The 288358-nt window shown below is 44.1% G+C and overlaps 9 protein-coding genes, 3 long non-coding RNA genes and 3 pseudogenes across 13 annotated transcripts; 10 read left to right on the top strand and 5 right to left on the bottom strand.

Moving 5' to 3' along the window:
• Nucleotides 1-610: 610 nt before the first annotated feature.
• LOC117976330 (forkhead box protein D4-like 1) lies at nt 611-2750 on the top strand. Its single transcript, XM_063597857.1, is given in 2 exon segments — nt 611-1670; nt 1673-2750. Coding segments are annotated over 2 exon segments (1158 nt in total). The 5' UTR covers nt 611-799; the 3' UTR covers nt 1960-2750.
• A 135-nt stretch (nt 2751-2885) lies between these two features.
• LOC129398364 (uncharacterized) lies at nt 2886-24758 on the top strand. Of its 2 annotated transcripts, none has more exons than XR_010110338.1 (4): nt 2886-4363; nt 10155-10306; nt 23181-23404; nt 24406-24758. It is a non-coding gene; the product is annotated as an uncharacterized LOC129398364 (long non-coding RNA). The 2 variants fall into 2 exon arrangements; XR_010110337.1 differs by lacking the exon at nt 2886-4363 and adding an exon at nt 7120-8065.
• An 808-nt stretch (nt 24759-25566) lies between these two features.
• LOC134729327 (uncharacterized) lies at nt 25567-29610 on the top strand. Its single transcript, XR_010110336.1, has 3 exons — nt 25567-26337; nt 27040-27263; nt 28265-29610. It is a non-coding gene; the product is annotated as an uncharacterized LOC134729327 (long non-coding RNA).
• A 716-nt stretch (nt 29611-30326) lies between these two features.
• On the top strand, nt 30327-33333 carry LOC129394127 (uncharacterized). Its single transcript, XR_008621308.2, has 3 exons — nt 30327-31070; nt 31773-31996; nt 32998-33333. It is a non-coding gene; the product is annotated as an uncharacterized LOC129394127 (long non-coding RNA).
• An 828-nt stretch (nt 33334-34161) lies between these two features.
• LOC117976329 (mitogen-activated protein kinase-binding protein 1-like) lies at nt 34162-50482 on the top strand. The gene is made up of 17 exons (XM_055099339.2): nt 34162-34929; nt 35632-35855; nt 36857-38422; nt 39266-39376; nt 39576-39644; nt 40813-41578; nt 41867-42000; nt 42216-42271; nt 43453-43689; nt 44205-44371; nt 44586-44731; nt 44846-45043; nt 45214-45238; nt 45558-45841; nt 46066-46680; nt 47103-47188; nt 47828-50482. Exons 6-17 carry the CDS (start codon nt 41475-41477, stop codon nt 48053-48055), a joined length of 2280 nt encoding a protein of 759 aa, XP_054955314.1. The 5' UTR covers nt 34162-34929; nt 35632-35855; nt 36857-38422; nt 39266-39376; nt 39576-39644; nt 40813-41474; the 3' UTR covers nt 48056-50482.
• A 687-nt stretch (nt 50483-51169) lies between these two features.
• On the top strand, nt 51170-59966 carry LOC117976332 (bifunctional peptidase and (3S)-lysyl hydroxylase JMJD7-like). The gene is made up of 8 exons (XM_034940931.3): nt 51170-51248; nt 57501-57654; nt 57731-57984; nt 58349-58405; nt 58909-59004; nt 59236-59312; nt 59542-59701; nt 59829-59966. Exons 1-8 carry the CDS (start codon nt 51185-51187, stop codon nt 59915-59917), a joined length of 951 nt encoding a protein of 316 aa, XP_034796822.1. The 5' UTR covers nt 51170-51184; the 3' UTR covers nt 59918-59966.
• Nucleotides 59967-60672: 706 nt separating this feature from the next.
• LOC117976171 (cytosolic phospholipase A2 beta-like) lies at nt 60673-70839 on the top strand (annotated as a pseudogene).
• A 2-nt stretch (nt 70840-70841) lies between these two features.
• Nucleotides 70842-98176, bottom strand: LOC117976173 (spectrin beta chain, non-erythrocytic 5-like). Its single transcript, XM_063598101.1, is given in 48 exon segments — nt 70842-71297; nt 72534-72624; nt 73519-73604; nt 73726-73817; nt 73950-74036; nt 74445-74516; nt 74848-74982; nt 75291-75392; nt 75478-75654; nt 75912-76113; nt 76248-76453; nt 76716-76871; nt 77448-77642; nt 77890-78094; nt 78215-78411; nt 79050-79262; nt 79518-79704; nt 79903-80159; nt 80238-80375; nt 81273-81419; nt 81561-81651; nt 83334-83506; nt 84167-84244; nt 84482-84670; nt 84877-85039; nt 85286-85407; nt 85547-85660; nt 86460-86574; nt 86665-86780; nt 88813-88908; nt 89043-89234; nt 89349-89446; nt 89449-89482; nt 89948-90115; nt 90527-90631; nt 91060-91209; nt 91389-91592; nt 92830-93009; nt 93232-93342; nt 93435-93549; nt 94364-94509; nt 94771-94906; nt 95291-95448; nt 96481-96597; nt 96834-97034; nt 97281-97467; nt 97831-97985; nt 98165-98176. Coding segments are annotated over 48 exon segments (6684 nt in total). The 3' UTR covers nt 70842-71284.
• Nucleotides 98177-104780: 6604 nt separating this feature from the next.
• On the top strand, nt 104781-111039 carry LOC134729325 (putative uncharacterized protein FLJ44672). Its single transcript, XM_063597858.1, has 4 exons — nt 104781-105063; nt 107903-108093; nt 110157-110214; nt 110308-111039. Exon 4 carries the CDS (start codon nt 110384-110386, stop codon nt 111005-111007), a length of 624 nt encoding a protein of 207 aa, XP_063453928.1. The 5' UTR covers nt 104781-105063; nt 107903-108093; nt 110157-110214; nt 110308-110383; the 3' UTR covers nt 111008-111039.
• A 515-nt stretch (nt 111040-111554) lies between these two features.
• Nucleotides 111555-112580, top strand: LOC134729326 (putative uncharacterized protein FLJ44672). The gene has a single exon (XM_063597859.1). The coding sequence runs from the start codon at nt 111622-111624 to the stop codon at nt 112366-112368; it is 747 nt and encodes a 248-aa protein (XP_063453929.1). The 5' UTR covers nt 111555-111621; the 3' UTR covers nt 112369-112580.
• A 2557-nt stretch (nt 112581-115137) lies between these two features.
• LOC134729388 (protein capicua homolog) lies at nt 115138-117958 on the bottom strand (annotated as a pseudogene).
• Nucleotides 117959-152688: 34730 nt separating this feature from the next.
• Nucleotides 152689-153623, top strand: LOC117976745 (olfactory receptor 4F3/4F16/4F29-like; annotated as a pseudogene).
• A 50810-nt stretch (nt 153624-204433) lies between these two features.
• Nucleotides 204434-206320, bottom strand: LOC129393265 (olfactory receptor 4F4). The gene has a single exon (XM_055093556.1). It carries the CDS (start codon nt 205349-205351, stop codon nt 204434-204436), a length of 918 nt encoding a protein of 305 aa, XP_054949531.1. The 5' UTR covers nt 205352-206320.
• A 6130-nt stretch (nt 206321-212450) lies between these two features.
• LOC129398697 (olfactory receptor 4F6-like) lies at nt 212451-214739 on the bottom strand. The gene has a single exon (XM_055117328.2). The coding sequence runs from the start codon at nt 213387-213389 to the stop codon at nt 212451-212453; it is 939 nt and encodes a 312-aa protein (XP_054973303.1). The 5' UTR covers nt 213390-214739.
• A 57401-nt stretch (nt 214740-272140) lies between these two features.
• Nucleotides 272141-273079, bottom strand: LOC134729389 (olfactory receptor 4K15-like). Its single transcript, XM_063598102.1, has one exon. It carries the CDS (start codon nt 273077-273079, stop codon nt 272141-272143), a length of 939 nt encoding a protein of 312 aa, XP_063454172.1.
• Nucleotides 273080-288358: the final 15279 nt, after the last annotated feature.

Genomic DNA, 288358 nt, shown 5'->3' on the forward strand with positions numbered 1-288358 from the left:
TAGTGCTGGGACATTTGAACCTTTTCTGAAAATTTGGGTCAGGGAGAGCATCTTGGGGAGGTGGGAAGGAAGGTAGAAGGAGCAAAGCAACACCCCCCTGAAGCCTGGGAATATTGTCAGAACCTTAAATATAATTCAGCTCACCATTCTGGGTAAGGACAGACTCTACCAATGAAAATGGGTGATTACCAGCTGTGAAACACAAAAACATACTTTTACGGTTACACATTCCTTTACAAACAACCGTGTACATTTCAGCCTCCTGCCCCACCATTTCTTTTCTCCAGGAGGGAAGGCTGCATGTCGAGGTGGTCATAGCATGTTGAGTATCATACTTCCCTACCTCGCTTTTATTTGCGCGGGTTTAAATACGCCTTAACAGAACCCGTGCAAAGGCTTGCCAACTGTCTGGCTGCACCGGATGAGTAGAGCATCTTCCTTGGTGGCAGGTGGGTGCGAGGAGGAGGGGGCTGGGCTTTTCTCCGGACGGGTGTTTGCCCAGAAGACCATCATCCCTGGACTACGTTAGGAGGAAGTGGCACCGCTCCGAGGTAGGGGAAGAAGGGTTATAAAGGGGGGAGTCCACCACACATGGTCTTGAAGAAGCTTTTATAAAAGGCAAAGGCATCTTTGCCGGACGTTGTTGCAAAGGAGTAGAAACAAGCAGACGAAAACACCCCAAAGGGTAACCACTAGCGTTCCTGCTTCTTGCAACATTCAGCCCAGGCTTCCAGCTCAGCCCGCCCCAGGCCAGGTGATCGGCCGCCACATCCCCTGCGACTGAAGCACCTGCTCCGCCATGAACTTGCCAAGAGCTGAGCGCCTTCGCTCCACACCGCAGCGCAGCCTCCGGGACTCCGATGCGGAAGACGGTAAAATCGATGTCCTGGGAGAGGAGGAAGATGAAGACGAGGTGGAAGACGAGGAGGAGGAGGCGAGCCAGCAGTTCCTAGAGCAGTGGCTCCAGCCGGGGCTGCAGGTGGCCCGGTGGGGCGGGGTTGCGCTTCCCCGAGAGCACATCGAGGGCGGCGGCGGCCCGAGCGACCCCTCAGAGTTTGGCACCAAGTTCAGGGCACCCCCAAGGTCTGCGGCGGCCTCTGAAGATGCCCGGCAGCCGGCAAAGCCTCCCTACTCGTACATCGCGCTCATCACCATGGCCATCCTGCAAAGCCCGCACAAGCGCCTCACGCTCAGCGGCATCTGCGCCTTCATTAGCGGCCGCTTCCCCTACTACCGCCGCAAGTTCCCCGCCTGGCAGAACAGCATCCGCCACAACCTCTCGCTGAACGACTGCTTCGTCAAGATCCCCCGCGAGCCGGGCCACCCAGGCAAGGGCAACTACTGGAGCCTGGACCCCGCCTCGCAGGACATGTTCGACAATGGCAGCTTTCTCCGGCGTAGGAAGCGTTTCAAGCGCCACCAACTGACCCCGGGAGCCCACCTGCCCCACCCCTTCCCTCTACCTGCCGCACACGCCGCCCTGCACAACCCCCGCCCAGGCCCTCTGCTTGGGGCCCCTGCCCCGCCGCAGCCAGTCCCGGGGGCCTACCCCAACACCGCCCCCGGGAGACGCCCTTACGCTCTGCTGCACCCGCATCCTCTTCGCTACCTACTGCTCTCGGCCCCCGCCTATGCCGGGGCACCGAAGAAAGCAGAAGGCGCGGACCTGGCGACCCCGGCACCCTTCCCGTGCTGCAGCCCTCACTTGGTCCTCAGCCTTGGGAGGAGGGCAAGGGTCTGGCGTCGCCACCGGGAGGCGGATGCATCTCTTTCAGCATTGAGAGTATTATGCAAGGGGTCAGGGGAGCGGGTACAGGGGCTGCGCAGAGTTTGTCCCCGACCGCGTGGAGCTACTGCCACCTGCTCCGGCGACCATCAAGCCTGTTGCATCCCCAGGCCGCTGCCCCTTTGCTGCAAGTGTCCGCCGCCGCCGCTGCTCGGACAATTTTGCAGCAATAGCAGCAGCATCAGGAGGAGGACTGCGCCAACGGCTGCGCTCCCACCAAGGGCGCGGTGCTGGGCGGGCACCTGTCGGCCGCGTCGGCGCTGCTGAGGTATCAGGCAGTGGCAGAGGGCTCTAGGCTGACATCGCTGGCTGCCCCTTTGGGCGGAGAGGGGACCTCACCAGTTTTTTTAGTATCGCCCACGCCCAGTTCCCTGGCCAACTCCGCAGGGCCCTCCTAGAGCCAGGTGGGAGTGGGGAGCGACCCGCAGCTGCTCACTCCACTTTGCGCGGCCCATACTGGGCGTGTGCATCTGAATCCCGCTGGAGAGCAAACACGAACTTCTGTTCGCTGCAAAATGGTTAGAAAGAAACAGCTGGATTACGTTCCTCTAAAAACCACCTGAACGTAACCTTCGCAGGGTGTCAAGTCATCTTTTCTTGCCTTCGGTTGTGGCTTCTATGGCTTTCCCGATTTGCACATTTCCTGGGGTACTATGAACGTGAGTGGGGTATTTTGTTCTGGCATTAAAAGAAAAACAAGCAAGCAAACAAAAACACAGCCTCCGATGCCAAACATGTTCCCCCTTCTTCACTTCCTTGGAACTGGAAGTATTATTCCTAAGTCTAGTGCAAAATGCTTCTACTCTCTGTGTCTTCCTGATAGGGATGTTTAATGTAAGTAGGATATTAATTTCAGAACATTGATTTCTTATCTGTGTGTCTGACGTGCCATCTTTAATGTTAAAATTAAGGTGTTAAAATTAAGCCTAGTTATATAGACGAAATAAAATGCTAAGTCACTACACTACATCGTTTATTTTCTATTACGCCTCATTCTTCCCTTTCTAAATGGAACTTTTTAAAACCTACATTATTTTCCCTCAAACAATTTATTTTCACAATTCATATTTATTATAGATAGCAGAAGTAATCCATTTTAATATGGCCTTTAAAAATTCCAAATATTTGAGGTTGAAAATGTCCTGGCTTTTAAAATAGGAAATTTACTATTTATGAGACTTCTAAAAGAAAAGAATAGGAGGGCATGTAAATATATTCTCCATTTATTTTTCATCACCCCCCAACAAGCTGGAAAACCATTTGAGATCAATTTGGAATGTAGTGGCCAACATGTACTCAGGGAAAATAAAAGGCTATAAATATACATATATATATACATTTTTTAAGCACTAGAATTTTCAAAACTTATTTCTTAAAAAAAACAACAACTCTGAAAAGACTTTGCAACTAGAAACGTTTAAGTGTTACTCGGCGTCAGGGGACGGAGTGGGGGGAAACCAGACAAGAACGCCCATCATGAATTGCTCCCTACAAAGAAAACAAATTTCTAGGAACTTGGCCGTTTTCCCCTGTCCTGAGTGGGGTTCCCGATTCCGTGCCGCTTTGAGGGAAGCTGCTCTGTGAATGTGAGAAAGTTTTTCCCCCAGCCCCCATCTACTCCCCACCCCCAGCTATGAATTTCTTATTTCAGGAGGGAGGACAAACATGGAGACACACATTTTTACAGTAGTCTAATTGGCCGATTTTTCTCCGGCTTCTCTTCTCCGTCCCGTCTCTTGGAATTTCTTGGCATGCCCTACCTGAGATGCCCTACGGGAGATTTCCTCTTGGCTCCTGCGGTTCTGAGGACGTTCTGAAAAGTTCCCAAGCCCCACCTTTGGTAGCTGCCCAGACCCCAGCTTCCAATTCTTCCCTCTTCTTTGCACGGGTAGCCGTCAGCCCCATAGCACCACCAGCGTCCAAAATAGACCACTTTTAGCAAATCCGGCAGGGCTGGGGCAGTCTAAGAGTTTGGAAACAAACTGAGAATAGAGGGGTCCTATTTCATGCCAGGTTCTCCCTGGTTTACGTTCCAACTCTCCTCTGTCCGTTGTGCGAAAACGTCTCCAGGCCGACCTTCCTTCATTTATTGTCAACAAACGTCCTGGGAGAGCGGCTACGGCCGCTGAACCCAGAAGGGACTTTCTCTAGGCTTTCTTGGCACCCTCCCAATTATCTTCCTTCTCTTGCCCGAGGGCAGACCAACACAGCTACGAACATGGGTGACCGAGGGTCAGACCCCTTCCCGGAACTGCCTCCAAGCTCCTAATTTTTGCCTAATGTTAAACCATATCCAAAGATGAATATTTAAACCATCAATTCAGTGGCGGAGTAAATTAAACGTTATTCTCCGATCAAACAGGAGCTTCGGGTCCACCTGTTCGGAAGCACCCAGGCGGCTTGGAGAGGTCCGGCCTTCGGGTGCGACCCGCAGGGGTTGCCTTGCCCGGCTCGCGGAACGGACGTTTACGTGTCGCAGCTACGAACCCACCAACGACACCAAGCACTTGCCGGGCAGACCAGGCGTCGTGGAGGCGCCCCAGCCCCCCCACCGCCCCGCAACGACGCGTCCCAGAGGTGCGTAGTGCTTGGCGCGGTGACCAGACCTGGCCGCCTTCCTGACTGCACAGAGCGAGAGGCCACACTCTGGATCCCAGGCCGGGTCCCTGCGGTTCTGGGAGGGAGGTCCCGGACGCCTCCCAGATCTCGGGCTTCCGTAACCCTGAGGCTGGGTTTTAAAATCACGGCTCTTCCAAGTTACACGAAGAGTCCATGGTCAAGGGTCAGGGGTGGTCTTCGACCCTCGGGATCGTCTTCTTGAGAAATGGCTGAGAGCTAAGCCTAGAGCTGCCCAGGGAAGGAAGCCAAAGAGCTGGAGCCGAGCGCGAAGGGCTGGGAGGCGCGGGGAGGCCCCTTACCCCCGACCCCCCACCACACACACTGTCCTGCCCGCTAATAACGCTGATAATAGTAACAGTATCGGCCAACTCTTTCCCCCCTGCTCCTGGTCTGCCAGGCACCGGATCCTCCTTCAGCACTCCCAGCACTCCCTGAAGAAGACACTATGGAATTCTCCGTTTTCCAGACTAGAAATAAGGAACTCGGGGAAATGAAGAAACTCGCCCGACGACCCTCAGGCAGTAGCACCTGGCCAGGTTTGCTTTCTGAACCACTAACTCCACTCGCGCGCGCCACCTTTCCTGCCTGGGCCTCTTGCGGGTCACAGGGGTGGAAGCCTGACCTGGGCCAGGGCCCGGATTTCTTCCTCCTGGCCTCTGTGCCACCGCCCCCGGTGCCAGGAAGCGCTTTTCTCTCGCCGAGACCCAGACGCGCCGAAAGACTCGCGCGGTCAGTTCCCCGCCCCACGCCCTGGGCTGTGCGTTTTCTTGTCGCGCGGTCCGTTCCCCGCCCCACGCCCTGGGCTGTGCGTTTTCTTGTCGCGCGGTCCGTTCCCCGCCCCACGCCCTGGGCTGTGCGTGTTCTCGTCGCGCGGTCAGTTCCTCGCCCCACGCCCTGGGCTGTGCGTTTTCTTGTCGCGCGGTCCGTTCTCCGCCCCACGCCCTGGGCTGTGCGTTTTCTCGTCGCGCGGTCAGTTCCCCGCCCCACGCCCTGGGCTGTGCGTGTTCTCGTCGCGCGGTCAGTTCCCCGCCCCACGCCCTGGGCTGTGCGTGTTCTTGTCGCGCGGTCAGTTCCCCGCCCCACGCCCTGGGCTGTGCGTTTTCTTGTCGTGCGGTCCGTTCCCCGCCCCACGCCCCGGGCTGTGCGTGTTCTTGTCGCGCGGTCAGTTCCCCGCCCCACGCCCTGGGCTGTGCGTGTTCTCGTCGCGCGGTCAGTTCCCCGCCCCACGCCCTGGGCTGTGCGTTTTCTTGTCGTGCGGTCCGTTCCCCGCCCCACGCCCTGGGCTGTGCGTGTTCTTCTCGCGCGGTCCGTTCCCCGCCCCACGCCCTGGGCTGTGCGTGTTCTTGTCGCGCGGTCCGTTCCCCGCCCCACGCCCTGGGCTGTGCGTTTCTTGCCAGCCTCTGCCGCGTGCGGGCAACGGCGCCGCCAGACTCCCCCAGACCGCGCTCCGGCCCACGCCCGACCAGAGCACCTGCTCCACAGGGGAGCGTTCCGCGCGTCCTTCCTCCCCGGTGTGATTTTCGTTCTTTTTCCTCTCGTGGTCCCCAGGAACCCAGGCACCCCTCGACGTCGGTGCCGGCGGTACCGGGAATCCCTCCCCCGGACTCCCTGCGGGCCCGAAGCCACCTTCTAATCCCAGCCGCCTTCCCCGGGCGGCGGAGGTGGGCAGCTCCGGGCTCCGCGCCGCCCCGCGAAGCCGGAATCTCTCTTCGGAGTCTCGCTGCAGCTCTCCACTTCGTCGCCCCGCACTGGATCCTGGTAGCGTGAACCTTGCCCGGGACGCGGGCTGCGCTGGCCTGGGGGGAAGGTCCAAGAGACGAGGGGGCCGGGACGCGGGGCCGTCGCAACGACTGGCCCTCTGCGAACCCTCGGGCCGGCAGGTTCGGGACTAGCGGGGTGGGAGTGGAGGCGGTGGCCGCTGGAGAGTAGAGAGAACGTCCAGGAACCGGTGGACTAGGGGTCCCCGGCGGCCGGCCGAGGGTCGCAAGCAGAGGGGACTGTCGGTTGCCAGCAAGTCCCGAGCAGGTGCCTTCTGGCAGGGCAGTCACATCCTACAGTGCCGATTCTGTGGACATTGAGTATCCAGAATGAATAAAGTCTGTTTATACATTGGAAGGTAGCTTATGATTCCAAAATCTCATCTCCAGGCTGCCTAGATCACACGGCCCCGTTTCATTCATTTTTACTTAAGAACGGTCGTTAGACAATGTAGAGAAACAGCAGAAACCACGAGAAAAATAATGGAATCCAACGGCGGTAAGGACCGACAAGGCCGGCGGGGAGATTTAGCAAATGGTGGCTTCTGAGAGTTTGCACCAGTCCTTCACCACGTTTTATTGGAAGTGTGGAGAGTCATGATTCTCATTCCTCCCCAGCCTTCCGGAAAAACGCTCAGAAATTTCTTTCCACACTGACGCCTGATTACAGTCTAAATAGTAACCTTATTCTGATTGTTAATGTAACCTTCTCGTAATCTCTACAAAAATACTTTAGTTTTTCTAGCTGCGTTTTCATGTAATCACTGAAATTATTTTTAATTGGTTTGAAGCATTCATTGATTCCATATACACCACCTGCAAAAAAGTTACATAGGTGATCGCTAACAATACTAGAATTCGCCCCATCCAAAGGAAACATTAGAGTAGAAAAAGAAAAAGGATTTGAGAATCCAGTATGAAATTCAGTTAATCATTACTTCCCTGTTACTCAACTACCTTAACATTGTCAGGTTTACCTGAACATAAACTTCATTTTCTTAATTGTTCTTAGAACGAAGGGATATGTTTATTGAAATCAGTAATTAAGAATATTTTGGGACAGTTATGATTTACTTAGCCAGTGAAGCAGTTTCTATTCCCAAATCCAGGCAAAGAGAACAATAAGATTAAACGTAGCCTAAGAGATTTCCTTTTTGTCAAATAATGTGATTTTGCTATGTATAGAGGAGATGTCTATATGTAAGGGCATATTTATGACCAGTAGTTCCTAAAATTAAGGGGACTATTATTGTGTTACTCAAGGTATCAGTTGTATAGGATACATTATGTCATATTTCAAACAATGTTTATAAAGAGATTAGTATAATTAACCTGTATGTACTTCTCCTCTGGGCCAACCTTGTGTCTTCTTTATCTGCTGACAGTCCCCTCCCCGCTGAATTATTTTGAATCAAATCCCAGATAGTCTATCATTGTATTGTATTTTTGAATATTTCTCTAAAAGATAATAATTCCATCAATGAGACTGGGTGCAGTGGCTCCTCCCTGTAATCCCAGCTCTTTGGGAGGCAGAGGTTGGAGGATCACTTTAGGCCAGGAGTTCAAGACCACCCTGAGCAACATAGCAAGACCCCATTTATAAAAAAGAAGATTCCCATCAATGTAACCACAATACCATTATCACACCTAAATAATCCATTAATAGCATCGGTTTATCCAGGCAATATTTAAATATCTTCAATTGTGTAAAAACTTTTTGTTTAGTTGATCGGTTTGAATTAGAATGCTAATAAGGGTTACGTATTGTGTTTGGTTGATATGGGCTATTATATCTCTTTTAGATTTCCTCAATCCTCTTTTTTTTGTTTCCCTTGCATTTTTTATGGGAGAAGCTGAACTGTTTGTTCTGAAGAAGTTGACATTCTGGACTTTGTAGCTGCAGGTAATAGTTTTTTGGCAAGATATTCCCAGGGATAAGGTCGTTTATTCAGACTTTTGAATATTGGCAAATAATAATATTGTTTGTAGAGGGAGAAGGATTAGTCAAGATATTTTGAAGAATCAACTATTGAAAAAACAAATTTTTATCAGAGTAAGCATGGATCTGGTAAAGATTATGTGAAATTTTCCTAAATGCAAATACAATCTAAAATTGTAATGTCTTACAATTAAAAAATAGATTATTTTCCATATATTTATAGAAATATAAATGATCAATCAACTATTTCATTGACAATTTTAAATCTAGTTTTATCTTGAGGAGAATAAAGTTTTTTATATCTTTAGTATTTTAGTTGAAGATCCAAAGACATTTTATGTTAAAACTTTAGGTTTTATATTGTTTTGTGTTTTAAAACATAAAATCTAAAATGTGGTAATATCCATGAGGTGCAGATAGAGTAATAGCACAAATTCTGTGTTCATGAAAATTCATTTTAGGATAACTTAATTAAAAGGACTCAGGATTTGAATGATATTAGATTAGACAGAAAAAAGTTCACTTGAGTGTAAGACATAAGTAATAAAAACCAAAGGTAGCTAACTTTTTTTAGGCTTCTTCTTTCTTTAACGAGTATGCATATGAAATAAAATTTCCATGTCCATGTCCATTTTTCCATGGTACATAGGGCTTCTATAATTTCATCTATTTCATCCTGCAGTTATTTTCACGGGTTTCTGTGTCCACCACTATCTGGAATCTCTGAGATGGTGAAAACGAAATCTTATTCTTCTTTATATTTCAAACAATTCCTAGCACATTATCAAACATACCTGATAAAATTTATTGTGTCTGTAATACTGGTAAGCATGTAAAAGGGTGGTAAATATATAGGCTTTAAGTTTAGATAGATCTAAATATTATTAAAATTACCAAATTATTGTTTTTAAAAAGTATTAGTTTCCTAGGACAAATAGAGATTTTTAGATAAGGCTGGATTTGTAATACTTTAAGCAACAGGTCACAGTGCTTAAGTATTTAATGCCGATTTGGCAAGCAGCTGATGTTTTACATAATGCTGTCGGGTATTTTATATTTGCGTGTATTTTCTGATGCACTGGATCCAGCACTTCATGTCACGTCATATATCTGTTTATAATGTATACAAATGTATTTTCATATATATTTGATGTTTGATGGCTTTGAAACTTTAATCTTGAAATAGATTTTAAATTTTTATTAAAACTATTTAAATAATTACCGTAAGGAAAGAGCTCTTATTAGTTGAAAGAAAATGTAGATTCATGTTTCCTTGGAGACTAGTCTAGTTTCCAAGGATAGACGGCAGTGAGGAGTTGGGTATCTAGATGGAATTTCTGTTGGTTTGGATTCCAGCTCTGCTGCTTACCAGCTTTGTGACCTCAGGCAAACAACTTAACCTCTCCAAGCCTCAATTTCCCCATCTATCTAATGGTGATATTTATAAGTTTCGCCTTATAGGGCCATGGTGGGGATTCCATGAAATAGTGAATGTGAAGTGCTTAGCACAGTGCCTGGCACATACTCAATGCTCTATGCATGTCAGCTAGTACTTAATGATGCTAATAGACATGTTATGTTCCGAAGCACGGGCGGGATCTTGCCTGACGTCCTTCTCTCTGCGTCCTGGTCAGTCTTCACATGGTGGGCATCCTTTATTTCTGGTCACACAGGGGTGGTACACAGAGCATGCTGTTTCTTTCCTGCCAGAAGGTTCCTGCTGCAGCTCTCCTGCTAGTTTAGCTTAGCCTTCTGGTTTGAGGGATGAGTCACATGTACCATCACTTCCCAGGACCAACAGGACCTTTGAGGAAAGCTATCCCTGCTTACACAGAGAATTGCCCTTGCCTAACACTGAAGCCTGGCAGAGTAACATGAAGTAACCACAGCAATTCTAAAATTAGAATTAGCATGCCTAGAATAACAGGTAGAAGCTTCTCTTGTACTTTATCACTTGCTTCATTTCTGCTCAGCCTAATTTTCACTTGATGTGTAGATTTATTTTTTGTTCACCCATCCAGAAAATGTTGACTGAGGAATTACTCTGTGTTAGGTGCTGTTGTAGGAGCAAGGGATACAATGATGATCAAGGCAGATGCAGCCCTTACCTTCAGGTTGTGGAGTCCGGATACAGACTGGAGGCAGGCAGCTGTAAGATGTGTGACAAATGCTGCGCTGGATCAGCCCATGGTATTAGGAGAGCAGGTAAGGAAGGGTGGGGACGGGAGCGGACAACCTGGAGGAAGAGGCACCTAAGCAGAGTCCGGAAGGCTGAGGAGGAGTCAGCAAGTAAAAGAGAGGGGAATCATGACATGCCATCTCAACTGTAGGGCACGGCTAGCTGGCTGACTTAGCTGCTGTAACACCGGATTTTTGCAAGACTCCTTGAGTATTTCTCGTGGACTTGCGAACAAATCTGAGCAAGAAAACCACGTAATTTCTTTTATGCCCTGCCCAAGAAAGCCACCTGGAGGGGCAAGGGGACCTTAGCAGAAAGAAGCTGGAGGTGGGGGGAGAGCAGGGTGATATTACTCTCCATATGGTGGGGGGTGGACACCTCCCTGTCATATGGCTCATAATATCCAGCGGGGGAGAGGGGGTTGACTTTCCCCTACGTTATTGGTAATATCACCCCCCTCTCTCCTGCTAAATATTAAGTACAGTATCACAGGTGGGGTGTACACCCCCGGCAATGTGTGAAGTAATATCAACTTCTCCCCCTCTGGATGTTAGAAACAATATCACAGGGGGGTGTACACCCCCCTGCGATCCTGGGAGTAACATCATCCTCTTTCCCCCGGATATTAGGAACAATATCACAGAAGGTGTTTACAACTTTTGCAATGTTGGGAGTAATATCATCCTCTCTCACCCTAGATATTCAGAACAACATGACATGGGAATTGTACCCTTCTGTTTATTGAGAGTAATATCATCCTCTCCCTTTCTGTATATTAGAAACAATATCACAGAGGGCTGTGTACACCCCCAGGAATGTTTTGAGTAATATTATCCTCTCTCTGCCTGGATATTTGGAACAATATGATAGGAGTTGTGTACACCCACTGTGATATTCGGTTTAATATCAACTTCTATCCCCTGGATATTGGGAGTAATATCTATTTTTAGCCCCTGGATACTAGGGACAATATCACAGGAGGGGTGTATACACACGGCGCTATTGGGAGTAATATCATTTTCTCCACCCCTTGATATTAGGTACAATATAACAGTGGGGACGTGTACCCCCTGGGATATTGGGAGTAATATTAATCTCTTCCCCTGTGGATGTTAGGAACAATATCACAGAAGGGGTGTATACCCCCAGCGATATTGGGAGTAAGATCATCCTCTCCCAACTTGGATATTAGGAACAATATCACAGAAGGGGTGTATACCCCCAGCAGATATTGGGAGTAATATCATCCTCTCCCAAAATGGAGATTAGGAACAATATCACAGGAAAGGTGTAAACCTCTTCTGATATTTGTGGTAATATCATCTCCTCCCCTCATTGATATTAGGAACGATATCACAAGGTGTGTACAGCCCCTGCGATATTGGGAGTAATATTATTCTCTCTTCCCCTGGATATTAGAAATAATATCACAGGCGGAGTGTACAGCCAACCCCCTGTGATATTGGGGGTAATGTCATCCTCTTTTAATCTGGATATTAGGAACAATATCACAGGGGGCTTGGACACTTCTTTTGATACTGGGAGTAATATCATCCTCTCCACAAGTAAATAGTAGGAAAAATATCAAAGGTGTGTACACCGCTTGTGATATTGGGAGTAATATCATCCTACCTCACCTGGATATTAGAAAAAATATCGGGGGGCATTTACACCACCTGCGATATTGGGAATAATATAATTTTCTACCCCAGTGGATATTTAGAACAATATCACAGGGGCAGTGTACACCCTCTGAGATATTGCGAGTAATATCGTTCTCACCCCGCCGCCCCCACCCCAGATATTAGGAACAATATAACAGGCAGATTATACACCTGCTGCAACATTGAAAGTAATATCATCCTTTTCCCCCTGGATATTAGGAACAATATCTTATGGGGGGTTTACAGCCCATTCCATTTTGGGAGTAATATCAACTTCTTCATTGCTGGAAATAAGAAACAATATAGCAGTTCTGGTGTACACACCCTGTGATATGGGCAGTAATATCATAGACTCTCCCCCGGCATACTAGGAACAATATCAAAAAGGGGTGTATACCCACAGCGATTTTGGGATTAATATACTCTCCCCCCTGGATATTAGGAACCATATCAAAGAAGGAGTGTCTACCCCTTGCGATAGTGACAGTAATATCATCCTCTCCCTCCCTGGATATTAAGAACAATACCACAGAATTGGTGTACACCCACTACGATCATGGGAGTAACGTCATCCTCTAACCCCTGGATATGAAAAACAATATCACAGAGGAGGTGTACACCCCTCGCGATATGGCCGTAATATCATCGTCTCCTCCACTGCGTATTAGGAACAATATCAAAAGGGGTGTGTACACCTCCTGCGCTATTGGGAGTAATGTCATTCTCTTTTCCCCTGAATATGAGGAATAATATCACTGATGGGGTGTACAACTCCTACGATATAGGCAGTAATATCATCCTCTCCCAACCTGGATATTAGGAACAAAATAACAGGACATGTACACCCCCTGCGATACTGGGAATAATATCATCCTCTCTCCCACTTAATATTAGAAACCGTATCCCAGGAAGAGTGTAAACCCTCTGAGATATTGAGAGTAATATCATCCACTCCCTACCTAAATATTAAAAACAATGTCACGGGAGGGGTGTACACCCCTACAATATTGGGAGTAATATCATCCTCTCCCTCCCTAGTTATTAGAAACAATATAAAAGGGGTCACGTACACCCCCTGTGATATTGGGAGTAATATCATTCTAATCCCCCCTGGATATTAGGAAGAATATTATACAGGGGATGTACACCCCTTGACATATTGTGAGTCATATCATTTATCTTCCCTTGGACGTTAGGGACAACATCACGGGGCGGGGGGTGTCCCGTGTTATATTGAAATTATTATCATCCTCTCCCAAACTGAATATTAAAAACAACGTCACGGGGGTGTTGTGACCCCAGCAATATGGACAGTGCTATCATTGTCTCCCTCTCTAAATATTAAGAACAGTATCACAAGAGGGGTGTACACCCCCTGCGATATGGCCAGTAATATCATCGTCTCTACCTTTGGATACTAGGAACAACATCACAGAGGGTGTGTACACCCCCTGCGATATTGGGCATAATGTTAGCCTCTCTTCCCCTGGATATGAGGAACAATATCCCTGGTCGGGGGAGGTGGAGTACATTAAGAACAATATCTGAAGGAGGTGGGTGTACACCCCGTGAGATATTGGGTGTAGTATCATCCTCTCTTTCCTAGGATATTAAGAACAATATCACAGGAGGGGTGTACAGCCCCTGCGATATTGTGAATAATATCACCCTACCCCCCTCTCGATATAAGGAACAATATCCCGGGGTGGGTGTACATCCCCTGCGATATTGGGCGTAATGTCATCATCTCCCAACGTGGATATTGGGAATAATGTCACAGGGGGGTGTACACCTTCTTCGATATTGGGAGTAGTATCGTCCTCTCCCCTCGGGATTGTAGGCAAAATATGGAAGGGGTTTTACAACTCATGCGATATGGGCAGTAATATCATCCTCTCTCCACCTAGATATTAGGAACTATATCACAGGCGGCTGTACACTTGTTACGATATTGGGAGTAATATCATCCTCTCCCATCATGGATATTAAGAACAATATTCCAAAGGAGGTGTACACCCCCTGCGATACTGACAGTAATATTTGGCTCTCCCCTTCGGGATATTAGGAACAATATCGCAGGAGGTGTGTACAACCCCTGTGATATTGGGAGTAATATCGTCTTCTCCCCCTGAATATAAGGAACAATGTCACAGGAGGATGTACACCCCCTGGGATATTGGGAGTAATATCATTTTCTCCCCCTCGAGATATTCGGAACAATATCACAGTGGGTGTGTACAGCCGCTGCGACATTGCCACGGGTATCATCCTCTCCCTCACAGGATATAAGGAACAATGTCACAAGGGGTGTACACCCCCTGCGATATTGGGGGTAATATCTTCCCCTCCCCCGCTGGCTATTAGGAACAGTGTCACAGAAGGGGTGTCCACTCCCTGCTATATTGGGAGTGAGATCATCCTCTCTGTCCCCGGATATTAGGAACAATATCCCTAGGGAGTGTACACCTCCTGCAATATTGAGACTAACATCATCCTCTCGCCCCCTGGATATTAGGATCAGTATCACAGGGGTGGTGTACATCCCCTGCGAAACTGGAAGAAATATCATCCTCTCCACCTTTGGATGATAGGGACAATATCACGGGGGAAGTCTACGCCCCCTGCGATATTGGGAGTCATATCATCCTCTCCCACCCAGGATATTAGGAAAAAAGATGACCGAAGGGATGTATACCCACTGCGATATTTTTCATAATGTCATCCTCTACTCCCTGGCAATTAGGAATAACATCATAGAGGGGTGTACACTTTCTGTGATATTGGGAGTAACATCCTCTACCCCTAGGATATCGGGAACAATTATATTAAGTATTAATATTCATAAATATAACAATTAATAGAAATCATCGATATAAATAATTACTTTAAAGATAGTAAAAGTTAATACGGATTAAAAATATTAATGGTTACTATTAATAATTAATAGCAACCTCACAATAATAACATAATGATATCGGTAATTAATGTTACTTAATTAAATCAATACGTGATGTTGGTAATAAAACAATTAAGATTAATAACTAATATTGAAAAATGACAATACTAATAATTAATTTTAATCATGCATAAACATATTTAAAATAATCATTAATGATTAATAACGTTATACTATTAATTAATATTACCATTGATAATTATTAAGACATGTTTAACAATAATATTATTAAGATTGATGCTTAATAATTAATCGTATTATTTCTCCTAATACCGCAGGGGGTGTACACCTACCCGAGATATTGTTCCTAATGTCCAGGGATGGAGAGCATGATATTAGTTTTAATATCTCAGTAGGTGTACACTCACCCTGTGACACTGATCCTAATATCCAGGGAGTAGAGTATGACATGACTCCCAACATAGCAATGAATGTACAGCCACCCGGTGATATTGCTCCTAATATTCACGGAAGAAGCGTAGGATATTACTCCCAATATCGCAGGGAGTGTACACCTCTTCTGTGACATTGTTCCTGGTATCCCGCGGGGGAGAGGATGATGATAATTAAAGTATCGCAGGCTGTGTTCACTCACCCTGTGATATTGTTATAAATATCCTGAAAGGGAGAGGATGATATTACTCCCCGTAATAGATAGATATTACTCCCCATAACAGAGCAGGAGGTGTACACCCACCGTGTGATACTGTTCCTAATATTCAGAGGCAGAGAGGTCGATATTACTCTCAATATCGCAGGAAGTGTACACCCCCGTGTGAGATGGTTTAATAATATTCCAAGGCAGAGGGGTTGATATTACTACATTTATCGCAGAAAGTGTACACCCCCCCAGGGATGTTGTTCCCATGATCCTGGAGAGAAGAGGATGATATTAGTTTAAATATGACAGAAGGTGTACACGCCCTCACTGATATTGTTTCTAATTTCAGTGTGGGAGAGGAGGATATGACACCCAATATCACAGGGAGTAGAAACACAGCTGTGATACGGTTCTTAATATTCAGGGTGGAAGAGGATATTACTCCCAATACAGACGGGTGTACAACCTCTGCACACCGAGGGTGTACACCCATCTGTCAAACAGCACATAATTTCCAGAGGGGGAGATATTACCCCCAATATAGTAAACAGGCTGTGAGTCCACCGTGGATCGTAATAACTCGGGGGGGAGAGGAGGTGGCTCTTACTCCCCATATCGCGGGGGGTGCCTCACCCCACTGCGAGGTGGATCATAATAGCGAGGGGGGGGAGAAGGGGTGGCTGTTACTCCCCATATCGCGGAGGGTGCCTCACCCCCCTGACATGTGGATCGTAATAAATAGCCGGGGGGGGGAAAGGGGGTGGCTCTTACTCCCCATATCTCAGGGGGTGCCTCACACCCCTGCAATGTGGATCATAATAAATAGCTGGGGGGGAAAGGGGGTGGCCCTTACTCCCCATACCGCGGGAGGTGCCTCACCCCCTGCGATGTGACCTGTGTCCATTGTGAGCATTCTCTTTTTTCCTGCTATTAGGAACAACTTCACAGAGTGTGTGTACACAGCCTGCGATATGAAAACTAATATCCTCTGCACCTCCGCATGTACGGACCATATCACACACTGGGTGTACACTTTTTGCGGGATTTGGGGTCATGTCATCCTGTGTTTCCCTAAATAGTCGGGGAAATATCACAGGCCTATTCGGAGGCACATCCTACTTTTGCTACTGGAAATTAGGAGTAATGTCACAGATGGGGTGTAAAGCCGCTGTCATATTTGAAGTAATATCATGCTCTCCCCCACTAGTTGTGACTCACAGTATCACAGGGGGTATATACCTTCTGCGGTATTGGGAGTAATATCATCATCTCTTCCTTTACATGATAGGAACAACATCAGAGACGGGGTGTACACCCCGTGTGTTTTTGAAAGCAATGTCATTCACTCTTCTTCTAGATTTTACGATTCATATCACAGGCGGGGTGTGCACCCCTTCTTATATTGGGAGTCATCGGATCCTTTTTCAAGCTGTATATTTAGAACAATATCCCATGGGGCTGTACATGTCTTCGATACTGGTCGTAATATCATCTTGTCCTTTCCTGGATACAAGAAAAAATATCACAGACGAGGTGTACACCCCTTCTAATATTGGGAGTAATATCACCTCTCCCCATGTGGTTATTGAGGACAAAATCACAGGGTGGTGTACAGTTCCTACTTTATTGAGAGTAATATCATCCACTCACCCCCTGGATATCAGGAGCCACATCACAGAAGAGTTGTACACCCCTTCGATATTGTCAGCAATATCACCGTCTTCCCACCTAGATATTAGGAACAATACCCCGGGGGGCTTGGGGGTGTACACCCACTGCGAGATCCAGAGTAATATCAGCCTTTTCCCGCTGGATATTAGGAAGTATATCACAGGTGTGTGTGCACCTTCTGCGATATTGGGAGTAATATCAGCCTCTACCCCGCTGCATATTAGGAACAATATACGGGGGGCGTGGGGGTTACGCTCCCTGCGATATTGAGAGTAATGTTATTCTCTTCTCCCTGTACGTTAGGAACTGTATCACGGGGTCTCTACACCTTCTGCCATGTTGGGATTAATGTAATCCTCTCCCCCCATTGAATATCAAAAACAATATCACAGAAGGGCGTACACCCTCTGCGATATGGCCAGTAATATCATCGTCTCTACCTTTGGATACCAGGAACAACATCACAGAGGGTGTGTACACCCCCTGCGATATTGGGCATAATGTTAGCCTCTCTTCCCCTGGATATGAGGAACAATATCCCTGGTCGGGGGAGGTGGAGTACATTAAGAACAATATCTGAAGGAGGTGGGTGTACACCCCCTGAGATATTGGGTGTAGTATCACCCTCTCTTTCCTAGGATATTAAGAACAATATCACAGGAGGGGTGTACAGCCCCTGCGATATTGGGAGTAATATCATCCCCTCCCCCTCTCTATATAAGGAACAATATCCCCGGGTGGGTGTACATTCCCTGCGATACTGGGCATAATGTCATCATCTCCCAACGTGGATATTGGGAATAATGTCCCAGGGGGGTGTACACCTTCTTCGATATTGGGAGTAGTATCATCCTCTCCCCTCGGGATTGTAGGCAAAATATGGAAGGGGTTTTACAGCTCATGCGATGTGGGCAGTAATATCATCCTCTCTCCACCTAGATATTAGGAACTATATCACAGGCGGCTGTACACTTGTTACGATATTGGGAGTAATATCATCCTCTCCCATCATGGATATTAAGAACAATATTACCAAAGAGGTGTACACCCCCTGCGATATTGACAGTAATATTTGGCTCTCCCCTTCGGGTTATTAGGAACAATGTCGCAGGAGGTGTGCACAACCCCTGCGATATTGGGAGTCATATCATCTTCTCCCCCTGAATATAAGAAACAATATCACAGTGGGTGCGTACAGCCGCTGCGACGTTGCCACCAGTATCATCCTCTCCCTCCCAGGATATAAGGAACAATGTCACAAGGGGGCGCACACCCCCTGCGATATTGGGGGTAATATCTTCCTCTGCCCCGCTGGCTATTAGGAACAATGTCACAGAAGGGGTGTCCACTCCCTGCTATATTGGGAGTGAGATCTTCCTCTCCATCCCTGAATATTAGGAACAATATCCCTAGGGAGTGTACACCTCCTGCAATAGTGAGACTAAGATCATCCTCTCGCCCCCTGGATATTAGGATCAATATCATAGGGGTGGTGTACACCCCCTGCGAAATTGGAAGAAATATCATCCTCTCCACCTTTGGACGTTAGGGACAGTATCATGGGGGAGGTCTACGCCCCCTGCGATATTGGGAGTCATATCATCCGCTCCCACCCAGGACATTAGGAACAAGATGACTGAACGGAGGTACACCCGCAGCGATATTTTCAATCATGTCATCCTCTACGCCCTGGCAATTAGGAGAAACATCATAGAGGGGTGTACACTTTCAGCGACATCGGGAGTAATATCCTCTCCCCCACAGATATCGGGAACAGTTATATTAATTATTAATATTAATAAATATATTAATTAATAGTAATCATCGATATTAATTATTGCAATAGAGATAGTAAAAGTTAATACGGATTAAAAATATTAACAATTACTATTAATAATAACAATATCACTATTAATAATAAAATAATGATATTAATCAATGTTACATAAATCAGTCATAAGTGATGTTGGTAATAAAACAATATTAAGATTAATAACTAATATTGAAAAATGACATTAATACAGATAATTTTAATCATGCAATCGTACATTTAAAATAATCATTAATGATTAATAACGTTATACTATTAATTAATATTACCATTGATAATTATTAAGACTGATGTTTAACAATTAATATTATTAAGATTGATGCTTAATAATTAATCATATTATTTCTCCTAATACCGCAGGGGGTGTACACCTACCCGAGATATTGTTCCTAATATCCAGGGATGGAGAGCATGATATTAGTTTTAATATCTCAGTAGGTGTACACTCACCCTGTGACACTGATCCTAATATCCAGGGAGTAGAGTATGACATGACTCCCAACATAGCAATGAATGTACAGCCACCCGGTGATATTGCTCCTAATATTCACGGAAGAAGCGTAGGATATTACTTCCAAAATCGCAGGGAGTGTACACCTCTTCTGTGACATTGTTCCTGGTATCCCGAGGGGGAGAGGATGATAATAATTCCAGTATCGCAGGCTGTGATCACCCACCCTGTGATATTGTTATTAACATCCTGAAAGGGAGAGGATGATATTACTCCCCGTAATAGATAGATATTACTCCCCATAACAGAGCAGGAGGTGTACACCCACCCTGTGATATTGTTCCTAATATTCAGAGGCCGAGAGGTCGATATTACTCCCAATATGGCAGGAAGTGTACACCCCCGTGTGAGATGGTCCTTAATAATATTCCAAGGCGGAGGGGGAGATATTACTCCCAATATCGCAGAAAGTGTACCCCCCCAGGGATATTGTTCTCATGATCCTGGAGGGAAGAGGATGATGTCACTTTAAATATCACAGAAAATGTGCACGCCCCCACTGATATCGGTTCTAATTTCAGTGTGGGAGAGGAGGATGTGACGCCCAATCACACCTGCAGTAGAAACACAGCTATGATACTGTTCTTAATATTCAGGGAGGAAGACAATGATATTACTCCCAAAACAGACGGCTGTACACCCTCTGCACACCGAGGGTGTACCCCCATCTGTGAAATAGTTTATAATTTCCAGAGGGGGAGATGATATCACTCCGAATACCGTAAACAGGCTGTGAGTCCACCGCGGATCCTAAAAACCAGGGAGGGAAGAGGGGCTGGCAATTACTCCCCGCATCGTGGGGGGTGTCTCACCCCCTTGCGATGGGGGTCCTAAGAGCCAGTGGGGGATGAGGGGCTGGCTCTCAGTCACTGCCTTGCGGGTGGTCCTTCCCCCCGCTGCGATGGGGGTCCTAAGAGCCAGGGGGGGAAGAGGGGCTGGCTCTTACACCCTGCATCAAGGGGGGTCCCGGCGATGGGGGTCCTAAGAGCCACGGGGGAAGAGGGGCTGCCTCTCAGTCCCCGCCTTGTGGGGGGTGCCTCCTCCCCCTGCGATGGGGGTCCTAAGAGCCAGGGGGGGAAAGGAGCTGGCTGTCAGTCCCTGTCTCGCGGGGGTGCCTCCCCGCTCCGGGATGGGGGTCCTAAGAGCCAGTGGGGGATGAGGGGCTGGTTCTCAGTCCCAGCCTCGCGGGGGTGCCTTCCCCCCAGGCGATGGGGATCCAAAGAGCCAGGGGGGTAAGAGGGGCAGGCTCTCATTCCCCGCCTCGCGGGGCGTGGCTACCTCCCCTGCGATGGGGGTCCTTAGAGCAAGGAAGGGAAGAGGGGCTGGCTCTCAGTCCCCACCTCGCCAGGGGTGCCTCTCCCCCCCTGCGATAGGTGTCCTAATAGCCAGGGGGGGAAGAGGGGCTGGCTCTCAGTCCCCGGCTGGCGGGGGATGCCTCCCCGTGCTGCAATGGGGGTCCTAAAAGCCAGGGGGTGAAGAGGGGCTGGCTCTCAGTCCCTGCCTCACGGGTGGTCCTTACCCCCGCTGCGATGGGGGTCCTAAGAGCAAGGGGGGGAAGTGGGGCTGGCTCTCTGTCCCCGCCTCGCGGGGAGTGCCTCGCACCCTTGCGATGGGGGTCCTAAGAGCCAGGGGGGGAAGCGGGGCTGGCTCTCAGTCACCACAGCATGGGGGGCCTTTCTGTTCTGGTTTTGCCCAAGAGTAAGCTTATTTGCATCTGGTTCTAGCAGGGCAGTTGCTGCGAAGGCCCTCAAAAAGGGGGGCCATCCTTTAGAAACCCTGTCTAGCTGTTTAGAGAGGTAGGCCACCGGTCTCAGCCAGGGCCCCACAGTTTGGGTTTAAAGTCCAGCTGCCATCTTTTCTCTGACGCATACAGTGGAAAAGGCTTTGTGAGATCGGGTACCCCGTCGGCTGGGGCTTTCAGAAGTTTTTCCTTTAAGTCATGAAAGACTTGCTGTTGTTGGAATCCCCATTCCAAAAGTTCCCGGTCCCCGCCCCCTTTGTGACATCATACAAAGGCATGGCTAATACTGCAAAGTTGGGCTCCGCAGTCTACAAAACCCCACAGCTCCTAGGAATTCTCTCACCAGCCTTCTGCCCTTAGGCTCCGGAAGATTGCAAATGACCTGCTTTCTTTCGGATCCCGGGCTGCTTTCGGACACCTGTCGAATAGTAAATCCCAAGTAAGCTACCTGCGGTCGTCGGCAGATCTGAGTTTTCTTCTTGGACACCTAATACCCACAGCCCTCCAGGTCGGTCCTAAGGATCTTAGAATCCGCGATGGGGGTCCTAAGCCACGGGAGGAAGAGGGACTGGCTCTCAGTCCCCGCCTCGCAGGGTGTGCCTCCCCCGTGTGATGGGGATCCTCAGAGTTGGGCGAGGAAGAAGGGCTGGCTCTCAGTCACCGCCTCGCGGGGGGTGCCTCCTCCCCCTGCGACGGGGGTCCTAAAGGCCAGTGGGGGAAGAGGGGCTGGCTCTGAGACCACGCCTCACTGGGGGTGCCTCCCCCCACTGCGATGGGGGACCTAAGGGCCAGTGGGGGAAGAGGGGCTGGCTCTGAGACCCCGCCTCGCTGGGGGTGCCTCCTCTCCCTGCGATGGGGGTCCTAAGAGCCAGGGGGGGAAGAGGGGCTGGCTCTCAGTCCCCGCCTCGCGGGGGGTGCCTCCCCCCCTTTCGATGGGGGTCCTAAGAGCCAGGAGCGGAAGAGGGGCTGGCTTTCTGTACCCGCCTCGCGCGGGGTGCCTCCCTGCCCTGTGATGGGGGTCCTAAGAGCCAGAAGGCTTAGAGGGGCTGGCTCTCAGTCCCCGCCTCGCGGGGGGTGCCTTCCCCCCTGCGATGGGGGTCCTCACAGCCAGAGGGGGAAGAGGGGTTGGCTCTCAGTCCCCGCCTCGCCGGGGGTGCCTCCTCCCCCTGCGATGGGGGTCCTAAGGGCCCAGGAGGAAGAGGGGCTGTTTCTCAGTCCCCCGCTTGCGGGGGGTGCCTCCCCTCCCTGCGATGGGGCTCCTAAGAGCCAGGGGGGAAAGAGCGGCTGGCTCTCAGTCCCCTCCTCGCGGGGGGTGCCTCGCCCTCCTGCGATGGGGGTCCTGAGAGCCAGGGGCAAAAGAGCGGCTGGCTCTCAGTACACGCCTCGCGGGGGGTGCCTCCCCCTCCTGCGATGGGGGTCCTAAGAGTCTCCGGGGTAAGAGGGTCTGGATCTCAGTCCCCGCCTCGCGGGGAGAGCCATGCTACCCTGCGATGGGGGTCTTAAGAGCCAGGCAGGGAAGAGGAGTTGGCTCCCAGTCCCCGCCGCGCCGGGGGTGCCTCCCCCCCACAGCGATGGGGGTCCTAAGAGCCATGGGGGGAAGAGGGGCTGGCTTTCAGTCCGGGGTGCCTCCCCCCCCCGCGATACGGATCCTAAGAGCCGGGGGGGGAACAGGGGTTGGCTCAGTCCCCGCCTGGCGGGGGGTGGCTCGCTCCGCTGAGATGGGCATCCTAAGAGCCAGGGGAGGAAGAGGGGGAGAGGATGATGATAATTTCAGCATCGCAGGCTGTGTTCACCCAGCCTGTTAAATTGTTATTAGTATCCTGAAAGGGAGAGGATGATATTACTCCCCATAACAGACAGATATGACTCCCCATCGTAGAGCACGAGGTGTACACCCGCCCTGTGATTTTCTTCCTCATATTCAGAGACCGAGAGGTTGATGTCACTCCCAATATCGGAGGAAGTATACAGCCCCATGTGAGATGTTCCTTAATGATATTCCACGGCGGAGGGGGTGATATGACTACATACATGGCAGAAAGTGGAAACCCCCCAGGGATATTATTCCCACGATCCTGGAGGGAAGAAGATGATGTTACTTTCAATAAGACAGAAGGTGGATGAAGTGGTGGACTGCCCCTCCACACCTGTGAGTATTTCTAGTTGGGTGGGACGAGAGACTGAGAAAAGAAATAAGACACAGAGAGAAAGTGTAAAGATACAACAGTGGGTCCAGGGGACCGGCGCTCAGCACACCAAGGACCTGCACCGGCACCAGCCTCTGAGTTCCCTCAGTTGTTATTGATTATGATTTTCATGATTTTAGCAGAAAGGAATGTAGTCGGAGAGCAGGGTGATGATAAGGAGAGAGTCAGCAGAAGACATGTGAGCAAAAGAATCCATGTCATAATTAGGTTCAAGGGAAGGTACTATGACTGGACATGCACGTAAGCCAGATTTGTTTCTCTGCACCCAAACATCTCAGTGGAGTAAAGAAGAACAAGGCAGTGTTACTGCAAACATGTCTCGCCTCCCGCCACAGGGCAGCTTTTCTCCTATCTCAGAGTTGAACGAATGTACAATCGGGTTTTACACCGAGACATTCAGTTCCCAGGGGCAAGCAGGAGATAGTGGCCTTCCTCCATCTCAGCTGCAAGAGGCTTTCCTCTTTTACTAATCCACCTCAGCACAGACCCATTACGGGTGTCGGGCTGGGGGACAGTCAGGTCTTTCTCATCCCATGAGGCTATATTTCAGACTATCAGATGGGGAGAGAGCTTGGACCATACCCTGCTTTCAAGGGCAGAGGTCCCTGCGGCTTTCCACAGTGCATTGTGTCCCCGGTTTATTGAGACTAGAGAATGGCGATGACTTTTACCAAGTATACTGCTGGTAAACATTTTGTTAACAAGGCACGTCCTGCACAGCCCTACATCCCTTAAACTTTGATTTTATACGACACATGTTTTTGTGAGCTCCAGGTTGGGTCAAAGTGGCTGGGGCCAAGCGGCTAGGGCAAAGCTACAAATTAACAACATCTCAGCAAAGCAATTGTTTAAAGGACAGGTCTTTTTCAAAATGGAGTCTCTTATGTCTTTCCTTTCTACATGGACACAGTGACAGTCTGATCTCTCTTTCTTTTCCCTACAGGTGGACACGCCCCCACTGATATTCCTTCTAATTGCAACGTGGGAGAGGAGGATATGACACGCGATATCGCAGGGAGCAGAAACACCCCTGTGATACTGTTCTTCATATTCAGGGAGGAAGAGGATGATATTACTCCCAATACAGACGGGTGTACACCCTCTGTACACCGAGGGTGTACACCCGTCTGTAAAAGAGTTCGTAATCTCCAGAGGGGGAGATGATATTACTCACAATATGGTAAAGAGGCTGTGAGTCCACGGAGGATCCTCAGAGCCAGCGGGGGAAGAGGGGCTGGCTCTGAGACCCCGCCTCGCTGGGGGTGCCTCCCCCCCCTGCGATGGGGGTCCTAAGGGCCAGTGGGGGAAGAGGGGCTGGCTCTGAGACCCCGCCTCATGGGGAGTGCCTCCCCCCCCTGCGATGGGGGTCCTAAGGGCCAGTGGGGGAAGAGGGGCTGGCTCTGAGAACCTGCCTCACGGGGGGTGCCTCCCCCCCTGTGGTGGGGTTCCTAAGGGCCAGTGGGGGAAGAGGGGCTGGCTCTCTGTACCCGCCTTGCAGGGGGTGCCTCTCCCCCGTGATGGGGGTCCTAAGAGCCAGGAGCAGAAGAGGGGCTGGCTCTCTATACCCGCCTCGCGGGGGGTGCCTCCCCCCCCGTGATGGGGGTCCTAAGAGCCAGAAGGCTTAGAGGGGCTGGCTCTTTGTACCCGCCTCGCGGGGGGTGCCTCCCCACCCCGTGATGGGGGTCCTAAGAGCCAGAAGGCTTAGAGGGGCTGGCTCTCTGTACCCGCCTCGCGGGAGGTGCCTCCCACCCCCGTGATGGGGGTCCTAAGAGCCAGAAGGCTTAGAGGGGCTGGCTCTCTATACCCGCCTCGCGGGGGGTGCCTCCCCCCGCCGTGATGGGGGTCCTAAGAGCCAGAAGGCTTAGAGGGGCTGGCTCTCTGTACCCGCCTCGCGGGGGGTGCCTCCCCCCCCCGTGATGGGGGTCCTAAGAGCCAGAAGGCTTAGAGGGGCTGGCTCTCTGTACCCGCCTCGCGGGGGGTGCCTCCCCCACCCGTGATGGGGGTCCTAAGAGCCAGAAGGCTTAGAGGGGCTGGCTCTCAGTCTCCGCCTCGTGGGGGGTGCCTCCCCCCCTGCGATGGGGGTCCTAATGGCCAGTGGGGGAACAGGGGCTGGCTCTGAGACCCCGCCTCACTGGAGGTGCCTCCTCCCCCTGCGATGTGGGTCCTAAGAGCCAGGGGGGGATGAGGGGCTGGCTCTCAGTGCCCGCCTCTCGGGGAGTGCCTCCCCTTCCTGCGATGGGGGTCCTAAGAGCCAGGAGGGGAAGAGGGGCTGGCTTTCAGTCACCACAGCTTGGGGGGCCTTTATGTTCTGGTTTTTCCCAAGAGTCAGCTGATTTGCTTCTTGTACTAGCAGGGCAGTTGCTGCCAAGGCCCTCAAACAGGGGGGCCATCCTTTAGAAACCCTGTCTAGCTGTTTAGAGAGGTAGGCCACCGGCCTCAGCCAGGGCCCCACAGTTTGGGTTTAAAGTCCAGCTGCCATCTTTTCTCTGACGCATACAGTGGAAAAGGCTTTGTGAGATCCGCTAGCCCCTGGGCTGGGGCTTTCAGAAGTTTTTCCTTTAAGTCATGAAAGACTTGCTGTTGTTGGAATCCCCATTCCAAATGTTCCCGGTCCCCGCCCCCTTTGTGACGTCATACAAAGGCGTGGCTAATACTGCAAAGTTGGGCTCCGCAGTCTACAAAACCCCACAGCTCCTAGGAATTCTCTCACCAGCCTTCTGCCCTTAGGCTCCGGAAGATTGCAAATGACCTGCTTTCTTTCGGATCCCGGGCTGCTTTCGGACACCTGTCGAATAGTAAATCCCAAGTAAGCTACCTGCGGTCGTCGGCAGATCTGAGTTTTCTTCTTGGACACCTAATACCCACAGCCCTCCAGGTCGGTCCTAAGGGTCTTAGAATCCTCGATGGGGGTCATAAGCCAGGGGGGCAAGAGGGACTGGCTCTCAGTCCCCGCCTCGCGGGGTGTGCCTCCCCCGTGTGATGGGGATCCTCAGAGTTGGGCGAGGAAGAAGGGCTGGCTCTCAGTCACCGCCTCGCGGGGGGTGCCTCCCCTCCCTGCGATGGGGGTCCTAAGAGCCAGGGGGGAAAGAGCGGCTGGCCCTCAGTCCCCGCCTCGCGGGGGGTGCCTCCCCCCCTGCGATGGGGGTCCTAAGAGAAATGGAGGGAAGAGGGGCTGGCTCTCAGTCCCCGCCACGAGGGGGTGCCTCCCCCCCTGCGATGGGGGTCCCAAGAGCCAGGGGGGGAAGAGCGGCTGGCTCTAAGTCCGCGCCTCGCCAGGGGTGCATCCCCCCACTGCGATGGGGGTCCTAAGAGCCAGGGGGGAAGAGGGGCTGGCTCAGTCCCCGCCTCGCGGGGGGTGGCTCGCTCCGCTGAGATGGGCATCCTAAGAGCCAGGGGAGAAAGAGGGGGAGAGGATGATAATTTCAGCATCGCAGGCTGTGTTCACCCAGCCTGTTAAATTGTTATTAGTATCCTGAAAGGGAGAGGATGATATTACTCCCCATAACAGACAGATATGACTCCCCATCGTACAGCACGAGGTGTACACCCGCCCTGTGATTTTCTTCCTCATATTCAGAGACCGAGAGGTTGATGTCACTCCCAATATCGGAGGAAGTATACAGCCCCGTGTGAGATGTTCCTTAATGATATTCCACGGCGGAGGGGGTGATATGACTACATACATGGCAGAAAGTGGAAACCCCCCAGGGATATTATTCCCACGATCCTGGAGGGAAGAAGATGATGTTACTTTCAATATGACAGAAGGTGGATGAAGTGGTGGACTGCCCCTCCACACCTGTGAGTATTTCTAGTTGGGTGGGACGAGAGACTGAGAAAAGAAATAAGACACAGAGACAAAGTGTAAAGATACAACAGTGGGTCCAGGGGACCGGCGCTCAGCACACCAAGGACCTGCACCGGCACCAGCCTCTGAGTTCCCTCAGTTGTTATTGATTATGATTTTCATGATTTTAGCAGAAAGGAATGTAGTAGGAGAGCAGGGTGATGATAAGGAGAGAGTCAGCAGAAGCCATGTGAGCAAAAGAATCCATGTCATAATTAGGTTCAAGGGAAGGTACTATGACTGGACATGCACGTAAGCCAGATTTGTTTCTCTGCACCCAAACATCTCAGTGGAGTAAAGAAGAACAAGGCAGTGTTACTGCAAACATGTCTCGCCTCCCGCCACAGGGCAGCTTTTCTCCTATCTCAGAGTTGAACGAATGTACAATCGGGTTTTACACCGAGACATTCAGTTCCCAGGGGCAAGCAGGAGATAGTGGCCTTCCTCCATCTCAGCTGCAAGAGGCTTTCCTCTTTTACTAATCCACCTCAGCACAGACCCATTACGGGTGTCGGGCTGGGGGACAGTCAGGTCTTTCTCATCCCATGAGGCTATATTTCAGACTATCAGATGGGGAGAGAGCTTGGACAATACCCTGCTTTCAAGGGCAGAGGTCCCTGCGGCTTTCCACAGTGCATTGTGTCCCCGGTTTATTGAGACTAGAGAATGGCGATGACTTTTACCAAGTATACTGCTGGTAAACATTTTGTTAACAAGGCACGTCCTGCACAGCCCTACATCCCTTAAACTTTGATTTTATACGACACATGTTTTTGTGAGCTCCAGGTTGGGTCAAAGTGGCTGGGGCCAAGCGGCTAGGGCAAAGCTACAAATTAACAACATCTCAGCAAAGCAATTGTTTAAAGGACAGGTCTTTTTCAAAATGGAGTCTCTTATGTCTTTCCTTTCTACATGGACACAGTGACAGTCTGACCTCTCTCTCTTTTCCCTACAGGTGGACACGCCCCCACTGATATTCCTTCTAATTGCAACGTGGGAGAGGAGGATATGACACGCGATATCGCAGGGAGTAGAAACACCCCTGTGATACTGTTCTTCATATTCAGGGAGGAAGAGGATGATATTACTCCCAATACAGACGGGTGTACACCCTCTGTACACCGAGGGTGTACACCCGTCTGTGAAAGAGTTCGTAATCTCCAGAGGGGGAGATGATATTACTCACAATATGGTAAAGAGGCTGTGAGTCCACGGAGGATCCTCAGAGCCAGCGGGGGAAGAGGGGCTGGCTCTGAGACCCCGCCTCGCTGGGGGTGCCTCCCCCCACTGCGATGGGGGTCCTAAGAGCCAGTGGGGGAAGCGGGGCTGGCTCTGAGACCCCGCCTCGCTGGGGGTGCCTCCCCCCCTGCGATGGGGGTCCTAAGGGCCAGTGGCGGAAGAGGGGCTGGCTCTGAGACCCCGCCTCGTGGGGGGTGCCTCCCCCCCCTGCGATGGGGGTCCTAAGGGCCAGTGGGGGAAGAGGGGCTGGCTCTGAGAACCCGCCTCACGGGGGGTGCCTCCCCCCCTGTGATGGGGTTCCTAAGGGCCAGTGGGGGAAGAGGGGCTGGCTCTCTTTACCCGCCTTGCGGGGGGTGCCTCCCCCCCTGTGATGGGGGTCCTAAGAGCCAGGAGCAGAAGAGGGGCTGGCTCTCTATACCCGCCTCGCGGGGGGTGCCTCCCCCCCCCCGTGATGGGGGTCCTAAGAGCCAGAAGGCTTAGAGGGGCTGGCTCTCTGCACCCGCCTCGCGGGGGGTGCATCCCCCCCCGCGTGATGGGGGTCCTAAGAGCCAGAAGGCTTAGAGGGGCTGGCTCTCTGTACCCGCCTCGCGGGGGGTGCCTCCCCCCCCGTGATGGGGGTCCTAAGAGCCAGAAGGCTTAGAGGGGCTGGCTCTCTATACCCGCCTCGCGGGGGGTGCCTCCCCCCGCCGTGATGGGGGTCCTAAGGGCCAGAAGGCTTAGAGGGGCTGGCTCTCTGTACCCGCCTCGCGGGGGGTGCCTCCCCCCCCCCGTGATGGGGGTCCTAAGAGCCAGAAGGCTTAGAGGGGCTGGCTCTCAGTCTCCGCCTCGTGGGGGGTGCCTCCCCCCCTGCGATGGGGGTCCTAATGGCCAGTGGGGGAACAGGGGCTGGCTCTGAGACCCCGCCTCACTGGAGGTGCCTCCTCCCCCTGCGATGTGGGTCCTAAGAGCCAGGGGGGGATGAGGGGCTGGCTCTCAGTGCCCGCCTCTCGGGGAGTGCCTCCCCTTCCTGCGATGGGGGTCCTAAGGGCCAGTGGGGGAAGAGGGGCTGGCTCTCAGTCTCCGCCTCGTGGGGGGTGCCTCCCCCCCTGCGATGGGGGTCCTAAGGGCCAGTGGGGGAAGAGGGGCTGGCTCTGAGACCCCGCCTCACTGGGGGTGCCTCCCCCCCTGCGATGTGGGTCCTAAGAGCCAGGGGGGGATGAGGGGCTGGCTCTCAGTGCCCGCCTCTCGGGGAGTGCCTCCCCTTCCTGCGATGGGGGTCCTAAGGGCCAGTGGGGGAAGAGGGGCTGGCTCTGAGAACCTGCCTCACGGGGGGTGCCTCCCCCCCTGTGATGGGGTTCCTAAGGGCCAGTGGAGGAAGAGGGGCTGGCTCTCTGTACCCGCTTGGGGGGTGCCTCCCCCCCTGTGATGGGGGTCCTAAGAGCCAGGAGCAGAAGAGGGACTGGCTGTCTATACCCGCCTCGCGGGGGTGCCTCCCCCCCCGTGATGGGGGTCCTAAGAGCCAGAAGGCTTAGAGGGGCTGGCTCTCTGTACCCGCCTCGTGGGGGGTGCCTCCCCCCCCCCGTGATGGGGGTCCTAAGAGCCAGAAGGCTTAGAGGGGCTGGCTCTCTGTACCCGCCTCGCGGGGGGTGCCTCCCCCCCCCGTGATGGGGGTCCTAAGAGCCAGAAGGCTTAGAGGGGCTGGCTCTCAGTCTCCGCCTCGTGGGGGGTGCCTCCCCCCCTGCGATGGGGGTCCTAAGGGCCAGTGGGGGAAGATGGGCTGGCTCTGAGACCCCGCCTCACTGGAGGTGCCTCCTCCCCCTGCGATGTGGGTCCTAAGAGCCAGGGGGGGATGAGGGGCTGGCTCTCAGTGCCCGCCTCTCGGGGAGTGCCTCCCCTTCCTGCGATGGGGGTCCTAAGAGCCAGGAGGGGAAGAGGGGCTGGCTTTCAGTCACCACAGCTTGGGGGGCCTTTATGTTCTGGTTTTTCCCAAGAGTCAGCTGATTTGCTTCTTGTACTAGCAGGGCAGTTGCTGCCAAGGCCCTCAAACAGGGGGGCCATCCTTTAGAAACCCTGTCTAGCTGTTTAGAGAGGTAGGCCACCGGCCTCAGCCATGGCCCCACAGTTTGGGTTTAAAGTCCAGCTGCCATCTTTTCTCTGACGCATACAGTGGAAAAGGCTTTGTGAGATCCGCTAGCCCCTGGGCTGGGGCTTTCAGAAGTTTTTCCTTTAAGTCATGAAAGACTTGCTGTTGTTGGAATCCCCATTCCAAATGTTCCCGGTCCCCGCCCCCTTTGTGACGTCATACAAAGGCGTGGCTAATACTGCAAAGTTGGGCTCCGCAGTCTACAAAACCCCACAGCTCCTAGGAATTCTCTCACCAGCCTTCTGCCCTTAGGCTCCGGAAGATTGCAAATGACCTGCTTTCTTTCGGATCCCGGGCTGCTTTCGGACACCTGTCGAATAGTAAATCCCAAGTAAGCTACCTGCGGTCGTCGGCAGATCTGAGTTTTCTTCTTGGACACCTAATACCCACAGCCCTCCAGGTCGGTCCTAAGGGTCTTAGAATCCTCGATGGGGGTCATAAGCCAGGGGGGCAAGAGGGACTGGCTCTCAGTCCCCGCCTCGCGGGGTGTGCCTCCCCCGTGTGATGGGGATCCTCAGAGTTGGGCGAGGAAGAAGGGCTGGCTCTCAGTCACCGCCTCGCGGGGGGTGCCTCCCCTCCCTGCGATGGGGGTCCTAAGAGCCAGGGGGGAAAGAGCGGCTGGCCCTCAGTCCCCGCCTCGTGGGGGGTGCCTCCCCCCCTGCGATGGGGGTCCTAAGAGAAATGGAGGGAAGAGGGGCTGGCTCTCAGTCCCCGCCACGAGGGGGTGCCTCCCCCCCTGCGATGGGGGTCCCAAGAGCCAGGGGGGGAAGAGCGGCTGGCTCTAAGTCCGCGCCTCGCCAGGGGTGCATCCCCCCACTGCGATGGGGGTCCTAAGAGCCAGGGGGGAAGAGGGGCTGGCTCAGTCCCCGCCTCGCGGGGGGTGGCTCGCTCCGCTGAGATGGGCATCCTAAGAGCCAGGGGAGAAAGAGGGGGAGAGGATGATAATTTCAGCATCGCAGGCTGTGTTCACCCAGCCTGTTAAATTGTTATTAGTATCCTGAAAGGGAGAGGATGATATTACTCCCCATAACAGACAGATATGACTCCCCATCGTACAGCACGAGGTGTACACCCGCCCTGTGATTTTCTTCCTCATATTCAGAGACCGAGAGGTTGATGTCACTCCCAATATCGGAGGAAGTATACACCCCCGTGTGAGATGTTCCTTAATGATATTCCACGGCGGAGGGGGTGATATGACTACATACATGGCAGAAAGTGGAAACCCCCCAGGGATATTGTTCCCACGATCCTGGAGGGAAGAAGATGATGTTACTTTCAATATGACAGAAGGTGGATGAAGTGGTGGACTGCCCCTCCACACCTGTGAGTATTTCTAGTTGGGTGGGACGAGAGACTGAGAAAAGAAATAAGACACAGAGACAAAGTGTAAAGATACAACAGTGGGTCCAGGGGACCGGCGCTCAGCACACCAAGGACCTGCACCGGCACCAGCCTCTGAGTTCCCTCAGTTGTTATTGATTATGATTTTCATGATTTTAGCAGAAAGGAATGTAGTCGGAGAGCAGGGTGATGATAAGGAGAGAGTCAGCAGAAGACATGTGAGCAAAAGAATCCATGTCATAATTAGGTTCAAGGGAAGGTACTATGACTGGACATGCACGTAAGCCAGATTTGTTTCTCTGCACCCAAACATCTCAGTGGAGTAAAGAAGAACAAGGCAGTGTTACTGCAAACATGTCTCGCCTCCCGCCACAGGGCAGCTTTTCTCCTATCTCAGAGTTGAACGAATGTACAATCGGGTTTTACACCGAGACATTCAGTTCCCAGGGGCAAGCAGGAGACAGTGGCCTTCCTCCATCTCAGCTGCAAGAGGCTTTCCTCTTTTACTAATCCACCTCAGCACAGACCCATTACGGGTGTCGGGCTGGGGGACAGTCAGGTCTTTCTCATCCCATGAGGCTATATTTCAGACTATCAGATGGGGAGAGAGCTTGGACCATACCCTGCTTTCAAGGGCAGAGGTCCCTGGGGCTTTCCACAGTGCATTGTGTCCCCGGTTTATTGAGACTAGAGAATGGCGATGACTTTTACCAAGTATACTGCTGGTAAACATTTTGTTAACAAGGCACGTCCTGCACAGCCCTACATCCCTTAAACTTTGATTTTATACGACACATGTTTTTGTGAGCTCCAGGTTGGGTCAAAGTGGCTGGGGCCAAGCGGCTAGGGCAAAGCTACAAATTAACAACATCTCAGCAAAGCAATTGTTTAAAGGACAGGTCTTTTTCAAAATGGAGTCTCTTATGTCTTTCCTTTCTACATGGACACAGTGACAGTCTGATCTCTCTCTCTTTTCCCTACAGGTGGACACGCCCCCACTGATATTCCTTCTAATTGCAACGTGGGAGAGGAGGATATGACACGCGATATCGCAGGGAGCAGAAACACCCCTGTGATACTGTTCTTCATATTCAGGGAGGAAGAGGATGATATTACTCCCAATACAGACGGGTGTACACCCTCTGTACACCGAGGGTGTACACCCGTCTGTAAAAGAGTTCGTAATCTCCAGAGGGGGAGATGATATTACTCACAATATGGTAAAGAGGCTGTGAGTCCACGGAGGATCCTCAGAGCCAGCGGGGGAAGAGGGGCTGGCTCTGAGACCCCGCCTCGCTGGGGGTGCCTCCCCCCCCTGCGATGGGGGTCCTAAGGGCCAGTGGGGGAAGAGGGGCTGGCTCTGAGACCCCGCCTCATGGGGAGTGCCTCCCCCCCCTGCGATGGGGGTCCTAAGGGCCAGTGGGGGAAGAGGGGCTGGCTCTGAGAACCTGCCTCACGGGGGGTGCCTCCCCCCCTGTGGTGGGGTTCCTAAGGGCCAGTGGGGGAAGAGGGGCTGGCTCTCTGTACCCGCCTTGCAGGGGGTGCCTCTCCCCCGTGATGGGGGTCCTAAGAGCCAGGAGCAGAAGAGGGGCTGGCTCTCTATACCCGCCTCGCGGGGGGTGCCTCCCCCCCCGTGATGGGGGTCCTAAGAGCCAGAAGGCTTAGAGGGGCTGGCTCTTTGTACCCGCCTCGCGGGGGGTGCCTCCCCACCCCGTGATGGGGGTCCTAAGAGCCAGAAGGCTTAGAGGGGCTGGCTCTCTGTACCCGCCTCGCGGGAGGTGCCTCCCACCCCCGTGATGGGGGTCCTAAGAGCCAGAAGGCTTAGAGGGGCTGGCTCTCTATACCCGCCTCGCGGGGGGTGCCTCCCCCCGCCGTGATGGGGGTCCTAAGAGCCAGAAGGCTTAGAGGGGCTGGCTCTCTGTACCCGCCTCGCGGGGGGTGCCTCCCCCCCCCGTGATGGGGGTCCTAAGAGCCAGAAGGCTTAGAGGGGCTGGCTCTCTGTACCCGCCTCGCGGGGGGTGCCTCCCCCACCCGTGATGGGGGTCCTAAGAGCCAGAAGGCTTAGAGGGGCTGGCTCTCAGTCTCCGCCTCGTGGGGGGTGCCTCCCCCCCTGCGATGGGGGTCCTAATGGCCAGTGGGGGAACAGGGGCTGGCTCTGAGACCCCGCCTCACTGGAGGTGCCTCCTCCCCCTGCGATGTGGGTCCTAAGAGCCAGGGGGGGATGAGGGGCTGGCTCTCAGTGCCCGCCTCTCGGGGAGTGCCTCCCCTTCCTGCGATGGGGGTCCTAAGAGCCAGGAGGGGAAGAGGGGCTGGCTTTCAGTCACCACAGCTTGGGGGGCCTTTATGTTCTGGTTTTTCCCAAGAGTCAGCTGATTTGCTTCTTGTACTAGCAGGGCAGTTGCTGCCAAGGCCCTCAAACAGGGGGGCCATCCTTTAGAAACCCTGTCTAGCTGTTTAGAGAGGTAGGCCACCGGCCTCAGCCAGGGCCCCACAGTTTGGGTTTAAAGTCCAGCTGCCATCTTTTCTCTGACGCATACAGTGGAAAAGGCTTTGTGAGATCCGCTAGCCCCTGGGCTGGGGCTTTCAGAAGTTTTTCCTTTAAGTCATGAAAGACTTGCTGTTGTTGGAATCCCCATTCCAAATGTTCCCGGTCCCCGCCCCCTTTGTGACGTCATACAAAGGCGTGGCTAATACTGCAAAGTTGGGCTCCGCAGTCTACAAAACCCCACAGCTCCTAGGAATTCTCTCACCAGCCTTCTGCCCTTAGGCTCCGGAAGATTGCAAATGACCTGCTTTCTTTCGGATCCCGGGCTGCTTTCGGACACCTGTCGAATAGTAAATCCCAAGTAAGCTACCTGCGGTCGTCGGCAGATCTGAGTTTTCTTCTTGGACACCTAATACCCACAGCCCTCCAGGTCGGTCCTAAGGGTCTTAGAATCCTCGATGGGGGTCATAAGCCAGGGGGGCAAGAGGGACTGGCTCTCAGTCCCCGCCTCGCGGGGTGTGCCTCCCCCGTGTGATGGGGATCCTCAGAGTTGGGCGAGGAAGAAGGGCTGGCTCTCAGTCACCGCCTCGCGGGGGGTGCCTCCCCTCCCTGCGATGGGGGTCCTAAGAGCCAGGGGGGAAAGAGCGGCTGGCCCTCAGTCCCCGCCTCGCGGGGGGTGCCTCCCCCCCTGCGATGGGGGTCCTAAGAGAAATGGAGGGAAGAGGGGCTGGCTCTCAGTCCCCGCCACGAGGGGGTGCCTCCCCCCCTGCGATGGGGGTCCCAAGAGCCAGGGGGGGAAGAGCGGCTGGCTCTAAGTCCGCGCCTCGCCAGGGGTGCATCCCCCCACTGCGATGGGGGTCCTAAGAGCCAGGGGGGAAGAGGGGCTGGCTCAGTCCCCGCCTCGCGGGGGGTGGCTCGCTCCGCTGAGATGGGCATCCTAAGAGCCAGGGGAGAAAGAGGGGGAGAGGATGATAATTTCAGCATCGCAGGCTGTGTTCACCCAGCCTGTTAAATTGTTATTAGTATCCTGAAAGGGAGAGGATGATATTACTCCCCATAACAGACAGATATGACTCCCCATCGTACAGCACGAGGTGTACACCCGCCCTGTGATTTTCTTCCTCATATTCAGAGACCGAGAGGTTGATGTCACTCCCAATATCGGAGGAAGTATACAGCCCCGTGTGAGATGTTCCTTAATGATATTCCACGGCGGAGGGGGTGATATGACTACATACATGGCAGAAAGTGGAAACCCCCCAGGGATATTATTCCCACGATCCTGGAGGGAAGAAGATGATGTTACTTTCAATATGACAGAAGGTGGATGAAGTGGTGGACTGCCCCTCCACACCTGTGAGTATTTCTAGTTGGGTGGGACGAGAGACTGAGAAAAGAAATAAGACACAGAGACAAAGTGTAAAGATACAACAGTGGGTCCAGGGGACCGGCGCTCAGCACACCAAGGACCTGCACCGGCACCAGCCTCTGAGTTCCCTCAGTTGTTATTGATTATGATTTTCATGATTTTAGCAGAAAGGAATGTAGTAGGAGAGCAGGGTGATGATAAGGAGAGAGTCAGCAGAAGCCATGTGAGCAAAAGAATCCATGTCATAATTAGGTTCAAGGGAAGGTACTATGACTGGACATGCACGTAAGCCAGATTTGTTTCTCTGCACCCAAACATCTCAGTGGAGTAAAGAAGAACAAGGCAGTGTTACTGCAAACATGTCTCGCCTCCCGCCACAGGGCAGCTTTTCTCCTATCTCAGAGTTGAACGAATGTACAATCGGGTTTTACACCGAGACATTCAGTTCCCAGGGGCAAGCAGGAGATAGTGGCCTTCCTCCATCTCAGCTGCAAGAGGCTTTCCTCTTTTACTAATCCACCTCAGCACAGACCCATTACGGGTGTCGGGCTGGGGGACAGTCAGGTCTTTCTCATCCCATGAGGCTATATTTCAGACTATCAGATGGGGAGAGAGCTTGGACCATACCCTGCTTTCAAGGGCAGAGGTCCCTGCGGCTTTCCACAGTGCATTGTGTCCCCGGTTTATTGAGACTAGAGAATGGCGATGACTTTTACCAAGTATACTGCTGGTAAACATTTTGTTAACAAGGCACGTCCTGCACAGCCCTACATCCCTTAAACTTTGATTTTATACGACACATGTTTTTGTGAGCTCCAGGTTGGGTCAAAGTGGCTGGGGCCAAGCGGCTAGGGCAAAGCTACAAATTAACAACATCTCAGCAAAGCAATTGTTTAAAGGACAGGTCTTTTTCAAAATGGAGTCTCTTATGTCTTTCCTTTCTACATGGACACAGTGACAGTCTGACCTCTCTCTCTTTTCCCTACAGGTGGACACGCCCCCACTGATATTCCTTCTAATTGCAACGTGGGAGAGGAGGATATGACACGCGATATCGCAGGGAGTAGAAACACCCCTGTGATACTGTTCTTCATATTCAGGGAGGAAGAGGATGATATTACTCCCAATACAGACGGGTGTACACCCTCTGTACACCGAGGGTGTACACCCGTCTGTGAAAGAGTTCGTAATCTCCAGAGGGGGAGATGATATTACTCACAATATGGTAAAGAGGCTGTGAGTCCACGGAGGATCCTCAGAGCCAGCGGGGGAAGAGGGGCTGGCTCTGAGACCCCGCCTCGCTGGGGGTGCCTCCCCCCACTGCGATGGGGGTCCTAAGAGCCAGTGGGGGAAGCGGGGCTGGCTCTGAGACCCCGCCTCGCTGGGGGTGCCTCCCCCCCTGCGATGGGGGTCCTAAGGGCCAGTGGCGGAAGAGGGGCTGGCTCTGAGACCCCGCCTCGTGGGGGGTGCCTCCCCCCCCTGCGATGGGGGTCCTAAGGGCCAGTGGGGGAAGAGGGGCTGGCTCTGAGAACCCGCCTCACGGGGGGTGCCTCCCCCCCTGTGATGGGGTTCCTAAGGGCCAGTGGGGGAAGAGGGGCTGGCTCTCTTTACCCGCCTTGCGGGGGGTGCCTCCCCCCCTGTGATGGGGGTCCTAAGAGCCAGGAGCAGAAGAGGGGCTGGCTCTCTATACCCGCCTCGCGGGGGGTGCCTCCCCCCCCCCGTGATGGGGGTCCTAAGAGCCAGAAGGCTTAGAGGGGCTGGCTCTCTGTACCCGCCTCGCGGGGGGTGCCTCCCCCCCCGTGATGGGGGTCCTAAGAGCCAGAAGGCTTAGAGGGGCTGGCTCTCAGTCTCCGCCTCGTGGGGGGTGCCTCCCCCCCTGCGATGGGGGTCCTAAGGGCCAGTGGGGGAAGAGGGGCTGGCTCTGAGACCCCGCCTCGCGGGGGGTGCCTCCCCCCCTGCGATGGGGTTCCTAAGAGCCAGTGGGGGAAGAGGGGCTGGCTCCGAGACCCCGCCTCGCTGGGGGTGCCTCCGCCCCCTGCGATGGGGGTCCTAAGAGCCAGTGGAGGAAGAGGGGCTGGCTCTCAGTCTCCGCCTCACGAGGCGCCTCCCCACCTTCCGATCGGGGTCCCAAGAGCCAGGGGGGAAGAGGGGCTGGCTCTCTTTGTGGATGATTCTCTTTCCATTCTCAGGCAGTTTTCTTTTTTCTTTCTTTCTTTTTTTTTTGCGACTGAGTCTTGCTCTGTTGCCCATGCTTTGCTGGATCTCGGGTGACTGCAACCACTGCCTCCCAGGTTCAAGGGATTCTCCTGCCTCAGCCTCCTGAGTAGCTGGGACTAGAGGCGTGTGTCACCACACCCAGCTAATTTTTTTGTTTTTAGTAGGGATGGGGTTTCACCATGTTTTCCAGGATGGTCTCTATCTCCTGACCTTGTGATCCACCCACCTCAGCCTCCGAAAGTGCTGGGATTGCAGGTGCGAGCCACCGGGTCCAGGCTCTCAGGCGATTTTCATACCTGCATACTCTGATCACTACTCTGTTAAACAGTCAAGGAGGGTAAGTATTATCTTCAGATTTCCAGAGCTCTGTCTCTGTACAGCCCTCTCCTCCTCAATATTCTGCCCTATGAATTCTAGCCACATTGGCCTTCCCAGACTCACAGTTCTGTCCTCTCAACTCAGGAAGATCTCTGAGCTCCATCTGCATTCTTTCTTCCTGTGCTGTGGCCTGGAAAGTTTTCTAAGGTGTTTGGGAGGTCAATTGTGGGGCTAGCCTCATTTGTTTCTCATTTCTTGAGGATCACTGCCTTTTGATGCTTGATTCCAGTGATTGATTCCCTTTGTTGCTTGAGGGCCATAGTTTCATATATTTTGTCCAGTATTTTTGTTGTTTTAGGTCAGAAAGTAATTTTGGTCTCTGTTACTCCATCTTGGCCAGAAGTGTAAGACCTAAGCATTTACACATCAAAATACTGCACACATAATTTTAGTTTAAGCTACTTTTTAAAAAATCTCCTTCATTTTCCATTTAGCATTCTATTTAGGGTATTACATTGGTTTTTTTGAAATTCTGTTATTGGCAGTTTCTATTGCCTATCAATCCCATTTAAAGATAGTGCCTAGGGTATTCTAAAATAGCTGTTAAGCAAAGAGAAAATTGGGCCCGATAGGGTGAGAATCACAGCTCTAATACCTAGAGTGACCTTATAATGTATTGTCCAAAGGAGATATTTTTGACAGTGAAAGAGGGTGTTGTTAGTAATTATATCAGGACCATGGCCTAAACCAGGACTATCCCAGGCAGCCTGGGACATATTTGTACCCCATCTCTATTTAATGTCTTTATACAATTCTTTACTTAATTCTACCAGCCTTTATTGAGCCTGCTTTCTTTGTCTAGCTGAGTGCCACGTGCTGACATCACTAAGATCAATACAGCAAACTCTGAAAGATGGACAGAGAGACAGGAGATGGTCCTTTATAATGCAGTGTGATCTGTGCTGCAATAGAGGTGAGCACAAGGTCCTTACGAAGGCTCAGTGAAGAGCATGCTTGACTGCAGGGGAGGGTACTTAGGTTAGAAAAGATGAGTCGAAGTATGTTCATAGGGAGCATGGGAGGAGAGGTGGTGGGAAAGGCATTCCAGACAGTGTGTGTCAAGGCCAAAAGCCAGGGGAACACAGGTGGGGCTTCTCTTTTTTTCTTCTAAGATGGAAGAGTGTTCTGATCAGCTGGAAAACAATGCACATGGGAAGCTGTACAGAAATGAGTGGGGAAAGGTAATACTTAACAGCAACAGCAGTTAATATTTAGTGCCCACTTAGGACATGCTGGACACAGTTCCGGGTACTCGGAACATATTCGCTCATTTAATCTTTACAACAACCCTATGAGGTAGGTACTATTATTATCCCCATTTTCAGGTGAGGAATCTGAGGCACAGAGAGAGTAAGTATGTTGCCCAGGGCCATGCACCAAGTTTGTGGTAGGTCCTGGAGTTGAATGCAGAGCCCCTCCACTCTAAACTCCTGAAAGCCAGATGCTACAAGGCGTTGTTATTCCAAGTGGAGGAATGCTAAGGACAGCATCCTAAAGGTGACCAGGAAACCCTGAAGCATTCGAAGCAGGGGAATGGCTTAAAACAAGGTGGTATAAGAAAGTGCTCCCAGAGCAGCATGAAAGTGTGGTGTAGTGGAGGTCTCCGCTAGCCACAAGAGGTGGTAAGAGGCTGAGCTGAAGCAGCTGCAGCAGGGATGCAGAGGGTACATTCCCCAAACCCTTATGGGCAGAGTCCTTTGGCTTCAGTGACCATGGCCAAGGGTGCAGAGGAGAAGCCCAAGAAGATGCCAGGTGTCTGGCTTATGCCCCTGTGTGAACGTGAAGCCTCTCATTCACATGCAGGTTACAGGAGAAAAAGCAGGTTTATGTGGGAAGGAGGCTTCTAGACCATGACTTCCATTTTAGCCATGTAGTTTTTGAAGTGCTTGTACAAGTTCTAGGTGGAAATGTCCAGGAGGCAGTGGGGAACTCAAAGTAGATCTCAGGAGAGAGGCTTAGGCCAGAGGGCTTGGGGAATCATCAGCATGGGGGTGGGAGGAGAGCTGGTATTTGGATGAGATTGCGGTGGAGCATGAACAGAATGGGAAAAGGTGGTGATGAACCCAGGGACTCCAGTATGCGGTAGCTGGCTGTGAGATTAGGAAGCAATGAAAGAGGCCGAGAAGGATGTGGGGGAGAAGCATCAATAAGGAATAAATGAGTTGCACGTGCTCCAGAGAGGCCAAATAAAGACTGGATTTGGCTCTCGCAGGTCATACACGAAAGAATCTTGGAACCAAAAGGAAAACGGTGGTGGTTTAACGGGTATATTCAGTTTCTAGGTCTGCTGTCACAAAATACCAGAAACTGGGTGTCTTGTTAAAACAACAGAAATTTTTTCTCTCACAGTTTTGGAAGCTAGAAGTTCAAAACGAGGTGTTGGCAGCACCATGCTCTCTCTGAAGATGCTAGGAAGAATCTGCTCCATGCCTTTCCATTCGCTTCTGGGGTTTCCTGCAAGCCCTGACATTCCTTGGCTTGTAGATGCATCACCCCAGTTTCCGCCCCCATCATCACATGGCCTCCTCTCTGCGTGTGCCTCTGCATTCCCTCTATTCTTCTTCTAAGGACACCGACACCAGTCATAGTGGATTAAGGGTCCACTCCTAACTAATTACATCTGCAACAACCCTATTTCCAAATAAAGTCACATTCTAAGATTCCTAGGGAGAACATGAATTTTTGGGGGCGTGTGGATACTGTTCAACCTGGGACATGGAGTAAATAAATGGCAAGGAAGATTACAGATGACTTTAAGCTAAAGAGGGAGATAGGGTTAAATGTAGGACTTTTTTTTTCCAGGACGGGAGAGGTTTAAACATGTTACTACATTGAATAAATGAAATAACCATGAACATGGAGTGGCTAAAGATTCTGAACTAAGTGCAAGTAATTGATACACGTCCATGGATAAGGGGAAAGAATGGCGCTAGCCATTCTACCTGCCCCTCCTTCAGCCAACTGTGTGGCTTTACCCCAGCTGCATATTTGTGTGGCGCCTGAGCTCTGAGATGACCATCAGCATGAGGCAGCGTCTGGCTGAGTTGCGCCAGCGTCAGCGGGGCGGCAAGCAGCAAGGACCATCCTCTCCCCAAAGGGCTTCTGGACCCAACTGGTGAGAACAGAATGTGGGCAAGTGATGGGTGGGTGTGCAGATGGCTTGCTGGGACCTCACTGCACTTCCTCCATGCTTTGGGCCTGCCATTCAGCAACTCTGTCTCCCAAGACCTTACCTCTCACACAAGGATCCATGATGTCAGCCTCTTCCCCCTGTTGAGTCTCCTCTCCCCCTATTGAGTCTCCTCTTCCCCTCATTGAGTCTCCTCTTCCTTCTTCCCCCATTGAGCCTCCTCTCCCCCTATTGAGTCTCCTCTCCCCATGCCCTTCCTTGTCTCGGACTCAGGCACCAGGCCCCATCAATGCTGTCTCCTGGACCGGCTCTCTCATCAGACAGTGACAAGGAGGGAGAAGATGAGGGGACTGAAGAAGAACTTCCAGCACTGCCCGTCCTTGCCAAGAGTACCAAGAAGGCACTGGGTCTGTGGCAGTTGGGTGTGGGGGCAGACAGGTCCTAGTTGGTATGATGGCTAGATATGGTTTTTCTGAGACTGTGGGGTGAGAGCAGTGTGAGCTGAGGAAACTGAGGCATCATTGTGGCCACACAGGGTATGGGCTGATGGGTCCAGGGCTCCAGGGTTGGGTGGGGGTGGGGGAGCAGGAGACACTTCCTCTGACTGCCTGTTTCTGTCTAGCCTCGGTCCCCAGCCCAGCCTTGCCCCGAAGCCTGTCCCACTGGGAGATGAGTCGGGTGAGTCGCCATTGTTAAAATGTTCTTCCAAGGTTAGAGGAGGCAAAGGGAGCTGTGAGAACAGGGCTCTCTGGGCCTGGTAGGGTACTGGGGCATGGGGTCTGCCCACATGCTGCACTCCTGTGTCCAAGGAAGGCCTTGTCGGGGAAGTTGAAGCAGCTGGGCCGGTCCTGGGTGCGGGGTGAAGAAAGCCCAGGCATTTCCTTCCTGTGGACCAGTTGGGGTGGATGGAGCACAGGGTTAGTCAGCACTGGGGAGGTGGGGCACTTGTTCAGCTGCCTGGTGCCTGGAAGTAAATATCATCAGAGAAGAGCTCAAGGTGGAGAGGACAAAGGACCCCTAAGCCAGATAGTTAGAACTAAAATGCAGGAAATCAAGGATCCAAAGAGCGGAGATCCGGAGAAACAGTTCTAAAGACCCCGGTTAGGAGGTAAGCGGAGAACTTCCAGAATAGTTAGAGGGAAAAGGCCACGAGGGGACCCATAACTCAGCGACTGCCCTGGGGTGGCCAAAGGGGGATCAAGGTGTTCAGAGCAAGTTCCCAAGCACCAGTACCTTCCGTTGTCAGCAACAGTTTCACAGAGTGATGATGCTGTGGTGTCTCTGGAGCACCCTGACCGGGCCAGGGGTCTCAGGCCTGGGCTATAGGTTTGTCCTTGGTGCTGTAAAGGGACTTTGGGGCCCCCAGCTATTGGAGTGATTGGGGTAGAGAGGCAAAAGGAGTGGTTGGGGTAGACAGGCAGAAGTGGCCTTTGCCCTGGTCTGGGTTTCTTGGGGGACTCTTGGTAGTAAGTGGTTGCTGCTGGGGCTGCCCTCAGAGTGGGAGACTTTTAGAGACCCCCCAGCTCTGAGGCATCCACGATACCAGGTGAAGGCTGAGACTAGGGGTTCCTGTGCCAGAGGATGCGGAATGCAGCTAAGAGCGTGAACTCTGGAGCCAGACTAACCTGCAGGCCACTTACTGTCTGTGGGACGCAGACTGGTCACTTAAGCCCCCTGTGCTTCAGTCTCCTCATCTGTAAAACAAGGATGATACTAGTGCCCATTTCAAAAGGTTGCTGTGAGGATGAAGTAAGCTAGCATGTGTAGTGTGCCAGGCACATAGTAAGGGATATATGGATATTTGTTGATCTGACTGTGTGGTTGTTGTTACTCCTCCCCCACCCCCTACCTCCCACCAGGCACAGGAGTCCGTGGGGTTCCTGGACCCGGCTCCTGCAGCCAACCCGGGACCCAGAAGAAGAGGGCGCTGGGTTCAGCCAGGTGTGGAACTGAGCGTTAGATCCATGCTGGATCTGCGGCAGCTGGAAACACTGGCCCCAAGCCTGCAGGACCCTAGCCAGGACTCGCTGGCCATCATCCCATCTGGTCCCAGGAAGCATGGGCAGCAGGCCCTTGAGACTTCACTCACTAGCCAGGTGAGCCTGCTTTCTCCCAGCTCTCTAGAGAGTTCCAAGGGGCCTTAGGCAGCCTTTGCCACCAGCTGGGACCTGAGCACTGGTCCAGCTATGCTTGCTCTGCCCCTGTGGCACATGGGTAACCTGAACTGCAAAGCCAGGATGGGGGTGGCTGGGCTGTATGGTTTGGTCATCAGGATAGGCAGGGGAGGGGTTGGGGTAGAGAGGCAAAAGTGGCCTTTGCCCTGGGCTGGGTTTCTTGGAGGACTCTTGGTATTAAGTGGTAGCTGGAGGTTGGCAGCCCAGAGTGCTAATACAGTTCATCCAGAAGCTCACATCAGCAACTGGAGCCCAGCCTGGCTTCTCGATGTCTGTCCTTCAGCTTCCCCTTGAATGAGTGCACACCGCATCCTTACTCACCTCCACCTCTTCTCCAAGGGGAGGGTTGGCCCCCAGGATACTCAGGGCTGACCCCCCAGCTACCACTGCCTCATCTGTCACCTCTGCTCTGTTAACATCCCTTTGTGTGTTCCCAGAATGAAAAGCCCCCTCGGCCTCAGGCTTCCCAACCTTGTTCCTATCCCCATATTATCCGATTATTGTCACAAGAGGAAGGGGTCTTTGCCCAAGATCTGGAACCTGCACCCATTGAAGATGGTATTGTCTACCCGGAGCGGAGTGACAACCCCACCATGGATACCAGGCAAGGATCCTGCCCTAGCCAGACCTCGTGCCCCCGTCTTCCCCTCCCTATGAGTGTTCTTTAGTCGAGGGAGGGTTGGCCCCCAGGATACTCAGGGCTTTCCTTCCAGCTCACCACTGCCTCATCCCTCACCCTGATCACAGGCAGGAGTCCAGCGGGGCTGCTGCCTACCCCTGCTCACTGCCTTTTCTTCTCCCTGCTGGAATCCTGACAGTGAGTTCCAAGTGCAGGCTCCAGCCCGGGGAACTCTGGGAAGAGTGTACCCAGGCAGCAGGAGCTCAGAAAAGCACAGCCCTGACAGTGCCTGCTCTGTGGATTACAGCAGCAGCTGCCTTTCCAGCCCGGAGCACCCCACTGAAGGTGAGGCTGTAGCCTGGAGGGAGGGGCCATGGGGGGTGGGGCCTGGAGGTGGGTGGGGAGGCTCTGGCAACAGATGGGTGCAGTGCGATGCCTCTCTCCCCTCCCCACACCCAGACTCTGAGAGCACGGAGCCCCTCAGTGTGGATGGCATCTCCTCAGACCTTGAAGAGCCAGCTGAGGGCGATGAAGAAGAGGAAGAAGAGGAGGGAGGCATGGGCCCCTATGGGCTACAGGAGGGCAGCCCCCAGACTCCAGACCAGGAGCAGTTTCTAAAACAGCACTTTGAGACTCTGGCCAGTGGAGCTGCTCCAGGTGTGGTCAGAGGGCCAGCATTTAGTGCCTGCAATTTGCCCTTCTCCCCTCCTTGCCTACCTGAGAGGAGGGTCCCAGGGTATAGGCTGTGGCTGGGGGTCTCAAGGAGGCAAAATCTGGGGCAAGGGCTTGGTTTTTGCCCCAATTCATGATTTCTCTGACCTTGGTAGGGGCCCCAGTGCAGGTCCCAGAGAGGTCAGTCTCGGAGTATCTCTTCACGATTCCTGTTGCAAGTACAGACCCGCCCACTCAGGTACAGAGGCCCCCTACCCCCCAGCAGCAGCTCTGGCTCTCCTGGCCTCCCAGGGCTGCTGCCCTCTCCTCTCCAGTGTTCTGTCTCTCCATGCGCGGGGTGTTTTGCACTCCGGGTTTTGGGCTAACTGGCCTTTCCCCAGCCCTATCTGGCTTTGTGCTGGTTCTCTCCTAGTGCCCTGGTGCTATGAGTTTCTCACCATTTTGGCAGGGAGGAGCATTGAGCCTTCTCTGGGCCTTCTCCCACATTTCCTCCCTGTAGGGAACCATCCCCGTCCTCCTCAAGCCTGGCACTGATGTCGAGACCAGCCCAGGTGCCACAGGCATCTGGTGAGCAGCCGAGAGGCAATGGTGCCAATCCCCCTGGAGCACCCCCGGAGGTGGAACCGTCCTCTGGCAACCCCAGCCCCCAGCAGGCAGCCTCTGTGCTGTTGCCACGATGCCGTCTCAACCCTGACAGCAGCTGGGCTCCCAAGAGAGTGGCCACAGCCAGCCCCTTTTCTGGACTCCAGAAGGCCCAGTCTGTGCACAGTCTGGTGCCACAGGGTGAGGAGCCTGATGGGTTCAGTGCCAGGGTGCAGGGTGTATGGAACACATGTACATGCTGGAGGAGGGAGGGCCTGGTGTGGCCCTGATGTGCCACTGTGCTGGCCACTAGGTGTCCCTTAATGGGCATGTGGAGGGGAACAGCAGCTCTTCGGGATTGGGTGTTGGCACCTGGGATGCCTTCCTCAACACCTGACCTGTGTATACCTCTGTCTCCTTTGCAGAAAGACATGAGGCCAGTCTGCAGGCCCCTTCACCAGGCGCACTGCTGTCTCGGGAGATCGAAGCTCAGGATGGTCTGGGCTCCCTGCCCCCAGCTGATGGCCGTCCGTCTTGGCCTCACTCCTATCAGAACCCCACCACCAGTTCCATGGCCAAGATATCCCGCAGTATCTCTGTTGGGGAGAACCTGGGCCTGGTGGCTGAACCTCAAGCTCATGCCCCCATCCGAGTCTCACCACTCAGCAAGCTGGCCCTGCCCAGCTGGGCTCACCTGGTCCTGGACATCCCCAAACCACTGCCTGACCGTCCTACCCTGGCTGCATTCTCTCCCGTCACCAAAGGCCGGGCCCCTGGCGAGGCAGAAAAGCCTGGCTTCCCGGTGGGCCTAGGAAAAGCTCACAGTACAACTGAGAGATGGGCCTGTTTGGGGGAGGGCACCACTCCCAAGCCTAGGACAGAGTGCCAGGCTCATCCTGGGCCCAGCAGCCCCTGTGCCCAGCAACTGCCAGTCAGCAGCCTCTTCCAAGGCCCTGAAAACTTGCAGCCCCCACCCCCTGAGAAGACTCCCAACCCCATGGAATGCACCAAGCCAGGGGCAGCCCTGAGCCAGGACTCAGGTGTGCACAGCTCCCCAGCTCTCATCTCCTGCCCCATCCTTACTCTCCCCTCTCTGTTGGCCGCTGTCTGGCTCCATCCCATTTCTGTGGGTACAGCTTCTGGTGTTCCTTGTCCTGTCTGCTCCTGTCGCAGGTCCGTAAGTCACACCCCTGATGGTGAGACCCTCCTGCTAACCTTCATGATTTCCTTGTGACTCACTTGCCCATTCAGTGGCTTCTGAACTTGGGGCTGGCCGTCTCCTCTGGACCTTGTTTGTGTGGTGTTGGGGAGGCCGTTGGAAGAGAAGCCAAGAGGAAGGGACTGAGGGCAAGTGGGGGGTGCAATGCTGAGGGCTAGGTCTCTCCCGCTCTGAGTGTCTTGGGTGCGGAGGCCTGAAAGGGCTACATGCTGGGCCTCACTTAGCTGTATCCGTCTCTTTCAGAGCCAGCGGTGAGCCTGGAGCAGTGTGAGCAGCTGGTGGCAGAGCTCCGCGGCAGCGTGCGCCAGGCAGTGCGGCTCTACCACTCGGTGGGTGTTAGGTGCCCCCCGGCAGGAGGGCGGGCACGTCAGTAGTGCTGGGTGTTTTGGATAACCATGTCCAGAACAGTATGCTAAGGCTCTTGTGCTGACAGGATGGCACACTCAAGAACATCTTGGGCAGCATAGGTGAGGGGGTTAGAGGCCAGGCTAGCCTCTTGTACTGGGCACCTGCGGTCATTTCTGGTTAAGAGCTGGAGACTTCCCTCAGGAGGTGAGGCCTGAAGAGACCACACCTCCTAGTTGGCTCAGGACAATCCCAGTTTATGTCGTTGTCCCAGTGTAATTATTAATGGCATCCTTTTTCATATCCATGAATTATTTGGCCCCCTTAGACATAGGGGACAGTCCAAGAAGGCCCAAACTTTGAAAGAGAAAGCAGATTCTGCCGGAGTTGTCATAAGGAGTTCCTTATAAGATGTAGACGGTTCTGCAATCCAATGGGTTCCTCCTTGGGCGTCACCCCCAGAGTCTGCCTGCATCCCATGTTCCCTGGCCATACATGCTGATCTTGGTGGGTAGAGTTCCCAGCTAGTCCCTTCTGAGGCAGGCTGGACCCAGGTGGGGCCCCTCCCTTTTATATGTCTGTTGACAGGCTCCTCCACCTTGCTTCTGGGGGTGCTGTTTCAGGTGGCTGGCTGCAAGATGCCCTCAGCAGAGCAAAGTCGGATTGCCCAGCTCCTCAGAGACACCTTCTCTTCAGTGCGACAGGAGCTGGAAGCTGTGGCTGGGGCAGTGCTGTCCAGCCCAGGCAGCAGCCCTGGGGCTGTGGGAGCCGAGCAGACACAGGCCCTGCTGGAGCAATACTCAGAACTGTTGCTTCGAGCCGTGGAACGGCGTATGGAATGCAAACTCTGAGTTCTGGAAGCCTGTCCCAAGTGAATGAATGCCCCAGCGATTCCAAACTGCAGCCCCTCTGCCCCTCACCAAAACCTGCGGGGCTGCTTGGAGTGGAAAGCAGGGAGCAGTGTTCAGAGGCAAAGCAGCCTTCCCAGCCGCTCCTCGTGGGGGGCCTGTATTTATTAATTTATTTCCCTGACTGTTGCCTCACTTCCTTGGAACTCCTGCCTCCACAGCCCCTCCAGTGGCAGGGACAGGTCTTGGGTCTTTGTCATCTTGGTGGTGCGAGAGGTAGGAGGGCAGCCTGCCCCATCTAGGAATCTGGGAAGGGCTGGCCCTCTCTTAGAAGCCATTTGAAATTACTGCAGGGATTAGCTCCCTGTGGTGGAGCATACACAGGGTACTCTGGGGTCAAGGTGAGAGGTGATGTGGTATTCAGTGCCCGTCAGCCAACTGTGGGCCTTCACCTCTACCTGCACTTCCCCTCTCACACCAGCTGCACTCCCCTGGCTGCCAGAGCAGGGTGGTTTTCCCCAATACCTGGCAGCTCAGAAAGGCAGAGCCATCTGGCCCTCCAGGGTGTCCCCAGCCATCAGGAGACTTGAGTTGGTATTTGGACCTGAGCCCGCACATTCCACTCCCATTCTCCCTCCAAGAGGGGCCCAGCATTGTATTTCCCTGTGACCCCTTACTCTCCTGGCCAGAACTTGAGCCAGCTGTGGGACGTTGCTGCAGGACAGTAAGCCCTCACCTGGGCAAACATGAAGCTCTGGCCTCCTTTCCTCAGCCCCTTGTTCTTCCCTGTCCTCCACCCTGGACCCCAGCCGGCTGCTGGAGCCCAGAGGCCACCTTCTCCCTGCATCCTGAATGATGCTTAGTCAGAAGCCTGTGTTGGAACATCCCTCATTTACAGGGCGCTGGCCTACCTCCTGAGGACCTCGGCCACAGATGAGATCACACGCATGCACGTGCACACATGTACACACACACACCTACCTGCACAGCACGCCGTTGAGTGTTGGTTGCCAGAGTATCCGGCTGGCTGCTGTGTGCCTGGTTTCCTCACATCCTGCCTCAGCTTCACCACCCTGGCTTATGTGGAACACCTATCAGGGAGCAGAAAAGGGGTGCAGTACACTAAGTGAACCCAGATTCTGGATTCTTGGTGTCCACAGCCTAGCTGATATGAGATGGCCCATAGGACACCTGGTTTAGGTAGAAGGAGCCTCCTCAAAGGCAGTGCTGGGCACCCACGGGTGTGCTGGATACTGGAGTTTGAGAGGAGGGAGGTGCTGGGGCCAAAGGAGACACTAGAAAAGTGGTAGATGGGACAGGTAAGTGGCAGAGGTGAGGGGATAAGTTAGAATGTAAAAGGGCAGTAATTAGGGGTGAGGGAAAGGAGATAGGGGACCCTAGGAGGTAGAGTGGGACCATGTCGTGAGGCAGTTGAAGAGTTGAGGAAAGGTTTTTCTGGGCCCTACTGCTCCCCTCTGCTGCAGGTAAGTCAGAGCAGCTTTACCACAGCTTCAGGCCACGAGAGCCCCTTCACCCGCCCTGCTGCGCCATAGGCAGAGGCTTATAAAGAAATGAGTTCCGGGCCAGGTGTGGTGGCTCAAGCCTGTAATCGCAGCACTTTGGGAGGCCGAGGCGGGTGGATCACGAGGTCAGGTGATCGAGATCAGCCTGGCCAACATGGTGAAACCCTGTCTCTACTAAAAATAAAAAAATTAGCTGGGCGTGGTGGTGGGCGCCTGTAATCCCAGCTACTCGGGAGGTTTAGGCAGGAGAATCGCTTGAACCCTGGAGGTGGAGGTGGAGGTTGCAGTGAGCCGAGATCGCGCCATTGCACTCCAACCTAGGTGACAAAGCTACACGCCATCTCAAAAAAAAAAAAAAAGAAAGAAAAAGGGTTACAGAAGGTTCCCAGCTCCGGGGCATCAGCCTGAGTGCGCTTGAGCTGCTCCAAACCTGGCCCTTCCCCACTCCTCTAGCATCGCCACCCGCATGGCCCTGGAACTCCCGCGGCGCCGGGGGCCGGCCCGTGCCTGCTGTGCCCCGACTTCCCACACCAGCCGCGCCCACCGCAGGTGGGACTCAGGTTCGCCCTCTGGGCCAGGTCCTTCACGAGGAGGCAGCTACCCTTCGCCAGAAGTTTGTGAGAATGTGGCCGCCCTTTTCCTGCCCTCTGCCCCATGTGGGTGGGGGGCCTCGTGGCCCGGCCGGTGCCCCGTCCCCTTCTGCATGTCTGAGGCCACCGGCAACCGCCGCCCCACTCCAGGTTTGCCCCCGCCCTGTTTTGAAAGCCCCTTATTTATAACTTTTATACTTTGTGCAGGTCGCGGCGCTTCCCTCCTCATCCTCGGCTGCATGGGGCGGGGGGGCTGTTTTTAACGTGCCCGTTTGTACTGATGTATGAACTTGTCAATAAACACAATTGTTTGTTAACCCTGGGATGCCGGCCAGTGGGGCAGGCCGAAGCGGGCGCTGCCAGTCGCTCCACCGCTTCGGTGGCAGAACCCGGTGTGTGTCCAGGGGCAGGACGGGGCGGGGTGCTGGGGGTGTGGCCTGCGGCGGGTGCCTCTGGAAGGGCGGGGCGAGGGTCTGGGGGTGTGGCCTGCGGCGGGGACTCCGGGGAGGGCGGGGCGCGTGCTTGGGGTGTGGCCTGCGGCGGGTGCCTCTGGAAGGGCGGGGCGAGTGCTGGGGGTGTGGCCTGCGGCGGGGACTCCGGGGAGGGCGGGGCGAGTGCTGGGGGTGTGGCCTGCGGCGGGTGCCTCTGGAAGGGCGGGGCGAGGGTCTGGGGGTGTGGCCTGCGGCAGGGACTCCGGGGAGGGCGGGGCGAGTGCTGGGGGTGTGGCCTGCGGCGGGGACTCCGGGGAGGGCGGGGCGCGTGCTTGGGGTGTGGCCTGCGGCGGGTGCCTCTGGAAGGGCGGGGCGAGTGCTGGGGGTGTGGCCTGCGGCGGGTGCCTCTGGAAGGGCGGGGCGAGTGCTGGGGGTGTGGCCTGCGGCGGGGACTCCGGGGAGGGCGGGGCGAGTGCTGGGGGTGTGGCCTGCGGCGGGTGCCTCTGGAAGGGCGGGGCGAGTGCTGGGGGTGTGGCCTGCGGCGGGGCGTCGGGGAAAGGCGGGGTCTCGGCCGGCGCTGACGCAGCCATGGCGGAGGCGGCTTTGGAAGCCGTGCGGAGCGAGTTACGAGAATTCCCGGCCGCTGCGAGGGGTGAGTGGCTCTCCCACAGGCTGCGGCGATTTCCGAACACGGGAGGGGCCCTGGGATGCCGCTGACACCGGGGGCTCGGAACCTCGTGTGTGCGACTGCCCCGAGGCCCCGCTCGGGTTGCTCTTCTGTGGCAACCTGCTTCCCTTCTCCCGTGTTCGCGCGCTCCCGCGGCTTCCTGGGTGATTCTGTTCACGTTATTCCCAAGGCCCGGTGCCGTCTTGACCGTGGTCGCGGCGAAGCCCTGTGTTTCCTACAGTCTTGAGCAGCTTGCTGTTGCCCTTGTTGAAAGCTCATGGAAGGCACACAGGTGGTGGTCGGATTCCTCCCCCACGTGCCCCGCCTCCGACCTCAACTCCCGTGTCGCACTTTGGGTGGATTGCAGGCTGACCAGATGGTCCCTGGCTCTTCCCCTGCTTGGTTTTTATTCCTTTTCTTTCTTTCTCTCTTCCCTCCTTCCTTCTTTTTTCTATTTTTAAATGATTTCTTACCACTGAACAGCAACACAGGCTCATGTGTATGTGATGTAATATACAATGGTGCGCAATGTAAATGAAGCAAGTTTCCCTCCCAGCCCCAGTTTGCATTCTTACACAAAGATTGTTTATATCCGTGCACACACGACTTTTTACCCTTTTTTTGTACAAATAGTAGCCTGCTAAACACACTCTTCTGCACCGTGTATCTTGGAGATCATTTCACATTCCTCTACCTCAGTCTTTTTCACGTCTGTGTGTGCTAGTGCTGTATTCACTTAGTCATTTAGGTCATGTCCAATCCGTTGTTTTCAATAATGCTGCAACGAATACTTTGAGGATTGATTTAACAAATACTTATTCAGCATCTCTGTGTGCCGGGCTGTGTTCAGTGTGTTTGAGATACATCACTGAACAAAACAAATCTGTCTTTTACAGTCTATGTCCTGTTACATTCTAAGTGAGAAGGTGGACAATTAACCACAGGTGTACTGAATGAGTACATTGTAGAGTAGAAGAAGTAGGTTAGAAGGTAAGTGCAGGCAAAGCCCTCTGTGGGAGTGTGCCTGATGTGTTTAGGAAACAGTGAAGAAGCCAGTCTGCAGGAGCAGCGTCTTCTGCACATGTGTGAGTATGTTTGTTGGTTAAATTCTTTATATTTTTTGAGACAGGGTCTTACTGTGTCACACAGGCTGGAGTGCAGTGGCACGATCATACCTCGCTGCACCTCGACCTCCCAGGTTCAAGAGATCCTCCTGCTTCAGCACCTGGGAGTAGCTGAGACTACAGGCATGCGCCACCACGCCTGGCTGATTTTTTTGAATTTTAGTAGAGACAAGGCTGGTCTCAGATTCCTCAAACAATCCTTCCACCTCAGCATTCCAAAGTTTTGGAACGCCATGGAACACATAAGCCACTGCTCCCGGCCTTGTTAAATTCTTAGCAGAGTTATGGGGTCAAAGCAATTGTTTGGATCCCTTTTGAAATTTTCTCACTTGGAAGCCCCAGGAGAGGAAAGCAGCCATTCTCTAAAGGAAATGGTGAGCAAGTAAAACAAATCCCTAATTGTAGAAGTCCAAAGGGTGAAAAAATGGCAGTTTCCATGCATTTTCAGAATCCCAGGCTGTGTGCAGGACTCACGCCTGTAATCCTAGCACTTCAGGAGACCAAGGTGGGAGGCATCTCTTGAGGCCAGGAGTTCAAGACCAGCGTGGGCAACATAGTGAGACACCATCGTGTGGTGGCATGTGCCTGTAGTCCCACCTCCTGAGGCAAGAGGATTGTTTGAGTCCAGTAGTTTTGATGACAGTGGCGGGCAGTTTGAAGCAGATGCTGTCATCATGCTGGCTGCAGTGGGGAGGCACAAGTCGGGCAGCAGAAGCGGCTCTGGGAGCAGCAGTGGTGGTAGTGAGTCCCCTGTTCCCTGCATCCCCGAGGCAGCCGACTGCACCACCCCCACCCTCACATGGCTGGGCAGGACCTGCTCCTAAGCCCAGACCGTCTGCTGCAGCCTGAACCTCGCTCCCTGCCACATCCCAGAAGCCTGGGAGCACCCTGCCAAAGGTGCAACTGGGACTTGTAGGGACTTGTACTTGTGAGTACAAAAATACACATGTGCACAAAGACCCTGCTCCTGCAAACTGGCTTCTTCACTGTTTCTGGAACACAGGACTACTAGGCTCATTTGTTTGGGGTGGTCAGAGCTGCCATGCCATATGCACCTTGCCTGCCGCCGCTGTGGGGAAAATGCGAAGAGGAGAGGCAGCCGGGGCCACATGTTCCACAGAGCTGGCGGGAACTGGGGACAAGTGGGAGCCCCACCCCTTCCAAGTTGGTGGAGTGGGAGCTCCCTAGGTGCAATTACAGCCACCCAAGCCAGGACTGCAACTCAGGCCCCCCTGTGCTCTTGGGAGCCAGGAGCAGGCAGGAGCCCCACCCTCCTAGATGCAGCTGCAGCCTCCCAAGCTGCAGCTGTGGACCCAGGCATGTCTGCACTTTTGGGGACCCAGGAAGGTCCCTTCCTGCTGCCGCAGGCTTGGAAGTGCCTGATCCTGCTGTCTGGCTTCTCCCCACTGTCAGCACCTGATCAGATCATGGAGCAAAGTTGAGGCTGAGCCTGGGTGCTATTGCAGTGCTGACACACCAGCCCCCTGCCTCCTTGGCCCCCTCTGGCCTTTGGGTGCCAACGAGCATGGGAGGGAGGCCAAGAGGGGCTGAGGGCAGCTCAGTGCTGGCCTGCAGGCACCCCTTGGCACAAACAGCTTGGGTGCCGTGAATGGTGGCAAGAGGCAGACAGGTTCCTGGGTGGAAGGTGGCGGGTCCCGGTGAAGCCCGACCTTCAAGCCAGGGAAGGCCTGAAGCCTGGGGGCTGGGCTGCCGGTTCCATGGACCGGAATGGGAACTTTTGGTGCTTTTTCCGGCCCACCCGTGGCTGCCCATGGACCAATGGGCATGTACGTCCTCCCCTGTGAGACCCATAAAAAGCCCCTGACTCAGCCAGACCAGAAGAGACGATGGGACGACCAGCTGCGGGGAGCAGCTGCCCACTGTGGGTCTCCTCTGAGCTATTCTATGGCTCAGTAAAGCTCCTCTTTGTCTTGTTTACCCTCTGCTTGTCTGTGTGTACCTCATTCTTCCTGGATGCAGGACAAGAATTGGGACCTGCTGAGTGGCGGGGCGAAAAGAGCTGTAACATGAAGAGGGCTGAACCATGCATCTTGCTCGCCACATTGTGGGTGACCAGAAGGAAAGAAGAGCTGTGGTCCTTTGGGGAGTCCAGACCCAGGAGCTCCCCAAGCTGGGGTTCTGACACCCTCTTTAGGGCTCTGCGGTTCCTGGTATCTGCAAGCTTCCAGGCACCACCACCATGCTTCCCAGTGTCAGCTGTGGAAGCTGCTTATGGTACACCTGGTCTAGCTGCAGCCTTGCAGGAAACCAGCACCTGTGTTGGCACCTGAAGCTGCCTGCCCCACCGCAGCCCACACGCCTAGCTGTGCGCAGCGGCCAAACCCCACACTCATTCGCTCACACACTCCTCGCTGCCCCACTCGCCCTTGGCAGGTGTGGGATCCAGGCCGGTAGCATGAGCTGAGCACAGCCTGCAGGGCCGAGTGGGCCCAATGGGCCCGAGCAAAACAGGCAAAGGCATCACTGGCCACAGAGGTTTCCAGCCGGTAAAGCAACACCCCAAAGATCCCGTGACAGTTTATGGCTGCGGTGAGCTATTATTGCGTCACTGCACTTCAGCCTGGGCAACAGAGCAAGACCCTGTCTCTTAATCTCAGCGAGTACAACAGGAAGATGTACTGAGCCCCAGACCACCCCGTCTCTCAAGGTGACTGCTTGGATGGGCTGGCGTGACTGGGAAGGCCTTTGCCACTTTGCTGTCTCCTGGATTCCATATCTCCTGGATGGGTGCCATCTTGCCTCTAGCCAGGGAAGCAAGCAGGCACACTAACTCTTTCCTTTCCAGTTTTCCTGGGCCCAGTGGGGTCTTCTCACTCAGTTACAATATTTGATCTAAGAACATTCACTTTCCAACTGATCAGAAAGTAAAGGTGACTGGCATGGTGTTGCTGTGAGAGGTGCAGCGTAACCTCAGAGGTGAACATCAGTGCCGGGACCATTTGGAGCAGCATGTGGTAACCACCAAATGGGAACCACGGCCTTCTGGCTCGACCTAGAGCATGAATGTAGCAAAGCGAAGCCCTGTACACTTTATAACAACCAGCAGAAAGACACTCCAGTCTGAGTGAGCAGCTGTAACAAAGGTACCACCTGAATAGAGGATGTGTGGCAAGGGCAGGCACGAGACAGGAAATCAGACTGGAAGAGTAGGTTGGGCCTGGTCGTGCGTGCCAAGGCAGGTGGCATTCTCTAAGGAGCAGTGGTAAGCCATCGAGGCATTTGTTACTAGGGGTATGACAATATGAGATTGTATTTTCAGAAGATGACTGGGGCTATGATGGTGAATGCTTTGGGAGGGAGTGGAATTAAGCCAGAGAAACCAGCTAGTTCACTACTGCAACCATCCAGCCAGGATACTGGAGACTTTTATTCAACATTAGGCAAATACTTGCTGAGCACATGCTGTGTGCTAGGTACTGTTCTAGGTCCCAGGGGTGCATCAGTGAACAGACAAGTGTCTCTGCCTTTGTGGAGTTCACATTCTAGCAAGGGTGAAAGAATGATAAACAGTTTATGTAGGTGAAATATATATATGTATGTGTATATATATATATACGTGTATATATACACGTGTATATATATACGTATATATATACACGTGTATATATACACGTATATATATACGTATATATATACACATGTATATATACACGTATATATACACGTATATATATATATACGTATATATATATACGTATATATATATATATACACACATACATATAATTGCAAGGGTGAAAGAATGATAAACAGTTTATATAGGTGAAATATATATATATATATATTTTTTTGAGATAAAGTCTTGCTCTGTCACCCAGGCTGGAGTGCAGTGGCACGATGATAGCTCATTGCAGCCTCTACCTCTTGGACTCAAGTGATCCTCTGGCTTCAGCCTCTAGCGTAGCTAGGAGTATAGGTGCATGCCACCATGTCCAGTTAATTTTTAATTTTTTTGTAGAGATGGGGTCTCCCTACGTTGCCAAGGCTGGTCTTGACCTCCCAGCCTCAGCAATCCTCCTGCCTCTGCCTCCCAAAGTGCTGGGATTACAGACATGAGCCACCACGTCTAGCCCTAAAATATATAGCATGTCAGATGGTGATGAATGCTAACGAGAAAAAATACGGAAAGGGATATAAAGATTTGCGGCAGGGGGACAGATTATAAATTTAGAAAGTATAGTCGGAGAAGGAAGTCTTATCAATGTGATATTTGAGTGAGGACCCAAAGGAGGTAGCTGGAATGTGGATGCCAGCGGAGGAGAGGAGACGGTGGGTTTGAGAGACATAGGAGACAGAATCAACAGGACTCAGAGCCAACCAGTAGGATGACAGGAGTGAAGGAGAAAGCTGAGTCAAAAAGATTTTGATTAGAGGTGACACAGGGCCACTGTAGACCCCTGCGCAGGCGGCACACCACGCAGCCTGCCGAAGTGTACGTGGTGGCCCTGGGTGTCTGGAGATGGTGATGCTGTTCAGCAGGACCCAAACCATAGCCGAGCCCTTCCTTTTCCTCCATTGGTGTCATCTGGTAGTTTGTCTTCCCGGGTAAGAAGGTTGTAAATTTCTTAAGATGATGATTGTGTCATCCCTGATAGCCCCAGATTAGCCAAGCCAGGTGCTGAGCACATTCCTGGTGCTCAGTAAATGTCACTGTTAAAGGGGGCTTCCCAGAGCCACACAACACCCAGAATAGCCCGTGGCCATGGGGCCTCAGCCTTACTCATTCTGGAGCTCCCAATGCCACTTCCATGGTGGCCTTTCCTGGTAGATGCTAGGAGGCTGGCCTCTCCAGGGTGGGAAGGCATAGGGTCCACTGTGCAGACACAGCCCCACAGGGGATTTGGCTTATGGGCTGGGTAGCAGCCTCTGGCCCCGTGGACGGTCAGGGCCCATGCTGGTGTGTGTGCGTGATGCTTTCTGCTTTCATTTTTCCGTCCTCATCTTTCTATTACTGGTTGTCCAGGGTCCTTTGGTCACCAACGAGCATTTCCCAGTGACACAGCGCGGCCTTTCCAGGGAGGGCACCTCTTGGGCAGGGACTGGGTGCTGCAGACATCAGCCCTTCCATCCCCTCTCTTCTTCTTTCTCTCAGAGCTCTGCGTGCCTCTTGCTGTGCCCTACCTGGACAAACCCCCAACTCCGCTCCACTTCTACCGGGACTGGGTCTGCCCCAACAGGCCGTGCATCATCCGCAACGCTCTGCAGCACTGGCCGGCCCTCCAGAAGTGGTCCCTCCCCTACTTCAGGTGGGAGCTGCCCTGGGGTCTGGTGTGAGCAGTGATTACTGGCATCTGGGCATGGGCTGAGTGTCCATTCCTCTAGAGCCACAGTGGGCTCCACAGAGGTGAGTGTGGCCGTGACCCCGGATGGTTACGCGGATGCCGTGAGAGGGGATCACTTCATGATGCCAGCTGAGCGCCGCCTGCCCCTGAGCTTCGTGCTGGATGTGCGGGAGGGCCGGGCCCAGCACCCTGGAGTCCTCTATGTGCAGAAGCAGTGCTCCAACCTGCCCACCGAGCTGCCCCAGCTGCTGCCTGATCTGGAATCCCATGTGCCCTGGGCCTCCGAAGCCCTGGGTGAATGGAGGTGGGGTGGTCCTGGCCCTGGACAGGGAAGATATGGGAAGGAGGGGGGTCAGCCTGTTTGCCCTTAGGTGATGACCTGGCCTATGGGCTTGGTCCTGTCAGCATCTGGTGCAGCTCACTAAATACATTCCCAGGCCTTGACTTAATCATAGATGAACTGCCAAAGATTGTTGTCCTTCCTTCTGCCCCAGGGAGGGAGGACCCCTTCCCCAAGATTTCCCAACCTCTGCCTCTTCTCCCTGACCCCTTTCTTGGGATTCTCCTGTGCTCACCCAGGTTTTGGCTCTGGCATCACTGGATGGCAGCTTTCCCCAGCCTGGCCTTCCTAACTTGCTCTCTGCCTTCTGCCCTGCAGGAAAGATGCCCGATGCTGTGAACTTCTGGCTGGGGGAGGCGGCTGCGGTGACTTCTTGTAGGTGTAAGGGGAATACAAAGGTGGGGAAGGAGCAGGTTGGGGCAGAGGGAGGGAAGACGAGGCCAGGAGTGGAGGGATGGCCCTGGGTGGAGGTTGGGCTGTTCTCTAAGATTTCTTTTGGCTTCTAGGACTCGGTCACCACAGAGGGTTTCCCCTGACAGCTGAGGTCGGGGAGTGGACCCATGGCATTGGGGGCAGGTGCATTGTTTCTTCTAGACCCAAAGAAACCTCCCTGAAGGCCCGCTGGGCCAGGGGGTAAGTGTAGGAGAACTTCCCCTCTTGTTGAAGAGGAGTCCAGGGCCTGGTGAGCATCAGGTCCCTGGTAGGCAGAGTTCCAGAATGCCCATCAGAGCCCCTGGCATCTCCAGCCCACTGGCTCTGTGCGTGCTTCTCTTTTGTCATAGGCCGTCTTGGGGTGCAGGGCTCTCAGCATGATGGTTTGCCTCCTCCCGTGCCCCTGCCCTCCATACCCTGCCCCTGGGCCTTCTTTCTGTTGGCAGTGCACAAGGACCACTATGAGAACCTCTACTGCGTGGTCTCAGGAGAGAAGCATTTCCTGTTCCATCCGCCCAGCGACCGGCCCTTCATCCCCTATGGTAGGGGATGTGGCCTGCAGGGAGAGGCTGGGGAATAGCTGGCCCAAGGGGGAGGGAGGCAGCAAGAGCCTGGGAGGCCAGTTCCCAGGCCTGAGGTGTGGCTGTGGCATCCCCAGTGCACCAGGGCCCCTGATCCCCTTGCCCCTGCCCAGGGCTGGCTGGGGTGGAGGAGGGTCTGGCAAGTTCCAGGCTGTTTGCAATTCCCCCACACCCTTCTCCCTTGGGCTCCAGAGCTGTACACGCCGGCAACCTACCAGCTAACTGAAGAGGGCACCTTTAAGGTGGCGGATGAAGAGGCCATGGAGAAGGTGTCTGTCCTGTTCTTGGGCTCTAGGGAGGGAGAAGGGCAGAAGCCTAGCTCTGAAGAGCAGGCACAAAAGATCTGGGGAGGTGGCACCTTGCTCTGAAAAGTCCCTAAGTCTGAGGCCTTTCAGTGCTGAGCCAAGCAGGGCCTGTGCTGTTGACCTTTGGAAGGGACAGAGCCTGAAGTCCTGGGGGGTCTGGGGGGCTGCTCGCTGGCATCTGATGTGTTCCCATGTGCCCTGGATCCCACTGGACCCCTTGGCACCAGACCTAGCACGGTACCCTAGTTACAGTCAGGCCCAGGCCCTTCGCTGCACGGTGCGGGCCGGTGAGATGCTCTATCTGCTGGCTCTGTGGTTCCACCACGTCCAGCAGTCCCAGGGCTGCGTCGCAGGTGAGGAGTTGCCCAGGCCGCCTGGGGACAGGCCCTGCCAAGGTCCAGCAGGGCCTCTGTGGGGAGGCTTGGGAGGCTCTGGGTCAGAAGAGGGATCTTCATGCTCAGATCCCCATTCTTCCCACAGTGAATTTCTGGTATGACATGGAATACGACCTCAAGTATAGTTACTTCCAGCTGCTCGAGTCCCTCACCAAGGCTTCAGGCCTTGACTGATGGAGCGCTGGTGAACACGACCAAGCACGCCTTGGGGGACGGGGCCAGCCCCTCCCTGGCCGGGTCAATTCTCGAGAGAGCCTGGAGTGTGCATGCTGGCTGCTGGCCCCGGGTCCAGCATGGCTTGAGATCAGCTTTGGAGGATCTTGGAATGTGGTCATAAGGACTCAAGGTGCCAGGCAGGTCTGGGTGAGGGTTCTCGGGAAGTTGCCACACAGGTGAGCAGAGTGGGGATCAGGTGCAGCGGCACCTCTCCCCAGCGCTGTGATGTTGGGCGAGTCACTGCGTCTCAGGCATTGGTGTCCTGTCAGTAAAGAGATAATAATGGCTGTACCTCGCGGGGCTGTTGTGGGCTTGGAGATGATGTCTATGAGGACCAGTATGGAGCTGGCACACAGGACATGTGGAATAAAAGGTAGCTGTGAGTCGTATGTCCTTTTTTTTTTTTAAGATGGGGTCTCGCTCTGTCACCCAGGCTGGAGTGCAGTGGTGGGATGTCAGCTCACTGCAAGCTCTGCCTCTCAGGTTCACACTATTCTGCCTCAGCCTCCCAAGTAGCTGGGACTACAGGTGCATGCCACCATGCCCGGCTAATTTTTTTGTATTTTTAGGAGAGACGGGGTTTCACCGTGTTAGCCAGTATGGTCTTGATCTCCTGACCTCGTGATCCACCTGCCTTGGCCTCCCAAAAGTGCTGGGATTACAGGTGTGAGCCGCTGCGCCTGGCTTATGAGTCGTATGTTCTGATCCTCCCTCTTGAAGTTGCCTTCTGTGGTCTAAGGAGGGCCTGAAGGTTCAGGTAAAAACTTCAGGGTGACCTTCACCGGGGGTGAGGGCTGGATCCCAGCCTGGGCCCAAAGAGCCGTCCGCTGCCCAAGTCCCGCTGTCCATGAGAGCCACCGCAGCCCCTCCCTGGGACAAGCAAGCAGACCTGAGTCTTGTAGCTCTCTGGTCCGGACCTCTTTGGCCCAGGACCTTGAGAGCTATTCCTAGCTCTCCTCTGGTTACTGTCCTCCCCCAGTTCAGGGGCAGCAGGTGGGACCTGGTGCCCTGGGGATAACCCCTGTTTCTCCTATAACAGGCACAGGCAGGAAGGGACGGAAGCCCCCGCCTCTCCTGGGGCTGTCCCTCTGAGGAAAGAGTTGGTCTCCACACGCTGACCCCCCCACAAACCATGCCCTGGAGGCAGAAGAACCCCCTGCCCCTGAGTGCCAACCCACAGGCCTCATCCCTGGCCACTCAGCCCCTAGCTTTGAAGGGCTGTTTTATGTGACAGCCACTCCCCTGCCTGTCGTGAGGGGGCCCGGGTGTTCATCTCAGATTGATGGAGCCCTGCCATCAATACTGGGCATTCCTGTCCAACAGGTGCCAGAGTTGCAAAAGGCCTGTGACAGGGAACTCCACTCTTCCCTTGGCTGCTGTTCTGGGACTCACCCCTGCTTTCCTTCTGCTCAGCCCCTGGCAGCAAGCTCTCCAGGCTGGGATTGCAGGGCTGGGTGGGGCAGGCCCAGCTGGTAAAGGCTGGCGAGTGCCACAGAGGTATCAGGAGCTCTAGTATAGGCTTAGGGAGGCGGCGGGTAGGAGGGACTTGGGACCAATTGGGACATCACATCCCTGGCTCTGGGTTAGAAAGCTGACAGTCCTTGATCCTGTGGCCACTGCCCCATCATTCCTGCTCCTGAGGACTCAGTCTCATGGCTGTGGTAAGGCCTGGCAGGGCCCTGGGTCCCTACTGGGACCCCTGGTCTCTACCTGGGGCCTAGTTAATATGTTTCTTATGGGAGCTGTGGTCTTCTCCAGGGGTAGGGAGGGGAGTTTATTGACCACAAGACCAGGGTAGTGGGCAGAAGCCAGGGGAGAAGGAGGCTTGGGGATGAGGGATCCATCCTGAGTGTTTTCTGTCCTGGGAACGGGCTCCTGGCAGAGCTACCTGGCACCATAGATTTGGGCCCTGGAGACTCAGAGGCTCCCAGCTGCCGCCCTGAGGCCCTGGAAGCAAGTGGCTCCTCCATGCTCCTCTGACTCAGTTGCCTGGAGTGTGAGGGCCCTGGGCTGACCCTGGTGGATGAGGCCCTCCAGCACTGCCCTGGACCTGGTTGCTCCCTGGACTTGACCTGTTAGGGTCCTTGCGGAGGCAGGTGGAAGGCCGAAAGGAAGCAGTTGGCACAGGCTTCCCTGGTCCCGGTGCGCCTGCCAGGCTGCATTCCCAGAACCAGGGGCATGGGTTTGGAGGGAGCTACCGGGGGACCATCTTCAGCCTGACCTGGCAGGACCTGGAGGACATGACAGCCTGTGAGGGGTCTGAGCTAGGAGCCGCCTCCCCTGCCCAGGAGAGAGCCCATTTCCAGGATGCTCTTCTGACCGGGGTGGAGGGAGGGAGGGTATGAGAGCAGCTCAGCCTGGGGCCCAAGGCCCTGATGTGCTACTTCCCCTCCCTCGATAGCTTATGTCCCCTGCCACCCAAGACCAGCCGGAAAGCTGCTTAGCTGGGGTGTGGGCTGGGGATGTGGGGTGGAGAGCCTAAAGGATACTAGCCCGAGAAGGTGGAAGCAGGTCTGTGTGAGGCATAAATCTGGAGCCAGCCTGCCCGGGCTCCAACCCCAATTGTGGACCTCAGGCAAGTGACTGCTTCTCTGTGCCTCAGTTTCCTTGTGGAGTGGGCCATCGTAAATAGTATCTGTGCATAAGGTGGTTGTGCGATAAATGAGTTAATGTATGCAAAGCCCTTGGCCCAGAGCCGGCGCAGAGCATTGTGTAAGTGCTGGCAGGCGTCGTGATGGAGATATCATGTCTCCTCTTATTGATTCAGGATTCTGATGAGATGGAGGATGGGCCTGGGGTTCAGGATTAGGCCTTGAGGCACTGCTGCAGCCTCCTTTGTGGCCCCTGTCACCCTTGGCTTCATCAGCCCGTAGCAGGTCTCCCCTCTCCCACCTCTGCAGGCAGAGGTGTCCAGGACCTGCCTGCTCACGGTTCGTGTCCTGCAGGCCCATCGCCTACCCTCTAAGGACCTAGGTGAGTGCGCACCGCCCTGGCCCCTGTGCTGGGCTGAGGGAGGAGGAGGGTGCTGAGGAGGAGGGTGCTGTGGCTGGATTTGGTGAAGGCGGGTGGGCCGGTGGGCAGGGCCTAGAGGAGGGAGCTGAGAGGAGCTTCTGGGTGGAAGGTGGCAGCTGGGGCTCTGCCTCTGGCCCCCACTTCCCCCCACTTCCCCTCCCCCTCAGTCTTAACCCACATGGGGCTCTAGGTGATGGAAGGAAGTGGGTCTGGGCGGCTGGGAAGGGCTCTTGTCCACCGCTGGGCACTTGTTCCTTTCCGCAGTGACCCCCTCTGACTGCTACGTGACTCTCTGGCTGCCCACGGCCTGCAGCCACAGGCTCCAGACACGCACGGTCAAGAACAGTAGTAGCCCTGTCTGGAACCAGAGCTTTCACTTCAGGATCCACAGGCAGCTCAAGGTGGGCCAGGCATCAGCTCTGACTCTACCCACATCCTCGCCAGCCACTGCCACTGCCCTGCTCACCTTTCTGTCCCCTCCCTTCTGCAGCCCTGTCACTCGTTTCTCCTCCAGAATGTCATGGAACTGAAAGTCTTTGACCGGGACCTGGTGACTGGAGATGACCCTGTGTTGTCAGTACTGTTTGATGCGGGGACTCTGCGGGCTGGGGAGTTCCGGTGCGAGAGCTTCTCACTGAGCCCTCAGGCAAGGCGGTGTTTCCACGGCAGCCCTAGCTGGTGTCTGGGTTGAAATCTCCACGCGCACACATGCACACACACGCATGTCTCTCATACTCACTGACATATGTGCACTCCTTCTGACCCTTTCTAACTTACTTCTGGCTCTCTTCCCAGGGTGAGGGGCGCCTGGAAGTTGAATTCCGCCTGCAGAGTCTGTGAGTCAGGGGCCTGGGGCAGTTTGGGTGGGAGTGCCGTGTGGGAAGGACAGCACTAGTGCCTGGGGGATGCCCAGGTCTCTGTGGGGTGGGAACCTGGACTCCTGCTAAGGGGGCTCTGGGGGCTCTTTCCAGGGCTGACCGTGGCGAGTGGCTCGTCAGCAATGGCGTTCTGGTGGTGAGTGTGCCAGTGCTCTGGGAGGCGGTCTGGGGTCCCCGGGACTCCCTCATGCCGGCGACTTGAGGTACAGGCCCACCGCTGCCTCAGCCTGGGGACCCTGGGATTTCAGTTTGTTAAGGGAATACAATCTCAAGGGCCCAGGTAATGAAGTGCAGACCAGCAGCAGCCAGGGTGCTGCGAGGGTGGGGTCCCTGAATAGGGGGTGGGGTTAGTGTCTGAGGGGCTGTCTTCATGACTCAGGCCCGGGAGCTCTCCTGCTTGCACGTTCAACTGGAGGAGACAGGAGACCAGAAGTGTGAGTCCCCAACCCACTGGGACAGCCCCTGGCTCTCAGCTCTTGTCTTCCCCCTTTAAGCATTGGACAATTCTCCCTGGGGCCTGAGCTTTCCCCTTAGGCCTTCTCGGGGGACCGTGGTGGGGGATCCATCTCCACCAGACCATTTCAGCGGGGAGAGGGAGGTGCCCTCCAGGCCACGCAGCAAGATGGGTTCTGTGGGCAGAGATACCGTCCCCAGCCTCTCTGCTCTGGTTCCTGTTTCCAGCCTCAGAGCACAGAGTTCAGCTTGTGGTTCCTGGGTCCTGTGAGGGTTCGCAGGAGGCCTCTGTGGGCACTGGCACCTTCCGCTTCCACTGCCCAGCCTGCTGGGAGCAGGAGCTGAGTATTCACCTGCAGGTAGTGTGCCTCGCTCCCTCGAGGTGGGGCCCCCAGAACTTCCTCCCTCCCTCTGCACCTCCTCCCAGTCTGACCTCTGCTTCACCTGGCAGAGTGGGCACCCTGGCAGCATGTGTGGGCCCATGCTGGCCTCCCCTTCCCGTCCCTCCCATACCTCTATGGCTGCCGGCGGGAGTTTGGTGAGGTCTTTGCTAGGAGTGGAAGCGTAAAGATTCTTAGGTCTCCATTCTTTGTCCCCTGCAGGATGCCCCCGAGGAGCAACTAAAGGTGCCCCTGAGTGCCCTGCCCTCTGGTCAAGTGGTGAGGCTTGTCTTCCGCACGTCCCAGGTACTGGCCTCCCAGGGAAGGAAGCAAGGCGCCTGGATGGGGCTGGGACCCAGGCCACAAAGGGAGGGTCCTGCTTCCCGCTTATCTGTGGGTCACACCCTGAGCAGGTGCTGGGGCCAGGCTCTTTGGGGAGTGTCCTCTGAGCATCCCTGCTTCAGGCCTGGCGCCTGTGGAGACAGTGGCGGGGCGGGGGTGGTGCGCCGGGGATCAGGGTAAGAGGACCAGAGCTGGGTGGAGGTGGCCGACCTTTTGTGACTGGGGCCTTCACGGTTTTCAGGAGCCCCTGATGAGAGTGGAGCTGAAAAAAGAAGCAGGGTGAGAGGCCTGGCTGGGGACTGGGCAAGGCCCTGGAAAACAACCAGGGTGCGGGGCTGTAGGAGGCCTGGAGGAGTGAGGGGGAGAAACAGCCGCCCCTCATCCTCATGCTCTCTGAAGGGGCTCAGGCTTGCGCTCGGCGGGGCACGAAGTACTGGGAGGAGTACTGGGAGGAGTCTTAGCACCTATGGTCAGAGGGGTGAGTGACCGGCCCAGTGCCAGGCACCCGGGGAGCACTTGATAAATGTTTGGCTGGAAAACGCAGGGAGGCGAGGATGGAAAATGGTAACATGGTTTGGGGCGCGGAGAGGGCAGGAAAACCAAGGGAGAGAAGAGGGGAAATTGCGCCCTTTTGGGTGGAAGCTGTTATGGCTGGACCTTAAATGATCTTCGTAGAGTTGTCGCCCACCCTGGCCCTCTGTCTTGAGAGAGTGGCTTCTCACCTCACAGACACAGGATTATTGGTCCTTTTCTGCCCCGCCCCCTGCCCTTTTTTTTTTTTTTTTTTTTGAGATGGAGTCTCTCTGTGTCGCCCAGGCTGGAGTGCAATGGCGCGATCTTGGCTCACTGCAACCTCCGCCTCTGGGGTTCAAGCGATTCTCCTGCCTCAGCCTCCCGAGTAGCTGGGACTACAGGCTACCCACCACCACACCCAACTAATTTTTGTATTTTTAGTGGAGACGGGGTTTCCCCACATTGGCCAGGCTGGTCCTGGCCTCAAGTTATATGCCTGCCTCAGCCTCCCAAAGTGCGTTGAACTCCGTGGGTAAGGGACAGAACACGAGACTTGTGGGGGGGGATCTATGGTATGGGGCCTGCCTAGGGGCCTGTCTGCACCTGGGACCCCAAGCAGCCTCTTTCAGCCACGGCATTCTGGGTCCTGCCAGTCTGCTTTGCTGCATTCCCAAGCATGTCCACATGGACACACTCTCCCCAGGTGTCAAACTTCAGTCTTGTGACACGGGAGTGGCATTGAGGGTTGGGGAGAAGAGGGAGGGCAGTAGGTATTACAGGTGAGGCAGACCCAGCTTTCCATTCTCTGGGGAGGGTTGAGAGCTGTCTCACAGTCTCTTCCTTCCCCGGCCAGACTGAGGGAGCTGGCCGTGCGACTGGGCTTCGGGCCCTGTGCAGAGGAGCAGGCCTTCCTGAGCAGGAGGAAGCAGGTGGTGGCCGCGGCCTAGAGGCAGGCCCTGCAGCTGGACGGAGACCTACAGGAGGATGAGGTTTGGGGGCTGGGCTGGATGGGGTGTCCGCGGGCCTGCTTGGGCCTAGCTCCTGGTGCTGAACACTGGAGCTGCTTGTCCCCGATCTAGACCAGAGCTCGTAGCTGCCTGTCTCCACCCTGCTTCCTCTCACCTGGTGTTAGCAGGGACTTGGTACAGGCAGAGTGTTGCTTGAGGCACCTGGAGCCCGCATGGGAGCTACCTCATAGGGCTGGCTTTCCTACTCTGTTTCTTGGTTCTCAGCCTAGCCTGTCTGAGGAGGGAGACAGATATCTGGTATGAGGCCTGTTGGCCCAGGGCGCTTCAGGAGGTTCATATTAGCCTGGGCCATCTCCTGGGGGAGTGATGGCAATTTGGGAAAATTTTGAGGCGGGCCCTGGGGCTTCCAGAAAGTGAGCATCAGGCTCGGGGGCTGAGGGCAAGGAGATGAGGCTCAGAACTTGCCTGGGCCATTTTTTCCTGGAGCCCTTAGGACTGGAGGAGCTGGGCACTCAAAAGGCTGTTTCTGGCCCCCAGGGCTGACTCAGAACTGGTCCCAAGACCTGTGATCAGGCCTTAGGTGTGGGCTGGGTGGCCACTTGACCTGCTACCTCTTCTTCCTGTGACTTGGCCTTCCCCATACCTAGGGCCTCTACAGGCCTGGCTCTCTTCTTTTCCAGATCCCAGTGGTAGCTATTATGGCCACTGGTGGTGGGATCCAGGCAATGACTTCCCTGTATGGGCAGCTGGCTGGCCTGAAGGAGCTGGGCCTCTTGGATTTCGTCTCCTACATCACCGGGGCCTCGGGCTCCACCTGGTGAGCTGCGGGCAGGCTGATGCTGGACCCTGTGTGGCAGGGGGTGCTGGTGCCAGGGTTCTCCTAGGCCTCTGAGAAAACTAGAAGGGCTGGGAGAATGAATGTGCCAGGGAGAAACGTGCTCAAGGGGACCCTGGGAAGGTCCCTGCCAGGCCATTGTCCTAGAAAGCCCGGGGCACGTGGGGTCTAGACGGGGTCCTTCAGTGACAGCCCTCTGGCTTTGGCTTTTCCCAGGGCCTTGGCCAACCTTTCTGAGGACCCAGAGTGGTCTCAGAAGGACCTGGCAGGGCCCACTGAGTTGCTGAAGACCCAGGTGACCAAGAACAAGCTGGGTGTGCTGGCCCCCAGCCAGCTGCAGTGGTACCGGCAGGAGCTGGCCGAGCGTGCCCGCTTGGGCTACCCAAGCTGCTTCACCAACCTGTGGGCCCTCATCAACGAGGCGCTGCTGCATGATGAGGTGCGGGGGCTGCGGCCTGGGGGCAGAGCCAGGGCAAGGGCTGGAGCTGGGGCTCGGTGCTGGACAGCAGGGTGGGAAAGGCCCTGGGCACCCAGGCCGCTGTGGGTTTAGGTTCTACGCATCTTTCCCCAGCCCCATGATCACAAGCTCTCAGATCAACGGGAGGCCCTGAGTCATGGCCAGAACCCTCTGCCCATCTACTGTGCCCTCAACACCAAAGGGTAGAGCCTGACCACTTTTGAATTTGGGGGTGAGTGGCCCAAGAGCTGAGACCTGTGCCCTTGCAGTTGGTGGAATAAGGGGAGACGGGGCCTGTGTGCAGATTGCAGATGTCACACCCACCTCTCCTGAGCCAGGTCCCGTGCTTTCTGGAGATCGGCACCCTACCGGCGTCCCTCAGCCCTTTGGGAAGGAGGCAGGGGCCTTAGGTCCTATGCACAAAGCCCAGGCCACAAGGTCTCCTGGTCCTCAGCTGCCCTAAAGCAAAACCCTGGGTCGGGGTGGGGGTGTGGGTGCCTAAGGGCTCTGCACCACGAGGCTGAGGGGTGGACTCCTCACAGAGTGGTGCGAGTTCTCTCCCTACGAGGTCGGCTTCCCCAAGTACGGGGCCTTCATCCCCTCTGAGCTCTTTGGCTCCGAGTTCTTTATGGCGCAGCTGATGAAGAGGCTTCCTGAGTCCCGCATCTGCTTCTTAGAAGGTGAGGGGCACTGGCAGGCTGGGGAAGCTGGGCCGAGCAGGGAAAATGGGTCCTGCGTGAGAGGGCAGCCTCGGTCAGAAGAGTTTCCTGGGCCAGGACTGGCCATGGGGAAGGGTAGGGTTGGGACAAGAGTCGGGGGCCCTCTTCCCTCACGGCCGCTCTTTCAGGTATCTGGAGCAACCTGTATGCAGCCAACCTCCAGGACAGCTTATACTGGGCCTCAGAGCCCAGCCAGTTCTGGGACTGCTGGGTCAGGAACCAGGCCAACCTGGGTAAGTGCTCCGGCCCCTTCATAAGGGTGCCAAGGGGCAGCCAGCTGGGGCTGCACCAGGGGGCGGGGGGTTCACACCTCTTCCCCCTCCAGGGTCACCACCAAGGTGGGGATAAAGGTGCAGGAGTCCCCATTTCCCCACCTTGCCTGTGTAGACAAGGAGCAGGTCCCCCCCTTCTGAAGATAGAAGAACCGCCCTCAACAGCCGGCAGGATAGCTGAGTTTTTCACTGATCTTCTGACGTGGCATCCACTGGCCCAGGCCACACATAATTTCCTGCGTGGCCTCCATTTCCACAGAGACTACTTTCAGCATCCTCACTTCTCCACATGGAAAGGTACCTGCTTCTCTCCAAAGTCCTCCTGTGGCCACCTGAGCCTTGAGTCCCCAGTCCAGATACCCCTCACAGTCCACTCCCATTCTCCTGCTTTGAGCTTGATTGCCTGGACTACTTGGAACAGGGGTCTTTTTTCCTTGTCTTGGGGACCCAGGGCCCACCTGCAGGGCTGTGGGGGTGTTGGTTCAGCAGGGACCAGAGGCCAGAGTCTCTCCTTCCAGCAGGAATCTGGTACCCTTGGTATCTGTGACAATTGCTGCTCTCCCCAACCTTCCAGCTACCACTCTGGATGGGCTCCCCAACCAGCTGACACCCTTGGAGCCCCACCTGTGCCTGCTGGATGTTGGCTACCTCATCAATACCAGCTGCCTGCCCCTCCTGCAGCCCACTCGGGACGTGGACCTCATCCTGTCATTGGACTACAACCTCCACGGAGCCTTCCAGGTTGGGAAGGGTGGGCAGCCCACCAGGGAGGCGGTGGGTGGCCCCTGTCCCCTGAAGAGAGGGGCTTTGGAGTCCAGTGTCTGGTTCAGCTTCCTTTAGGAGCTGTGACTGGGACACTGGAATCTTAATTTGCCACCAGAGGAGCTCATTCTTTTCCGGAAGTTGGGAAGCTGGCGAGGTTCTCCTGGTATCTGGGTCCCCTTTACTGACCTGCGAGGTGTGGTCCTGGGCCTCTGGGCCCACCTGCTGAGTCTGCTTTGGCTCCCAGTGTCAGAACTGGAATGCTGGGAGTAACCCGGCTCCGTCTAGCCCCAGAGGAGCTGCCACCGAGGCCTGTCAGGCGTGGAGAGTTTTTTCCAACGACTGGCTTCATAGGCCCCACTGGAGAGCGTTTTGGCATTTGAGCCCCAGGTCCTGTGCATCTTACGTCAGCCCCAGTGTTGAGGATGCCAGGGGCCCTGTCCCTCTGAAGCCCCTTCTGCCTGCCCTGCAGCAGTTGCAGCTCCTGGGCCGGTTCTGCCAGGAGCAGGGGATCCCGTTCCCACCCATCTCGCCCAGCCCCGAAGAGCAGCTCCAGCCTCGGGAGTGCCACACCTTCTCCGACCCCACCTGCCCCGGAGCCCCTGCGGTGCTGCACTTTCCTCTGGTCAGCGACTCCTTCCGGGAGTACTTGGCCCCTGGTGAGCTGCTGTTCACCTCCCCATCCTGCTGCCCCAGTCCCCCACACCTCCTCCATCCCCTGTGCCTCTCCAAACCCGTCTTCCCCACAACGTGTTCCTCATGCCAGGCTGCACTCTCTCCCCAGGGGTCCGGCGGCCACCCGAGGAGGCGGCAGCTGGGGAGGTGAACCTGTCTTCATCGGACTCTCCCTACCACTACACGAAGGTGACCTACAGCCAGGAGGACGTGGACAAGCTGCTGCACCTGACACATTACAATGTCTGCAACAACCAGGAGCAGCTGCTGGAGGCTCTGCGCCAGGCAGTGCAGCGGAGGCGGCAGCGCAGGCCCCACTGATGGCCGGGGCCCCTGCCACCCCTAACTAACTCTCATTCATTCCCTGGCTGCTGAGTTGCAGGTGGGAACTGTCATCACGCAGTGCTTCAGAGCCTCGGGCTCAGGTGGCACTGTCCCAGGGTCCAGGCTGAGGGCTGGGAGCTCCCTTGCGCCTCAGCAGTTTGCAGTGGGGTAAGGAGGCCAAGCCCATTTGTGTAATCACCCAAAACCCCCCCGGCCTGTGCCTGTTTTCCCTTCTGCGCTACCTTGAGTAGTTGGAGCACTTGATACATTACAGACTCATACAAATGTGAGGCGCTGAGAAGGGCCATGTCATTCTAGGCTCTTGGCTGTACATGGCAAGGGCTGGTACAGAGCTCGCTCATCAGTGTTCTTCCTCCGAAGAGCACATTCTCTGCACACATCTGCGTCTACCTGTGCTCAGAGTCACCCCTTCCAGGCAAGGAGGAGGCCACATGGGCCTGGGGTAGCCCTGGCCTTGCCCACCTGCTCTGCCATAACACGTCTCCTCTTCATCCAGACAGCAATGCAGGGGGAGGCCAGGCAATGGCTGTTTCCTGCCACATGGTAGGACCCATCTAACCAGAAGGAACTGTCTATTCCAGAAGCTGGGCCTGGGGAACTGGGTTGAAGCAACCACGGGAAGGAGCCCTTTTGCCTGTAGCTGAGTCTCATTCTGGTCCCTTAGATGTGTCCTCGCTTGTGCCCCTGAAGTTTGGTGTTGCACTGGGGTTCACCTCAGGGATCAGACCTGTTGGGAAAACGGAATGAATTTAGTAGGGTATGGCCACCCCAGAATCTTCTCCAAACAAACAAACACTGGTGCCCCTGCCCTCCCCTGGACCAGCCAGCCTCCTAGAATAAGCGTGGGAGTGGATTCCAGAGCTGACAGGTGCTGCGGCAGCGACCACAGTGACGGGTGAGTGGGTGGGAATTGCCTCGACTTTCATAACCCAACTCGACGTCTGTCAGCTGGCCCAGCGGCCCCAGCCCTGGGTTAGAGACAGCAGAAAAAATGGCTGTCCTGGTAGCCTCAGGAGCCACTGTGTCCAGGACAAGGCCTGTCCCGTCAGCAACACATCATCTAAATCATATATTGGGCTCTGCAGGACTGGGAGCAGATGGTTACACTGGAGACCACAGCCGTGGCTGCCACCCCTCATGGTATGAGCCCTCCAGGCACACGGCTGTATATGCGTGTGCACGTCTAGGCACATCCTGGCATGGGGCCCATGCACGGAGGATTTGCCTGTCTCCAGTCCCTCCTCCACTTTCACCTAACCTCAGGTGTCCCCTCCCCCTGGAGAGCCTGAAGCCCTCTGGTTTGGAAGGGAAGGACATGTGGGTGAGGGGGGTTGAGCATCGAAATGATGCTGGGATCTACAAGGAGGGACTGAGGAGCCAGGTAAGAGCCTCCTGCCCCCGCACATCCACCTTCACATCTCCTCCCTGGCCTGCAGGCCGGGACGTGCTGGCCCTCTCCATTGCCATGGAGTGGGGATTGGGGAAAGCAGGGGAGGACCAGGTAGAGAACGGGTTGGAACAAGGGTGGGGCAGGGTCTGGCCGTCCTGCCAATGTGCTGTGCCTTGGAGAGGGGAGAGGAGGGAGGAAAGTGAGGAGTGCATGGGAAACAAACCCAGGCAGGCTCTCAGCACTGGGCAGAGGGAAACCTGGCTGCTCCTCCCACAAGCAGCTGAGCAGGAAGGGCACAGGGAGCCTGGGCAGCTTCGTCTACAGGGACCCCACACCAGAGCATGGAGTGAGCCCTGGGAGGGGACCACTGTCGAGTCTGTGGAAATCTGGGCTTTGGGGCCTGGATTCCTCTCAGCTGAGAGTGGGCAGGGGCAGCTGAGGGTTCCAATAGCATTTCCCTACAGCCCGACAGAGTAAGTCTGAGGCCCAGAACCTCAGGCTTCAGAGGACAGCGCCTGCCAGCCACTGAAGCCCAGGGCTCCCCGCCCTGCTTCCCCCACCCAGGTGTCCCACCTGAGTAGACATCCAGGCCGGGCATCCTTGGTCGTGCACTCATTCAGAGAGCTGACAGGTTTGGCTTTGAGTTCCGGGCTCAGACTCTGGGCTGCAGAGCAAGGGAATAACCACTGTTAGCCCGGCCCAGACCATCTGCAGGCGCCAGGTCTGGCTGCTCCTTCCTCCAGCTTCTGGAGGCTCAGCACAGCCTTAGGGAGCCTGGCCATGCCAGGCCCTTCCCACGTGGGGGTGTGGGGCGGGCTGAGCACTTGTGGGCAGGTTTTTCCCCCATGCGTCCTGCCTCTTAGGAAACTCCTCACAAGTGAGTTAAGAAAGGCTGAGCCTTTCTTAGGAGGTGGGGGATTCTGGAATGTCGAACAACTCAAGATCCCTTTGGGCTTCTGGGAAGACAGACTCCTGGGAGGAGAGTCCAGGGGAACCAGCGACAGAGCTAGGATCCCAGACACATTCCCTGAACACACTGTCCACACGGAGCCTCAGCAGAGCACGCTGACCACGGAAGAAAGTCCAAAGGGTTGTCTCTATATATTCCTCCAAGTAGAACCTGGCTTGCTTACTGTCTGCAAAACAACTCGAGGGTGGTGACATTCAAAGTTGTCTGAGGACTAGAAGGTTAGAGAAGCACCCAGATCAGACAGAACAGAGCCTGGAAAGCCCTTGGAGGAACACAGTCCATGAGGATTGTGGCAGGAAGGGCTTGGGGCAGTCTGAGTGGCAGATCTCAAAAGGGGCAGAACAGGACCAGGACACAGCTGGGGGTTCAAAACTGGCCCCATCTCTGCTAATTAGCTGTGTGATCTTGGGCAAGTTGCGTAACCTCTCCAGGACCTAAATTCTTTGAGAAAAAACAGTAAGTCCCACTTCTTGGAGGTTAGAGATGCTAACTGTGAAACCTCCCTAGGATGCATAAAACACTAGGGGCCCAGGAGCTTGGGGCCCAGGGAGTCAGCCGCCCTCCCCGCATCCTTCCCCTGAAGCCCACCTGCAGTGCTGCCCAGGGCTCGCCACCAGCTCTCAGCCTGCTCTTCGGACGGTGCTGCAGACAGGATCTCTGCCCCACTGGTCAGCCTGGCACCCACACAGTCACAGGTCAAACTCCACTGTCCCTTTGGGGACCCCCACGCCTCCAGCCCCCGCTGAGCCAGGTGGCTGCTGGGGGCGATGCCGGAGTCCATGTCTCTCCGCTCACCTTAAGGAGAATGTGTGTTTCCTGCCATGGCGGCCCCGCAGCCTCTCACACCGGGCTCCCGTGAGGTCAAGGAGGGCTATGGAAGCTACTTTCTGAGGAGAGATGAGAGGCAGGGGTCACTGCGGCCATCTCAGCTTTTCCCTGTGGGGTCCCTCTGTCCTGGGGCCCCTCTGCCTTGTTTCCCAGCACCCTGATGTCTGCATCTCCCCTACCCCACCTGCTACCTCCGCTGCCATCCTCTCATCCAGGAACAGGCTCAGAGAGCTGCCCTGCAAGGTCCCGCGGCAGCTGTCCCAGGAGCTCGAGCTAGGCTGTGGAGAGGAGGCGGGAAGGTCGCATGAGCCACATGCAGGAAGCCAGAGCTAGGGCCTGTCCACGCCTCACCGTGTGTGTGGAGCTTCCCAGGAAAAGCGGTGGATTGGACCAAAGTCCCAATGGGGAAAGGGAAGCCACAGAGGGGCTCTGATGGGAAACCAAGCAGAAGGGGAAGAGCAGGTGGGGAGGAGGAATCCCAGCACCTCCTGGGGGGGTGGGTAGGTGGGGGCGGTGGCAGAAGCTGGGAAGGGTCCCAAGGAGCCAAACTGCCTGGACAGCATGGTGGGGGGTGGCATCTGCCCAAGTTCACAGTACAAGGGTGCCAGGCCCAGATGGCTCTTCGAGCCACTCAAGTGCTGCTGCAAGTGGGGAGCTGCCTGGAGAAGGAATCTCCAGGCACTCACCTGCCTGCCGCCAGGCAGCAGGTGCTGCTTGAACTCCAAAGACCCCTCCATGGTGGGGGTACCCTTTGCATCCTGAAAATGCAAGATGGGGCCCAGAAATGTCAGGACCAGCACCCTCAGGAAGGTGGGCAAGACACCCACTGCCCCCGGCTCTCTCTATTCCTCCCATCCAAGTACTAACCAGGCCTGACCCTGCTTAGCTTCTAAGATCAGATGAGATCGGGCATGTTCAGGGTGGTATGGCTGTAGACAGCCATCTTTATTCCTAATGACCTTCAGCTCCTGTACCCGGGCTCCCAGCACTGGCTCCAGGGTGTGGGCCCTCACCCCCACAGCCCCAGCCCCACTGCATGCTCCAGGGAGACCACGGCGGGGGTGCCTGCAGCCCCATGGGGACACCTGCCTGGGGGTCCCTCGTCTCAGCTAGCTGTGCTCCTAGCCCCTGGTGTCCAGAAGGCCTCCACTGAAAGGATGTCAGCAAGCTGCCAGCTCTCCCGGGCTTCAGCTCCTGTGGCTGCAGCAGGAGCTCCTGTTCCATCTTGGGGAGTGGGCAAGGTGAGCCAGGTCAGGGAGACCAGCCACACCTCGGGTTCCCGTCTACCTCCCCTCCCCCAGCCCTCCCGGTCAGAGGGGGCCTGCCTCCCCATCACTAGCTCTTTCAGCTTTGGCTCTGGAGGCTCACACCCAGTCCACAATGGTGCCTCTCCCACCACCGCAGCCGGCCAGGGAAAGGAGCAGGTAAGGCAGGGCCGGGTGAGGGCTCAGTGCCCTGGGAGACACTGATTTGCAGGCTGAGAGGGACTGTTCCCCCACCAGCCCTCAGCCCCTAGCCGAGGCAGTCATCACCTCTGTCTTCTGCATTTGGGCAAACTTCTCTTCCTGGGCTGCCAGCAGCTTTTCTAAGTCCTGGTGTCTGTGCAGCAGCAACTCCACATCTGACACTGAGTGCTGGGGAGAAGCATGTTCAGGTGAGGCCCAGCTTAGGGGGGGCCCAGAGCCTGGTAGCCAGCTAAGGGGCAGGACCCCCACTCACCCCATAGTCGGGTTTCAGCAGGAGGCCCTCCCGGCAGGCCAGCCAGGCCTCAGCCTGCTCCAGCCTCTGCAGAAGCTTCTGCAGGCCCCAGCTCTCGGCACAGCATTGCCAGCGCAGGACCCAAGCCTCCTCCAGCTCCTGCAGCCGCCCTTCCAGCTCCTGCAGGCACTCTGTCACCTGGTGGGGAGGGGCTGCTATGGGTGACAGCTTGGGTAGGGCTCCCACCATGGGCAGGGCAGGGCTGGAGAGCCAAATGTTAATGGAAGTGCAGAGGGAAGGCTGTGAGACCCGCACCTGCCCCTTCCCAGCCTCTCTCCCTGCCTGCGCCCAGCCTTCCTTTCCCGCTGGTTTCCATGCCTGTGAGGGGCCCCGAGGCCCTGGGCAATCAGGCTGTATCCCCAGCCCAACCCCAGGCCCACACTCTGAGTTCACACCTCCGCAGACATGAAGTGGCTGTTGTCCACCAGCTGCTGTCCTTCCTGCCGCAGGTCCTGGGCTTGAAGGCGGCACTCCCTGATTTCTTGCCCCAGCTCTTCATGCTGCCCAAGGAGCTGCTCAGCCCCCGCCAAGTCCTCAGCCAGCTCCTCAGCCAGCTCCTCGGAGGACGCCAGCTCCTGCCTCTCCTGTGCCCATGCTCTGTGGGGCAGGGAAGGGAGCTGTTGTCAGGGCTGGCTGGGGAGCAGGGGAGGGAGGGTCCAGCTCCCCCAAGAGCCAAGATACCCCCACCCCACAGGGTAGAGCTGAGCCGGCAGCTGAGGTAGGACACCTACAGCAGTTCCTGGCAGCGCCCGAGGAAGGCATGGCCCTGTGCAGCCTGCGCCAGCCACTGGCCTCGCTCCTGGGCCTTCGCCTGCAGGGTGGCCCAGGCCTCCTGCACCTTGGCCAGGCCCCCCGGAGCTGCAGGATGTAGCTGGCCCAGTCGGCAGGCCTCCGTCTGTACCCGTGCCACCTCCTTCTCCATAGCTTCCAGCTCTCTCTGCAACCAGAGCATGAGATCAGGCCTCAGTCCCCCAACTGAGCCGACGCGTGCTCTGCATTCAGGAGCACCAGGCCTCTCTGAGGAACCACCTCCACTCTGCTGCACAAGCTGGGCCAAGTCCTAGGGCCCCTCGGGGAAGGATCTGGGTTTCTGGAGAAGAGGCTGAAGCAGGCTGGGGTGGGAGGGCTGAGATAGGTCCCCTCAGCCACCGCCTTCGGGCAGGGGCTCAGACAGGCAGGCTGCAGGGCGTGGGCCTCACCTCCAGGCGCCTGTGCTGTTGCTGCAGGGTCCGCACAGATGACAGGCTGTGGCCTCCGTCCTCTCCCTTCATCAGGGCCGTCTTCTCCTGCATCCTTCCCTGGAGCTCAGCTGCTGCCTGCTGAAAGCTGTGGACCTCATGGGCTGCAGCCAAGTTCTGGGAGAGGAGAAAGGACCTGCTCAGGGCTGTTCTCTGCTCCCAGGATTCCTTTCTCCCTGGAGACATGGCCTTCTGGGCCACCTCCTTTTGAACAAGGAGGACCATGGGGCTTGATGTGTCCCCAGGTACAGAAACCATCCTCCATGCTGCAGCCCTCAGTGAATGTGATGATATGAGTCTGCGGCAGGCCAGGGGGTGGGGAGGGCGGGGAGAGGAGAGGGCCTCGTGCATCTCAGGGAAAGGCAGACGCGAGGTGTTGGGTCCACGTGAGGGAGCAGGCCGGTTCTCGGGGATCTGGCTGGCCCTGGCAGTACCACCTGCAGTGCCTCTCATGGGGCTGGGGGACCGGGTCAGCTCAGGAGGCAGCCCCAGCCCAGGACCTACAGAGATGGAATGTCCTGGGCTGCAGCCAATTCCTGGAAGAAAGCTGAGCAGGTGAGGGAGAAGGCGCATTCACTTGAGGCCAGCAGGGTGTGTGTCTTGTTGGAACCAAAGCCTGTGGTAAGGAGAGCTTAGAGGGATTTTTTGAAGACTCTGACACCCCTTAGCTTGGCCCGGCCTGTGATCACCTACCTCTGTGCGGGCTTTTATTGCTTGGTCCAACCTCTCCCAAGCGGCCTCAATGCAGCTCCTCTGGGCTTGGATGTGGGGATAGCGCCTGGGTGCACCCCGCTCCAGGGTGCCTGCCAACTTCCTCAGGGCATACACCTTGGCCTGGCCCAGGCTCTGAACTTCCTTTCTGAAAGCATCAAACTTCTCTTCCAGCACCTGCAAAGGTATGAGGCCCAGCAGGGTCACTCAAGATGGTATCATGAGCTCTCAAAGCTCATGAAGAGCTCAGCAGACTCTGATGGCTCTGAAATCCCTCAGCCCAGGTTCTGGAACCATCGGGATCCTCCCTAGGACACCCTCTCCAGGCTCCTTTCTGCTGACTCCCCAGCAACCCTTTCATCCCAAGGCAGGCCTTCCTCAGCCTCTGCCCACTCCCCGTGAGGTTTGCTCAGGAGTAACTCACCTTGACACCCTCCAGGTCCTGCCCGTAGTCCTGGGACTCGGCGGTGGCCGCCTTGGTGGTCAGTCAGGCGTCGAGGAGCAGGGTCTCTCGCTCCAGCTGGTGTAGCTGCAGCTGCTCCTGCAGGCCATGCCCCCTGGCCTCCGCCCTCCGCAGCAGCTCTGCGTGGGCCTCCCGAACTGCCTGCAGCTGGGCTAGCACCTTGGGGCTGTGGGAAGAGAGCGACAGTCTGGACTGCAGCCCTTCCTTTCCAGGCTGGAGCAGTCTCCTGCCATCTCTGTAGGGGGCTTCTCTCTGCTCCTTCCTGGATGGTGTGGCTTCCGCCCACCTTTCTGGGTTCTTCCTGCTCTCCAGGAGTGCTGCTGTCTGCTGCAGCCGCTCGATGCGTGGGCTGAACGCTTCCAGGTCTCTCTTGGTGGCCTCCAGCCGCTGCAGAAGGGCCTGTGTGGCTTCAGCACTGTGGCCCATGTCCTCGCTGTCCAGGGCATGGCCCCGCTCAGCCAGCCAGGATCCCGCCTCCAGGAGCTGGGGGTGACAGAGTGGAGATCCGTTTTCCCGGGGCACCCTCCAGGGCTCAGGATTTACAGCCACGATTCTCAGCCTGGCTGCACAGGGGAATCACCTGGGAGCTGTCATGCTCCCTCGGCCTGGCCCCACTCCTAAGCAGCCTCATCTGGTCTGGAACACAGCCAGAGCGGCAGTGTTTTGTAAAGGGTCCAGGTGATTGTTTTTTTCCATGCAAAAGACATTTTATTCTTGGTTCATAGGCATAGATTTTGTCACTTAAAACCAAGTTTTAGCAAATATTCCTTGCAGTGTTTCTCCCTTTCATTTATTAGCCTATTTACTTCAGTTTTTCTTCCTTTACAATTGTATTCACCATTGTGAAGTAATTGAGGTATAATTGTCTGAGTGAAGGTTCCAGGTGATTCTCATGTAAAGCCCTGGTTGAGAACCACTGATCTAGAGGGAAAAAAGACAAAAGCCAACCCAGCCAGCAGCTGTGTTCTGGGAAACATGTGGAAGGAAGCCCCTGGGGGCAGGAGACCACTGAGTGGAGGAGACGAAAGGTGCCCAGGCCAGGAGCCCCGGAGTGACCTCCCGGCCGCACTCGCCCGGTGTTCCAGGCCTGCCTGCTGTGCCCTGCCCATCACTCCCCTCACCTCAGTCAGAAACTGCTGGGCCTCCTGAGCCTGCTGCAGCAGAAGCCGCCTCCGCGCCGCCTCTGCCCGCAGGTGGGCCATGGCCTTCTCCAGCTGCTGCACCCGGGCGGCCACCTCGTGGGCGGCAAAGTGCCCAGCCTGCACCAGCTTGTGCCCAGTGCCCAGCACCACCTGGGTCAGAGCCTCGTGGCTGCTCATCTCACTCTCCAGGTTCTGTGGGGGAGGAGGCAGGAGGATGCGGATGTCGCTGACCCTTGGGGGGACTCCCACAGTTGTGCTTGAAGTTTCACGGGACCCCACTAACTTGTCCCCAAGGAGTTCCCTGTCCCCATGACTCCCAAAGAATCCAGGGCATCCCAAAAGCCCCCAGAGGCAGAGAGTTCCTGGCTGGGCCACAGAGAGTGCCATTTCCTTGGCTGAGAAGCCCTGCTTACGTGCGAGGCCGGCCCTCCCCGGGTGGGCCCACACCTGGTGCTGCTCCTGCAGGTGCCGCACCGCACTCAGGCTCTGGCCATAGTCCTGGGCAGCGGCCAGAGGCAGCTTCTCCTGCACCCAGGCCATTTCCTCGTCGGCGTCCCTGAAGAACTTCAAGAGGAGGCTCCGGGCCTCCAGGGCCATCCTGCGCTCCTGCAGGGGCTCCCTCAGGCTCTTGAACCTGCAGCGGTGGAGGGTGGGACCAAGGGAGGCAGGGACCAGGGTGTCAGTATTAGGGATACCTGGTGACACAGATCACCCAGCTGTGGCCCTCACCATGGGCAAGGGGAGAAAGTGAGAAGACATCAGTTAAGAGGGCAGGGGTGGGGGTCCCTCCAGGAAGGCAGGGAAGAGAAGCTGAGGGCACGGGTGGATCTACCTCTGAAGCAGCCGCCGGGCCTGCTCTTCCACATCTTGGGTAAGGCAGTGGCCTTCCCTCACAAAGGCCTGGGCCTGGCCCAGCAGTGCCTCAGCCTGCCTGGCCTTCTTGTCCACTGCTGCCTCCAGCTCCCTCTGTGTGCCCAGGAGCTCGCCCACCCCAGGCAGGGCCTGGCCCACAGTGGGGGCTCTCAGCTCAACCTCGATGGGCTCCAGCCAGTTCTCCAGTTCCTCCATGCTCCGCCGCAGATGCAGGGCCTAGGGCAGAAAGTGAGGTAGGCAGGAGGGGAGTGGCCTGGAGCCTGGCCAGCCACCCCTCGGCCTGCACAACCTCACCTCACAGGCCTTCTGGAGCTTGGCCACCTTCTTCTGGGAGTTGTCTTGCAGCTCACCCCAGAGTGCTCCCAGCTCCGCCAGTCGCTCCTGGATGGCCTCCGAGGCTGGGTGGCCCCCCTGCAGCAGCCTCTGTCCCTCCTGCAGCCACAACATGAAACACACCTTGTGGACTCAGGACTGCCGGTACCAGGGCACTTGTGTTGACTCTGACCACCAGCACTAGAGCTTCAGAGTCCCTGTGGTCCAGCTGCATGATCTTGAGCAACTTTCTTTACCTAAGCCTCATTTTCCTCATCCGTATCATAGAGAAAATAATGGTTATTTTGTTTCAATGAGATAAGTCATATAAAATACTTAGCAGGGTGATTTATATCAGAGGGAGCCAGCCTGGGGTCAGGACCTGCCTTTGCAGGTGGAAAAGAGAATGTTTTAAAAAGTGCTATGCTGGGCACAGTGGCTCATTCCTGTAATCCCAGCACTTTGGGAGGCTGAGGCAGGTGGATCGCCTGAGCTCAGGAGTTTGACACCAGCCTGGACAACGTGGCAAAACCCCATCTCTACCAAAAATACAAAAAAGTAGCTGGATGTAGTGGTGTGGGCCTGTCATCCCAGCTACTTGGGAGGCTGAGCTGGGAAGATCACTTGAGCCTGGGAGGTGGAGGTTGCAGTGAGCTGAGATCTTGCCACTGCACTCCAGCTGGGTGACAGAGCAAGACCCTGTCTCAAAGTGGCTATGTTTTGACTCCTTCGCTCACAAGACTGGTGGCTATGTCCTGTTCACATCAAAATGTTATCTTTAAAATTACTGAAAAGGTGCCATTTTTGGAGAGGGTGCCCGCCCCCCCCCCGCACCGCTGGAAAGCAACTTCTTCTCACTACACTTCTGCCTAAACAACCGCTTAGCCAGGTGCCTGCACACAGAAAGTACTGGATAACGCTGGCCACCGTTACTGTGGTTGAGCACCAGCTCTGGGGCACTGTCCTGTGTTCTGCCTGGAGAGCTGTCCCACCACCCTCCTGCCTGCAGGGCCTCACCCGCTGCAGCTCCTGCTGTTGGTGCATGCTCACGTCCAGCTCCGCCTGGAAATTCTGCTGCTTCTGTAACTGTGCTGGCAGCATGGCTGTGTCCAGCAAACCCTCCTCCAAGACCACCAGGTTCTTCTCCCTCAGCCACGCAGCCACCTGGGCACGTGGGGAGGACAGGCCTGCTGTCCAGGGCTTTCCCCTTCCCCTGACCTCTGGGATACCCCAGAGGAAGGGTGGCCTTTCCCTGGGTCGACTCCTTCCCCACCATGACCGCCTCCCTCTCCAAGCAAGGCGAACCTCCTGGGAGTCCTGCAAGAAGGCCTGCAGCTGCCGGAGCTCCGCCAGGCGATGGCGGCGGGTCCCGGCTTGCCTGAAGAGCGCCTCCTTCCTGCCAGGAGGAGAGGCTCATGGGCCTGGAGCCACCCCCGGGGCCAGGTGGGGTGCCCGTCCAGCCTAGGCTTTCTCGGGTATGAATATACTCCGAGTCTGGAGTTTCCTTTGGAATAAAGGTACATTGCACTCCCCCTCTGTATTTGTGTCTGTTATGCGCCGGATTTTGTACCCCCAAGTTTGTTTTTGTTTTTGAGACAGAGTCTCACTCTGTCACCCAGGCTGGAGTGCAGTGGCACAATCTCGGCTCACTGCAACCTCCACCTCCCGGGTTGAAGCAATTCTTCTGCCTCAGCCTCCCGAGTAGCTAGGACTATAGGCTCACACCTCCAGGCCCAGCTAAATTTTGTATTTTTAGTAGAGGCAGGGTTTCCCCATGTTGGCCAGGCTGGTCTTGAACTCCTGACCTCAAATGATCCACCTACCTCGGCCTCCCAAAGTGCTGGGTTTACAGGCGTGAACTACTGCACCCAGCCTGTACCCCTGAGTTCTTATGTTGAACCTCGGCCTCCCAAAGTGCTGGGTTTACAGGCGTGAACTACTGCACCCAGCCTGTACCCCTGAGTTCTTATGTTGAAGGCCTAACTCCAGAAGTGTTTTTGGAGACAGCGTCTTTAAAAGAGGTAATTAAGTGAAAATGAGGTCATATGGGTGGGTCCTAATCCAGTGTGACCTTATGAGAGGATGCAACTGGGGCAGACACAAGCACAGGGGGATGATCTGCCTCCTGCAGGAGTGCAGAAGCCAGGGGCTAGAAGTCAGGGTGGCACTGTGCTGGGGGAAGCTGAGCCTGCCAGGAACCACCTAAGGTGACTGGGGGAGGGGGTGGTGACAGAGACCAGCAAAGCAAAGTTTGCATTCTGTTAATTCAAAGACCTCCACAGGTACCCAGGTGTGGTCCACCTGCAAGAATGGAGAGGGGGTGGCCCCGACCACTGCCAGGACACCAGCACAAGGAGCCATGGCATTTATGGGTGCTGGTTGGCTCTCTGATCAGCTCTCTGAGAAGGACAAAAGCCCCCACCAGTCTGGGATCTGGCTTTTGACCGTACCTGCCTTGATCTAAAAGTCTGAGGAGCTGCATGAAGCAGCCAAACCTGATGAGCTTTTACCGGGAAAAAAAACTGCAGAGCTGGGGTCTCATGGGCCATGCAGGTCACATGCATCCGTGTCTGAACGTCAGTTAGATGAGCTAAGACTTCTGCTAGCCTGCCTGTGGGGCCAGCACAGTGCTTTCGTCCTCATCACAGCCGTTAAAGCCCAGGATGTGAGGCTCAGCTGCCGTGAGGAGGAACTTGTCTGAGTCCTGCCATTAGTGGGCAGCACAGGGACTCAGGGCTGTGACCCTGGAAGGCCGATGCTTGACCTCTGTGCCCTGCGACCTTCCGTTTCGTGAGATGATTTCCTCTTGGTCTCCTAGCATAAGCCTCTCTTTAAACTCCCTTTGATCTCAACTGAATGAAGAAGGAAGTGGGATTTTCCACGTGGTGTTTGATGTCCATAACAGGCAGACACATTGCAGGGCCAGGGGTGGTGGGGACCCCCGGCATCTGACCTCAGTCCTTGGACAAGGCTGGTGAGCCTGGGCCAAGTAGTGGAAGGGTGGGAAGGGAAGAACCGGGATGCCAGATGCCTGTGCCAGCCTGCCCACAGCACCCCTCACCCCAGAGCCACCACTACCTCAGAAGCATGGCCTGGCACCTGCCCAGGGCACTATGGGCCTTGGGGTGCCCACCCTGGTGCAGGCCGCGGGCCGTGGCCTCCAGAGCACTGATCTTTCCCGCCTGCACCTCCAGGTCCCACTCCAGCATCTTGTGCTTCCACAGAAGGGGCTCCATGGGGGCCAAGGGGTCCTGGTGGGAGTGGGGAACCCAATACTGTCCATGAGCCTCCCCCTCCCATCCCAGGCTACCTGCCTTCCCACCTAGAACCATCCTACCAAATGCTCATCCACAGAGCGGCTGCTCCGCCCAAACACATCCCTCACATCCCTCAAGGCTGTTTCCAGCTTTAGGACAGTGATTCCCAGCCAGGGGAGGCATTTGGATTAGGGATCAAGAGCCAGAATCTCTGAGGCAAGCAGAGCTTTTTCATGTAAGGTGAAAGCTCCCTCCTCTGCACTCCCTGGAGGACCATGTTAGTCCCCAGTTATCCTCTGAGGTCTCCTATAAGTTACACTCGTCTGCTTCAGGGTTGGGGCAGTGGCGGGAAAAGCCAACCTCTAGGCATTTGGGAAGCGAGGAGGGCAGGGGTGAGGTGGCAAGAATGGGTCAGGCCCACACAGGCACTCTAGAAGCTCCTTGGTGTTCGCGGTGGGGCCTGCCCACAGCTGCATGGGAACTGCTCTAGATGATGGGTAAGTAACTGCCCAGTGACGGATGTGGCCCAGGGTGGGGAGATGGCCCAGAAGGGGAGGATCCCTGGCCTAGGGAGCTCAGGCAGCACTGGCTGGTTTGACCCCTAATGCTGCTCTTGTAATTCCCCCCTCCTGCCCATTCCTGCTGGGCACCTACCCATAAACCCTCACTGGCTAGGGAGTCTTCCTTGCTGCAAAGCCAACGTTCCATCTTCTCCACTGAGCTCAGAAACAGCTGAGAACAAAGGAAAAGGCAAGAGACAGTCGGTGGAGGGTCCAGCCACTGCAGTTGGAGTGACTGTTCCAGTGGCACAGGTTAGGGAACCAGGGTCCTGGAAGGCAAGAGTGCTGAGTGGTGGGGAAGTCCCTGGCACAGCAGCCCCTCCAGTCTTAGCCTTGACCAGAGGCTGTGGGGTCAGCGCAGGCCCTGTTCGGGGGGCAAGATGCAGGCTGGGGATGGGACTGTGCCTGCCTGTAGCTCCAGGGCCTGCTGCAGCTGTAGCTGATGCTCCTGCCAGGCCCCTTCCAGGCTGCTCAGCTCCTGTTCTAAGCCAGCCAGCACCTGGCAAATGTCAGAGCTGAAGGGGTGCCCCGCTGTGAGCAGTCGCTGCCCAGTGCTTCGGGCCAGGCTGATGCTGTCTGTCCAGGAGTCCAGCTCGGCCTGGAACAGGACTGGGCTCAGATCACTGGGGGCTGGAAGCAGCCCAGCAGGCAGGAGAGAGGTGGGGAAGCAGCTGAGGAGTGGGAGGCTGGAGGAGATAGGCAGGGCGGGACACTCAGGAGGCCCAAGAGCAAGGAGATGAGAGGAAGGGGAGGGCAGGGCGGAGCTGAGAGCCTGGGAAAGGCTTGGGCCAGCTGCCCATTCACCTTGCACTCCTGATGCTCTTCTAACATACGCCGGGCTTCCACAGGGCTGCGAGGAGCGGGGCTCGTGTCCATCTGAGCCCGCAGCCTCTGGGCGCTGACCAGCAATTCCTGCAGCGTTGCCTGGAGTTTCTGAGCTTGGTGCAAGGCATCCAGCGCCTCCCTCCTGCCCACAGCGCTCATCAGCTAGTCATCAGGCCTTCAAACCCCTCTCCCCCATGCCCACTGGTGTCTTCTGTCCCTCAATCCCCTCAACCACAGGAGGGCCCACGGGCTGGGAGTTACTGGGAGGACAGTACAGTTATTTGAAGGGTGGAGAAGGAATCCTAGGGGAACACAGGGGCTGAGGGGAGCTGTGGGGACTGAGATGCTGGAGGATGGGTCGGCGAGGGCAAGGCCTGCGGGTTCATACCGCTTCTGGGCCCTGCTCCGGAGCTGCCACCAGCTCTCAGCCACCTCCTGCTGCCTGTGCCTGAGGCCGTGGGCTGCCTCAGGGCTTCTTTGGCAGAGGCGGCCCACTTCACGCTCTAGGGACTGTGGGGGAAGCCGGGCTCAGAGGCTGGGGCAGGGGAGCTCTGGGCCACCCTGGCATCCCAAAGCCCCTCCTCCCCACTTGTGCCCAGGGTCCTACTGAGGAGATGCCCTGGGCCCAGCTCTACAGCCAGCTACGCACCTCCACCTGGGCCGGGATGGGGTGCACTTCCCACTCCAGCTCCTCGTGTTTCCGCAGCAGCCTCTGCACGCTCTCCAGATCCTTCCCACAGTCCAGGGCCTGGATCAGGGCTTCCTGGAGGAGGGGCACGGCCAGTTACCTGCTGGGCCTTTGCTTCGGCTCCTCCTTCCTGGCAAAGGGCCCAACCAGTGGCTTCTGTGTGCACAGCAAGTCCCCAGCGTGATTTCCTGGCCCCGACTTTGAGGGCCAGAGATCTCTTCCTTATGTGAGGGGGACGATTCTGAGGAGCAACTCTGGATTTGGAGTCTCCTCTGAGGGAAGAACCTCACGTGTGTGCTGCTTCCCTGTACAGTCTCACTCAACTCTCATCCCTTGAGGAGCGAGAAAGAAAATAGAGCAAGGTGGACAGACAGGCCTGTGCCGTCATTTGAGGGCAGAAGCCAGCGGAGGAAACAGCCAGGCATGCCCAGCACAGGCAGCAGCACCTGTTTCACACAAGGGCTTCCTAGACCGGGTTCTAACTCTGCCAGATTCCAGCCCGGGGCTCTGTGGTTATGTACACAGTCCCAGGGCAAACCTCACGAGGGTTTGGGCTTCCTCAGGGATGGGAGGAAACAGACAGTGTGTTTTCTGGCCTCTGGACCTGCCATGTATCTGGGGACCAGATCTGGGGGAGAAAGGAGACAGGGAATCCCCCACTGAGCTTGCAATGGGTGCTTCTATGGTCCTGAGTTGATCCCGAGGGCCAGCCCATCAGATGTCCCTGGTGCAGACTGCTGGGACCCACCTCCAAGTACCCAGCTGAACAGGAGAGGGCAGTGAGGGGGGAGACGCATGGGAGACTCTAGGCAGCGCCGCCTCCCCTGACTGCATTTGCTCACAGCCCCCACCGGGACCTCTTTCCGCCACGTACCTTCTCCTGAATCCTCTTGGTGACATTGTCCAGCTCTCGGGACAACACGTGTATCTCCAAGGCCCCTTTGAGCTGCTGCTGGTACCGGAGCAGGTTGCCATGGAAACTCGCCCACCTGGCCAAGGGGTGGTGGTGTCATGTGGAGCCTGAGGTGGCCTTCCACCCCTCTTCCCGGCCCTTTGGTTCTCCCCAGCCTGGGACTGGCCTGTTGTTGAGCTGGCTTCGCCGCTGGCAGATGATCTTGACTTCCTCAGGGTCCCGGTTCTTGAGCTGCAGTGACAAGTCACTGATGCTCCTGATGCAGGCATCACCCACTGTGTCCTGCAGGGGAGGTATGGGTGAGGGCATTGGCACCCCCCACGCAGAGCCCCTTCTTCCCACCTCAGCAGGCAGTGGAAGCATGCCTGGGCCCCGGAGCACGAGGAACTGCATATTTGGGCAGTGGGAAGAACTGCCTCCTGCCTCCTCTACTGCCGCAGGTCCCTGAGGTCACCCCGTCCAGGTGAAGTGAGCAAGATCAGCTTGGAGCCTGCAGCCCCAGAGTCATCTCTAAGGCCAGAAAATGGGATCCCTGCACTGGGTACCATGTAGGAGGGGGAGAGTGGGCACATGCTCACTAAAAGAGACTCTTGAGACGGAGTCTCCCTCTGTTGCCTAGTCTCCCTCTGTTGCACTGTTGTTGTAGTGGCACAATCTCAGCTCACCGCAACCTCCACCTCCCTGGTTCAAGCGATTCTCCTACCTCAGCCTCCCGAGTAGCTGGCACTACAGGTGCCTGCCACCAAGCCTGGCTAAGTTTTGTATTTTTCGTAGAGACGGGGTTTCACCATGTTGGCCAGGCTTGTCTCAAACTCCTGACCTCAAGTGATCTTCCCGCCTTGGCCTCCCAAACTGCTGGGATTACAAACATGAGCCACTGTGCCCAGCCACAGAAACTTTTAAAATGAAAATTCAGCTTCTTGGTTGAAGAGAAGCAAAGGGAGGTTGTGGAATGGAACAGTGAGCTCTGGCTTCCTGGGGTTTGGGTGTCCCCACCCCAGGACTCGTCTGAGCTGAGGCTGGTGCTGCTTGGACACTGGATGGGGTTTAAAGGTACACAGGGAGGGGGTTCACCGCAGGGTGTGGTTGCAGATCTCCTGCGTCTGGCATCTGTAGAGCTTGTTTAAATTTCCAAAGCACTTTCCTATGAAGTGCCTCATGCAAGGTAGGCAGGGAAGGACATTCCCCTCCTTTTATAGATGCCGGAGCAGAGCTCAGAGGCTAACCTGGCTCCTTTGCGGCAGAGCCAGGATTCAAGCCCAGCTCCTTTAGAGTCTAGCTCTCTTCCTACTGCAGCATCTGGCACAGCGTCTGTGAAATTCCACCATTAACAAGGGATGTCTTAGGTGTAAGCACTGCCGCCTCTTAAAAAGTAATACATACATGTACCGGGGGACAAGGTTAGCACATTTGGTCTTTAACACCTGATTGTCAATACATTTGCCATTTTTTTCCCCTGTGTACCACATAAGAGAAATAGATGTTTGGCGTGTGTATGTGTGAGGGGGCGGGTGTGGGGTGAGGAGAAGATGCTGAGACGCCGAAATAGTCACAGTGAAGGTGGGCGCTGATTATCTGCCACACACATAAGAGAAATAGATGTTTGGTGTGTGTATGTGTGAGGGGGCGGATGTGGGGTGAGGAGAAGACGCTGAAATAGTCACACTGAAGGTGGGCGCTGATTATCTGCCACACACATAAGAGAAATAGATGTTTGGTGTGTGTATGTGTGAGGGGGCGGGTGTGGGGTGAGGAGAAGACGCTGAGACGCTGAAATAGTCACACTGAAGGTGGGCGCTGATTATCTGCCACACCCAGGCATATGTCCTATCATTTTAAGATTTTTTGAAATAATTATAGATGCCCAGGAAATTGCCAAAGTCCTGCAGAGAGGTCCCTGTGCCCTTCCCCAGCTTCCCTTACAGCAGCATCCTATATAATGATAACATTAAAACCACAAAGCTGACGTTGGTGTAATACTACCAACTAGACCAGACCTCATTCAGATTTTATTAGTTTTTGCAAGTACGCATCTGTGCGGGGCAGTGGGGGATAGGTCTATGCAGTTTTATCACAGCTAGAGACTCACGTACCTGCCACCACACCCGTGCTCTCTTACCTCTGAGGTGGGTGCTACCCCCATTCTAAAGAGGAAGGAGTGAAGGCGGGTGAGAGGAGGGAGCCTGCCCGAGGGCATAGGAGGAGCAGGCATGGCGCCCACGCCCTGCTCTACAGCCCACACTCTTTCCCTGCTCTCAGTTGGATTTTCAGTGCGGGATGCATGGCCAACCTCTACCCAGCAGGGCCCCCTTACCCCGGCTGAGTTTCCTCGGAACACGCAGAGCCGCTGTCGGAGCTGCAGGCAGTGCTCCAGGTCCTGGCCCAGGTCACCAACATTCATCTTCACCTCCTGTGAAGGCCGAGGGTGGGGAGGGAGCGCTCTGAGCACCAGCCCAGGCTCCTGGCACCTGCTGCTGGGGATCCCTCCTGTCAAGGGAGGGCTCCTCCCCCCATCTCTCAGCCCCCACCCAGCTGGGGCTACACCTTCCCCTGGATCCAGGCCTCTGCAAGGTCCACTCTCTGCAGGAACTCCAGGAAGTTCCGCCTGTCCTCCAGCTCCTGGCCCCTGAGGGCCATTGCCTGCCTCAGGTCCTCCCAGTGCTTCCGCAGGCCCTGCAGCCGCTGGGAGACCTCTCCGGCTCGAGGGTGACTCTGTGCCAGGAGAGCCTCTCCCTTCTGGAGGGAGAGAGGGGACACAGGACATCTTGCCTGCTGCACTTCCTCCTAAGACTGACATGGCCCCTGGGCCACACTTTGGGGCAGGCATGGGGCTGAGGGCCCTGTTGTTACCTTGGCAACAGAGGTCATGACCTCCTCATGGGCCTGGACTTCAGCCTCAAAGGCCTGGTGTTTCAGCAGGGGCTTCAGCTTATCTCTCAGGTCTCCTTCAGCTGCTGGGCCCACGCCTGGATCCAGTCCTCAGCCTGGTGGGGGTGGGACATGAATGCTGCAATGTTCTGCAGCCTCAGGCCCCAGACGCCACAGGCCTAGCCCCCAGCCATTCCCAGGAGGCTGGCCTCAGGGGTTGGGGGGGCAGCACCTGGTAAATGAGCCCTGAAGGTTCCAGCTCCGGAAGGTTGCTGCAGGAGGCAGCCGGGCAGGGCCTTGGGTGGGCTCTCGTTTTGGAGGTGTGGCCCCTACTCCTGGGGCCCTGGGCTGCTCTGCTCCCTTCCCCACCTCTCTTGCCCTGGCGCTGCTAGAGCTCGGGACACTGGTGGGGTCTCCATGCGAAGGGGCTTAGATCCCATGTTCTGGGCTCCAGCACAGCCTCTGGGAAAGCCATCCACCCCCGAACCTGTTTCCGCCTCACAGTGTTGCGGTGTGAAGGCGGCTGAAAACTGTCGAGTGTGGTTCCAGTGGAAGGCCCTGGGCTGGGGGTGCCCTCTGACCTGGGTTGCGGCCTGGGTGAAGCTGGCCATCAGCAGGGAGGCATGCAGGGCGTGTCCCCGGCTCTCCGCCAGCTCCTTCACTCTCACCCGGCGCTGCAGCAGGATGGGAAGCCGGTCCCGCACCCGGGGGCGCCGGAGCGTCTTCAGCCGCTCACGCAGGGCTGCCTCCTGTGGGGCAGGGGCACAGCTGCTGCTCTCCCACCCTGGGCTGGGGCAGGGCCTGGCCTGCAGGGCTCACAGTCCTTTCTTTGAGGGCCCCGGAGCCCTTACCTCAGCCCCATATGGCTGAGGGGTGTCTGATCCTCCCAGCCACAAGCCAGACCAGTCTGCTCCCCAAGGACCACACGGTGTGGACAGAGCCGAATGCCCCGTGTGGGTCTCTGCAGTGTGGCCCATCTCCCCCTGGGCCCTCTTCTTGAGCCACACGTACAACTTGCTCAGTCAACCCCAACCAGGCCCCCAGCCTCGCAGGCTCATCAGCACTGCCTCCAGGAACGCACCAAGCGCCCCGTGACCCCCTTCAGGACTCTCTCCCAACCACCACATTCTGACCACGCCCAGGCCTCCTGACTCCATTACCTTCTTGTCCTGGGCAGTCAGAACCTTCAGGAAGACCTCGTGCTTGCCAATCAACTGCTCTACCTCTTCCACCGAGCTCCCCAAGGCACTGGTTTTCAGGGAGACCTGGATCCACAGAAAACTCAAAGAGGCCACCAAGCCTTCCAGCCAGCCAGCCCCTCCAGTTGCAGTCTGTGCCCATGGGCACTCTGGGTATGGCAGGGCCTTAGGAGTGCCCACTGAGCTTGGCATGGAGCTGTGAGGAGTGGGAGTCCAGGTTGGGAGGCTGCGACACCTCAACCTCTGCACCATGTGGGGAGCATGACCAGCCTCTGGCCAACTTCCTCGGGGCTCAGTCTGGGATAGGGGCTGGGGATGTCAGTGGACGCTCAGGGGCCTCAGCACTTCACCATGGCCACCTGGAAGGACTTGTGCACAGCTGCCTCATATTAGAGAAAAAGCCAGAGAGGCGGGAGGAAAGGGACTGAGCAGAGAGGGGAATGGAAAGGAGGAGCAGGAGGCTGAGCGGAGTGTGAGGGCGGGAGGGGACCTGCCTCCTGGGGCACGAGGATCTCCTCCAGGCGGCCGCACTCTCTGAGGAAGAGCTGCTCCTGCTGCTCGGCCTGCAGCCTCTCTTGCTTCCGTGCCCAGGCCTGATACACCTGGTCCCGCTGGTCCTGCAGGGCTTGAAGCTCTTCCTGGACCTGGGGATGGACACATGAGGAGCCTCAGCTGGGGAGGGTGGTGTGGGTGAGGTGAGGACTGGATCCTGAGGGAAGCTCCTGAGGAGAGGCCAGCATGGCACAGTAGGACGGGGCACCAGGTGGCCAGGCACAAGCTTGGTCAGCTAGGGTATGTGGGGGCACCAGGGGAGGGGGCCCACCTCCTTGGTGGGTGTCCCTGCAGCAAGTAGTGCCTGCTGGCCCAGCTGGGTGGCCTGCTGCCACAGCTTCTCCCGGGCCTCCAGCTCCGCCCGGAGCCACTGGTGGGCACTGAGCTTCAGCGGGCCGCTGCTAGGCTCTTGCGAACTCTCCTCCACCTGCAGGTCCTGGCGCATGCGGGCTGCCCAGGAGGCGTAGTCACGCACCTGATCCCGGGGACACGGAGGGAGAGCCGGGTGAGGGCTGGGCTGGGCAGCAGGAAACCAGGTGCTGAGGCAACTGCAGCCCACCTGAGTCCACTCACACAGCCCAAGCCGACCTGGGTCAGGGCCTCGGGTGAGGCACGTGTGGCCCTTTGTCACTTGGTTTCTCCGTTCTCATCCAACCCGATCCTCCCAGAACCACGAACCCCCTACATGAGCCAGACCCTCACCACGACACATCTCTGCCCTTTGTTCCTCCTGCCTTCCCGTCTCTACAGAGCTCACCTGGATGAGGCCATGAGAGGACTGGCGGCTAGCAAGATCAGCCCCATCAAGACTGCTTGATGGGGAAAGAAAGCTCACCTGCTCTTCAAAGGCCCCTTGGCCGCCTTTGCCTGGCAAAGCCTTCCCTGGTATTTGACATTGCACTGCTCTCCTTGTTCTCTGAATTACTAATTTAACCCTTATAGTCTTCTGCTGATTTGGGTACAACTATACAAGATAGGTGCTGGAGGGACTTCAGGCCCTTGTCCAAATATCTCATTGCATGGAGGAAGGAAGGGTAAATGGCACAAAGAGTCTTGTAAACTCTAAGTGCATGACAAACCCAGCGTTAAGTGCCTTGCTCAAGCTCACACTGCTAGCAAATCAGCAGTTAGGTCCCTAAACTCAAGCCTTTTTGCAGTGTCAGTTTGGGCCTCCTGGTCTGCCAGGTCCCAGGACAGTGGGATGCTGGGGACATCCCGTGGCCAGGACCTACTGTCCCAGTCTGATTCTCTGGGTTTCGGGCTCATCTCCCCACGAAGCAGGGCTCCATGAGGGCAGCAGTTCCACTGTCCATAGCTTCTATATTGCCCTCCTCTCTCCACCCGTGGCTTCAGCAGGGAGCTGAAGACAGACATTAAATAGATACTGACTGATCCAGAGGTCACTGTCTAACATCTGGGTCTCCAGTTATGAGCTTTCCTGGGCAGTTCTTACTCCCAGCCCTGGCTGGGACGCTGCATGACTGCCCTGCCACTCACCTTGCTGGCACTGACCCAGACCCTAAGGTGTCACTGCTACGCCCATGTGCTCAGCCCCTGACCAGACAGACTGACATCCCGTGTGCTCGTGCTCTCCCACCCGAGTCCATGCTTGTTCTCCCTCCGGAGCTGGAGGGCCTCATGCGTGCATGCCCATGCATGGTGCAGCACACACACATGCACACACACACCACCCAAGGGGCAGGAGCCCTCACCGCCGTGCAGAAGCGGGCCAGGAGGCGTGCCCGCTCCAGCTGGGCCCTGCGCTGCTCCATGCGTCGATGCAGCACTGCCCACGCCTGCGTCACAGCTTGCTGCCTCTGCTGCACCGCATGGGCCTGAGGCCCCGGACACAGCTTCTGCACCCTGCCTGCAGTCTCCAGCAGTTCCTGCAGCTGCGGGAGGGGCAGGGAACAGGGAGGCAACGGTCATGTCCTCCTGATTATCTCGCAAATGTATCCCTCGCCTGGGAACTCTGGCCCCCTTGGGCCACGTCCTGCCATGCACAGTAGGCCCATGGGAGGCTCTGAGGGAGAGTGGAAAATCTAGAGGAACAGGCGGGCCAGCCTGAGGGGACTGCAGGGGCCTGGGTCGGAGAGGCAGCCAGCTGGGCTCACCTGCCGCTCGGTGCCCACGAGTTCTCGCTCCAGCCCCTGGTGGCTTCTCAGCTGGGCCTCCAGCCCACGCAGGTCCCGTGCCACATTGTTGGGGAGGCTCGTGGCTTTCTCCTGAGGAAAGGAGAATGCCGAGGAGATGAGGGATAGAGGGTGAGCACTGAGCCTGGAGTGTATCCACTTCTAGCCACCCCTCCGGCTCACACCTGGACCTGGGTGAGGACTTCCAAGAGATCTCTGTGAACTCTGAGGGTGGTCTCGGTGTCTCGGAGCGCGTGGCCTCGGGCCTGGGTCAGCTCCCACAGCTCCAACCAGGCGGCCCTGCCCACGGCGTGTGGAAGACCAGCCGGGGATCAGCTGCCGGGCCGTCTCATTCCTCCCTCCCGCTAGGCCTGGTCAGCCCGCTCCTCTCTGAGTTGTATCGGGACTTGCCCAAAGCTCCTCCTTCTTAAAACCTCTCCCGCCTGTGGCCCTGCCTACGCACCTTCTTCCTGGGAGCCTGTCTTCTAGCTTTACCATGAATTCAGTGCTTTGCTGCTGTAATGCTCGGCACTGCATGGTATCTGTGCTGTGATACTCCTTACATCCTGTGCTTTGACTCATAGTGCGTCACCCAGGTTATGATCACAGACGCTTTGTGGGCAGAGGCCACATCTCTCCGTTCCTTGCTAACTCTGCAACTGGCTGAGCTCCTAAGGCTTCTGCCAGGCCAGGCTCTGGGCTAGGGGTTATGAGCAAGTCATGACCTTGCCTCAAAGCTCACAGGCTGGGAGTGGATCCAAATCAGCCAAGTGGACAGCTAGGAACCACACGAGGCATGGGCTGTCCCGAGTGAGCACAGGAGCTGGGATAGCTCAGGGGAAGGCCCTGATGTCTGGCCCCACCATCTTCCCACAGCTCCTGCTCTCAATCCTGGGAGCAGGACTCTGACCTGCACACCCAGCCTCACCTCCCTTCACAGACCAGAGCCTGTGGCGGGCTCAGCTTCTCTGCAGCTAGGCCCCCTGCAGAGCCCTGTGGGCAGCCAGGGCCAGCGTGGCCCTCACAGCATGCCATCCCCTCTTACCACTCTGGGCCCTGCCTGCCCAGCTCCTTCCCCCAAACCCCATGCTGGCCTGGCCCGCTGGGCACTCACTGCAGATCTTGCTGCCTCTGACGGACCATGGGGCCAGCACTGTGCCCATGCTCTAGCAGGCTCTCTGCCAGCAGCCGGCAGGCGGCCACCCGCTGGCTGCCCATCTCCACTTGGTGCTGAAACTTTGCAAACTTGGTGCAGAGGTGCTGAGAAGAGGGGAGTGGGTGACAGGGTAGCCCCCGGCTGGTTAGGCGTCAAGCAGCCTGGGAATTGAGGCACCTCAGTGCCCAACTGGGTGATGTGGGGTTGGACAGCCACGGCGTCTGCCCGCTCCACTCAGGAGGCCCCACCTCAGCCAGGGCTCACCGCTCTGCTGCCACCTTCTTCCTCCGCCCCGCCAGAGCCAGCTTCCCCACCCCATAGGCTCTTCCCCAGGGCACCCTCCTTGACCCTGGCCCTCTTCTCACCAGGGCGTGCTCGGGGTCCTCCCCCAGGCTCTCCCCTCCTTTGGCTGCCTGCTTCTGGCTTGCCAGCCAGCCCTGCAGGTCCTCGGCCTCCCTCAGGAACTCGTGCAGCCTCAGGGTCCCCTCCAGTTCCCGGTCCCTGTGTTGACAGTCCGTGGTTCCCCAGAAGTGAGTTGCCCACCCCCCTGGGGGCCAGTCGGGCCAGCCAGAGGGGCCAGTCTGAAAACTGGAGTTACTCATGGTCTCTGTCCAAGCCTGCGGCTCACGATTCAGGGAGTAGTAGACACAGCAGTGCAGGTGTAGGGGCAGAGGAGGGTGTGGACGTGGGGAGATGGACTGCAGGGAGTTGTGGGGCCTCACTGAAGAATTTATGGAAAGAGGTGAGCAACACACACCCTTCTCCCAATGCATCTCTACAGCCTGGGGTCATGGGTTCTGATTGACTTTGGGCCATGGCATGGGAACAGTCAGCTGTGGCTAGGCCTCCTGTACCCACTGATGAGAGGGGTTATGGTGTCCTCACCGTGTGGCCGCCAACTCCTGCAGTGCCCGCAGCTGCTCCCGGAGCCTCTCCCACACCACACGCGGCTGCTCAGGGACTTCGGGGCCAGTGAGGGTTTGGGCCGTCTGGTCAAGCTCCTCCATGGAGCTCCAGTAAATGGCTAGTTCCTCCTGTAGAGCCTATGATGCATGAGGACCCATGCCAGGCTCAGCCTGGGTGACTCATCCACCCACCTGTCCGTCCCCCACCCATCCAGTCACCAATCCCCATCCATTCACCCACCACTCACACGCCCATCCATCTACCTCAACTCATTCATCCACCCACCCAGCATCCATCTACCCATTACTGATGGAGTAAGTACTTATTGTTCCATAAAGTGAACACCTGGTCTGTGCCCACTGAGGGCTCATTATTTAGCAGGGAAAGGTGAATGCTGGCTAATCTGGGCCAAGGAAGGGAGGGCACAGGAGGCATTAGACTGGACCCCAACATCCATGTGTAAGAGAGAGGCAGAGTTAAACAAGCTGTCCAGTATAGCCGGGAGATGGGTGCTCCGTGAGGCCAAGGCTACAGGCCTTTAGAAAGACCTTCTCTGAAGGTCCTGTCGCAGAACACACTGGAACTGGGGCTGTGCAGGAAACATGCCCAGACAGGAGGACAGTTCAGTGACAGCAGGAACCGGGACTGCCGTGGGCTCCAGGCTTTGAAGCTTGTGTGGTTCTGGGAGTCCGAATTCAGGAGTGAGGAAGGGGACTTCGAGACCTCCCTCCCTTCAGCCAGGGGATGTTTGTGGGAGGAGGTCGGCTTCATGAAGGGCATTTGGTTAACTCGAAGGATGACAGGTAAAGCCTGGGAGGAAGACACCTGTGGGAGACGTGGAGCGGGCTGGGCAGGTGACCTTGACAGAGGAGAAAAGTGCCAGGGGTGGGGTAGAGAGGAAGCAAGAGGAGGCGGAGAAACCCCAGGGCCACAGGGAGAGGCAAGACTCGTAAGAAGATGAAGGGAGAAAGCGTGTACATCACAGTGCCCAGGTTGCCTTGGAAGAAGGGGCACTGTGGGATCTGGGTGGGCAGTGGGGATGGGGCTGTCTGCGTCTCCAGGAAGCAAGAGCAGGGCTCCGTGCCTCTGAGAGAGGGAGGGTGACAGCCCTCTCCCCGTGGTCCATCATCACCCAGACCACACTGCAGGGGAGGCTCAGGACGTGGTACCTGGTGCTTGTTAATGAGCCTGAGGGTGGCTGCCTCGTCTCTGCCATAGTCTCGACTGCTCACCAGCGGCCGCTTCTCCTCCACCCAGCCCTCCAGCTCTGACACATCCAGAAAGTACTGCCAAGAGTGGGGCCAACTCACCTGGAGGATCTCAGACAGGACCCTCCGTCAGCCCTGGAGACATCTGCCCCTGCTCTCCAGCCTCAAAGGGGCTTCTGTGCCCATAGGGGCACCCATCAGCTCCCAGCCCAGAGCCCCCACCACTGATCCGCCTCCCTGAGAGTCCCACAGGTGGCCCCTCAAGGAGCCCTGACTTCTGCCTCTTCCCCCAACACCACCTCTCTGCATCCTACCTGCTGGAAAGTGACAGCCTGCTGCAGACACTGGGCCCGCGCTTCACATGCCCTCTCCAGCTCTGCCCAGTGGCCTTCCAGCTCCTGGCACTGCTCCACGATGTGTTGGGCTTGGGGGTGCCCTGAGGTTGCTAGGATCTGCCCAGAACTCAGCACCCGTTGCACCTGCCCCTGGTGAGCTTTTACCTCCACCTGGAGCTCCTGCCACAGAGTGGCTTGAGAGGCTGCTGCTCTTAACCCAGGGGCGTCCGGAGCAGAGCCATGGATGTGGCTCCAGGCCCCAATCATGGCAAGACCCCCAGGGTCAAAATAGCTGGGGCAGAGATTTGGAAATTGGGATACCCAGGGGTGAGGGCTTAGAGGCCAGGACACCTGAGTAGGGGCAGAGGGTTTCTAAGGTCTGGGAAGCGGATGTCGGTAATCCTGTAGGAAGAAGAGGGCTATTACCTTGTGCTTGCGGTGAAGGCTCTGGGCACCATTCAAGCACTCGGTATAGCTGATAGGGCTGCCATGGGGCATGTGCTCGGCTACCCAAGAGAGCTCCATGTTGCTCAGGTGGCAGAACTGGTGCAGCTCCACTGAGGCCTGCAGCTGCAGGCCCCGGATGGCCAGATGCCCCTGCAGAAGCTCCAGCCTAGGAGGAGGAGGAAGAGATTGGAGAGGGTGGGAACAGAGTGAGCACAAGGCTCCTGGTTCTCTCCTTGGCCAAGCCAGGGCCCGTGAAGAACAAGACCAGGGAATAGAGCAAAGCCCCATCTGACAAAGGGAGGCAGTGGAAGGGCGCCAGGGCCCCACCTCATGGCCTAGATGACTCGCCTGACCGCACTGTGGGGGTCCTGCTAAGGAAGCATAATGGGGTCTCCGACCCTCCCATCCCAGAATGACTCTACTCATAAGGGAGGAGGTCTGGACACCCCGGTCCTGTGGGTGCCATCTTGTGGGACCTTAAATTCACATGGAGGAGTGACACACAGGTGGGTGAGAGGACAGACCCCACCTCTGGAGGTGCTTCTGGGTCTCTTCCAGGATGGCCGAGGAGGCGGCCACACCATGGGCCTTGGAGGCGAGGGCAGCCATCTTGGCAGCCAGGGTCCGGCTCTCACTCTCCAGCTGTTGGTGCCGTTTCTGCAGCCTCTGGCTGGAGCGCAGGTCCTGCACTCAGGGGGAAGTGGGCGAGACATGTGAGCATCCACCCATCATCCACTCTGAGCACTGATCACCCTGTCCCTCCTCTTTCCCTACACCTCATACCCCTCCTGTCCCCCGGCCGAGGCCCAGGCCTCGTGGCATCAGCCCTAACACTCCCTTCTTGCCAGCAGGAGTTCTGTTACGAGATCAAGCATGGGGACCTGGCCAAGAAGTCCCTGGAGGTCACCGTTTGGGATTACGACATTGGAAAATCCAACAATTTCATTGGTAAGGGGGCATAGTGGGAACACCGTCTCACTGTGTGCCTGTCCTGGATCAGGCCACAGCCCCTCTTTCCTGGTCCATGGGGAAAGCTGGAGCCACGGACCACCTGCCCCTAGGTCAGACCTTCTCCAGCCTGACCCTTGTGCCCCAGGAAGAGACAGGCCCAGAGACGGAAGGAGTTCTGGGAGGGTGACACAGCACTCTGTGGTGGAGCACAGACAAGACACAATGATGGGCAGTGCCTCGGGCTGGACTCTGAGCCCTAGAGGCCCCAAATTCCCAGTGGGCCTGGTGGCTGCGCATAGTGGGGCTGCCCGGCCCTTTCTCCCCTCTTCAGGCCCCCATTCCTTGACCCCTGATGCTGCCTCTGCACCCTGCCCCTATCCCTGCCCTGGTGGAAGAGAGACAGGATGGCTGGGCCCTGACGGGGCCAGAGTGTGGCATGGAGGTCAGGTCCTGTTCATGCTCAGAACCCAGTGGGCAGTGGGAGAGGCTGGCCTTCGAGCACAGAACCTGGGAGGGGGCATGGGCCCCACGCCTGGGAGTTGGGGGTCCCTGTGCCCCAGCTGCCCCTCCTGTCCTCCTGCAGGTGGTGTGGTTCTGGGCATCCACGCCAAGGGGGAGCGCCTGAAGCACTGGTTTGACTGCCTGAAGAACAAGGACAAGCGCATCGAGCGCTGGCACACGCTCACTAGCGAGCTCCCAGGGGCTGTGCTCAGCGACTGACGCCCACCCGCCACTGCTACCCCTGCCGCCACCTGCGCCCGGCACGGCCGGCCCCGGGCTTCCCCAGCAGCCACCAAGGCCTGTGGCCCCCACACTGGGGGAGATCCAGAACCCCTGCTTGGACACAGAGCCACTGCAGTCCCCGCTCGGAGGACGTGGAGGGCTCAGCCACTCTGGGACGGGGAGGGCAAGGAGCTGGGGTGGGGGGCTCTCAGCCCTCTGGGGCCCAAGAAGCCGGTGGTGGAAAGAGACCTCAGCACCTGCCCAGGGGAAGGGGACACGCCCATCTGGGAGCAAAGACCCTTCTAGAGGCCAGCCCTGGCTGAGAGGACAGGAGTGTGGGGGCGCCTTGGCGGACAGTGGGAACAGAGGAGGGAGGTGGTGAGCAGACAGACAGGTGGAGGATGGGACCTTGAAGACTGGCTGCTCCAGCCCAAGAAAGCCTGACTGCATCCCTCATCTCCTTCGCTGCTGGGTAGATGGAAGAAGTGGGCTTGCCGGCCGAAAGTCTGCCAGAGTTCCCGGAGGCTCCTGATGACGGGTAAATTGGCACATGCTTCACTCAATGATTCCACAAGCCCTGGGGGTGAATGAGACACAGGGCCTGCCCTCAGGGAGTTCCCATCTAGTCAGGAAGCCGGAACAAACCATTCCAACTGGGGTGAGAAATACCAAGACCAGCTTGACCAGTCTGCAAGTACCGTGGGCTCTGCTGACTCTGCCGGGAGGTCAGGGAAGGCTTCCTGGAGGAGGCGGTGCTTCCGTAAGGCCTTGGAGGGTGAGTGGGGGCTTCTAAAAGCAGTCCAGGCAGTGGGAGTGGTCTAAAACGGCCTGGAGAGAGAAAGCCAATGGGGCCGGGGTGCTGTGGACCCGGGGTCTCCTCTCCAGGGGAGGGTTTGTTAGGAAGGTGTGAGGCTCGAGGCAGGAGGTGGGGGACGTGATGGAAACACCATGGAGAAACTGGTGTAGGCTCAAGTTCAGACCTCAGACCCAAGTCTCCCACTCTGATCTCTTTCTACTCCTGAGGGACCTCAAGGACAGAGCCCGCCCCTCCTCCTTCCCGGCATAAGCATCAGGTCAGCTGCGGTGGAGAAAAGGGTCCCTTGTGCTTGGAAAAAAAGCAAGCATTCCTACACGTCCTGACTCTGCCCTTTCCCCTCCCCTCCACTCCCTGGCTCACACTGGGGGCCTCCGGGTGCTTACTCGTGGCATCTTGGTCCCGCTACCGCCACAGATGTCCCTTTTGGGAGTAATCAGTGGCAGTCCAGGGCCGTGTCTCTGGGGAGGCCTATGGGGCCAGCTCCACCCTCCAGGAGCTGAGCAAGAATCACCCTGGCTGGTGGGCCTGTCTGCTCCCCTGAGTCAGACTCCCCAGGAGGCTTGAGAGTATCTGAATCTTGGGGCCCATGCCTGAAGCCCACAAACTTTCTCTGCCTACCAAGGGCCCCTCAGGAACGCTGGGTGAACAAATGCAGAGCCAAGGAGTTGCACAGCCAGAGTCCCAGTGTGCTCAGCCCATCAGTGTGTGATGGAAACAGAGGCCCAGAGAGGTCAGGTGACCTGCCCAGGGCCTTCCAGCCCCACACATCAGGCCTTTCCCAGGTTGCAGGGAAAACAGGACCCCAGCCCCTACACAGTCCCTGGCTACCTGCTGCTCATGGAGACTTGTCTCCCCATCTTTAGGAAGGGTTTTTATGTGAAGGTTTTTGCATGCACTGGTCTGAACGCATGTTCACAGCCCTGCAAGGTGGGTTTGATTCTCATCCCCATCTTGCAGGTGAAACAGGTTCCCAGAGTCTGAGTAGTTTGCCAAGGCCACACAGCCAGGAAGGGGTGAACCAGGACTCAAACCCAGGTCCTCTGACTGCCACTTTCTCTCTCTGGGGGTCGGTACCCCCAGTCCCTTCCCTCCTGGTCTGTCAGAGACTCAGCAGAGACACCAGGTGAAGGCTCAGTAAGCTCAGGTGCATGATGGAGACCTGGGGTCTTGTCACTGTCCTGCCACCTCATCCGCTGGCTTTCAAACCATCCGTGCTACTTCAGGCTTCCCCAGAGGTGTCTAACCTGGCCCCCAAACTCAGCCACCCCACCCTAGCCTCTGGGGGCTGAGGCAAGGGCTCCTCTTTTCTCCACACAGAATGGGCACCCTCTGGGGGCCTAAGGTAAGAGGTGGTCTATTTCTAAAAGGCCTGGTGTCTAGTTAAGCTTTGGGTATCTTCTTAGCTTTGCTTTTTTGGGGGTCTCATTCAGAGAGGAGATTTGACAGCCTCTCTGAAGACACAGAAGTGAATGGCAAAGCGAGAAGAGGCTGTATCCCCCACCTACCATGACTTCCTTATTAGGCACATGGGGAATAAGGGGCCTGAAGGGGCACAGCTGGGACAAGAACCCAGAACTCCAGCCCCCTAGTCCAGGGCTCTCTACTGCCCAGGCTGTGCAAATGGGGCTGGGACCGAAAGATGGGGACAGTCAGGCTGGGAGGCAGGCTTACTGGCCAGCCAGCCCAGGGGCAGCACGGGCACTCGGGCAGGAACTCCCCAGGAAGTTTGGAAACCTTCCTTTCCTAGGATCTCAGCACCCTTCTAGATCCCGTGCAGATTGTCTTTCTGTTAAAGCGTTTTGAGGCCGGGCACGATGGCTCACGCCTGTAATCCCAGCACTTTGGGAGGCCGAGGCTGGCGGATCACCTGAGGTCGGGAGTTCGAAACCCGCCTGGCCAACAGGACGAAACCCCGTCTCTACTAAAAATACAAAAATTAGCCGGGCGTGGTGAAGCACGCCTGTAGTCCCAGCTACTCGGGGAGGCTGAGGCACGAGAATCGCTTGAACCCGGGAGGTGAAGGCTGCAGTGAGCCAAGATCGCGCCACTGCACTCCAGCCTGGGCGACAGAGCAAGACTCCGTCTCAGAAAAAACAAAAACAAAAAACGCTTTGAGAAGCTGCAGAAGCGGCTCTGCCTTTGACCCCGAATGGGCATCTTTACTCGGGTCCATCATCCCCACAAAGACAGGAAATCTGATGCCAAAAAAAAAAAAAAAAAAAAAAAAAGTCATTCCAGGTGTCAGTAACCAGGCGCTGCCTCCAGCCCCGCCCCGCCCGCCGCCCCGCCCGCCGCCCCGCCCGCCGCCTGCGCCAATCCCCGACGGGCCCGTCTTCCAGCCCCGAAGCGGTCACCTCCTGACCTCTAGTGGCGAGCGCGGGGAACTGCGCCCCGGCCCGTCCGCCCGCCGAGCCCGGGCCGTGCATGCCGTGCCCGTTGTTCCTTCGCAAACCGAGTGAACCTCCCGATGCATGGACTCTGGCTGTCGTCGACGCAGACTCTCGTGCACTGCTTAACCCCGTTTTGCTGCCATGTGACGGCTGCAGACACTGTCCTCAAACTGCAGTCCCACAGACAAGTTTTGTATTTTGGTCTGACCTACCCGAAGGTGTCCTTTTTAAGTCTTATTTGTTAATATTTATAATGACATATAATCCAAAGTAAATGGAAACGTCATATTGCGATCTCATTGCCTTGGCGAGACTCTCACCTTTTAATAGATTTGAAGGGGGTGGGGCAGTGGCTCACGCCTGTAAGTCCTAGCACTTTTGGAGGTCGAGGTGGGAGAACTGCTTGAGGCCTGGAGTTCGAGACCAGCCTGGTCAACATGGATAAACCACGCCTCTAAACACACACAATCACAATTAGCCTAGCGTGGTGGCACACACCTGTAGCCCCAGGTATTCAGCAGGCTGAGGTAGGAGGAGGAGGATCGCTTGAGCCTGGAAAGTGGGGATTGCAGTGAGCCGAGATTACGCCACTGCACTCCAGCCTGGGCAACAGAGGGAGACCCTGTCAAAAAAAAAAAAAAAAAGATTTGGAAGGGTAGGAGGGGAGGGTGGAAAGACGGAGGAAAAGGCAACTGAAACCTACTCCGGATATAGTCTTGTTACTCTTCACCAGGAACCCATTTGAGGTAGGCCCTCAAGTTACAGATGGGGAAACTAAGGCCCAGAGAGGTTAAAATACTTTTACAGAATCACACGGCTGGTCGATGGCAGAAGCAGGATTCAAACTGAGGCAGCCGAAGACTTTTTGCACCAGGACCTCTCGGCCATGCTGTTGTCCACTCATCCAACAAACAGCCGTGGAGTATTGACTAACGCCAGCCCGTCTGAGGCTCCAAGAGTCGTACATTTTAGAAGGTAATTTAAGACATGTACTGCTTAGGTTTGGAGGGAAAAAAATAAACCTTCCTAACCACAGATTAGTGTATTAGGACTAGTAGCAATCCCCACACTTTATATTTTCATTCCACCTTGTTAGAAAATGTTGATCAATGGTTGAATACAGTTTATTGTACATCATTCTTTAGGTCAGAAATTTCTCGAGATAAAAGCCTTTGCTTTCTAACATCGACTAACGAAGAAAATGTATGTCACTGAATGTGCAAACCTCTCAATCTCTTTCCTCTATGTCCCCCTTCAGGGTCAGGGTCAGGGTCCAGGTCCGGGTCAGCGTTTCGCATTTAGTCAGGGTTTGGTGTTCGGTTTTGGCCGGGTTAGGGTGGGTTAGGACTCGGGTCATAGTTTTGGGTTGGCGCGGTTGGCATCCGTGCTGGAATTTCCTTTCTGGCTGTCACCGTGACCGTAACCCGAATTCTGGTTCCACTGCTCTCCCCTGTCTAATTATCAGGGCTCTTTTCACCGCTGGCTCCATTCATTGCTTGCTCCTCCTGCTTATCTCTCCTGTCCAATCTGCAGAGCTCGCCACCTTCTTGTTCCGCCCTCTTCTCCCTAACATCCAATAGCAGCCTTCTCCGCAGTCCTTGCTCCGACCACTCCTGTCTCTTGCCCAATCAGCAGGCTCTACCAATGCTTACTCCGCCCACTTCTCTCGTCCAATTGGCAGGGTCTCCTCAGTGCTCGCCCCACCTACTTCATGCCCGTCCAATTGCAGGATCTCAGTGCTAGCCCCGCCCGCTTCTCGCTCCTATCCAACCAGTAGAGACTCTACCAGTGCCCACCCTGCCCACTTCTCTTTCTTATCCAATGACAGGATCTCCTAGTGCTCACTCCGCCCACTTCTCTCCCCCATCCAATCAGCGAGCTCTGCCAGTGCGTTGCGTTCCTGTCCTTGGGGGAGGGAGCCCGGGGTCTCTCGGGGAAACGGAAACGCAGGCTCAGATGTGCGGGTCCAGTTTCGAGGCGACGCGGCCGAAGCGCTCTTCCGCCACACAGTGGTTTTGTGGGGCAAAGGCCGCGCGATTCCGCAGGCCCTGACCCTGCAGGGACTCAGGATGGCCCTGGGCGCTTTGTCCGGGTGGAGCAAGGGCCCGCCCGGCGGGACGTGTGCGGGCGGCTGCGCAAATGGCCCCGCCGGCACCGCGCGGGCCTGGGGATGGGGGCAGCCTGGGGAGGCAGTGCCTGCGGGTGCCGCCCACGCCGAGCGCTCTCTGCCTCCCCGAGCACTCGCTCCGGACTCCAGGGCACCGTGCACCGAGTGCCATCCCCGCTGTCCGCACAGGGGCTCGGCTGGGCTCCCGCTCCCTCTCTCGGTGGAATGAGCTTTTGCAGAATGAGGGGACAGACTTCGAAGGAAACACATGCAGGCCTGACACCTAAAGAGAAAGCCAGCTGTCCCTGTGGTTTATTTCTAGTATTTTGTCTGATTGCTTTTCAGTGAGTCAGTGGTAGCCAACATCTTTAGTTCCTAGTACGTACCAGTGCTGTTTGAACACTCTCCCTGCGCTCTGTGCTCTTCCCATGATGAAGTGAAAACTTCATGTAAGGACAGAGAAAGTGTATCCTGGCCAGCTGTGGGGCTGGATCCACGTGGGGTCAGCCCATGGCATGTTTGGCCATCACACCGTGCTCACTGCTGCTCCTTCTTTTCTTTATACTGTTATGACATCAGCGTCTCTCCTGACACCACCTGTGCCTGCTCATATTTAGGCCTGATACTGCCCAGGTGTGTGACCCTAGGCATGTTCTCAAACCTCTCACCTGTAAAATGGGGATGGTGCTAGGACCTGCCATGGGGTGGTTGCAAAGGTTAAGCGGGGGTGGTTAACCAAAGCCTAGGAGCATCAAGGAGCACCATTGAGACACAGTGAGTATTTGTGGAATATTAATTCTTAATTCTTTAATAATTCTCTAATGAATTATTTACTTAATTCCTTTAGGATCAATCATCATTTATTCACTCAACTGTTAGGCTCATCATTTTCAGTTAGGTTAGGGATAGCATAGGGTTATGACTGTTAGGGTTAGGGTGGGGATTAGAATTCTATATGAGATTTGGGTGGGGAAACAGAGCCAAACGATATCATCAGTCCAATATTTTATATTAAGCGTTACAGAGATGTCGAACTCCTTACCAACTGATAACTATAGTGCCCACATTTTGCTCATGGGGAAACAGAATTAGAAAAATAAAATATCTTGCCTAGACTCCCAGCTAGCAAGTGACCTATGCCAGGCTTGAGTCTACCGACAGATCTGAGGTCTTGGACTTTTAATTACTATTCCTATTCAAGTCTATCATTTTGGATGTATTTCCTGGGTGACAGGGTGAGACCCTCTCTCAAACAAAAAAAGAAACCCAAAAAGTTTGTTTGTGAAGAAGAAGGAAAACTAGTTTTATGTGGTGTCATCAAGAAGTGAGAAAAGAAAATGTCTTGATCATAGAGCATGATCTGATACTTTAAAAGTTGCCGAGAGGTCAAATAATGAAGGCAGATGGGACCTTTTGAGCTTACTGGTGACCTTCATATGAGCAATTTCACTGTTGGAGATGAAGCCATGTTGGTGTTCAGTTACTCAACATTATTCAACATCCCTTCATGCTAAAAACTCTCCATAAACTAGGTATTGATGGAACGTATCTCAAAATAATAAGAGCTATTTATGACAAATCCACAGCCAATATCATACTGAATTTGGACCAAAGCTGGAAGCATTCCCTTTGAAAACTGGCACAAGACGAGGATGCCTTCTCTCACCACTCCTATTTAACATAGTACTGGAAGTTCTGGCAAGGGCAATCAGAGAAAGAAATAAAGCATATTCAAAGAGGAGGAGAGGAAGTCAAATTATCTCTGTTTGCAGATGACATGATTGTATATTTAGAAAACCCCATCGTCTCAGCCCAAAAACTCCTTAAGCTGATAAGCAACTTCAGCAAAGTCTCAGGATACAAAATCAATGTGCAAAAATCACAAGCATTCATATACACCAACAATAGACGAGAGCCAAGTCATGAGTGAACTCCCATTCACAACTGCTACAAAGAGAATAAAATACCTAGGAATACAACTTACAAGGGATGTGAAGGACCTCTTCAAGGAGAGCTACAAACCACTGTTCAAGGAAATAAGAGAGGACACAAAACAATGGAAAACCATTTCATACTCATGGGTAGGAAGAATCAATATATTGAAAATGGCCATACTGCGCAAACTAATTTATAGATTAAATGCTATTCCCATCAAACTTCCAGTGACTGTCTTCAAAGAATTAGAAAAAACTACTTTAAATTTCATATAGAACCAAAAAAAGAGCCCATATAGCCAAGACTACCCGAGGCCAAAAGAACAAAGCTGGAGGCATCACACTACTTCAAACTATACTACAAGGCTACAGTAACCAAAACAGCATGGTACTGGTACCAAAACAGAAATATAGAACAATGGAACAGAACAGAGGCCTCAGGAATAATACCACACATCTACAACCATATGATCTTTGACAAACCTGAGAAAAACAAGCAATGGGGAAAGGATTCCCTATTTAATAAATGGTGCTGGGAAAACTGGCTAGCCATATGCAGAAAACAGAAACTAGACCTCTTTCTCACACCTTATGCAAAAATTATGTCAAGATGGGTTAAAGACTTAAATGTAAAACCCAAAACCATAAAAACCCTAGAAGAAAACCAAGGCAATCGGGTTAGGGTTAGGGTCAGGGTCAGGGTTAGGGTCAGGGTTAGGGTCAGGGTCAGAGTTAGGGTCAGGGTCAGGGTTAGGGTTAGGTTAGGGTGAGGGCAAGGGTTAGGGTCAGGGTCAGGGTTAGGTTAGGGTGAGGGTCAGGGTCAGGGTTAGGGTCAGGGTCAGGGTAGGGTCAGAGTTCGGGTTAGGGGTTAGGGTGAAGGTTAGGGTGAGGGTTAGGGGTTAGGATGAGGGTGAGGGTTCGGGTCCGGGTCAGGGTAGGGTCAGGGTCAGGGTTCGGGTTCGGGTTCGGGTTAGGGGTTAGGGTTAGGGTAGGGTTAGGGTTAGGGTTAGGGTTAGGGTAGGGTTAGGGTTAGGGTCAGGGGTAGGGGTAGGGTCAGTGTTAGGGGTAGGGTCAGGGTCAGGGTTAGGGGTTAGGGGTTAGGGTTAGGGTTGGGTTAGGGTCAGGGTCAGGGTTAGGTTAGGGTCAGGGTCAGGGTCAGGGTCTAGGGTTAGGGTCAGGGTTAGGGTCGGGGTTGGGGTCGGGGTCAGGGTTAGGGTTAGGGTTAGTGTTAGGGTTAGGGTTTTAGGGTTAGGGTTAGTGTTGGGTTAGGGTTAGGGTTGGGGCTTAAGGGTTCGGGTTAGCGTTGGGGTTAAGGGTTAGGGTTATGGTTAATGGTTAGGGTTAGGGTTAGGGTTTGGTTTTGGGGTTCAGGTTGGGGTTGGGGTTTGCGATTACGGTTTGGGTTGGTGTTGGGGTTAGGGTTTGGGGTTAGGGTTAGGGGTTAGGGTTAGGGGTTAGGGGTAGGGTTCGAGTTCGGTTTGGTGTTGGGGTTTGGGGTTAGGGTTAGGGTTTGGGGTTTGGGTTAGGGGTTAGGGTAGGGGTTAGGAGTTAGGGGTTAGTGTTAGGGGTTAGGGTTGGGGTTAGGGTTAGTGTAGGGTTAGGGTTAAGGGGTTAGGGTTAGGGTTAGGGTTAGATTACAATTTCTAACCTGTTTTGTTCTGTTTTTTTTTCTGAGACAGGGTCTCCCTCTGTTGTCCAAGGCTGGATTGTAGTACTGCTATCACAGCTGACTGCAGCCTCAACCTTCCATGCTGAAGCGATCCTCTCACCTCAACCTCCCACGTGGCTGAGACTACAGGTGCTTGCCACTGTGCCCAACTAATATTTGGAATTTTCGTATACGTGGATTCCAGAGGGGTGACAGCGAAACGTGAGTAAGCTTGGATTTTGGTATATGCAGAGATGGGGGGCTGGAACTAATTCTGTATACTGAGGGACGACGACTGTATATGTTTTTACAATTACTCTGTAGGATACATACTGTTGCATAGCCTTGAAAATAATAATTTTTAATTGAGTGGAATAATAATAATATTGATAAAAGTAGCAGCTGGCCAGGTGTGGTGGCTCACACTGGTAATCGCAACACTTTGGGAGGCTGAGGCAGGAGGATGGCTTGAGGCCAAGAGTTTGCGATAGGCCTTGGAAACAAAGGGGGAGTCACCATCCCTACAGAAAAATACATGAATTAGCCTAGTGTGGTGGCGTGTTCCTGTAATCTCAGCTACTTGGAAGGCTGAGGTGGGAGGATCACTTGAGCCCAGGGAGGCTGAGACTGCAGTGAGTCATGATCAGGCCTCTGCACTCCAGCCTGGGTGACAGAGTGAGACCCTGTCTCAAAACAACAAAAAAGTAGCAGCTAACATCAACTGACCTTTTATACCAGGTGCCTATGGATACCATAGTTTAATTTCTTAGAACTGTTTCTTATTTCACTTACCAACTCTGTCTTCAGTTACTCCCAGATTTTTACTGTGTGTGTACAGATGACCTTTTGTTTAGATTGAATTGTCTCCCCAGAAGTAAGATTACTGTGAGTCATGGTGAATGGACATTCTCATTACCCTTGATGTAAATTGACAGGGTTTTGGGTGCCTCCCAGCTATAATCTTAGCACTTTGGGAGGCTAAGAGAGGAGGATTGCTTGAGGCCAAGAGTTGGAGGAGGCAGTATGGCAGTATGGTGAGACCCTGTCTCCATTATTTTAAAAAATTGACAGGCTTTACCCTGGAAGGCTTATACACAATTTAAACACCCCTCATAGTATAAGAAAGTGCCCATTTCACTGCACCTTTGCCAGCACAGGGTATTATAATTTAGTAAGTCATTTTTTGTTTGATTATTTTACATAGACAAAAGACCTCATATTACTTTACTTGTCACATTTCAACATCTTTCCTCAGCTTATTAGCTCTATTTCTTTTCTGTCTGTAAATGGTTGTTGTTGTTTTGTTCTTTGAGACAGGGTCTTGCTCTGTCACCAGGCTGGACTGTAGTGGCATAATCATGCCTCACTGCAGCCTTGACCTCCCAGGCTCAAACTTCAGCATTCCGAGTAGCTGGGACTACAAGTGTGCACCACCACTCCCAGCTAACTTTTTTCTTCTTTTGGATAGAGACAGGGTCTCACTGTGTTGTCCAGACCGGTCTCTAGCTCCTGGCCTTAAGCAATCCTCCTGCATTAGCTTCTCAAATTGCTGGAATTTCAGGCATGAGCCACCATGCCCGGCCTGGGCTAGTCCCATATTCTCTAGAGTTCTCTTTACTTTGTGCTAGCCAATCTCTCATTATGCTGTTCACCTGTTATAATGAATAATTCTCTGTATTAAATTTTACCACTTTAAACTTTTGAGTGGTTTATGCTTCCTGATTGGACTCTAACTAATATGTTAGGAAGGGTCCCAGGAGGTAAACCCACACAGATGGGATTTGGGCATAGGTTTGGTTTCCCAGGAGGCAGTGCTGAGCTCTTTGCCAGTGGGAAATGGGATGCTGGTGATTTCCAGTAGGTGACCTCACAGTGACTCAAGCTACCACTTACTGTTGATTGTGACGAAATGCCAGCTGAGGCACATGCCTTGGGAGCTAAGTGGTTGCTGCCCTTGACCGCTGTGAAGACTGGTGTGGGAAGGGTCGCTTTGGATGCACTTGAGCAGGGGTCCCCAACCCCTGAGCCATGGAGCCGCAAGGAGCCACACAGCAGGAGGTGAGCGGTGTCGAGTGAGGGAGTGAGGGAAGCTTCATCTGTATTTACAGCCACTCCCCTTTGCTCACATTCCCGCCTGAGCTCCACCTTCTCAGATGAGCAGCAGCATTAGATTCTCATAGGAGAACGCACCCTGTTGTGAACCGTGCATGTGAGGGATCTAGGTTGCGCTGTCCTTATGAGAATCTAATACCTATTGATCTGTCACTTTCTCCCATCACGCTCAGGTGGGAACATCCAGTTGCAGGAAAACAAGCTTAACACGCCCACTGATTCTACATTATGGTGAGTTCTATAATTATTTTATTATATATTACAGTGTAAGAATGGAAATAAAGTGCCTAATAAATGCAAATGTGCTTACATGTTTTGGCCCAGCTCCTACCTCCCGGCAGCCTCTCCAGGCCCAGAACTTTCTCCAGTCAGCCTCTACAGACCAAGCTCATGACTCACCATGGCCTATTTAGGCCCATACCCTACCTCACGGCAGTCTCCGCAGATGAGGCTACTGCCTCACAACAGCCTCCACAGGCACAGCTCCATCATTACAATAGCCTCTTTAGACCCAGCTCCTGCCTCCCAGCCTTCTCTCCAGGCCCTGAACTTTCTCAAGTCGACCTCACCAGGCCCAGCTCATGCTTCTTTGCAGCCTCTCCAGGCCCAGCTCCTGCATCTTGGTGGCCCCTCCAGGCCCACCCTCTACCTCCCATCAGCCTCTACAGTCCCAACATCTGCCTCACAGCAGATTCTTCACGCCCAGCATCTGCCTCACTGTGGACCCCCCAAGCCAAGCTCCCAACCTTTCAGCAGCTTCTACACACCCAGCTCCTGCCACCCAGTGGCCTCTTTAGGCCAAGCTCATGCTTCACAAGGGCCTTTCCAGGCCCAACTTTTGTCTCATGGCAACCTTCCCTGGCCAGATTCCTGCCTGTCTCCCAGCAGCCTAGACAGGCCCAGGTCTTGCCTCACACTGGCCTCTCTACATCCAGCTTATGCCTCATGGTGGCCTCTCCAGGCCCAACTCCTGTCCCAGGACATCATCTCCGGGCCCAAAACTTACTCAAGTCAGACTCTCTAGTCCCAACTGCTGCCTCCTGGTGGCCTATGAAGGTCCCAAATCTCCTCAAGTTGACCTCTCCAGGCCCAGCTCCTGCCTCCTGTTAGTGTCTACAGGCCCAACCTCTGCCTCATGGGGGCTTGTCCAGGCCCACCTCTTCCTCTTGGCTGGGTCTACAGGCACAACTGCTGCCTCACAACAGCCTTTTTTGGCCCAGTTCCTGTCCAGCTCATGGCGGCCAATGTAGGCCCAAAACTTCCTCAAGTCAAACTCTCCAGGCCCACCTTCTGCTTCCCGGTGGCGTGAACAGGCCCAGCTTTGACTTGAGAACAGCCTCTGCAGGCCCTGTTCTTGCCTCCCAGGGGCTTTTTCCAGGCCCAGCTCTTGCCTCATGGCAGCTGCCTCAGGCCAAATTTCTGCCTGCCTGCCAGCAGCCTCAACAGGCACAGCTCCTCCCTCACAGTGGCCCATTTAGGCCCAACTCATGACTGTGAGGCCATTTCCAGGCCTAGTGCCTGCCTCGTGGCTGACTCTTGAAGCCCAAAACTTCCTCAAATCAGCCTTTTGCCCAACTTCTGTCTACTGTCGGACTCTACAGGCCAGCCTCTGCCTCACAGTGGACCCTCCAGACCCAGATGGTGTCTCACTGTGGCATCCTCAGGCAAAGCTCCTGCCTTTCGGCGGCCTCTCCAGGCCCAGCTCCTTCTGCCTCCCAGTGGCCTCTTTCGGCCCAGCCCAGCTCATGCCTCCCGGCGGCCTTCCCAAGCCCCGCTTTTGACTTTCGGTGGCCTCTGCAGGCCTCGACAAGGCCCAGCCTCCTGCCTCCCGAAGGCCTGAACGGGCCCAGCCTCTGCCTCACAGCGGACTCTCCACGCCCAGCTAGCTGTCGCCTCACTGCGGCCTCCCAAGTCCAAAGCTCCTGCCTCTCGGCCGCTTCGGCAGGCCCAGCTCCCGCCTGCCAGTGGCCTCTTCAGGCCCATGGGGCTCATTCCTCACAACGGCCTTTCCAGGCCCAGTTTTTCCCTTCCGGCGGCCTCTCCGGGCCCAGAACCTCCTCAAGTCGGCCTCTCCAGACCCACTTGCACCCTCCGGGCGTCCTCTCCGGGCCCAGCTCTTCTTCCTGGTTGCGTCTCCAGGCCCGACTCCTGCCTCTCAACAACCTCTTTGGACTTAGTGCCTACCCATCTCCTGGCGGCCTTGGTCGGCCCACAGCTTCCTCAAGCCAAGCTCCCCAGGCCCAGGTCAGGCCTCACGGTGGCCTCTCCAGGATGAGCTCCTGCCCTCCGATGGCATCTCCAGGCCCCAAATGGTCTCCGGTCGGTGGGCTCCTCCACGCCAAGCTTGGGCCTCCTGGCGACCGCCGCAGGCCCAAGTTGTCCTGAAGTCAGCCTCTCCCGGCCCTGCCTCCCAGCAAGTAAGCAAGCTCTTTTGGCTCAACTCCTGCCCAGCTCCCAACCGCCTTTGTAGGCCCCGAACTTTCTCCAGCCAAGCTCTGAGGGCCCACCTCCTGCCTCCTGGTGGCCTGTACAGGCCCAGCACTGGTTGGAGAACAGCCTCTGCAGGCCCCGCCCTTGCCTCCCAGGGGCCTCTCCAGGCCCAGCTGTAGCCCCCACGGCAGCCCCCCAGGGCCAAGTCCCTGCCTGCCTCCCAGCAGCCCGCGTGCGGCCCAGCATCTCCCTCACGGTGGCCTGTTGATGCCCAACTCATGCCTCTGGCACCCTGCCCAGAGGCGTGAGCCCCTGCCTCACACTGGCTCCTCCCACGCTGAGAGAGGTCAGTGTGAGCCCTTGCCTCACACCGGCCCCTCCCACGCGGACAGAGGTCAGCGTGAGCCCCTTGCCTCACACCGGCCCGTCCCACGCTGACAGGTCCGCGGGAGCCCCTTGCCTCACACCGGCTCCTCCGACGCTGAGAGAGGTCAGCCTGAGCCCCTTGCCTCACACCGGCCCCTCCCACGCTGAGAGAGGTCAGCGTGAGCCCCTGCCTCAACAGGCCACCGTGAGGGAGGAGCAGGGTCGCACGCGGGCTGCTGGGAGGTAGGCAGGGACTTGGGCCCGGGAGGTCGCGGTGGGGCGAGAGCTGGGCCTGGAGACTCCCCTGGGAGGCAACAGCGGGGTCTGCAGACGCCCTTCTCCCGCCGGAGCTGGGACTGTTCAGTCACTGGGAGAAGGGATGTGGGTCTGAAGAGCTTGGTTGCAGAAACTTCGAGGTCTACAAACGCAGGCGGGAGCTGAGCCAAAAGAGCTTGTTTGCTGGGAGGCGGGAGATGCAGCCAGGAGGAACAGCTGGGCCATGCGGGAGGCGGAGGCCAGGCCTCCTCAAGTTGGCCTCTCAGACCCACTTGCAGCCTCCCGGTGTCCTCTCCGGGCCCAGCTCTTCCTCCCGGCTGCATCTCCAGGCCTGACTCTGGGCCGACTCCAGGTCCCAACAACGTCTCAGGCCTCACGGTGGCCTCTCCAGGCTCAGCTCCTGCCCTCCGATGGCATCTGCAGGCCCCAAACGGCCTCCGGTCGGTGGGCTCCTCTAGGCCCAGCTTGGACCTCCCGGCGGCCTCTGCAGGCCCAAGTCGTCCTCAAGTCGGCCTGGAAGTGGGCCTGGAAGAGCAGCAAGTCGGCCTCCCCGGGCCCAGCTCCGTCCTCTCGGCGGCCTCTCCAGGTGCAAAACTTCCTCGAGTCAGCCTCTCCAGGCCCAGCTCCTCCTGCCTCCCAGTGGCCTCTTTCGGCCCAGCCCAGCTCATGGCTCTCGGCGGCCTTCCCAGGCCCCGCTTTTGACTTTTGGCAGCCTCTTCAGGCGCAGAACTTGATCTCCAGTCGGCCTGTGCAGGCCCGGCCTCCTGCCTCTCGAAGGCCTGCACGGGCCCGGCCTCGGCCTCGGCCTCACAGCGGACTCTTCACGCCCAGCTAGCTCTCGCCTCACTGCGGCCTCCCCAGTCCAAAGCTCCTGCCTTTCGGCCACTTTGGCAAGTTCAGCTACTGCCTGCCAGTGGCCTCTTTAGGCCCAGCTCATTCCTCACAACGGCCTTTCCAGGCCCCGTTTTTCCCTTCCGGCAGCCTCTTGGCCTCTAATTTGTTTATCTTTTGTGTATAAATCCCAAAATATTGAATTTTGGAATATTTCCACCATTACATATTTTGGTAGGTAATTTATTTGGAGTGAGTTTCTGCACCATGCCCGAATTTTTTATTTTATTTTCCTTATTATTTGGTGTTAAACAGGTTTAATGACGGTCATGGCAACTTTTTGGCACAATGAAAAATATCGCCCATGATCAACGTGTTCTGTTCTGGGGAAGGGGGCAAAGGCAGGGTGAATCACTTTCTTAAAAAGTATAGCTCAAGTTGGGAGTGCAGAGGGAATGGGGAGAAAACCCTCCCGCTGCCTGTGTCGAAGTGCAGGAGCCCCCACCCCCATACTAACCTGAGTCCAGCCCCTCTGGGGAAAGAAGGGGTGCATTAACTCCCCCTAGTCCACAGGCGCCTCCCTGTGGCCCAAGGCCCTCTTCACACTCCATCTTGTAGCCCAGCAGGAGCTATTTTCCGAAAAGTGAAAAGCTCTGAAGGTCCCACAATTCATGGTATGTACAGGGGCTCGGAGGAGGGAAACTGCCCAGCTTTCCCCCGGCACAGCTGCAGGGGTAGGGGGTATAGATAAGAGGAGCAGGCCTTGGCCAGTCGTGGTGGCTCACGCCTGTAATCCCAGCATTTTAGGAGGGGGAGGCAGGCAGATCATGATGTCAGGAGATCGAAATCAGCCTGGCCAAGATGATGAAGCCCCGTCTGTACTAAAAATACAAAAATTAGCTGGACGTGGTAGCGTGCACCTGTAATCCTAGCTACCCGGAAGGCTGAGGCAGGAGAATGGCGTGAACCCGGCGGGAAGAGGTTGCAGTGAGCCAAGATCGCACCACTGCACTCCAGCCTGGGTGACAGAGCAAGACTCGGTCTCAAAAAAAAAAAAAAAAAAAAAAAGAGGCAGGCCTTACTCCGTCCCAAACTGAAAGGATTAAATGGCTTTACCTGGGAGAAGATAACCATCCTGCCCTCCATTGCTACCCCCACATACTGTCCATGTTCTCAGGGGGTACTGTGAGTCCTGGGATCTTTGGGGTTGCCCACCTGCCTGTGGTAGTTATGGAGACCCCCAGGTGTTGAGGCAGGGCTGGGGTGTCCCCTTCCAACCAGGCTGTCAAGGCCCCAACTCTGGGGCAGAGGCAGTGGCAGGGCAGCCAGGGTTGCGCCAGAGCCTGAGCAGGTTGAGGTGGGGTCAGGCAGGGCTGGGAATCAGGGCAGGGGCAGCAGCAGTGGACCCGCTATGCACACATCTTCTTCTCCAAGGTTTGTGTGCAGAACATCCTGCCCATGCTGCCCCAGCAGCTTCAGTTGGCACCTGCCCCAGTCCAGCCTCTGGGAACCATGCAGCAGCTCCCAGCGGCCCTGCACCCACCACCAGCATCCGTTTCACCTGCAGTTGAAGATCCGTGAGGTGCCCAGAAGATCATGCAGTCATCAGTCCCACGGAGCAGCCCGCGAGGCTGAGGCTCCTCCCACTGGACCGCCCCCCAACTGGCACCACTGCTGCCCCTGCCCCTACTCTCAGCCTCACGTGACTCTCGGGCAGAGGCAGTGGTGGGGCAGCCAGGGCAGCGTCAAGAGTCTGAGCCAGGTGAGGTGCGGTCAGGACCCCCACAGGGCTGGGAGTCAGGGCAGGGGCAGAACAAACCTTGGAGGGGAAGATGTGTGCATAGTGGGCGTGGAGGGCGGCTGTGGCCTAGTGGACGGGAAGAAGCAGTGGGCCTGGAAGAGCTGCATGATCAGGGCCGGCACTGGTCCAGGGCACGTGCAGTGAAGAGGACAGCGCCTTCTCGGTCTCCGGTTCCCTGCGCCTGTCCTCGGCTTCTGCACCTGTACAGGCAAAGGGGAAGCTGTCCCCATCACACATGGCACACTTGGGGGTGTTGGGCTTTGGACTGCAGCTGGAGCATCTTCTCATCTTGCATTTGGGCATGGTGGGGTCCTCCAGTGTGGGATCCATGTCCGTGGGGTTCCCTCTGCCCCGACCCCGAAAGCCCAGTCAGTTTCTCTTCAGGCTCTGCCCTCCGGGTGTCTCAGCCCAGCTCCTGCCTAGGAAAGCCTTAGTGTTGGGAGGGACCCTGATGACTGAGGAGCCTGGTAGCTCCAGGTTGCCCACACTTTCAGGTCTCTTGCACCAGAAAGTGGCAGGATCCATTGGGAGGAGACAGGTCACCTTGGAAGGCATCCCTGGGCCCCCCTCCCCAGGGGTAGGGGCCGTAGGGGGCCCGCTCTGCTGCCTTGACCAGACTCCTGGGCTTTGAAGGCTCCTGGGCCCAGTAAGAAGGAGGTGGGTGCCAAGGTTGAGGAGGAAGCATCCGAGTATGTGTAGGAGGAGGACAGGGTGGGACCATAGACTTTGCCAAAAGCTGCAGGTGGATCGGGGGACCCTGGGGTCTCAGGATCCAGCAAGGGGCGGCAGGAGTAAAGGAGGAAGGAATGACAGGTGCAAATACCTTCCCACCAAAGCCCTTGTTGCCCTCTGGCTCCTCCCCAGAGTTGTCCCCACTCTCAGTCGGTCACCCACTCCTTGAACTTGAGATCGGTGTCAGTGGTGCTAAAGCCATCATCAGCCATGACATCATCACCCCCTCCTCCTCATGGATGACCGTGTGCTCCTCGTCACTCGCCATGTCCTCACTGGCCATGTGCTGGGAATGAGCAGCTCAGGTGGGCAGCAGCAGGGCTGCCCACTGGTCACCTCCCTCACCAGGGGCTGCAAAGTGGCCTGGAGCTCCATACTGAGTAGAAGGCTTTGGGCCAGAGTATGATGCAGTGCCAGACACCACCTGTGTCAGTTCCCATAGTGCCTGACGGTCTATTTCCATGCCGTCCAGGCTGTGTACCCCGCTGTGGGAGAAGGCTTGGGCCAGGCTGAGCCAGGTTCCCTGACTGTGTGCAGCCGTTCTGCCCCACAGAAGCTGCTCCTTGGTATCCGAGCTCTGGAGTGTTTGGGCTGCAACTGACAGGAGTTCAGAGGACACCCTAGGGGCAGTGGCAGTGCCCGTCTCTGATATGCTCCGCTCCCATGAGCCCTTGTTACACTCCTGCTAGCCCCTGGCTTGTGGGCTTGGCCTCTGAGCTGGACTTCTTTTGGTCCTTGTTGCAAGTGGGCCACCTTCACCTGGAAGGCCAGGTCGTGGTATTTCTGTGTCTCATTGGGCCCCAGGGTGTACCACCGCTCGCTCAGCATCTGGCTGATGGTCCGGTTATCCTGGTTGGGGTGACCCTGGTGAGCCCCGCCAGGGCCTGGTGCCGCTTGCTGAAGATCATGACCGCCACTCATGGGCCACCGGATGTGGTCCTTGTCCCATTTGTTGGGGCTGCGTCCATCCTTCTCAGAAGATGAGTCCTGTTCCTTGCGCAGGGCACTGAGGGACTGGGCCTGACATCATCTGAGTGGTAAAGGCAACTGGGTGTCAGGAGACATGATGGAGAGGAAAGCATCATCATGGTCATTCTCTGTCTCACTGTCCAGCAGGGACTCCCCTGAGGGGCCCAGGGCTCCTCCTCCATGGTGGGAGGTGAGCTTTTACCAGGTTCCACCACCCCCAAAGTGTGTGGGGTTGTGGGCCCTGGGCTTTCAGGGCAGGTGGCTCCAGGGGGCCGCCCAGGGTCAACACTCCCTGTCCCACCTGGTGGATGCTCATGAGCAACAGCTGCCAACTTGGCAGGTTGTTTTCTCTGGTTGGAGGCCACTGAGTGACTGGCAGGTTGCTGGCCTCATGTGGCTGCAGGGAGGGATCAGGAAGGGGATGGAGTACCAGGGGAACACGGCCGCAGAGTGACCTTCCACATTCCTCCACACGAACATGCTGATGCCACGGGAGGCCTCACTGAATGCAGGCCTGGGGGCCGAGTACTTGGTCCGGGCAGGGGGTTCCTGGCAGGGGCTCACACCTCCTTACCCTCTCCTCAGCCAAGGTGGCTTGGGCCCAGAGAAGGGGGGTTGGAGAGGAGCAGAAGGCCAGGCCTCAAGTTTTGTTTTTTTTGTTTGTTTTGTTTTTTGTTTTTGAAATGTAGTTTGACTCTTGTCACCCAGGCTGGAGTGCAGTGGCACGATCTCAGTGGCCTTCATACCTGGCTAATTTTTTGTATTTTTACTGGAGGTGGGGTTTTGCCATGTTGGCCAGGCTGGTCTTGACCTCCCGACCTCAGGTGATCCACTCACTTCAGCCTCCAAAAATGGGATTACAGGCATGAGCCACCGCTCCCAACTTCATTCATTTTTACTTGAAAAACTCCGTTAAGCATTTTTTTAAGGTAGACCTAGTAGTCCTGAATGCCCTCAGCTTTGTTTGTCGAGCAAACACGTTATTTCTTTTTTCTTTCTGAAGGACAGCTTTGTCAGACATAATATTAGTTGCTGGCAGTTTTTTTCTTTCAGAACTTTGAATGTATTATTCGATTCTGTCCTGACCTGCAAAGTTTCTTTAACTTTTGACTATTTGATTATATTGTGACTTGGTGAGTATCTATTTGGTTTGAACCTCTTTAGGAATCTTTAAGCTTCATGGATTTAGATGTCTAAATCTTTCCCACGATTTAGGCAGTTTTCAGCCATTCTTTAAATAAGCTTTCTTCTCCTTTCTCTACTTTCCTTCTCAAACTCCCATAACCTGACAATGGTTTGCCTAATGGTGTCTTGTTGGCTTTCTTTTCTCTGTCTCGTTTTTTTCTTTTTTTTTTTTTTGAGACAGAGTCATGCTCTGTCACCCAGGCTGGAGTGCAATGTGTGGTCTCAGCTCACATTGCACTCCAACCTCCGCCTCCTGGGTTCAAGCGATTCTCCTGCCTCAGCGTCCCAAGTAGCTGGGACTACAGGTGTGTGCCACCACACCCGGCTAATTTTTGTATTTTTAGTAGAGATGGGGTTTTGTCATGTTGGCCAGGCTGGTCTTGAACTCCTGACCTCTTAATCTGCCTGCCTCAGCCTCCCAAAGTGTTGGGATTACAGGCTTGAGCCACCACGCCCAGCCTTCTTTTCTCTTTTTTATTCTTTTTTTCTTTGTCCTCTGACTGGATAATTTCAGAAGATCTATATTCAAGTTTACAGATTCTCTCTCCTGTTGAAGTTTACTATTGTGTTATATCACCCAGTCTGGTCTTGAACTCCTGGGCTCAAGCAGTCCTCCCACCTTGGCCTCCCAAAGTGCTGAGTTTACAAGCATGAGCCACTGCATCCAGTCAGTCCCAGCACTTTGGGAAGCTGAGGTGGGAGGATCACTTGAGCTCAGGAGTTTGAGACCAGCCTGGGCAACATACTGAGAACTTGTCTCTATATTAAAAAAAAAAAAAGTCTTTGGGAGGCCAAAGCGGGAGGATCACCTGAGGTCAGGAGTTCGAGACCAGCCTGGCCAACATGGCAAAACCCCATCCCTACTAAAAATACAAAAATTAGCCAGGTGTGGTGGCACACGCCTGTAGTGGTGGTGCATGCCTGTAGTCCCAGCTACTCAAGAGGCTGAGGCAGGAGAATCACTTGAACTGGGAGATGGAGGTTGCAGTGAGCTGAGATCGCACCAGTGCACTCCAGCCTGGGCAACAGAGTGAGACTCCATCTTATAAAAGGAAGAGAGAAAGAAAAGAAAAATTCCATATGTGAGTGTTTACTCCTGAGTTTTTGAGATTGTCATTAAGATCGTGCTCTACTGTGATGATTTGGGTTTGTTTGATAATCAGAAAAAAGCATATTCTTTTAGGTGTTCAGCCACACTGCTTTGGTGTCACAACTGCACATTGGTTTCACAGCTGCAGGACAAGTTCGAGCATCTTAAAATGATTCAACAGGAGGAGATAAGGAAGTTCGAGGAAGAGAAAAAACAACTGGAAGGAGAAATAATAGATTTTTATAAAATGAAAGCTGCCTCTGAAGCACTGCAGACTCAGCTGAGCACCGATACAAAGAAAGACAAACATCGTAAGAAGCAATAGTTTCTCTTACTATTCTGAGAGCCTTATCATTCTACATCCCATCTTCCTGTGAGTTTGTCTTTGTAGCATTTAACTCTAATTGCAGTTCTCTTTTTAAAAACTGGCTTGCTTATTGTATATTTTCCCCAATTAAAGCATGAACTCCTAGCAGGGCGTGGTGGCTCATGCCTGTAATCTCAGCACTGTGGGAGGCCGAGGTGGGTCGACTACCTGAGGTTAGGAGTTCGAGACCAGCCTGACCAACATGATGAAATGCTGTCTCTACTAAAAATACAAAAATTAGCTAGGCGTGGTGGCTGGGACCTGTAATCCCAGCTACTTGGGAGGCTGAGGCAGGAGAATCACTTGAACCCTGGAGGTGGAGGTTGCAGTGAGCCGAGATCTCACCATTACACTCCAGCCTGGGTGACAAGAGCAAAACTCCATCTCAAAAAAAAAAAAAAAAAAAAAAAGAAAGGGTGAACTTGAAGGCAGGTCCTGTGTCCATCTTTTCAGATTCTGTATCCCAGCACTTAGGACATAGACAAACACGAAGATGACAATCAATATTTGCCAAAATGAAAAAACAAAAGAAACATGTAACATCATGTAAAAGAAGCTGGTTAGCTGGAGAAATTTCTTTACCATAGTCTTGCTTGTGGATCCAGTAGTGACTTTAACATTTTATATCTAAATAGAAGCTGGAGGCTTTGTTGGGTACTCATAGGCATAAAATATTATGTTATTTATTATAGAGTTAAATGCTACAAAGACAAATCTAATTAATAGGCCTATTTTCCTTTTTAAGTTCTACTCATAATTTCTTCATAGTTTTTATGACAAAAGGTTGGATTTTGATTAGAACTCCCATGCTTTTGTGTCAGAATTAAAACTGGTATTAGAATAAATAATTCAAAAGCTAGAGAAAGAGTACAATGAGAAGCCATGAGTTGCATTTGAATTATAATATTATGTCTTACAGATTTGGGGTATATGCTAAAGTTACCAAAGTTGTAGAAAATAAGGCCGGGCATTGTGGCTCACATCTGTAATTCCAGCACTTTGGGAGGCCGAGGTAGATGGATCATTTGAGGTCAGGAGTTTGAGACCAGCCTGGCCAACATGGTGAAACTCCATCTGTACTAATAGTACAAAAATTAGCCAGGCATGGTGGTGTGCACCTGTAGTCCTTGCTACTCAGAAAGCTGGGGCAGGAGAATCGCTTGTACCCAGGAGGCAGAGGTTGCAGTGAGCCGAGATTGTGCCACTGCACTCCAGCCTGGGTGACAGAGTGCTATGAGTCACCACACCTGGTATGAGCCACCGTGCCTGGCCCACAATGACTTTTACACATGTTGTTAAATCATCTTACAGATTTTATAATTTGGGGGAAGAAAAGTTTTACTAAATGGTCTTTTAATGGAAACTCTACAAGAACCAGAATCTTTGCTTTGTTCACTTATGTATCCATTCCTAGGCCTAGAAAAATGTCTGACACATAGCGGCAATTATTCATTGAATAAATGGACCCAGCGATAGTACATTAGCTATGCTATATGCATACATTAAAGATGTAGATTATTGACTTTCAAAAGATAATTAATGTAACTTCTTACTGCTTCTGAACATGTTTGTGAGTTATATTGCTGAGGGACCTTTATTTTCTCATTCTTTCATCTTAACCCAGTGTTATAAAATGGAAATCACCAATATTATTCCATATCTAAAATTAATATCTACCTTGTAAAAAATATCACTCTGCTGCATTTGACAATAGACTTTTTAGGTAATAATGATGCAATCCATAGGGTTTTTTGGGGGCACAGAGGGATTCATGCTAACAGAACATTTTATTTTCTATTTTCCCAGAGCTGTAAAACATGAAATTGGGGTAGTATAAGGCATATTTTTACTCTTTTTAGAATTTTGTCTAAAAAAAATTAGTGTTTGTTCCCTATATAACTTTTAACTTTATAGGTAAATATTTGTCTCTTTCAGCTCCAGTTTTATGTGAAATAGAGTTTTCAGATTTATGTAGCATGGAAAGTTTTAATACATCAGAGTTACTGATTTTTGCCATTTTCTCAATTATTTCTTTTTTATCTTTAGTTGATTTTTTTGTAGTGACACATTTTGTTTCTAGTCTCATTTCCTTTTGTTTATATTCTATGTATATTTCGTTTTTGGTTACTATGAGAATTACATATAACATCCTAGAGTTATAACATTTTAATTTGAATTTATTTCAACTTAAGTTCAATCACATACCAAAATTCTACTGCTATACATATAGCTCTACTCTTTTTATGTTATTGATGTAACAAATTATATCTTTATTCATTGTATACCAGCTAACAGATTTACAATTACATTTTATGCATTTGCCTTTTAAATTATGTAGAAAATAAAAAGCAGAGTTACAAACCAAAATTACAATAGGACTGTTTTTATGTTTGTTTATGTATTTACCTTTACCAGAGAGCTTTGTATATTCATACAGCTTGCTTATTTACTTATATAGTTATTGCCTAGAGTTCATTTATTTCAACCTGAAGGACTTAACACTTCTTGATTGGCAAATTCAGGGATAAATGGATTTTTTTTCAGTTAAAAAAAAAATCCAGAAATGTCTTAATTTCTCCCTCATTTTTGAAGGATAAGTTTTCCAGCTATAGATTTCTCAATTGACAGGTTTCTTCATTATTTTAAATATATAATCCACTGCCTACTGGCCTTCAAGGTTTCTGCCGAGAAATCAGCTGCTAATGTTATCTGGATCCCTATCTGTGAGAGTTGCTCTTCTCTCTGAGTTTTCAACATTCTCCCATTATCTTTTGTTTGTTTGTTTTTGAGACAAATAATTGTACATATTCATGGGATACAGAGTGATATTTTGATACATGTATACAATGTCCAATGATCAAATAAGGATAATTAGCATATCCATCACCTCAAATATTTGTCATTTATTTGTATTGTGAACAGTCAACATTCTTTCTTCTAGTTTTTTAAATTTATAAACATTTAAATTTTATTACAGAAATTTAAATTTTTTGATTCTGAAAAAGTCATATATGTATGCAACATCGTTTTATCATTTATTTATATATTTATGCATCTTTCCTTTTAGTTTTGACAGAGATTTTCTATTTTATCATTATTTCAAAAGAACTCTTACCTGTATTTATTTATCAATTATATTTCCCTTGTTTTTTCCTAGTATATTAATTTATTTACTTATCTTCTAAAAATCCTCCATATAATCTGTTTATTTTGTTTCCTTTCTATAATGTCTTCAATGATTAGTTCTGTTCTATTTTCCATTAAAATATTTCAATCTCGTATGAATTTTTGTCAGATTAGAAATTTAGGGCATTTCTTAATTTCTCTATATTCTAGCTTTTGACTTTTTTTTTTCTGACCTAAGAGGTATTTAGAGCACATTTTAGATTTTTTATTTTGACTAATCATTTAAAATGTATACTAATCTTCAATTTAAATAAAAAACTGGTCTATAGTGACAAAAATTACAAATGAGCCTAACTAATAAATTATCAGCTGTGTTTATATGTATAAGCATGCACAGATTTTGGTAAATATGTACATAGTATATTGGTGAGCTTATTTTTATCATTCTTAACTCATTGTGTAGTCTAAACGTTGGGGAAAAAATAAAATACAATAATCAGATGGTGTGAATAACAAAATTGTTCTAATGTTTGTAAACCAAGCAACTGTTTTAACTGCTCCCCTCTTCCTGATTGACTTCTAAAAGGGATTAATCCATATTGGGTCCTATCATATATGTCACGGTATAACATCTCCAGCTATAAAATGGAAATTTGAGAATAACTTTGCTGCTACTCAGATACATTTTATTTCAAAAACATAAACTAAGGTGTTGCTGTTTTATCTTTCCAAAAACATATTCACACAGAACTTTCAATCACACTGAGCCATATTTGAACAATCTTTCAAGGTCAGCTCTGGCATAAGCCAACATTATACCATTTAACTCAGAAATTTCTTTAGTATTTGATTAATGGGTTTATGTTTGATATGTAATGTAATTTTCTAATGCTAAATCAAGTGGTAATTTTGTTAGTCAAGTTGATTTAGTGGCTTGGGAAGAAAGCTTTTAATGTTTCCCTAATTTTTCTTACCTTTGACATGATCCTTCACATGTCTTATTTTGCTTAGTGATTTTTCTTTTTTTTTTTTTTTTGAGACAGGGTCTTACTCTACCACCCAGGCTTGAGTGCAGTGGTGCGATCACAGCTCATTGCAGCCTTGACCTCCCAGACTCAAGCTATTCTTCCACCTCAGCCTCCCAAGTAGCTGGTATTACAGGCACATGCCACCAAACTTGGCTAATTTTTGTATTTTTTGTAGAGACAGAGTTTTGCCAAATTCTCAGGCTGGTCTGGAATTTCTGGGCTCAAGTAATCCTGCCTTGGCCTCCCAACATGCTGATATTACAGACATAAGCCATAGTACCTGGCCAGTTTTCTTTTTTAAAAAATCTATTGGTTATTAATTTGAAGCCTTCCTTTTCATAGCTGTGCTCCTTAATTGGGAGCAAATATGAATGGACCACAACTTAGCCAATTTTCTATATATGATCTTTGCATCCTAATTTAAAGGAATATTAATTCTTTCTTTTCCTCTTTCATTACACAAACCTGTATTGACTACATCTAAGTTCTAAATTGTGCACTGGATGTTGAAAAAGTTGATGATGAGCAAGAACAAAATTCCTCCTTTCAGGAGACTTACAGTTCAATATGGGAAATACAATTTGTTAAAATATAAAAGTGCAATTTCCACTAATTTAAAATGCCACCTTTATGTTATTGTAATTTATATATATACTATATACATACACACACACATGTATATATACGTGTCCACATACAGTGTGTGTGTGCACATGTACACACATGCATATGTGTATGTAATGCTCAGTATAAGCAATGTGCACAAATAAAATTAGCTAACAGAGAAAGTATAGAGTGAGAGGAGAGGCAGATTAATCTTTGAGGAAAAGCACAATTTTATGGCTGAATGGAGAAAGCTGAGGTGGTTTCTAAGATGGAGAATAAGACGAAAAATGTAAGTACGTTGTTTGACTGAATTCAAGAAAGAAGGGTAAAAGAGAAGATAGTAGTGGTCTTATCATTAAATGCCACAGAGAGGTAAAGATAAAAGCAACATATTGTTTTGGGTTTGGTAATTTAAGGGTTACCAAATTCCGTTTTGGAGGAGGAACAGATTCCATGTCCACTAGAATGGAATGAACAAGAAATGGAGGAGGAAAATAGGTAGTTTTTCAAAAGTTTTCAAAAATATGAAAAGAAGAAATGAAATGGTACTTGGAAGAGATTGTTGAAATGGGAGAGACTATGGTGGCTTGTTTAGAAGCAGTTGAGATAGATCCAATTGAGATAGAGATATTGACTACATAAACAAAAGAATGACAAATTAATAGTGTAATGGATAACTTGACTTTGGCAAATATTGTGAATTTTTGTGAAAGTACAACTAAAAGGCAATGTCACTCCAATAATCACCAGAGTAATCAATTTGCTTATTGCTGTCCCTTTAAATATAGTTCTCTGGTATCAACTAACATGTTTTTAACTAATGATGCTTCTTAAAGAAAAGGGAAAAGACCTTTTTCTTTCTTTCAGTCTTCAGTGATTCACTGCTTCATCTCACTCCACCAAAGATAAATGAAATCTACATCTCTTATACATTAACAATGCATGACAATTTATAAATAGCTAAATTTTTGGAGCTAACTTTAAGTACCTGAATGGAATTTAAGCAACCCACTAATCTCCTTCTCACTTCTCAGTTATTTATCAAGTTTATGTCAAGGGACAAGGAAAAATGATCCAAACATTGTTTAAAACAATCATCATTAATTAGTAACACTTATCCAGGGGGTTTTTAACCTTTCCCCCACTCAAGGATTATTCTAATGTCAGAGTAGAATAAAAAATAAGTGCAGCGATGCTGACTCTTCCAAGCTTAACATTTCTCACAAGTCAATTAGCTTTGTCCTGGGAGGAGGGCGTGAAGGGCTGCTTGCGGTAGTTGTGTAGCAGCAGCACAATGGCCGCAGACAAGGAAAACAGTTTCTAGGAATTCCTCGTATATAATTTTATATTTTTGACAAGATTAATGACCCATGCTCCCTTCCTCTCCATTTCTTTTTTTGGAATTCTGTTGGTATGTAGTTACTATATTTTATTAAAGGAAATTAGCCTTATCTCTTATTATATTTTATTAAAGAAAATTATTATATTATTCCTTTATATTTTTATTAAAGGATTTTATTATTATTATTATTAAAGGAAATTAGCCGTATCTCTTATTATATTTTTTATGACCTTCAAAGTAGTGTCTCTGCTTAAAAGTGTACCCTGGCCGAGCGTGGTGGCTCACGCCTGTAATTCCAGCACTTTGGGAGGCCGAGGCGGGTGGATCACGAGGTCAGGAGATCGAGACCATCCTGGCTAACACGGTGAAACCCCGTCTGTACTAAAAATACAAAAAATTAGCAGGGCATAGTGGCGGGCGCCTGTAGTCCCAGCTACTCAGGAGGCTCAGGCAGGAGAATGGCGTGAACCCGGGAGACGGAGCTTGCGGTGAGCTGAGATCGCACCGCTGCACTCCAGCCTGGGCGACAGAGCAAGACTCCGTCTCAAAAAAAAAAAAAAAAAGTGTACCCTGAAGCACACATCAAACGACATGTAGAGTTCATAAATTCTGGCCAAATGGTCATACCTCAAACCTCATCAGCACTAAGGCTCTTTACTTGCACTGACAAATATGAACGCTGGGGAATTTGGAAATGATATATAATATATAATATATATAATAGATATATAATATTATATGTGTAATAGATATACAATATATAATATTATGTATATAATAGATATCTATTATATATAATAGATATATAATATTATATATAATAGAGATATAATATATAATAGATATATATTATATATAATAGATATATAATATTATCTATAATCGATAATATTATATATAATAGATATATAATATTATATATAATAGATAATATTATATATAATGATATATAATATTATATATAATAGATAATATTATATATAATAGATATATAATATTTTATATAATAGATAATATTATATATAATAGATATATATTATATATAATAGATAATATTATATATAATAGATATATATTATATATAATAGATATATAATATTATGTATAATAGATATATAATATTATATATATAATAGATATATATTATATATAATAGATATATATTATATATATAATAGATATATAATATTATATATATAATAGATATATAATATTATATATATAATAGATATATAATATATAACTTTCCATGTGATTTTCCTCTTAATTTTTTTCTAGCTGATCCATATGAATTCCTCTTATTAAGAAAAATAAAGCATCCAAGATTCAATGAAGAACTGACTATCACCTTGTTAATCATTCAGAAACATGTTGCAGACTTAAGCCATTTTTGATATAGATACTGAAACAATTACTTGCTAAGAGCAAACTTGAAGGTATAGATAAGGCCCTGAGTCATCTTCCTGAGCTGAATGATAGTTAAGCTGAATGTACGTATAAAATATGATTTTCTAACCACTTGCTCGCCAACAAGGAAAACTTTTAAGTGGAGCAGAACCTGAATAGACAAGACATTTCTTTCTTTTAGTAGAAAATGATTTACCATCACTGTCTAGTTAATTGTAGACTACGTAATTTTAACTTTGTGATTTATTGCTGGAGACATTTTCTTCTGTACTGTAAAGTGTGTGTCAAAAAAAATAGCAATTTTGGAGGATTAGGGGAGTTTGATAAACTGCCTGCAATTCTGGCAGTATGAACTGCATATTAATTTCTCTCTTTCAAGAACATTTTAATTTATTAATTCTTTACAAAAACTCCCTAAACTTTGGAACAGTTCTCAATTGCCTGTATTCTTTTTTTTCTTATTATGGTACTCTTCTAGAGATTTGGCTTGCATCTATGAATAAGCCAGGACATCTTCAGAAATTGTCTGATTAAAAACACCACCAATGGAGTTTCATTAAATTTGTATTGCTCTGACTAGTGAAACACACACATCTATGTTGCTGAGGATATTTTACTGCAGTTTGAGTTGTAATAATAGCTCTGTTTAAGATCCGTCAGTCACTTGAATCTTCTCTAAGGCTTTGTATGTTAGAAGTTAATTTGCTTTCTTACAAGGCCACATTCTATCTTGTAACTAAACAACTGAATTTTATGTCTTAGCGTAGATGGTTTATTAGTTTCTGGTTTTTCTTTAGTAAGAATCCTATAAAAAACACTAGTATTTTTCTCTGAGTTTAAAATTCAACACATGCCTACTGATATGGTTAGGCTTTGTATCCCCACCTGAATCTCATCTTGAATTGTAATCCCCATAGCCCCCATAATCCCCACAGGCCAAGGGAGAGACCAAGTGGAGGTAATTGAATCATGGGGGCAGTTTCCCCTGTGCTGTTCTTGTGATAGTGAGTTCTCACGAGATTTGATGGTTTTATAAGGGATTCTTTCCCCTTTGCTCGGCACTTCTTCATGCTGCCTTGCGAAGAAGCTGGCTTGCTTCCTCTTTGTCTTCCGCCATGATTGTAGATTTCCTGAGGCCTCCCAAGCTGTGCTGAACTGTGAGCCAATTAAACTTCTTTCCTTTATAAATTACCCAGTCTTGGGCAGTTCTTTATAGCAGTATGAAAACAGACAAATACACCTACTATGTAAAACTTAAAATACAAAAAAACAAAACATTATCTCACTAACATAGGAGCTAATATTTTGGTGTACTTTGTTTAGTATTTTGTATTAAAAATATGTACATATATTTATATATAATTAAGAACATGTATGTACAATCGTGCATACATCATGTACATACATCTACTTAAGAAAATAGCTATGTAATATACCATTACTCAACTAGATTGTAATTTTTTCTCCATTTCTTTATTGTAATTTATCATTTTCTACTTTTTTGTTTTCTCATTTTTATTGCATAATATTTAATTATGCAAAAAATACATTAAATACATTGAAAATATATAGTGTAGCTATAAGAATAAAGAACGATGGTAAAACAAATGCTAATACCCACTACCTGACTTAAAGAATATGATACTATTTTTTTCCAATTGAAATCCCCTCAACTACTCAGAATTACTGCTATCCCTTTTATCCTTTCATTAATTTTCTTCTAGTTTTCTCACATGTGAATCTATTTCTAAATACATTTCTTTATTTTGCAAGTTTTTGGACTTCATATAAATGTAACCATATTGTATATATTCTTCTTCAGCTTCTTACTTTTTCACTAAACAATATGTTTTGCTGATACTTACATTCATATGTACAGTAATAGTTGATTTATTTTAATGGCTATATATTATGCCATTGTTAGAATACACCAGGATTTATTTTTACTTTTTTTTTTTGCTGGAAAATTGGGTGTCTTTTTTATTTTTTGATATAACAAACAATGTTGTAATCATTTTGTATTTACTTCCTAGTCCACTCCTGTAAGTTTCTCTTGAGTACATACTAGCAATGAAGATGCTGAGTCACTGCATATACATACTCACAACTGTATTCTATAATGTAATATTCTATAAAGTAGCTGTATCAGCTTATACTTTAACCAGTAATGGACAAGATTTTCTGTTACTTCCCATATTTGTTAATTATTACTTTTAGACTCTAACTTTTATCAGGCTCATGGATGTAAAAAGCATCTCAGGGTGGTTTTAATTTGCATTTATCTGCTCATCTATGAAGATGAGCTTCTTTTCATATAATTATGAGTCATTATTTTTGTTTTGCCTTCTTTTATTTATGCATTTTGCTTGTTCTATGTCTTATTTTTCCTGTTGAGTTTTGGGAGTTCATATATATTCTAAATGTATATTTATTCACTCATATATATCTTGCAAATATTACAGTTTATGATTTGTCACCTTATGATATCATCCAAATAGAGAAGCTTTATATTTTGATGCAGCCATATGTTCATTTTTCCTCCTTAATGTTTGTTTTTCTTGGTTCTATGACCTACCAAAAGTAACAAAAATTCTCATTTATTTTTAATCTAAATGTTTTAAGTATTTTCCTGGACTTCACCTTGAATTGATTTCTATTGGAGATAGGTAGCCAATCTAATTTGCCTCATATGGATAACCACTTGTTCTATTACTGCTGTAACAAATTTCTACAAACTAAGTGACCTAAAATAACACAAACTTGTCATCTTACAGTGTACACAAGTCAGAAATCAGGCATGAATTTTCGTGAACTAAAATCAAGTTGTCGACAGGCATGTTTCTTTATGGCGGCTAGGGTAGAATCCATATCCTGGCCTTTTCTATCTTCTAGAGAACATCAGCATTCCTTTTCTCATTGCCTCCCCTCTCTCTTTTTAAAGCTGGCAATGTCACATTTCTCTGACCATTCTTTCATTGTCACATCTCTCTCTGGACTCAGCTAAGAAAGGTTCTCCATTTTTAAGAATTCATGTGATTAGACTGGGCCCATCTGGATAACCCAGGAAGATCTCTCCATCTCAGTTTGCATCCTTAATCACATCTGATAAGCCTTTATTGCATTCAGTGTAACATATTCACAGGTTCCAGGGTTAGGCATGGGCATCTTTGAGGGCCATTATTCTCCCTACCACATTATTTGCCTAGCATCTTTCATTACATTGTCCATCTATTTACTTACTGATTTCTAATGACATCCAAATCAGTTACAACATTTTATGTAAGCATTGTTTTTATTTTTATGTTATTCCACTAGTCTATTTTTCTACTCATGAATTATGGTACATGAGTTTATTTTTGCAACTTTAAGCTCAATAACATGTTTTAAGATTTCCTCAACTTTCTTTTTCCACTTCTTCAGAAGTTGACTCTTTTGGCCCTTTGGTCTTCTATACACATTTTAGAAATGCTTTGTTGAGGACTAAGAGGAATGCTAAGATTTTGATAGGAATTTCATTGAATTTTGAGTGTATTGGCATGCTACAATGGTTAGTGTTTTATACATGAAAATAATATATCCCTTCCTCTTTTCCTAGTATCATGAGATGTTTGTTAGGCAGACATGAATATTGAGTTGTATCAAATGTGTTTTTCTGCATTATTGTGGTGGTTATGTGATTTAGCTCCTTTAATTAGTTAATGTAATGAATTACATTTGTAGATTGCTCTAACTATTGAAACAAGCTTGAATTTCTGGAATAAGCCCAATATGATATTTATTCAACAAATATTCATTGAGTATACCTAGTATGTAATATGCTTTAAGAATACACCAGTGAACCAAACAGAAATATCTGACATTACAGAACTTTACATTCCAGTATTTGGAGACAGATGATAAAAAAGTGAACATGTATATTTACAGTTTGTCAAGGAATGATAAATGAAGACTCTTAAAGTAGATGGGGAATTGGGAGTGAAGTCTGTAATTTAAATAGGGTGGGCAGGAAAGCTTCACAGAGAATGGGACATTTAAGAATAGACTTGAAGGACAGGCAAGAGCAATCTCTATGTTTATATGGGAGAAAAGGTTCCAGGCAGATGCAGTAACAATGGCAAATATCCTGAAGTAGGATCATGCTGGAGTTTTTGTGGAACAGCAAGGAGGCTAGTGTGACTGCCACAGAATCACCCAAGGGAAGATGAGAAGATCAGACCAGACCAGCACTTGGGCATCTAATGGGAAAAGTTTCTCAAGCCATCATAAAAATTTCACTTTTACTATAAATACTATGAGAAACCATGGGATGTTTTACAGTAAGAAAGGTGGCATAATATGTTACATGTTTTAAACAAACTCTATAGCTTCTGAGTTGAAATAGATTGTAGGGGCTCATGGCAGAAGCAGAGGGAACATTTAGGAGACTACTGTAAAGAATATCATGAAAAGAACAAACAACGCTATGTAACATGCTTAAATGGACTGAAGAAGATGTATAAAATCAAAATGATGTTACCTTCACACCTTGAATCAGTACGATAAACCCCCCTCCCCAATCACAAAAGAAAAACTAAACACAAAAACCAGGCTTTGGTTGCTCAGACAATTTTACAGGTGAGTTCTAGCAAACATGCAAAGAACGTTTAATTGCACTGTTACAGAAATTCTTCTGGAGACAAGAAAATAAGACACATCACCCAACCAATTTCATGATAACAATGTCAATGTATAATAACAGAAAAAGTGGATCTCCAAAGAAATAAATTTATTTGGAAATGAACAAGGATTATAATCTGAGATATTTGTGCTATGATCAATCATAGGTGCATCCCAAGAGGTTGAGGTAAGGAAAATATTTAAAGACAAAAAGAAGTCTATGCAAGCTGTTTTGAAACAAACATCATTGGTCACAGGGCCTGATGCAGGAGCTGGTGTTAACTTACTGGCAGAAACAGCCATTGCTAGGCAAGTGTTCTTGTGAGGGTGGCTTATCTGAAATGCTGCAGTCTTGAGGAATTTTTTATGATAGGTCCTATTATAGAGACACCTACAGGATGAGCTGGACAAACAGAGTGTGCTGGGTGGGCAGAAATTTCTTGTGAGTTGATAGAAAGTCCTTGTGATAGTGCTTATCGTGGACACACACACAAGATCCCCTTTTTCATGACCCGGCTCCACTTTGCTTTGGGTCTGATGTAAGTGACTTTGCCTTGTCATTGGCAACTTTCACTGTAGTATAATCTGCACATTAAAGTTACCTAACAATAGTACAAAGAAAGAAAATTAAAGGTATATCTCTTTCAAAAATATAAACCCCAAAATTGTTAGGAAATTGTAGTGAGTATAAAAGATAATTCATTATAATAGACATCTCAAGCTTCACAGAATTCTGACCTTTGCTACACTCTCATCCACAATCTTTTCTCCTAGTAAATGGCAGCTCCTTCTGTTAAGTTGCTGAGGCTTCTTATTGCTTTTTTCTTCAAATAACAGTCAGAACTGAACAACTGTAATCATCCTAGTCCATACAATTGTTATATTTTCATTTAAAGAAGATCAATGTGTGATTCTTTTTTTATATATTTCTGGACAATTCTTTATATTTTAATAGTAGTGAGAATTTGATCAGGAAAACAGAAGACATCCTATGTATTATAATGATAAAAGTTTAATATTAATTAGGGCCTTATGCTATTATTGGAAGATCTTGGTGAATAGATATTAGAAAAGCAGCTAGACAAAATCAGAAGAGGTCTGTTTTATATCAGAGATCTTAGCCTGACAGTCTAGAGTGTGGGCACAGAACCAAAGCTTATAGGAATTTCTGAAAGGTCTGTAAATCTTATCCAGATGGACAGTGGGAGCTCATAAAGAATTCTGCAAGCCATCACATCTGTCAAACCTGCTGTGTCTAATCCTTAAGCCTGCTTTATGTGAAGACCTCCTTCACTCCTCACTTTCAGCTCTCATGAGTTTCTTTCATAGGCAAACCCAAACCTGGAACAATGTGCCTGAAGACTTCGGGTGACACAGTACCCAGACTTAAATAGGAGGGGAGCCATGGTGGAAGTGGCCATCCAGCACAATTTTCTTGGTCTTTACTCATAGTTTTGATTCCTTAAAAAAATTAACCACATTAAAATATGTGTTTCATAATCTACATCTAATAATACAAATATTTAAAGTCTTTTCAAGTTTGAATACACTACCCATGTTGCTGCTACCCCCATTTTGTGTGTGTGATTTTTGTGTGTGTGTTAGAAGCTCATGATCTTTGAAACCTGCTCTTATGAGCTTGCTTTGATGATTTATTTGTCCAGAGAGGATTTTTTTTCCTACCTAGCATTTTGGACTGCTATCAACCTGAGACCACTTTGAATTAAATTCTCAGCTTGCAAATTTGGAAGCCACACAGATTGTGTGAGTTCAGGCTGAAACCTGTTTGAGAGCTGGATTCTGGCTATAAACTCCACAGGGAACATTTTCTCTCTCCACTCAGAGCTGAGACCATAGGGAAATTTATTTGCTAGCTCTCTTTGAAGGTTTATTTTATTTATTTTTTAAATTTCTAGTACACGTGCTCACTGAAGGTGTAATACTTATGTGAGAATCTCAAAATCAGTTGTGTTCTTTGTATGACCCTGGTTTTGTTTCCTCCTGCTCTCTTACTTTCAGTGTGTCTCAGTATGTCTGCTCAATATGTCATCTTAAATTTCAACTGAGGGTGGATCTTCTTCCCAGCTCACTCACATGGTTCTTAGCTAGATTCAGTTTCTCTCCATTTGTAGGACTGAGGACCTCAGTTCTTCACTTAGGGTTGGCTACAGGCAATCATCAATTTCTTGTAACAGGACTTACACAGGGCCACTGACAGCATGCCAGTTGGCTTCATTCAAATGAGAGGGCAAGAGAAAGAGAGAGAGGGAGAGGGCACAAGATGAAATTCACAGTATCTTATAATCTAATCTCAGAAGTGGCATCTCATTTCTTTTGTTCTATTCTATTCAATAGAAACAAGTACCTGGGACCAGCTTATACTATAGGAAAGAGATTATATAAGGGTATAAATACCAAGAGGTAGAGATCATCAAGAGCCATTCTGGTAGCAGCCACAATATCTTATCCAGAATATTTCTTATTCAGGCCTTCAAATGTGCGGTCTTTTCTGGTCTAATGGAAATGAACCTTCCTTCCATACAATTTCTTCTCCTAAATTGTACTCTGGCTCTCTTATCACATACAAACGTCTATGTTAGGTATTTGTGTCTGTCTTGATTCTTGGTAGGCTTTTAAACTCTGTGAATGTTGGACTGTGATGTAGACATCATTTCACCGCACACTCTGTAACCACCAAACCTTAGCAGCTTATTCAGTAAGCACATACTTGGCTCTTAATGAGTATTGCTTAAATTGATGAATTGAATTAGTATTTTACCTTCTCTGTTGCTTAGCTAAGCAGAAGAATTTGTCATTTTTTTAATTTAGTGACTGGTTCTATTAAAAGTTACCTTTGTCTATATCATTTTGTTATACTAAAGCACAAATGTATAAGGTCAAAAAACATTCTCAAGATTTTGTTTAAACCACAGCCCTCAGTTGTGTATATTTATCTCTTGTTTTCATATGCAAGATTTCTCCTGAAATGGGCAACAATTACAAGAGTTTTTTTCCTCTTCTGAACTAAGAAAATAAATATTTAATTCACAAGTTTAGAAAAGTGAACCTGAAAAATCACAGGGCTAGGTGGGTTATGAGCCCCACTGGTACATGATAGTGTTGAATGTGGATTGGAATGAACTCCATGGATTAGAATCTCAGACCATAGGCAAACATTTACTTGTTTTAGAATAAGCACATTTGAGTCTGCAATAAGTATTACTATTTTTAAGTTGAAAATGTAATTGGTTTCTAATAATAACCATATTGGCTAGCATTATTTCAATCGTGTTTAATGTTTTCCAATGTCATTTCATGTCAGATATCTCTCTTGATTCTTAGTAACAATTTGGACAAGACAGCAAATGCTATTGTCCAAGTTTTCTAAAGAAGAATCTGAAGTGAAATGACATCAAGAGACCTATCAAGACCTGTATCCAGGAAAAGGTAAATCTGAGCTGAAATTGTAGCCCTTGTAAATTACCTACGTGACATACCAGATAGTGTTCATGATCCATTTAGTACTCTGTTCTAAAAACGAGACAATATCCATTTATTCACTTGTTCATTTATTTAGTGTTTGTTCAGCCCTTACTGCATATTCCAGGCACTATTCTGACTGTGGCAGGAGTGAACAAACAGGCATGATTCTTATTTGCATGTAATTACAGTCTTATAGTGAAAACAAGTGTTAAACAACAAAATCTCCCAATTATTTTAAAATTATAAACTTGATTCCATACTATGTGGCCATATAATTGTTCCTAATTTGGTTGGAGAAGGGAGGCAGTTAAGGAAGCCTTCCCTGAGTTAGTGCCATTTAACCTGAATTATGATAGATGATAAGTAATTTGTCAGGGGAAAAATACTCCAGGAATAAAGAACGGGTACAAAGGTCAGGTTCTGGGAAGAGCTTGTCTTGGTCCAGGAACTAAAAAATGTTAGAGTGGCTGGATCTGGGAAAGAGACAAAGAGTTATTAAATGAGGCAGCAGGCTTCAGCAGGTGCCACATTGCTCAGGGCCTTGTAGGCCATGCTAAGGATTTGGGACGTTAATGTCAGTACAAACAATTGAGTCATAAGCAGAAAGTAAAAGCATGATTCCATCAAATGTTATTCTCTAAACAGTCATTTTATAAATACAGGTTAAATGTGTGTGGTCCCAGCTACTCAGGAGGTCCCAGCTACTCAGTATTCCTTTTCAACAAATATTAGGTGCCTACTATTAGCCAGGTACAGCCCTTAGCTACTTTGAATGAAGCATATATTACAAACTGGCAGAATTTCTTAAACAAAGAATCTAAAGTTGTTTATACACCATAATCTCGGTATTTTATAAATTTCTTGAAATTATTTTTATGTACACTGCTTTGCAGAATTTTAACTGGCTTTGAAATAAACAATGACAATAGTCCTCCATGTTACTAGTTTCAAATTTTCCCAATACCTACTAAGACATTACTTAATCCACAGATTTACTGTCAATAGTTTGTATCAAATTGTGATCACATATTTGAAATTAATATTTCAAATTAAAGCAAAATCACAAATTTATACTTTATATTATGAATGAGATTCACAAAAGGAGCATAATATATTCTGTTGTCATCACATACAAAATAATAACATATAGAGTATGAACCAATAATTTTTCAAATACAAAGCTATTACAATTAGGAATACAAAGAAATCATAATTAGGAATACTTCTACAATATTAACACACAATAGTGGTAACACTTGCAAAATGATGGTGGTGGTTTTTTTGTTTTTTTTGTTTTTTCCCGACAGAGTCTTGCTCTTGTTGCCCAGGCTGGAGTGAAATGGCGTGATTTTGGCTCACTGTAAACTCCACCTCCTGGGTTCAAGCGATTCTCCTGCCTCAGCCTCCCTAGTAGCTGGTATTACAGGTGCCTGCCACCACACCCAGCTAATTTTTGTATTTTTAGTAGAGATGGGGGTTTCACCATGTTGGCCAGCCTGGTCCTGAACTCCTGACCTTAGGTGATCCACCAGCATCGGCCTCCCAAAGTGCTGGGATTACAGGTGTAAGCCTCTGCGTCCAGCCAGTGGTGGGTCTCATATCTCAATGTGGACTTTTACTAACTCCCGATGCCTCAGTTTCCTCATCAGTTGAAAGGAATGAATGAAAGATATGTGTTTTTCATATTACCAGGTAGATGATAAGGAGATTTTAATTTTCTTTTTTTTTACTTTTATTTTAAGTTTAGGGGCATTTGTTACATAGGTAAACTGGTGTCACAGGGGGTTATTGTACAGATTATTTCATCACCCAGGTATTAAACCTAGTACCCTATAGTTATCTTTTCTGCTTCTCTTCCTTTTCTCACCCTCCACCCTCAAGTAGACCCCAGTGTCTGTTTTATTCTTTTTGTTCATTAGTTCTCATCATTTAGCTCCCACTTATAACTGAGAGTATGCTGTATTTGGTTTTCTGTTCCTGCATTAGTTTGCTAAGGATAATAGAAGGTCCATCCATATTCCAGCAAAAGACACGATATCATTTTTTAATGGCGGCATAGTATTCCATGGTGTATATGTACAGCTTGCATATAAACTGTGGGCTAAAGACCTGCACCAGAGCAGTCTGACAGAACCTCTCTGAAAGACTTCTCCTAGGCTGTAATCCTCAGTCTCTTGTTCTCAGACCCCTAAATAAATCTAACTTTAATTTCTTAAAAGCTTAATTTTTTCTTTAGTTGACACCAAAAATCTCCCCAGCCAGATCCACAAACTTTTTCGGTATTTTTCCTATTTTTTATATCATTCCAGGCAAGCGTTTTCTAACTCTCCCATCAGAATATGACTTTGGTGCGTTTTCCTCAGCCTCCACTGATGATTTTTTCTCATTATCCTTAAAGCCCTTTCCAGTAGACTTCTTAAGCTCTTTCAAGTTTTCAGTCTCCTTAAGGACCATTCAGTGTTTACTGTCAGTTCCCAGAATGCTTTTACAGGTTTTGCTATCATTTTCCTTGAAGTCTGTTCACTTTTCACTAACAGTCTTTGTGAAATCCTTCTGGCTTCTATCCATTGTCTGATTCCAAAGCCAATGCCACATAGTTTAAGTTTATATTATATTAGAGTGACATCTTATTCCAGGTACCACAAACCACCTCAAAACTTAGCAGCTTAAAACAACAAACTTAAAAAAAATTGTGGACTTGTATTAGTGCAAGCAGGGCTTAGCTACATGATTCTGCTCCATGTGGTATTAACTGTAGCCATCTGTGGTATTCAGCTGGCAGCTGGGTAGTCTGGAGAGTTGAAGGTGGCTTCAGTGATGTGCCTGTTTTATTAGTGGATTGGATGAAATGTTGTGGTAAGGTGGGCCTCTCTTGCTCTCCGTGTAGTTTGAGAGCCTGTCTACATGATCTATTCAGCAGCAATATGGTTTGGCTGTGTCCCCACCCAAATCTCATCTTGAATTGTAGCTCCCATAATTTCTGTGTCTTGTGGGAGGGATCCAATGGGAGATAACTGAATCACAGGAGTATTTCCCCCATACTGTTCTTGTGGTCTTGAATAAGTCTCACAAGAGCTGATGATTTTATAAGGGGGTTCCCCTTTCACTTAGCTCTCATTCTGTCTTGTCTGCCATCATGTAGAGATGTGCCTTTTGCCTTCCACCATGATTGTGAGGCCTCCCCATCCACCTGGAAATGTGAGTCCATTAAGTGTCTTTTTCTTCATAAATCACTCAGTCTCAGGTATGTCTTTATCAGCAGCATGAAAACAGACTAATACAGTACATTGGTACTGGTAGAGTGGGGTGCTGTTGTAAAGATAACCCAAAAATGTGGAAGCGACTTTGGAACTGGGTAACAGGCAGGGGTTGAAACAGTTTGGAGGGCTCAGAAAACGACAGGAAAATGTGGGAAAGTTTGGAACTTCCTAGAGACTTGTTGAAGGGCTTTGACTAAAATGTCAAATAATGATATAGAAAATGAAATCCAGGCTGAGATGGTCTCAGATGGAGATGAGGAACTCACTGGAACTGGAGTAAAGGTGTCTCTTGCTATCGAGAGAGACTGGCAGCATTTTGTCCCTGCCCTAGAGATTTGTGGAACTTTGAACTTGAGGGAGATGAGTTAGGGTATCTGGCAGAAGAAATTTCTAAGCAGCAAAGCATTCAAGAGTGACTTGGGTGTGTTAAAAGCACTCAGTTTTAACAGGAAAACAGAGCATAAACGTTCAGAAAATTTGTAGCATGACACTGTGATAGAAAAGAAAAATCCATTTTCTGAGGAGAAATTCAAGCTGGCTGCAGAAATTTGCATAAGTAACAAGGAGCCAAATGTTAATCGCTAAGTCTTCAGGCCATGTCAGAGATCTTTGTGGCAGCCCCTTCCATCACACACCCAGAGGCCTAGGAGGAAAAAATGGTTTCATAGGCTGGGCCCAGGGCCCCTCTGCTGTTTGCCTGTGTACAGCCTAGGGACTTGGTGCTCTGTGTCCCAGCTGCTCCAGCCACAGCTAAAAGGGGTCAAGGTACAGCTCAGGCCATGGCTTCAGAGGGTGCAAGCCTCAAGCTTTGGCAGCTTCCATGTGGTGTTGAGCCTGTGGATTCATGGAAGTCCAGAATCGAGGTATGGGAACCTCCACCTAGATTTCAGAGAATGTATGGAAATGCCTGGATCTCCAGACAGAAGTTTGCTGCAGGGGTGAGGTCTTCATGGAGAACCTCTGCTAAGGCAGTGGGGAATGGAAATGTGGGGTTGAAGCCCCCAACACAGAGTCCCCACTAGGGTACTGCCTAGTGGAGCTATGAGAAGAGGGCTGCTGTCCTCCAGACCCCAGAATGGTAGATCCACAGACAGCTTGCACTGTGTGCCTGGAAAAGCTGCATACAATGCCAGCCTGTGAAAGCAACCGGGAGGAAGGCTCTCCCCTGCAAAACCACAGGGGTGGAGCTGCCTGAGACCATGGGAACCCACCACTTGCATGAGTATGACCTGGATGTGAGACATAGAGTCAAAGGAGATCATTTTGGAGCTTTAAGATTTGACTGTCCCACTGGATTTTGGACTTGCTTGGAGCCTTTAGTCCCTTTGTTTTGGGTAAATTTTACCATTTGGAACGGCTGCATTTACCCAATGCCTGTACTCCTATCGTATCTAGAAAATAACTAAATTGCTTTTGATTTTACAGGTTTATATGTGGAAGAGACTTGCCCTGTCTCAGGTGAGACTTTGGACTGCCAACTTTTGAGTTAATGCTGAAGTGAGTTAAGACTTTTGGGGACTATTGGGAAGGCATGATTGGTTTTGAAATGTGAGGACATGAGATTTGGGAGGTGCCAGAGGCAGAATGAGGTGGTTTGGCTGTGTCCTTTCCCAAATCTCATATTGAATTGTAGCTCCCATAATTCCCATGTGTTGTGGAGGGACCTGGTGAGAGATAATTGAATGACGGGGTGATTCCCGCATACTGTTCTTATGGTGGTGAATAAGTCTCATGAGAGCTGATGACTTTACAAGGGGCTTCCCCTTTCACTCAGCTCTCATTGTCTCTTGTCTGCTCCCATGTAATGCATACTTTTCACCTTCTGCCATGATTGTGAGGCCTCCCCATCCACATGGAACTGTGATTCCATGAAACTCTTTTTATTCATAAATTACCCGGTCTTGGATATGTCTTTATCAGCAGCATGAAAATGGACTAATGAAAGCAGAATAAGCAGAATTCTTCGATACTGACTCAGCACCCCACACACGTTGGTTCCAAGATGTAGAAATGGAAGCTTCAAGGCTTTTAACATCTGGACATCAAAACTGGAAGTTTTACTTTCACTGTATTTTATTGGTCAAAGCAGTCAAAGAACCCACCCAGGTTCAAGGAGAAAGAATATGTCCCCACGTTTTCAACGGGATGGTGCCACAAAATTTCTAGTCATCTTAATTCACCACAGATAGAAATATGAAGAGCTCATTTGTTATGTTATTTGTGAATGCAGACTAAAGATATTTGTTGGTTTATATAGTAGTGGGAAAATGAGAACTTTTAAAATATTCAACTTTTAGCCCTTGACATGCAAAATGAGTTCATTACATGGTAAGGATGAGGGAGAAAGAAAAGATCTGAAAAAGTAGAAGAGTGATGGATTCAGAAAGTATAGGACGATTGTCAGTGTGACTGTTTTATCTAGCCACATATAGCTGTGTGGTATCAAGATGTAGAAGGCAGAGAGTTGGATTTATCAGGATTGTTGTTTGGAAAAGTGAGTACAATCATTACGAGGGAGCAAGGTATTGATCATGGAATATAAAGTGGGAAAAGAGGTAAGGTAAGAAGGATATCAGTAAAGTGAATGGCAGCATAAATATGGTAGAACCATTGGATTGGTGGCTCTGGAGGAATTGAATAATTATTAGACTTGAAGCATTAGATGGTGCATTAGTGAGGGCATCTCCAACTAAGTCTACCATCAAGTCCTGGTGATTTATTATCTCAAATATATGACAAATTTATCTACTTATTTCCAAAACTCCCATATCTAGTTTAAGTAATCAAATTTCTTGCCTTGGCAAGCATGTTACTTTCTAACTGACTCACCTGTATCCAATTTGAATTCCTTAAAATCCATTCTACACATTGTAACCATAGTGATATTTACAAATGTGAAATCTGGTCAAATCATTCTTCTGCTTAGTAGTCTTGGATCTCTCATTCTCTTAGGAAGCATCTTCCACTACTTATTTCAGCATTATCTTCACAATGCTTCCCCTCACTTCCTCACAATGTGGTTTCAGGCACAACTCCCAAGGCACCACTCTGGCCTCGGGGAGCAGATTGTTCCCCCTGCAGGAAAACCTTTGTTCTCCACTCAGTTAACTGCTGTTTACCCTTTAGATCTCAGCTCCAGTGCTACTTTCTTAGGGGAAACTTCTCTGACTCACATCAAATCCCTCTCTTATAGTAATTTTCATTGTATTTCAGAGTAATTTTTATGGTTGCAATTTTACATTTGTGTGATTGTTTGATTAATCTCTGTCTCCTCCACGAAAACTCCAAGATGCAGGAACTATATCTTACTGGCATTCAGCACAATACCTGGCACATAGGTGTTCAAAAAATACTAATAGGGTAAATAAATGAATTAATTTTATGCTTTTATTTTAATATTTTCATGGTATTAATATTTCTCTCTATGTGATATTTTGTATGTACATATTTTCTTTTAATTTGAAGATTTATAGTTTATTTTAGTTATGTGCTGTATAAATTATATTTAGTTCTTTAATTTTTGTGTTATTTCCAAGGGTACTCTCCATGGACTCTTTTAATATAGTTCCACTTTACCCCTTTAACCCACTTTCCTCTCCCACCTTCGTCATTCAACTTTATTTGATTTTGTTATTTTTAATTTTTCTAATAATGACCTTTATCTTTTAAAATAATATTTAATCACCCATAACATAATTTGTTGATTCTCTCCCACTGTGAAAGTTGAATGGACCAGAATATATTTCTACTATCTTTCTCTTCTTATTTTTGTTATGAATATAATTAGTCTTTATATAGTTATGGTTTGTAACATTTGCATTCTGTTCTTTAACCGCAACCCCCAGAACATTTTGATATTAGGCTTCAGAATGCTCACTTGTGTCATGTTATCTCTATTCATTTTTAGTGGATAGTTTTCTTTTTTAAGTTTTTCTGATAGAGATGGGGTCTTGCTATGTTGCCCAGGCTGGTCTTATCTTGAACTCCTGGGCTCAAGTGATTCTCCTGCCTTGGCCTTTCAAAGTGTTGGGACTGTAGGTGTTAGCCCCTGTGCCTGTCCTCTAATATTTGTCTTCATTAAAGCCTCATGGGGACTCTATTTTTTTGTGTGTGGGTTGTTTATTTTGTGTTTGTGAAGTCCGGTAAATTCAGTTGCATCTGCCTTGATGTGGTCATACTATAACACATTTTTTCTGGATAAAGATAAGCCCTTTAACCATTAGATTCAACGTTTTCTTCATTTCAGAAAAGTTTTCTTTTATCTTTGAATTTTTTAACCAGATATTGTGAGCTCTTTCACACTAATTTCTCATTTGTTGGACCTGACTTTAATGTTACATTTCACCTTCTTGTGTTTTCTATTTCGTTTTGCTCAGGATATATTTAAGCCTGTCATTTATATTCTTATCTGTGTTTTTAGCAGCATTATTCTCTCCACTTCCCACTTTTTTCCCTGCTTTTATTGATCTTCATTTCTTTCATGGTTGTCTTTACTCATTACATCCTGAATTTTGCCAGATTATTTTTATCACTTTATTTTGTATTTATTTTCAATTATGTCTTCTAAATATCATTTCAGAGAGAAAACATTTTAGAGAAGGCATATTTTTAAAAAACATAGAAAATTTGATCCTATTTTTTACTGGTTCATGGTATAATTTGTATGTTCTGTACCTTATGTAATTTTCCCTTTTTCTTCTAGTATTTTTATAAAGGTCATCAAGTTTTATTTTTGTAACACAATTATTATAAATAATTATATAATATTATTAGTCTTTGAATATTCTAGATACTTGTGAAAGGATATTGTGGAGGAGGAGCTGGGGGTAGTAAGTATGATGGAAAGCAGACGAGTTTTGGAATCTTGTCTCCAAAACACTCTCATCTGTTAGAATGACTCCTAGGCTATAGGATTGACTATGGCTTAGAGTGGATTCATAGTTGTTAATTTCATCATGTGACTTGTGACTTATCCTTTTCTTTTCATAATAGAATGAAAATTGCCATCTGTCTGGCTTCTTCCCCATCTTTTTGCCTTCTTTCATTACACCACACACGTGTCCTAATTATTCCAAAGGTGATACATTTGCATGTTTCCCTTTAAACTCCTTTCCCTCTGTCACTCTGTAGAGGGTTCACATGCTGCAATATTTCTGTTCCAAGTAAAGATCACAGGTTTTGATCCTCAGTCCTCAGTATACACACCTCTTTTAGGGATTTCTGGGCTTCTTGACTAGCTCAAGCTCTTCAGAGGCATGCACTTTATCTTGGTGTTCAGTCTTGACTGGTTTAAACTTTTGATGTCCAGAAGGTTTTCTTCATGTGTTGTTGTGTGGAATTGTAAATATTTTCTAGCTTTTGTAAGGTTGTGGCTCATATTTATATTTCTCCTGGTTTGAAAGAAGAGAGAGAAAGAAGTATCTCAAATTGAGACTCTTAGATTGGAAATCTGAATTTATTTACACGATTGAGATTGATCTAGAGTTTTATTTTTTCTGCTGTAACTGAAATTTGGATTCAAGATTATATGTGTTTTGTGAATATGTTTGGTAACATTGTGACTTTTCTATAATTTAGGGAAGTGTGATGTAGGAGAAAGAGAAAAAATTTTTGAGAGAATCCTAAATTCATATATGGCCTAACCTTTTAATATCTATGTAATTTTAGATAATAAATAATTTGTTTGAGATTATGTGGCTCTAACAACACCTGCTTCACAGTGTAATTATGAGGATTTCATAGAATTTGTATAGTGAGCGTTAGTTTTGATGTTACTTTAAACCTCTTTGCTTTATACATTCTATTTTTTCCATGGAATATTATATGATTTCATGTCCACATATTAATCTCATACTTTCAATTACATTTTATGTTTAAATTGAATATTATGGTAATCGTTATGTAAATGATTAAAAATTTAAAGGGACAACATTTAATGTTGCTCTGGAATTCACCTTTAGTCATAAAATAAAGATTTAAAGTATCATCTGCAGACAATGGCAAAAGGCCTTTTTTGTCATAAGAAAATCAAATATGCTTTATTTCACCCAATTAACAGTTTCTGGGCTTGGCTATCCCGGGAAAACCAAAATGACCATAGGCGGTAATTCCCCAGGCCGTGTGATCTCAGTCTGGCATTCTCGGATCTCCAAGGCATCACTTTGGCCACTGCCCTCTGGGGCTGTGATTCCGGCTCTCTTCCTGTTTTATGCAGCTCTGTATGTATGTCTGCAGTGATGCCGTACTGGATCTGGTTCATCTTGAGAGAACTATACCTATCTGAATTTTTGATGATGCTGTTTTCTTAGTTCCCTTGGCAAAACAGGTAGGTGAGGGATAGAAATAAAATCTATACTTAGTAGATCGGTGAGCCAAGGTCTGTGACTGGCGATGAGTGAATTACATTCTCCTCAGTTGGGTGCAATGTCCGCCTTCTGTGTGGCCATTTGCTGTTGCCACTAGAGAAGGAGGATGCAGCAGGGATCAGGCACCGTGGAGAAAAGTCGCCGTGTGTAGGCAGCTAAGAATGTAGGAAGATGAACATCTCGGCTCCCAAAGGACGAGAATAAAGCTGTAGAAGAATGTCAGGGAGGAATCTGAGTTGATCGTATGACTATTCATCCTTCTTCCCACATTTTCCCAACTGTTTAGCCCTACTTTTTTTCGCGTTGGGTCTCATTTTCCTTCCTGTGTGGCCTGTGCCTTATGGTCAGCTCAGACGTCCATCAGTCTATCAAATGCCTAGAAACCTTTCTCCCTTTGTCACCTTCTGTGTCACCCAGCATTCCCCTTCTCAGCCCTTTTCATTCTCATGGTGGAGTCCTTTTGGTTTGATTTCAAGGGTCCGGCACCGTTGATGTCACAACAGAGTGGCATGGAAAGTTTCTGAAAATTTTGTCATCTAACCTCTCTTGGGGACTTTTAATTAACTCAGCTTTTGACAACTCCATCACATTCATTATATTATCCATTCATTCATTCATTAATACATTTGACATTTATAATGCGTGCCAACAATGTGCCAGGTCAAAACTGCCCACTTACAATGTAGAACATTTCTGTAAATTTTATTTCAATTTTCTTGTATTTCTTCTCCTTTATTCTACCATCCCACTTGATCTTCTGCCACAGAAGTTCTCTTCTCTCTCTCTTTGTTCTCTCTTCTCCTCCTTTATTCTTGATACCTGCTTCTGTGTTGGCTCCTTGAGGCCAGCACTTGTCCTCCTACCTCTGTGATGTTCTGTCTAGTTTATTGTTTCCTTTTCCTACTTTACATAATCAATGTGGATAGTTTCTATAGTTGGGTCTTTGCTTTTTAATTTTTTTTTCCTGTGTATTATTTCCTTCAGGGACCTTATGCACTCTTACACATCCGTCCATTATTTTTATATGGATTACTATACAATTACATGTTGAATTTGTACTTTCCCCCCATATATCCTGTCATATGTTTTCACCTGAGCATCTCAATATCTAATACTCTTATTTGCTTAAAATACACGTGATTATTTTCTCCACGCTGACATATTTTATGTTCAACTTTCTAATTTCTAAAAATGGACCTACCATTGTCCTATTTATTCGTGCTTAAATCTTGATATTTTCTTTGAGTTCATGCTCCTTCGTATTCACTCCAGCTGTGATAAGTCACCAATCCTTTGGGTTTTCACTTACCAGTATTTCTATTTCTGTTTGCATAGCCTTAAAGCTGGAACTGTGTAGTCCCAGTGCCTCTGTGTAGCCCCCAAGTCTGCTCCATTTCAATCTTCTCTTAAGGGAACTCCTTCCCTCCGTTTTTCTTTTCCTCCATTTGATACCTCACACGTATAGATGGGGCATCTTCCCTAATTACTCGCCTCATCCTCAATTCCCGGGACCCACACCTTCACTGGCTCCCTAAATTTATTTAATAATTCTCATATACCTTTGAGAAGTTTCTAATGATAGGCAACAAATGAATCTTGACTACCTTTCTTATTTTCCTTTCTTCACCAAAATGATTTTTAGGATGTAGACAATCTGTATGCTTCAACATACACCAAACTTACCATTTTTGAAATATTTTACAATCTACTTGAAAAGACTTCTTTAGACCCTATATTCATGTATTGTAATATTTATCCTCTTTTATGGCTATACTCAAATGCCACATCACTATAGTGCCTTCCCTCATCACTGTAGCTATCTCTTTTCACTCTACTTATATTGTAGAGGATTTGTTGCACTTCTTGAACTGCTGATCTCAAGCGATTTGCTTGCTTTGGCCTCCCAAAGTGCTGGGCTGACAGGCGTGAGCCACTGCACCTGGCCTGATTTGTTCCACTTCTACTATATGCATCACACATGCCTGATGCATATTTTAATGCACGTTGGATAAGGATCGGCTTTGTACGACTTCAGTCTTTCTTGATGTGTGACACCCACTTCAATTTTGGCTCCACTTTAACAAAATGAATAAGTGAGAAGGTAATACTGGAAACAGAACATAACTGTGACTAGGAATTTGGTCTTGACTCGCCATTTAATTTTCTGATGTGCATGACTGTTTTCTTCACATGTGAAATTTAACATGAGGTTGAAACTGGAGAATTTTATATTTTTCATGAAAAAGGCAATTTGGGAGAAAAGTCCATTTTCCTGAGGATAAGGTATTGTATGGTTTGACTGCTTTGCCTTGGCTGGTCAACACATTTGTACACCTGGATAGGCACAGTTTTCAGAAATCCTTTCAAGCATCTACCAATTCTCCTGTCTACAAGTTTACCTTCCTCCCATTTCTCATTCCTAATGACAAGGGAAATATCCAGTGTTATCTGAAGTGGTCATAAAAGACATTTTTTTTCTTTTTATGTGAGGAATTGAAACTTATGGCTTTAGATTATGGGGCTTACCATCAAGGAAAGGGCGTAGCATGGTCAGAGGACAAAACTTCTTCCTGCATTTCTCAGGAAGTCTTTGATTAGTGCGTCCACCTAGGAGCAATTTTTTTGGGGGGGGGGGTGCTGGGAAATATACTTAAGTGATTAAATCCAAGTGTAGACATGAGAGCTTTACCTAAAGCCAGGTCTAATTACCATACCTGAGAATCAGGGAGTATTTAAAATTTGAGAAATAATTTTCTATACTTGAAAGTCACTTATGTAGGTAGCCCTCAGATTATAATAAATAACGTTTATTGTGCTATACTATGTGGTAGGTATGAGGTTAAGTATTTTTACCTATATTATATCACTTATTTCTTACAAATGGAGCAAGGGAGCAAGCAAGCAAGGGAGGTATTATTATCCCTATTTTATGTATTTATGTATTTATTTTTGATTTCTATTCTTTTGGTTTTTTTGTTGTTTTTTATTGATGTATCATAGTTGTACATGTTTTGGGGTACATGTGATATTTTTGATACATGTATACAATGTGTAATGATCAAATCAGAGTAATTTGGATATTCATCACCTCGAATATTTATCTTTTCTTTGTGTTGGGAACATTATAATTTTTCTCTGCTAGCTATTTTAGAATATATAATAAATTATTGTTCCCTATGATTTCTCCATTGTACAATTGAATACTAGAATTTATTATGTCTATCTACATATCCCCAGTTCAATAACTATAATTTCTCTGCTGTGCAATCAAATACTAGAACTTCTTCCTTCGAACGCTATATCCCTAATTCAATAACAAGTAAACTGAAGCTCAGCATGGTCTAGGAACTTTGTTACGTTAACACAGCAAGTGAGTGTTGCAGCCTGGATCCAAAAATCAGGCCTGGTCGACCTCAAAGTCCAGATTATTGACCTTTCTACCATAATGTATGGAGGTAAGTTTGTGAATTTATTCAAAAATCAGGCCTGGTCAACCTCAAAGTCCAAATTATTAACCTTTCTACCATAATGTATGGAGCTAAGTTTGTGAATTTTCATAGTTTTAGGATTTGAAGATAAAAGAGGTGAAAATTTGGAAATGGTTTCTGGACTTTTGAATTTTGGCAAACAGCTATGTGATAAGTCCGCCCTGCAGACCCACAACTTTTGGAAATAACTCTACTGTGACCTTCAGTAGCAGAAGCTGCTCCTGGGGTGGTAGAACACAAGGAAAACACACACTAGTAAAAATTTCATGTGCCTTCTTTGTTCTGTACATGTGTTTGTCTTGATTAGTATATGGTAGGATCCTCAAATCATAACAAGTATACTTTTTCCAGTGAATTGCATGTGTATATTATTGTATAGTATAAAAGGCAATATTTCCATTTATTATCATCTGTGCTTTTCAAAGAAACTCTGTGAGTCCAACAGGGCAGATAATAGAAGCTACTGCCCTTTCTCTCCCCCTTTAAATGCAACCCAATGTCAAAGTCCGTAGCATCCCCAAACGAGTGTATTAAAGGTGAGAAATTCCCAAAGTCAAAGTCAGTAGCATCCTTGAATGAGTGTATTAAAGGTGATAAATTTATTTTATTTATGTTCTTTTTAACCTGTGTTCTCAGAAACAGAGACTACTGTATTTCATCCTACCTTAGTCTTGCTTAGCAGTTTCTCTTCTCCTTTGAGGCTCTTTTATTTTTAAATCATTGTTCATATCTTCTAATTTCCCCTTTCTCCCATTCTTCCCATATTTTTAATCTTTTTTTAACTTTATCTCTGTTCTACTTTTTCTGTATTTCAAATTGATCCATAGACTTTAGAAAAATGAGTTGAATGCTGGCTGTAGGCTGTCTTATCCCCAGCAAGAAACATGTTGTAAAGTCTTAGTACCTTCCCACTGGAAGATCATTAGTCATGGCTACTATGTTTTTAAATGAGAATTGTTTTAATTATGCATTTTAAAATTATTGGAAAACATGAGGGAGAGGAATGAACCATAAGTAATAAAGATTATTGACTTGAAGTTAAGACCTTACTATGATCTGGGATTTTTAGTCTTACTTGTCAATCAAGAACTATCCACTTTCTATTTGTTTGTGGGTATCTAATATGGTTATATACACAGAAGTAATGATAATTGATATGAAAAGGTCTCCTCCTGTTATATCAATTTAGGTATTTTTCACACATTGTATACCTCATTCTTCTCCTATTCAATTTTCACTAATTCCTAAAGGGTCAGGTCAATGTCCTTGGCATAACCTCCTCCACCTGTTCTTAATGGCAATCGTATCTTCTGCCCTCCAATATCTATAACACTTTTTTCTTTAAAACTCTTTGAATGTTTATCTTAATACTCATTTGATATATATTGTATACCACATATGATTGTTTGTTATATGTACAATACATGTTTTTTCAACTTTTTTTGGTTCTTTCTATTTACAGGAATTAGAGAAAGAACAAATCAGTGTGAAGGAGAATTGTCAGTAAAATTACAAGAAAAGATTGAGATCATAATTGACCTTTGAGGATAATAAAATTTAAAGACCAAAAGGATGGACTTCACAGAAACATGACCTTAGGTTGTTTTTGCAGTTGTAGTAACTGGTTATATGACCAACAAAATATGAAGAATGGGTAAACAAATTCTGATAGTAATGATCAGTCACTTCGCAAATATAAAGTTACTATTTACTACTGTATTGTACAGGCTCAATAATCTTCGTGTATACATTTTATGTATTTATTGTCAGGCTGCTATATAATTCAGTATTTATAATAGATACTATGTATAGCAATCTATGGTTAGTTTTGGTCTTAACCAGGAAAAATCACTCTTTTGAGTTTTGCTGTTTTTACTAGATTATTTTTACTGGATGATTGCTCATATTATTTGATTATTATTGCAATTTGTCTTTCTGGAATAGGAAGCAAGAGTCCTGGATTCTGGTTCCTAGTCTATCAATTGTGTGAATTCTGGAAACTCAGCTTACTTTTCTGGGCCTCATGGTTTTCATCTGAATGATGACCAACTTGGATAAAATGGTCTTTATATAATTCCGTAGGCATTTCCCTTGCCAAGGGCTTGAGTCTTTTTCAACAATTATAGAGTTTTCCGGCCCCTCTTCCCAGTGCCTCAGCACCTTGCTATTCGTGTTCATCTGATCAGTTGTTTGCACGCTGACTTACATTACCCTGATGGGCAGTACCTGTGGCTGTTTCTGCTCCCTCACCCAGTCCATAGGCTTCTGGTTGTAAAAAGTGTGCATCTTGAGACTGTGGACAGTTAGCTCCAGAGGTGACAGTATAATCACTTAGCGTAGAAGAGGATAGAGAGAGACTCATGCCAGTGGTGGTGAGCAAGTATTAGAGATATGATGTGTGCCTCTGTGAGTTTTGGGGTCTAAGATAAATTATGGCACTAGGAAGATGGTCCTTTGTGTCAGAAGAACTGGAGTTGTTGGTGCAAAAAAGTGTGATGTCAGCATAGCAGTTTTATTTGTACCTCAGCAACTTCTAAAATAATCTCTATTAAATGTTTTCAGGAACTACTTTCTACTATAGGAAAATGATTGAGGTGAGTATCCATCTGGACACAGAGAAATATAACACTGTTTTCTGCTCACCCTCCACTTCACATATAAATACAACATGTGTTAAAGGACTAAATTTCTAGTGTCACAGTTTGTACTTTATAGTTTGAAGTCAATAAGAAAGCTCATATACCTTGCTAAAAGTCACTTGTTAATGTTTGATATTAATCTAATTTTATCATAAATTAAAAGTATAAAACTACAAATTTCTTAAAGATAAAATATCCAAATGGATTCAGTCAAATTAAGCATGATAATATCAAATATCAGAACAGGTTACCATGCAGGAGGTACTGAGTACTTAAAAGGGTGGGGAATACAATGAACATAAAAGCTGGTACCAAGGGGAGGAAGAGACAGCGATGAATTAAAACATTATCTTAACTAATCCAAGTGCTGGTCTTCAATACTTTCATGTGTATAGACAAAGAGAAACTGCGGAGATTTCTCACAACCTCTGTGTCCATTTTATGCATGTATCTTAGCAGAAACACTGGTGAAATCCCTCCAAAACATATTTATTAGGCATGGAAAAAGCCCTACATGACAGGTGGCATAGGCTCCTTATGAAATCGTTGCAGGATGGGAAGCCATTTAGGGCTTCGTAATTGTGAAAGATTGTATAGAAACCGAGGCACTTAAATAGCAGTGAGCATGAGAAAATGTGGTAGATAATGGTGGTGATTCTATTTCTTGTGAAAGTCCACTTACTCCGTTCTGCTACAGTTGTGGGCTTTCCGATTTCACATACCCCAGTCTCTATATTTTCTCAATCCACAGCCTACCTCAACTAAGTCCATCCCAGGCACCTCTTACTGCAGTGATAATCCATCTGTTAATCATGTTTTCCTCTTATGTCTACTTTCTGTCAGAGAATTGTGGGTACAAACTGGGAAGGGAAGGAAATTATAAGAATATGTATTAATACAAATGGAATATGTTGGAAATGAGGAATAGTCAATATCACAGGTCATTTAAACACCTGATGAATTTCATGGATAGTCAGGAATCTTGTTCTTACCTAACCTGTTAATTTTAGATCAGACATTATACTGAAAGTATTGATGATGGGTTTAAATCAGGCTGCAGCTCACATGTTGTGATAATATTATGTTGATTTTTTGTTGTTTTTATATGTGAGGAAATGAATAACTGTATACTATTTATTCATAGTGATGACATTGCAATATTAATGATATTAGTACACATTATTATCTTCATAATCACAATTTCCTCCCCATTTTCTTAGTTCTCATAATTTTAGCCACAGCCCAGTTGGCTGGACCAATGGATGGAGAGAATCACTCAGTGGTATCTGAGTTTGTGTTTCTGGGACTCATTCATGGGAGATCCAGCTCCTCCTCCTAGTGTTTTCCTCTGTGCTCTATGTGGCAAGCATTACTGGAAACATCCTCATTGTGTTTTCTGTGACCACTGACCCTCACTTACACTCCCCCATGTACTTTCTACTGGCCAGTCTCTCCTTCATTGACTTAGGAGCCTGCTCTGTCACTTCTCCCAAGATGATTTATGACCTGTTCAGAAAGCGCAAAGTCATCTCCATTGGAGGCTGCATCGCTCAGATCTTCTTCATCCACGTCATTGGCGGTGTGGAGATGGTGCTGCTCATAGCCATGGCCTTTGACAGATATGTGGCCCTATGTAAGCCCCTCCACTATCTGACCATTATAAGCCCAAGAATGTGCCTTTCATTTCTGGCTGTTGCCTGGACCCTTGGTGTCAGTCACTCCCTGTTCCAACTGGCATTTCTTGTTAATTTACCCTTCTGTGGCCCTAATATATTGGACAGCTTCTACTGTGACCTTCCTCGGCTTCTCAGACTAGCCTGTACCGACACCTACAGATTGCAGTTCATGGTCACTGTTAACAGTGGGTTTATCTGTGTGGGTACTTTCTTCATACTTCTAATCTCCTACGTCTTCATCCTGTTTACTGTTTGGAAACATTCCTCAGGTGGTTCATCCAAGGCCCTTTCCACTCTTTCAGCTCACAGCACAGTGGTCCTTTTGTTCTTTGGTCCACCCATGTTTGTGTATACACGGCCACACCCTAATTCACAGATGGACAAGTTTCTGGCTATTTTTGATGCAGTTCTCACTCCTTTTCTGAATCCAGTTGTCTATACATTCAGGAATAAGGAGATGAAGGCAGCAATAAAGAGAGTATGCAAACAGCTAGTGATTTACAAGAAGATCTCATAAATGATACAATAAGCCCTTCTCATTAAACATGATATGGCTTTATGTTTCTTTCTTTGATATTTTAGATTCAGGAACTATGAGACATTACGTATTGATTTGAATGCTATTAGACCTGTAACATAATTCTTATCTGATGAATACATGATGAATATATTCCTTGTTCAAAATGAGTCATAAATTCAACACATCTCTACATCTATATTATGCCCATTTAATTTCTTTCAGCAATGTTTTGTAGTTTTTGGTGAACAGGTACTTTATGCATATGTACTTTATATTTATCTCTAAGTTTTATATTTCTGATGCCCTGTTAAATGACATTTTTATTTCAATTTACAATTGTTTATTCTTAGCTTATGGGCACATAATAGATCTTTGTTGGACATTATATCCTGTAAACTTGCAAAACTTATTAGTTCCATCAGTTTTTTATAGGTTATGTAGGATTTTCTTTATAGATGATTATGTTTTCAGTGAATAAAGACATTTGCTTTTAAAATTCTAGTATGAATTCATTATATTCATTTTGTTGAATGCTGAGTAGAATTAGTTAGAGCAGACATCTTTGACTTGTTCCTGTTATGAAATATATTAAATATTTCATCATTAAGTATAATGTTAGCTATAATTTTTTTCATAGGTAATCTTTAACAGGCTGAGAAAGTTTTCTGTATTCACAGTTTGCTGAAAATGTCCTTTATCTTTAGTCAGGAATGGATCTTGGATTTTGTAAAGTTTTTTTGTTTCAGAATCAGGGTAATGCTGGCCCTTTAGAATGAGTTGGGAAGCATCTGCTCTTCTTAAATTTTCTGCCATAATTTTGAAGAATTCATATAATTTTTTTCTTTAAAAAGGGAAGTACTTAAGTATTTTTTCCCATAAGTTACCCATAAGTAAATCTAAAGGAAAGTGGGAAACTTTGATACGCATTGGTTGCCCCCTGGTGGAGATTTCTGGGTTCTTGATTATTTTAACACTGGAGATAGAATCTGGTGGAATGACGTCAATGCTACCGTGATTAAGAGGTGTGTAGGAAATGCTTCATGTAAGAGAGAAAATAGTCTTTATGAGAATCTGCCTGATGGAAAGGAGTTGGTGCGACAATAACAATATAAATTAGTGAAAAAATTTAAATTGACAAATAATAATTGTATCTATTTATGGGGTACAATGTAATGTTTTGATACATGTTTAAATTGTGGAATGATTAGGTCTATGTTATTGACATACATATCTTTTTTGTGGTGAAAACATTTAAATTCTACTCTGTTAGTCATTTTGAAACATACAATACCTTGTTATTTATTACAGTCACCATTCTGTGCAATAGTTCACTGAAACTTTGTCTAACTGAAACTTTGAACCCTTTTATCAACATCTACCTTTTCCATGTCTACCCCCAACTCCTAGCCTCTGATAATCACCATTCCATTCTCTACTTCTATGAATACAACTTTTTTAGATTCCACATGTCAGTGAGATTATGTGATATTTGTCTTTTCGTGCCTGGCTTATTTCACTTAGCGTGATATCTTCTGGGTTAATTCATGTTGTCACATATATCAGGTTTTCCTTCCTATTAAGGCTGAGTAGTATTCCATTGTATATATACACTACATTTTCTTCATCCATTTGTCAGTTGATAGACATCTGTGTTGATTTCATATTTGGGTATTGTGAATAATGCTGCAATGAACATGAGCCTGGAGATATCTCCTCAGCATACTGACTTAAATTCCTTTGGATATATACAAGGAAGTGGGATTGCTGGATCATATAGTAATTCTAGTTTTAGTTTTTTGAGTAACTTTTATCTATTTTTCATAATAGTATTAATTTACATTTCCACCAACAGTGTACGAGGGTTCCCTTTTCTCTGTATCCTCTTCAACACTTGTTATCTTTTATGATTTTGATAGTAGCCATTCTAACAGGTATGAAGTGGCATCTCACTGTCATTTTAATTTGCATTTCCCTGATAATTAGGATGACAAACTTTTTTTATGTTAGTCATTTGTGTGTATTTTTTTGAGAAATGTCTATTTAGGACCTTGCCCATTTTTTGACGTGGTTATTTGTTTTCTTGATATTGAGTTGAGTTTCTTATACATTTGGAGATTAGCCTTTCATCAGATGTATGCTCTGCAAATATTTTCTCACAACTTGTAGGTTGTCTCTTCACCATATTGTTTCCTTTGCTGTGCAGAAGCTTTTTAGTTTGATGCAATCCCATATATTTTTGCTTTTGTTGCCTGTGCTTTGGGGGTTATATCCAAGAAATCTTTGACCAAACCAATATTGTGGAACTTTTCCCCTATGTTTTCATCTAGTAGTTTTACAGTTTTATGTTTAAACCTTTAATGCATTTTGAATTGATTTTTGTGTATGGTATGAGATAAGGATACACACCATACACATTCGTGTTCTTCTGCATGTGGATATCTAGTTTTCTTAACACCATTTATTGAAACAAATGTCTATTCTTCATTACGTTTTCTGGGCACCTTTGTTAAAAATTTATTGGCCATAAATGCATGAGTTTGTTTCTGGGCTCCTTATTCTGTTCCCCTGGTCAATGTGTCTGTTTTTGTGCAAGTGTCATATTGTTTTGATTACTATGGTTTTGTGATACGTATGTGTTTGTGGGGGGGATCGATTTTTATTTGGGTTTCTCACAGTGGTTAGAGAACAACCACAGCACAGGAAATGCATCGCCAAGATTGCCCAGAAAACTGACCAGCTGCATCTTATTGCTTAAGAATACACATTTTCACAATAACTGACAAATGGTGATGTGCCTCACACAGGAATGTGTTCACATTTGCAATGCTGTGTACAGACTTCACTTCATTCAACATAGATTTTGGTTTAGTGGAATTCAAATGCAGATGCTTGTTCACTTCACAGCCTTGGATTTGTCTGTTTTTGGAGAGCTACAACCTCATGAGTATATCTGCATGAAAACCACAGACAATGAAGGTATTTCTTCATTGATTTATTTATTCCTTTGACTGTAGCAACAAACCCTGGATGACACCCTTCCTTTTAATTCACCTGGAAACCAGACTCAATCAAATCTCCCTGGTCCCCTCACTATTCCTTCAAATTCCCTATTTCTATCTCTTCCTGAGGAGGGTAACCTCCTGTAGCAGGGGTCAGGCTGTGACTTGGGAATCAAGCCTAGATCTGCAGGTTGCATTTTCATCTTCTTGTAAAATATGGTAGGACACTGCAGTGAATCCAACAGTTAACACTCAGAGCAGTTCCCTGCTCTAACTCAGGAGAGAGACTTCAGAGGGTCAGGATTCATCCATTTGATCAGTTAACTGAGAAGGATTCATTTTGGTAAAACTTGTTCAGCTTTGAGACACTTCAGTGAGTTGTTTGAGATTGTTTTTAAAATTGTACTTTAAGTTCTGGGGTACATGTGCAGAACGTGCAGGATTGTTACATAGGTATACACGTGCCATGGTGGTTTGCTGCACCCATCAACCCATCACCTACATTAGGTATTTAACCCAATGCTAACCTTCCCCCAGCCCCTACCCCCAGACAGGCCCCGGTGTGTTGTGTTCCCCTCCCTCTGTCCATATGTTCTCATTGTTCAACTCTCATTTATGAGCAAGAACATCGGGTGTTTGGTTTTCTGTTCTTGGGTTAGTTTGCTGAGAATGATGGTTTCCAGCTTCATCCATGTCCCTGAAAAGGATATGAACTCTTCCTTCTTTATGGCTGCATAGTATTCGATGGTGTATATGTGCCACATTTTCTTTATGCAGTCTATCATTGAATGGGCATTTTGGTTGGTTCCAAGTCTTTGCTATTGTGAACAGTGCCACAATAAACATATGCATGCATGTGTCTTTATGGTAGAATGATTTATAATCCTTTGGATATATACCCAGTAATGCGATTGCTGGGTCATATCATATTTCTAGTTCTAGAACCTTGAGGAATCACCACACTGTCTTCCACAATGGTTGAACTAATTTACACTCCCACCAACAGTGTAAAAGCATTCTTATTTCTCCACATCCTTTCCAGCATCTGTTGTTTCCTGACTTTTTAATGATCGCCATTCTATCTGGCGTGAGATGGTATCTCATTGTGGTATTGATATGCATTTCTCTGATGACCAGTGATGATGAGCTTTTTTTCATATGTTTGTTGGCTGCATAAATGTCTTCTTTAGAGAAATGTCAGTTCATATCCTTCACCCACAGATGAGTTTGTTTGTTATTTTCTTGTAAATTGTTTAAGTTCTTTGTAGATTCTGGATATTAGCCCTTTGTCAGATGGATAGATTGCAAAAATTTTCACCCATTCTGTAGGTTGCCTGTTCACTCTGATGATAGTTTCTTTTGCTGTGCAGGAGCTCTTTAGTTTAATTAGATCCCATTTGTCTATTTTGGTTTTTGTTGCAATTGCTTTTGGTGTTTTAGTCATGAAGTTTTTCTCCGTGCCTATGTACTGAATGGTATTGCCTAGGTTTTCTTCTAGGGTTTTTTATGGTTTTAGATCTTACGTTTAAGTCTTTAATACATTGTGAGTTAATTTTTGTGTAAAGTGTAAGGAAGGGATCCAGTTTCAGTTTTCTGCATATGGCTAGCCAGTTTTCCCAACACCATTTATTAAATAGGGAATCGTTTCCCCATTGCTTGTTTTTGTCAGGTTTGTCAAAGATCAGATGGTTGTAGATGTGTGGCGTTATTTCTGAGGCCTCTGTTCTGTTCCATTGGTCTACATATCTGTTTTGGTACCAGTACCATGCTGTTTTGGTTACTGAAGGCTTGTAGTATAGTTCGAAGTCAGACAGCATGATGCCTCCAGATTTGTTCTACTTGCTTAGGACTGTGCTAGCTCTGTGGTCTCATTTTTGGTTCCATATGAAATTTAAAGTAGTTTTTTCCAATTCTGTGCACAAAGTCAATGGTAGCTTGATGGGGATAGCATTGGGTCTATAAAAACTTTGGGCAGTATGTCCATTTTCATGATATTGATTCTTCCTATCCATGAGCATGGAATGTTTTTCCATTTGTTTGTGTCCTCTCTTATTTCCTTGAGCAGTGGTTTGTAGTTCTCCTTGAAGAGGTCCTTCACATCCCTTGTAAGTTGGATTCCTAGGTATTTTATTCTCTTAGTAGCAATTGTGAATGGGAGAGTTCACTCATGATTTGGCTCTCTGTTTGTCTGTTTTTTGCATATAGGAATGCTGGATTTTTGCACATTGATTTTGTATCCTGAGACTTTTCTGAAGTTGCTTATTAGCTTAAGGAGATTTTGGGCTGAGACCATGGGGTTTTCTAAATACACAATCATGTCATCTGCAAACAGAGACAATTTCTTTCTCTTGCTTGATTGCCCTGGCCAGAACTTCCAATACTACGTTGAATAGGAGTGGTGAGATAAGGCATCCTTGTCTTGTGCTGGTTTTCAAAGGGAATGCTTCCAGTGTTTCACCATTCAGTATTGGCTGTGGGTTTTTCATAAATAGGTCTTATTATTTTGAGATACGTTCCATCAGTATCTAGTTTATTGAGAGTTTTTAGCATGAAGGGCTGTTGAATTTTGTCGAAGGCCTTTTCTGCATCTATTGAGAGAAGCATGTGGTTTTTGCCATTGGTTCTATTTATATGATGAATTATGTTTATTGATTTGCGTATGTTGAACTAGCCTTGCATCCCAGGGATGAAGCCGACTTGATTGTGGTGGACAAGCTTTTGATGTGCTGCTGGATTTGGTTTGCCAGTATTTTATTGAGGATTTTTGCATCGATGTTCATCAGGGATATTGGCTTGACATTTTCTTTTTTTTGTTGTGTCTCTGCCAAATTTTGGTACCAGAATGATTCTGGCCTCATAAAATGAGTTAGGGAGGATTCCCTCTTTTTCTGTTGTTTGGAATAGTTTCAGAAGGAATGGTACCAGCTCCTCTTTGTACCTCTGGTAGAATTCAGCTGTGAATCCATCTGGTCCTGGACTGTTTTTTGGTTGGTAGGCTATTAATTACTGCCACAATTTCAGACCTTGTTATTGGTCTATTCAGGGATTCAACTTCTTCATGGTTTAGCCTTGGGAGGGTGTACGTGTCCAGGAATTTGTCCATTTCTTCTAGATTTTCTAGTTTGTGTAGAGGTGTTTATAGTATTCTCTGATAGTAGTTTGTATTTCTGTGGGATCAGTGGTGGTATCTCCTTTATCATTTTTTATTGCATCTGTTTGATTCTTCTCTCTTTTCTTCTTTATGAGTCTGGCTAGTGGTCTGTCTATTTTATTGATCTTTTCAAAAACCAGCTTCTGGATTCATTGATTTTTTTTGAAGGTTTTTTTGTGTCTCTATCTCCTTCAGTTCTGCTCTGATCTTAGTTATTTATTGTCTTCTGCTAGCTTTTTGTATGCTCCTGCCTCTTGAGTTCTTTTAATTGAGATGTTAGGGTGTCAACTTTAGATCTTTCCTGCTTTCTCTTGTGGGCATTTAGTGCTATAAATTTCCCTCTACACACTGGTATAATTGTGTACCAGAGATTCTGGTATGTTATGTCTTTGTTCTCATTGGTTTCAAATAACTTATTTATTTCTGCCTTAATATCTTTATTTACCCAGTAGTTGTTCAGGAGCAGGTTGTTCAGTTTACATGTAGTTGTGTGGGTTTGAGTCAGTTTCTTAATCCTGAGTTCTAATTTAATTGCACTGCGATCTGAGAGACTGTTATGATTCTCATTTTTTTTTGCATTTGCTGAGGAGTGTTTTACTTCCAAATATGTGGTCAATTTTAGAATAAGTGCAATGTGGTGCTGAGAAGAATGTATATTCTGTTGATTTGGGGTGGAGAGTTCTGTAGATGTCTATTGGATCCACTTGGTCTAGAGCTGAGTTCAAGTCCTGGATATCCTTGTTAACTTTCTGTTTCGTTGATCTGTTTAGTATTGACAGTGGGATGTTAAAGTCTCCCACTATTATTGTGTGAGGGTCTAAGTCTCTTTTTAAGTCTCTAAGAGCTTACTTTATGCATCTGGGTGCTCCTGTATTGGGTGCATATATATTTAGGATAATTAGCTCTTCTTGTTGCATTGATCCTTTTACCATTATGCAATGCCCTTATTTGTCTCTTTTGATCTTTGTTAGTTTAAAGTCTGTTTTATCAGAGACTAGGGTTACAACCCCTGCTTTTTTTTGCCTTCCATTTGCTTGGTAAGTATTCCTCCATCCCTTTATTTTGAGCCTATTTGTGTCTTTGCACCTGAGATGGGTCTCCTGAATACAGAACACTGATGGGTCTTGACTCTTTAGCCGATTTGCCAGTCTGTGTTTTTTAATTGGAGCATTTAGCCCATTTACATTTAAGGTTGATATTGTTATGTGTGAATTTGATCCTGTCATTACGATGCTAGCTGGTTATTTTGCTGTTAGTTAATGCAGTTTCTTCATAGTGTCAATGGTCTTTACAATTTGGCATGTTTTTGCAGCGGCTGATACCAGTTGTTCCTTTCCATGTTTAGTGCTTCCTTCAGGAGCTCCTTTAAGGCAGGCCTGGTGGTGACAAAATCTGTCAGCATTTGCTTGTCTGTAAAGGATTTTATTTCTCCTTCACTTATGAAGCTTAGTTTGGCTGGATATGAAATCCTGGGTGGAAAATTCTTTTCTTTAAGAATGTTGAATATTGGCCCCCATTCTCTTCTGGCTTGTAGAGTTTCTGCCAAGAGATCCGCTGTTAGTCTGATGGGCTTCCCTTTGTGGGTAACCTGACCTTTCTCTCTGGCTGCCCTTAACATTTTTTCCTTCATTTCAACCTTGCTCAATCTGACGACTATGTGTCTTGGGGTTGCTTTTCTTGAGGAGTGTCTTTGTGATGTTCTCCGTATTTCCGAATTTGAATATTGGCCTGCCTTGCTAGGTTAGGGAAGTTCTCCTGGATAATATCCTGAAGAGTGTTTTCTAACTTGGTTCCATTCTCCCCATCACTTTCAGGTACAGCAATCAAACGTAGATTTGGTCGTTTCACATAGTCCCATATTTCTTGGAGGCTTTGTTCATTCCTTTTCATTCTTTTTTCTCTAATCTTGTCTTCTTGATTTATTTCATTAAGTTGATATTCAATCTCTGATATCTTTCTTCCGCTTGATCGAATCAGTGCCTGATCCTTGTGCATGCTGCATGAAGTTCTCATGGCGTGTTTTTCAGCTCCATCAGGTCATTTATGTTCTTCTCTAAACTGGTTATTCTAGTTAGCAATTGGTCTAGCCTTTTTTCCAGGTCCTTAGCTTCCTTACATTGGGTTAGGACATGCTCCTTTAGCTTGGAGGAGTTTGTTATTACCTACCTTCTGAAACCTACTTCTCTCAATTTGTCAAACTCATTCTCCGTCCAGTTTTCTTTTGTTCCCTTGCTGGTGAGGAGTTGTGATCCTTTGGAGAAGAAGAGGCATTCTGGTTTTTGGAATTTTCAGCCTTTTTGCTCTGGTTTCTCTCCATCATTGTGGATTTATCTACCTGTGGTTTCTGATGTTGGTGACCTTCTGATGGGGTCACTGAGTGGATGTCCTTTTTGTTGATGTTGATGCTGTTCCTTTTTGTTTGTTAGTTTTCCTTCTAACAGTCAGGCCCCTCTGCTGCAGGTCTGTTGGGGTTTGCCCTAGGTCTACTCTAGACCCTGTTTGCCTGGGTATCACCAGCGGAAGCTGGAGAACAGCAAAGATTGCTGCCTGTTTCTTCCTCTGGAAGTTTTGTCCCAGAGGGGCACCCACCAGAGGCCAGCCAGAGCTCTCCTGTATGAGGTGCCCATTGGCACCCACTGGGAGGTGTCTCCCAGTCAGGATACACGGGGGTCAGGGACCCACTTGAGGAGGCTGTCTGACCCTTATCAGAGCTCGAATGCTGTGCTGGGAGATCTGCTGCTCTCTTCAGAGCCATCAGGCTTTTCAAGGATGCTCAAAGTCTGCTGAAGCTGTGCCCACAGCTGCCCTTTCCCCTAGGTGCTCTGTTCCAGGGAGACGGGGGTTTTATCTATAGGTCTCTGACTGGGGCTGCTGCCCTTTTTTCAGAGATGCCTTGCCCAGAGAGGAGAAATCTAGAGAGGCAGTCTGGCTGCTGTGGCCTTGCTGAGTTGTGGTGGGCTCCACCCAGTTCAAACTTTCTGGTGGCTTTGTTTACACTGTGGGGGTAAAACTGCCTACTCAAGCCTTGGCAATGTGGAAGCCCCTCCCCCCACCAAGCTCGAGTGTCCTAGGTCAACCTTAGACTGCTGTGCAAGAATTTCAAGCCAGTGGATCTTAGCTTCTGGGCTCTGTAGGGGTGGGACCCGCCGAGCCAGACCACTTGGCTCCCTGGCTTCAGCCCCCTTTCCAGGAGAGAGAATGGTTCTGTCTTGTTGGCATTCCAGTTGCCACTGCGGCATGAGAAAAAAAAAAACTCCTGCAGCTAGCTCGGTGTCTGCCCAAACAGCTGCCTAGTTTTGTGCTTGAAACCTAGGGCCTTGGTGGCAGAGGCACTGGAGGGAATCTCCTGGTCTGTGGATTGTGAAGACCGTGAGAAAAGCATAGTTTCTGGGTGGAGTGCACGGTTCCTCATGGTACAGTCCCGCGGGGCTTCCCTTGGCTAGGGGAGGGAATTCCCCCCAACCCCTTGCACTTCCCGGGTGAGGCGACGCCCCATTCTGCTTTGGCTCACCCTCCATGGGCTGCACCCACTGTCCAACCAGTCCCAGTGGGATGAACCAGGTACCTCAGTTGGAAATGCAGAAATCACCTGCATTCTGCATTGATCTCACTGGGAGCTGCAGACTGGAGCTGTTCCTATTTGGCCATGTTGCCAGCAAATTCTGAGATTTTTTTAAAAAGTGCAAAGAAAGACATCTGAGGGGTGCTGACATATTCAGGTCACCTCAGGCCACATGCCAGCTTGCTTGCCCCTGTTGGATTCAGCAGAGGGAGATAGGCCTTGCTATACCTGTGGTGTCTGCCAAAGCTTCCTCCTGGCAATTCTTGGGAGTGCTGATACCTGGGCCACAGTTAGTCCAAGTTTATCACTGAAGATCCTATCAAAGTTTTGTCTGAAATTCCACTTTTGCCTTTTGTCCTAAGTGGTTGTGGACACCTCCAGGGGCTGATACCAAGGACTAGGAACAGCTGAGGGAAGCAGAAAGGTTCAGAGTACATCTCTATTTACAGGGAACAGAACACCGGCCTCCAAGAGTCCATGGAGCAATGGGAAAATTGCAGTGATTACTCATCACTGTGAAACCTCTACTTTGAATACAGTATCTTCTGGCAAGCACAGGGGACTGCGGTCGACAATGCTGCTGAATATACCTGAGTACATAGTAAGACATTTGTTTGGTAAACAGTCAATGCATACAATAAATTACCTTGAGAAGGCCATCTGTGCTCCAGACGTGAGAGTTCATGTGAATAGAATGGCCACAATTCAAAGAATCTTCACAGGAAAACAGGGCTCAGAGCTCATCCACAATGGACAGACAGGGAGGGAAACAGGTGGAGGTTAGTTCACCACTTCCTCATAAGAAGGTAATAAATAGTTTGGTGAAATAAAATGGTAGCACTGAGTAATTGCGGGATTCTGGATAGGCAGTCAGGTTGATTTCATGTTGCTACTGCTGGACTTGAGGGCTGGCTTGGCTGTGGTGGCAGACACAGCAGCAGCTCAGGATGATGGTGATGGTCCACGCCAGCCAGAACCACCAATGTTCATAGTAGTAGTTCCAACACTGAGACTGCCCATAGCAGTGTCCTGTTGTGTCACAGATGTAGCTTTGATTGTTGGTACACACACAGGCTTCCTTATCCTGTGGGGGTTCAGCCCTGGCTGACACGGGGCTGGGCAGTGCCTAGAGGTGCAAGAGCTCCATGCCACCCAGGAGTCTTCCCTCCATACTCCTCCTGCTCCTCCGACCCAGCGCGGGCACCTCCCTCCACCCTTGCTGCACTTCTCCTCTACCCTCTTCTTCCTTCTTTTGTTCTTTTCCTATAATACGTTTTGAAGTCAGATTGTGAGGCCTTCAGCTTTGTTCTTATTGCTCAAGAGTCCTTTAGTTATTCAGGGTCCTTTGTGGTTCCATATAAATTTTCAAATTGTTTTTTCTATTTCTGTGAAGAATGACATTGAAATTTTGATAAATATTGCATTAAACCTATAAATCACTTTGGGCAGTAAGGACATTTTAAGAATATTAATTCTTCCTACCCATGAACGTAAAGTATCTTTCCATGTATTTGTGTCATCTACAATTTTTTCATCAATGTTTTATAGTGTTCAGAATACAGATCTTTCACCTCCTTGGTTAAATGTACTCCTAAGTACAATCATAAATGTGCTCCTAAACAAAAAAAATACGGTTTTTTTGATGCTACCGTGAATGAGATTGATTTCTTTATTTTTGTCATATAGTTTGTTGTCAGTGTAAAGAAACTACTGAGTTTTGTACATTGATTTTGAATTCTGCAATTTTATTGAATTCATTGATCATTTCTAATAGCTTTTTGGTGGAGTTTTTAGGGTTTCCTATATATAATATGTCATCAAACAGAGACAATTTTACTTCTTCCTTTTCAATTTGAATATCTTTTATTTCTTTATTTGACTTAATTGCTCTGGCTAGGACTTCCAGAAATAAGTTGAAAAGAAGTAGTGAGAATAAATATCCTTGTCTTGTTCTTGATCTTAGCAGAAAAGATTTCACTTTTTCATTGTTGGGTATGATGTGAGCTGTGAGCTTGCTGTATATGTCCTGTTTTGTGTTAAGGTACATGCCTTCTACGCCCAATTTGTTGAGAGGTTTTGTCATGAGAGGATTTTGAATTTAGTCAAATGCTTTTTCTGCATATATAGAGATAGCTATTTTTTTATCCTTCATTCTGTTAATGTGGTTTATCACATTTGATTTGTGTTTGCTGAACCATCTGGAGGATAAATCCACTTTATCATGGTAAATGTTCTCCTAATGTGTTGTTAAATTCTGTTTGCTAGCACTTTTTTTTGAGGACTTTTGTATCTGTGTTCATCAGGGATATTGGTTGGCCCATACTTTTCTTATAGTGTCCTTGTTTGCCTTTTTATTTTTATTTTTTTGTTTTTGTTTTTTATTTATTATACTTTAAGTTTTAGGGTACATGTGCACAACGTGCAGGTTAGTTACATATGTATACATGTGCCATGCTGGTGTGCTGCACCCATTAACTCATCATTTAACATTAGGTATATCTCCTAATGCTATCCCTCCCCCCTCCCCCCACCCCACAACAGGCCCCAGTGCTAATATCCGGAATCTACAATGAATTCAAACAAATTTACAAGAAAAAAACAAACAACCCCATCAAAAAGTGGGCAAAGGATATGAACAGACACTTCTCAAAAGAAGACATTTATGCAGCCAACAGACACATGAAAAAATGCTCATCATCACTGGCCATCAGAGAAATGCAAATCAAAACCACAATGAGATACCATCTCACACCAGTTAGAATGGCAATCATTAAAAAGTCAGGAAACAACAGGTGCTGGAGAGGATGTGGAGAAATAGGAACACTTTTACACTGTTGGTGGGACTGTAAACTAGTTCAACCATTGTGGAAGACAGTGTGGCGATTCCTCAGGGATCTAGAACTAGAAATACCATTTGACCCAGCCATCCCATTACTGGGTATATACCCAAAGGACTATAAATCATGCTGCTATAAAGACACGTGCACACGTATGTTTATTGCGGCACTACTCACAATAGCAAAGACTTGGAACCAACCCAAATGTCCAACAATGATAGACTGGATTAAGAAAATGTGGCACATATACACCATGGAATACTATGCAGCCATAAAAATGATGAGTTCATGTCCTTTGTAGGGACATGGATGAAGCTGGAAACCATCATTCTCAGCAAACTATCGCAAGGACAAAAAACCAAACACCGCATGTTCTCACTCATAGGTGGGAATTGGACAATGAGAACACATGGACACAGGAAGGGGAACATCACTTTAAAAAAAAACAATAATGCCGATCTTTTAAAATGAGTTTGGAAATACTCTTTCTCCTTCAAGTTTTTGGAAGAATTTCAGAAGGATTGTATTATTATTTTTTAAAATGTTAGAATTCAGCAATGAAGTTTTCTGGTCCTGGGATGTTCTTTGATGGGAGATGTTTTATTATTGATATACTCTCCATACTCAGTATTGTTCTGTTCAGATTTTATCTTTCTTCTTGACTTTCTCTAGGTAAGTTGCATTTTTCTAGAAATTTATCTGCTTTTTCTAGGTTATCCAATTTGTTGGCTTGTAATTGTTTATAGTGGCCTCTTATGATCCTCTGTATTTCTGTGGTATTAGTTGCAATATTTCCTCTTTCATTTCTGATTTTATTGCTTTGAGTATTCTCTCGTTTTTCTAGTCTAGCTAATGGTTTGTCAGTTTTGTTTATCTTTTCAAAGAACAAATTCTTAGTTTCATTGATCTGTTCTATTTTCTTTCACAGTCTTTTTTGTATTTGAAGGACTCGTATTTGTTAACTGGCTCAAGCCTGGAAATTTGTTGTGGTGCTATGAGTCTCTATTGCTCTCATTTCTCTTCACTAGACACAGAAATTTTCTGATTACACAAATCAAATAAGACTAATAAGCTTCCCAGGGATGAATCCCACTTAAGCATGGTGAATTTTTTTGTTGTGTTTTTTTTAAAAATAATATTTGCTAATATTTGGCTGAGGGTTTTTCCATCTAAGTTCATCAGGAGTATTGGTCTGCAATTTATTTTTATTATAGTGTCCTTCTCTGGGTTTGGTATCAGGGTAATGTTGGTTTTGAAAAATGGATTTGGAAGTATTCCTCTTCTTCATTCTTTTGGAAGAGTTTGAGAAGGATTGGTGTTAGTTTGGTGTTAGTTTATCTAAGTGTTTGTGAGAATTCAGCCAGCAAGCCATTCAACCCTGGGTCTCTCTTTTATGAGAGACCTTTCATTGGTGATTTAATTTCCTTATTCACGATTTGTTCTAAATTTTGAATTCTTCATGATTCAGTTTTGGTACGAGTTTATCAATTTCTTCTAGGTTATCTAATTTGCTGGTGAATAATTGTTTATAGTAGTATGTTATGATTTTTTAACTTCTGTGGTATCAGTTGTAATGTCTCTTCTTTCACTTCTGAGTTTGTTTTCTTTTTTCTTAGTCTATGTAAGAATTTGTTAATTTTGTCTATCTTTTCAAAAAACAATTCTTATTTTTATTGAAATTTTCAGTTTCTATTATATTATTTCTGCTCTGATCTTTGTTATTTGTTTCCTTCTGCTATCTTTGGGCTTGTATTGTTCTCTAATTTTCTCGCTCCTTTAGGCATATTAGGTTGCTTATGTGAGATCTTTTTTTTCTTTTTTGATGTAGGCATTTATTGCTATAAATGTCCCTCTTATAACTGCTTTTGTTGCATCCCATATGTTTTAGTATGTTATGTTTCCATTTTCATGCTACCTGATTTTAGAATATATTTCAAAGCATGGTGTACAGTGCTTTTAAAAAGAGGCTATATATAGGTATATATAAAAACAATACACACATTATATATAAACTATGACATGCTTGTAAAGAAAAGAGAACATAAAGTTTCTGAGGAAATAATTAGAAGAACAAGAGGATGCAAAGGGGTCTGTCAAAGATTCAGTGAAATGAGGGTTTTTGGATATTCACAGCGAATAGATTAATGCATTAGGAATGAGCAAAAAAATTGATGGTAGTCAAACAGAGGGAGGGAGGTAGATTTTGAATGATTCAAAGCAGGAGTGTTTTGAAGATAAACAGAATAACTAAAAAGAAAGACTCAGATGAAAAGCCTAGATTTAAAGCATTGGAATCAAGAGGTGGTAATCTAGGAATTAGGTTGATTTCTTTTTTTTTTAATTTGTGTAGCTTTTTATTTTATTTTTAATTATACTTTAAGTTTTAGGGTACATGTGCACAAAGTGCAGGTTTGTTACATATGTATACATGTGCCATGTTGGTGTGCTGCACCCAGAAGACTGGTTAATTTCAATAACCTAAAAATCCACAAGGTGGGAGTGTTTCACTGAAGCCAGTTGTTAGAGAAACGTTAGAACCAACTTCCTTTTTTTCTCTGTCCCTTCTTCTCTGCTTTCTTCTTTTCTCCTCCTCCTCCTCCCTTTACTCTCCTTCTTCTCTCTCTGTTTTTCTAATCATGAAAACAAACAAAAAAAACTATGAGCAAGAGCACAGAAAAAAGACTAGCAAAGACTGCAGTTATTGAAAGTATCAGATACAGAAAATAAGATAACTATACTTAGTATGTTTAAAGTAAAACAAAAAATTAAAAATATCATAATGGAACAGGAAACTCTGGAGAATGGCCAAGAAGATTACAAGAAAACAAATAGAATGTCCATAGAGAATAACATAATTGAAATTTAAACCCAAATGAGTGGTTTTAACAGAATATTAGTATGTTAGAAGTAGTTGAAGAGTGAACTAGTAAACTGTAATATAGGTCAGAAGGGGCTATCCAGAATGAACACAGGAATAAAGACATGGAAAATAAGAAACATGTAGTTAGGAGACATGGAAGACAGAGGGGGAAATGCTAAAAAATTTCAAAGAGTGTTTCAGAAGGAGAGGAAGGAGATCATGAATCAGTGTATATATTTTTTAAATTTTATTTTATGTTCTGGGATACATGTGCAGAAAGTGTAGGTTTGATACATAGGTAAATGTGTGCCATGGTGGCTTGCTGCACCCATCAACCCATCACCTAGGTATGAGGCCCTGCATGCATTAGCTATTTGTCCTGATGGTCTCCTACCGCTGTCCCCCTGAGAGGCCCTGGTGTGTGTTGTTCCCCTCCATGTATCCACGTGTTTGTCCTGATGGTCTCCTACCGCCTGTCCCCCTGAGAGGCCCTGGTGTGTGTTGTTCCCCTCCATGTATCCACGTGTTTGTCCTGATGGTCTCCTACCCCCTGTCCCCCTGAGAGGCCCTGGTGTGTGTTGTTCCCCTCCACGTATCCACGTGTTTGTCCTGATGGTCTCCTACCGCTGTCCCCCTGAGAGGCCCTGGTGTGTGTTGTTCCCCTCCATGTATTCACGTGTTTGTCCTGATGGTCTCCTACCCCCTGTCCCCCTGAGAAGCCCTGGTGTGTGTTGTTCCCCTCCATGTATCCATGTGTTCTCATTGTTCAACTCCCTCTTACGACTGAGAACATGTGGTATTTGGTTTTCTGTTCCTGTGTTAGTTTGCTGAGGATGATGGCTTCCAGCTTCATCCATGTCCCTGCAAAGAACATGATCTCATTTATTTTAATGGCTGCATAGTATTCCATGGTGAATATATATCACATTTTCTTTATCCAATATATCATTGATGGGCATTTGGATTGATTCCATGTATTTTCCATCGTAAATAGTGCTGCAATAAACATATGTGTGCATGTATATGTATGTGTGTGTGTGTATATATATGTAGTTATATATATGTATATATATGTGTATATATATGTGTGTGTATATATACACATATATACATATACATATATAATTATATATAATATATAATTATATATATTACATATATACACATAAAAAGTACATATATACATAAAATATATATACATATACATATATAATATATGTATATTATATATACTATATATATTATATATGTATATGTATATATATGTGTATATATGTATATATATGTATGTATATGTGTATATATATATATTTTTTTGAGATGGAGTTTTACTCTTGTTGCCCAGGCTGGAGTGCAATGGTATGATCTTGGCTCACTTTAACCTCTGCCTCCTGGGTTCCAGAGATTCTCCTGCCTCAGCCTCCAAAGTAGCTGGTATTACAGGTGTGCACCACTATACCTGGCTAATTTTTGTATTTTTAGTAGAGATGGAGTTTCCCCATGTTGGCTAGGCTGGTCTCAAACTCCTGTCCTCAGGTGATCCACCCACCTTGGCCTCCCAAAGTGCTGGGATTACAGGTGTGAGCCACTGCACCCAGCCCTGTACATGTATCTTTATAATAGAATGATTGATATTCCTTTGGGCATATACCCAGTAAAGAGATTGCTGGGTCAAATGGCATTTCTGGTTCTAGAACTTTGAGGAATTTTCACACTGTCTTCCACAGTGAATGAACTAATTTACATTCCCACAAACAGTGTAAAAGCATTCCTATTTCTCCACAGCCTTACCAGCAACTGTTTTTTCTGGAGTTTTTGATAATTACCATTAAGATTGGTTTGAGATAGTATCTCATTGTGGTTTTGAGTTGCATTTCTCTAATGATCAGTGATTTGAGCTTTTTTTCATATGTTTGTTGGCCACATCCATGTCTTCTTTTGAGAAGTGTCTGTTCATGTCCTTTGGCCAATTTTTGATAGGTTTCTTTTTCTTGTAAATTTAAGTTCTCCATAGGAGCAGGTGCTCTAATTGCTTGGAGGTCTGCCTATGTGTGGAGATGAGAGGGCCCCACTGCACTATAATCTCAGCACAGGAAGGTTGGGGAAGCTCAGGCTGCTGATCCAGTCAAGTGGGTACTCCACATACCTGGAAATCTGCCTGGCCATAGACTGGAGAGGGCCCCACTGCACCACAACCTATGTTTATAAGTGGTGGGGTAGCTCAGTATGCTGGTCCAGGTAGGCAGGTGCTCCAATGCCTGAATTTCTGCCTGGGGGTGAAGCAGAGAAAGCCCTGCTGTATCACATTCTCAGGGGAACAGGCTGGGGCACCCAGCAATGACACCTGCAGACTGGTTGTAGGTCTCCAAGCTGGCCCTGGCTGCAAGTTTCATCACCTGGGAGAAATTACAGCTGTAGCAGCTTTTCTGTTGCCCCAAGGCTGCGATGGAGGAAAGCACAATTCCAGCGCATACTGCTGAGGTGTTTTCCACAATATGGCTGTGAAGGTCCCTACCAAGCCCCAAAGCAGTTGTTCCAATCTTTGGCCTGAGACTAAAATGCCTGTGCAGGCATTCTGCTGGGTCACAAAAAGGAAAAAAAAAGCTCACTTTGCATGCATCCAGATGGAAAATGGCATCTTGCTCTTACTTCCTGGTCTGGGAAAATGTCTGCAGCTGTTCCCAGTGTCTTTGCTTCACAGCATCTCCAAGCCTCTCCCCATGTTGACTCCAGGCCTTGGGAGAAACAAAATGCAACAACTTGGCTGGGGTTGCTCAGATTCACAGTGAAAATGTCAGTTACAGAGGGAGGCTCTCTGCCTCTCTCACATGCTAGGACTTCACTCACTTTTATAAGCTGGTTGCTGTCATGTTGACTGTTTGCCCACATTCTCCTTCTTGGGATCTAGGATGTCCTTCATGATTCTGGTGGATTCCCATTTTCCTTCTTGACTTAGAGCTCACAGAGTTGACCTTTGTGCACTCTCTTGCTATTTCTAAGTGGCCGAGGCACACTAAAAGCCTCTAATTTATCATCTTGGGAAAAAAAAAAACAGGGAAGTTTGCTTTTGCAAATTGTTGTTTGTGGGGGTCTGTCCTGCAGACCCCAGCTGCGTGAGGGATGAATAATGTGCTCAGACACCAATTATTCAGTGAAAGAGCCGCTAGGGGGCTGGGCCATGCACAGAAAGAGTTCTGGCAGCCACGAGCCCTGACTAGCTAGCCCTGCCAGCATTTATTGAAAAAACATTAAATGACAGGGGCTTTTAGTCAACACAAATAGAGGGTAATTAACCTGGTCACCCTCCCCCGAGAGAGAGCCATCCTGCCTGTGAATGATCAAAGGTTGGCTTCAGGACCACATGAGTAAACAAGTTATTTAGATAAACTCCCTTACGTTCCTTTGCACCTACTTTAAGCTATTTACTCAAGGAAGGATTAGGCCGCCTTCATTCAGATCTATTACTGAAGCTATGCAACACCCCCAGCCTTCCATGACGGTTTGTGTCGATTTCTTATAACTATCTTTAAAATTTTTCCCACCAGCCTGACTGAACTCCCACAGTTGTTGCTACTTTTTGAAATTGAAATACTTCTAGGAAGACTGATTAAGAACAATATGGAGAAAAGACATATTTTTCAAACTCCTGATGAAAAAGAAACATCTGTATTAAAATATAGCTAATAAAAAGATAAGAGATGTTGTGGAAAACTTCATACAAGGGTGCCCACTCTCAGAACTTCTATTCAACATAGTACTGGATGTCCTAGCCAGAGCAATTAGGCAAAAGAAAGAAATAAAAGGCATGAAAATTGGAAAGGAAGAAGTTAAATTGTTTCTGTTTGCAGTTGACATGATCTTATATATAGAAAACACCAATAACTCTGCCAAAAAATTTAGAATTCATAAATGAATTTAGTAAAGTTGCAGGATACAATGTGAACATACAAAATTCAGTAGCATTTCTACACATCAACAACAAACTATACAAAAAAAGAAATCAAGAAAACAATCCTATTTATAATAGCAACAAAAAATAAAATACTTAGATGTAAATTTAAACAGAGAGGTGAATGATCTTTACACTGAAAACTACAAAATATTGATGAAAGCAATTGAAGAAGCCACAAATAAATGGAAAGATATCTCATGTTCATGGATTGGAAAAAGTAATATATTTGAAATGTCCATACTATCCAAAGTGATGTACATATTGAATGCAATCTCTATCAAAATTCCTATGACATTTTCCCACAGAAATAGAAAAACAACTCTCAAATCTGTATGGAACCACAAAAAACTCTGAAAAGCCAAAATAATCTTGATCAAAAAAAGCAAGGCAGGAGATATCACATTACCTGACTTCAAATTATACTACATAGCTATAGCAATCGAAACACCATGGTACTGGCAAAAACGCAGACACATAGACCAATTACACAGAATAAAGAGCCCATAAATAAATCTACATATTATAGTCAATTGACTTTCAACAAAGGTGCCAGGAACACACATGGGGAAAGAACAGTCTCTTCAAAAAATGGTGTTGAGAAAACTGAATGTCCACAAGATTGACATTAGGCCCTTATTTCATACCATATAAAAATATAAGCTCAAAATAAGTTAGACTTAAATGTAAGACCTAGCGCTATAGAACTCCTAGAAGAAAACAGGGGAATAACTCCAAGACATTGGTCTGGGCAATAATATTTTATGATATGACTCTAAAGCACAGGCAAGAAAAGCAACAAAACACAAATGGAATAGCATCAACCTAAAAAGCTTCTGCACAGCAAAAGAAAGTCAACAGAGTGAAGTGATAACCTACAAAATGGGAGAAATTATCTGCAAACTATACATTTGATAAGAGGCTAATGTCCAAAATATCTTAGGAACTCAAACAACTCAATAATAAGAAAACAAGTAACCCTAATGAAAAATTGACAAAGGATCTAAATAGACATTTCTCAAAAGAAGACATACAAATGGCCAACAGATATATAAAAATGCTAATTATCACTGATTATCAGAGAAATGCATATTAAAACTACAATAAAATGCCATTTCACATCCATTAGAATGGCTGTTACAGAAAAGGCAGAAGATACCAAGTGTTGGAGAGGATGTGGAGAAAAGGAAAACCTTGTAATTGTTGAAAATGTAAATTATTTCAGCCATTGTAAAAGACAGTATAAATGATTCTCTAAAAATAGAACTACCATATGATCCAGTAAGGCTATTTCTGGGCATATATTAAAAAGATATCAAATCAGTGTGTCAATGAGTTATCTGTACTCCTATATTTATTGTAGCATTATTCACAACAGTCAAGATGTGGAATTAACTTAAGTATCCATCGAAACATGAGTGGATGAAGAAAATGTGGTACACATACACAGTAGAATAGTATACAACCTTAAAAAATAAAAAAAAGTATCATTTGTTGACAACATGAATGAACCGGGAGGACATTATACTGAGTAAAATAATCCAGGCACAGAAAGCCAAATACTGCATAATCTCACTTGTATGTGGAGGCCTAAGAAGGCTGAACACATAGAAGTACAGAGTAGAATGAGGGTTACCAGGAGGATTGGGTAGATGTTGGTCAAAGGGTACAAAATTGCATTGTACAGGAGGAATGAATTCAACAGATCTAGTGTGCAATATGGTGACTACAGTGGATAACAATGTATTGTTTTTAAATTTAATTTTTTTTGGGTACATACCAGGTATATACATTTATGGGGTACATGAAATATTTTGGTATAGGCATGCAATGTACAATAAGTACATCATGGAAAATTGAATATTCATCCCCTCAGGCATTTATTCTTTGTGTTATAAACAATCCAATTATACTCTTTCAGTTATTTTTAAATGTATAATTGAATTTTAGACTGCAATCCCCCTGTTGTGCTATCAAATACTAGGTCTTATTAAATCTTTCTATTTTTTGTACCCATTAATCATCCCCCACCTCTCCCAAACCCCACTACCCTTCACAGCCTCTGGTATACTTCCTTCTACTCTCTATCTCCATGAGTTCAATTGTTTGCTTTTTAGATTCCACAAATAAGTGATAACACATAGTATTTGTCTTTTTGTGCCTGGCTTATTTCACTTAACATAAGGACCTCCAGTTTCATCCATGTTGTTGCAAATGACAGGGTCTCATTCTTTTTTATGGCTGAATAGTACTCCATTGTATATAAGTACCACATTTTCTTTATTCATTCATCTGTTGATGGACACTTAGGTTGACTCCATAACTTTGCTATTGTAAACAGTGCTGCAACAAATATGGGAGTGCATATATCTCTTCAATATACTGATTTCTTTTTTGGAGGGTATATATGCATCAATGGGATTGCTGGACCACATGGTAGCTCTATTTTTAGTTTTTTGAGGAGACTTCAAACTGTTCTCCATAGGGGTTGTACTTGTATTCTTCAAAATTGCTAAGAGTAGATTTTTAAGTGTTCTCATAAAAAAAGATAAGCATGTAAGGTAATGCATATGTTAACTTAACATGGCTAATTTACAATGAATATATATTTCAAAACATATATAATTTCAACATGCCAGAATCTCTGGGACACACTCAAAGCAGTGTGTAGAGGGAAATTTATGGCACTAAATGCCCACAAGAGAAAGCAGGAAAGATCCAAAATTGACACCCTAACATCACAATTAAAAGAACTAGAAAAGCAAGAGCAAACACATTCAAAAGCTAGCAGAAGGCAAGAAATAACTAAAATCAGAGCAGAACTGAAGGAAATAGAGACACAAAAAACCCTTCAAAAAATTAATGAATCCAGGAGCTGGTTTTTTGAAAGGATCAACAAAATTGATAGACCGCTAGCAAGACTAATAAAGAAGAAAAGAGAGAAGAATCAAATAGACGCAATAAAAAATGATAAAGGGGATATCACCCCCATTCCCACAGAAATACAAACTACCATCAGAGAATACTACAAACACCTCTACACAAATAAACTAGAAAATCTAGAAGAAATGGAGAAATTCCTCAACACATACACCCTCCCAAGACTAAACCAGGAAGAAGTTGAATCTCTGAATAGACCAATAACAGGCTCTGAAATTGTGGTAATAATCAATAGCTTACCAACCAAAAAGAGTCCAGCACCAGATGGATTCACAACTGAATTCTACCAGAGGTACAAGGAGGAGCTGGTACCATTCCTTCTGAAACTATTCCAATCAATAGAAAAAGAGGGAATCCTCCCTAACTCATTTTATGAGGCCAGCATCATCCTGATACCAAAGCCGGGCAGAGACACAACCAAAAAAGAGAATTTTAGACAAATATCCTGATGAACATTGATGCAAAAATCCTCAATAAAATACTGGCAAACCGAATCCAGCACCACATCAAAAAGCTTATCCACCATGATCAAGTGGGCTTCATCCCTGGGATGCAAGGCTGGTTCAATATACGCAAATCAATAAATGTAATCCAGCATATAAACAGAACCAAAGACAAAAACCACATGATTATCTCAATAGATGCAGAAAAGGCCTTTGACAAAATTCAACAACCTTCATGCTAAAAACTCTCAATAAATTAGGTATTGATGGGACATATCTCAAAATAATAAGAGCTATCTATGACAAACCCACAGCCAATATCATACTGAATGGGCAAAAACTGGAAGCATTCCTTTTGAAAACTGGCACAAGACAGGGATGCCCTCTCTCACCACTCCTGTTCAACATAGTGTTGGAAGTTCTGGCCAGGGCAATCAGGCAGGAGAAGGAAATAAAGGGTATTCAATTAGGAAGAGAGGAAGTCAAATTGTTCCTGTTTCCAGATGACGTGATTGTATATCTAGAAAACCCCATTGTCTCAGCCCAAAATCTCCTTCAGCTGATAAGCAACTTCAGCAAAGTCTCAGGATACAAAATCAATGTACAAAAATCACAAGCATTCTTATACACCAATAACAGACAAACAGAGAGCCAAATCATGAGTGAACTCCCATTCACAATTGCTTCAAAGAGAATCAAATACCTAGGAATCCAACTTACAAGGGATGTGAAGGACCTCTTCAAGGAGAACTACAAACCACTGCTCAATGAAATAAAAGAGGATACAAACAAATGGAAGAACATTCCATGCTCATGGGTAGGAAGAATCAATATCGTGAAAATGGCCATACTGCACAAGGTAATTTATAGATTCAATGCCATCCCCATCAAGCTACCAATGACTTTCTTCACAGAATTGGAAAAAACTACTTTAAAGTTCATATGGAACCAAAAAAGAGCCCTCATTGCCAAGTCAATCCTAAGCCAAAAGAACAGAGCTGGAGGCATCACGCTACCTGACTTCAAACTATACTACAAGGCTACAGTGACCAAAACAGCATGGTACTGGTACCAAAACAGAGATATAGATCAATGGAACAGAACAGAGCCCTCAGAAATAATGCCACATATCTACAACTATCTGATCTTTGACAAACCTGAGAAAAACAAGCAATGGGGAAAGGATTCCCTATTTAATAAATGGTGCTGGGAAAACTGGCTAGCCATATGTAGAAAGATGAAACTGGATCCCTTCCTTACACCTTATACAAAAATTAATTCAAGATGGATTAAAGACTTAAACGTTAGACCTAAAAGCATAAAAACCCTAGAAGAAAACCAAGGCATTACCATTCAGGACATAGGCATGGGCAAGGACTTCATGTCTAAAACACCAAAAGCAATGGCAACAAAAGCCAAAATTGACAAATGGGATCTAATTAACCTAAGAGCTTCTGCACAGCAAAAGAAACTACCATCAGAGTGAACAGGCAACCTACAAAATGGGAGAAAATTTTCACAACCTACTCATCTAACAAAGGACTAATATCCAGAATCTACAATGAATTCAAACAAATTTACAAGAAAAAAACAACCCCATCAAAAAGTGGGCGAAGGACATGAACAGACACTTCTCAAAAGAAGACATTTATGCAGCCAAAAAACACGTGAAAAAATGCTCACCGTCACTGGCCATTAGAGAAATGCAAATCAAAACCACAATGAGATACCATCTCACACCAGTTAGAATGGCAATCATTAAAAAGTCAGGAAACAACAGGTGCTGGGGAGGATGTGGAGAAATAGGAACACTTTTACACTGTTGGTGGGATTGTAAACTAGTTCAACCATTGTGGAAGACAGTGTGGCGATTCCTCAGGGATCTAGAACTAGAAATACCATTTGACCCAGCCATCCCATTACTGGGCATATACCCAAAGGACTATAAATCATGCTGCTATAAAGACACATGCACACGTATGTTTACTGTGGCACTATTCACAATAGCAAAGACTTGGAACCAAGCCAAATGTCCAACAATGCTAGACTGGATTAAGAAAATGTGGCACATATACAGCATGGAATACTATGCAGCCATAAAAAATGATGAGTTCATGTCCTTTGTAGGGACATGGATGAAATTGGAAATCATCATTCTCAGTAAACTATCGCAAGGACAAAAAACCAAACACCGCATGTTCTCACTCATAGGTGGGAATTGAACAATGAGAACACATGGACACAGGAAGGGGAACGTCACACTCTGGGGACTGTTGTGGGGTGGGGGGAGGGGGGAGGGTTAGCATTGGGAGATATACCTAATGCTAAATGACGAGTTAATGGGTGCAGCACACCAGCATGGCACATGTACACATATGTAACTAACCTGCACATTGTGCATATGTACCCTAAAACTTAAAGTATTATAATAATAAAATAAAAACGTATATAATTTTATTTATCTGATAAAATAAATATAAAATATGAAACTTTATATTAATAAATTTGACAGTCATAAGAAATGGTCAAGTTCCTATGAAAAACACCTATTTTTATGAAATGATCAGAAAAAAACTAGAAAAACTGAGTAGTTTTTTTTCATTGTAGAAGTTTTATTTATAAAATTTTTTTTCACTGTAGAAAGAACTCCAGGGCCAGGTGGATGCAATAATGATTTCTACCAAATATTTAATAAAGAAATAATGCCAATGTTACATGAATATTTTTAGAGAATTGGGAAGACATAACACTTTCCAACTTGTTTATGTGGTGGTACATCCTTGATAATAAAACCATACAAGGATATTAAAATAAATGAAATTGTAGACTAATATACTACATAATAATTCTAAACAAAAATGTTTGCAAATATAATCCAAGAATATACTCCAAAGAAAAATACATCGTGACTAAGTGCAGTAATTTCAAGAACATATGGTTTAAAATTAGAAAACCAAAACATGAAATTAACCACATTAACTGAATAAAAGAAAAAAATATGGTTATTTCAATAGCTTCGGGAAAAGCACTTGTTCACATTTGAAACTGTTTGTAATAATAACTCAACAAACTAGGATTAGAAGAGAACTGATGTAAATATCTTAATATATACACAAAAACTACTCTCAACATTATAAATAATCATGACATATTAAACAGTTTCATTCTAACACGAGGAACAAGGTACACATGTCCAGCTCAACACTTTGTTCATCATTAAAATAATACTGTGCAGTAAAATTAACAAGGAAAAATTTTAAAAGATCACAAAAGAAAACTACAAATCCTTATCCCTGATCAACACAGATGTAAAAATACTCTACAAAATTTTAGCAAACTGAAGCCAACAGTGCATCCAAAAGATAATTCATCATGATCAAGTGGGCTTTATTCCAGGGGTGCTTGAATGGTTCAAAATAGACAAATCAATAGACATGATTCACCACATAAACGGAACTGAGAACAAAAACCCTATGATCATCTCATTAGATGCAGAATAAGCATTTGATAAAATCCAACATCTGTTTATAATAAAAACCCTCAACAATATAGGTATAGATGGAGTATACCTCAAAAAATGAGTCATCTATGACAAAGCCACAGCCAACATCATCCTGGATGGGCAAAAGTTGGAAGTGTTGCTTCTAGAAACTGGAAAAAAGCAAGAATGTTCACTTTCATCATTCTTATTCAACACAGTACTAGAAGTGCTAGCCAGAGCTATCAGAAAGGAGAAAGAAATAAAAGGTATACAAATTAGAAAAGAAGTCAAATGATCTCTGCTCACTGATGACATGACTGTAGGCCTAGAAAACCCTAAAGTCTTCAGAAGACTCCTAGACTTGATAAGCGACTTCGGTAAAGTCTTGGGATAAATAAGCCACAAAAATCAGTTGTATTTCTATACACCAAAAACATTCAAGCTGTTTGAATGTTTGTTGAGATTAATTTGTTGAGAACCAAATTAAGAACTCAACTGAATTTACAATAGCCATGAAAAATACCTAGGAATGCATAACTATATAAATGAAAGATCTCTACAAGGAGAACTACAAAATACTAATGAAAGAAATTATAGATGACATAAACAAATGGAAAAACATCTCATGCTCATGGATTAGAAAAATCAATAGCTAAAATGACCATATCACCCATACAATCTATAGAGTTAATGCAATTCCCATCAAATTACCAACGTTATTTTTCACAAAATTAAAAAAAATCCTAAAGTTCATATGGAGCCAAAAAAAGATCCCAAATAGCCAAAGCACTTCTAAGCAAAAAACAAAGCAAAACAAAACAAAGCCCCCAGAACAAAAGACAAATATCGTTCCTACAAATGAAGACCAATGGTAATGCTTATCTGTTCATGGTAGAAGTGTAAATTGGTAGGATTGTTAAAAAAAAAAAATAGTGTAGCATTTCATGGTAATGTTGAATAACTCAATAATTTTACTTTTAAATATATACCCCAGAGGATATCTTGCACATATGAACCAGGAGATTTACAAAAGAATGTTCATAGCAGCATTGTTTGTAATGGTTAAAAACTGGAAAAATTTCAAGTGTTCATCAACAATAGATCTGAGGAATGAAGTCCGACATATTCATGTAGTAGAATATCATATAGCAATACGAATGGATAAATTACAGCAACATTCAACAAGGTTGTAATATGCAAACTTATTATTGAATCAAAGTGAAAGTACCTTCTGATAAAGGTGAAAGAACTTCTACAAAATAATTTCATTTATATAAGTTTCAAAGAACCAAACTAAATAATGCATCATTTGAGAACCATTAAAGTCTATTAAAAAACACATACAATGCAATGGAAGGATAGTGGTCATATCCAGCAGGAAATAAAGGAGAACACAATTGGCAAGGAGCACCCAATGGGCGTCTAAGGCACTAGTAAAGTTCTATTTTGTTTCCAATCCTCCAAGACATCTAGTTTCTTTATTTTTTATTTTTCTGAGACATGGTGGCCCGGGCTGGAGTACAATGGTGTCATCTTGGCTCACTGCAACCTGTGTCCTGGGCTTAAGTGATCCTCCCACCTCGGCCTCCCAAAGTACTGGGATTACAGGTGTGAGCCACCATGGCCGGCAAATGTTCTATTTCATATCCTGTATGGTGGACACATAGATGTTCACTTTTTTATTATTCCTTGAACACTAAGTATATGTTTTTTTATATTCTCTGTGGAATACCTCCTTATTTCTCAGTCAATTCAGGATACCTCCTTACCCCCATCCCCTTTTTACTTTTCGTCATGTCATATAGTTTCTGAGAAATAGAAAAGCTTACATATTATCCTGTCATCAGAGCGGCATGGTGGCATTTGGTAGAATAAATATTTGTTGATTATTCATCCTTTCCTTTCACTTTACAGAGTCAATCAAACACCAGATCATGTTAATTTTACTGTCACACACATTTCTTGAATTTGCCTCCTTATCTCTATTTCCACTATTCAGTTCAGACCTTGATCATCACTCATCTGCATTGTAGTTGCATTTTTCTAATTATTCTGTTTCTAGTCTTGTTCTAAAATCTTTTTTCCTCCCGCAATGCAGCTAGAGTGGTCAATTTAAAGCATCATCTATCTCAAAAACAAAAAACCAAACACCGCATGTTTTCACTCATAGGTGGGACTTGAACAATGAGAACACGGACACAGGAAGGGGAATATCACACACCGGGGACTGTTGTGGGGTGGGGGGAGGGGGGAGGGATAGCGTTAGGAGATATACCTAATGTAAACGACGAGTTAATGGGTGCAGCACACCAACGTGGCACATGTATACATATGTAACAAACCTGCACGTTGTGCACATGTACCCTAGAACTTAAAGTATAATAAAAATAAATATTAAAAAAATGAAGCATCACCTTTATTAAAACATTTAATGGTCCTACTATTCCTTACGCTATAAATTTCTTATAATTTAATAAATATTTTTCCGTAATTGTGACTCTCTTCTATAGCTCTTGTTACTCCCGATATTCTTCTAATTATCAGGCAGTAGCACAAAGCTGCTTACACCTTTTTACACATCTCTTTATTTTAGGCCTTCTTGTATTTGCTCATGCTGTTCCTTTTTGTTTGAAAAACTTACACATTTCTTCATTTGGTTAATCCTTGCACACTTTCAAGACTCATTTGAGGCCTCATTGACTTTGGAAACCTTCCCTGTAATCTTGTATTATTAATTTATCTTAGTTTTCACTTATTAGCTCTTATTAGATTACTGTCCTTACATGTATAACTCTCCCACTAGATAGTAAGCTTTTGGACGGCAGAGATGATGTCTCATTCATCTTTGCATCTTTAGCACCCAGCCTGGTTTCTGGTTTCCTATAGTCACTCAGTGTTGAGCTAAACCATATTTTTGGGGCAATGACTTGACAATGCAGAATCATGATGGAACTATCACAGATGGACAGAATGAGTCTCTTGATTCCTACATTTATTTTTCTATTGATATAGCTGATTTAAAAAGAAACCTCTGTTAATTATATAATCATGTAATTACCCTGACATAACATCAAACTCCATAAATTACTTTCCATCTCTGCCTCTCTCTCTTTCTATATATATATAACATATACATGTTACAAAAATGCACAGGGAATAAATATGAGCAAAATGGTAAGAAGTGCAGGTTCTAGGTCAGAGTTCCTGCATTTACTTGCAGGCTACACCAACTTTAGAGAAAAGATTTAGTGAAAAATAAAAATGAATCATTAATACACCACTTGGCACCGATAAATTATTCAGTAAACATTAACATATTTGCATTTATGTTTAACCATGGGTTTAAGTGATTATCCAGAAATCTCCCTCTCTTTGACTATGTTTGAATATTAGATACTTCTCAATTTATGTTTGCTCTGAATTTGTTTTTTTTCACTCGTTGTATACTCATGGACCATTTTATGTGTTTAAGGAATTGATATTTTATTTAAAAACTGTTACTATAGAAATTAACTTTTGGATAGTCCTGTTCAGACTAAAACTATCATTTGTAAGATCTGTATTACTGCAATCATTGGTGTTAATACTTTGCATTAATTAAAATTTTTTATGGACATATAATAAGTATTTCTCCCACCTAGATATTTGTGGCTATCATTTTATTCATTCCATTGCTTTTTTCTCCCAGTTTGCTAGGAGGAAGTTGATAAGTACGTAGGCAAAACGGTAGATTGTTTTGGCAGCTTCAGTGTATTTAAGTGCCTGTGATGAGGCTATGGTTTATTTTTCTAATGTAGAATTCATAATGTAGAATAAATTTTAAAAACATAAATTTTTTTTCTTGCACATTGTGCACATGTACCCTAGAACTTAAAGTATGATAAAAATATACATATATAAAAAATTAAAAACATAAATTTCTTTGCACAGCTTTTTCTTTCTGCTATTTTTATTCAATGATTATTTGCTTCCCTTGTTATTTAAGAGCTGACTTTTGGCTTCATGGCCAAAAATAAAATTCTTAGTAGGAGAAAGTAAATGTGATTTACTGATGAAGATGCCACTCCCAAGTGACCCATTAACCACTTTCCCTGCGTTACCCTGGGACAACCAAAGTGATTCCAGGAGGCAATTCCCGCGACAAGTGATTTCTGGCTGGCAATGCCAGGTCTCTGAAGTTCCACTTGGCCACTGCCCAAGAACAATTAGTGCCGTTAGTTAACTACCTTTACTATGACAGCATTTTGTGTAACTCTTTGCACAGGGGAGTTTTATGCAACAGACAGAAACTTTCTGAGTTGTTCTGATTGCCTTGAAGATGCCCTGTTTTAGAGGAGAAAAATTTTCCCTGTTTACTGTGTTTCAGTGTTAAAAATATGAATGCATTGTCAGGATTAGCTCTGGCAATGGTAGTTAAATGCAGATATCCAGACAAAGGAGGTTATAGATTGGAGACTTTGTGCTACTTGATAATGAAGCCTTGGTTTTGCTTTTATTTATTTTTAAGTTGAAAAACAACACACACACACAATACAAAACATGGCACAAAACAAACTTATAGTTTGATTTTTGTAAACATCCCTGTAATCATCACATAAGTCAAGATATAGGACTTTGCCAGCCCTGAAGTCCTGCATGTGACTCTCCTCAATTGCAGCCACCTTTCTCCTGAAAAGTAACGATAAACATGACTGTTACAATAGAGACGTCCTTGCATTTTCACGGCTGTATCCTTCATGTATGCATTCCAAGACACTATGATTTAGTCTTGCCCATTTTTTTTCATTTGTCATATTTTTAAAATCTCTTCTAACATACAGGTTTCTTTTCAAAGTTTTCTTTCCCATACAATATATTTGTTGAAAAATTTGGGATTTTTGTCACTTGATGTCCACACTGTGAATTTTGCTGGTTAGACTCTCAGTGAAGATCGACATTTTCACTATCCTTTGCGTTTTATCCAAATGACAGTTGAATCCAGAGGTTTGAGTAGGACACGTGCTTGATTCTATTTTTGGTAGGATTGTAGGTGATGGTGTGTACATTCACCAGGAGGTTTAATTATGGCTTTTATCTTAGCACCTACTACTACTTTCTACTAACACCTGTTAATACAAAAAAAGTTAATATTTTCTACTAGCACCTGTTAATCCTCAATATGTATAGATAGGATATGTATAGACACACGTGTGTCTATGCATATAATATATGCACATATTATATATTTTTTTAAGAGAAGGAAAGAGCATGTGAGAGAGCACATTGCATATTTATGTGGATAATACTGATTCTAATGTAACTCAGTGGGCTGCTTCTTTCCTTGTCTTATTCCATATCTGTATCTCTGTCCTTTCACAGTGAGAATCTGGGGTTCTAGCAATACAAATATATTAATATTTACTCATTGGCTTAATCTTACAATGCATATACATTTGTTTCAGAGTTGTTATATTTATACTAATATAAAAAGAAAAAAGCCTATCATGAAGATTTAATAGTTTTTTGCAGATATTTTATTTTTTCAAGCAATGGTATGTAGTCAAAGTATGTTCAAAAGTCAATTTGAAATAAGAGAACAGTCAAAAATTAATCAGATTAATTATTATTTTCCCCTTAAGTTTGATTATGTCATTCATTCATTTGAAATATATTTGGATTCACTTGTTTCTCATTGCATTCGGTTTTAGAGTCTTGTAATAACTTATCTTTGCTTGCTTAATATCACACTTTGAGAGTGTAAAAGATTAACTTAATTAAAAATGTACAATTATGCACAAAAGCATTCACAGAGCAATGTCCCATTCTCCCATATTTCTTTCACCAAATTCCTCTCTAATTCTTCATAGATAATACATGTTTTCAGATTCTGGTACATTTTGGCTACATTTGTTTGTTTCATGCTTGTATTTTTGGTGTATTATCTAAGAACGCATTGCCAATCCGCAGCAATGTTTTATTTCCATGTTTTCTTCTAAGCATGTATGGTTTTCACTCTTATATTTACATTATTGATCCAATCTAGATTTTGTATATAATGTGAGGTAGGGGTCCAGCTTCATTTTTTTTGCATATGAATATTCAGTATTCCCAGCACTTTTTGTTGAAAAAGCTATTATTCCCCACTGAATAATGTTGGCTCCCTTGTAAAAAAAGTCAGCTGAATAGAGATGTTTTGCTTAGTCTATGTAAAAGTATATTAATTTTATTGATATTTTAAAAGAACCAACTTTTAGTTTTGTTGATCTCTGTATAATTTTTTAATTCTCAATTTCATTTATCTCTGCTCTAATCTTTATTTCCTTCCTTCTGCTAGCTCTGGATTTTGTTTGCTCTTCCTTTTATGGTTTATTGAGTAAAGTTTGGTTATTGATTTGACATGTTTCTTTTTTAAAATGTAGGTGTTACAACTCTGAGCACTGCTTTTGATATATCACACCCATCTTGTTATATCTTTGTTTTCAATCGTCTCTAAACATTTTCTAATTTGCCTCATGGTTTGTTCTTTGATTCATTGGTTGGTAAATACTGTGTTGTTTAATTTCCAAATATTTATAAATTTTCTAGTTTTTCTTTTGATATTGATATCTTATTTCATTCCATTGTGGTCAGTGAAGATACTTTGCATGATTTCAATCTTTTTAAGTTTATTGAGCTTATCTTATGGCCTAACATATCATCTATGCTGGAGAATGTTCCATGTTTACTTGAGAAGAATGTGTATTCTGCAGTTTTTGAGAGAAGTGTTACCTATAGTTATTGCTTATAGTTTTATTCAAATCCTCTAATTCCTCCCTTGATATTTGCTCTAGATGCTTTATCCTTTATTTAAAGTTGGATTTTTAAATGCCCAACAATTTTCGTGGAATTGTCTGTCTCTCCCTTTAATTCTCTCAATGGTTACATTATATATTTTGGAGCCCTGTTAGTTGGTGTACATATATTTATAATTGTTATATCTTCTTAATTAATTTTGAAATCAATATATACTGTTCTTTGTATTTTGTAACAGTTTTTGACTTAAAGTCTATTTTGTCTGATATAAGTATATTTGCCTCAGATCTCCTTTGGTTATTACTTACATGGAATATTTTCTCCCATCCTTTCATTTCAACTCATTGTATATTTTGATCTAAAGTGAGTATCTTGTGGACAATATAGTTGGATCATTTTTTAAAAATCCATTCTGTCAATCTCTTTCTTTGGATTGGAGAGTTTAATTCATTTGTATTTAATGTCATTACTGATAAAGAGGGGCTTACTCCTACCATTTTGCTTTTGTTTTCTGTATGTCTTATACCTCCTTTGTTCCTAATTTCCTCAATTATCGCCTTCTTTTGTGTTTAGTTGCTATTTTGTAGCATATCACTGTGTTTACCCTCTGTGTTCCTTTTCTGTATTTTCAAAAGATATTAACTTAGTGGTTACCCTGGGGATTTACAATTAACATTCTTAATTTGGAACAATTTAGCATAAATTGAAACAACTTCAATAGTATACAAAATCTGTATTATTATTTAGTTTCCTATGAATTTCTTTATGTTGTTAATTTCACAAACCACATCTTTATACATCATGCTCCATTAACATAGATTTATAGTCATTATTTTATGCATTTGTTTTAAAACTTATATAGAATATTAAAAAAGACTTACAAAAAATGTGATAATTGCTTTTATATTTACCTATGTAGTTACCTTTACTGCAGTTATTTCTTTATGTGGTTTTGAGTTACTTTCTAGTGTTTTTTAGTTTGTATCTGAAGGAGTCTTTTTTTTTAAAGTGTATCTTGAAGTACAGCCTACCAAACACGAACTTTTAAAGCTTGCTTGCTTGCTTGCTTTTCTTTTTCTTCCTTTCTTTTCCGTTTCTTTTCTTTCTTTTCTTTTTTTCTTTTCTTTCTTTCTTTCTTTCTTTCTTTCTTTCTTTCTTTCTTTCTTTCTTTCTTTCTCTCTCTCCCTCTCTTCTTTTTTTTTTTTTTAATCTGGGAATGTGTAATTTATCCTTAATACTTGAAGGGGCATATTCCAGGTTATAGAATTTTTGGTTGACAGTGTTTTTTTCTTTCAGAACTTTAAAATGTCATCCTAAGCTCTTCTGGCATCCATGGTTTATAATGAGCTCTCTGCTGTCAAACTTACTGAGGATCCTTTGTAAATGATGTGTTGCCTTTCTCCTAAGCTCTTCTGGCATCCATGGCTTATAATGTGCTATCTGCTGTCAAATTTATTGAGGATCCTTTGTAAATGATGCATTGCCTTTCTCTTGCTGCTTTCAAACATTTACTTTGCCTTTTGACAATTTGAAACATAGTGTGTCTTGGTGTGAATATCTTTGTATATTTCCTTGATGAAGTTCACTGAGCTTTTTGAATGTGTATATTTGTCTTTAGTGAAATTTGGGGAGCTTTCAAACACATTTCTTCAAATAGTCTTCCTGCCCCTCACTCCCCACCAGGATTCTGCATGTAGGCATTCTTGATGTTGTTACACAGGTCTTTAGGCTCTATTCTTTTTTGTTGTCATTCTTTCGTTTTCCTGCTCTTCAGAATGAATCATTTCATTTGATCTATCAAGTTCACTGATTCTTTTTTCCACCTGCTCAAATCTTCCATTGGAACCCCAAGTAAAAAGTAACTTTTTACTTAGTTATTGTACTTTTCAGCCTCAGAATTTTTTTGTACTTTTTAAAAAATTCACATTTCCTATTTATTCATATGTCATTCTCTTGGGTTTCTTTAGCTCTTTAAGTTTATTTAAGACAGTTATATAAAGTTTTTGTCTAATATTTCCAATATCTGTGCTTACTCAGGGAGAGTCTCATTTATTTCTTCTGTAAATGAGCCATACTTTTGTGTTTATTTGCATGCTTCTTAATTTTTATTGAAAACTGGGCATTTTGGATAGTATAATGTGTTTATTCTGGAAACCAAATTTCCCCCTCTTCAAGGTTATTTTTGTTACCCACTGTGGGATGTAGTTTTTATTTGCTTAGTAACTTTTGTAAACTGGTTTTTTAATATCTGCATTCTTTTTTATGTTTGCTGTTTGAAGGCTCAGTTCCTTTAGCTTGTGTTCATTTAGCATTTAGTGATTTAAAAATGATTTCCTTGACTGCAAGGAGCCAAAAAAGAAAAAAAATATGAAAAACCTCTCCCAGACTTTGCTTACTGACTCTGTATTGGGGCTCCCTCAACACTTAGCCAAGCCATATATAATTCTGCCTTGGCCCTCGTTTTTTTTTTGCCGTGAGCCTAGGAATTACTAAAGGTGAATTATTAGTGTCTTCTCAGGCCTTTTCTGAGCATGTGTCCCACCTTGGCCATGCTCATGGATTTCCAAATTTTTCATTACATGTAAACACTTTTGAATATTCGAATTTCCCAAAGGAACTTTCTCTCATGCTTTTTCCTCAAGCTTTCAGTACAGTATATCTTGCCTCAATTGTAATATTTTGCCTCAAATGGCTGAGGGTTGTTAATTTGCCTTTGGATGATCTGATTTCTAAAGGTTTGGTGGAATTCTCTGTGAAAACATCTAAACCTAGTGTTTGTGTGTGTGTTATAATTCCATGACAACTGTATTTCTCTATGGAAATTGCTCACATAAGTGCTGTACTTCTTTTTTTTTTTTTTTGAAGTCAATTTTGGTGAATTGTATTTTTCTGGAAAATTACCCATTCCCTCTAGCTTTCAATGTTTTTCATAGATGTGAGCAACATTGTTTTTAATGATTTTTTATTTGTTGATTATCAATAGTTATTTCTCTCACCATTCCATATTCATTTTTGTGCTTTCTCTTTTTTTTATTCATGATTAAAAGATCTAATTTTTTGTCAACTTTGTTGATTTGTTTAAAGAACAAGATTTTTGGTTTACTGATTTGATCTGTTTTTGGCTTCTTATTTTATTAATTTTCACTTTTTTCTACTTTGGGTTCTTTCTTGTACTTTCTGCTTACTCTTTTAGATACTTTTTACATTTTTCAGCTGATAATTTAATTCCTACACTTTTATTAATAAATGTGTTAAGGCTATAGATTTTCCTCTGATCACTGCTTTAACTATATCCCATATACAGATGCTCCTTGATGTATGATGAAGTTATGTCTCAACAAACCCCCATAAACTGAAAATATCATAAGTTAAAAATGCATTTAGCACACCGAAAATTATAGGTTGGCCTAGCTTACTTTGAACATGCTCAGAACATTTAGATTAGACTTCAGTTGGTCAAAATAATCTAACAAAATGTCTAAATAAAGTATTGAATAACTGATATTTATTAAATATGTTACTGAAAATAAGAAACAGAATGGTTGTATGGGTACTCATCATTAATGTACGTAGCTGAAATTACACAGGGCCTGAAGAATTTTTGAAGCATTTGAGCTAAAGTTAATTGCTGAATGATGGGACTAATACTTTGACACAGTCAGTGTCTGTCTCTCCCGATGATGAGGGTTGAGAATAGCTGGTAGAAAGTATTGATGCCTGTTGATGGTAGGCAGGCATTATGTTCTTCAGGAAGATATCAAGATGGATTATCTACCTTTATTATCATTTGGCTGACTGGAAGCTGCAGCTCACCGCTGTTGCACAAGATTGTGAGAGAGCATTGTGCCACATATTGGTAGTCCAGGAAAAGATCAAAATTCAAAATTCGGAGTAGGGTTTCTTCCTTTTTTTTGAGATGGAGTCTCACCCTGTTGCCAGGCTAGAGGCAGTGGTGCTATCTTGGCTCACTGCAATACCTCCAACTCCCTGGTTCAAGTGATTCTCCTGCCTCAGCCTCCCAAATAGCTGGGATTACAGGCACGCACCACAATGCCCAGCTAATTTTTATATTTTTAGGAGAGACGGGGTTTCACCATGTTGGCCAGGATGGTCTTGATCTCTCGACCTCATGATCTGCCTTCCTCGGCCTCCCAAAGTGCTAGGATTACAGGCGTGACCCACTGTGCCCATCCTGGAGCATGGTTTCTAATGAATGGCTATCACTTTCACACCACCATAAAGTTGAAAAATGGTTGAACCATTGTAACTTGGAAACAGTTTGTATTCTGGTATGCACTGTTTTATTATCACTATTCAGAATATTTATGTCTTGTTTTTATATTTCCACTGTCATCCTTGTGTTGCTTAAGAGCAAGTTGAAAAATTTCCAGATGCAAGGGCCCTGTACACCGCATGTTCTCACTCATAGGTGGGAATTGAACAATGAGAACACACGGACACAGGAAGGGGAACATCACACAGTAGGGCCTGTTGTGGGGTGGCAGGAGGGGGGAGGGATAGCATTAGGAGATATACCTGGTGTTAAATGACGAGTTAATGGGTGTGGCACACCAACATGGCACATGTGTACATATGTAACTAACCTGCACATTGTGCACATGTACCCTAAAACTTAAAGTATAATAAAAAAATAAATAAATAAATAAACAAAAACAAAAACAAAACTAAGAAAACCTGAAGAAAGTATGGACATAAGTTTAAAAAAAAAGAAAGAAAGAAAGAAAGGGCCCTGTGTTTCTCAATCCCTTTTCTTGTAACTTCTAGTGTTATTGCCTTATAAAAAAAAGTACTTTTTATAATATTTCTACTTTCTGACACTAGTGTTTTTAAAGGAACTATTATATGATGAAATTTTGTGAATGTTTCATGTGCACTTGAGAAGAAGAGATATTCTCTATTATCAGGCTAGTGTTAGAAAACATCCATAAAATCTCTCTTATTGGTCTATTGTTTAGGTAATCTATATCTTAGAATCTTTGTCAATTATTTCCCCACTTTTAAACACTTTTTCAACTACTTTCACTTGTACCTCTTGTATATAGTTGTAATTTTGGGTTTTTATAAAATGTCATTGCTTTTAATATGTGAGTTAAGCCCATTCATGTATATTGATGAGACTGATATGTTTGTCTGTACTCTGTCACATTATTTTATTGTTTCTGTTTATACTATGCTATATTTACTGTACTTCTTTTTCCGCTTGACCCATCTTTTTTCTCAAATTTTTCTTTTGTTATTTAGGAAGACCCTTTTTTTAAATTGTGGGTAACATATATTTACAAATTCTCTAGTGCCTCAATAGCTCCCTTTCTTATTTAACCTCTTACTATATTGTTTGCCAGTTTTAAATGGCATCCTTGAGTCTTCCTATTTCCTACACAACAATTAATGATCTTATTCTACTTTCCTTTTTCTCCTCTCTTTCCATTTTGTTTAGGTTGTATTATTTCTTTCTCAGAACATACAGGATTTACATTCTTTTATTTCAACAATATTCTTACCTTTATTTCAATCTTAGATATGCAATTAAATACATAGATTGCTCACTATGAGTCTTTTCATGAAAAAGTTTTTCCAGTTATGTCCTTGGTGAAGTTTATCTCCTAGTTGATTCTTCTGGAAGGGATTTGTGATTACAATATTCCCTGATTTCTTGCATGTCTAAATTTTTTTCCAATAGCATTAATACTTTAAGATCTGCTTCACTGGATATAAACTTCACTCTATTCCTTGTGTATTAATTGCATAATTATGCATTAGTCACGCTAAGTTATTGCTGAAAGGGCTCAGGGGAATCAAATTATTTATTCTCATAAAATAGTTTCATTACAGATGAAGGATACAGTACAGTGGCAGCAGGAGAATAATTTGAATTAAAAAGGGTTCAGCCATATCAGGTACAGTTCTTTGTACTCCCACAGCTGGATCACACAGAATGCACTTTGTGTTTCAAACCACCATTGGTATGTGTGTAACATGTCTTGGATTCAGCAAGTTCAAGGCTGGCTTGTGGTGGGTTTCACTTATAATGAGTTGTCACATAGACACATTCCGGTTTTAACTATTGAATCACTTCTCTCCCTACACACCTGGCTCCATCCTAACCAAGTTATAAATCTAATTGTTTTTGCTAAGTAATGCTAATAGGGTGGTAGATTCTTCCCCTGAAATAATTCACAGAACCATGGTTACAGAACATCATTTATCTTATTTATTATTTCAATAGGTTTTTGAGGAACAGGTGGTGTTTGGTTACATGAAGAAGTTCTTTAGTGGTGATTTCTGAGACTTTGGTGCATTCACCTGAGCAGTGTACACTACACAATGTGTAGTCTTTTATCCCTCACCCCCTCCCACCCTTTCCCCTAGTCCCCAAAGTTCACTGTATCATTCTTATGCCTTTGCATCCTTATAGCTTAGCTCTCACTTATGAGTGAGAACATATGTGGTTTGGTTTTCTATTCCTGAGTTACTTCACTTAAAACAATGGTCTCCAATTCCATTCAGATTGCTGCAAAAGCCATTATTTCACTCCTTTTTATGGCTGAGTAGTATTCTGTGGTGTGCATGTGTGTGTGTGTCTATATATATATATAGACACACACATGTATATATGTATATATACACATATATACGTATATATGTGTATATATACATATATACGTATATATATATAACATATATATACGTATATATATATATAACATTTTGTTTATCCATTTGTTGATTGATGGGCATTTGGGCTGTTTCCATATTTTTGCAATTGCGAATTGTGCTGCTTTAAACATGCGTGTGCAAGTATGTTTTTCATGTCTTCTTTTTCTCTGGGTAGATACCCAGTAGTGGGATTGCTGCATCATGTGGTAGTTCTACTTTTAGTTTTTAAATGAATCTTCACCCCTCTTTTCCATAGTGATTATATGAGTTTACATTCTCACCAACAGTGTAAACGTGTTCCCTTTTCACCACATCCAAACCAACACCTTTTTTGATTTTTTGATTATGGTCACTGTTGAAAGAGTAAGGTGGTATTGCATTGTGGTTTTGATTTGCATTTTGCTGATCATTAGTGATGTTGAGCATTTTTTCATATGTTTGTTGGCCATCTGTATATCTTCTTTTGAGAATTACCTATTCATGTCCTTCGCCCACTTTTTGATAGGATTGTTTGTTTATTTTCTTGCTGATTTGTTCCAATTCTTTGTAGATTCTGGATATTAGTCCTCTGTTGGATGCATGGTTTGTGAAGATTTCCTCCCACTCTGTGGGTTGTCTGTTTACTCTGCTGATTATTTATTTTGCTGTGCAGAAGCTTTTCAGTTTAATTAAGTGCCATCTATTTATCTTTGTTTTGTTGTGTTTGCTTTTGGGTTCTTGATTGTGAAGTCTTTGCCTAAGCCAATGTCTAGAAGGGTTTTTCCAATGTTATCTTCTAGAATTTTTATGGTTTCAGGTCTTAGATTTAAGTCTGTGAACCATCTTGAGTTGATTTTTTTATAAGGTGAGAGATGAGGATCCAGTTGCATTCTTCTACATGTGGCTTGCCAATTATACCAGCACCATTTGTTGAATAGGGTGTCCTTTCCCCACTTTATGTTTTTGCTTGCTTTGTCAAAGATAAGTTGGCTGTAAGTATTTGGCTTTATTTCTGGGTTCTCTATTCTATTCCATTGGTCTATATGCCTATTTTTATACCAGTACCATGCTGTTTTGGTGACTATGGCCTTATAGTATAGTTTGAAGTCAAGTAATGTGATGCCTCTAGATTTGTTCTTTTTGCTAAGTCTTGCTTTGGCTATGTGGGCTCTTTTATGTTTCCATGTGAATTTTAGCATTGTTTTTTCTAGTTCTGTGAAGAATGATGGTGGTATTTTGATTGGAATTGCATTGAATTTGTAGGTTGCTTTTGGCAGTATGGTTGTTTTCACACTGTTGACTCTATCATCCATGGTGAACAGCAGGGGGTGTGGATAGGACCCATGGGAGACAGACTGGTTTTTTCTTTGTGGTCGACTGAAGCTTGTTGGAGGTGTGGATAGAGCACTGGGGTCTTTGCTCCTTTGTTAGTTCAAGGGTAGCAGGAGTAGTACCACCGTAGAGGCAGTGGCAGAGGGGCTTTTGGTTGACCCTGGGGGCTCCATCTCCAGGTGGAGCTGCTATTACTGGGAATGTTCAGCCTGGGGGATGGGGCAGCTGTACTGCTGGTGTGAGGTTAGGGCTCTGCTTGTTGGGGATCAGGGGGTTTAGGGCTCACTGGGAGGAGAGACTGGTCTCCTCTCCATATGGGAACTGTGGCATGCTGTAAGTTCAGGTGCAGCCTTCAGGCGCTTTGTTTCTTTCCAAGCCTGAGGACAGCATGGATAGAACTGCTGCTGTGACAGGGGCAGAGAGGCTGCCGTTTGCCTCTGGGAGCCTCTCCCTGGGGAAAGTCTGGGCCACTGCCAGTAGGTAAGCTCAGCTGTGGGTGGGGCAACTGATCTGTAGTTATGAGCTGGGGGCTGTGCCTGGTGGAGTGGGTGGTGGGGGTTCCCAGGGGAGGGGGGTGGACTCCTCTCTGTATGGTGGCTGTGGTGTGCTGAAGGTGCCACTGTAGTGACTAGACTCTTAGTTCCTTCTGCAGCCCAAGGGCTGTTATGGTGGTACCACTGCAATTGCAGTGGTTGTGAATTGACTCTGGTATTTCCTCCTTGGAGAAATGCTGGGCTACTTCTTATTGAAGTGGTCAGGTGAGGGGCAGGGTAGTTGTACAGGAGTCCCAGGCCAGGCGGCCCTGCTTGGTAAGGAGAAGTGAGTACGGAAAACTGCATGAAGAAAAATGCAGCCACTCTTCCGTGAGGCAGGTGCTCTGTGCTGGGGGTTCAGACCAACCCCTGGTCCCTGTGGACTCTCCAGGGTGAGGGCTGCGAGATTGGTTTTCTTATTAGATGATCTGTTTAATGCTGAAAGTGGGGTGTTGAAGTCCTTCACTATTATTATATTTGAGTCTACCTCTCTGTTTTGATCTAGTAGTATTTGCTTTATGAATCTGGCTGCACCAGTGTTGGCTGCATATATATTTAAAATTGTTATATCCTCTTTCTGGATTGATTCCTTTATCATTGTATAATAAGCATTTTTGTCTTTTTTCTAAAGCTAGTTTTGACTTAAAGTCTGTTTTGTCTGACATAAGTATAGCTACTTCTACTCATTTTGGTTTCTGTTCATGGAATACCTTTTTCCATCTCTTTTCTTTTAGTTAATATGTGTTTTTACAGGTAAAGTGCATTTGTTCAGGGAAGCACATAGTCAGGTCATAGTTAAAATTCATTCAGTCAGTCTATATCTTTCAGGTGGAGAATTTAGAAGAAATATTTTTTTTTTAAATTAGTTTAATTTTTTATTTTTGTTTGTTTTTTGTAGAGATAGGGTCTCACTGTTTTGACCAGGCTGCACTTGAACCTCTGACCTCAAGCAATCCTTCTGCCTTGGCCTCCCAAAGTGCTGGAATTATAGTCATGAGCCACCACACCCAGCCCCTAAGTGGACATTTAATCCATGTACATTCAAGGTTATTATTGTCTATATTTGATATAATCAAATACTTAGTCATTTTAAAATTATTTTAATAGTTTCAAATATATTTGTTAAATTTGCTCTATTTGAATCAGGATCTAAAGAAGTTTCAAAGTTGCATTGGCTAATATATCTTTTTAGTTTTTAAAAATATATATGAATTCCTTTCTCCTGCTTTTTCGCTCTGTGTATTTGCTGAATAATCCAGGATATTCATCCTGTTGAATATTCCATACCTTGTGATTATCTTATTAAATCCTACGGTGTTCTTGCATGTTTCTCTCTTCGACATATTTCCTGTATATTGTCATAAAATAGAGAATCTTTACCAATTAGGCTCATTTCTAGTTGGTTCTATGTGCTCCATATTATACTTTATGTGTATTCACTTCATGTGATATAAAAATTGATCAGTAGGTTCAGGTATTTTCAGCTGATTCATTCCATATATGTTTTCTTCTGAAACAGTTACTCGTCATTTTAGCTTCTGTTGGTTGTTATCTTAGGCCCATTAATTCATTGGGTTCCAAATGAATTTGACTGTATGTTAGTGTCCCATGAGACAATTCTTTTCTCCGATGTTTTATAACTTAATTAAAATGCCAGATCTTGATTTTTGGCAGTTGTAATTTTTTTTCTGTTATTTTAATTACATTTTTAAATTATGTAAAACAGCTACATGATTTCAAAGTCAAAAATATAAAATAAGATGTATTCAGAATAACTTTTATCCCTGTGCCTTGCCCTGTTTCCTCCTCCTGCCATAAGAAAATTATATATGTATTATGTTTTTGCCATTTTAAGTATGCTTATTTAAATATTTATAAAATATATACTTATATATGCATGTAAATCCAGTGTATTTATCCCTGTTTTAACAAAAATAACATTCTGGTGTCACTTTTTTGTTTCTTTTCAGTTAAGGTATACCTTGTAGATTACTTTAGAGTAGTATTTGGAGATATTTCTCACTCATTTTATGGTTGCTTCATACTCTATTGCGTACAAGTTTTGCAAGTAGTACTTACTACTTGTCATTTGGTTAATTTCCTTTTTTTTTTTTTTTTTTTTTTTTTTTTTTTTGAGATGGAGTCTTGCTCTGTCATCCTGGCTGGAGTGCAGAGGCATGTTCTGGGCTCACTGAAACCTCTGCCTCCCAGGTTCAAGCGATCCTCCCGCCTCAGCCTCTCAAGTAGCTGGAATTACAAGTGTGCACCACCATGCCTGGCTAATTTTTGTATTTTTGGTAGAGATGGGGTTTCGCCATGTTAGCCACGCTGGTCTTGAATTCCTGGCCTCAAGTGATCTGCCCACCTCAGCCTCCCAAAATGCTGGGATTACAGGCATGAGCCACCACACCCGGCCTACTTTCCATTCTTTACTATGAAAAACAATGCTTCAATGAATAGACTTGTGTGCATCAATTATTTTGTATTTTTGCAAGTATATCTTTAGGATAGAAGTAGGATTGCTAGACCAAAAGTCAGTACCATGTAAATTTTTTAAGATATTGCCAAGAGTTGTACCATTTTGTATTCTCACCAACAATGCATAAGAGGGCCTCTCTCGGTGTTTTAGACATGAAGTCCTTGCCCATGCCTATGTCCTGAATGGTAATGCCTAGGTTTTCTTCTAGGGTTTTTATGGTTTTAGGTCTAATGTTTAAGTCTTTAATCCATCTTGAATTTATTTTTGTATAAGGTGTAAGGAAGGGATCCAGTTTCAGCTTTCTACATATGGCTAGCCAGTTTTCCCAGCACCATTTATTAAATAGGGAATCCTTTCCCCATTGCTTGTTTTTCTCAGGTTTGTCAAAGATCAGATAGTTGTAGATATGCGGCGTTATTTCTGAGGGCTCTGTTCTGTTCCATTGATCTATATCTCTGTTTTGGTACCAGTACCATGCTGTTTTGGTTACTGTAGCCTTGTAGTATAGTTTGAAGTCAGGTAGCGTGATGCCTCCAGCTTTGTTCTTTTGGCTTAGGATTGACTTGGCGATGCAGGCTCTTTTTTGGTTCCATATGAACTTTAAAGTAGTTTTTTCCAATTCTGTGAAGAAAGTCATTGGTAGCTTGATGGGGATGGCACTGAATCTGTAAATTACCTTGGGCAGTATGGCCATTTTCACAATATTGATTCTTCCTACCCATGAGCATGGAATGTTCTTCCATTTATTTGTATCCTCTTTTATTTCCTTGAGCAGTGATTTGTAGTTCTCCTTGAAGAGGTCCTTCACATCCCTTGTAAGTTGGATTCCTAGGTATTTTATTATCTTTGAAGCAATTGTGAATGGGAGTTCACTCATGATTTGGCTCTCTGTCTGTTGTTGGTGTATAAGAATGCTTGTGATTTTTGTACGTTGATTTTGTATCCTGAGACTTTGCCGAAGTTGCTTATCAGCTGAAGAAGATTTTGGGCTGAGACAATGGGGTTTTCTAGATATACAATCATGTCGTCTGCAAACAGGGACAATTTAACTTCCTCTTTTCCTAATTGAATACCCTTTATTTCCTTCTCCTGCCTAATTGCCCTGGCCAGAACTTCCAACACTATGTTGAATAGGAGTGGTGAGAGAGGGCATCCCTGTCTTGTGCCAGTTTTCAAAGGGAATGCTTCCAGTTTTTGCCCATTCAGTATGATATTGGCTGTGGGTTTGTCATAGATAGCTCTTATTATTTTGAAATACGTCCCATCAATACCTAATTTATTGAGAGCTTTTAGCATGAAGAGTTGTTGAATTTTGTCAAAGGCTTTTTCTGCATCTATTGAGATAATCATGTGGTTTTTGTCTTTGGCTCTGTTTATATGCTGGATTACATTTATTGAACCAGCCTTGCATCCCAGGGATGAAGCCCACTTGATCTTGGTGGATAAGCTTTTTGATGTGCTGCTGGTTTCGTTTTGCCAGTATTTTATTGAGGATTTTTGCATCAATGTTCATCAAGGATATTGGTCTAAAATTCTCTTTTTTTGTTGTGTCTCTGCCTGGCTTTGGTATCAGAATGATGCTGGCCTCATAAAATGAGTTAGGGAGGATTCCCTCTTTTTCTATTGATTGGAATAGTTTCAGAAGGAATGGTACCAGTTCCTCCTTGTACCTCTGGTAGAATTCAGCTGTGAATCCATCTGGTCCTGGACTCTTTTTGGTTGGTAAGCTATTGATTATTGCCACAATTTCAGCTCCTGTTATTGGTCTATTCAGAGATTCAACTTCTTCCTGGTTTAGTCTTGAGAGAGTGTATGTGTCCAGGAATTTCTCCATTTCTTCTAGATTTTCTAGTTTATTTGTGTAGAGGTGTTTGTAGTATTCTCTGATGGTAGTTTGTATTTCTGTGGGATCGGTAGGACAAAAGCAATGGCAACAAAAGACAAAATTGACAAATGGGATCTAATTAAACTAAAGAGCTTCTGCACAGCAAAAGAAACTACCATCAGAGTGAACAGGCAACCTACAAAATGGGAGAAAATTTTCGCAACCTACTCATCTGACAAAGGGCTAATATCCAGAATCTACAATGAACTAAAACAAATTTACAAGAAAAAAACAAACAACCCCATCAAAAAGTGGGCGAAGGACATGAACAGACACTTCTCAAAAGAAGACATTTATGCAGCCAAAAAACACATGAAAAAATGCTCATCATCACTGGCCATCAGAGAAATGCAAATCAAAACCACAATGAGATACCATCTCACACCAGTTAGAATGGCAATCATTAAAAAGTCAGGAAACAACAGGTGCTGGAGAGGATGTGGAGAAATAGGAACACTTTTACACTGTTGGTGGGACTGTAAACTAGTTCAACCATTGTGGAAGTCAGTGTGGCGATTCCTCAGGGATCTAGAACTGGAAATACCATTTGACCCAGCCATCCCATTACTGGGTATATACCCAAAGGACTATAAATCATGCTGCTATAAAGACACATGCACACGTATGTTTATTGCGGCATTATTCACAATAGCAAAGACTTGGAACCAACCCAAATGTCCAACAATGATAGACTGGATTAAGAAAATGTGGCACATATACACCATGGAATACTATGCAACCATAAAAAATGATGAGTTCATGTCCTTTGTAGGGACATGGATGAAATTGGAAATCATCATTCTCAGTAAACTATCGCAAGAACAAAAAACCAAACACCGCATATTCTCACTCATAGGTGGGAATTGAACAATGAGATCACATGGACACAGGAAGGGGAATATCACACTCTGGGGACTGTTGTGGGGTGGGGGGAGGGGTGAGGGATAGCATCGGGAGATATACCTAATGCTAGATGACGAGTTAGTGGGTTCAGCGCACCAGCATGGCACATGTATACATATGTAACTAACCTGCACAAGGTGCACATGTACCCTAAATCTTAAAGTATAATTTAAAAAAAAAAAAAAAAAAAGAGTGCCTCTCTCCACAGCTTCATCAACAGGTTGGATTATCAAATATTGGGGTCAGATATTTGATATTTTATAGGTTAGAACTGATATTTAAGTATCATTTTACTTTGCATGCATCTTAATCTGAGAGACTTGAACTTTTTTTCATATATTTAAAGATAGTTTAACAGGTGCTGGTGAGGCTACAGAGAATGGGGAACACTTCTACACTGCTGATGGGAATGCAACTTAGTTCAGCCACTGTGGAGAACAGTTTGGGGATTTCTCAAAGAACTAAGAGTTAAACTACCACTCGATCCAGCAATTCCATCACCGCATATATGCCCAAAGGAAAATACGTTGTTTTACCAAAAAGACACATGAACTTGTATGGGTTGTCCCAGTGCTATTCACAATAGCAAAGACATGGAATCCACCTGGGTGCCCAACAACTTTGGACTAGATAAAGTAAATGTGGTACAAATCCACCACAAAATATATGCAGCTAATAAGAAGAAAGTCACATCCTTTGCAGCAGCATGAATGCAGATGGAGGCCATTATCCTAAGTGAATTAACACTGAAACAGAAAACCAAATACCACATGTTCTCACCTACAAGGGGGAGCTAAACATCGAGTACACATGGACATAAAGATGAGAAAAACAGACACCACAGAGCAGCAGAGGGAGGATGGAGGAAGAGGGGAAAGAGTTGAAAAACTACATATTAGGTATTATTCTTGCTACCTGGGAGGTGGAATCATTTGTACTCCAAACCTTAGTATCATGCAATATACCTTTGTCTCAAACCTGCACATGTACCCTCTGAACCTATAATGAAATTAGAAAGAAAACCCCAAATATGGTCATTGTAGTCCAGAAGCTAAGATGTGGTATAACTGAATGGTTTATCAATTAGGAATGGAAGTAAAAGTAACAATCTCTGTTCTTGATTTTAAGACCAGGTCTATGTGCCACATTTTATCTAGTCTAACATTGATGGGCATTTGGGTTGGTTCCAAGTCTTCCCTATTGTGAGTAGTGCTGCAATAAACATACCTGTGCATGTGTCTTTATAGTAGAATGACTTACAATCGTTTGGGTATATACCCAGTAATGGGATTGCTGGGTCAAATGGTATTTCTAGTTTTAGATCCTTGAGGAAACACCACACTGTCTTCCACAATGGTTGAACTAATGTACGCTCCCACCAACAGTGTAAAAGCATTCCTATTTCTCCACATCCTCTCCAGCATCTATTGTTTCCTGACTTTTTAATGATTGCCATTCTAACTGGTGTGAGATGGCATCTCATTGTGGTTTTGATTTGCATTTCTTGCAGCCATAAAAAAGAATGAGTTCATGTCCTTTGCAGGGACATGGATGAAGCTGGAAACCATCATTCTCCGCAAACTAACACAAGAACAGAAAACCAAACACCGCATGTTCTCACTCATAAGTGGGAGTTGACCAATGAGAACATATGGGCACAGGGAAGGGAATATCACACACCAGGGCCTGTCGGGGGGTGGGAGGCAAGGAGAGGGATAACGTTAGGAGAAATACCTAATGTAGATGATGAGTTGATGGGTGCAGCAAACAACCATGGCACGTGTATACCTGTATAACAAACCTGTACATTCTGCACATGTATCCCAGAACTTAAAGTATTAAAAAAGACCAGGCCTAATTCAGATAATATGTATGTATGTATGTATGTATATGTGTGTATATATATATATATATATACACATATACACACATATATGTATATATATAAAAGAGTAACATATTTTACTACATAGATTCCAAACTTTTCTGCCTGCCTCCTTCCCAGGGGAGGGATGCCCATAACTTCTGGTCAAATTTCAGGAGAAATTCTGAATATACTGGTTCCTCCCATGGCATTGTACACATTAATGCCCTTAGCAGTTAAATGAATTATGAATAAATTAGGGGTAAATTTTACAAATAAATGAAAAATAAAAGTTTTTTGCCTACAACTGTAAAAAAAAAAAAAGACTGATTCTCCTTATGTATGAACTGTAAGTTTAACTGTTTTGCCCATTTTCCTATTAATATTTTGGGTTTTGTTTTAGAAGTTCCCTATGTGTTAGAAGTACTAGTCTATTATGTGAGTTATAAGTAGTTTCTTCTCACTTTTAAATTTTCTCGTAGTTTTATTACGCATTAAAAATTAATTTGATAGTCAATGTTATCCATCTTTACCATATTCATAGATTATAAAAACATTAACTTGTTTTCTTTTAATATTTGCATAGTTTTTTTGAAAAAAGAGTTATGTCTTGAATTCACTTAGAGATTGTCCTGGCATTTGGTGTAGCAAATAAATTAAATATATCTTTTCCCATATTGCTATCCAATTATCCCACCATCACATTAGTAGGCCTTTCCCCCCTGCACTGATTTGAGATACTGTCATTATTATTTACTACTTTTATTATGTGTTTTTAATCTGCTTATAAATTTTCTATTCTACTTTTCCTAAGATAAACATAATTTTGACCCTCTTATCATCTGACTCTCCTTATCTATTAATTCAAGTCACATTTTGACAAACTAGATTCCTTTTTTCTTAGAATATTTAGTGTTCAATTTTATTCTGGCTCAGTGATTCTCCCTGGAAAGAGAAGATATTTGTCAGAATCATTTGTTAAGGTTTTTTTTTTTCAATTTATATTTTCCTTCTATCTTAAATTTTCATCATGCCTTTCTAGGGTGGTAAGGTGGAAGTGTATGAGTACACACTTGCACACAAATATACACACTTCCACTCACAAGTACAGTATCCCAAGTGAGCATCTGTTAAGATTGGGATGTGTCATATTTCACAAGAATGTTGGGAAAAAGTAAAGTTTGAAACTTTTGGCTTTGTTAATATATAGGATTTTAATAGTATCTAATGTTTATTCATGCTTAATATGTCTCAAAGTGGGCTATTTGATTTATATCTATTTTGTCATTTTCCTTCATAATAACCATGCATAATAGGTATAATCTCCTGTTTATAAATGTAGAAACTAAAGCTCATGAAAGCTACATAATGTGTCCAAAATCATGATTAATAAGAGTCAGTAGAGTTGAATCCAGCTCTTTGTTTTTTACTTTAAAGCCTGTGCTTTTAAACATTAACCATGGAAAATGACATAGATGGATCCAAGTAATATACTTTGTGCCAACATGATGAGAGCCTGGATCCCTCTAAATTCTTTCTACTGCTTATGAGCAGTTATACCACAGATGTCTAGGACCTAGAAGGCACATTTCACATTGGCAAACTTACTCTTCCACTCACTCCTGATAATGCCCTCATGGATTCTGGGTTGTTATAGTGGTGGGAGGTGAATTATAAACTTATAAGGGGAGGCGTTTGTTTTTCAACCTCTTAAAAGTTGACATATATCTCCTTACCACTAAGCATGTATTTTTTAAATTAAGATGTGACAGTTCTTTTTTTATGTTTTTCACAAAATGGACCAAATAAATTTTTTTTTAATTTATAAGCTAGGCTATATTTTCTCTCCTTTCTTCTACTAAACTTAGGATCACACAGGAAGGAACAGGTGTACACAAATACTAATATATTTATGCCTTTCTTTGTTCCAAGAATTAGCAAAAGAATATTTTGAAAGCATAATAACTTTGTATCTGTATTCCAAAATATAACACACAAGTTGTTGAAAGATAAATTGAGGCAATGTATGTGGAAGTTCCTAGACAATTACTAAATTATATGGGAATGGAAGGCACAATTTTCATGAGCTTTACTAAATAACTTACAAACTTCACTATATTTTGTGTCATTATCTGAGATTAATCTCACAGTTATATAAGATCTAAAACTTTACACTAGAATGTGCATCCCATTTTCTCAGCCGTCTTATTGCCGTCTTCATGTCTTTGTTCCTCAGTGTGTATATAATTGGGTTCAAGAGAGGGGTGATCACAGAATAAAATACAGCAAGGAATTTATCTAATGACTTGATGGGGAATGGCCAGGCATAAATAAAGACACATGGTCCAAAGAACAAAAGAACTACTGTAATGTGAGCAGTCAAAGTGGACAGAGCTTTGGACGACTTATCTAAAGGGCGATGCTGGATGGTCATTAGGATGATAGTGTATGAGATGATTAGAAGAACAAAAGAACACACAGTGAGCACACCACTGTTAGCAATGACCATAATATCTAGCCTGTAGGTATCTGTACAGGCAAGTTTGATTACCCTAGGAAGGTCACAATAAAAACTATCGACCTCATTGGGACCACAGAAGGGTAAGTGCACGGCAAAGGCCAACTGGCTCACCGAATGGAGAAAGCCAATTCCCCATGCGACAGCCATAATGCCGACACATGCGTTGCCACACATAATTGTAGTGTAGTGTAGGGGTTTGCATATTGCTATATATCTGTCAAAGCCCATGGCTATGAGGATCACCATCTCACTCCCACCAAAGAAGTGAAGGAGAAATATCTGAACAAGGCAGCCCTTGAAAGAGATGACTTTGCGCTGGCTGAAAAAGTCAGTAATCATCTTGGGGGCTGTGACTGAACACAGAGACAGATCAATGAGTGAGAGGTTGGCTAGCAGGAAGTACATGGGAGAGTGAAGGTGGGAGTCAGATACCACTGTTCTGACAATAAGAAGGTTTCCAAACACGATTCCTCCATAGAATACAAAAAACAACATAAATAGGAAGGTCTGGAGTTCCTGAGAATCAGAGAGACCCAGAAAAATGAATTCAGTCACCATAGAGTTATTCGTTTCACTCGTTGATTCATTCCAGGAAATAGCCTCTGCAGTTACCTTGAAGAAGAGAAGGAGAAGGAAGTCAGAATTATTATATTCAAATTCAAAGCCTCATTTTATATCATTCTGCTCACTCTTACAGTGACTTTCTATAATCTATTACTTAAAGACATTCAGAATTCAACAACCAAAGATCATAATTTTATCTCGCACTACTTCCCTGGCTATGCCTTATAATTCAGTTATCTCGGCTTCTCAGTGTCTCCATTAATGTTAGGTTTATTCCTAATATAAAATACCATTATTTATGCTTGTCTCTCTGCCAGATTAAGTCTATGCCATAACTCTATGTTTATCTCCTTTTTCTTTGAACTACAAAACAGTTTGTAGCACACATGTTATTTGGTGATATTAAAGTTCTTAAGAGAAAAAAATAGGCCAAAATGAAATGAAAGATAAAAAATAGAAAAAAAGAAAAAATAATATCACAAATATAATACTTAAAAATTAACAGAGGATAAAAGAATAGGGAATTCAAAAGTGAAGTGAGAAAAAGTGAGGAAAATGCAATAAAGTTTAAATGAGACAGTGTGAAGGATTTTCATAGGAGATAAAACTGGTAAGAGATTTTGGAATGCTTTCTAAAGCATTTCTGTTTTATTATAGAGACAAGAACTACTGAAAAATTTTGAATGATTGTTTAATTTAGCTCTGGACTCAATGTGAATTGGAAGGGAGGGAGCTTGGAAATGAAGCCAAGTAATTATTTTAAGCCTAACAATAGGTAATAACTGCAGGTTGTGGTTGTGTGAGCAGGAAAGGGGTGAATGAAGACCTGTAAGATCCCATCGAGCAATGTATTAAAGTAGTTAAGATATGAGCTTGTGTGCTAAGAGGCCTGTGTTCAAATCCTGGGTTATCTACTATGTATCTGAATGACCTTAGACAAGTCACCTAAGTGATTTCAGTCTTATGGCCACATCTGGAAAATATAAATGATAATAGCACAACTTTATAGAAGTTCTGTGAGGATTGGATATGACCAGGTATATAAATTTTCTAGCAAATAGTAATGGTCAATATATAATACCCATTATTAAGGTACTGATAACAAAATATTTTTTGGCAAGTTGTGGAAAATAAAAAAATGTTATTCCAATGTCTTTAAGTAATTGGGAACATTGTGATGGCTTTAACTCTGGTAATAATTATAACAAGCACTAGTATAACAATACTTTACATAGAGATCCCTTTTAGGAGCAGAAATAAATACAGAAAAAGGTAAAGGATAATGATGACTGTCTAGACACAAGGAGGTATTGTTGGGGCATCTTTGTAAGTTGCTATCTGCCAGATGAGAGACTGAACACTGACTTCTGGGCATGAGTTGAGAGCCATTTCAATTGTGTATGGAGGAGAGAAAATAAGTACTGTTTCAAGAAGTTTTGCAGTGAAGAGAAGTAACAAATAAAAGGTGTCCTGAAAGTGAGGCATAGCCATATTAACAATCTTTGGATTAGGTATAAGAGTTAATGGGCAAGTAAGATGTAAAAGAGAGAAGTGGAAATTGATCACTAACATTCCACGGGAGACATGAAGGTATAGAGTTTACACTTGCCATCTTTTTTGGAGGAATACTGTTATTTGTTTTTTGCTGTTTTTTAAAGAACAGTAATTCATAGTGCTTGGAAATTCCACTTTTCTCTTTACTACTCTGAATCCCATTTCTTAGTCCTACACACTCAAGCAGCACATTACTGTTTTTAAAGTCCTATAAAAATTTAGTGATCTTAAATATTTTTAAGAATAAAGAGAAGTCTAATAGTGGAATAAATCATGAACATTCACTTCAGTTCTCTTCTGCTTAGCACGGTAATAAATATAATCATACTAATCATTGACAGTACAAATGATAGGATTTTTATTGTGAGATAATTTCTGTCCTGACTGGTTGGTTGAACTGTTTCTTTTGAATCAAAGTGTGCAATTTAGAATAGACCTTAAATATGCATTGACATAAAATTAATTCATTTCATTGATAGGCAAGGACAATCTTGAAGTTATATCTTCACATGAAATATGCCAAGGATGAGGTTGACCCGAGGGTTCTCATCTGTAGCAAAAGACTTTCTATCATGGTTGTTAGTAAGAATTCAGGAATGCTATTCTTCAGCAAAAGGAATTTCTTGCTAACGTAGTTAAGACATCTCTCTCCTGAATTTGTGCTGCTGAGGGGATCCTTCACCACCATAATTCTTTCAAAGCTCATTTCTGACTTTTCAAAAATTATTCAAAAAAATTTAGAAGAATTGTATTTATTCTAAGTTGAACATTAAGTTTAGGCTTATTAAAGGAGTTCTTCAGAATCTTACACACTCATTGTAGCAACCATGAAGAGCCAGCCACTGTTGACAGGTAAAATCTTTCATGCCATAGATTATTCTTGGAATTCAACCATTAGAATTATATATAATATATATATTTATATAATATATAAATATATTTATATAATATATAGTACATATTTTATATAATAATATGTTATTATTATAAATTATATATATTATATATTATATATTATATATAATATATAATATATATAATATATATTATATATAATGTATATATAATATATATTATATATATTATATATTATATATTATATAATGTAATATATATTTATATAATAAAATATTTCTTATTATATAATAAAATATTTTATTAAAAATTATACAATAAAATATTTATATTATATATAAATGTATAAATATATATTTATATATAATATCATATATATAATATAATATAATATATATAATTTATATAATATAACATATATTATATATATTATATAATATAATATATATTATATTATATAATATAATATATGTTATATAATATAATATATATTATATAATATAATATATAGTTATATAATTAAATATATATTATATTATATAATATATATAATATAATATATATAATTATATAAATATACTATAATATATATAATTATATAAATATAATATATTTTATTATATAATATAATATATATTATATAAATATATTGTATATAAATATATAATATAAAATGTATATCATATTATATAATAAAATATATATTATATTTATATAATATATATATTTATATATATTATATAATTTATATTATATTTATATAATATACAATATATAATAAATATAAATATAATATATAATATATATATTAAATTTATATAATAAAATATATATTATATTTATATAATATATATATTAAATTTATATAATAAAATATATATATTTATATAATATATATTATATTTAGATTATATATTATATTTAGATAATATATATTATATTATATAATAAAATATATATTATATTTAGATAATATATATTATATTTATATAATAAAATATATATTATATTTAGATAATATATATCATTTTATATAATAAAATATATATTATATTTATATAATATATATTATATTTATATAATATATATTATATTTATATAATATATATTATATTATATAATAAAATATATATTATGTTTATATAATATATATTATATTTATATAATAAAATATATATTATATTTATATAATATATATTATATTTATATAATAAAATATATATTATATTTATATAATATATATTATATTTATATAATAAAATATATATTATATTTATATAATATATATTATATTATATAATAAAATATATATTATATTTATATAATATATATTATATTATATAATAAAATATATATTATATTTATATAATATATATTATATTATATAATATAATATATATTATATTTAGATAATATATATTATATTTATATAATAAAATATATATTATATTTAGATAATATATATTATATTTATATAATAAAATATATATTATATTTAGATAATATATATTATATTTATATAATAAAATATATATTATATTTAGATAATATATAATATTATATAATAAAATATATATTATATTTAGATAATATATATTATATTTAGATAATAAAATATATTATATTATATAATATATATTATATAATATAATAAATATATATTATATAATATAATATATATTATATTATATAATAAAATATATATTATATTATATAATATATATTATATTTATATAATAAAATATATATTATATTATATAATATATATTTATTTATATAATAAAATATATGTTATATTTATATAATATATATTATATTTATATAATAAAATATATATTATATTTATAAAATATATATTATATGTATATAATAAAATATATATTATATGTATATAATAAAATATATATTATATTTATATTATATATTATATTTATATAATAAAATATATCTTATATTTATATTATATATTATATTTATATAATAAAATATATCTTATATTTATATAATAAAATATATCTTATATTTATATTATATATTATATTTATATAATAAAATATATCTTATATTTATATTATATATTATATTTATATAATAAAATATATCTTATATTTATATTATATATTATATTTATATAATAAAATATATCTTATATTTATATTATATATTATATTTATATAATAAAATATATCTTATATTTATATTATATATTATATTTATATAATAAAATATATCTTATATTTATATTATATATTATATTTATATAATAAAATATATCTTATATTTATATTATATATTATGTATAATATAAATATAATATATATAATATGTAATATATATAAATATATATTGTATATATAATATATATATATATAAATGCCTTATGTCCTTATAGTAAGTCTCAGTGAGATGGGAGTAGGCATTTGGGTTCTGGCAGAAATTCACAGTGTGATCATGGGAATATCATTTAAAAATCTCTGGGCCTTAGCTTTCCTGTTTTTAAAATGAGTTTATTCTTTCAAAAGCTCTAAAAATCCTCACAACTCTAGCAGTATGATTTGTACCTTTATGTGAAAGAAATGCTCCAAACCAAGTTTCACTGGTATTATAAAAAGGAGGGAAGGAGGTGGGTAAGAAAACACCGGACCTGAGGAAAGATGGGGAAAGGACTATTAAATGGGGAGAAAAGAACAAATTAGCCCAGAAGAGTGAGGAGGAGGACTCGACAATTGTTGCCAGCATAATACTTATAACAAGGGTTATTCTTGCTAACATTATTCATATTAATTCCTCTAAGTATTTATGTTAACCATACAGAATCCTTTCATTTTTCCAGAAGGTAAACACAAAATGGAATTATGCAGAATAGATTCCTACTAATAGAACCATCTCATTGTCAAAAAATGCTACAATTTCATTCATTCTTCTAATATATTTGTTTTATCTTTGTTTCCACCTACCTTCTTCATAACTGGAAGAGACTACAGCAATTTTCACAGAATGAGGAGTACAAATTTCCCTTTATTTGCACTGCCTTGAAGCATAAAAACTGTAAGAGAATAATATGTAGTGAATTGTCCTTTTTAGTAAACCACTTGGTTAATTAAAAGCCCTTTATGAATGGACTAGATGTACCTGAAGAGATCTGGGAATAGCCAGTCTGAGCTTTGTGTACTGAGACTAACTTTTATAGTCTCACAAGTTTTCCCTTGGCCATTAGAGAAAACACACAGAATTTTCCTGAGTGAGAGGACATTGCCACAATTTTTTGGCCTATTTGGATATTTTTGCTATCTCACTGAGTCTAAAGGTGCTTTTTAAAGAATCACAGCAAAACAAATATAATAAAGTTACAAAATTAAAATCCAGATAGGTTAACAAGAGAGTAAGTAATAATGCTTTGATTTTATAAAAAGAGGAATGCTTAGAACTTTTATGACCAACTTGCGGAAAAATATAGAAAAATTGCTTTAACCAATAAAAAACCTCACTTCTTGTAACTTATTTTATTTTGCATCTTTAATTACCATGCAGTAGTTAAAAGTGAGCTGAGTGAGTCACCACAATTTATGTTTCTTAAAATAGTCATAGAAATACATCCAAGTGATGTCTCAGTTGTGTTCCTTGACCACCAAACTTACCAGGTTTTACCTAAAAGATGTCAATCGTCTTCTTTGTCCTAAGCACCTACCTTAAGTTAAGCACGGGCACATTAAATGTGCTTTTAAGATCTCAATGGAGTCTCTTCTCCAGGAAATAAATCTCTTCCTATACTTTTAGGTTGTAGATGCTTTTTAAGAGTGACTCGAGAAATGCTTTGAAGAAGATTTCAAGGGCAATAGGATTGTGTTGTTAAAAAAGTGTAACATAGACAAATTTTGCATAATACAGAGTACTGGAGTCTATTTTTTTTTGTTGTTATACTTTAAGTTCTAGGGTACATGTGCACAATGTGTAGGTTTGTTACATATGTATACATGTGCCATGTGGGTGTGCTGCACCCATTAACTCGTCATTTAACATTAGGTATATCTCCTAATGCTATCCCTCCCCCCTCCCCCCACCCCACAACAGGCCCCGGTGTGTGATGTTCCCCTTCCTGTGTCCATGTGTTCTCATTGTTCAATTCCCACCTATCAGTGAGAACATTGTACAAAACATATTGACAATCAGCCTGAAAATAATACTTAAGGGTTGTAACAAGCTGTTGACCTTACCATTTATCTAACTTAAAGTACAATTAAAATAAAAATTGTTTCTTCCTTGATTTTGGCATTTACTAATTTATATAAACTCATATTTTATCCATTGGATCCCCATAATTTCCATAAGAAAATTAATTTCCAGTGATGCTTATTATCAGCATGAAAATACTGATAAATAAACCTAGGTCATATATATGTGTATGTGCTTATATACAGATATAAAATAACTACATCAAAATTAAAGATAGTCATTGCTGTTAATTAGATACACACATTAGATAGAAATACATACTTTTTATGATTAACAAAAAATGTTGCAACTTTATCTGAAATACAATTCTTAGATTTAATGCATCCTTTTTGCAGATTTTTCAGTTTTTTCAGGCAATACTAAAAATGTGCGCGTTCCATAGTGATCATGGTGATCACAGGAGTCTTGATGGTCCATGGCATTTATCCTGTGCTCTCATCAACCAAATCTGTTATGTCGTCTCCATAGAATTTAAAATATGTTGATTCAGCCTTCTCATTGCAAACTTCATATCTTTGTTCCTTAAAGTGTAGATGGCAGGATTTAAGACAGGGGTGACAACAAAGTTCATGATGGCAAAAAATTTATCCAATGACTTAGTAGGGAAAGGCCACACGTAGAGAAACATGCATGGAGCAAAAAACAAAACCACTACGGTGATGTGAGCCGACGAAGTGAAGAATGCTTTGGATAAATCATTTGAGGAATGTCGTCGGACAGTGACCAGAATAAAAATGTATGATACAATTAAGAAAAAGAAGGTGCCCATAGATATGAATCCACTGTTGGCAGTGACCACAAATTCTAGCCCGTAAGTGTCCATGCATGCAAGTTTAATAACCCGAGGAAAATCACAATAAAAGCTCCCCACATTATTAGGGCCACAGAAGGGTAAATTTATGACAAAAACAAACTGAGACATAGCATGAATCACCCCAATGACCCAAGCTGCTGCTACCAAAAGCATGCACATTTTGGGATTCATAATAGTTGGATAGTGGAGAGGCTTGCAGATCGCAGTGTACCTATCATATGCCATGACTATCAGCAGCACCATTTCAACTCCTCCCGTAACATGGATAAAGAACATTTGTATCATACAATTATGGAAGGAAATAACTTTACAATCAGTAAAAAGATCATAGATCAATCTAGGAACTGTGGTAGATGAAAGGCTCAAGTCAATGAGCGATAGGTTGGCCAGCAGAATATACATGGGGGAGTGTAAGTGAGGATCAAAGATCACTGTGAACACAATGAAGAGGTTTCCCAGGATAATTCCCACATAGAATAAAGAGAAGAAGAGAAAAAGGAAAAACTGCATTTCCAAGGATTGTGCAAGTCCAAGTAATACAAATTCTGTTACCAGAGAGTCATTTACTTGGTCCATTGAATCAGATAGAAGGGAAGACTCTGAAGCAACCTGAAAGAAAGGAAGGAATCAACTTAGTGTGACTGAAAATAATGCGTTAAGTGTTAATGATTTAAAATGTATTATTAACAAATCTTTTATTTGATAGTAGATTATTTAAAAACTAGTGGGAACCCAGGGTATAAAAGGTTAATGTAATATGGACAAAGCTGTGCTCAGAGGCAGTCTATTGTTTTAAATGTTCTCAATTGCTCAAATACATGAACTTATTAGCATCTTAAGAAATTGGAAAAGAATGCATAAAAACTCAAAAAATTCAAGCCAAATAAGGTAAAAAACAAAAATAAGGAAATATGAAATCCCAGAAAATGGCAAGATTGTATACCAATATATACAAATAAATGGTTTAAAAAATACAGAATCTTTAAAAATGCAATCAATAATAACATTAAATAAAAATTAGAATACAAATGCATAATTACGGTTAAGGCATCTCTGAAAGCTGTTTCCTACATGTGCCTATAATGATCTACCCCAAACTAACACGTGAATCATACTTGAATTTGAAATGCTGTAGAGACAAAAGGTTGATATCTTCATAGTATAAAAAAGAATTTAAACAGTTTCACAAAATCTCCAAGACCTAATAAATGAACAAATGAAATGAAGAATTAAAATGTAAGCTATACGTGTATTTGTATATACAGATATGTGTGTGTGTGTATGTGTCTTAGAAATCAAAGAAATATGATAAAATGTAATACTATTATTTTTCTGTTAAATTAGGAAAAAGTTTTACAGGCCGGGCATGGTGGTTCACGCCTGTTATCTCAGCACTTTGGGAGGCCGAGGAGGGTGGATCACGAGGTCAAGAGATCGAGACCATCCTGTCCAACATAGGGAAACTCCGTCTCTACTAAAAATAACAAAAATTAGCTGGGCATGGTGGTGCATGCCTGTAGTCCCAGCTACTTGGGAGGCTGAGGCAGGAGAATAGCTTGACCCTGGGAGGCGGAGGTTGCAGTGAGCCGAGATTGCGCCACTGCACTTCAGCCTGGCGACAGAGGGAGACTCTGTCTCAAAAAAAAAGAAAAAAAAGTTTTACAATTATTATTATCCAAACTGGCTAAGGACCAGAGAAACTGGCACTTTTATACGCTGCTGGAGGGAATATAGACTGATTCAAACCTTAAAGAAAATATTTTGAAATCATGTATCAAGAATTTTAAGTCCATGCCTTTTGGTGCAATAATACTCTTGGAATTCTATTTTTACAGAAGTTTTCAGCATAAAAACATTCATCATACTTTGTTGACAGTGATAAAATCTTGAAACGATTTAAATACCAAACATTAGGTTTAAGTATAGTGTATGTACATGACGGACTGTAATAACAGTTATTAAAATAAATATCAATAGAAGCATTTATAATAACAATGGAAAGACTTTTCTTAAAAATACTAAGAGTAATAATGGTAAACAAATTGCATAGTACAACATGTTAATTAACAGTAGTTGCTTTTGATTTTTAAAAGAGCTTTACAAAGCTCTAAAGCTCTCTTTCTAGATTTTGAAATATCTTTTTGTATACATATTATATATTTTTTTGACAAAACATCAAATGGCATAGAAAGTTGAAGGAATAAATGGTTTATTAAGAATTTTGAAAACTAGGATTGACTCATAAGAGACTAAACCAACTAAAGAAATGAAGAACTCTACTACTTCCCTCATTTAATCAATCATTTTTATAATGACTAGAATTTTTTCATAGATGGGATTCTCAAGGAGGTATAGTTAAGTAAGTGAAGGGTCTTGATTAAACGTCTTGAACTTTGCATAATGCTACCATGAAATGGAAACCTTTTGAGACATTCCATCCAGGCAGTTGACAAAGCATCTTGCCTGCCTCACTTTGACCAGAGCTGGCCATACTGAACGAATTCTGGTAATCATTAAATAATTATAAGAAAAATTAATGCTCAGGTGCTCTCATCAAGTTCAGAGTGAGTGAGGTTAGTAATGATGAAGTGGGAAATATTAAGAGATACACAATAAATGGTCAAAGAAATGCAATATAGTATAATGGGATAAGAAGAGATAATATTTTGGGAAGAATACAGCAGATGGAGACAAATAGATTTGATTTCTATCTCCACAATATGCATGCATTTTTTTAAACTCTCGGTCAATTTGTGCATGGCTTTCTACCTTCTCTCGTCTGGATATTCTCCTAAATGCTCTTTCCAGCATTTTCTGAATGAAATACATATGGATGGTCCCTGGCTTGTGACAGTTTGACTTATAATTGTTTGACTTTACAATGGTGAGAAAGTGACATGCATTCAGAAGAAACTGTACTTGAGTATAGTAGTCAGTATATTACGTGAGCTATTCAATATTGTATTATAAAATAGGCTTTGTATTAGGTGATCTTATATAAGCTAATGAAAGTGTTCTGAGCACATTTAAGGTAGGCTAGGCTAAACTATGATGTGAGGTACATTAGGAATATTAAATGCATTTTTGACTTATGATGGATTTATCAGGACATAACCCTATTATAAGTCAGAGAGCATCTGTACATTTTTAACTATGTTTTACTATTTTCACTTCATTCATAGTGCTATCCCTGGACTTCTTACCCATATTTAGATCACCCAGATCATAGGGGCTTAAGAACAAAGAATTTTGGGAGAGGAATTGAACCCGGGAAACATTATAGAGTAAATAAGATTATCCCTGGGAGTTTTCATGGAAATGTCCTTTATGCTGCTGAGCAGAAGGTGTTTGGTGACTTACTAAGCTCAACACCAATTCATAAATATTTATTTATAAAGAAATGAAGTTGAAGCTGAAGAATCATGTTTACTGCTTAGGATCAAGTGTTTTATCCTGTTAAAACTAAGATACAATATATAAACCAAGCACTCTAGGACTCTCATCATGAAAGTGATATTTCATCTTATAAGAGCAATTCCAAAACAAAAGCAATTAATGTCTGAATTACTTTGTCATATTTGGAGATTCCTATTACTACTGAAATTCATATTGCTACTGAAATGGTGTTTGTCTTGGAGTGTGAGTGATAATTAATTTTCTTGAAGAGGAAAATCCCAAACTACATGAACCTATTAGTCTAAAGACTGAAAAATTCTCTTTATAACATGAACATTTGCCATTTTAAAATAAAACAATCACAATCCAAAATATGAAACTATGGGCATTCAAGATCAGTGTGAAGGAGGCAGAGTCGATAGAATGTTTAAAGAGAGTAAAAAGGAAAGGGAAGAACAAAGATGAATTGGAAAGAAATTTGGAGAATAAAAGAAGGGTCACGGGAAGGAATAAGAAAGAATCCTAAAGAAAAAACAGGATAAAATGATGATCAAAAGAAGCATTGGTGGAACATGGTACATCTTTACTTAGGTTACCTTCAGGCTTAAAGCAATATATATTGATGCGTTATGAACACCTGAGAGAGTAGATTTTACTTGAGTTTTCATACACTGTTTATGTATATTGTCACTGCAAACATGGAAAGTAAAAGAAAAGCTGTAGGAAATAGTCACTGATATGTGGAGAAAAGTTAAGAGTTTAAGCTTGTGAGTGAATAGGTGTGATAATGAGGTATGGTGGGATTGAATGTATAGTTGGATATCACTGGTAGTGGTTCAGCTAACCGACAGGTGAGTTCTCTTCTAAAAGAATTAGGGAATAAGTCATCAAAATATGCTTTAGCCTCCAGGCAGTATTTTACTTATTCTAATATTTGTAGCTTTTCATAAATGTAAAATTAAAGTCCATGAGTGCAGGGAAACTTTTTGCATTGTTCAGTGCATAATTACTTGCCTAAAACAGTGCCTGTCTCATAGAAAAAGCTCAAGAAATACTTGATGAATGAACTTTCTAAAAACAGCATAATAAATTGTCAATATGAGAAATAAAATATTAGCCCCCACAAAAATAGAGAGAAATTGCATTTTAAAGTACTCCTTCACAAGCTTGTACTTGTTGATGAAAACTCAGTTGCATAAAAAAGGGAGTATTTAAATAAGTGAAGAAAGTCCTACCCATTCTGTTACAAACATTTGGAATTATTACATTTTATTGTTGAAGAAATCCTGATGACCCAAAGGAGCTTGTCTGGAGGAAAAGACCATGTGTTTGATTTCTCTGCCTTCTTAGGAAACACTGATGACTTTGGAAAGCTTCTAGGAGTTCTTCAGAAGCCAAATTTCCATAGAGTTTGTCATCTTTCCTATTGGAGATTTAAAATTTGTCAGTCATTTAGGGTCTGGGACACATATCTTCAAACAGGAAATGCAGACTTATATTAAACAAAAAGGATGTTCAGAATTATAGTTTTGTATAGAAGTGGGAAAGAACTTTGAGATTCTACAGGTAGAATGAGAAACAGCACAGTGTGGTTAAATGGCTAACAATACATTCAAGAAGTCAGAATCAGAAGGCAGACCTCCTAAATTCCAGTTTAATGATCTTTCTCAATAGTGGTCTATGCTTTCTTAGTAGAAACAGTCTTTAAAAAAATCTAGAAGCATATATGTTTGACAGGATCACTCTAACCTATCGGAAGAACCCTCTTATTCCTTGAGTTCTTATTTTGTTTAAAATAAAATTAGCATTCGCTTCCTAAAATATTATTTCTTCTTTTTCACTGGGCATTGCTCTTCCCAATTCCCTTTCTTATTTCTTCAAACAACCTGGAACAGTTCCATTTCAGAATTCATAGCCATCAGCTCCTCTGTACCCTCCCCTGGGATGAGGCCAAATCTTTCTGAATCTGAGATAGCCTCTCAGCCTATGCATTGGCTGGAGTGTTCCAATGTGGAGGAAGGTAATACCAAAAGAGAGAGAATCACACCAGACTGTGGGAGGTAAAGACTTGAGATTCCCTTCCTCTGGTTTAAAACTAAATCCGGTTTTCAAATAGGATGGAAATAGCTGAGATCAGACATCTCCTTTTCAGAGTGGAAAATGAAGTTTATAATGAATTGGAGAGCATGAAAGTTAGAAAACTACACATCTTTAAAGAACTTCATACTAGGGACAAACTGAAATTATCATAGGGGTTTATATGTGGGATTAGTTTTATAAGACATAATATAATTTAATGATTAAAATTTGAAAATAAGAGGTAGTGTGGAAGAAAAAGATAAAATATTTCAGAAAGCAGAAGATTTTGGGCACAAATATGTTACAGAAGAGAAGAAATTGAAAGGGAGTTTAGAAGGATAGAGAGAAGCAACCACGACAGGGAAAGTTTTGTAATTAAAAGCATCTCTTTTACCTGTCTTTTCAGTCATAGGATGTGCATTTTTAGGAGAAGGAGAAATTCAGATAGCTTAATCTTCATTTATGTAATACCCCAAAGACAAAGCTATATATAAGATTCTTCATATTGGAAAGGAAGCTAATTAGCTGCACAGGAGAGGGACCCACTGATGCTGCTGAGACAGACAATACCCAGCCCATTATTAGTTTCTCTTGGGGACTAAATCTCTGAGTCACACGATTTCCCCTTGACAAAAGTATCGAAAGAATTGCCTGCTGATGAAATAGGGGGAAGGAAGGAAGGATGTGAGGTACTACATTGGCTAGTAAAAAAGAATCCCCATTTAGCATGGGTAATCTTAGTGTGTGAATTGTTCGGAATGACCGAGATGAGGGAGTGAAAATATATTCAGGGTGGACAGACATACCTTCACTTATGGCACCATGAATGAAATTTGAAGAAATAAATATAAAACATCTGATCTTTAAATACAATGCCTGTAATTGATAACAGGTGAATAAATGGATCCTTCTCCTGTTATCAGTTATAGCAAATGTTTACCTCTGGATGCCAACCTGTGCTCCCAAAGTTTAGTGTGTTGGGGCTGAAGGTTTCTTTGAAAGTTTTTGACTTTTATCCTTCCTGAATTGACTGGCTACAATTAAAATTTGTATTTTTTTTTTGGATCAGTTTTTTCAGAGGTATTGGAAAAACATATACAAATATAAAAGAAAAAATAGAATCATTCTAAGTTTCTGTAACAAGAGTGTGTTTCCATGAGGGTGAGGTAATCATTCACAAAAGGACCTGTATTGAGCCATTGAGACAAGCCTAGTGGATACCCCTGGAGAAGCTTGGCTTTATTATTGATGTAAAGACACAGAAAAATCTAATCTCCAGGTTATCATGGTGGCCTGAAAGTGCAAAGGCTCCACCTTGGTTTACAGTGGCATTTGTTTAGAGCTGTATTTCATTTTCTCTTGTTCAGAAATGAGGAAAATGATTTTCTCTAGAACAGCAGCAGAATAAGAAATGTTGGTTGATCCCAAATTAATTTTTGAAAAATAGTAACATTCCAAAAATACGTAAGCAAGGTAAAAACTGCAGAATAATGTGGGCAGAAATATTTTTTAAAATTAGGATACACAGTCAGTTACATGGATTATTGTCTACCTAAGATGAGGTAAAACAGTGTAGGTGCTTAGGGAAACCACAACTACAGTGACGTGAGAGGAAAGTGTGTTCTATTGCCCCCACAGAGGTCTCTTCTGCAACACAATGAGCAGTACATAAGTCGTTCTGATGTGCCAATGTGCTCCTGTCCTGTGTGCCATTGTTCTAAGTGGGAAACTGGGGTAGCAGGCCGAACAGCGTATTGAAATGAATGAGGGAGAATCTAGGCAGAAATAAGTTGCAGGGAGTTGGCCAGCCAGATACAGAACATGTTGTGATTTGAAGGCTGTTTCCTGAGGCATGAATCATGGGTTTTCTAGGCAGCAAAAGGCTTTTGGGCTAACAGAGAAGCTGGAGTTGTTAATGAAGAGTTCATGAGACCTAGTAGTACAAGAGAGGACTGAGAGTGATAATTTACAGGCTTCTTCACCTGAGATTGGCTCAAGATTGGAATTGGCTTAAGCTGCAAAAGGAATTCATTAGTGGATTTCACCCCAGAGACTTCAGGTGATGCAGGCAGAGGAAATTAATTGAGAATAGAAAAGGAGATTAAAAAGGAAGTTCTTTAGTCATATGACCTGTGATTGAACGTAAGAGGAAAGCTGAAGCATCGTTCAATACATTAGTCATGTTGCAATAGTTTTACTCTTTGCTATATTTATGATGTGATAGAGGTGAACATGACAAAGTCCTGCTCATGTTGAACTTAAAATGCAATGAGGAAGACATCACTGAATGAGAAATTTTGAGGGCTGTTAGTCTTACAAAAGAGGTGATAGGTAGTGCCAGAGGAATATGCAATGGAAGGAGCCCTTCTGGACTCAGGTTCTGGGAGGCCTCCCTGGTAAAATGATGAAACTGAAGGCTGAGATGTTAAGAGGCAAAACATGAAGGACAAATACTGTATACAAAATGATTAGCTAGTGGAAAGCCCCAGAGTTTATAGAATTTGAAGTTTCCAGGCAGGTAAAAGAAAACCAAATTGGATCTGGAGTTGCGGGGAAAGAGTATGTTATTCTCCGAGACTGAAAAAAAGGAAGGAAGCCAGGTCTTGGATGGCCTACTATACCATGATAACATACCAGTTTAAGGGCACGGAAGCATGTGAAGTGTCTTTAGCAAAAGAATTACATACTTAGATTAAAAATTTTTTTTCTTTTACTGAAGCATAGATAATAGGATTTTAAGTGGGAAGATCACATAGGTGACTATATTCTCTTCCAAAAATGACATAGGTAGGCTTAGACAGGAATAGTGGTGTTACAGATGAAAATAAAGGAACATATGTAAGGCTCTTTGGAAGGTAGAATAAGACTTGATGATTTATTGATTTTGGGGTACTATGGAGAAAGAAATCTATTATTTTTCCCAGATTTTGGGTTGTGCAACTAGGTAACTAGTTGGTACAAATTATTGTGACTGAGAACACTGAAAGAAGAGTAGGTTTGAAAAGAGGAAGGCTAGTTTAGTTGCAGACTTGTTGAGTGGAAGATCTTGTGTGGCATCCAGGAAAGTAGGAGATTAGATCTGTGGATCAGGAACTCAAGAAATAGTACCAGGGTCAGGTGCAATGGCTTGTCCCTGTATTCTCAGCTACTTGGGAAGCTGAAGCAGGCAGATTGCTTGAGGTCAGGAGTTTGAGACCAGCCTCAGCAACAGTGAGACCCTGCCCCTTAAAAAAGAAAGAAAGAATGAAAGAAAGAAAAGGAAAGAAAAGGAGGAAGAAAGAAAGACAAAGAAAGAAAGAAAGAAAGAAAGAAAGAAAGAAAGAGAAAGAAAGAAAGAAAAATACAAGGTTTGAGAGCCCCTAGTGTTTAGATGGTAATTAAAGCTGTGGGAATGGGTGATACGTAGGGATAGAATCTAAGTGAAAACAGGCCAAAGATCAAATTAGGGGCAATAGGTTGATTGGTGGTTAAGCAGATGAGGAACACTCAACAAAAGACACAGGGAAGGACTTGCCCAGGAGGTAGGAGAAAAAGCCAGGAAGCTGTGGTGTTCCAGAAGCCTGGTAGAGTATTTGAAGATGGGGGAGATTAGCAGCAATTAAGAGAAGAAATTCCCATTCATATCAGTGATAAAGCAATTAAGTAGAATAACTTAGGAAGGTTCTTGGAGAATCACAGGACAAAATAGCATAGGTACCGGTTTCTCTTAATTGAGCTGTTATAATTTACAAAGCAGTAGAAACAAATACATGAAAAAAGTATGTGTAACTTCATTAGAGTTTTTATTTTGAATGCAGAAATCTTCAATGAAATTGAATATGCCTCACCATTTCTAGCTTTATTCTTATCCCAAAATATCAACCACAGATGCATAAGCTCCAGGGAATCTTCTGCCTGACTAGAAAACCTTATTTAAGAAACCAGTACGTCTAAACACATATCCTTGGGCGATTAGTCTCCTGTGAAACAACTGTTATTTCTACACATCTATTTAGAATAAACTTGGATGATTGACTTTTGGAATGTTCTCATTTTTAGAATAATAGAGATGCAGGAAAAAGTGAAAATGCTCTGTCTGTATCTGTTTAAAGTCTTGACAGCATTAAAGAAATTTATTCTCTTCCTGCAATCACTCAAATCTGAGCACAAAACTGAAATCGCATCGTAAACTGACAAAGCTCAAGGTAAAGTCAAATCTCAGTTCAGGGCTTTGCACACGTATTACATAGTTGTTTTTGTTTCTTATTCTAATTTAAACAGAAATTAAAATGGAAATTTTAAAAATATACTTTATTAATTTATAATTTACCTAAGTTCACATTTTATTTATTCCATCTATATGCTTACTATGAGATAAATTTATTATGTTTTGAAGCTGAAAGTAATTACAATTAGCATGTCTCAGAAAATGTCATTCAGGAAATAGTATTTGAATATCAAGTTTACTCCTGCAAATCAGCTTGGTTTTGTATTCTTATCTCTCTTCTCAATGGAAGTATATGAAATTAATCTCTTCTCTGTGGTGGCAAGTTAAAGATACCTCTGACTTAATCAATTTCTACATGGCACCTTTGCTAAACTATCTCCCAAAATAGTAGTTCTTATCACAATAATGCTGGTAGCCATGTGACTTTCAGTGTTCTTGGTGAGACTGAATCATCTTGCACTCTGGATATGCACCATTTATTACGACATCCTGCTAGAACCTGCAATCCATTTTCCCAGTCTTTCCATGGAGACGTTCATGTCTTTGTTTCTTAATGTGTAGATCCTAGACAGGGGTGATAGCAAAAGGAACAATGAACAAATATTAATCATGTGTTGTTTTAGGCAAAGGCTACACATAGAGAAATATACATGGCATAAAAAACAAAATCCCTACTGTGATGTGATCTAACATGACACAAATGCTTTAGATAAGTCTCCTGAAGAAGGATTCTAGATGGTTACCAAAATGAAAATATAGGATATTATTAATAAGAAACAGGTAGCTATGGATATAAGCCCACTGTTAGCAGTGACTACAACCTCTAGTTTGTAAGTGTCTACACAAGCAAGTTTCATGACATAAGGAAAATCACAGTGAAAACTATCTACTCTATTAGGGCCACAAAAAGGCAAGTTTATGGCAAAAACAAACTGAGATACAACATGGATTATCCTGACTATCCAGGATGCCTCCAACAAAGGAAACACACATTTTGGGGTTCATTGTGGTCAGGTAATGGGGAGGCTTACAGATTGGCAGTGTACCTGCTCTATGCCATGGTTATGAGCAGCACCATCTCAATTTTTACGCATGACACAAATGAAAAATATCTGTATCATGCATCTTGGAAAAGAAATGATGCTGCAGTTAGTGAAAAAGTCAGAACTGTAGGAGAAGACCCAGATCAAGAAGATAAATGTTGGCCAGTAGGCAGTACCTGGGGAATTTAAATGAGAGTCAATAATTACTGTGAACACCAAATGAAGAGATTTTCCAGGATAATTCCCATGTAGAACACAGAGAAGAACCAAAAAAGAAAAAGATGCATCTCCCAAGAGCTTGAAAGTCCAATCAATACAAATTTAGATACCGCAGAATTATTTACTCTATCCATTGGCCATTGACTCAGTCAGTAGAGAAGAAGCTTTAGTATTCTGAAGGAAGAAAGTGAGGAAGAATTGAGAAATACAAATGCTACACGTTGAAGTGTTGTTTGACCATAAATGATTTTGTGGGAAATATGTGGCAAGTGCTGAAATATGAAGATAGAAAACACACAAAGAGAGAAAATGAAAGAAAGATAACTGAATTGGGGAAATGCGGTGATCATAAGTTATTTATTAATTTATTAATAAATCATGTGATCATAAGTTATTAATTAATAACAATTAGATCGTAAGTTATTTATTAATTATTAATAACAATTAGACAAGAACAGCAAAGAAAAAAATCATGTGGGAATATGGCAGGTGGAGTGAAGGATTAGAGGGGCAAAGAATATAATTTCCGTAACAGAGTACTTCTTTACCATGCGCATCGTGCGGTAATTACGGCTGCTTCGGTCTTACTCACCCATGTTCAACACAACGTCGTCCACGTAAGAAACAGTCACCCGTATTTGAAATGGTAATAGCCTTAATTGTATTTATCTGCATATACCCTTAGAGGATGTACTCTCTGATCAATCTTTTTTTTTTTTTTTTTTTGAGGCGGAGTCTGGCTGGGTCCCCCAGGCTGGAGTGCGGTGGCGCCATCTCGGCTCACTGCAGGCTCCGCCTCCGGGTTCCCGCCATTCTCCTGCCTCAGGGGTTCCCGCCATGCTCCTGCCTCAGCCTCCCCAGCAGCTGGGACCACAGGCGCCCGCCACCACGCCCGGCTAATTTTTTGTATTTTTAGTAGAGACGGGGTTTCACCGTGTTGGCCAGGATGGGCTGCATCTCCTGACCTCGTGATCCGCCCGCCTCGGCCGCCCAAAGTGCTGGGATTACAGGCGCGAGCCACCGCGCCCGGCCTCTGATCCATCTTTTACTTCACACAATCTCAGGCATTAATCACACACTTAAGAGTGACTGGCCAATGAGGGAAAGAGCAATTAATCTCAGAGGTACAGTAGCATAAAATGCAAAGACTTACTCTTCTGCTGGTTTTCCAATACGTGTGATTCCAGCCCATCACTTGTTGACTTGTTGGAGGATTAAGACTCACTTTAAATAAAGTGAAACTCAACCCCCACAAAAAAGAGTATCTGAAACTCAGAGAGAGGGCTTTTCCATGCTTTGTTAGGAATCAGAGTTGGTGCTTTTGAGAGTTCCGCTCTAGGATTAATACCTTTGACAATTTGAATATGAAGTTAGGAAATAATGGTGTCTTTACTAAAACAAAATATTTAATCATGATACACTAAAAGCACGTAAAAACTACAGGCCCACAGAGCCACAGAGATAAAGGTCACGATAGCTGGTCATCAAATATTTGAACTTTGTCCCATTAAGATGTTTTTAAAGGTCAGTAAAATTGATACCAACTACACTTTAGAGAGAACATCTGTTATTATCACTACTTGTAAGTAGAAAGTTTGAAGATATCTATCCATAACATATTTGGATCCATTCATTATGTGATCTAAAGTGAAAAATTAGAAGTACATTTAAGAGTGACATATGAGAAAATCATTAAATAATGCAGAAAGGGGTAATTAAGATTCATACCAAAATGAACGTAGCCATTATAGATGATACAGATTTAGGTTTGTTGACAAGTCCAGTAAATTGTTAATGACAAAAGTTGGTTACAAAAGGATATGTCTTATGTAATAGAATCTTTATTTGAATACACTGTAAAATATGTAAGTATATACATCAGCATCTCCAGAGAACCACTTTGGATAATGGCATTTTAGGTAACCTTAATATTAAAAAGGTTGACCATCTATATTTTGTTATTTTCTATATTGTTATTTTTCTTTTATGAGAAGGAAATGAAAGGAAAGCAATAGGAGAGAAAGAAGAGCAAGGAAAGGAAAGGAAAAAGAAAAAGAATACTGTGAGATTTATGGAGGGAGTGAAATTTTCTCTCTCTCCCTCTTACACACACACACACACCAGTTAGAGACAGATGTTTTGTGGCATTAGTTTCATAATTTTATTATCCTTTGTTAAATCACCATTCTCAATTAGTGAATGACAGTTATTGGGTGCATTATGAAAAAATACCCGGGTGTTCTATGCCAAATTTTAACCAGAATTCTACATGCTAATTTGTTTAGAAAAAAAATGAATACATGTGAATGAATTTTGAGTTAGGGAATATAAATGATAACTGGATGGCATTTTACAGAATCCTTGGGTGTCCCAGTTATTTAGAACAGTGAGTCATACACTGAAAACAATAGGAAAACACTCTTATAAGCCATACCTTCATTTTGCCAATTAAATTTTATTATTAAATAATTTTTTCCTATGTTTTCTAAAAGAGATAAGACTGAATGAAACAATCATCCTAAAGAGAAAAGCTAGAATTGTGTAGTGGCCTCAGGCTTACTAGTAACTCTAAATACTACTATGTCGTGGCGATTAACCTGTTTATAGAGGATCCTATCTTTTGTTCAAGACTTATCAGGAATTGGTCCTAACATTCAGTTAGTTTGCCCTGAAATATTGAATTCATGCTCAGAGCAGTGAGATAAGAGTGTATTCAAATAAGTTGAAAGAGAAAACATTTAGTATTTTGTTTTGTTTGTTTGTTTATTTGTTTTGCTTTTTTAGAAAACATTAAAGAATCAGGAATCCTCCTAAGGGAGAGTACCTTAAGAGTTGGTTGCTATCCTTGCTGGATATCTTGGCTTTAACACTAATAAGTGGGTAACCTTTTCCAACAGATAATGTAGAAAATCAGATAGAATGTGTGTCTCCTGATTTCAGTGATTGAAGATTCTCTCTGCCCTAAGGAACTAAGGGAAATCCTAACTTTTCTGAGACCAAAAACACAAAGAGACAATAATACTTAAAATTAATTTCACCAGTGCCTTGTTAACTGATGTATCATATGCATGGATTTTTCTGTTTTTTCTTTTTTTTTTTTTTTTTTGACTTTTATTTTAGGTTCGAGGGTACATGTGAAGGTTTGTTACATAGGTAAACTCATGTCCTGGGGGTTCGTTGTACAGATTATTTCATCCCCCAGGTAGCGCCCAGTAGTCAATAGTTATCTTTTCTGCTCCTCTCCCTCTTCCCATCGTCCTCAAGTAGACCCCAATGCCTGTTGTTTCCTTCTTTGTGTTTATAAGTTCTCATCATTTATCTCACGCTCATAAGTGAGAACATCTGGTATTTGGATTTCTGTTCCTGCCTTAGTTTGCTAAGGATAATAGCCTCCAGCTCCATCCATGTTCCTGTCAAAGACATGATCTGGTTCTTTTTTATGGCTGCATAGTAATCCACGGTGTATCTGTACCACATTTTCTTTATCCAGTCTGTTACTGATGGGCATTTAAGTTGATTCCATGTCTCTGCTATTGTGAGCAGTGCTGCAATGAACATTCTCATGCATGCGTCTTTATGGTAGAACGATTTATATTCTTCTGGGTATATACCCAGTAATGGAATTGCTGGGTTGAATGATAGTTCTGTTTTTGGCTTTTTGAGGAATCGCCATCCCATACTGCTTTCCACAATGGTTGAAATAATTTACAGTCCCACCAACAGTGTATAAGTGTTCCCTTTTCTCTGCAACCTCACCAGTATCTGTTATTTTTGACTTTTTAATAATAGCCATTCTGCCTGGTGTGAGATGATATCTCAACATGGTTTTGATTTGCATTTCTCTAATGCTCAGTATATTGAGCTTTTTTTTCATATGCTTGTTAACCATATGTATATCTTCTTTTGAGAGTGTCTATTCGTGTTCTTTGCCCACTTTTTAATGGGGTTGTTTTTGTCTTGTAAATTTAAGTTCCTTATAGCTGCCAGATATTAGATTTTTGTCAGACTTATAGTTTGCAAATATTTTCTCCCATTCTGTAGGTTGTCTGTTTACTTTGTTGGTAGCTTCTTTTGCTGTGCAGAAGCTATTGTTTTATTAGATTCCACTTCTCAATTTTTGCTTTTGTTGTGATTGGTTTTCGTGTCTTTGTCATGAAATCTTTGCCCATTCCTATGTCCAGGATGGTGTTGCCTAAGTTTTAGCTCTATTCATAACTACCTTAGTTCATTGTGATAGAGGCCCTTTTCAGAACTGATACACACAGTTTCATTAAACCATTTTCATTCTGATAATTACCCCTTTAATTCTTGGCCCAGGCATTGACTAACATTATCAAATGCTTTATCAAATATGGCATACAGAGGGAATGGCCCCAGCATTCTCTATATGAGGACAGAAAATCACTTCCCCCCACTTTCCATTAGGAAAATGGAATGCACACGATGTGAACATGTTTGGTCTCCGCAGTGGGAAATGTGACATATCATATGACATAAGGAAGGTGACAAGAGATAACAGATCCTTATAATAGTAATTCTCCAAAGAGAGACAGTACAAATGTCAATCCGTTTAGAAATCTCTCCTTTAACGGGCGTAATATAATTTAGTGATTAAGATTGTAAGAATAATGCTCTGAGGATTGAAATAATTGGAGATAGGAGGAAAACAGAAAAGTGGAAGAGATAGAAGGTTGAAGGGAAATGTAAGAAGAAAGAGATTGCCTTGACATTGCTAAACATTGGGAGCATTTTTCTGACCTACCTGTTCTGTTCCAGGGTGTGCAGTAGTAACATTGGGAAACTGATAACTTTGATTTCTGCTTTCTAGTATAATCAGCTCCAAGACAAAAGTATATATACATTTTCTTCCCAATGATTAACGGAGTTAATTAGTACCACTAGATGTTAGTGACCCATTGATGCTTCTTAGATCCTTGTAACCAGGCCTCCATTGATTTCTCTTGGGAACCAGGTCTATGAGTCATATTAATTTTCTCAAGAGAAAAAATATCAGAAGAGTTACTTGGTGATGGAAAGTAAGGAAAAAAAAGAAAAATGCAGGATATATGTTCCTTCTAGGACAGGAAAGTGATACCATGAGCTTACTTAGATTAACTGAGTTGAGGGAAACTAAGATGTCATCCACAATTGTTGAAGATGCCCTCATTCATGGTGTGGGGGGCAGTGAGCTCAATGTGTGTCAAGATATTCTTTTAGAAACAAGGAAGAGAGCTTTAATGCAATGGTGATATTCGTATAACTATTCTTGATTCCTTCCCATTCAACACTTTTTTTTTTACTTCATTGGATAGGGATGACTGAAACCAACACTTTTATCGTCTGTTAACTATTCCGAAATTTATCATTCAACACTGAAAATGTGTTGTATAAATGAATGAATGTATGTCTTCGTGTAACCATTCTTTCCTTAAAACATACTGAGTTCTGACTAAATGTAAGGGACATGGAGCCATGGTTAACTGTTGAGCAAAATAAAAGGGCTCAAAAGTGTTTCTCTAGATCTGGAGGTGGCAAATTTGACTCATGGGACAAATCTTTTGTAAATAAAGTTTCACTGGAACCCAGTCACACTCATTTGTTTCTGTATTGTCTGTTGACAGTTTTTATGCTACAATAAAAGAGTTGAGTAGTTATGACAGACACTCTAGGGCCTGTAGAGTCTATGATATTTACTTTTGGCCTTTTACGGAAGAAGTTTACTGACCTTATCCTAGATCAAGGAAGTTTGGCAGAGGAAGAGGGTATGGTAGAAGCACCATCCATATCTATCTTCATCATCTTCATATATAGTTGGGAGTAAAGATGCAGATGAAAGTTGAGAAGGTAAGGTTCTTGAAGTCCTGTAAACCCTGCCTCCAGACACATTGTCTGGAATCAGGATGTCTACATGATTGCAGGGCTAATGTAAACTGAATTTGTGAGGACTTTGGTTAAAAAAATTGTTAAGAATTTCAAGGCAGAAACAGCAGAGCATTAAAAAAAGTGTAGGATCCTTTTAAGTGTGGGATCTTGTTCAACTGCACAGGACACACACTTGTGAAGCTGGTGTTGTCTGCAATAATGCTAAGAATCTTAAAGTGTTGAATTAGAAGTTAATACAACTGGGCAAACCGCTCAGGTCCCCTTCCACACTGTGGAAGCTTTGTTCTTTCACTCTTCACAATAAATCTTGCTGCTGCTCAAAAAAAAAAATAGTTAATACAACTTTGAGCACTCAGTACGTAAAGTTTCCTTTCCAGTTGCTGAAGGAATTTATAATGGCCCGTACCCTGTATATTAACACATGAATGAGAGAAATGAGTGCATTAATATTTTGAACAGCGTGACCTAAGTGAGGTACGAACCTCAAAAAGAGGTTTTTTAAAAATTTTAAATTTTAACTGCTATATTTCTTTCTGATAACAAGTTATATATCTTTATGGTGTGTAATGTGATGTTGTGATACATACGTATATTTATCGTGAAACAGTGACCATAATCAAGCTAATTAACATAATTCATCATCTGACATAATTATCTTAGTCATTGCTTTGCAGAGTATGAGTGTCTGTTTCCTCACAGGCTCATCCATGATATATTATTATTTATGAAAACACAATAGCAATGCTATATTTTAAAATTTACATTTCTTTGATAAAAAGTGAGTTTGAATATTCTTCATATGTTTATTTTTTATTTGGATTTCTTGTTTTGTCCATAGTCTTTATATGCTTATTTTAAATTTGGTTTAAATTATATTTAAAAACCATTTTCCCACATTTGTTTTTACTTTAATGAATTAATTCTTCTGTATAATTTTTTTAATCGGAAAATGTCAGTTTTTTTGTTTCTCATTTTTAAAAATTATTTTTTAATTGACAAAAATTATATATATTTGTGGAATACAGTGTGATGTTTTAATATATGTGTATGTTGTTGAATGAATAAATCAAGTTAATTAACACATATATTACCTCGTATTAACATTTACAATATACTGTATTAGCAATTTTCAAGCATACAATACATTATTAATTACAGTCAACATGTCGTATATTGGGTCCCCTGAATGTATTCCTACTAATTGAATTTTTTTTCCTTTTATTAACAACGTCCCATTTCCTCATCCTCTCCCTGCCAGATAACCCTAGTAACCATCATACTATTCTCTGCTTCTATGAGTTCAGATTTTTTAGATTCTAAGTGAGATCATGCAATATTTGTCTTTCTGTGTCTAGCTTATTTCACTTAGCTTAATGTCCTCTAGGTTCATCCACGTTGTCTCAAATGACAGAATTTCCTACTATTTTTAAGGCTGAATAATTTTCCATATCACATTTCATTTATCCATTCATCTGTCTATGAACAGTTAGGTTGATTCTATATCTTGGCCATTGTGAACATGCTGCAATAACATAGGAGTGCAGATATCCCTTTGACATATTGATTTCAATTCCTTTGGCTATATACCCAGAAGTAGGATTCTTGGATCATGTGATAGTTCTATTTTTAATTTGTACATGATACAAGGGTTCCCTTTTCTGTCATCCTCTCTGATAGTTGCTATCTTTCATCTTTTTGATAATAGCCATTCTAACAGGTTTGAGGGGACATCTCATTTTGGTTTTAATTAGTACTTCCCTGACAAATAGTGATGTTGAGCATTTTTTGATATATCTGTGGCCCTTTGTATGTTGTCTCCTGAGAAATGTCTATTCCTGTCCTCTGCCGATTTTTAAATAATTTATTTTATTTATTTATTTATTTATTTATTTATTTTACTTTTGACATATTTGTGTTACTTGTATATTCTGGATATCAATCCCCAGTTGGATGAGTAGTTTGCAAATATTTCTCCCATTCAAGAGGTTATCTTTTTCACTCTATTGATCGTTTCTTTTGTTGTTAGAAATTTTTTAATTTGGCATAGTCTCATTTGTCTATTTTTTCTTTTTTTGCCTGTGCTTTTAGAGTCATATCAGAAAAATGATGGCCCAAACCAATGTCAGGAAGAATATTTTCTATGTTTTGTTCTAATAGTTATACCATTTCATGTTTTAAATTTGTATTTAATCCATTTCGAGTTGAATTTTGCATATGGTATGAAATCAGGATTCAACTGCATTCTTCTGCATGTGGATATATAGTTTTTCCAGCATCATTTATTGAAGAGATTGTCTTTTCCCCATTGTCTTCTTGACATTGTTGTTGAAAATCAATTGAATGTAAATGTGTGGACTTATTTCTGTGCTCTTTATTCCATTCCATAGGTTTATCTATGTGTTTTTATGACAGTATCATGTTGCTTTGATCACTATAGCTTTGTAGTAGATTTTGAAATAAGGTAGTGTGATGCTTCCAGTGTTGTTCATCTTGCTCAAGATTGCTTTAGCTATTCACAGTCTTTTGTGGTTTCATGTATATTTTAGAATTTTTTTTTTATTTCTGTAAAAAATACCTTTGGGATTTTGAAGAGATTGCAATAAATGCATTAGATCTATAAATTGCTTTAAGTAGTGAGGACATCTTAACAATATTACTTTTTCTAATATATTAACATGAGATAGCTTTCTATTTATATGTGTATTATTCAACTTCTTTTTTCAATGTTTTATAGTTTTTAGTGTACAGATGTTTGGTAAAATTTATTCCTAAGTATTTTATTTTTTGGATTCTATTGTTAATGGTATTGTTTTCTTAACTTCTTTCTCTGTTAAGTCCTTATTAGTGTATAGAGACACTACTGATTTTTGTATGTTGATTTTGTATTCTGCAACTTCACTGAATTTACTAGCTCTGTAGTTTTTTTTTTTTTCTGAAGTTTTAAGGGGTTTCTACATATAAGATTAGGTTATCTGTAAACAGAAAAGTTTGCTTCTATCTTTCCAATTTGGGTGTTTTTATTTTTATTTTGTCTAATTGTCCTGGCTAGGACTTTTAGTACTATATGGAATAGAAATAGCAAGAGTGGGCACCTTTATATTATTTCTGACCTCAGAGGAAAAGCTTTCATTTTTTTTACCATTGTGATGATTTTACTATTATGATGTTAGCTGTGGGCTTGTTATATATGGCCTTTATTGTGTTGCGGTACATTCCTTCTATTCCTAATTTGTTTTATCTGATGTCTTATTATGAAAGAATGTTTACTTTTGTTAATGCTTTTTCTGCATCTATTGAGATGATAATATGATTTTTATTTTTTATTCTGTTAGTGTGGCATATCACATTTATTGATTTCCATATTTTGAACCATTCTTGCATCTCAGAGATAAATTCTACTTGATTATGTTGTATGACCCCTTTAACGTGCTGTCGAAGCTGGTTTGCTGGTATCTTGTTGAGTATGTAGTTTTGTCATTTACATTGTCTATTCAAACTGACAGCTTGAATGTTGTGGTTATTAATATGATTTATAATATTCTTCATATTTAATAGGTATCAGTGGCTTGTCATACATGAAGCATACATATTTTTCCCACTTTGTCTTTATTTTTGTTTTTGAAAATTTAAATTCAATATGGTAAAATTTAGACTTTTTTCATGGTTTCTGCTTTTGCTTCCTTGCTTAAAGTTGCATACGTCATGCCATAATTATATACATTTTGCCTACATTTTTACAAGTTATTTTATGGTATAATTTTGAAATAGTTCAATCCAAAAATATTTATAAATGTACATATTCAATTTCTATGTGTCTAAAAATCCAACTTGTTGTTTGTTTTTCAAAAAGTATTTTATTCCCTCCACAGTATGTGGATCTATTCACCTCTCTTTTGAAAATATACCTTTATTACCAGACAAAACTTAGATTAGTTTCTGGGCTTTTTTTAAAAAAAAAACTATTCTAATCTTTTTTTTATTGTGAATAATTTAAGGAATCATTGATTAGTGTACATTCAACAGCACAGACTTCCTGCCGCAACTCCTTCCTGATTGCTAATTGATTGGTTTCTAGATCTGATATGTCATTGATTTCCTCCATTGCATTCCATATGGGTTAACTTTTGTATTTTGTGTGTTTAAGAAAAGCGTAAATAGAGATCAACCCAGCACTTTGCTGAGAATTGTCAAAATGAATTTAGTATAATATTGGTTCTCACAATTAGTTTTTCTGTGTGGGTCAGTTTTCTAATTTCTGCACAACTATGGATTGCTGCTTAAAACGGATATTGATTAATTACACAGGGGTCAGCTTAAGATGGGATGTAATTGATCCAATAGCCAGAAGAAAACAGGAAGAAACAAATGTACACTTCTTATTTATGTTTCTTATCTTACTGTATACTCCAAGCATAGTATTAATGAGCAGAGTTGAGAACCTGACTCAGCCACTTATGCTTGCACAATAGGCTCTTGAATAAAGTAGTGATAAGTGTCAAGTATTAAGGTTTTGCATGGGTAATTCAGCATGATCTCTTATCATAAGGCAGTTCTAGCTACAGCCTCTGTTGAATGTTTGACCTTTCAGAAACAGTCATAGATGTTCAGCCCTTGACATGATTGAGGCATTCAATTGGCAACGTAATGGCACATTGTTTACCCTCTCTACAGTAGAAGAATAGCAATTTGTTCTTACTGGGATAAATGTGTTTTCCACCTGTGGCTTTGACTCTCCTGCCATCAATGCCTTGGCCATTAAACTATCCAAAGATGCATAGAATGCCTAATGTTCTTTGTAACACACCTTAGGACAAAGGAATATATTTTGTAGCAGAGAAGGTACAATAATATGCATACAACCAAATGATCCACTGGTGCTATAATATACTATATTAAACAGAATCTATCAGTCTGATAGAACATTAAAAGATATTTCTTTTAAAGGTGGATATAAAGGTGCAACTGAGTGTCAATTTAGGGATGGTACTTTTCAGAGTTGGGGCTCTGTGCTTTAACATGTTATACTTTGAACCAATGGACATTGTAAGATATTGGGTCCTAGAATATACAGGTTTGTAAACCAAGGGCAGAGGGTGAGAGTGGCTCCTCTCACTAAAACTCCCTTGGAGAATTTGAGCTTCCTGGACCTACAGCATTAACCTCTGCTGGAGTAGGGAGAATGCTGCTTCTGGGTACATAGTAAGCATTCCAATAAGCATAAAGTTTTAGTAGCTCCCTGTCATTTTGGCTTCCTTGTGTATGTAGGTTGGCAGACAAAGAAATAAGTTATTATACTGGCAGTTGTAATTGACCTTCATTATCATGAGGAAATAGAAATATTGCTATACCTTTATCAAGCATAGATGATGACAATTGTAAATTGGAAATTGCAGCAATTACAGCCTGACAGGGCCATGGTAATCATGGGTCTTTGGAAGTGAACTAGACTAGCAGAAGCACTGGATAAACATGAGGGGAATATAGAACAGGTTGTAGAAGAGGAAGACGATGAATGTCATCCTGGGAATAAGTGTAATGACAGGACCCATTAACTCTTGTTCCTTTAACACTCTTGTGTTTGAAGAATTAATGATGGAGTGAACTCACATAGAGCATAAACTCCTCCATGCATGGAAAGATGTGGACTGTTTCTAGTGCTGTTGGTGCCTTGCACATACCCCTCTCCACTTAATATTCCCAAGAGTTTGGATTGTTCTATACTCTAAGCTCCTGAGAATCTCTGGCTGAGGACTTTTCTTTGAATATAGAAAAAGCTAAACTCACAAGGTGGGGAAACCTAGAATTGCTGTAGAGAAAATGCCCTAGAGCAGCTCTAGACCAGTAAAGAAATGCACAGCTTCTTTGTTTCTTAAGTGGGACAACTACAAGTCATAGAATTTATACAGTCTCTTGATGGCCACAGCAAGAATGTGCCCTTGATGTCCACTGTAGTAAATACAAATCAATGCATCCTTGATTGGCATCCTCCCCTTTTCTTGCTCATGTTCGTATTTCTGAACCAGTGTCTTCTAGAATTCTTTTCCAAATGAACTACTTGCACTGAGATTTTTGTCTCTGGGCCTTCTTTATTTAATAAATAAAACTACTAGATCGACATAGATGACAATCCAATGTGGTGATTCCTGACCTTCACTACAGCCAATTCATAGGTTATTTTTTAGACTTTAAAAATAGCAGAAACATTGTTATTACATACCTTTATTTGCAAAATAACTAAAATTTTAAGATTAAATTGTTATTTGGTAGACCATGCTGTTCTCTGAGAGAATATCAGTTCTTAGCTTGATGGATTTACATGACGGTAATGGTAATGGCCTCACAGTCTACAGATGAAGCAGTAGCAGGTTTCAGGTGGCAGATGATGAGTTTGTTCTGGATATGTTAAATTTGAGGTGCTTCACTGAAGATAAGCCAGTATGCAGTTGGATGTATCATTTTAAAGCTCCAAAAAGAGATGTGGTCAACAAAATTTAGAATAAGATCTCTTTTTCAACAATCTTTTTATTGCTACCCTTATGTCTTTGTTCCTTAATGTATAGATGACAGGATTTAAGGCAGGGGTGATAGCAAAGTCAACAATGAACAGATTTTTATCAAGTGATGGTGGAGGAGAAGGCGAGACATAAAAAACCATGCATGGAGTGAAAAACAAAAAAACTACAGTGATGTGAGCTGACAACGTCACAAATGCCTTGGATGAGTCTCCTGAGGAACGTTTCCAGACAGTGATCAAAATGAAAACATAGGAAAGGATTAGCAAGATGAACGTGCCCATGGTCATGAAGCCACTGTTGGCAGTAACAATAAACTCATACTTGGCTCTATCTGTGCATGCAAGTCTTACAATCTTTGGAAAGTCACAATAAAAGCTGTCTACTTTCTTAGGGCCACAAAAAGGCAAGTTTATAACTAAAGCAAATTGAGACATAGCGTGAACCACCCCAATTACCCAGCCAGCGATTACAAATGAAACACATATTTTAGGGTTCATGATTTTCAAATAATGAAGAGGCTTACAGATTGCTGCACATCTATCAAAAGCCATGGCCATGAGTAACACCATTTCCACTCCTCCCATGATGTGGATGAAGCATATCTGTGTCATACAACTTTGAAAAGAAATTACATTGTATTCATTTAAAAGGTCTGAGATTATTTTGGGGATTGTGGTAGAGGAAAGACCCACGTCAATGAGGGACAGGTTAGCCAGTAAGAAGTACATAGGGGACTGTAAGTGAGAATCAAAAATTACCAAAACCAAAATGAAGAGATTTCCCAGGATGACCCCTAAATAAAGCAAAAAACATATCAAAATGAGAAAAAGTTTTTTCTCTGCAGAACAAGAAAGAGCCAGTAACACAAGCTCAGTGACCACAGAATCATTTAGTCCACCCATTGACTGGGACAGAAGTGATGATTTTCAAGTGACCTGAGGATAAAAATGGAAAAGAATAAATGTCATTGGAACAAATGGATTCTCTATTTTCGCTGCTAATTAAGTTAGATATAATTGGAAGTAGAAAAATGAAGAATATTGAAGAGATAAAATGAACAACAAATTTATTATGTAAAGGACTCCTTGAGGAAAAAAATGTGACTATAAATTTTTACATATGGAGCCAAAAGTGGCACTTACTTTTCATCCCAAAGTTAAACTCTTTCTTCTTTCTCTAAAATATTCCTGGATCATTTCCCTTACCACTTCTCTAGGTATTCTTCCACAACATGAATCCTGTCTTTTATGTCACTTGACTATTGATACTTTTGCGCTAGTTTTATATTCTTTTACCAATTCCTGTCTGAGCCCATTAATATTCTCTCACTTCACTAGGCTAATAGAGATCACCCAGGTCAAAAGTACTGGAACACATCCCAATACTCCCTATCTTGGGCTTAAAAAACTTAAATGGAACTCAGGTGCACAGGATTTAGACATTACAATAATTGATTTATGACATATCATCTCTGGTCCATTTTTAAGTAATAGATTGATAGTCAATGAAAATAAATTATTGAATACCTGATAGTAAAGAAAAGTAAATATAATAATGATAATTAATCAAAGATACCAGTTGGTAAATAACCAATGATAATAGTCACAGATAACATTTATTTAGTGCCTCCTACATTCAGAACATTGAGTCAGCCCATCCGAATGACTCCATAGGTAGGTGCAATTGTACTATGCCTATTTTACAAATGAAAGAACTGAGGCTCAGAAAAATGAAGCGGAAGAGCTAAGACTTGTATCCAGAGCCACAGGTCTTCAGAATGCATGCTCCTAACCACGGCACCGAGCTCTTCAAGGCCACCATCTCCAAGTATACTCTAGATCTCTCCAGGGATGTTAATGCATCAATTAACCTTTCTCCATCTTCAACTTTTCACTTCTCTTGATCTGTTGCACATGGAATCTCTCCTTTCAAAAATCAAATCTATCAAGGATGAAGGGTGAAGTTTCCTTTTTTCTTTCTCCCTTAAACTCTTAACAGGTAAGTAAGTTTATTTTAATTTATACATTCCATTTATTGAACAAGCCAAAATAACCTAGCTTTCACTCTAGAAAATCATTTTAGAGAAGTTATCAGGGATACAGCACACAATTTTCCACATATGAAAATATCACATGCAATAATCACTTTTTAGTCATTGTTTTATTTATTCTCCAAGTTTGATACTATTGACCCTGTCTTTATTTTCAAATTTATTTTGCCATTGATTGCTAAATATGTTGCCTATCCCAAAAGCTCTTCCATCCCCATTTCCTACTAAGGGAACACCTAACTGATTACATATTTGGTAGAGATCTCTCAATTTGGAGGGATGATAGGCCCCTATTCTAGCCCCAGGATGTAACATGATCATCTAATTTCACTTGGCCATGATTAGTTTAAGAAGAGCATGTAACATAGACATGAGTAATGAGTCGTGGAACAATGTCTTCTGTGAAAGATTTTCTTCCCCAGATTAACATACAAAACTTCATTTGGAGAAGGCTCTTTTCCTGGTCCTTTATTCCTGCATTAAGTGTTAATGTGATGCCTAGATGTGCAACAACCATGAGCTTTTTAAGAGCCCACCTATATATTAAAATGATAATGTGAAAAGATAGAAAAAGACCCTGGGTTTCAAAGGTCTTTAACTGATGCCAGCAAAGTTCTACCTTCTGAAATTTGTAATTCGAGGAAAGTAAACCCGGTTTGTCTAAGAGATTGTAAATAAGGCATTGGGGGTTGCAGCTGCATTCCTGATATTTGCATACCAGCACTCTTAACTTTTCTCCTACATTTCAGACTTTTTTGTGTCTTTCACTAACAAATGTGTTCTTTTGTCCTACTTACCCTCTGATTGTTGATGTAACTCAGGAGTCTACATCTTTCTTTTTTCACAGATAGTTAAAAACAGACAGTTTTAACTATCTGTATCTATAGTCTTGGACTTTAGCTTAATATATCCAAAACTGTAGTAGAGCACATAAATGGACAACCACAAGTAGTTCAAAGTTAAAAGGTCCAAGGCTGATCTTATTATTTTATCATCTATTTAAATCCCTTAGGAAACATTATGACTATTATCCCAGACGCCCAATTCAGGAATCTATGTGGCACCCTTGTCTTCTCTTTCACATTGTATCCCAAATGGACAATTGTGCCTCCTGAATATTTCTCAGAATTGTTTCCTTTTATTCATTTCCACTGTGAGTTCTCACTTTATGTTTATGTACGTTCTCATGTTGACAACTGAAAAAACTCCTGAATGAACCCTGTCTCTGATCCTACCTAATTCCAATGTATTCTGTACTCTGATTTCAGATCTATCTATCTAAAGATAAAATATTACTCTCATTTTAACTTTTAGTTTTATCAAAAAGAATATTTTAAATTCAATGTATATCACACGAGACTCTTCATGAACTGGACACTATAGTTACTACATTTTTTCACGTCTTCTGTCTCTGTATATGCTCTTGCCTGCGTTATTCCTGGTCACTAGAAAGTGGAACCGTCACTGGCTTTAAGGCCTGATAGACTTCAGCTGCCATTCCACTCTGTCAGCTACTTCAGAGCTGTATAAACTTGGGCAAGGTACTAAATGAAGCTGATAAGATTTCTTTGTTTACAAAATAAGAAGTAGAACTTCTCTTGATACTGCATTTGAGATAGCACAGGCAAAACTATGGGTTCTTTGTTTACAAAATGAGAGAAGTAGAACTTACTTCTCTTGATACTGCATTTGAGATAGCACAGGCAAAACTATGGGTACAAGTGTTACTTCCATTTCCTTTTATCCTTCAAGACATGGATCAAATATCACCTCCTCCTGAGGTATTCATTGAAGACCACAAGCAAATACTTTCTTTCTATGAACTATTGTTCTAACATGCATATTTTAATAATAATTAGAGTATATTATACTTTTTGTATGCTACTGCTTCATTTTCTACTATGATCTCTTTAAGAAAAGGAGCTTCTAGTGAACTTTGTGTACTCCAATACTTACCACAATTTCCAACACAATGTATGCACTAATACATAGTCTTCAGTAACATTCATAATAGAAAGTTCAAAAAGATATGTTACACAAAATAAGCGTCCTAGAAGCCCCTGATGGGGATCTCTGCCAAGTGACCTTGGGGATTGAACTTGCTAATACCTGCACAGGGGTAAGGAAACAAAGCAATCTGGAAGTCAGTGACTCTCCTGTTTTATGACTGTCTACTCAGAGTGATCTTGACATCCCACATTTTCAGCTAAATCTTAAAATATAATGAACTAAAACTAGAAAAAAAGGTTTTTAAAAATATTTTTGCCTTGAACTACATGTGTAGAGGCACTGCAAAATATCCGGTGAGTTTCTCAAATTACAGTTGAGTACTAACATAAAGCATTTTATAAAAATTTTGCAGGACAGGAGAATATCACCAGACATTTGGAAAGGCTCAGTAATTCAAAAGAACACCATAGTTTTCATAATGAAAGCCCCTACAAAAGCTGTTTGTTACATTAATAAGGAAGAGAATGTTTAAATATACTTGAATTTATGACCTAAGATTTTCTGATGGATGTGATTAAATAAGCACAAAATTAAGATAAATTAACATGAAAAAATATATACAATACTTAAGTTTCAAAAAATTATAAAACACTATGAATGTAAATATGTATGTGGAAATATTTAGACGTTATACAACAATGTGTTGTGTTTGGGGAATTTTTAGATGATTTTATATTTTTTCTAAATATTAACTCATTTTCTATATTTTTACAAATATTTATGGGTTAAAGGTTTTTTAAAAAATTTCCAAGTTTTATTTTAAGTTCAGGGTACATGTGCAGGATGCGCAGGTTTGTTGCTTAGGTAAACATGTACCGTGGTGCTTTGCTGCACGGACCATCCTGTCACTCATGTATTAAGTCCAGCATCCACTAGCTACTCTTCCTGATCATCTCCCTCTTCCCACCCACTGCCCTTTGACAGGCCCCAGTGCGTGTTGTTCACCCCACGTGTGTCCATGTGTTCTCCTGATTTTTTAATTTTTAAAGAAATTTTTAAATTAGTGGCGGAAATAAGAAAAATGATATGAGTACCTTCATAAACAGTAGTATAAAGTACTGGCTAACATCGCGGTTTCTGGGGCCAGACTACCTGGTTTTGAGTCTCCATCTCCCGGATTTATGAGCTATGTGTCCTTGGGCGAGTTGCTTCACTTCTCTGTCCCTCAATCTCCTCATCTGTAAAACAGGAATAATAATAGTACTTACCTCATAGCGATAGTAAATGAGTTCATATCTGGCAAATATTTGAGCATGCCTGGCACATAGGTATTCAATAAGTATTTTTAAAAATAATTATGATTTTTTAAAAACGTGGTCATTCAGTTCTGTTCAAACATAGAGATAGTTTGGTCGGCCGGATTGTGCTCAGTTGAAATAGCCAAGACTTAGACATAACCTTTTATTTTCACGATTCTAGTTTTAGAAATAAAAGAGATAGCAAAATGATGACTTTTTTTTTTTAAAGATGGGGTCTCAGTTTCTTGCCCAGTCTGGAGTACAGCGGTACCAACACGGCTAACTGCATCATCCATCTCCTGGGCTCAAGTGGTCCTCCCGTCTCAGCCTTTGGAGTAGCTGGGACTATAGGCACTCGGCACCGCACCTGCCATATATATATTAGCAGAGATGGGGCCTCACTATGTTGCCTAGGCTGGTCTCAAACTCCTGGGCTCAAGTGATCCTCCCACCTAGGCCTCTCAAAGTACTGAAATTATAGGTGTGAGCACTGCGCCCGGCAGAAAATGAGGACTCTTTACCTATCGATTTAATAAAGATAAAGTAGGTGTGAGCACTGCACCCGGCAGAAAATGAGGACTCTTTACATATCGATTTAATAAAGATAAAGTAGGTGTGAGCACTGCACCCGGCAGAAAATGAGGACTCTTTACCTATCGATTTAATAAAGATAAAGTAGGTGTGAGCACTGCACCCGGCAGAAAATGAGGACTCTTTACATATTGATTTAATAAAGATAAAGCCTCTCTGAAGAGAAAGTTATCCCATGATACCGCTGAAAATATGAAAATGAGACCAGAAGGATATAAAACATTGTGAGTGACAGTCACTCAAATAAAGAACACCACCACCACCAAAACAAACAAACAAACAAAACCCGTGCATAAAAAGAGTAAAGTGATCTGGGAGCACAAAGAATAATAGGGAGCGGGAGCAATGTGCCCAGATGCTGGGGAGTTGAAGAGCAGGTTTCCTAAATACCTGCTCAGGCCCAGTGTTCACTCAGCAGCAGCTTCAGGATATTGAGACACACAGAAAGGTTAACACCAGTTTTGAATCACCACCTTTCCCTAAGACAAAAACTTATAAATAGTTCTGACCGTGAGGAAATCAATTAGCAGGGCTTGGTACTAAGACTGGATGCAGTCCATAGTTGCTTCTAATGGAAACCAAGTCTTCTGTGTACATTATTTTTCCCAAGGGTGCATTATCACATTTTGTAGAAAACAATTATAGGGAAGTTGAGCAGCTTAGTGTGATGATAAGTGACTTTGTGCTCTGTTAATTTACATTGTTGAGAAATAATGAATGGATATTTGAACAAATCATGGGCGCTCCAAAAAGTAGTGCAAAATCAGATTGGGAAAATTTCACTTGGCATTTTTTCGTGGCTGTATGCAAGTTTAATTTATATATTGTAAATTTCACCCATTTGAAGTGTATGGTTAATTCAGTGATTTTTAGCAAATTTATGGAGTTGTTTAACTAACATTGCAATTCAATTTTAGAACATCTCTATCACCCTAAAGTGATCCTTTGTGCCTGTTTGTAGTTAATCCTCACTCTCAATCCCAGACTCAGACAATAGGCAATTTATTTCTTGTCTCTATATATTTGCCTTTTCAGGATACATCAGATAAAGGGAATTATACAGTATGTAGCCTTTTGTGACTGGGCTTGTTTCACTTAACATACCATTTTGCCTTCTATATGGTAACTTGTATCATCTGTTTATTCCTTTTAATTGCTGAAGAGTATCCCCTTATATGTCACCTTTCATTTATCCATTTACCTGGTGATGGACATTTGGATTATTAACAGTTTGGGCTGATTATGAATAATTCTGCTGTGACCATTCCTGTTCAAGATTTTGTGTAAATAAATGTTTTAATTTTTCTTAGGTATGCCTAATAATAGAATTGCTGGGTCATATGGTACATTTATGTTTAGCTTTTTAAGAAACTGCTAACCTGTTTTCCAAGTGGCTGTACCATTTCACATTCCAGCCAGCATTGTGTGTGATTTCCAATTTCTTGAACCCCATCAATACTTGTTATTGCTTATCTTTTGATTAGAAGCATTCTGGCTGTTGTGAAGTGATACCTCATTTTGGTTGTGATTTGCAATTCTCTAATAACATGACGTCAAACACTTTTTTCTTGTACTTACTGGCCATTCTCATATCTTCTTTGGAGGAATGTATATTAAAATCTTCTGCTCATTTAAAACTTGGATTGTTGTCTTCTGCATTATAGCAGTTCTTTATATATTCTTAATATATGTTTTTTTCAGATACAAAATTTGAAAATATTTTCTCTAACTCTGACTTTTCCTCTCACTTTATTGATGTGATAGAAACTTTTGAATCACAAATGTTTCTACTTTTGATGTAGTCCATGTTATAAAAATTTTAATGCTTTATTTTGGTGTCTTATCTAAGAATTCTATGCCTAACTCATGGTCAAAATTTTTCATGCTATGTTTTCTATTGAAAATTTTAGATTTTAGGCTGGTAGCTAGTAAATCCATTTTGTGACAATTTTTGTGGGTAGTATGTGGTAAGGATCTAAATTCATATTTGTGTTCATCCTACTTGGAATTCATTAAGCTTCTTGAATTTTATATTTATAGATGATTTTTATCCAGTTTTGAACACTTTTGCACATTATTTTGAACACAAAAACTTTTCAAAGTTTTTGAACATTATTTCTCTTATAATGTGCAAAAGTGTTCAAAATTGGTATACATGTGCCATAGTGGTTTGCTGCACCCACCGACTCATCATCATAGGTGTTTCTCCTAATGCTATCCCCCGCCTTGCCCTCCACCCATGACAGGCTGTGGTGTGTGATATTCTGGGCTGCAGAGCTGCCTCAGACATAGGCAGTGGCTTGCAGGCAGGCCACACCCTTCCTGAACCGGCCCTGCAGAGGGAAGCATGCCCTCTTACCCCAATGGCCCACAAAACATGGCATCTAACCACCTCAGGCTCTGATAGTGGGGGCTCCTTCCCCTGCTTGGGTACCACCAAACCTGCCAGTCTTGTGTGGCTGGCAGCAGTAAGGGTAGGGGAGCTGCATGTTCTGCTTTCTAGATCTTTCCTGGTGGTACACAGAGCTCTGGCCACCCACAGAGTTCAGGCAGGGGTGAGGCCGCTGTGCTGGAAGCAAGAGCAGAGTCTTTTTGGCCAGGAGAAGTGACTGTGGCCTCTATCAGTGTTATGGCAGCTGGTACTGGGTGGCTCAGGAGTATAAGGCCTGCAGTACTACCCATAGACTTGAGTGATATCTCTGCAAAAACTCCAAGTGGTTCTTCATATCAGTCTAGAAGCCTGGGGATTCGGTGGGGGTTCTCCTGTTCCCAGGATTGCAAGGGTCCCTGTGGGAAGTGTGGATCCCCTGGGACTCTTATTCTCACCCTTTCCCTGTATGAGAGAGCGTCCCCGGGCTCTGCCTTGATCTTGGGTGGGCGGCTGCCCAGCTTTCCATTTTTCTGTTCTTTGTATGTCTTTTTGCTCCTTTGACGGATCCTGATGTGACTTCTTAGACAATTCACTTGAAGAGTCAGTATTTACTTACCACTTTGTTTTCTCTCCTATTTATAAAAATTACTTTTTTTTTTAGCTTGACATCTTAGAATCCACTCCTTTTTCCCCATAGCTTAATGTTCAGTCAATTACTGGCCAGAGGTTATGCTCAAACACCTTGAGCCAGCAGGCCTTCCACTCTTTGCCAATGGATCTGTATGCCCTTGGAAAATGCATTCAAAGTTCAGGCAGTTTACAAATGTTCTCTGCCTTTTATTTTTTTTGCAGAGTTCCCACTTTTATTCTTTTGTTTGCACAAGGCCTCATGTTCAACCAGGGATGCATAAATTACTGGTGGTTTTTCTTGTCTCTCATAACTGAACAGGCTTACACAGACACAACTTTTAGATCACTAGGTGTGGTAGACAGAATAATAACCCTCAACTACGTCCATGTTCTTATCTCTAAAACCTGCTAACATGTTACGTTACCTGGTAAAAAGGACTTGGCCAATGTAACTTAATTTATGGACCTTAAAGAGCTATCAGGGTGAACCCAGTGTGATCACAAGGGTCCTTACAAGAAAGAAGCAGGAGGATCCAAGTAAGCAAAGGAAATGTTGCTGGGGAAGTAGAGGTCAGGGCAGTGTCGGGCCAAGAGACAAGGAACATGGGAGCCTCTAGTAGTGGGAAAAGGCAAGAAAATGGATTCTCTCTTAGAGCCTCCAGAAGGAACACAGCCTTACCGATCCATTTAGTACTTCTGACTTCCAAATGGTAAAATGATACATTTGTATTGGCTTAAGCCACTAAATTTGTGGTAATTTGTTTCAGCAGCAATAGGAAACTAATATCCCAGGTATATGCTGGAGTTTATCAGTGCTTACTATGGATGTCTTACTCCTTGAATCACCCTGTTAAATTTCTGGCTAGTTTGCTAGTCATTTTTTTGCCCCCGTCAGGATCAAAGTCTCAGGATAGCCATGATGTTAGCTTTCTAAATTTGTTTGCCACAGAAATTATGACCGTTTCTGATAACACTCATATATATTTATATAAATAAATATATTTACATATTTATAATATATATTATATTTTAATAAATATTATATTTATTTAAATATTTATATAAATAAATATATTTATATATATATTTTATATATATATATATTTTTTTCCCATGCTTCAAGTGAAGTCAGCTCCCTCTGGCAGTGACAGTGAAACTTCCAGTTGTCAAGACCTGTCCTGATCTGGTAGAATTACCACGCTGATGGAGCTGGAGGCTGTGGGAAAAGCCCTGGATTAAAATGCCACAGACTACTACTATTTTCATCTGAGGTGCAGCAGTTTTTTCTTGAATATAAACTTAATTTGTTGTAGGCATTTAGTTAATATGCAGAGTCCCAAACTGGCTGTTTTATACAGTTGTCCAGTTTTTATTATTGCTTCTAAGGGAGATTTATGGAGTTCCTTACTCACTATTCTGGCTTACTTGGGATTTTAATACCAAAAATTTTTCCATATTTAATTAATATAGACAAAAGTATTTTTTTCAAAATCAGAGTCTGTTCATTGGATAAAATACAAAGGTGGTATTTTTCAGCCACCACAAACTGGTGAATAAATAGAGTGAACAATGTAGGCTTTCAGTATACACTTGTATTTAATACCATCTGTGAAGCTGCTGCTTATTGACTCTTTAGTGTAAAGAAACCACTTGATTTCTCTTTAAGAGAAAGATAAACTACCTTATTAAATATTAGCTTACTTATTAGTTTCCAGCTCTCAGTTCTGGGCTTTAAATGGGAAATAGTTTGGCACAATTATCTATAATATGAATAGGAGAAAAAAGTCTGAAATAAAATTCAGTGCATGATGTATGCATTATACAGGAAGGAAGAATTCCCCCAAGCAAACAGTGTAGGAAAAATACATAAAGACTCAATGTTCTTTCTTTGCAAAACCAAATCTATAAATATATAGTGTACCCAGCACATCTAATCATGGGTAGAAATAGAATATTAGACAAATCTTGTTCATTCATTCAACAAATATTTATTGAGCACTACTCTCTGTCAGGTACTAAGCCTTTCTGCAAGTAGAAACAGCCCTGTTATCACTGTCTGATGATCAGTGTTCTCCTGCCTGAAGAACGTATAGTGGCCTGTCATGAGACAATTTCCTTGCGAAGGATTGTTGATTCTCCTAAGGACCTACATTCATTGTCTCTCATGACTTCTAGACCGGGTTAAAGTACAAAAGTATCACAAGGGGTGAAAGTATGGAGTGTGCTCCATAAGGAGTTACATTTTTTCTTTCTTATGCTAACTAATAACAACAGAAGCCTGGGGACATGAGTGAGAATGAATTATAAGGATGTGGGATTAGAGTGGAAAGAATAAAAAGTTATATCAAGCCAAAAATGCTATATTGATTCACTAAACAGAGATTCTAGATTCAATGTGTTAGTTTAAAGGGCTGGCATCAGTTGTAATGGTCTGCTTGGTTAATTTACTGAAACTGGCACCCAAAAGTGGACTAAACAAATTAAGTTGAAACTTTAGAATTTTCTTTTTTATACTGTTGAGAAAAGTACTCAAACACTTATAAAGACAGGAATGCTAGAATTGATTTATCATGTAAGACATTTATCATTTACCATGTAGGACCCATTCAGCCATGCTAGAAGGTCCAGGGAACACTCTCTTCACCAAGACTTTGAGGAATAGATTCTTGAGGAAAGCCCTGGTATTGTTGAATAGCTTATTTCCTTAGGCCCAGGGTACTCACTTTATTGTAAAGGAAGAGTGCACAAAAACACACAAAGTTAGGGAACTCACTGATCCTATCACATATTGTAACAACTGAGAGTTGTCAATCTGATAGAACATTGGGATAGCCTTTTAAAGTTGCAACTGAGACACCAGCTTAAAGATAACAAACCGCAAAATTGAGCTCTGTGCTTCAAGATATATGCTTTGAACTGATGGACCTATGTCCCCCGTGGATAAAATATGCAGTTCTCTAAACCAAAGGATACAGAAAACAGCAGTGTTTATTACCGTAAGTCTCAATGACCTTGGGCAGTCTCTGTTTTCTGTTCCTGAAACCTTGGAATTTATTAGAGTGGAAAGAATGCTTTTGGAGACATATTAGGGATTCCAATAAATCTAAAATTTGTATTTGCTTTTCTGTCATTTGAGATTCCTCATGTTGGTGAACCAGTAGGCAGAGGAATGAGTTACCTCACCTTTATCCCATATCAGATAAAGACAGGATGACGGTATGAAGAGTTTGCCTAAAACTAGGGGTCAACCTAGGCACCCCCAGGTGGTGGTTCCATGATTAATCAAAATGGTAAAAGAATAATTGTAGCAACAACAGACTGGCAAGAACATTCTTACCAGGCACTCAAACTGCTCATAAATGAACTGGGTCACTTCACTTGGTAAGCATCCTAGATCAGGAGAAGTGCTGTCTAAGGATGAGAGGAATTGATGAGGAGTAATAGAAGAAGAGATGGTGCTGATCAAATAGGAATTAAAATGCTATCGTAGCCTATCCATATACCTCCTTTTTAAAGAGTGTGTGTGTGTGTGTGTGTGTGTGAGAGAGAGAGAGAGAGAGAGAGAGATTTTGAACAGAAAGCACTTTAAAGAATCTATAATAGGATGAAGTTAAATTGAATGGGGCCCAAGTGTCTTTAAAACATAAATAGGGCCATTGCTCATGCCTGTAATGCCTGCACTTTGGTAGGCTGAGGTGGGAGGATCACTTGAGGCCACGTGTTTGAGACCAGCCAGTCTGGGCAACATAGTGATACCCTGTCTATGAAAAATAAAATAGCCAGGCATATGGTCATGCATGCCTGTAGTCCCAGTTACTCAGGGGGATGAGGCGAGAGGATTGTTTAAGCCCAGGAGTTTGAAGTTACAGTGAGGTATGATTGCATCACTGCACTTCAGCCTGGGTGACAGAACAAGACCCTGTCTTAAAAAAAAAAAAAAAAAAAGGAGAGCTCAATATACTTTGATACTTATGGTTTCCAAACAAGGAGATGTTCCATAAAAGTCTACCTGCTGGCTTGTCTCTGGCTCTCTGGCTTCCTAACATGCACAGTATTCTGTGTGGGACATTCTGGACATGTCAAGAAGTTAATGCACCCTCTAAAAATGAAGAAAACAATTCACCTTGTTCTGTTGCAATGAGATAATTATAAGTCACGGGATCTACAGAGTCACTTGCTGGGGTGACAGTAGGCTGGAATCTCAGTTATGTTTATCAATGTAAAAATTTCTCACTTCTCAGTATCACTTCCCTACTCCCTTACAGATGCTTCCAGAAATCAGCTTCCAAATAAAGCGCTTGCAAACAAAGTTTGTTTTTGGGTCTTCATCGGACAATTCAACTAAGTGACTAAGTGGAGCTACTAGTCCTACATCGATACCCATTCTATGTGATGAGTGCTGACATTTACCAAAACAAGTTTGCAGTTTATTTGAGAACTTCATAGGAAGCAGGAGGGATGATGTCATTATGTCATTTCCTCTACTCAAAATAATTACAATTTAAATTGTACAATATTATTTATGAATAATTTTGCTGTCTAGTAAAATATGCCACATCACAGTAGGTTCACATTTTTTATGGTAATAAAAGCAATTAAGTAAATGCTCTGCAAAAGTAGTAGAAATCTGCTCAGTGAGGTGGATGTCATTTCCAGTTTGGTCTGGACATCATATTATATGGCAAATGCCTAAGTGGAAATGTCCAACAGGCAGGTGAATATATAGTTTTAGCAGCCCAAAGACAGATCTAGTCAGCAAAATCTGACAGAATAGTTCCATTTGAACAATCTTTGTATGGCTGTCTTCATATCTTTGTTCCTTAATGTATACATGACAGGATTCAAGGCAGGGGTGATAGCAAAGTCGGCAATGAACAGGCATTTGTCAATTGAAGATGTGGGGAAAGGCCACACATAGAGTAACATGCATGGAGTGAAAAAAAGAACAACCACGGTGATGTGAGCTGACAACATGACAAATGCCTTGGGTAAGTCTCCTGAAGAACGCTTCCAGAGAGTGACGAAGATGAAGATATAAGACAGGATTAGTAGGAAGAAAGTGCCCATGCTCATGAAGCCACTGTTGGCAGCAACAAGAAATTCAAACATGGCTGCATCTATGCATGGAGTTTTATGATCCTGGGAAAGTCACAGTAAAAGCTGTCTGCTATATTAGGACCACAAAAAGGCAGGTTTATACAAAAGCACATTGGGACATGGCATGGATAAGCCCAGTAACCCAGCCGGTGACTACGAATGAAACACACCTCTCAGGCTCCTGGATAAGCCCAGTAACCCAGCCGGTGACTACGAATGAAACACACCTCTCAGGCTCCTGGATAAGTCCAGTAACCCAGTCGGTGACTACGAATGAAACACACCTCTCAGGCTCCTGGATAAGTCCAGTAACCCAGCCGGTGACTACGAATGAAACACATCTCTTAGGGCTCCTGGATAAGCCCAGTAACCCAGCCGGTGACTACGAATGAAACAACCTTTCAGGCTCCTGATGTTCAAGTAATGAAGGGGCTTACAGATTGCTGTGTGCCTGTCAAATGCCATGGCTGTGAGCAACACCATCTCTGCCCCTCCCATGATGTGGATGCAGCATACCTGTGTCATACAACCTTGGAAAGAAATTACTTTGTATTCATTTGAAAGGTCTGAGATTATCTTGGGGATTGTGGTGGTGGAAAGGCCCACATCAATGAGGGAGAGATTGGAAAGCAGGAAGTACATAGGAGAATGTAAGTGAGAATCAGCAATTACTAAAAACACAATGAAGAGATTTCCCAGGATGATTCCTAAATAGAGCAAGGAGAATATCAATATGAGAAAAATGTTGGTTTCCCAAGAACTAGAGAGTCCCAGCAGCACAAACTCAGAAGCCAAGGAGTCGTCCTGTCCATCCATTGACTTGGGCAAAAAACCTGATAGTCAAACCATCTGAGGATAGAAAATGAGGAAAAGTCAGAGGCAGTGGTACTCAAGTGTACTGCCTATTTATCCTGCTATTTTTTCTATGGGTTACATATATTAGAGTTAAAAATCATTGAATCTGATACAAAAAAATAAAGAAAATAGAACTATAGTAATCAGGAGAGTGATTACATAAGAGAGAAAGAAAATCATGAATATGTTGATGGAATCAAATAAGGTTACTGTTTTTCTTATTCCATTATCAGAATTTTTGTTTTGTTTTTCTTCTCAAGGGTTTTTAGACATTTCCCCTGACTACTTACCTAGATGTTGTCCCATCCTAATAATCTCAGGTGATCAAAATTATTCACACATTAATGCTTCTGCACTAAATGTGGAATTTTTTCTTAGTTGTTATTTCTTGCTAAACTGTTCAAATTAGGATTTTCAGGCCCAAACTGTATAATGCATTTTGTATTTTGTTTTTATTTGAAAAATTTACTATGGAGGTTAGGTACACAGATTCAGATTATAATGCTTAACTCATGATTCATTATCCTAATATACATGAATATTTATATTCAATACATTGTTGGATAGAAAGACAGAATATTTATTAGGAAGTAACATAGTATAACTAATGATAATGCTAATAGGTAACACTTATTAAGTAATTTTTTTCCATGCCAGGCACTGCACTCAGTATGTCTTCACATTAAACGTCACAAAATTTCTTATATGTTTTTATTAGACCCATCTTGCAGAAGAAGATGAAGAAACTGAGTCCGGTGAGATCAAGTATCAGAGCTGGGACTTGTATCCAGAGCTGTAGGACACAGTAATTCATGCTCCTAACTATGATGCTCTGCTCTTCAAGTCCAGCCTCTTCAAATATCCCATATATCTTCCACAAACATCCATCAGTTACACTTCCTTCAACTTTTAATTTCCTTGAACTCCTAACATAGTGAACTTCTTCTATTTTTTTAAAAGACCAAACCCTTGAATCCCTTGTTTCCTTCCAATTCCTCTGTTCTTTTGCCAACCTTTCATTGGCAAGATTATCTTCACCTTTCCTTCATTCGATAAGCTAACCATTTGGTGTCCACAGGTTTCCTTTTCAGAGAAAATAATTCTGATTTTTAATATCCCATATAATAATCACTTTTTAATCTTCTTTTGCTTGATCCTTCTGCAGGATTTGATACTTTTTATCAAGACCTTGATTCTGCAATTCCCTCTACCCTTGGCTTTTTGCCTTCTATAATGCCATTCCCCTTCCTAATTCTTGTCATCAGAAATTCCATTCGTTTAGGCAATGAGCTGAAATCTCCCAATTTTAGAGAAAGTAGCACTATTCCAGATAGAGAACATAATGCATTATTTTTCTAAACCAGTTGCTATAATCCCATTATTCCTGGACACAGATTTGTCTAAGGTGAGGCCTGTGACCCAGAACTGTTTAATGAGATATAAACCTGTACCAGTATCTTTTTTGAAGGGATTTTCTTCTCAAGTAAAAGGACAAACCTTCATTGGGAAAAGGTTTTTTTTTTTTTTTCTTTTCTGTTCCATGATTCGTGTATTTAATGTTAATGTTATGCCTTAGGTGAAGCAACTATGAAATCCTAACGTATGTAAAATTAGAAAAAAGTCAGTGAAAAGTTAGGAAGTGTATTAGTCAGGGTTCTCTAGAGGGACAGAACTAATAGGATACACACACACACACACACACACACACACATATCCTACTAAATATTTACATTATATATACATAGGGGAGTTTATTAAGTATTAACTCACATAATCACAAGGTCCCACAACAGGCTATCTGCAACTTGAGGAGCCAGGAGAACCAGTCCGAGTCCCAAAACTGAAGAACTTGGAGTCTGATGTTCGAGGGCAGGAAGCATCCAGCATGGGAGAAAGATATAGGCTTGGAGGCTAGGCTGGTCTAGTATTTTCATGTTTTTCTGCCTGTTTTATATTCTAGCCATGCTGGCAGCTGATTAGATTGTGTCTACCCAGATTAAGGGTGTGTCTGCCCTTACCAGCCCACATACTCAAATGTTAATCTCCTTTGGCAACACCCTTACAGACACACCCAGAAAGAATACTTTGCCTCCTTCAATCCATTCAAGTTAACACTTAGTATTAACCATCACGGGAAGGAACTAGCACCTAACAGACATACTGGCCACTTAATCGAAACCAGCAATTGTCTCCCTTCAGATTTCTTGTAATTTGAGAAAAATAACCTCTAGTTTGTTTGATGCACTACAAATGAGGTTTTCTGTTAATTGCAGATGACGACAATCTGAGTATTTCTATGATAGCTCTCCCCTAATCATTCTATATTCCTGATTTACTTTCTGTGTCTTTCACTGACACAATGATTGTTTCTTCTCTACTCACCCTTAATATTCGGTGTAACTCAGGGTTCTCACCTAAGTATGCTTTTAATTCAACAGGGTTCTCACCTAAGTATGCTTTTAATTCAACAGGGTTCTCACCTAAGTATGTTTTTAATTGAATGTGAGTTTACTCATCTAAGCCAGTATCTACATATGGACTTCCAAGTCTGTAATTTTATCCCTAAAGTTATATATCTGAGAACTCCAGAGTATCCAAAACTGTAACTGGTACATTCAAATGAGAGTTATGCTTCCACCTTCAAGTTAACTGGTCAAAACTGAACTCATGATCTTACCTACTATATAATTTACTTCAATCTACTCCAATGCCTTAATAAATACAATTACCATTCTCCCACATGCCCAGTGTAGACACCTGTGTGGAACTTCTGGCTTTCACTTTCCATCTCTATTTGCATAATTTTTACTCTCAAACATTTCTTAATTCAGTTCCTTCCTCTACATTTCCATTGTCATATTTTTTGCCTTCCATTTTCCATATTTCCTCATCTTGATGGTTAAAAATGCTACTGAATGATATCTCTGCCTCCATTCTTCCCTGAGTCAAGACAATTCTATACTCTGCTTCCAGAACTGTCTAGAGATCAGATATAATCATGCGACTTTCTAACTAAAATTCCTAGGAGGTCTTCCAGAGAAAATTCTTGAAGCCCTACATCATATATCGCATAAGACTCTGAGTGAAAACAACATCATTTGATTTCAGAGGGCACATTCATAAAAATTTAGAAAATGAATGTGTTGTATAGTTACTGGATGCATTTCTAAATGGATTCCTGATAAAAATCATAGTAAAATAGGAACTATAAGAAATATTTTATTAATGATACTTTTAATAGAATTTTTAAGCCAACTATAAGCTTCTGATTATTGATGAATTATTAAAATAGAGAATTTAAGGAAGCCTGCTAGGACTATGGTTCAACAATATAAAGTAGACAAGAAGATTAAATCAAATAATACTATTGAAAAAGAAGTAGCAAAACTACAATCATTGATTGACAAATAAAACAATTATCTGACTGAAAGACAACATAAATAGAAAATATTAAATCTATTAAGATTAAATATAGTCAACTAGCTATTAAAATATAATAAGAGATGCCATTTGCAAAGAAAACAAATGTGTTATATATGCATTCTATTAGAATATGAATTTTATGAACATATTTGAAACCCTGAATAAAATGAGAGATCCAACCATGCTAATAGAACAAAAAGACTACAAATTATAAAAATATCAATTCTCACCTAGTAAGTGCAGTACTTATTAAAAGTCCAGTGAAAATCTGTTGGAACAATACAAAGTGTCTCAAAAATCCATTTCAAAACTCAAGCAAATTTTAAAAAGAAAACAGAACTGTGGAAGAGAAGTCAATGCTTTCTAGAAAAGAAATTGGAACGCATCGTAAACTTTTGGATAATTAAACAATGAATAATTTGACTAAGTTGACAGAAAATGGAACAAAAAGCACAGTCAAGAATTAGATAGAGAATAGAGGGGGCAGCCAAGATGGCCGAATAGGAACAGCTCCGGTCTACAGCTCCCAGCATGAGCGATGCAGAAGATGGGTGATTTCTGCATTTCCATCTGAGGTACTGGGTTCATCTCACTAGGGAGTGCCAGACAGTGGGCACAGGACAGTGGGTGCAGTGCACTGTGCATGAGCCAAAGCAGGGTGAGGCATTGCCTCACTTAGGAAGTGCAAACGGTCAGGGAGTTCCCTTTCCTAGTCAAAGAAAGGGGTGACAGATGGCACCTGGAAAATCAGATCACTCCCACCCGAATACTGCGCTTTTCCAATGGGCTTAAAAAACGGCACAGCAGGAGATTATATCCCACACATGGCTCAGAGGGTCCTATGCCCACAGAGTCTCTCTGATTGCTAGCACAGTGGTCTGAGATCAAACTGCAAGGCAGCAGCAACGCTGGGGGAGGGGTGCCTGCCATTGCCTAGGTTTGCTTAGGTAAACAAAGCAGCCCAGCCAGGAAGCTCGAACTGGGTGGAGCCCACCACAGCTCAAGGAGGCCTGCCTGCCTCTGTAGGCTCCACCTCTGGGGGCAGGGCACAGACAAACAAAAGGCAGCAATAACCTCTGCAGACTTAAATGTCCCTGTCTGACAGCTTTGAAGACAGCAGTGGTTCTCCCAGCATGCAGCTGGAGATCTCAGAATGGGCAGACTGTCTCCTCAAGTGGGCCCCTGACCCATGACCCCCAAGCAGCGTAACTGGGAGGCACCCCCCAGTAGGGGCAGACTGACACCTCACATGGCCGGATACTCCTCTGAGACAAAACTTCCAGAAGAATGATCAGACAGCAGCATCCACGGTTCACAAAAATCCGCTGTTCTGCAGCCACTGCTGCTGATACCCAGGCAAACAGGGTCTGGAGTGGACCTCTAGCAAACTCCAACAGACCTGCAGCTGAGGGTCCTGTCTGTTAGAAGGAAAACTAACAAACAGAAAGGACATCCACACCAAAAACCCATCTGTACATCACCATCATCAAAGACCAAAAGTAGATAAAACCACAAAGATGGGGAAAAACAGAGCAGAAAAACTGGAAACTCTAAAAAGCAGAGCACCTCTCCTCCTCCAAATGAACGCAGTTCCTCACCAGCAATGGAACAAAGCTGGACGGAGAATGACTTTGACGAGTTGAGAGAAGAAGGCTTCAGACGATCAAAGTACTCTGAGCTACAGGAGGAAATGCAAACCAAAGGCAAAGAAGTTAAAAACTTTGAAAAAAATTTAGATGAATGTATAACTAGAAAAATCAATACAGAGAAGTGCTTAAAGGAGCTGATGGAGCTGAAAGCCAAGGCTCGAGAACTACATGAAGAATGCGGAAGCCTCAGGAGCCGATGAGATCAACTGGAAGAAAGGGTATCAGTGATGGAAGATGAAATGAATGAAATGAAGTGAGAAGGGAAGTTTAGAGAAAAAAGAATAAAAAGAAATGAACAAAGCCTCCAAGAAATATGGGACTATGTGAAAAGATCAAATCTACGTCTGATTGGTGTACCTGAAAGCGATGGGGAGAATGGAACCAAGTTGGAAAACACTCTGCAGGATATTATCCAGGAGAAATTCCCCAATCTAGCAAGGCAGGCCAACATTCAGATTCAGGAAATACAGAGAACACCACAAATATACTCCTCGAGAAGAGCAACTCCAAGACACATAATTGTCAGATTCACCAAAGTTGAAATGAAGGAAAAAATGTTAAGGGCAGCCAGAGAGAAAGGTCGGATTACCCACAAAGGGAAGCACATCAGACTAACAGCGGATCTCTCGGCAGAAACTCTACAAGCCAGAAGAAAGTGGGGGCCAATATTCACCACTCTTAAAGAAAAGAATTTTCAACCCAGAATTTCATATCCAGCCAAACTAAGCTTCATAAGTGAAGGAGAAATAAAATACTTTACAGAGAAGCAAATGCTGAGAGATTTTGTCACCACCAGGCCTGCCCTAAAAGAGCTCCTGAAGGAAGCACTAAAGATGGAAAGGAACAACCGGTACCAGCCACTGCAAAATCATGCCAAAATGTAAAGACCATCGAGACTAGGAAGAAACTGCATCAACTAATGAGCAGAATAACCAGCTAACATCATAAGGACAGGATCAAATTCACACATGACAATATTAACTTTAAATGTAAATGGACTAAATGCTCCAATTAGAAGACACAGACTGGCAAATTGGATAAAGAGTCAAGACCCATCAGTGTGCTGTATTCAGGAAACCCATCTCACATGCAGAGACACACATAAGCTCAAAATAAAAGGATGGAGGAAGATCTACCAAGCAAATGGAAAACAAAAAAGGCAGGGGTTGCAATCCTAGTCTCTGATAAAACAGACTTTAAACCAACAAAGATCAAAAGAGACAAAGAAGGCCATTACATAATGGTAAAGGGATCAATTCAACAAGAAGAGCTAACTATCCTAAATATATATGCACCCAATACAGGAGCACCCAGATTCATAAAGGAAGTCCTGAGTGACCTACAAAGAAACTTAGACTCCCACACAATAATAATGGGAGACTTTAACACCCCACTGTCAACATTAGACAGATCAATGAGACACAAAGTTAGCAAGGATACCCAGGAATTGAACTCAGCTCTGCACCAAGTGGACCTAATGGACATCTACAGAACTCTCCACCGCAAATCAACAGAATATACATTTTTTTCAGCACCACACCACACCTATTCCGAAATTAAGCACAGAGTCGGAAGTAAAGCTCTCCTCAGCAAATGTAAAAGAACAGAAATTATAATAAACTGTCTCTCAGACCACAGTGCAATCAAACAAGAACTCAGGATTAAGAATCTCACTCAAAACCGCTCAACTACATGGAAACTGAACAACCTGCTCCCGAATGACTACTGGGTGCGTAACTAAATGAAGGCAGAAATAAAGATGTTCTTGGAAACTAATGAGAACAAAGACACAACATACCAGACACATTCAAAGCAGTGTGTAGAGGGAAATTTATAGCACAAAATGCCCACAAGAGAAAGCAGGAAAGATCCAAAATTGACACCCTAACATCATAATTAAAAGAACTAGAAAGGAAAGAGCAAACACATTCAAAAGCTAGCAGAAGGCAAGAAATAACTAAAATCAGAGCAGAACTGAAGGAAATAGAGACACAAAAAACCCTTCAAAAATTAATGAATCCAGGAGCTGGTTTTTTGAAAGGATCAACAAAATTAATAGACTGCTAGCAAGACTAATAAAGAAAAAAAGAGAGAAGAATCAAATAGATGCAATAAAAAATGATAAAGGGGATATCACCACTGATCCCACAGCAATACAAACTACCATCAGAGAATACTACAAACACCTCTATGCAAATAAACTAGAAAATCTAGAAGAAATGGATAAATTCCTCGACACATACACCCTCCCAAGACTAAACCAGGAAGAAGTTGAATCTGAATAGACCAATAACAGGATCTGAAATTGTGGCAATAATCAATAGCTTACCAACCAAAAAGAGTCCAGGACTAGATGGATTCACAGCCGAATTCTACCAGAGGTACACCGAGGAGCTGGTACCATTCCTTCTGAAACTATTCCAATCAATAGAAAAAGAGGGAATCCTCCCTAACTCATTTTATGAGGCCAGCATCATCCTGATACCAAAGCCGGGCAGAGACACAACCAAAAAAGAGAATTTTAGACCAATATCCTTGATGAACATTGATGCAAAAATCCTCAATAAACTACTGGCAAACCAAATCCAGCAGCACATCAAAAAGCTTATCCACCATGATCCAGTGGGCTTCATCCCTGGGATGCAAGGCTGGTTCAATATACACAAATCAGTAAATGTAATCCAGCATATAAACAGAACCAAAGACAAAAACCACATGTTTATCTCAACAGATGCAGAAAAGGCCTATGACAAAATTCAACAACCCTTCATGCTAAAAACTGTCAATAAATTAGGTATTGATGGGACGTATCTCAAAATAATAAGAGTTATCTATGACAAACCCACAGCCAATATCATACTGAATGGGCAAAAACTGGAAGCATTCTCTTTGAAAACTGGCACAAGACAGGAATGCCCTCTCTCACCACTCCTATTCAACATAGTGTTGGAAGTTCTGGCCAGGGCAATTAGGCAGGAGAAGGAAATAAAGGGTATTCAGTTAGGAAAAGAGGAAGTCAAATTGTCCCTGTTTGCAGACGACATGAATGTATATCTAGAAAACCCCATTGTCTCAGCCCAAAATCTCCTTAAGCTGATAAGCAACTTCAGCAAAGTCTCAGGATACAAAATCAATGTACAAAAATCACAAGCATTCTTATACACCAATAACAGACAAACAGAGAGCCAAATCATGAGTGAACTCCCATTCACAATTGCTTCAAAGAGAATCAAATACCTAGGAATCCAACTTACAAGGGATGTGAAGGACCTCTTTAAGGAGAACTACAAACCACTGCTCAATGAAATAAAAGAGGATACAAAGAAATGGAAGAACATTCCATGCTCATGGGTAGGAAGAATCAATATCATGAAAATGGCCATACTGCCCAAGGTAATTTATAGATTCAATGCCATCCCCATCAAGCTACCAATGACTTTCTTCACAGAATTGGAAAAAACTACTTTAAAGTTCATATGGAACCACAAAAGAGCCCGCATCGCCAAGTCAATCCTAAGCCAAAAGAACAAAGCTGGAGGCATCACGCTACCTGACTTCAAACTATACTACAAGGCTACAGTAACCAAAACAGCATGGTACTGGTACCAAAACAGAGATATAGATCAATGGAATGGAACAGAGCCCTCAGAAATGATGCCGCATATCTACAACTATCTGATCTTTGACAAACCTGAGAAAAACAAGCAATGGGGAAAGGATTCCCTATTTAATAAATGGTGCTGGGAAAACTGGCTAGCCATATGTAGAAAGCTGAAACTGGATCCCTTCCTTACACCTTATACAAAAATTAATTCAAGATGGATTAAAGACTTACATGTTATACCTAAAACCATAAAAACCCTAGAAGAAAACCTAGGCATTACCATTCAGGACATAGGCATGGGCAAGGACTTCATGTCCAAAACACCAAAAGCAATGGCAACAAAAGCCAGAATTGACAAATGGGATCTAATTAAACTAAACAGCTTCTGCACAGCAAAAGAAACTACCATCAGAGTGAAGAGGCAACCTACAAAATGGGAGAAAAATTTCACAACCTACTCATCTGACAAAGGGCTAATATCCAGAATCTACAATGAACTCAAACAAATTTACAAGAAAAAAACAAACAACCCCATCAAAAAGTGGGCGAAGGACATGAACAGACACTTCTCAAAAGAAGACATTTATGCAGCCAAAAAACACGTGAAAAAATGCTCACCATCACTGGCCATCAGAGAAATCCAAATCAAAACCACAATGAGATACCATCTCACTCCAGTTAGAATGGCAATTATTAAAAAGTCAGGAAACAACAGGTGCTAGAGAGGATGTGGCGAAATAGGAACACTTTTACACTGTTGGTAGGACTGTAAACTAGTTCAACCATTGTGGAAGACAGTGTGGCGATTCCTCAGGGATCTAGAACTAGAAATACCATTTGACCCAGCCATCCCATTACTGGGTATATACCCAAAGGACTATAAATCATGCTGCTATAAAGACACATGCACACGTATGTTTATTGCGGCATTATTCACAATAGCAAAGACTTGGAACCAACCCAAATGTCCAACAATGATAGACTGGATTAAGAAAATGTGGCACATATACACCATGGAATACTATGCAGCCATAAAAAATGATGAGTTCATGTCCTTTGTAGGGACATGGATGAAATTGGAAATCGTCATTCTCAGTAAACTATCACAAGGACAAAAATACCAAACACCGCATGTTCTCACTCATAGGTGGGAATTGAACAATGAGAACACATGGACACAGGAAGGGGAACATCACACTCTGGGGCCTGTTGTGGGGTGGGGGGTGGGGGAGGGATAGCATTAGGAGATATACCTAATGCTAAATGACAAGTTAATGGGTGCAGCACACCCACATGGCACATGTATACATATGTAACTAACCTGCACATTGTTCACATGTACCCTAAAATTTAAAGTATAATAATAATAATAATAATGAAGAATTAGATACATATTAGAAAATGTAGTGTATGAAAAAGAAAGCATTATAATTATGTAGGAAAATGAAGGATTTTTAAGACGTGATAGGATTCAATAGTTGTTCAACATGTTATTCAACATTGAAAACAGATTTGTTAATGTGTTAGCATAATCTTACAGCAAAATAAGTTCTAGATGTTAAGAAAGCTTAAATATAAAAGTATGATTATAAAATTTTAATAAAATACTTATAAATTAACTTTTAAAATTGGAGATTAAGAAGGCCTTTTAAGTTTAGTCCAAATTTAGAAACTAGGTTCCATTTTTATAGTACTTCATGAACAGAACACGATTAAACCTGCCTGTTGCTGTAGGATTGGGAAGCAGTGCTTCTCAGTCTCAGCTGATGAGAATGTGAAGTGTGCTGTCTTTCCAGAGAGCAAAAGAGTAATAGAAGTAAACAGTCTTTTAACTGACATAGCAATCTAATCTCATGGAATTAATTGTAAGAAAATAAGCAGACAAATGGAAAAAAAGTATTTGTAAAGTCAGTTTACTTTGATTATGAGTATTCTCTATCATTGTAAATGGAAACATTTTTCAAAAATGAGGGACTGATGAGGTAAGTAAATGGATAAATTCATACAATGTAGGCTTTACTAATGATTTTTAAGTCCATGTTAATTAGGATGGAAAGAACATCAATAAATCGAAGAAATAGTTATACAGTATAAATTTTTTATGTTAAGGGGATCAAATATCCTTTTGTATGAGCAAATATTCAACATTTACTCTAAATTTCTGTAGGTAGTGGGATTTTAAATAATTTTATGTATGTTTTTCCCCAACTTGATTTAATCTACTTTACAAGTATCATTTATTGTATTTCAAATTTAAAAACGAGATGTATCAAACTTGATGGAGGGAAAAGGAAAATTTATATAGATGCAACTTCCAATACACAGTATAATGCAATGTGACAGAGCACTGGGGCCAACTGTTTGTGTTTGCATCATCAGATCCTCCATTTACTAGCTGCGTTCTAGGGTGAGTTACTGACCTGCATGGTGCCTCTGTTTCTTCATCTGTAACAGATACTAAGAGTTACTGCCTCACATAGCTGTTTTGAGGATTAAATGAGGTGAAACAAGGATCATCAGAAAGTGCTCTGGCATACAGTAAATGCTAAATATGTGTTATCTATTATTATAATTTTGATGATATTCAGGAAAGAGACCTAGAGTTTTTCAGATTGGGAGCAGTGATTGAATTCCTCTGGCAAAAATAAAGCCAGTATGCTTTTTCTTATGTAAGTAGGAATGGAATAACCAGTACACAGACATTATTTTTATGATCCTAATCTTCAGAGAGAAAAGAGATAGAAGATTCAAAGTCCTTCACATACCACTTTCACAAAAATACAAGTACTTTTGAAGAATATTCTGTGGTCATCTTGTAATACAATTTTAACTGTAAGAATAAGACCAGAAGAATGTAAGAAACTTGGGTGAAAATTATTCAAATAAGTGAGCTAACAAAATATAATGGAGAAAGTAAAAGAAGTAGGCTGTGGGGAGCAAAAACGGGGGAATAATAGCACTTTGGGAGGCCGAGGCGGGTGGAACACCTGAGGTAGGTCAGGAGTTCGAGACCAGCCTGGCCAACATGGCAAAATCCCGTCTCTACTAAAAATACAAAAATTAGCTGGGTATGGTGGCAGATGCCTGTAATCCCAGCTACTTGGGAGGCTGAGGCAGGGGAATCGCTTGAACCTGGGAGGCAGAGGTTGCAGTGAGCCAAGATCGCACCACTGCACTCCAGCCTGCACAACAAGAGTGAAACCTCATCTCAAAATATTAATAAAAAAGCGGGTGGGGGGATAATTATGCAACCTGATGCTGGAGAATTAAAGAGTGGGCATCCTACCTACCGGTACAGGAGTTGGTTTCATCCTCAGCAGCTTCACAGGATAAGAAACACAGACAGATTTACTTCTTTTTAGATTTGTCGTTACATCTCAAGACACATAGTTATAAATAGCTCTTATCTTTAGGAATGAAACAAATTAGCAGGACTGGGAATAATGAACGGTGTTCATTCTGCTATTGGCTTTGTGTAGATATTAGGTCTTTCACGCACATTGTTTTTCCCAAGGGTTAAGAACCATGACATGCAGAACAGAGTAATAGAAAAATTGAACAATTCTGTGTGATGAGCAGTAATTATGTGACTCTGACAATATTTTTTTAAATTTGGGAATAATAGTTAAACATTGAATTATTGAAAGTTGTTAACATCACTCATTCTATCTGTTTGGTATCAATATCAGGTTAAAGATCAACTACCACCTTTATGGACCCTTAACTGCTCCCCCCATTTAGAATTTTGAGAAATCATGAATTCGCATTTGAAAAATACAGGAGTGTTGACAATAGAGTGCATATAAACTCAAAAATTTCACTTGGAATTTAATTACCAAAATCATTTCATATGAAATTCTGGAGCCAAAAAGTTTTTGTTTTATGGAAACAAGGCAATGTATGTTCATGAGTTAAGTATACTTAAATGGTGTTCTTCACAGTCTTCCAAAACTATTTAGTAAACCTCAGGGTAACTTACCTTGGGCTTCATTGCAAGATTTCTTTTACTTTCATCCATGCAGGTATTGCTTTGGATCTTTTTGGTGAAGAAATGATTCACGTTCTGTCTAAAGGAAAGAAGCTATTTAATTAGCATTGATTTGTTTTCTGGTGACATCTGCTTCCAGGGTATCAGTCCTTTTTGGCCATAATGACAAAGCTTTTTATGGCAAATATATTGGTCAACCCTATTTTCATAAGGTAGGAAATAGCAGATTACAAAATAAGGAGAGTATAATGACTGTGAGAAAAATAAGAATATAGTATAGCAGGTCCATGAATAACATCATTTCATTCAACATTGTTTCGTTATAATGTTGTTGAGAAAAAAGCTGATTCCTGGACAGAGCCACTGTGTGTGTGGAGTTTGGATGGTCTTCATTTAGAAGTTAGATGTTTTGTACCAAAACTATGCCACATGATTTTAACTCTTGTTTATATCCATTTATCTATGGTAAAATCGATTTCATTATGGGTCATTTCACTTAAAGTTGCAGTTTCCAAGAAACTTCTGACATTACAGACTTACTGTACAGTGTATAAAGTGTGAATTGTGTATAAGAGGAAAAAAATCAAGACAAAAAATAGGCAGAAACAACATATGAGAGCTAGGGTATATTTTTTATTTGTGAAATTGAGACCACAAATATTTATTGTTTAGCCAGATCTAAACATAGGGTAGGAGTGGAATAGGTTCATATTAAGGAATTAAAGACACAGCCTCTATTGACTGCATATTTCTCTTCCTTGTGATAGTAATCCAAATTATAAGAAAGAGGCAATGTGAATACATAATTCTGTGATTTATTGTTATCTCTACTGAGTTGACCAAAGTCAGCAGGAGTGACGTTGCTGGAAAAAGGGGTCCCAATCCAGACCCCATGAGATGGTTCTTGGATCTTCTGCAGGAAGGAATTCAAAGCGAGTTGCAGAGTCCAGTGGGAAAAGGTAGTTTATTGAAACCTACTCAGATGCACAATAGGGTGTCCTCAGAAAGCAAGAGGAGGAATGCCTCTTCTTTGTTTTAAACTGTTCTTAAATAGGGGTCTTACCTATATAAAAAAATAAGTTATGTCTCCATGCGGGTGGGCTGACAGCGTGACAAAATTTAGTACTTTGTTGATTTAAAGCAAATTATTTTTGGCATTTTAGGGCATAAGTACATGAAAGCATTAATATATCTTCAAAGCATATATTGTTATGCGATATTGAGACACCTGAACATTCTGCTGTCATAAGAGTTTGTCCTCACAGGCATCACTAAATTTTTGCCTTAGCCATAAACATCTTGTGACCATGGGTCATGACTGCAAGAAATGTGCCTTGCTATTTTTCAGATGGAGTTGGCTTGAAAATGGTGTCACCCTGCTCTTCTATGCTCCTGTTTCCCTAAGAGTGATCTGTTTTATTTGGCTGATAGTTTAGAAATCTGAAAGTTTGGATTTATATATTAATATTGCATAAATATTAAATAAAATATTTGATTACTTTTTTCTCGAAGAAATACTTTTTACCCTCACAGCCTTTGTTGCAAGCTTAATGAATATTTTCTTCTTCATAAGCATAGTATTACAACTTCAGCTCTCCCCATCCTTCCAACAACTACTAAGCATAAATTTTATCCCCATTTTCCTTTGCATACATGTTACACTTTCTTCAATGCTTAATAACCTCTAAACATCTGGTACCACTTTCAGTATTTTGATCACAAATACTTTTGTGTTCAAGCCATGCATTAGTGTCAGTTCAGGTATTCTGTGATTCAGCAACCATGGCAGAATTTTAAGATCTTTCCTCTGGGAAATATCTGTGAAGGAAAATGCTAAAGGGAAAATGAGGATGGAGAAAGGGATCAGTAGTAGGCAGAGAAAGTCTTCATAACAAAATGCCAGTGTAGCTTGGTGAAAGAAGAGGGGAAAGGAAGAAGAGTTGGGTGGAGTGCAGCTCTGAAAGTCTCTACCAGGTTGATGGGAGTTCCATGGCAAAAATTTCCCCTTTGAGGAATTCCGCATTGGGTAGGAATTGCCTGGCTCTTGCACAGCCACTGTTGTCGATTATTGAGTCGGAACAGTCTGGCGACAATGTGGCTTGAGTAAATACTGCTGTGGAAATTAAAACAGCAAAAAGTAGCTGTCAGCCAACGACACTCCTCAAAGCAAGTTCTACCTTGAAAGGAGGTATGGGTGGGGGCACTACTATGGCCAAGTGCAGTTTTAGCTATGCCCTTCCTATTATACTGTGGACTGCGTTCCATCTTTACTTAACTGGCCAGGCCTTCTAATAAAAGAAAATATTAGTGTTGTAAGGAAGCATGTTCCAATCTTAGTAGGGGAAAGTTTCCAGCATTGTATCATTAACTATAACTTGTGCTGGTGATATTTGGTAAATTCCTTTATCAGATTGAGTGATTTTTTTCTATGCTTACATTTCTAAGAATTTTATCATGAAAGTGTGTTCAATTTTATCACATGCTTTTTCTGTATATATTGAGATATTTATATGATTTCTCCTTTTACTTAATCTGGTGATTGATTTCCAATTGTTAATTCAACCTTGCACTTAATTTTTCATAATATATTATTATATACTGTTTCAGTTTTGTTACTGTTTATTATTTTTGTATCTATGTTCATGAGAGTGAATGGCCCATACTTTATCTTTCTTATATCTTTGTCTGGCTTTCATGTTGAATCTATGCTAACTTTATAAGTGAAAAGGCAAAAAGAGTTAACAGCTGGTTTAAAACCCATTCTCCCTAATTCATGGATATCCTGCCAGAAAGAAAAATATAGAAGGCTAGATAGAAATGACCTAGTCAAACCCCTTGCAAACATGATAATTGGGCTTCCTGATGGTATTTGCTATTAAAAATAGGTGAAGCGTCTTCATCTGTGGAATTCTTTTAGCAAGAAACTATCTAGTTTAGCAGGAAACTACCTAGTTTGCTACTGCTAAATCAGCCTGGAAGTTATGACTTTATTGGGTAGAGGCAGCTGGAAAGTATCAGTGTTATCTACATAATTATCAGAGTAAAAGTTGAAGATGTGTCATGATCAAGTCAAGTTCCCTTTCTGAAAGTAATGTCATTATGCATCCTTGTAGTCCAGTCTTCATTTGTTGTATCTGGCTCAGGGTGCCTCCTAAAATAGTGTGAACAAACCTAGGAAATCATGTTGATGGTCTCGGAATTCTCCCTGCTTCATCTGTGTCTTGCAGCTGACTGTAGCCTTTGAATTTTTTTTTTTTTTTTTTTTGAGTTGGAATCTCACCCAGGCTGGAGTGTGGTGGCATGATCTTGGCTCACTGCAACCTCTGCCTACCTGGTTCAAGCAATTCTCCTGCCTCAGCCTCCTGAGTAGCTGGGATTACAGGTGCCCACCACCACGCCCAGCTAATTTTTGTATTTTTGTAGAGATGGGGTTTCACCATGTTGGCCAGGCTGGTCTCGAACTCCTGATATCAGGTGATCCACTTGCCTCGGCCTCCCAAAATGCTGGGATTACAGGTGTGAGCCACCGCGCCTGGCTGTCTTTGAATTATTAATAAAGTTTGGATATTGGATGATATTCCTGACAATTCTGTTACTTCAGCCCCCTAAAGAAGCGGTTTTTCTTCTTCTCAAGTTGAGTTAATGTAAAATAATTTGTTTCTTTCTTAAATATTTCAAAGTATTCACAAGTGAAGGCATTTAGACCTGTAGGGTTTTTTTTTGTTTGTTTTGTTTTTGTTTTGTCTTGTTTTGTTTTGTTTTGTGGAATGTTTTATTGGTCAGGTACAGTTAGCAAAGAAGAAACACATGTTATTTGAACAGACAGAATTTAGTATAAGAATTAACCTGGTATATAGGTGTTAATTGGGTGTCTGAAAGTATAAAAGGAGAACTCTACATTATCAGGGAAGTAACAACTATAGGAAGAAACTACCAGCCCTAGGGCTGAGGGAATAAAAGGGAAGACATTGGGATTATTGAAATTTCTCTAATGGGTAAGGGGATCCTATGGAGCTGAAACTCAGGCCTCTTGGAAAGAGTGGATCTTGGCTACTAGTTGTTTCTGTGAACTCAGAGAAGAAGCACCACAGGTCTGTGACCCTGAAATTTGAAGACAGGGTGACAGCATGCTGGTGCCGTTATCTCCGAGAGAGCATGATGAGAGTAGTTCTGCAGCTGCAGGAAAAACTATAGCCTGGATTAAGCTCTTGCCATGGGGACAAACTATTTTTGTAAATGGTAGGCACAGCAAGCCGACTCAAACAGGAAGGAGCAAACCCCTCCCTCCTGCTTTAACCTCACAGTCTCCTTGTAGCATGCCTTATTGTCAAAGCATGACATGGAGTCAGATGGGAAACAAGTACATGGTTTGCGGAGTCCCAGCATCAGAAAGTTGACCAAAGAAGAGTGATTTTTGAGCTAGATACAATAATAATTGGTACAGCAACTGTTTTAATTGTAATTGTAATTTGTTTAATAGATATAGGAGCATTAAGATATTCTTGCTTTATTAGCTAGCCTTTTGGTAGTTATTTTCTTATTTTGTATTTAATAAAAAATATTAACATTAATTACAAATTTTGGCATGGAATTTGTATAAAATGTCATATTGCAATATTTTTAAAGACTGTAGCATCCATAGAGTGGTATTCTTATTCTTGGCTTTGGTTATTTGTCTCTGTCTTCTTTCCTTCTTGATCAGTCTTGAAAATGTAGTATCAATTTTGTCAGTCTTTTGAAATAATCATTTTTGGTTTTTTGATGTTTTAAATTTTAAAATAAAAATAATTTATGCTTTTATTATTTATTTTTTCTACTTTTTGTAGGTTAACTTTCTTGGAATGGATATTTGGGTTATTGATACACATCTTTTCTTTTAAAAAATATATGCATATATAATAATGCCCCTGCACGTATGACTGCAGCAACACACCATAAATACTATATTTATTGTATTTTCATTATTCAGTTCAAATTTTAAAAATTCCATTGTGATTCTTTTTGAAAAATGAATTACTTAGAAATAAATTGTGTTCAAAAACAGCCAAGCCAAAAGCAAAATCAGAAATGCAATTTCATTCACATTTACCACAAAAATAATAAAATACCTAAGAATACAGCTAACCAGTAAGGCAAAAGAGCTTCACCATGAGAATTACAAAACACTGCTCAAAAAAATCAGAGATGACACAAACAAATGGAAAAATATTTCATGCTTATGGATAAGAAGAATCAATATTATTAAAATGGCCATACTCTCCAAAGAAATTTACAGATTTAATGGTACTCCTATCAAGCTACTGATGACATTCTTCACAGAATTAGAAAAAACAACTTTTTTTTTTTTTGAGACTGAGTCTTGCTCTGTTGCCCAGGCTGGAGTACAGTGGTGTGGTCTCAGTTCACTGCAAACTCTGCCTCCCAGGTTCATGCCATTCTCCTGCCTCAGCCTCCCAAGTAGCTGGGACTACAGGTGCCCACCACCACACCCAGCTAATTTTTTTGTACTTTTAGAAGAGACAGGGTTTCACCATGTTAGCCAGGATGGTCTCAATCTCCTGACCTCATGATCCACCTGCCTCAGCCTCCCAAAGTGCTGGGATTACAGGCATGAGCCACCATGCCCGGCCTAGAAAAAACAATTTTAAAACTCAAATGGAACCAAAAAAGCACCCAAATAGCCAAGGCAATCCAAGGCAAAAAGAACAAAGCTGGAGGCATCATGTTACCCAACTTCAAACTATACTACAGGGCTACAGTACTCAAAACAGCATGGTATTTGTACAAAAACAGGCACACAGACCAATGGAACAGAATAGAGAGTCCAGAAATAAGGCTGCACACATAACTATTGAGTACTAAGCTGAGTATTTGGAAGATGAAATAATCTATTTTTAAAATATCTTTGTTAGATCAGTTATATTGTCATCATGAGCCCTTTAATTTATTGGCACAGAGATAATTAGTTTGTCATTATTAACTTGTTAGGTATTTGTATAGATATGAGAATGAAAAAGTTATGATGTTCCACAGTGCATGGAATAAATTAGAAATTAAGATATTATAAATATGTGTAGATATAATTTTATCCAGCAAAGGATACATATCATCTAAAGGTATATAATATGCTTTATTATACAAGCTATTTTAAAATATCATGTTATGTTGACATAATTGTCCTTGCCCATTCTAACCCTAAAATGAAACAAACTATATGCATGTTTCTTCTCTCTATATTTTACTATTTATATGTATCAAATGTATTATATATATGTGTTTATATATAAAAATACACATACGTGTATTTTTAGGAGAGGGATGTCAGGCGAGGTATCCTTACAAAGCGGACTGTTTATTAGGTATATAGCCCAGAACTACATAGCTTATCTGAACTTTGCAGTGAATGAATGGATAGTTGTGTTGTGTTGCTTTTATTGATGGTTTCTCCTTGGCTTTCTTCTCATCAGTATAAATTTCTTTATTTTTGAAACAATAAATCCTTCTTCTCCACACTCACAGCTATCTTATCTTATTTCTTATGGTAAAGTAAAACTACAATTATAAAAATCATTTCTTTACTGAGATAATAATGTTTCAAAGGATTGCAACTCTTCACTCTGTGTGTTCAAGGGAAACTACATTTACAGTAACAATTAAGACTTGAAAACTCATGTTTTCTTTTCTTGTAAATTTGTTTAAGTTCCTTATAGATGCTGGATATTAGACCTTTGTTGGATGCATAGTTTGCAAAAATTTTCTCCCATTCTTTAGGTTGTCTGTTTACTCTGTTGATAGTTTCTTTTGCTGTGCAGAAGCTCTTTAGTTTAATTAGATCCCATTTGTCAATTTTTGCTTTTGTTGCAATTGGTTTTGGTGTCTTCATTATGAAATCTTTGGCTGTGCCTATGTCCTGAATGGTATGGCCTAGGACACGAACATGTCTTTTCAAAAGAAGACATACATGTGGCCAACAATCATATGAAAAAAAGGTAGACATCACTAATCATTAGAAAAATGTAAATCAAAACCAGAATGAGACACCATCTCACACCGGTCAGAATGGCTATTATTAAAAGGTCAAAAAACAATAGATGCTGGCAAGGTTGCGGAGTAAAAAGAGCACTTACATACTATTGGTGGGAGTGTGGCAAGGTTGTGGAGTAAAAGGAGCACTTACTTACTATTGGTGGGAGTGTGGCAAGGTTGTGGAGTAAAAGGAGCACTTACATACTATTGGTGGGAGTGTGGCAAGGTTGTGGAGTAAAAGGAGCACTTACTTACTATTGGTGGGAGTGTGGCAAGGTTGTGGAGTAAAAGGAGCACTTACATACTATTGGTGGGAGTGTAAATTAGTTCAACCATTGTGGAAGACAATGTGATGATTTTTCAAAAACACGAAGACAAAACCACCATTTCACCCAGCAATCCCATTACTAGATATATACCCAAAGGAATATAAATTATTCTATTATAAAGATACAGGCACGTGCATGTTCACTGAAGCACCATTCACAATAGCAAAGACATCGAATCAACCTAAATGCCCATCTATGATAGACAGGATAAAAAAATGTGGTACATTTACACCATGGAATCCTCTGCAGTCATAAAAAAGAATGAGATCATGTCCTTTTTCAGGAACATGGGTGGAGCTGGAGGCTATTATCCTTAGCAAACTAATGTAGGTTCAGATAACCAAATACTACAAGTTCTCACTTACAAGTGGGAAGTAAATGATGAGAACACATAGACACATAGAGGTGAACAACAGACACTGGGGCCTACTGAAGGGTGGAGGATAGGAGGAGATAGAGAAACAGGAAAATAACTAATGGATACTAGGTTAAATACCTAGGTGATAAAATAGTCTGTACAACAAACCCCATGACACAAGTTTACCTATGGAACAAACCTACACAGGTACCCCTGAACTTAAAAGTTAAAGACTTGAAAACTTAAAGGGATTGTGTCATGAAGGATGGGGCAATAATACTATGGTTTGATCCATTTATCATTTTGTTTTCTAAGTAGATGCAGACCACTCAAATATCATCAGCACCCTCTCTAGCTAAGTTAGAATTAGGATGATATATCATGTATTTTTAAAAACAGGAATAGTGATAACTAGCTCAAAGTGGTTTTGTAAGTAATGCATAATCTAGGTAAAAAGCTTTGCACAGTATTGAAAACATAGGTACTGTTTAATGAATTATGGCAATTATTTTTACAATTATTGTCATTGCTATCATCTGATAATTTTTTAACATATACAAAGAAATATTTAGGCAGAATTATTATTTTGCCCAGCTGGTAAGAATCTAAATGTTAGGTTCATAAACATATTTTTATAATGGAAAAATCAAACATCTGGCCTACTAATAGCTTACAGATATGAATAAGTAGTAATATCCAAAGTTCAGTTTACAGTTCAAAATGCAGTCAAACTGGGGTGCACACAGTGAATTTTCTGATTACATATCTAAAAATTATCCCTTAAGTGCAAATGCTGATTTAACAGTCTCTTTATGGCATTCTTAATCTCTTTATTTCTCAGTGTGTAAATGGCTGGATTCAGGAGAGGTGTGATTACTGTGTAAAACACTGCAAGAAACTTGTCCACCCAAGTGATGCTGAGTGGCCACAGATAGATAAAGATGCAGGGTCCAAAAAACAGCAACACCACTGTGATGTGGGAAGTACAGGTAGAGAGTGCCTTCGATGCCCCATCTTTAGAGTGAAGGCGCAGACTTAATAAGATATAGGTATAGGAAATCAGCAAGAGAATGAAGCAACTTGTTGCCAAAGTCCCACTGTTGGCATTTATCACTGTTCCCAGAGTATGAGTATCCATGCAGGCTAGTTTGATCACCAAAGATATATCACAGAAAAAGCTATCTACTACTCTAGATCCACAGAAGGGCAGATCCAAAATCACTGCCAGTTGACTCATGGCATGCACAAAGCCAATGATCCATGATATCAAAACTAGCCAGATGCACTTTTTTCTGTCCATGATGCTGGAGTAATGGAGTGGCTTGCAGATGGCCACATAACGGTCGTAGGCCATTGTCACGAGAAGCACCATCTCACCCCCTCCAAAGAAATGCACACAGAGGATCTGACTCATACAGCCTGCAAAGGAAATGGTCTTATTTTCCTTTAAAAAGTCTGTGGTTAATTTAGGAGTGGTTACTGAGGAAAGGCAACAGTCAACAAATGAGAGGTTGGCTAAGAGAAAGTACATGGGGGAATGGAGACGGAGATCAGTGATGATGAGTAGTACAACAGAGGTGTTACCCACAGCAGTCATCAGGTAGAGTACAGAAAATGGCAGAAAGAGGAGTGTCTGCAACTCCCTTGAATCACAAAGTCCCTGAAACATAAACTCAGACATGGCAGACTGGTTTGCTTCTTCCATTTAGTACAGTATGTTCTAATGGACCTAAAGAAAAAGAGATGAACTAAGAACTTCTAGAATAGAAATAACTTAATGTCAGGTACTAGTGAGCAGATCAATATGTTTCATGTACAAAACTGAAATCTTAGCATTGTGCTAAACTCAAAATTGAAAACAAATATTTCTTGAATTTAGACGTGTGTTCAGCCTTGTGACTAAGAAAGGGAACTAGCTGGGTGTAGAAGGGTAGGTCAAAAACTTTACACATTAAAAGTACAGCTCTTATAGGCATCAAAAATTTATTATCTGACTAAAAATATCAGTAGTAAATGCTCTTCATAAATAATTTCTTCAAGCTTTGAGTCTACCTCTCCTTCAGGGAATCAGAGAGACTTGTCTTCAGTGCATAGCTCTAAAATAAAGCTACTTGGAGGTTCTTTATTTTATTAGGGTGAAACCAGGGCACAAACTAAAGCTACGTTTATGATCAAAACACATATTTCTCAGAAATAAATTTATTTCTAAGTGCATATGTATGTGCACACTGAATTGAACCAGTCTATTACAAACCATAGGAAAAACTGTCTAACAAATAGTTTGAGAAATGACATTTATGTTCCAAAAAACACCTCAGGTGTTGACTATACATTTATAGCATTATGTACTTCCTCGCATTTTGAATTTCCCCATGAGAAGTTATGTCTGCGAAATTATATAGTTTTTGGCCTGAGTAATGCCACTTATTGTCATTCGTTGACTGGCCCTTGACTCTCACTGATAGGAGAGATTAATTTTTTAAGATCAGCTTAAATGATGGATATGTGAAAGCTACTTTTAGTCTTGACTGTCCTTCATGAGAGAAAATATAAAATATAAGTTCATGTGTATTTAAACTATCCATCTGTGATTTAAATTGACATCTGTGGAGATATTCATATTTTCCATAAGGCAGAAATCGAAGACCTTTTTGCCAATTAATTCCCCTATCCGTCCCTTCTTTCTTCTCTCTTTTCTTGGACCCTCTCTCCTTTCCTTCTTTTAACCTTTTTTCCTTTCTTCTTTTCTCCTTTTCTTTCTTCCTTTGTCATTTTTTATCTCCTTCTTTCTACTTTTTTCCTTGACCTTTTTCAGACTGTAAACTGGACAATTAAAATTGATTGATTAGCATATATTATGTATCACATGATATGTACACACATATTATGTCTGTGTTAAGTACTTTAAAAATATATTTCAATGCTCATAGCTTTGTCATTTTCCAGATGTGAAAGCTTGACATCTCCGAGTCATGAAGCTAGAAGGTAGCAAATCTCGAATATAGGCTGAGGTCTGTTTGACTCCAAAGCATCCAATATAACTTTCCTACTAGAAATGGCTTTCTGACAGGAATCCTGATTTTAAGAAGATTAAGAAAATTAACCAGATTTGCAAAATAAGGCATTTTGTTTTATGAAGAGGTAATCCAGATGAATAAATGTGAATGATCAATAAAAATAGGCAAGGTTATGTTTTTATTTAAACCATTTCAATGTCATTGATTGTTTTCAAATTGGACTGTACTTCACCCTGTTCATGTGAGTGACTGAGTTTTTCTGCATTTGTTATTTTTGTCAAATGAGAGAACAGCCAAAATCTCCCTCAAATTAAAAAATGTCAGGGTAAGTTGAATAGCCTGTATAAACCATTCTTTCCAAACTTGGGTGTTTGGGAATTTCCGAGATTGTAAAAAGACTGTGCTTTTAGTTGGTGTTTGAGACTGCTGTAAGAGTCCCAGACATTAGTTGGGAGAAAAAAAGCCTATAACATTTTCAGTAAGCACATAAACTAAATAACAGAATACTAAGATACATATGGTGGTATAAAAAATACTATAGAAAACAGAAAATAGTTTTAAATTAGTGGATGAGATGAAGTAAAAGTTCAAAAATCAGGTAGCTTGTGATATACTTACCCTCTAAGAATCACCTCTGAAAGAAGATCCTTCTAGACTGATAAGGCTTACTCAAGATTCTATCCTAAGTTTGAAATGAAGTCCAACTTGTTTTCTGCAGTGACCAGTGTGGGTGACAGTGCATCCACCTCAGTGTGGCATATATACACTGTAAAGAGTAGTCTCTGGGTTGGAAACTTTCCAACTCTGTGTTTTAGACAGAGCCAAGTGTTTGGGAAGACTTTTGCTGTCCTCAGGGATCCTTAGCTTCCAACTTGCCCTGAATTGAAGACATTGTGTAATACTGAACCCTTTTCAATGCTAGTTCAAGTTAGAACAGTTAAATACAACTAAAAATTTAAGATTAGAAAGTTTAATCTAAAGATAAAAGTGTTGGCCATGAGATGAAGACATTGGGATCCCTTATACATTGATGGTGGCACTGTAGAGTGGTACAGCAACTAGAGAAAACAGCGTGGAATTTCCTCGAAAAACTAAATATAGAACTACTCTATGACACAGTAATCCCACCACTGGATATACAGCCAAAGGAAATGAAATCAATATGTCGAAGACATATCTACACTCCCATGTTCATTGCAGAATTAGTCACAATAGCCAAGATATGAAAACTACCCAAGTGTCCATGGACAGATGAATCAATTAGAAATGTGGTATATACATACAATGGGATATTTTTCCACCTTAAGAAGAAAGGAAATGCTGCCATTTGCAAGAACATGGATGAACCTTAAGGTCATTATACAGCGTGAAATGAGCCAGTCATAGTAAGACAAATACTGCATGATTCTACCTATATGAGATATCTAAAATAGTAAAACTCATAGAAGCAGAGAATACAATAGTGGTTTCCAGGGGTTCAGGAAGTGGGAGAATAGGGAGGTATCTGATGGGTATACTCAATTGAATAAGTTGTAGAGATATGCTGTACGACAAAATGCCTATAGTTAACCACATGGTATTGCATACTTCAAAATCTGTTCAGAGGGTAATTATCATGTTAAATGTTTCTACAAAACCAAGAAACAAAACCCAAAAGAATAAAAATAAGCACCCCAAACACAAGAAACCACACACAAGCAAAGACAGACACAAGGAAACTTTGGAGGCACTGGATACATCTATTGTTTTGATTGTGGTGATGATATTATAGGTGTTTGCATATGTCCAAACTCATCAAAATGTGTGCTTTAAATATATGCAGCTTATGGACATCAATTAAAACTCAATAAATCTGTTAAAGTAAAATGGTTCTATTATTCTGTCCATTAGAAGGATATAACACTCTTTTGTTTGGCCTGAATCTACCATGTCATAAAATTGAAATAAGATAGTAAATTCCAGTTCCAGCAGAAGTTAGGTGAGTTATGTGGATGGGAAGGTGACAGCTACCTCAACATTGGCACTTCACCACTGTGCTCATGATTTAAGGGCCTACATGAACTTCTGCTTCTTGTTTAATGATGAGATTTAAATAATTTAGATCTCATTATTTTCAGGGTTTCTTTGAGCAGAGTTCTGAAAATTAGCAATTTGAGTATAAAACCAGATTATGAACATTTTGTAAGTGATAATTCACAACTTTATTAAAGAAAAAAGATATTAATGCATTCTAATTTAATGATTTAAACAATTCATTAGATGTGTTTGGAGAAAATGTTGAAGGCCTCTTTGTCTCTCCTCACTCTTGTCCACTCTTGGATATAACAACTACTAAGCTTGGAGTGCATCCTTCTATTACTGTTTGTATCAGTAGTGAGAAGTATACATACCAACATATATCAGTGGTGATTTTTCTTTATCTTCTTTTTGGTTGATATTTTTAATTAATTAGATCTGAAAAGCTATGCTTATTAAGTCCTCATTTGTTTCCTTTATCCTTCCCTTGCTGTTCCTATCCACCCACCCTCCTTTACTTGATCTCTCTCTCTGCCTCCCATTCTTTTGTTATCTCTTTCATTTTCAGGTCTCAAATCATTTAAATGAATTTATTTGCTCTGCCCAGCCACGACATGATCTGAGGTCTAGAGATCATAATTTCCTAGTCAGAGACATAAGGATTCAATGCTTATTCACTTGCTGGGATACTCTAAAAACACTTTCCAGTACTATCTCATTTAATCATGATAACATGTAGACTCATTTACAGAAGAGAAAACAGGATAAAAGAGGCTAAGTGACTTGTCCATGGCACACTGCTACTAAGTGAGGGGCCTGGGGAAGAATGTTGGTTTCCACGAGAGCTGGAGGGAGTACATGATTTCTATGAATCTTAACACAATAAGATTTTTTAATGCAATAAATTAATTCCTTTCATTTTGTGTTTTGTAACTTATAATTTAATATTTGCTCATTTTTATTAAGGCATAATTAACATGTAATAAAACTAAAGCCTTTCAGTATATAGTTCTGCAGTTACACATAGACATTTAGGTAAACATCATATTATCAGAGTATGTGATAGTCTTATTACACCCCAAATTTTCCTAAATCTCCTGTGGTTCTTTGTAGTCAATCACCACCATATCCCTGACTTAGGCAACCACTGATCTGTTTTATATTCCTGTAAGTTTGCCTTTCCTCTTTTGAAATTTTATCTTTATTGTATATTTTTAAGGTGTACAATATGATGTTTATATATGTATAGTGAAATGATTGCTATATTCAAACAAATTAACATATCTGTCACCTTACATAGATACCTCTTTATGGTAAGAGCACCTAAAATTTTCTCTTCGGAAATTATCAGTATGTAATACTATATTATTAACTATAGTCCTCATGTGGTACATCTCTAGATTTATTCATCTTACCTCCCTGCAAATTTGTAACCTTTGACCTACTTCTCCCTATTCCCTTCCTCTCCCTCCTTGCAATAACTACAGTTCTACTCTGTTCCTATTTACTGTTTTTTTTATTTTAGGTTTCACATATAAGTGAGATCATACAGTAATTTTCTTTTTGTGTCTGGCTTATTTCATTTGGCATAATGTCCTCAAGTTTCATCCATGTTGTCACAAATGACAGTATATTTTTCTTTTTGAAATGAAATAGTATTCATATATATATTATATATGTATGAATGTCTTTATCCATTGATCCATGGATGGACACTTAGGTTCTTTCTATATCATGGCTATTGTGAATAATGCTGCAATGAACATGGGATGGGAGTGCAGACATCTCTACGAGGTGCTGATTTCACTTGTTTGGGTATATATCCAGCAGAGGGATTGCTGAGTCATATGATAATTCTATTTTTAATTTTTTGAGAATCCTTCATACTGTTTTCCATAATGCCTGTACTAATTTACATTTCCATCAACAACGTAAAAGGATTCTCTTTTCTTCACATCCTCACAAACACTTGTTGTCTCTTTTTGATAACAGACATCCTAACAAGTGGGAGCTACCCTCATTGAGTACTTTTGATTTGCATTTCCAGAATGATACAGTATGTTCCTTTCGAGTCTGGGTTTCCTCACTCTGCACTTGAGATTTATAGATTTATAAATGTTGTTGCACGTATTAGTAGTGGCTTTCTGTCTTTTAAAAAATTATGCATAATATATTTGTGGAATACATGTGGTATTTTAATACATGCATACAGTGTGTAATGATAAAATCAGGGTAATTGGGATCCATCACCTCCAACATTTATGATTTGTTTGTGCTGGGAACATTCCAACTCTTCTCCTCTAGCTATTTTTGAATATACTATAAGTTGTTGTTAACTGTTTTCACCCTACTGTGCCATTGAACATAGAACATATTCCTGTTTTCTAACTGTATTTTTGTACCCATTAACTGACTTCTTTTCATCCTCTTCTCCCTGCTACCCCCCTCCCAGCCTCTGGTAACCACCATTCTATTGACTACCTCTAGGAGATCAAATTTTTAAGCCACAAATATGAGTGAGTAGCAGTATTTCATTACATCTGTATGATGTAAACATTTATTATATATTCACCACTTTAGGACATTCGGGTTATAATAAATTTTTAGGGATTAGGAATAAAACTGTATGAGCATTCATGTACTTAATGGTACTCAAATTTTTATTTCACCTAGTTAAATACCTAAGAATAGGCTTGCTGGGTCGAACAGTTTAGTGTATATTGAATGATGTAAGTCTTCTTAAGAATTATATACAAAAAGATGAGATAAATAGTCAATGTCCATATGAAAATATGCTTATAAGCATATTGATCAGAGTGCTGCAGATTTTACCAAAGCCCATGCAAGCCTTCTCACCCTCACTACTTTCCTTGAAAGGTGTCACTACTATTTTATATTGATTTACAAATCAACGTAGTATTAGTAATACTATACCATTGTATTAGTAATACTATACGATTGTATTAGTATTAGTATTAGTAATACTATACGATTGTATTAGTATTAGTATTAGTAATACTATACAATTGAATTAATAGCCAGAGAAAGAATACTGTGGTAATTCATTTAATGAGAATGAGATGTTCAGTATGGGAAAGGTATATCTTCACGTTCCAAGTGTTAATTTTTACCATGAAATACTTCGAGACAGAACATTTCCTAAAGAGAAAGTAAAAATATGTAGAAGTCAAAAAGAAAAATCAGAAAATCTGAATATACCTCACATGTCAGGAGCTTTCACTCACATTGTCTGATCTAATTTTCACAATAAACTCATAAAATGCATCTTGTTGAGAGGTTGTATCTCTGTGAGTGTAGTTTACTGGAAGTCACGGAGCTGGGAAGCAGCAGGACTGGATCCACATCCAAGGTCTTCTGACTCCTGTTGTGCAGTTCTGCCCCTGTTACGTTCTAAAGGCTTAGTTTCATTTTCTTCTTCTTCTTCTTCTTCTTCTTCTTCTTCTTCTTCTTCTTCTTCTTCTTCTTCTTCTTCTTCTTCTTCTTCTTCTTCTTCTTCTTCATTTTACTTTAAGTTTTAGGGTATATGTGCACAATGTGCAGGTTAGTTACATATGTATACATCTGACATGCTGGTGCACTGCACCCACTAACTCGTCTTCTAGCATTAGGTATATCTCCCAATGCTATCCCTCCCCCCTCCCCCCACCCCACAACAGTCCCCAGAGTGTGATGTTCCCCTTCCTGTGTCCATGTGTTCTCATTGTTCAATTCCCACCTATGAGTGAGAACATGCGGTGTTTGGTTTTTTGTTCTTGTGATAGTTTACTGAGAATGATGATTTCCAATTTCATCCATGTCCCTACAAAGGACATGAACTCATCATTTTTATGGCTGCATAGTATTCCATGGTGTATATGTGCCACATTTTCTTAATCCAGTCTATCATTGTTGGACATTTGGGTTGGTTCCAAGTCTTTGCTATTGTGAATAATGCTGCAATAAACATACGTGTGCATGTGTCTTTATAGCAGCATGATTTATAGTCCTTTGGGTATATACCCAGTAATGGGATGGCTGGGTCAAATGGTATTTCCAGTTCTAGATCCCTGAGGAATCGCCACACTGACTTCCACAATGGTTGAACTAGTTTACAGTCCCATCAACAGTGTAAAAGTGTTCCTATTTCTCCACATCCTCTCCAGCACCTGTTGCTTCCTGACTTTTTAATGAGTGCCATTCTAACTGGTGTGAGATGATATCTCATTGTAGTTTTGATTTGGATTTCTCTGATGGCCAGTGATGGTGAGCATTTTTTCATGTGTTTTTTTTTAATGATATTTTTACTTGTTATTTAGGGTTCAGAGGTATATGTGCTTGTTTGTTATATAGGTACATTGCATATCATGGGGGTTTGGTGTAGAGATTATTTCAACACCAAGTTAGAAAATACAGTACCCAATAGATGGTTTTCTAATCTTCACCCTGTTTCTATCCTCAACCTTCAAGTAGGTCCTATTTTCTTTCTTTTTTTTTTATTATACTTTAAGTTTTAGGGTATATGTGCACAATGTGCAGGTTAGTTACATATGTATACATGTGCCATGCTGGTGCGCTGCACCCACTAACTCATCATCTAGCATTAGGTATATCTCCCAGTGCTATCCCTCCCCCCTCCCTCCACCCCACCACAGTCCCCAGAGTGTGATGTTCCCCTTCCTGTGTCCATGTGATCTCATTGTTCAATTCCCACCTATGAGTGAGAATATGCGGTGTTTGGTTTTTTGTTCTTGCGATAGTTTACTGAGAATGATGATTTCCAATTTCATCCATGTCCCTACAAAGGACATGAACTCATCATTTTTTATGGCTGCATAGTATTCCATGGTGTATATGTGCCACATTTTCTTAATCCAGTCTATCATTGTTGGACATTTGGGTTGGTTGCAAGTCTTTGCTATTGTGAATAATGCCGCAATAAACATATGTGTGCATGTGTCTTTATAGCAGCATGATTTTGGCTGCATAAATGTCTTCTTTTGAGAAGTGTCTGTTCATGTCCTTCGCCCACTTTTTGATGGGGTTGTTTGTTCTTTTTCTTGTACATTTGTTTGAGTTCATTGTAGATTCTGGATATCAGCCCTTTGTCAGATGAGTAGGATGCGAAAATTTTCTCCCATTTTGTGGGTTGCCTGTTCACTCTGATGGTAGTTTCTTTTGCTGTGCAGAAGCTCTTTAGTTTAATTAGATCCCATTTGTCAATTTTAGCTTTTGTTGCCATTGCTTTTGGTGTTTTGGACATGAAGTCCTTGCCCATGCCTATGTCCTGAATGGCAAGGCTGGTTCAGTATACACAAATCAATAAATGTAATCCAGCATATAAACAGAACCAAAGACAAAAACCACATGATTATCTCAATAGATGCAGAAAAGGCCTTTGACAAAATTCAACAACGCTTCATGCTAAAAACTTTCAATAAATTAGGTATTGATGGGATGTATCTCAAAATAATAAGAGCTATCTATGACAAACCCACAGCCAATATCATACTGAATGGGCAAAAACTGGAAGCATTCCCTTTGAAAACTGGCACAAGACAGGGATGCCCTCTCTCACCACTCCTATTCAACATGGTGTTGGAAGTTCTGGCCAGTGCAATTAGGCAGGAGAAGGAAATAAAGGGTATTCAATTAGGAAAAGAGGAAGTCAAATTGTCCCTGTTTGCAGACGACATGATTGTATATCTAGAAAACCCCATTGTCTCAGCCCAAAATCTCCTTCAGCTGATAAGCAACTTCAGCAAAGTCTCAGGATACAAAATCAATGTACAAAAATCACAAGCATTCTTATACACCAATAACAGACAAACAGAGAGCCAAATCTTGAGTGAATTCCCATTCCCAATTGCTTCAAAGACAATAAAATACCTAGGAATCCAACTTACAAGGGACGTGAATGACCTCTTCAAGGAGAACTACAAACCACTGCTCAATGAAATAAAAGAGGATACAAACAAATGGAAGAACATTCCATGCTCATGGGTAAGAAAAATCAATATTGTGAAAATGGCCATACTGCCCAAGGTAATTTATAGATTCAATGCCATCCCCATCAAGCTACCAATGACTTTCTTCACAGAATTGGAAAAAACTACTTTAAAGTTCATATGGAACCACAAAAGAGCCCGCATCACCAAGTCAATCCTAAGCCAAAAGAACAAAGCTGGAGGCATCATGCTACCTGACTTCAAACTATACTACAAGGCTACAGTAACCAAAACAGCATGGTACTGGTACCAAAACAGAGATATAGATCAATGGAACAGAACAGAGCCCTCAGAAATAACGCCGGATATCTACAACTATCTGATCTTTGACAAACCTGAGAAAAGCAAGCAATGGGGAAAGGATTCCCTATTTAATAAATGGTGCTGGGAAAACTGGCTAGCCATATGTAGAAAGCTGAAACTGGATCCCTTCCTTACACCTTATACAAAAATCAATTCAAGATGGATTAAAGACTTGAACGTTAGACCTCAAACCATGAAAACCCTAGAAGAAAACCTAGGCATTACCATTTAGTTTCATTTTCATGACAAATAATTTCTATAGTATTTTGGAGGCTTCCTCTATGTGGTTCATTCAGGATTTTCCTAGCATAAAGGGTTAGCAAACAATGCTGTTAGCAACCAAATTCCTGTTTAGAGAATGATGGATTATGATATGAGAATAGGCCTTCCTGAGTCGTAATCCTTGGGAGCTTTGGGATTGTATAGAAGGCACCCCATTTGGTGCTGAAAGATCCTTTGCTCTGGAGAGTCCAGAAGTCCCAGGAATTCATTGAGAAGAAACCTTCGATGTTTCTGGAAATTTTAGAAAACTTCTAGAATATCCCAGTGGGTATATACAAAAAGTTGATATTAAACCCTTCTTAAATTTGGTTTGAATGTGAAGGAGTAAGGTAAGTAAGGGAGACATTAAGAAATTATTATAGAGTGTAAGATATATCTCAGTTTTGACTCATCATCATCTGTCATTGGATTCTTTTTTATGAGTAAAGCAGATTCCAGTATCTAACTAGGGCCTGAAATATAGTCAGAACCCAGTGAAACAAACAATACACTCCCTGAACAGTGTTGATATAGTGTAGAATATGTTTACTGTGGAGAGTAGCTTCTGAGGTGGGCAACTGTAGAGCTCTGTGTTGTTGGTAAGCATGACTTATGGACAGACTACTCAAGCCTTGTTTCTTGAGACTTCTTATGTGAGTTATCCTAGATTAGGAGCATCATCTGATAGACTTTTCTCAAATCAGAAGCAAAGATACAAGGTGAATTAGTTATAACTATTCTAGTGATGGACGGGTACTGAAGTTTTAAAGTATCCTTTGGTTCATTTGATTTATCTGTGTAGTGGTGAAGAAAATCCTACTTAATTTTGATCTATAGTTACAGATTTTTTTATTATTATACGTTAAGTTCTGGGATTCATGTGCAGAACATGCAGGTTTGTTACATAGGTATACAAGTACCGTGGTGGTTTGCTGCACTCATCAACCTGTCATCTAGGTTTTAAGCCTAGTAGGCATTAGGTATTTGTCCTAATGCTCTCCTTCCCCTTGCCTCCAACCCTGTGATAGGCCTCAGTGTGTGATGTTCCCCTCCCTGTGTCCATGTGTTCTTATTGTTCAACTCCCATTTATGAGTGAGAACATGCGGTGTTTGGTTTTCTGTTCCTGTGTTAGTTTGCTGAGAATGACGGTTTCCAGCTGCATCCATGTCCCTGCAAATGACATGACCTCTTTCTTTTTTATGGCCGCATAGTATTCCAGGGTGTATATGTGCCACATTTTCTTTATCCAGTCTATCATTAATGGACATTTAGGTTGGTTCCAAGTCTTTGCTATTGTAAATAGTGCTGAAATAAACATATGTGTGCATGTGTCTTTATAGTAGAATGATTTATAATCCTTTGGGTATATACCCTGTAATGGGATTGCTGGATCAAATGATATTTCTGGTTCTAGACCCTTGAGGAATCACCACACTGTCTTCCACAATGGTTGAACTAATTTACACTCCCACCAACAGTGTAAAAGTGTTCCTGTTTCTCCATGTCCTCTCCAGCATCTATTGTTTCCTGACTTTTTAATGATTGCCATTCTACCTCACGTGAGATGGTATCTCATTATGGTTTTGATCTGCATTTGTCTAATGATCAGTGATGATGAGCTTTTTTTCATATGTTTTTTGGCCGCATAAATGTCTTCTTTTGAGAAGTGTCTGTTCATATCCTTTGCCCACTTTTTGATGGAGTTGTTTGTTTTTTTCTTGTAAATTTGTTTAAGTCCCTTGTAGATTCTGGATATTAGCCCTTTGTCTGATGGATAGATTGCAAAAATTTTCTCCCATTCATTAGGTTGCCTGTTCACTCTGATATGAACAGGGTGTTTCTTTTGCTGTGCAGAAGCTCTTTAGTTAAATTAGATCTCATTTGTCAATTCTGGCTTTTGTTGCCATTGCTTTTGGTGTTTTAGTCATGAAATCTTTGCCCATGCATATGTCCTGAATGGTATCACCTAGGTTTTCTTCTAGGGTTTTATAGTTTTAGGTTTTACATTTAATGCTTTAATCCATCTTGAATTAATTTTTGTATAAGGTGTAAGGAAGGGGTACAGTTTCAGCTTTCTACTTATGGCTAGCCAGTTTTCCCAGCACCATTTATTAAATAGGGAATCCTTTCCCCATTGCTTGTTTTTGTCTGGTTTGTTGAAAATAAGATGGTTGTAGATGTGTGGTGTTATTTCCAAAGCCTCTGTTCTGTTCCATTGGTCTATATATCTGTTTTGGTACCAGTACCATGCTGTTTTTATTTACTGTAGCCTTGTAGTATAGTTTGAAGTCAGGTAGCCTGATGACTGCAGCTTTGTTCTTTTTGCTTAGGATTGTCTTTGCTATACAGTCTCATCTTTGGTTCCATATGAAATTTAAAATAGTTTTTTCTAATTCTGTGAAGAAAGTCAATGGTAGCTTAATGGGGATAGCATTTAATCTATAAATTACTTTGGGCAGTATGGCCATTTTCATGACACTGATTCTTCCTATTCACGAGTATGGAATATTTTTCCATTTGTTTGTGCCCTCCCTTTTTTTTTTAAATTTATTTTTTTGAGACAGAGTCTCACTCTTTCACCCAGGCTGGAGTGCAGTGTCATGATCTTGGTTCAATGCAGTCTATGCCTCCCAGGTTCAAGTGATTCTCCTGCCTCAGCCTCCTGAGTAGCTGGGACAACAGGCACATGCCACCATGCCCAGCTAAATTTTGTATTTTTAGTAGAGATGGGTTTTCACCATGTTGGTCAGTATGGTCTTGATCTCTTGACCTCATGATCTGCCTGTCTTGGCCTCCCAAAGTGCTGGGGTTACAGGTGTGAGCTACCATGCCCGGCCATCTTCTCTTATTTGTTTGAGTAGTGGTTAGTAGTTCTCCTTGAAGAGGTCCTTCACATCCCTTGTAAGCCGTATTCCTAGGTATTTTATTCTCTTTCTAGCAATTGTGAATGGGAGTTAACTCATGAGTTGGCTCTCTGTTTGCCTATTATTGGTGTATAGGAATGCTTGAGGTTTTTGCACATTGATTTTGTATCCTGAGACTTTGGTTGCTTATCAGCTTAAGGAGTTTTTGGGCTGTGATGATGGGATTTTCTAAATATATAATCATGTCATCTGCAAACAGAGACAATTTCACTTCCTCTCTTTCTATTTGAATAAGCTTTATTTCTTTCTCTTGCCTGATTGCCCTGGCCAGAACTTCCAGTACTATGTTGAATAGGAGTGGTGAGAGAGGGCATCTTTGTCTTATGCCAGTTTTCAAAGGGAATTCTTCCAGCATTTGCCCATTCAGTATGATATTGGCTATGAGTTTGTCATAAATAGCTCTTATTATTTTGAGATATGTTCCATCAATGCCTAGTTTATTTAGTGTTTTTAGCATGAAGGGGTGTTGAATTTTATTGAAGGCCTTTTCTGCATCTATTGAGATAATTATGTAGTTTTTGTCATTGGTTCTGTTTATGTGATGGATTACCTTCATTGATTTGCATATGTTGAACCAGCCTTGCATCCCAGGGATGAAGCTGACTTGATCATGGTGGATAAGCTTTGTGATGTGCTGCTGGGTTTGATTTGCCAGTATTTTATTGAGGATTTTTGCATTGATGTTCATCGGGGGTATTGACCTAACATTTTCTTTTTTTCTTTTTTTGTTGTGTCTCTGCCAGATTTTGGTATCAGGATGATGCTGGCCTCATAAAATGAGTTAGGGAGGGTTCCCTCTTTTTCTATTGTTTGGAATAGTTTCAGAAGGAATGGTACCAGCTCCTCTTTGTACCTCTGGTAGAATTCAGCTGTGAATCCATCTGGCTCTGGGCTTTTATTTGTTCATAGGCTGTTAATTACTGCATCAATTTCAGAACTTGTTATTGGTCTATTCAGGGATTCGACTTCTTCCTGGTTTAGTCTTGGGAGGGTGTATATACCCAGGAATTTATCTATTTCTTCTATATTTTCTAGCTTATTTGGGTAGAGGTGTTTATAGTATTCTCTGATGGTAGTTTGTGTTTCTGTAGGATCAGTGGTGATATCCCCTTTATCATTTTTTATTGTGTCCATTTGATTCTTCTCTCTCTTCTTCTTCATTAGTCTAGCTAGTGGTCTCTTTTGTTAATTTTTTCTAAAAACCACCTCCTGGATTCATTGATTTTTTTAAGGATTTTTTGTGTCTCGGTCTCCTTCAATTTTGCTCTGATCTTAGTTATTTCTTGTCTACTGCTAGCTTTTGAATTTGTTTGCTTTTGCTTCTCTAGTTCTTTTAATTGTGATGTTAGGGTGTTGATTTTAGATCTTTCTGACTTTCTCCTGTGGGCATTTAGTGCTATAAATTTCCTTCTAAACACTGCTTTAGCTGTGTCCCAGAGATTCCAGTGTGTTGTTTCTTTGTTCTCATTGGTTTCAAAGAACTTATTTATTTCTGCCTTAATTTTGTTATTTACCCAGTAGTTATTCAGGAGCCGGTTGTTCAGTTTCCATGTAGCTGTACAGTTTTGAGTGAGTTTCTTAATCCTGAGTTCTAATTTGATTGCACTGTGTTCTGAGAGACAGTTTGTTATGATTTACATTCTTTTGCATTTGTTGATGAATGTGTTACCTTCAATTATTTGGTCGATTTTAGAATAAGTATGATGTGGTGCTGAGGAGAATGTATATTCTGTTGATTTGGGGTGTAGAGTTCTGTAGATGTCTATTAGGTCTGCTTGTTCCAGAGGTAGGTTCAAGTCCTGAATATCCTTGTTAATTTTCTGTCTCGTTGTTCGGTCTAATATTGACAGTGGGGTGTTAAAGTCTCCCACTATTATTGTGTGTGAGTCTAAGTGTCTTTCTAGGTCTCTGTGAACTTGCTTTATGAATCTGGGTGTTCCTGTATTGGGTGCATATATATTTAGAATAGTTAGCTCTTCTTGTTGCCTTGATCCCTTTACCATTATGTAATGCCCTTCTTTGTATTTTTCGATCTTTGTTGTTTTAAAGTCTCTTTTATCAGTCTAGGATCGCAACCCCTACTTTTTTTTTGGCTTTCCATTTGCTTGGTAAATATTCCTTCTTCCCTTTATTTTGAGCCTATGTGTGTATTTGCATGTGAGATGGGTCTCCTGAATATAGCACACTGATGAGTGTTCACTCTTTATTCAAAAAACTCTTGCAGCTAGCTCAGTGTCTGCCCAAGCAGCTGCCTAGTTTTATGCTTGAAACCCAGTGCCCTGGTGGTATAGGCACAAGAGGGAATCTCCTGGTCTGCGGGTTGCAAAAACCGTGGGAAAAGTGTAGTATCTGGGCTGGATACCACAGTCCCTCATGGCTTCCCTTGGCTAGGGGAGGGAAGTCTCCAGCCCCTTGCACTTCCTGGGTGAAGTGACACCCCACACTGCTTTTGCTTGC

Source organism: Pan paniscus, chromosome 18, assembly GCF_029289425.2.
Source record: "Pan paniscus chromosome 18, NHGRI_mPanPan1-v2.0_pri, whole genome shotgun sequence".
NCBI lineage: Eukaryota > Metazoa > Chordata > Mammalia > Primates > Hominidae > Pan > Pan paniscus.

Coding starts and splice junctions, on each gene's coding strand:
- LOC134729326 (XM_063597859.1), top strand. CDS start 111,622: ATGGTGTCTCACTGTGGCATCCTCAGGCAAAGCTCCTGCCTTTCGGCG.
- LOC129398697 (XM_055117328.2), bottom strand. CDS start 213,389: ATGGACCAAGTAAATGACTCTCTGGTAACAGAATTTGTATTACTTGGA.
- LOC134729389 (XM_063598102.1), bottom strand. CDS start 273,079: ATGGAAGAAGCAAACCAGTCTGCCATGTCTGAGTTTATGTTTCAGGGA.
- LOC117976329 (XM_055099339.2), top strand. CDS start 41,475: ATGACCATCAGCATGAGGCAGCGTCTGGCTGAGTTGCGCCAGCGTCAG. Junction 43,690..44,204: donor AGACTTCACTCACTAGCCAG/GTGAGCCTGCTT, acceptor GTGTGTTCCCAG/AATGAAAAGCCCCCTCGGCC. Junction 45,842..46,065: donor GCACAGTCTGGTGCCACAGG/GTGAGGAGCCTG, acceptor TCTCCTTTGCAG/AAAGACATGAGGCCAGTCTG.
- LOC117976332 (XM_034940931.3), top strand. CDS start 51,185: ATGGCGGAGGCGGCTTTGGAAGCCGTGCGGAGCGAGTTACGAGAATTC. Junction 57,655..57,730: donor TGGTCCCTCCCCTACTTCAG/GTGGGAGCTGCC, acceptor CCATTCCTCTAG/AGCCACAGTGGGCTCCACAG. Junction 57,985..58,348: donor CTGGGCCTCCGAAGCCCTGG/GTGAATGGAGGT, acceptor TCTGCCCTGCAG/GAAAGATGCCCGATGCTGTG.
- LOC134729325 (XM_063597858.1), top strand. CDS start 110,384: ATGGCCTATTTAGGCCCATACCCTACCTCACGGCAGTCTCCGCAGATG.
- LOC129393265 (XM_055093556.1), bottom strand. CDS start 205,351: ATGGTGACTGAATTCATTTTTCTGGGTCTCTCTGATTCTCAGGAACTC.